The sequence below is a fragment of the Xyrauchen texanus genome, chromosome 1 (genome assembly GCF_025860055.1).
Source record: "Xyrauchen texanus isolate HMW12.3.18 chromosome 1, RBS_HiC_50CHRs, whole genome shotgun sequence".
Taxonomy (NCBI): Eukaryota; Metazoa; Chordata; class Actinopteri; order Cypriniformes; family Catostomidae; genus Xyrauchen; species Xyrauchen texanus.
The window spans coordinates 33,597,661-33,886,018 of record NC_068276.1 but is presented as its reverse complement, the minus strand read 5'-3'; the positions used below and the strand labels follow the sequence as shown (position 1 = coordinate 33,886,018).

Genomic DNA, 288,358 nt, shown 5'->3' with positions numbered 1-288,358 from the left:
TGGGGGAAACCAAGGAGGTGGATCCAGGAAGGGGGTGGGTACGGTGGCCTGAAAGGATGGTTCTGGTCAGGGGTGGGGTCCAGCAGCCAAGGAGGATTGAGGTCAGGCAGGGCAAAGGCCGCTGTTCAGAGGTCAGGCAGGGCGGCGGCCACTGAGGACTGGACAGACCTGTCGATGGCCAAGGGGATCTGGACAGGCTCGTCGACAACAGCGGGCACCTCAACCTCCTTGCGATCAGCGGCGGGCTCCTCCGCCTCCTGGTGGTCAGTAACAACTTGTTTAGCTGTCTCCTGGAGGTCAGTAACAACGAGCTTGGCTGCCTCATGGTGGTCAGCAACAGCAAGCTCAGCCGCCTCCTGGCGGTCAGCTGCGGGCAGATTCATGGCAGCTCTCTTTCTTCTCTTCAGAGCGCAAACTGCAATGCACTCAGCCACCTCTTGGGGAGCTGCAGCACACACTGCCACCTCTAGGAAGGCTGCAGCAAGGAAAGAGGTGGGACCATTCTTCCTCCTTCTCTGTTTCATCCGAGGACTGGGGATACAACTGACTGAGGGTGGTGGGGGGGCACTCAACATGGGGGGAGTCTCCTTGAATTGGGGGTTCAGACTCCCTGCGATGGAAGACATAATAGATAAAGTCCCAAAAAGTAAGTATCTCCAGCCTTCCCATCTCCCAGGGGCTTAGGGACTCTTTGAGGAGGGTGTTGAAGGCCTCCTTGAAGTCAAGGTCATCGGTATAGTCCAGCTCGTCCACTGCGATGAGGAAGTCGCAGGGAAAGTCCCTGATGTCTGCCTCCCTTTGATGGAGGGAGAGGCTCTGGATGAGCTGGACCATTTGCTCCTTATCAGAGCCCCAGTGGGTGGGAGATAGGAAGAGTAAGATGCCCATCTCTGCAGAGTCCTCTTTTTTGGCAAGTTCGTTCTGTCAAGGTTGGGTTGGAGAGTAAGGGAAATGACTCAAAAGCAGAGTAGAATGGGCTTTATTAATACAAAAAAGAAAACAAAAAATAAAATAATACTGATTATTGCTGATATGACTGGCTGGGTTGGAGGAACTGGACAAGACTGGACTGGAGCCAACTGGACTCGACTGGATAAGACCGAATCAACAGGACACATACCTAATTGGGAAAACATCCACAACGATCTGGCAAAAGGCAGAGAACAAAGGGGGAATAAAGAGGAGAGAAATAAGGAGGGTAACAAGAAGGGGCAGGTGAAACTAATGGTTTAATAACAAGGCAAACGAGGGGGTGAGGTTATCACTCAAGATTGAGCAGCACATGGCAAAGAGACACCTAAACAAAGCCACATACTCACTCATACAAACACACAACAGACAGACTAGACAAGACCTGAATGGACACTGCAACTAAAAACAATGCAATGCATTTTAAGCTGTTAATCACAGAAAATATTGTGTCCCATGGCAAACAAAAGAAAAGATGAATGCTTAAATATTACATGTTGACAGAAATCTTTATTCATTTGAACATTTTAGTTTTTACAAATTGAATCTCGGTTATGGTGATTTGATTATTTTAAAGAAGTAAATTACAAAGAACAGGATGAATAACTACGCATACTCCTGAAATCACACTGAAATGAAAATTTAGAGCCACTTTGCTGGTATTTGCTGGTGTTATTCTGTTCAGTTTTTACAGATACCCAAAAGCTTGCTACATGTTTGCCAGCCTTAAAAGCAAGAAAACTATTGTTGCCTTACAGAGGTGTTTGATGCAGCTTTAAAACACAGTTTAGTTATATTTAGGGGTAGCTAAGATAAAAATACATGGCAAATTAACGATCTGGGCATACTCATGACATTTGAAACACCTAACTCCACTAAATCACCACATTATGCTTATCTATGCTCATAACTAGTATGCCTATTCTTAGCCCATGGTGTTAACATTATGAAATCGATGCACTCTTAATGCGAGTTCTCTGTATAAATCCAATGCTGATCATCCAGTCTTTGTGTGTTAACAGTCTTTCAAAACACAACAGCATAATCAGGAGTGAGAGAAACAGATTGAGAGCCAAAAAACATGAGGCAGGTCTGTTTGTCTAGTTAGCACATATTGGCACCAGGGAGCCATGTAAATGCTGCTAACTATTTCAGAGCATAAGCTTCAATCATGATGACTATGACAGTCTCTTTCATTCGGAACACAAGACTAACACAGCTGCTAACAGACCTAGATACCCTCCTCCCCTTTATCTCACAAACACACCTGTCTTCATGTACTTATGTATTGCTCGGCTACTATTACATTAATAGCACTCATTAATAGCTCAATTCAACTTCTCCATTACACACATGGACAAACAGTCATACATTTTATCTTTTATTAAACTTTGTTTATGTTTATTTGTTTATTGTTCTAGATTAAATCATAATTCTTCCGGCTTAATATTAAATATAACCCAAAATATACCACATCATAACCTTTCCACCAAAATATCAGTTGCTACTATTCTTGTTACTACTGTGAAAACATAGGAAATGCATATGGGATCTCCTTCAAATAGTGCATTTTTAGAAACTTTCTGCAATTTTTTATGACAGTGGTGGCTAATCAGAAGGATTTTCTGAGTTCAGTGAAAGTAGGTCAAAAGTTCTTCAGTTAAAATCATTTCGTGCTAACTGAAATTTGAATCACTGCCCCCAGAGGACAAAGTGTTGTTGAACATAGAGTATAGGCACATGTGAGTCCCAGTTTCTGAGTGAAATGTCCAAAATTTTGTGTGAAAAGCAAGTTTATTATGTATTCAGCAGGAATGCATACTTATCCTACACCCTAACCCAATTCCTAAACCTAAACATCCGTGGAGTAAAAATGCTATCTTAGAGGGAAATGCAACCCTCAAACCGTTTATCACTTACTATGTAAAAGCAACTATTACTTATTAGCAACTTCCTAGTTTCCACAGGACCAGAACTGAGGCTACTCCTATAATGTGCTACAGTACCACCACAACAAGAGGTGAACACATTTGAATATATGCAAAAATATCTGATGGGAGAAGGCAATTACAGTAAAGTAACTCAGCAGATTGGGGTTGATTTCAAGGTACTGGAACTTTCGGTATACATTCCTACAAATTGTAGTAATAATTATAGTAGTAACTATGGCATTTGGCATTGTCTATTGTCAAAAGTTTTGAGAATCTGAGCAATCTTAGAGATAGGGAAAGGTTATTCAAATCCTCTCTTTGTTTGTTCTGTTAATTGTTGCCAAACATTATGCAGTTGACAGATAAAGGAAATGTTTATTTTATGTAAACAATGCAACTGAAAAACCATGGATATAGTTATTGTATAAGTTCTGCTCAATCAAAGTTTTGCGAAATCTCAGACTGAAGTGCCCGAACCTCAGCACAACATTAAGACAGCTTGCGACACGGGTGCTCAGCGCAATGCAAACATGACGCGAAGTGCACCCATGTTCGCAAAAGACAGACATAAACTATTGACGTGAGTGCATGCTGCCATGATGACATAAGCAAGATGCACCCATGTCAATAACAGACAGACGTGGTGTATAAGAGTGTCGAGATCCTGACACAGACCGAAACTGAAATAGACAGGAAGTCAGGACCCAGACACCATACTCCAGACATGAAACAAGACAGACTGAAGAGCCCACACAAAGACAGACAACAAAACACAAGACAGACATGGTATGATAATGCCACTGTCCTGCCAGACAAAAAAACAGAATGATAGAGTGACAGAATCGTGCCAGTATCCATCCCCCTCCCGGAGTCCAGAGGAAACTTAAGGAAAGGGGCGGGATTTGGTGGCCTGGGAGGGGGCCACAGGGCACTGGTTGTGGGCAGTGGCAGTGATGGGGGAACAGCCTTCATGGCTGTGAACAAAGGCAGTGACAATGGAACGGCCTCCATGGCTGGGGGCAATGGCAGAGACAAGGGAACGGTCTTCATGGCTGTGAGCACAGGCAGTGACAGAGCAACGACCTCCGTGGTCGTGGGCAATGGCAGTGACAGGAAAACTGCCTCTATGGCTGTGAATGCTGGCAGCAACTGGGGAACAGCCTCCGTGGCCGGGAGTGCTGGCAGCGACTGGGGAACGGCCTCCATGGCCTCCGTGGCCGGGAGCGCTGGCACTGACTGATACATATTTTAAATTAAGTATTTTGGAGACTTTGTAAGTCCTTGTACTCTAAAAGAACAAAACCTTGAAAAGTGCTGTTCCCAACCCTCCCCCTATATCTATTGTACTCACCCGATATTGCCAACCTTTCTTGCCTTTCTTCATTATGCAAATAGACACACAAAGACAAAACATAGCACACACAGACACAGAGCCTAGCACAACTTTAACAACTATATAACAACTTTTTATTATATTTTAAATCAGTTGCAATATTTAAATACACGCTGACACCCGCACACACACAGTTTAAGTCATCATCTGTTAATCTATCTGCATGAGGTGATGGCAGCTCACAAAAAGACAGGGTTATTACAGAAAATCTATTTTGACTCTTTTTCACACAAATACTCCCTCTTACACTGAACTATTATTTTTTCCAGAGTCTCTCTTTGTTTGTTTGTGTGTGTGTGTGTGTGTGTGTGTGTGTGTGTGTGTGTGTGTGTGTGTGTGTGTGTGTGTGTGTGTGTGTGTGTGTGTGTGTCAGGGGAAAACTGGCCATCGAGAGAACAGGGACTTTTCCCGAAGGGCCGGCCACGAAATGGGGCCGAATGGGCCTTGATAAGCTGAAATGGGCTCAACAAATTTTGGGCCTGATTTTCACCCCCCCCCCCCAACAGCTATTGGGCCAGTTTCTATGTAAACTCCCATACCAATTTATCTTCTGAGTCCACCCCTGGTGTGTGTTTTGATGCTGACTTATTGTATGTTGTAGTTCTCACAAGGCAAGGCAAGTTTATTTATATAGCACATTTCATACACAATGGCGATTAAAAGTGCTTTACATATAAATTTTACAGAAAATACATTAAAAAGATACATCAAAAAATAAAAACCAATTAAGAAGATGAAATAAGAATAAAAAGTAATACACACATTGAGAAAAAGTTATATAAAAATAAAATAAAAAGAAGAAAATAGCATAAAAATCAGGAGAACAGGTATTAAGAGCACAACTTCAGTGAATTGAAAAAGCAGAGAACATGAAATGATCCAAATCATTATTTAATTTATTTTCTTTAAATGTGTCATTAATTGGATTTTATTTTATAATGTTCCTTGAGGTCCACTATAATTTTCATTAAAAGTAGTCATAATTTAGGAATAGTTGGTCATTTTCTAGACAGTTTTTGTGCCATTTTTTGGGGTGTGTTCTTGAAGACTTCAGCATAAATGCCCACTGCTGTGATTGGGTAACATCTTTGCATCCCTCACCATTACACATGTGTAGGGTTGTTTGAAAACTTCGAATGGTTAAAAAAATTACAGCCGGAGGAATTCATCCATATATGTTTGAGGCAGAGTCTGATCCCGAATTTGAAGAAAATTAACCCCTCCACAAACACCATGGATACTGCAGTCTGTGACAACATGGTAAGTAGTCACTGTAATTTACTTGTCTATTTGTGTAATAAGTATTATTTTATTGTTGTTTAAACCAAGACTTTACACAACGCTGTATCTTGTTACATAGTTGGGGCATTTTCCAATGGTGAAACATTTCTGTGTTTCACGAATGCTGAGTAATGCATGACAGTACCAAATAAAGTGTAAATGAATGGTGCTATCACATTTACAACTGTGAAAGGATACACTTACTGTACAACATGTAAACGTGTACGGGATACATTCACCAGTGTTAGTAGCACTGTCATTCTTCATATAATCATCTTTCATCATATATTCAGTGTAGTGAAAAACACGTACGTTGTTCATTACAATGAGTCATGTTTTCAATAAAAAGGTTTTCCTATTCAAATTCTGCAGACTATTATCTGGCCATCCTTCTCTGGATGTTTCTGATGTCACAAGGACATCCTCACATTTTAATCAAGATACCACTACATCCGGGTGTGATTGTAACAAAGATTCTTAACAAAGACTCTAAATGAGGACTAGAACATAAGCATAGACTGTCAGAACTACTCCCGCCCACTCTCGGTACAGAGTGTGGAGTGTCTTAGGCCCCCCGGGTTTGGTTTTATTCAGGTACTAACAGCAGCGCCTCATTCAATCTCTCCACCAGACAGTCCCTAACAACAAAAAAAAATCTACCTATCTAATTTTTGTTGGTTGATCAAGTTTACACCGATACAATTGCACACATTTTTTCCAACATAAGCTGTAGGGGGTGACAGCTGGTCCTCATAATGAATATTGAAGAATAAAAACTCATCAAATAAGAGAGTTTACTGATTTTTCTCTGTAGGTTCAATGGACATCACAAGCCAATGGGATATAAAATAATTAAAATGAAAGAAAGACAAAAGCAAAATGATTCAGTGAAATCAATACACAGTGTAGCACAATGCTCAGTCAGAAAATGCACAGCTAAACAGGAGTGTTTTCAGTCTGGATTTAAATGTGGCTACTTTAGGGGCACATCTAACCTCTTCTGGAAGCTGGTTCCAACTGCAGGTGGCATAATAGCTAAATGCTGTCTCACCTTGTTTTGAGTGAACCCTCTGTATGTCTAACTGACTTGGTCCTAATGACCTCAGAGGTCTGTTAGGTTTATATTCAAAAAGCATATCTGAAATGTATTAAGGTCACAGAGCTACCAAAGCATTCAGCACATTCAGTGATGTTCTTCTACTGTTATTGTTTTGGCAATATTGTAACTTCTATCAAAACATTAAAATAAGTCTTGAATTATTCAAGAAACAGTGTTTATTGTTTCATTCAGTGTTATGTAAGTTGCTCAAAAATAGCAAATCATCTACAAATGACTAATTTTCTAAAAAAATATATAATCAGATTACTTTACTAATTACTTCTTGGGGAAAGTAATAATATTACTAATTACTTTTAAGTTACTAAAACTGAAAAGACTTTCTACATTTTCTGCTTGTTTATTGGTTGTTGTCCCTTCAGCTGTCACAGAAACATAAATAGATGTACACATGATAATAATAATTAAGGTTTTAAATGTACATAAACAGGGTTGGGGAGTAACAGAATACATGTAACAGGATTACGTATTTAATATACAATATATAAGTAACTGTATTCCACTACAGTTAAAATTTCAATCATTGGTTACCTAATCATTGATTAGAATACAGTTACATTCAAAAAGTATTTTGATTACTGAAGAGATTACTTTGCAATTTATTTTAATTTTTTTAATTTAATATTTAGTCCTTTCAGATGGAAAATATTTATACTTATAAATGATGCAATCCAAAGTTTGCATTTGAACAGCAGTGAAATGCTTTCTTATGATGTGTTACATTCAAACTAGCAGACAGAGAAGTAAGTTTGAAGTTTGGAGCAGAGGAAATGTAAATAAACTGTGGAAATTGTCAGCTTTATGCTAAGCTAAAATGCTATTTCTTGTCATTTTACATGCACATGTTACCAGGCACAATCATATTTGCTTATCAAGACAATTCACGTTAGATCATGATTTCTTTTTTCTAGGAAGACCTTTTGATACAAGGGCAAAAAATATTTCTGATAATTTTGTATTGTTTCCTGTAAAAATATCGTCTCGGTTACTGTCGTAACCTCGTTGTGTTGATGAACTGACACAGGGGTCGATCTTGAGAGCCCAAAACACCTTCAGATCTTTGAGAAAAGGCCAATGAGTTTAATTTGCATGCCACTCCCCCCGACATACGGGTATAAAAGGGAGGCCAGCAGGCAAGTTCATTCAGGTTTTGCACTGAGGAGCTGAGACCTGGCCATTACAGCGGTAAAGTTCTGTTTGTGGCAAAAGGTGCCATTGGCCAGTGCCCACAAGGATGCCACACTCCTTGTGGAGTGTGCTCGAACCTGGAAGGGGGCGGGCACTAACTAGACCTGGTAGGCCAACGCTATGGTGTCCACGATCCAGTGGGAAAGCCGCTGTTCGGAGACAGCGTTCCCTTTCCGCTGTCCACCAAAGCAGACAAAGAACTGCAGAGAGCTTCTTAAGCTCTGCTTGCGATACACATAGGTGGGCAAATCGCACGCCGGACACAGCAACGATAAGGCTGGGTCTGCCTCCTCCGGGGGCAGCGCTTGTAGGCTCACCACTTGATCCCTAAAGGGGGTTGTGGGAACCTTGGGCACGTAGCCCGGTCAGGGTCTCAGGATTACTTGAGAGTCCTCTGCACCGAACTCTAGGCACTCTTCGCTGACAGAGAATGCTTGCAGGTCCCAGACCCTCTTGATGGAAGTTAGCGCAATCAAGCGGGCAGTCTTCAAAGAGACTGCCTTTAAATAAACTGACTCGAGGGCTCGAAGGGGGCTCTCCGTAGGGCTGAGAGGACTTTGGAGAGGTCCCACGAGGGAAAGAGGCGTGGTCTTGGAGGGTTCAGCTTCCTGGCGCCTCTCTGGAACCTCTCGTGCTTAGCTTGAACCATGTTGTGGTGTGCTGCTATGGCAGCTATGTAGACTTTGAGAGTGGAGGACGACAGCAGCCCATCCAACTTCTCTTACAAGAAGGCAAGCACTGACCCGTGTCGAGGTAAAATCGAGACGTTAAAGTACGCATTCTTCAGGTCTACCACCATGAACCAATCTTGATGCTGGATGCATGACAAAATGTGCTTCTGTGACAGCATCTTGAACGGGAGTCTGTGCAACGCCCGGTTAAGGACTCGCAGGTCCAGGATTGGGCGCAACCCACCACCCTTCTTGGGAACAATGATGTAAGGGCTGTAAAAGCCACTCTTCATCTCAGCTGGAGGGACAGACTCTATCGCATCCTTCCATGGAAGGACAGCGATCTCTAAGTGCAGAACGCTTGCGCTCTCATTCCTCACCGACGTGAAGAGAATGCCGTGGAACTGGGGCGGATGCCTGGCGAATTGAATCGCATAGCCGAGCCAGATATTCTGGCCAGCCAGCGCAACGGGTTGGGAAGCGATAACCACGTGCCCAAGCTCCGGGCTCCGGGCAGTAAGGGAAGGATCACATCTGACATTTCTGGGCCTCACAGCATGAGGAAGCAGGGAGAGCTGCATTGGGGAGTGGGGCTCCGACCCGAGGCGGGAGCGCTGAGGGGACCCTCCAAGCACTTACCTTGCTTCGTGCGTCTTCAGCATCCGTCACCGCTAGCACGCCCTCCGATGCAGTGATCGACATCTCATCCAGGTCTCGGGCCCTGGGAGTGGTATTAGGCTGGCACTCATCCCAGAGATGGACGGAGGCCAGCAAGCATGCTGCGGGGTGGGCAGCCCGTGGGGAATTACCCGGCGGGACCGTACCCAGTGAAGCCTGTGAAACATCTCCAGCGTCAGCCACATTGGCGCCGCACCCGTAGGTAGGAGGTCCAGGAAGGGGGGCGGCTGAAGAGGCGCTCCCTCCGAAGAAGGAGAGCCGCGCTCATAAAGTGGCCACGGTCATGTTCTCGCAGTGAGAACATGAACCATCCACGAACGCGGGAACGGTGGACGGAATGGCATTGTGGCAGGGCGGAGGGCGGGGCCGGGTCGTGATCCTACACACCCAGACCCGTATTAGGCTAATCAAGCCTCTGAGGTTTAAAGGTCAACTGCTGAGGATCGTGCGGGAGAGAGAGATTGTTAGAGGACATGTCCGGCATGTGTGTGTCAACCCGGATTGAGGGGCGTCACAATGCCACCAAAAGGATTTAGAGCACAGTGAGAATTAGGCATTCCAAATTGGGGAGAAAAGGGGAGAAAATAAAACATAAAATAAATAAAGAATAAAAGACAATTCACGTTGGATCATAATTTCTTTTTTTCTATTAAGACCTTTAATATTAGGGCAAAAATATATATATATTTTCTTCTTTTTTCCTTTTAATCCCCTTTTCTCCCCAATTTGTAATGCCCAATACTTAGTAGGTCCTACTGGTCGCGCAGTTACTCACCTCAATCCGGGTGGTGGAGGACAAGTCTCAGTTGCCTCCGCTTCTGAGACAGTCAGTCCATGCATTTTATCAAGTGGCTTGTTGTGCATGACACTCCCAGCATTTTGAGGCTCATGCTACTCACCACGATCCACGCACAATTTACCACGCACCCCACTGAGAGTGAAAAACCGCTAATCACGACCACGAGGAGGTTACCCCATGAGACTCTACCCTCCCTAGGCGGGCTAATTTAGTTGCTTAGGAGACCTGTCTGGAGTCACACAGCACACCCTAAAAATCGTATTCTTGATAATACTTTTTGTATTGTTTTCCTGTAAATGTATAAAAAAATCCTTAAAACAAGATTAATTTGATCTTGTTTTAGAAACAACACTGCATAAGATATTTAGTTTTTTCAGAGAATGTATTTTTAACATGTGTCATTTTCTTACTGTACTGGCAGAGTTTTTAAGGTTAAAACAAATAACAAATCTACCAGTGCTAAAGAAGTAATCCAAAGTATTTAATATACCTTACTGACATTGAGTAATCTAACAGAATATGTTACAAATGACATTTTACAGTATTCTGTAATCTGTAGTGGAATACATTTAAAAAGTAACCCTCCCGACCCTGGTTATTGTTCACTATGGAGATGAAGAGTTAGATACTGTAAGTGGATATCCCTCAGTGAAAAGTGAAATTTTCTTTATGAAAAATAGCAACAGAAGCAGTATTCCTGCTGGCCTGCAAATCCTAATAGAGAGTAAACGTGCTGCAGACACTAGCAGCCGCTCACTATATAATTAATTGAACATACATAACAAACCAATGTACACATATGAAAAGGCATACATACTATTTGCATACTTGCTTATATGAGAACAAATGGAAATGTTGAGACACACACAGTAGGTACAATAGGTAACGGTAGGTAAGATGTTCATATGCTTTCTCAATTATACATGTTTCATATGAATGTGTGTTTACATTGAACCCATGAGATATAAATGAGAAAACCTTTGAAGAGAAGGAACAAGCCTATGCCTACTATGGCAACATTTTAGCAAAAAGACATTACATCTACTGCTAAAAGCGGGTCAAAATGTCTCCCAGACAGATGAAGTTTTTAAGGTTAAGGCTTTATCAAGTTTTAAAACAACTTGACAACCACTTGTGGAGATGATAAAATGAAGAAACACAGAATCTCAAAGGTCTTTCTTCATATGAAATAAGAGCTTGTTGGCAAATCCACATTTTCACTCCGGTCTATACGTTTGACTTCTGTAATATTGTGTGGTGTTTGTGTATACATTATTGTTTTAGTGTTCTGTTTTGATGTATTCATGTTTGTTATTGCATGTCAAAAACAAAAGCACTATATAAATTAAACATATTATTATGACCACATTCACAAAGCAGCAGAATACGGTTGTCAGTACTGTATTTGTGCTTAACACTGTAAAAATTACACACAGTTTGGTTATTTACGAGAGTGACAACTGCATTCTATAACCCAAACTGACACCCACAACCGTACTGGACATCTAGTTGTTAGTTATGTCATGTACTGTGAGAGCCATGCTGTGACACAAAAGATGCGCCCTGCACGCAGTTGAAAAGCAGTCAAAGCCATTGTTGGTTAATTATGATCTGATGGATGAGCTCGTGGCTTGATTGGAATCATTTATTTAATAACGAGGCGGCATTTGTGGTAAGACATTGCGGTGTAATGGACGCCGCCATCTTTCATGCACTGTCACTATGGTTACAGTGGTTAGAACATGGTTGTGACTTCGGTTGTTCGTTCCTACAGACAGCATTCAAACTGCTACTGTAAGATATTGTATGAACGGGACATTTCAAGACTCGCACCTGTAAATAAATACGGATGTCAGTCACAAACACTGTGTAAATGTAGCCTATTATTATTATTATTATTATTATTATTAAAATGGACCAAGACTATCTTTGACTAAAGAAGAGAGACATATTTAAGTATTTTGATAATAATAGCAATTATCCGTTTGACAATTAATCTTCAGCCAAATTTCATAATAACAACAGTTATACTTTTGGCTCATGTGTTGACTTATGTTTGCTGCTGGACTCATACACCTGTCATTTGCATCACAAGTGTAACACTTGACTCAGTTGAGCCATTGTGCAATTTGATCACACTCAAGCAAGCTTGTAAATGTAGTTGGCTATGTAATGCAAATGTCTTGTGCTAAAAGTGCTTAGATGACATAAGATGACATAAGCATTGTGTAAGGAACAGGATGAAAACGTAGAGTTTATGAATTGATAATCTGTCATTTTACTCGTGATTTGTGTGAAAAGTTGTTTTAATTTATGTTAATTTCACCAGGAAACTGGTGCGAAATGTAGAAGGAGCCACATAAAAATAATTTTGTAAAAATGTATGTACAGTACCATGGTTCTATGAGACCAGGTAGGAGGGAACACAGTATGAGTTTTTGTACAAACAGACAGTATTTTGAGGCCAGAGAGAAACAACTGCTACACAAGCTCAGTGTCCTTGACTACAGTCTACATATAAATGCTGTACATAGATCTTATGAAAGTTCATTCAATTGTCTCCCTCTCCCTACATCCCAGCCCTTCCCCTTGAATTCTATTTATGATAATACCAAACAATTCAAGATAAAATTATCAGAGCACAAAACATAAAAAATGAATAAATACATGAAATGTATCCAAAACCAAATTAATGAATACACTTAGTTTTTTTTTTTTGGTTTCACTGCCTTAGCGTGAATAAGATCTATTATTAAACCTAATTCATGTCATTAATGACCCTGGTTTGTTTTTTAACTGCTGAGATGATGACTCTGACTTTACCACATTACAACAAAGCTCAATTTATCAACCCAGTAAGCCATTGTGTCATTTGTAACTATCACTAAGTGTACATGTGCAGTTATAATTGAGCTCCAGTGGGTTTTTGTCTAAATTTTTCATATGTCTGTCCAAGTATACATGACACAATGCATAATCAAATAATTTACCCCTAACTTGCTTGTGTTCTGTTTGATTTCTGTGTTAAATACATGTTGCGTCACCTCTGACTTTTGGATTATGTGCACAATACTGGGCCAGCTGTGTATACATCAGACTAACGTGTATACATGTTGGATGAAGGAGAACTTCAATCGCATTATCTATTTCCGTTAGTTAGACTACAGAAAAAAATAGACATATGATTTCAGTCATAATATTGTCTGGTTCCCTTTCGTCGTTCCGCATTTGGACTATCATCTTTCGCAGTGAAAGCCACTAATCAATGGAATGCCCTACCAGAGGACATAAAAGGGTGTAAAGCTCATGGTTTTTTTAAATTGAAGTTAAAATCCTTTTTAATACGGAACCAATTATGTAACCATTGAGATTGTTGTAGTTAAATTGTTTGATTTATTAATGTTTTTCTATGGCCTTGACAGTATGTGTGTATGTATGTATTGTATGTGAATATAGGTATTGTTTGTGTAATGTTTTGTTAGCTTTGTCTCGTTTGGGGGACTACGGATGAAAAATAGCCTCTGGCTAAATCCGGTACAATACATGAAATGGACATTTTATGTTAAAAATTGTGCATGGTCCCTACTTAAATAAATAAATGAAAAAAAAAAAAAGTCTGAACGTCAACATGACATTTTAAAAAGACAAATTATTGTTTTACATTTACATTTATGCATTTGGCAGACGCTTTTATCCAAAGCGACTTACAGTGCACTTATTACAGGGACAATCCCCCCAGAACAACCTGGAGTTAAGCACCTTGCTCAAGGACACAATGGTGGTGGCCATGGGGTTAGAACCTGTGACCTTCTGATTAACAGCCCTGTGCTTTAGCCACTACGCCACCACCACCTCAACATTGACACCACCACCTCAACATTCAGTTTTAATTGAACTGAAATTTTACTTTTAAAATTAATGTAAACATAGCCTACTTCCTGTTACCGAATGTTGGGTCTGAATTAATGAACTCACAGAAGCCTGCAGTGTCTTTTCCTGTCTCTTCTTATATTTTTCTGAATTTAAAATAGGGATCCTCAAAATGCAAGGTTGCATGGACATGGAATTATGAACGCCTTATGAACTAAACATTTGAGTGGTGGTATGGAGGGTGAAATTAAACTGTAATTGTATCTTTGTAACTGTACAAGAATGTAGTAGAGAAACACTTTCTTTAAAAAAAACTGAAAAAGTAGCTTTGACAACACTACTGCTCTTTGTCTCATTCTCTTTAGCCAAACCGTTTGATTGGTTTTAGGTTTGTCTTTTTTCATTTCTCTCTCAGTATTCCTTTCCTCCACCCCCTACTTCAGAACAACGGTAGTGCTCCAAGCTTGAAACTTAATTTCTCAGTCTTTGAATGGACAGCAATTCTACAGGGCTAACTCAATTGTATAAATATAGCAGCACTGGCCCTTCAATAGATAGGGGCCTCAGCTCTAATACTACATCTTTCATGAAACAGACGAACACATTGCTATTCTATTTCAACCACTGCTCTTATAAATTGAAGCCTTCAAATGTTCAGCATTGTAAAGGCAAGAAAACAAATCCAATGAATATGTTTAGCTGCAATATATTTATGTCGCAGTTGTTGTTGTTTTTTCAAACACTAAATGTTGGTTTGGTTTTAATATAAGATCTATATTATGGTAAAATATATTACAATTTAGGTCCTGCAGTGAAACAACCAATGGCAACATGCCACCTGTTATAACCTCTAAACAAATTGTGTTTCAATGGAGTGGTGGTGGCGTAGTGGGCTAAAGCACTAAACTGTTAAGCAGAAGGTTGTCAGTTCTATCCCCACAGCCACCACTATCTCGTGTCCTTGAGCAAGGCACTTAACTCCAGGTTGCTTCGGGGGATTGTCCCTGTAATAAGGGCTCTGTATGTCACTTTGGATAAAAGCATCTGCCAAATGCATAAATGTAAAATGTAAATTTCACATACACTGGTGAGATTATAAATATTACTATATGTTAGTCTGAATTATGGAATACAACTGTGTACTGACATTGTAACTTTATTTTTTCAAGATCAGGTAGAGGACAATTGAATTGTCAATGAACTGTCATGCTTAATGGAATAAGAGTTATAATATGTTATTATGTTATTTCAAAGTACAGAAAGAATGCATACCTATCATCATAAATAGGTACAACACAAACAGTTGAACTGATAGTGAAATAACTTTTGCATGCTATTAAACTTTGATCCTCTTGTTATCTACATTTGATCCATTACTGGAAAGTTAAACTACTGTATATTGACCCCTTCATTTGAGGTGCAATTAAGTAATTTTTTTAAGGCACACTGGACTGAACAATGATAAGCATCAGAAACAGAAGCAAACTGCTTGTTAACAGAGACAATAACTTCCTTCTATGAACAAGTTCTACACTCTACAGTGATTAAGGAAGATGTTACAAGCTTTGATTACATTTCTGACCATTTCTATAGAGATAAATAAATATGTAAAATTCTATCAGGGGGTCAAGGTTTGGCTGATTAGCATGGGCAGTTAGCTCCAGCTGATAGATGCCATAACTACATATTTTTTTTTTTTCAGTTTTTCCACTGACAGCCAAACAAAAGTATCTGTCTACTTCGAGGGTTGTGTGCACCAGCCGAGCAACTGCCATTGATGAAAGGGAATGCCAGTGAATAGCTCTGTTCAGGGATTATTGACCTCCTTGAATTCTACCCATCATTCTCCATTAATCAAAATGTATTACTTTATTTTAAATTGTTTTTATTTGTTTATTTTATCCCCTATTCTCCGAATTTGGCATGCCTAATTCCCACTACTTAGTAGGTCCTCGTGGTGGTGTTGTTACCCGCCTTAATCCAGGTGGCAGAGGACAAGTCACATTTGCCTCTGCTTCTGAGAACTTTAATCCATGCATCTCATCACAAGGCTCGTTTTGCATGACACCGCGGAGACTCACAGCACGGGAGGCTCATGCTACTCTCTGCGAACTTACCACATGCCCCAATGAGAGTGAGAACCCCTAATCACGACCAAGAGGAGACCAATGTGACTCTACCCTACCTAGCAACCGGGCCAATTTGGTTGCTTATGAGACCTGGCTGGAGTCACTCAGCAAGCCATGGATTCGAACTCGCGACTGCAGGGGTGATAGTCAGCATCAGTAACTGCAAAATTACTGATTATGCAAAAGGTAAAAAAATAAAGGGCAGTACTGTGTAAAATTACAGTAGCATTTGTGTTGTATATGTGGCAATGTTGTGCTCAGCTGGGTCTGCTTTAAACTGCCTATATTGTCTTGAATATAATATTATGTTCATTAAATACACTACATACCTGACCATGTCACTGCATTGGCACTCATCAACTCTAATGCATTAATGCAAGGAAATATGATGGCATCGATGTGTGAGAGAAAGGAGTCCAAGGCGGTAGAAAAAAGTGCAGTGGAACCAAGGGACTGTCTACCATCAGATGTCGCATTGTTTCACCACAAACGTTTTTGTAAAAAATCTTGTTTTATGTTTCTAGTATTAGTTTTAATGAAACACCAACATCCCTTAACCCCTCTTAATTTGAACAACAATTTTGAGACTGAGAAGAGAAAACGTTTTTCATTCAAGTCTAGTTGATAATCCACACAGCTCTAAATCATTAACAATTACACTTAAAATGTTTTCTAAAAATCTTTATTTTCTCCATCGAAATCTGAGAGAGCTAGAGCAAGATGAAAAAGAATCTAAGTGTTTGGTTGTGCTGACAGGCAGATTCATGGCTCTCCCTGAAAGTGAGAAGACAGACAAGTTAGAGCTGACTTGCTGTTGTGCAGGCTTGTTATTCTCTCACAGCATCAGCTGTGCAGAGAGAGAACAACATCTCAGACTTAATTACCTCTCAGGTCTCCCCATCATGTCAGGAGTTCAATGTAGATGTCAGGAGAATACAGCCATTATATAGATGTGTGTATGTGCGAGTTCCACAACACAAAGCAAACAAATCACACAATATCTATACTGTACTTCAAATCATCATGTTACTCCTTGAGTGTCTCTATTGTAAACTTTTACCATGTAATTATGTTCTATTGAACAACATTTCTGTACTTTCATTCATTTTCTCACATTAATAAATAGCCAGAATCATTTATCGTATGAGCCCAGAGCTGCTTCTCAGCCACTGGGATTACAATGCTGAAAAGTTACTGCATGTTTACCTTCTATCCTGACAGTAATCCTTTAATCTTATGTAGTAAATGGCTGTTATGTTTTCTGCTTTATTGGATATTTTTTTTTATAGACCGATGTTATAATAGTTTTAAGGATTATATGTAATATAAGTCTCAGGTGTACCCAGAATATGTCTGTGAAGTTTCAGCTCAAAATACCCCACGGATAATTTATTATACCATGTTATAAATGCCTCTTTTTGGGTGGAATCAAAAACATGCTGATTTTGTCGCTTTAAATGCAAATGAGCTGCTGCTCCCTGTAAGATGGTTGTGGCTTTACAGCTCGTGATTTGGATACAACAGCAACAACAAATCAGAACCAATATGAATGACAGCCAGGGCTGGACTAGGAAGAGAAATCGACCCAGGATTTTACATAGCCCGGGGTTCACTGTCCTTTTCTGCATATCGCGTTTTGTGGTCCGTTCTGCATAAAGTGTCGGCTCATTTTTGCTTGAGCCCTTTTCGTGGCCAACCAACCGGCCCTCTCTTATCTCCCGATAGCCAGCCAGCCAGCCAGTCAGCCTGATCGGCCCCAAAGTGCATCGGCCCACTGGGAAAATGCCCGGTATGCCAGATTACCAGTCCAGCCCTGCTGACATCGTAATTACCGAAGTTCAGCCATAAATGTATGAATATATATATGTATATCAGGTCTCCGTGAATACAATCAGAGACAATGGTAACTTTAGCTCCATTAGCCGTGGAATCAGCTAACAAGTACATTCAGAAAGGCGATTAGCAAACATTCACAAATTATAAAGTGCGATACTTACATCTTCAATATATTCTATATTATATATTATTATATAATATAGAATATATTTTATATATTCAATAAAGCTGGAACACGAACAGTAGGTACTGATCCATGCTTGAGAATCAATTGTTTTTTAAATCCTGCTTTATATTGACACTCATTCACAAAGCAGTCCGGTGTAAAATTATTTGCACAAACATACACAAATTGTTTTTATGTTTTGGGGCACATTTCCTTCAAAAACAAAACATGTCCACTGCGTCTTCAGTGGCTCTGATGCTGGGAGTACGTGAAGACACTTATGTTCACTTTTACAGCCAACAACAGAACACTTATGATGCTTACAAAGCTGATACATTGTTCTTCTCACTGTATCTGCTCCAGCACGGAAAAAAAAATAGCGGACTGTGTAGATCACTCAGGAGGATCTATGATAATAGGGTGGAGTCCATCACCATTTATGGACGAGGCCTGCTCTAAAGTGACGTCACTTTAGAGCAGAAACAGAAACCATTCATTCTGTTTTTGATTAATAGAAATATAAGAAAGAGGAGTTGGTGGACTTTTAACATTGTAGGGTGGTTGTGTACACACACTGCCGACTCACATGTATTTACAAACATTGTATTATGAATTTTGCATAACAGGTCCCCTTTAAATATTTTATTTAGTTTTTATTTCTATTTTGTTTTAAAATGTTCACACCAATTTAGTATATTTTTCATTTTGTTTATTAGTTCTTTGTTAGTTTTAGTTGTTTTAGTTTTTAAATATTTAACAGTTTAGTTTGAGTTTTTCATTACATTTAGGTTTTATTTTAGTTTTTATATCAAGTGACATATGGGATAAACAAGCATTTATGCAATGTGGATTGTACAGCTGGACACCCAAATGTACAGTTTGTAAATAATAATTATAATATTAAAAATCTTCATTTTATAAGACAAACTAAATTTTATTACTGATATTACAGCAGAAGAAACGTCATGGTTACTGTTGTAACCTCTGTTCCCTGATGGAGGGAAATATAGTGACACAAGGGGTCTTTCATGAGAGCCTCGCACACATCTGGATTTGAAAAAAGGACAATGAGAAATTGGCAGAGAGAATTTGCATGTCCCGCCCCTAGACATAGGGGTATAAAGGGAAGCGGACGTGCATCTGTCAGTCAGACCTTAAGTTCCCTGCACTCCAAAGGGGATAACAGGCGACAAGACTATCATGGGAGCAAGCTGGCCAGCCGCGTCCTTTTCTCTCTCTATGTTTCTCGTCATAGAGCATAAAGCAGACTAAGGAACCTGGAAAAATCAAGTTGTGCTAACCCAAGGACTTGCCGTCCACTGCATAGTGGTGGGCCGCGATAGCGGCTACATACACCTTCAAGGTGGAGGGGAACAGCCTCTTCTCCAACCTCTCTTGCAGAAATTAAAGCACTGACCGAACTGCGCATCTCTGCGGGTCTTCAGACCGAGAAGAACACCAATTTGTGAACAAGCGCCACTTTAGGGCGTAAAGCTGCCTTATAGAGGGAGCTCTGTCTTGGTTAATCATATCTATGACTGCTGTTGGACTCAGATCTTCAACGTCCCGTCCTGGGGCCAGACGCGGAGGTTCCAGAGTTCTGGTCGTGCATATCAGCGGGTGCCCCGTCCTGGGGAAAGAAGGTCCTTCCTCAGGGGAATTTGCCTGGGAGGTGCTGTCGCGAGGAGCATGAGATCAGAGAACCAAGTCCGAGTGAGACAATCAGGAGCCACTAAAGTGAAATGTTCCTCGTCCTCCCTGACCTTACACAGCACCAGTGCAAGAAGACTCATTGGGGGAAATGCGTACTTGCGCAGTCCCCAGGACCAGCTGTGAGCCAGCGCGTCTGTCCCAAGAGGGGCCTCTGTTAGGGAGTACCAGAGAGGGCTTGTGAAATTGTCTTGTCAGGCAAAGAGATCTACCTAGCCATGCTGAACCGGTCCCAAATCACCTGGACAACCTGGGGGTGGAGCCTCCACTCTCCGGTGAGCGAGACCTGTCACGACAACGGCTGCTTGCCCATTGCACATGGTGCCCCAACCCAGTTGAGAGGCGTCTGTGGTGACCAAGACACATCCGGAAACCTGCTGTAGGGGGACTCCGGTCCACAGAAAACAGAGGTCTGTCCAAGGACTGAAAGTCTGATGGCAGGAAGGGGTGATTAACACATGGTATGTGCTGTGGCACCATGTCCATCTCGGGACTCGAGTCTGAAACCAGTGCTGAAGCGGTCTCAGCTAGCAAGGTAACTGCATCCGGGGAACGGGGATTGTAGGATTTTGGTGCCGGGGCACCGTGAGAAAGGCACGCACCGGCTTGATGACACAGGGAGTGAGGAAATTGCTCTTTTATTAACAGTGTGAGTACTTCAGCCCGAAGGGGGTGCGGCAAAAGAAAATGAGGAAAATAAGGATTTTCCTCCCGGCCCTCCACCGGGGAACAGAGTGGTCTTGATACAGCTCCGGAGTGAACAGCATGTCGGGGTCGAGACTGACCAGGTGCAGTTCTTTGAGTGCCTTGGCTTGGCGGACCTGCAGGAGAGCCATGGCATGCAGGGCAGAGGTGGCCTGACCAGTGGCGCTGTAGGCTTTCAAGGTCAGTGACGATGTCATTCTACACGCCTTGGAGGGGAGTACCGGGCGATCCCGCCAGGTGGCGGTGGTCTCAGGGCACAGGTGGATCACAACGCTATGTCCACCTGGGGGACCTCTGTGTACCTGTGGGCCACCCCACCGTCAAGGGTAGTGAGAAATGTATGTATTTATTTAGGGTGAGTGTTATGACCTCCTCCAAGGGATGACACTTGACGCAGCGGCTCAGAGGTGAGGTTCTTTATTCTTTACAATCACAACATGCACAGAGCACTTTTAAACAGTCAGCTTCTATCACACACAAACACAGTAATTCTCATGTCACTCTCTCTTTTTTCATGGAGGCCCTCTGGCTGCCTTTTACGCCGCTCTCCCCGTGCTCACTGAAATTAGAGACAGGTGTTAGACATAATCTAGCTCAGGTGTAAGCGCCCTTACCGCTTTTCTCTCCCGGACGGGCGCTTGACCACGCCCCCGCTGCCACAGTGAAATATTAAATTTCTTTGACAGGTTTAGTGAGAATCGTCCATTCTTTATTTACAATTGCCTGCACTAACCTTTCACTCTCTGTTTTCGACATGTCCAGAGCTAGAACTCCACACACTGCAGAGACTGCATTTAGATTGTGTGTATTTCCTGTTCACAAGGAAAGTGTGAGAGGGCTGTCTGCATTTGGACAATCTGGTAAGTCTATAAGCCTTTGGCGACTATTCAGTGTATGGATTGATGAAGAATACACTGCTAACTACCAATTGTTGTACTTTTTTTTCTGTTGTAGAGATGGATAGAGACTATGGCTCCCTGCTCAGGTGGAGGCAGCTGACAGCTGATGAGCTTGGGTTCATAGCAGAGGAGGACAAGGCTCATGAGGGCATGAACACACAGGAGGAAGATCTGCTGGACTAGGAACTACTGCAGGAACACCCGGACCAAGAGGATATGGAGGATGAGATGGAACCTGATCCCCAGCCAAGACCATCAACTGAGTATACATGAATGTGTATGTATTGTTTGTTTCTATTTCTCATAGGACTGATGCTCACAGTAACACTAACACTGTTACTCTTATTATTTTGGGTATGGCTAGCCATTCTCGCACATGTCCCAAGTCAGCTAGAAAGCGTAAACACTTCCCTGACTCTGTTTCTAATCCCTCGTACTCTGACATCGATTCACAGGCACCAAAACATCTCCCAATTAAGCCTAGCCATCCATTCGGTATTATCTTAGGTAGCATGCATCAGGCTGTGCGGTCAACCTCCAATATGATGTTGCGAGAAATGTTCTTTTTCATGCGGGCTTCAGTTGCTGAGATATGCAGCTTTATAAACCGTCAGCGGTGGGAGCTCATCCTAAACTGTCTGTCAAATTCTAGCTAACAAGGAGCTTGAATGGAGGTGACCCCTGATGAATTTTACATATTTCTTGGGTTGCTCATTTATATTTTCAATTCTCCCTGATTCCCATCGTCTTTGGGGAACCAAGTCACTTCAGGGCTTGTGGGTGAGGTGATTTATGTCACGTGACCGCTACAAGGCTCTTTTAGCAGCTCTCTATGTTGTAGACCCTACCACAGAGGGTAATCAGGATCACCTTAGGAAGTTGCTTTATCTTATGGACCACCTCAAACAAAAATGCCAGCAGCTCTTTTAGCCTAACCAAAATATTGCAATAGATGAATGTATGGTCAAGTCTAAAGCTCAGTCAGGATTTAAACAATACATGAAGGGCAAGCCTACTCGGAGGAGTTTTAAATTATGGGTAATTGCAACATCAGACTCTGGGTATACGCTCGACTTTAATGTTTACACAGGTAGTCATGATGGGCGTGTCACTGACTTGGACACCAAAGTAGTTGAATCGTTACTGCAGCCATTCAAAGACCAGGGCCACAATGTTTGGTTTGGCAACTTTTACACATCCCCAGCTCTTATGGTTAAGTTGTTAGAAACAGCTGGGAGGTATGTCCCTGTGGGACATGCAGGGAGAATCATAAACTGTTTCCTGCTGAATTTAAAGATATCAAAAGATGGGAATGAAAGACAGCTTGTGGGGATATGAGGTGGTGTAGGATTGAGGGGAATATACTTATAATTAAGTGGAAGGACATGCGTGCAGTTACATGCCTCTCCAATTTCCACAATGCGAATGGCTCAACCGAAATTACTAGGTTTGTAAAAAATGATGGCGACTGGACAAAAGAAGTAGCCCTCCAGCCCACTTTCATCAGCGATTATAACAAAAACCTGGTGTTGTTAGGTCAGACCAAATTATAAAATCTTATGACGACCTACAAAAAAAGTCAGAAGTGGTGGAAGGCTCTTTTTTTCCATTTCATAGACATTGCCGTCATCAATAGTTTCATATTGTTTAAGGAATGGCAACACATTCATGCGGCACCAGGGGATGAGTGTAGACCATTGAACTTAACCCAAATACATTTCAGAGAAAACCTGGCTTGTCAGCTGGGAGGTATCGATATTCACGCAAGTTTCCCTTTGCAAACACTAAAGCCTGTAGTCCCATCTTTGCATCACTCCACACAACCCATGTCCCTACATTTGAAGAGTCCTCAAAGAGATGTTGGCTATGCTATCAGAAAAGTAGGAATTAGCTTGTTGCGTGCCGGAATTTAATGGCAAAAGACTTTGCTTGGTTCACGATAGGAACTGTATTCAGTCTTGACACTCAGCTGAGTGTGACCAGTTTCACGAATAGGCCATGGCCGTAACTACCATTGAGGACACCGAGGTCATGTCCTCTGTATTTTTTCTTGAAGTGTCGTTTCATTGTGAAGTGAAAATAGCCGACGAGACAATTATCCTTGCATCAACGGACCGTCACGTGACACGCACTTGCAGATACCGCTGTCATGTCAAAACGAAAGTAGTCGGCTGTAGCGAAGTGTTTCCTAAACCAATTAAAGAACGCAACGCAGTGTCTCGCACAGCTCACATAAACTTCTATACCCACAAATCCATTGTCCAAAATAAACTTGATGCCATGTTAATTTCTGCCTGTGATTTTCATTCAAATGACCAAAAATGAAAAGGCTACAACAAACTAAATCATCATTTGGAAAGCCAGCAGAAGATTGAGCAGACAAAGAGAAGGAGGGAAGGTGAAAAAGTTAATGGTTATGCAGCAAATAGCCTACAATATGAGATGCAATAGGGCTACCAATGAGATTCAAACCTATATCCTACTGAAATATTATATGGATAATTAATGTGTTGTGAAGTGATGGATATTATCCCAAACATAGCCAATTGTTGAATGATATTATGGTCATGGTGGTGTAGTGGTCTAAAGCACATAACTGGTAAACTGGTAATCAGAAGCTCGCTGGTTCGATCCCCACAGCCACCACCATTGTGTCCTTGAGCAAGGCACTTAACTCCAGCTTGCTCTGGGGGGATTGTCCCTGTAATAAGTGCTCTGTAAGTCGCTTTGGATAAAAGCGTCTGCCAAATGCGTAAATTTAAATGTAGGAGACAGGAGAGAGAAGTCAGGCAGTTGAGGAGGAGAAAGAGTTAGGAGAAAAGAGGGAAATAATAGGTGAAGGGCCCTCCCAAGACAGTCCAGATGTGACACTCACTGTGTCAGAAGGTTCAAGCTTTGCAGCCAATGACCCTGCAATATATAAATGCGGAAGCCACTACTCTGATAAGGAGAGGCAGAGCATCCTTCAAAACAAATGGAGCAGGGACCAGTATATATATCCCCAAAGGCAATTTGGGAAAAGGCTGTTGAGGTATAGTGTGGAGTGGGAAAATATTTTTGAGGTATTTTTGACCTTGGTATTTGAAAAATCCTGGTTACAGCCTTGGAAGAGGCCTAGGTTGGGTTGTGTTTACTGGTGTTGTTCTCCCCCTCCCCTCTTTTCTCCCTCTCTTCTCTCCACAGGTATTGTAATTTTTGAGTATTTATGAATTTATATATATTCTGTTCCTGCACTCTTTATTATAAATGTATTTAATGTAGAAAGTTCAAAAGTTTGATTTTGTATGTTTTGCTGTGTAATGCCTATGTAATTCTAATGTTCAAATTAAATAAAGTGTGTGTTCCTTTTACAAAAAGCTTCACTATGATGCTGCGCTTTTGCTAAGCACTATGGGGAGCAATCCTAGTTGTGACCGAGCTGAAATATTGCCCACCCGCACCAAGACATAGTAGCCTCTGGAGGAAGTATTTCAGGGCCAGAAATACTGCCGTCAACTCAAGACAGTTACTGTGACAACCGAGCTGACGACCCTCCCATCCCCTTGAGCTGGACGACCACTTAAGACCGCTACCCAGCCCGTCAGGGAGGCATCTGTCATTAGCAACCTGCGAAGACGAGATGCACCTAGAGTGAGACCCAAGGTAAGAAACCGGGGTCTGAACCACATAGCAAGGGAACGAAGCTTGCGGCACGTAACTCTTATTAGCCCTAGGGGACTGGCCCCTGGATGAAATCCCCTGGCTTTTAGCCACAGCTGAAACGGTCTCATATGGAGTAGGCCCAAAGGGATCACCGTGGACGCAGACGCCATGAGACCTAGTATTTGTTGATACTGGTGAACAGTGCAACCTTGACCTAGCCTGAGTTTGCTCAGGGTGTTCTGAATTGATGTGATACGAGCGGGAGACAACTGTGCCCGCATCGTGATCGAATTCCATATAGCCCCCAGATAGGTGATTTGATCTTTGACGTAGAGTCTCAGACCCGGAGAAACCAGATGAGCTAAGACAATATCCCTGTGCTGAACTGCCAGATCTTGGAGCTGTGCTAAGATCAGCCAGTCGTCTATGTAATTCAGCATGCGGATCCCCCGGAGTCACGAAGAAGCCAGTGCTGCATCCATTCATTTCATGAATGTGCGGGGTGATAGGGCTATGCTGAATGGAAGAACCGATACAGAAAGGCTTCGTCCGTGAAAGCGAACCTCAGGAATTTCCTGTGCTGTGGCAGAATTCCAAATGGAAATATGCGTCCATGAGAGCGATCGTGATCAGCCAATCGTAATGTTGGATCTGAAACACGACCGTCTTGACAGTTAGCATCTTGAACTTGAACACCCTGACAGAGCGGTTCAAGCCTCAAAGATCTAAAATCGGACCCCCTCTTGGGGACCAGGAAGTATCTGCTGTAATAGCCTGACTCTTTCTCTGGAAGGGGAACATATTCATGGCCCCTTTGACCAAGAGATTTTGCAGCTCTTTCCACAGTAGACGTGTCTGCTCCGGTTTCACGTTAGTGGGAACCACGGTGTTGAAATGCGGAGGGTGGCGAGCTAATTTAATTCTGTAGCCTCTTTCTACTGTGTTCAGAACCCACATAGAAATGCCTGGCAGATGTTTCTACGCTGCCAGGTTTTCTGAGATGGGTATACATTTCGACACTTCCTGTTGAGGGGATGTCGAGTGTTCCGCGTTCTGGATAAAGGCAGGAAGCAATGGTACACCCAACTCTTTGTTGGAAGCCTCTGTCACCCGAAACACCAAAGGCGGTGGGAGTGAAGAGGTTTTGTGAGGGTATCGGGAGGGCCGAAGTGGAAGTTACACGCACCCCGTCCCGAGAGGAACCACCCCCACAAGGCTTGGAACAAGACAGTCAGGGTTTCTTTCTTTTAGAAATCACGACCCTGAGGTCCTGCTTCGGGGGGGGGGGCTGCTGGGGGTGACGAGCCTGTCCCCAGTCTTTACGAGGGGGAGCATGACTCACCACGCTCTGCCTAGCAGAGTCGGGGTGGGACTGGATGGCCGACGGCCCCGCCCCCCTGAGTGCTACGAGGAAAAAAACTGCCCGAAGGCTTCCTCATGTCTTTTCGCCTCCTGGAATCTGGAGATAACCGTATTCATGGCGTCTCCGAAGAGATCATAAGGCGAAACTGGGGCATCGAGTGGAAAAACTCTATCCGTATCCTTGATGCCCGAAAGGTTAAGCCAGAAATGCCTTTCCGTGCTGAATAAAGCGGACATAGACAGACCAATGGCATGGGCTGTCTGCTTGGTCGCACGGAGAGATAAATCTATGGCCCGACAAAGTTCCGAAAAGGCTTCTTCGTCGAGCGTTGCACCCGCCCTCAGGCCATGGTGTGCAGCACAGCACCAGCCTGACCTGCCGTTTGATAAGCCCTCCCCACTAGCATGGAGGTAGTTCTGCATGGCTTAGTGGGGAGAGCGGGTTTCTTGAGTGATGATGCCGAACCCAGTGAGAGATAGCCCGCAAGCGTCTCTTCAACCAGCGGCATCATTGAATACCCCCGTGTCTCAGCACCCACGAATATAAAGACGTCGAGGGTACGTGAACACGGGAAGTATATGGGTTCCTCCATGAGTGAGAAAGTTCGTCATGGAGGTCATCAAAGAAAGGAAGGGACTAATAAAGCGTTCCTTTTTTTGTATTTTTTTATTATTATTATTATTATATATGTATTTATTTTTTTGGCCACTAGACAGAAATCTGTCTTATAGTTTGGAGCGTTTTGAGGGAGGGGGGTCTCTTGTTCGCATGGCCAATCTAGCTGTAGTCTGACCACAGCCCAAGTAACCACCTCGAGTAATTTCTCAGCCGCTTTATTATTATGCGTGAAATGTACAGAGGTTCAGTGCCCCCCCTCTTGAAACGAAGAGGCACCGAGGTGCGCTTCAGCTTACGAGAAGGATTAGCTGGATCTGGGGAGAGAGCGAGCGATAGGGACGGACCCGTCTCTCGCTCCTCAGGCAGATATATGCGAGAGCCCCACAATGAAAGAGTGAGCGCTGTCTCCCGGAAGTACACGAGGCAAGCTCAAAGCATTTCGCCCGAAAGTAGGTCACAATGCGCGCACTCGCCCGTCCCCAACGCGAGAGCAGCATGCTCTTCCCAAAACAAACAAAACAAAACTGATGCGTGTCCCTGACAGTCATAGAACGTTGACAGGGAAACACGCATCGTTTCACTGCACACTGCCTAACAAATTCTAAATCCTAGCAGAGGAAAGAACGTTTCTGACAGGCTTGTGAGACACACAGCACAGTATGCTCTGAAGAAAACGGATCTGATGACATGCTGGAGACGTGTCTATTTATAGCCTGGTCATAGGTGCATCTAATGATATAAATTCCGGTCAATGTTCATTGACATGTTACACACATATTCACAGCTGGTCACAATGCAGGATTGTTCCCAAAAGTGTTTAGCAAAGCGCAACATTATAGTGAAGATTTTGTAAAGGGAACAGGATGATCACATGACTAGGAAACAGGAACAAACGCATTAAACATTACAGTCATATTGCATGTGTAATAATGATATGATTACACAAAACGTGCAACTTTGGAATTTAAAAGTTAAAATATAATTCCATATTTCCACATTTAAGTGCTTATACTATTTTTTTTTATTATTATTTTTTAAATACAGCTGTATGAATATGACCTTCAATCTCTAATTTAACACTGTGGCCTTGGGAAAGTGAACATTTACAGTGACAGCAAAACATTTACATTTCATTTTCACGTGTTGTGCAAAGAAATAGATCAGCTTCTCTCAGCTTGTTGAACATGCATTTTCATTTGGGCATTTCTAATTTGCGTAGGATGATGAATGAGCAGCAGAGAGCGCCAAGCGTGTGAGTTGTTATCATGTCTGAGCAGATTGCTGCAAAACTAGAATAATAGTATTTTTACTTAATCGTACAATGCAATACAATATCATCCCTTCCCTGCAATCCATACCAGACACGATACCGAGAAGGATGTTGAGGATATTTAATTTAAAGAAAAAAAACTGCTGAAACTGGTTATATTATATCATTATATAATTTATTTTTTAGAGAAATGACGGAACCAGAAGTGTATAGTTATTGTACTAAAGTACTGTTTTTTAATATTTGTGCTTTACTATAGTATAAATATTTCTATGGACATTTACTTTCACGTCACTACATTTTGAAGATAATTTTTTCTTTTACTTTAATACATTTCTCCAGATCTTTCGTTACTTTGAGACTGAACACCGCAAAAAAAATTACAGCTGTGCAACTATGTAGGCAGATCGGCAATAGTAATGTGTGATTCGTTGAAAGAAACAGATTACATGTTCCATCATCTGTCTCCATTTGGGAAGACAAGAAACTGCTCATTTGAGTAAATTTTATTTTGTTTTACTAATTAATTTGAGACTTTATGAAAACGGTTAAATAATGAAGTTATGTGGGATCAGTTTCCTGCATTCATATAAAAGCCAATCACATGCGTTTATATTTTACCTTTAAACAAGGTATGATGTGTATGAATAATTACCAGCGCTCATGAAAATGTCCAACAATGTTTATTTTTTTATATTTTATGAAAATGTGAATGGTCTTTGCCTAAGAAAAACTAGTTTTATGGTGGTTGCTAAAGTGTTCTTTTTTTGCTTTGTTGCACATTTTTGCTACAGTATGTAGTAACTAGGGTTTTCTGAGTGGTTGCTAGGGCATGCTACACTGTTGTAAAGGTGATCTCTGTTGTGTGTTTTGGACAGTATATGGTTGCCAGGTTGTTACAATGCTTTTGTTTTCTGTGTTATTTGCACATTGCTCTGCAGTTCACAGGGTGTTCTAGGTGGTTGTCAGGTTGTTGTTTTAAAGTTGTTTTTAAGTTGTTTTAACCATGTTTCGGCACATTGCTATGCAGTTGCCAGGTTGTTCTGGTTGGTTGCTTACCCCCACAAGTCTGTTCTGGTCACTAATATGACTCAACTCCCTCCTTCAATGTTCCAATTTTTATGGATTGTGGCATTCATTTACACTCATCTCATAAATATGATCATTCTGATGTGAATTGAATGTGCCATCAAAGGGATAGTTCATTTAAAATGAAAATTCTCTCATAATTTTCTCAACCTCATTTGATCCAAGATGTTTGACTTAAAAAAAAAAATCTGCAGAACACAAACAAAACAAGATTTTCAGAAGAATATCGCTGTTATGTAGGTCAACTCAATGTTAGTGAATATGGGATTTTTAAGACCGATACCGATTTTAGAGGGGGAAACTTCACAGATTACGATATTGTAGCTGGAATGATTGAGCTGGAATGCAACCATATCGGTGCACCGAATATGCACAGATATGATGAAGCAAAGGTACTCAGAAGGCTGCTTTCTTAAATATTTTTATCAAAGAAATTTGACATTATTATTATATATTGTCAACAAATTCTAGAAAATTCTAAAAAGCTCAGCTCTGTAAACAATAGTGTCGGAGCGTGCTCTGCTGGACAAACTACATTATGACACCAACTCTAAATCACCCCAAGCATTGTTTTCTGCATTAAATGTTCTGAAGTTTTCATATCTGCACATATCGGAAAACTTATACGGCAATTCCAATATATATCTGTGAAAGGCTAATATTGTCCGATAATATCGGTAAATTGGTCGGGCACTACTTTGATCCTGATACACTGAATCAGGATTTTAAGCTTGATTACACACCCTATAGTGCCATCTAGGGCTCTGCGCATGCGCCAAGCACTAGAAAGTGAAATCAAGCTTGAAATCATCATGCCTAGAGATTGCAGTGCCAAGATTTACAGTCAAAATGAGTTACAATTAGGGATGCACCGATCCGATACCTGGATCGGTATTGGCTTAAATTCTGACGCTTTTAGACAGATCACTAACTGTGTGTTAGTCATGTTCGTTACTGTCAAGCTCCAAAAATGACATAAAAGAACCATAAAAACACCATTAAAGCAGTTCATGTGACTCGTGCATTTTATTCAAAGCCACTTGAAGATGTCCGATAGCTGTGTGAATTACAAAAGGCTGTGTTTAATAAGTAAATATATATATGCAGTATGTGCAGCACCAGCGTGTTAGTGAATGGTGCTGCTCTGTTGACACAAACTCATACACAGGCTGGTGGATGCACTCGTGGCTATTTTTAGCCATCAAGCATTGTGCAAAATTTGAGCACTACTCATGAACAGATGTAGATGCTCAACAGTTCGGTTCACTTATAATATGCAATTAGAATGGCAGCAGAGGTGCATTTTACCAGAATTTGAATAAGAAGTGAATGAAACTACTGTGAACTTGCCTACAAACAGACACATACAGGACTTCCCGGAGAGTTTAGAATGTCAAAATAAAAGTATAAGGGTTTTAAAAGTGCACAATTTAAATTTATTACTGTTGTGTTTAAAATTAAAAGTCAATAATAATAATATTAATTACAATTTATTATTATTATTGTCATAATTAGTATTTGTTTACAATTTATAACAATATTTATGTTGAATGGGTTCCAAAAAATAACTATGTGAATGAAATTGGACTGATGTCTTACAACTAAATTGAACAAAAAAGAGATTTGAATCGTTTAACGTACAGATTAAAGTTGAAACATTAAAAAAATTAAATAAGGCAAAAATAAAACACTGGTTTATTTTCTACTGAAGACTTGAAGGCTGGAAGTACTGTTAATTTTGCTGCTACATTATCCAGTGGACTAGTTAACTTTAAAGTTTTTCTTAAGCTATACATTCATATTGAAATAATGTGTAGTTAGAGGTTTGTGTATCTTTACATATTCTAAACTGATTATGCAAAAAAACAACACTGGTATCGGCTTGGGATCGGTATTGGCCGATACTGAGATACCGGCATCAAATTGGAAGAGAAAAAGTGGTATAGGTGCATACCTAGTTTCAATTTGGTTTGTTCTCATCCAAAATCAACTGAATCGCAACAAAAATGAAAACTAAATATTTTTTATGATTATTTTTATTTTATTTTAGTTTTTACAGAGGCATAAAAATTTATTTTAGTTTAGTTCAATTATGTTGATTTTTATTTAAGTTTACGGAAATGCTTTTTTTACGTTTAGTTTTCGTTTTATTTTACAATAATAACCTTGAGACCATTTCCTTCTCTGTGGCCTGGAGTGAGTGAGTTAGCTCACAGGTCTGGTGTGTATGGTGAGTTTGAAATTAGTATTCTGTGTTATCTGCTGATGACACAATTAGATGTATATTTGTCACTGACAGAGTTGACACAAGGCTGTCATCTATGCTTTATGGGTTTCTGGGTAAATAAAAGAGCCTGACCAATTTGGGATTTTTGAGGCCGATACCAATTTTAGAGGGGGGAAATTCACAGATCACCGATATAGTGGCAGATATAGTTACATTTTGAGCTGGAATGAAAACAGACTTTTCTATGTGGATTATTCACAGATTTTGCACTGATATGACTATGCAAAGGTACTCAGATGGCTGCTTTCTTAAACAAATACTTTTTTTATCAAAGAATATTTGACATTATTATTATACATTGTCAACAAATTCTAGAAATGAACACTGATAAAATAAATAAATAAAAATACAATGAATAGCTTAAAAAACATCAGAACTGTATGTTCAGTATCAGTCAGTTGCTGACCATTTAAATAAAAATACAATAAATAGATAAATAAACATCAGTACTGTTTAGTATGTCAATTGCTGACCATTTAAATAAAGAATACATTCAAACACAATAAGTAGCTAAATAAACATCAGCACTGTTTAGTATCAGTCAAATTCTGACTATATTAATACTGCCAGTCAATTAGTGGCAGGTTTTAAAACAAGAAGTATTTACACCTGCTGAGTCAAGCTGTGTTACACCATATTCTGCTGTACAAGTTCAGGGGACTTTCAACGGTGGAAAACCAGACTTTTAAATATTACATTTTATAAATGTAATGACTGGAGTTGTTCGGTTGAAGGGGGTTCCAAACTGTGAATCCTGAACAAAACAGTTTGGTGAACAAATGTTTACACATTAGCTTCCACTCTATGAGCTTGTTGTCACGGAGGGTAAAAGATGGACTTTATTTACTTTCCAGCATTGTGTCTCACCAACTAGATAACAACATAGTGTGAAATCAACACTCTACAGACAAAACCCACCACCGCACTGTTGTCTGCTGAGCTGCAAAAAGATGCTCTGATGTTTACCTTTCAAACTGCTACATTACTGATTGCACTGAATGACAAACTATAGCTGGCTAACATAGCAAACAGATGCGATAAACATGAGTGACATGGTTGTCAGGGACAGGGTTAACATTATATTAGTTATATTGAAATGGGAAAATTGTGGGGTCATTGTTTTTTAACTTCCCAGTATGTATTTCACAAACTAGTTAGCAACTTACCGAGAAGACAGCGCTTAACCCGCCCTGTCTGCAGAGCCACCATCAGTTCAGATTCGGCTCTGTAAACAATGGAGACGGAGCGTGTTCTGCTGCACAAACTATGTTATGACACCAATTCTAAAGCGTTGCTTTCTGCATTATATAATCTGAAAATAAGTTTTCATATCTGTGCATATCAGTGAATGGCTAATATTATCTATCTATATATATATATAGATATGTAGTAAATCACAATGAAATTAAATCAGTTACAAAGTAAGAGAGAGCCAACAGTGTTTCATAAGAGAGAAAAAAATTGATGCTACTTTCTCAGGCTCTAATCACCATTATAAATATACAGTTTATATGATTCATGCTGATCCTGCATACACTGTATGGAAGATTAGAATCCTAATTAGATCATGAGAGCCAGCCAAAATGTGTCATCAATTACACACAACTGTGCATTACTACATGAGAGAGAGAGAGAAAGAGACTTGTAGATATCCTGGTGTTATACAATGAGTGATTGTGCTGATTACACAAGATTCCAAAACAAGAGCAGTGTGTTAAACGTCCTGGTTACTTTTGTAACCTACATTCCCTGATGGAGGGAATGAGACGTTGTGTGGATATAGTGACACTAGGTGTCACTCTCTGATCTTTGATAAAAGGCCAATGGGAATTGGCGAGTGGTATTTGCATGCCACTCCCCATACCGCTCATTCAGATTTTGTGCTGAGGAGCCGAGAGTAAGGTCCCGGCCTTTTCAGCAGGTAGTCCAGCATTGTGGCAGGAGGGACACAACGTTTTGTTCCCTCCATCAGGGAATGGAAGTTACGAAAGTAACCAGGACGTTCCCTATCTGTCACTCACTCAACGGTGTGTCGATGTGGTGACACTAGGGGTCCCTATACAAATGCCACAACTGGCTGAACTGTGGTGAGAGATGGGCAGACTACTGTGTGCCTCATAGTCAGCACACAAAGCCGACACGTAACCTCCCCCATTAATGTTATGAGCATCGAATGGCTCTTCGGGGACAAGTAGACTGCCCAAAAAATAGGGACAGGCTGAAATTTGTTTACCGACTGGGGTCCACCAGTGTCCAGGTCGGGGGGGTGGGGGTGTGGCAGCGGGGGCGTGGTCAAGCGCCCGTCCGGGAGAGGAAAGCGGTAAGGGCGCTTACACCTGAGCTAGATTATGTCTAACACCTGTCTCTAATTTCAGTGAGCACGGGGAGAGCGGCATAAAAGGCAGCCAGAGGGCCTCCATGGGAGATAGAGTGGCATACCAATTTACTGTGGTTGTGTGTGGTCAAAACTGACTGATTAAAAGTGCTGTGTGCACGTTGTAATTAAAAGGAGAATAAAGAACCTCACCTCTGAGCCGCTGTGTCAAGTGTCATCCCTTGGAGGAAGTCAGTACACTGGTGCCGAAACCGGGGAAAATTACGTTCCAAGCATGGAGCAAAGTCGCCCCATAGAGTCCTCCCAGCTGGCAGAAGTCCTCCAGTCCCTCGCGACGCTGCATCAAGGCCACCGGCAGGACCAAGATCACCGGTTTTTCGAGATCATGCGGGCTCAGGAAGTCAACCAGAGAACACATCTTGTGAACACTACTGGGAGTCAACATTGCACGTCTTCAGCTCGGGGGAGGTGAAAGGCGCTAGTGATACACCCGGCCAGCTGTCCCGGACTTACCTGTTCGTTCCAGCCAAGACACAGGACAAAACTGGCTCAACCCGGAGATTGTAGAACCTTGCTAAGGTGCTGGGTGTTTCCCAGCTTGCTGCTCTGCAAATGTTTGTTAGAGAGGTGCCACTGGTCAAGGCCCAGGAGGCCGCGGAACTCCTCGTAGAATGGATTCGTAGCCCCACAGGAGGCGGCACTTGCTGGGCATGATATGCCATCGTTATGGCGTCAATGACCCAGTGGGCGTTCCACTGTCCACCAAAGTAGACAAAGAGCTGCTCAGAGACTCTAAAGCTCTGTGTGCGATCCAAATAGATGCGTAAAGCGCACACCGGACACAGCAGTCAGGAGGGCCATCTTTAAAGAGAGTGCGCAAGCTCAGCTGACTCCAAGGGCTCAAAGGGGGCTCCCCGTAGGCCGTGAAAAACTACAGAAAGGTCCCATGAGAGAACGAGGTGCAGTCTGGCGGGATTCAACCTCCTGGCGCCTCTCAGGAACCTGATGATCAGATCATGCTTCCCTAAGGACTTACCGTCCACTGTGTTGTGGTGTGCCGCTATAGTGGCTACATACACCTTCAAGGTGTACACACTACCGCTCCCACCAGATGGTGCCCCGTCCCTGAGAAAAAAGGTCCCCTTCCTCAGGGGAATTTGCCAGGCGGGGCTGTCGTGAGGAGCGTGAGGTCCGAGAACCAAGTCAAAGGCTAGCCGCGACCACAACGTTGCCATGGTTATGTTCTCGCAATGAGGACATGACCCATCCACGAACTATGTCTCTGTGTGGGTGGCACCCAGACACAAAAGACAGTGACCGTGGCCATCAGAAGGTGAGAGATAACGATCGCAACCAGGAATAACACTCGAACGGAAAGGCATCTTTAAAAAGACTGTTCTTTAGAAAAATGTTTCCGTGTGTGCCGCTCTTTTGGAATATACACTTTCAGGTTTTATACTCTTTTAGAATATACTCTTTCAAGGTTCTGCCGAAGCCCAGGGGCAATCAATGCAGTGCACCAGTGCAGAGGGGGGAGAAGCCACTGAAATGCAGATCCAGCAGAGGTGAATGTAGAGCCGTGTGAATTCAGCTCAGTGAACATCAACCGCTCGGCTCCGAAGAGAAAATCTGAATGAGCGGTACACATGCCAGCTCCTTTATACCTGTATGTTCGGGGGAGTGGCATGAAAATACCACTCACCAATTTCCATTGGCCTTTTATCAAAGATCAGAGGTGTCTCGGGCTCCCCTCCCAAGAGTGACCCCTAGTGTCACTACATCAACACAAAGTCGAGTGAATGACAGATAGAGAACTGTTTCCAATCTCTTCCTGCTGTCACTCAAGGTGGGCTGTAAAGAGTCTTGAGAATCTCATTCTCTGTAGGACACACAACACAGGCAACATCAAAACTCAAAATGTTCCATTTGGCTCTGTACAATACCTAACTTTACCTTTGTATAAAAGGCATTTAGTATTGATTCAATACTGATGCAGATGTCTGTATTCAGTTTTGAGTTGCAAAACAGTATACAGTCACTCTTACACAGTAAGCATAAGGTACACATTTCTATGAAAATATTCAGCCATAATAATTAGTATATTATCGGCTGATATTAAACTTTCACCGATATATCGGTATCTGCATATATGTTTACCGGTACACGGGGATTCCTCAGGTGGATAAGACGGTTACGGTGCACTTGCCGCCACCTTGTGGAATCACCCGAGACTCAACATCCATGAACTGTAGGTCTACGTAGTCTCTGGCTACCAATGGTTACAGTGCCGCTGGACAGGCCGCCTCTGTTCTGCATGCCATGGCCCTCCTGCAAGTACACCAGGCCAAGGCATTGAAAGAGCTGCACATAGGTAGTCCTGACCCTGAATTGAGCTGCGCTCTGCAACTGATCTCACCCTCTAGGCAAAGAAGGTCATAGTCGGGCAGGCGATGTCCATCTTCGTGGTCCGGGAGCACCGCCTATGGCTGAATCTGGTCGAGATGAAGGATGCCAACAAGGTCCGCTTACTCAATGCTCCCATCTCTGAGAGTTCTGAACCAGGCCTCGCACAGACTCCCGTTCAAGATGCTCACCACTTTCGAACGTCCCTGTGAATGCTCAGCCAAAAAAAATGGGCCATTATTCGGTTCAGATTTTTCTCATGACCTAAATGGCCAGCCATTGGATTATAGTAAGCCACCTGGAAGAGGGTTTCCTGACGGTTCTATGGTACAAATAACTTGGTTGTATTTTATATTGTTTGTGTGTCCTGCATCACTCGATACAACCGATCTTTAATAATCAAATATATATGGGTACATGAGTGTGACGCCAGGCTGGAGCTGTTGACAATTAATGACTCTCACTTGGTCAACCGCGTGTTTGAGGGACCTGTCACGTGACTACCCCAGAGGGAAATCCAACCCAGGGAACCCCCTGAGGACAGTAACTCCATTTCTTGTTTCATCGATGTGGGGCAGACGTAGACGAGCCTGGCACCACCTCTCCAGCCATAGCATCGCACTTCACACACCAAGACAACATTTTATAGGACCCATTCACACATATTTCCCCATAATAAATTCTTAATATCAGGCCAATTTGATCCCAAAATCAGTGGATGGATGAGGTGGGAATCAACCACAGCCTCTATTCTATGCCTTTTCCCCTGAATAGTATTTCAATGGTAACTACTAGATACATGTGAATATCCCCATACACACACCACACCCTCACCCGTTTATCCATGCCCCGTCTTGATGGATCACTGGATCCGGACCAGTGTCTCCACCTCTATTGCTGAGCACTGATCCTGGAAGTGCCCAGCATACCAGCAGCCCCAACAGACCGGCCCAGGCTTCCCTACCTCACTCGTGAGGTGGTCCTGTCAACCTGGGGAGGAGAGCGGGAGAGACAGGAGAAGTGGTGGACACAGACAAGGGGAAGGACCCCCTAGATCGGAGAAGGGGTTTGGGTGGAGTTTCTCCCACCTCCGGGGAGCCGGAACAGGAAATAAAGGTGAGGGGGTTGAGATGCAGGGGGGAGAGGTGGAAGAGCTTCTGGTTCGCTGCCTCCCTAGAAATGCCACCATGTAGTCCTTGGCCAGCTGAACGGCCTCCAACAACGCCGGCAGTGGCACTGGACCCACTCTACCATCCCTCGAGGAAGCTGGGAGATAAACTGCTCCAGTGTCACCAGGTCGATGATCTTCACGGCTCCACTGGCTCCTTCAGCCAGCAACCATTTCCAGTAGGCATCCCGGAGCTGTTGTGCAAAAGGAAATGTGCTGCCGTGTTTCCTGATCTTCAGGGACCCGAAACGTTCGAGGCGCTGTTCAGGACTATGGGAAACCCGTTGCAAGATTGCCCTCTTCAAGTCTTTGTACTCAAGGAGGCTGGCAGCAGGAAGTTGCTGTGCCACTAGCTGTGCTTCCCCGGAGAGTAGCAGTAACAGGCGGGCTGCCGACTGGCCACTTCCACACCTCAGCTGTCTTTTCAAAGAGGTCGAGGTAGGCCTCGGGATCATCCCTTGGCCCCAATCTAACGAGGGTCACTGGCTGTGTGGGCTCTGGGGATGCAGCTGCAAAATATTAATTATTAAATCATAAAATAATACAAAAACACATTCACCTTAAATCATGATTTGTATTTCAGTGATTATTATCATCATTATAATTGTTAGGTTTACATTTAGAATTATTTTTAGCTCTTAATATTTTTTAGTCATTTTCTGCCCTTGTCATAGATGGATAGCTGCCTGACGGTAAATGGAAAGATGATGCAATTTGAATTTAGAAATTTCTTTGGTTTAAGTTTTTCGTTTTTTAAATAATTTAATACAAATTTTTAGTGCAAAATCACTAAAGCAAGAATATTCACGATCCCTCATATAATGTATATAATAAAAATATTGTGAACATATTACTTGCATATCGCCCCATAGGAGGTAGCAAAACAAATTTATTAACACACATTCAAAGCCATTATCCTTCTAAAGCAGCTAAACTGGGTCCTGGGATGAAAGGTAACAAAACACCTACATTAAACACACAACAACCCACAATAAGTGATGTATTTGCCCAGACAATGAAATACCTGACCAGTAGCCCATGGTGGAGAGAATGCACAGATGAAGATTCTTTGCCAAAGAGATGTTGCCCTTCACAATTGTTGAAAAGCCATCTTTCAAAAAGTTTAACAATTTTATTTGAATTTTTAGTTAAAATAAATAAAAAACTAAGTTTGAAATCAAGCTGCCTTGCATTATTGTGTAGGCTATTGCCATCTATTGTGGTTTTGGCACTGGTACAAATAATTACAAATAGCTATGTAAAACAAAGTCTTCCTATTCTTCTAATGATGTCTGATATTCAACAAACTGGGGGTGTTTGTATTCAGATATTTCAAGAGATGACTGATTATAAACTATTATGAGCATGATGACAGGAAAACAATAATTCTGAAGGAAACAAACATTTTTATTAGTATAACTACCTCTATAGAATAAGGTGTTATTTATATTATATTATGGTTTAGTTTGATTTACCATAACATCTGAAGTTAAATAAATAAAAATCCAATTTAATAGGTTCCAGATGTCCAATGTAATCATGAAATGAAATTAAGCAATTATGTTAAGTAATTAATTGCATTATGTAACCAACCAATTCTGAGTTTGTGGGTGACAATGTACCTAAGCCACCAACGAAGACCTTTTTTTAGATCCAGGAAAAACCCTGGTTGTACCATAGTGTCTGGATGTAATAAAAAAGAACATTGTTATTTATCTTGTATGCTTTGATTAGGTATTGTTAGAAATGAAAGATAGAACTAGTAAAAAAAAATTTCAAGACAAGTATTTTTGTCTTGTTTTCTAGTAAAAATATCTAAACATTGTTAAAACATTATTTAGTTACTTGATGAGCAAACTGGCATAAGATTTTAAGTCTTGTTTTGAGAGAAATCTAATCAAATTTAGTGAGATTTATGCTTAAAACAAGAACAAACTGTTGACCAATGTTTATTTTGCTTACCCCATTGGCAGATTTTTTTTCTTGTTTTGAGTCTAAAGTTCACAAAATGTAGTCTAAGATTTATCTTAAAAAAAGACTTAATATCTTATCCCATTTTGCTTGACAAGTAAATAAATAATGTTTTAAGAAAGTTGAGATAATTTGACAGGAAAACAAGACAAAAATACTTGTCTTGAAGATATATTTTTGCAGTATACACACACTATGTCAAGGGTTGCATTAAAGAACCACAGAGTCCAGGCTTAAACATATTGCCTGTGCATTAACAACCAGGTAACCAAAGTTTGCAACATTGAATTAGAGTCAGACACCCTACACCGGCCCCTACCCCTACCCGTAAACCTAACTCAACCCTTACCTTACAAAAAATAACTATGGTTTTACTACAGTAACCATAAAATTGGCATGGTATTTTGTAGTAAAATCATAGTAACCACAAAATTAACATTAACCATGCGTATTTACTGATCATTAAAACTATTGCTTACTACAATATTACTACCATAGTTAATTTTAACAGGCGGAAACCTTTCTCTCAACTCACCGACCGTCACAATGACCAAATCAATACGAGAAATCAACTTTGCAAGAATTGTATTTATTATTATAGTAGTAGTATTAAAGGGAATATTAAAAGCTGAGGCAGAAAACAAGATTCAAAAATTGGGACAAAAGGGCGAATTGAACCTGGGTCCTTCCGCACGAATAAAAGCACATCCACACTTTCAAACTTTACACACTACGACATTGCAAATACACTTGAGGGTGAAGTTAGTGTTTAATTTCTGTTTCCACCAGACTAGTGGAGTGCAAATAGCTATGCTGTGTGGCAGGTGCTATTTACACCTGGTACAAATAATCACTCCATTATTGTTATAATAATGCAGTAGCAGACATTTAGGGCAACGCGATTGATGTATGTCATTATGAAATTAGAGACCTGCTCCTCTAAAACCAAACACAAGTGGTTACAGAAGACACATTTGATATGCATACAAGGTGGATACAATGATGTGTCTCGGCTGACAGCTTGTGATCGGATAAGGTGGAAACTGTGCCACTGTTGCAGATGCCATGTTCATTTCATGAGATTAATGGATATCAAGATTAGTAAGATAGCCTACATTATTTTGGTCCCACATCTTTACATTATGTATATAAACACCAATTGATCTCATGTGACCTTTATTATTTGGAATGAATTTGGTTTATAAATATCATGAACACTTGTCATGGCATTTTACTAGGCCGCCTTGCATATTCCCAATAGCCTGACTAGCATATTGCATGAACTGAAAATGTATATATTGCCACACATTCAATCTTAATACTCACAGCAAGATAATATTGGATCTTTGTGCAATACACAGGTAGCAGCATGTCAGCTGCTAATATACTTTTGTTTGGTGCACCTGGAGCAGCTGTTGCCCCTTGTGTAAGACCATAACAGCACTGGACAGAAGTTCTCAAAGGACAACTGAACCTTGTTTTTCCCTGCATGGTATTATGGTCTTTCCCAACTAAAATAAATACTGTACATCAATGATATGCTGAAACATACATTCTGGTATTTACTGAGAGATTTAAATGTACTGCATATAGGTACAGTCATAGGCGGAAATCACGGGGGCCCCCCATCTGAGGGTTGTAAAATATAATTAAAATATGTGTATTGTAAATAATATAATGATATATTCTTAAAATAATTGTTTAAGAAATAAAATAATACAAATGCAAACGGGGCAACAACAAAAAAAACCTTGGTGTCCCCTTCAAAAATTGCTCTTGAGAATTGTTATTTTTATTGTCCCCCCCCCCCCAACATTTTGATGACATTTTCGCCCCTGGGTACAGTAAACATTGGCTAAGTGTAATATTGAGACTATTTTGACTAGGTTAGTGTGACAGTTTTACCTGTTGATACACACCCCCTTGAGCACAAACCATGAAAATGACATTCCTGAACTTAAATGGTTGTATTTACTGGACCCTTTGGAGTATGGACACAGTTGTAGTATCTTTTGAAAGAAGACACTCCTCTAAAAGAGTAAACACATTGGCATTGAACATCTTTTTAAAGACGCGTCTTTTTCAAGGTGCTTTTCCGCCTTTGTGCAGTTCCTGGATATCATTCCTCTTTTGATGGCCATATATGCTGCCTCACGTGTATTTGCTGCGAACACACTGAGGCAGCGTTTATGAATGGTTCATGGTATCATTGCAAGAGCGTGACCATGGCAACGTTTCAGTTTATCCTTCTTTAAAGGAAACGACACTCCAGCCACCCCTGCGTCGCGTCTTCTTCCCACTGGATTGAGGCTGACCCGGCTGGCGTTGGAGGGGATTTTGGGGAGTTCAGCAGGCGCAGTTCCACAAGGTAAATCCTTGTGGAACTGCTGCCGAGAGCGTTGGGTTGGACTGGAAATTCCCATCCCCCCCTCAGCCCTCACGGCTAGACGATTGGTTCTTAGGGTCAGGGCGATGCTCACAGCCGTGCCCCCCCTCGGTTCCTTTCTTCCCAGAAGTGCATGACGAGCTGACGAAGTCTTGGAGGGCACCTTTTACTGTTCCACAAGGTAAATCCCGCGGACCACCCGCCCCCCCTGCACGCTCATTTGCTTCCGTCTGGGCTCGATGTGAGACCGGCTCACCCCATGGCTAGTCCGATGTCTCCTTCAGACCCCCCTAGCTGGATGAGAATATCGCCGCTACATCGGAGAGCGTTGCGGCATCTGATGCTGAGGACTCGACGGGCCTGCCATCTTCGGGTCTGCTCGCCCACTTTGAGACCGAACCAGATGTCCGGCATGCTTGCCCAGGCTGCCGAGAGCGTTGGGTTGGACTGGAAATTCCCATCCCCCCCTCAGCCCTCACGGCTAGACGATTGGTTCTTAGGGTCAGGGCGATGCTCACAGCCGTGCCCCCCCTCGGTTCCTTTCTTCCTAGAAGTGCATGACGAGCTGACGAAGTCTTGGAGGGCACCTTTTACTGCCCGAAACTGACCCCCTCGCTCATCCGCTCTCACTACCCTTGATGGCGGGGCGGTCCACAGGTAAACCAATGTCCCCAAGCGGACAAAGCGGTTGCGGTGCGCCTGTACCCACAAAATGCGGCCACCTGCCGGATAACCCAGTACTCCCCTCCGAGGCATGTAGGACGACGTCATCCCTGGCATCCAAAGCATACAGTGCCACTGGACGGGCCGGTTACGCCCTGAATGCTACAACCCTCCTGCAAACCCACCAGGCCAAGGCACTTAAAGAACTGTACTTGGGTAGTCCTGATCCTGATGTGTTGCAGGAACTGCACTCGGCAACTGACCTCTCCCTCTGGGCCACGAAGGTCGCAGCATGGGCACTCGGACAGGCGATGGCCACCCTTGTGGTCCAGGAACGACATCTGTGGCTGGACCTGGTCAAGATGCGGGATACTGACAAAGCTTGCTTTCTCAACACCCCCGTTTCCCAGCTCAGACTATTCAGTGCCGCTGCTTAGGACTTTGCTAATGTTTTACAGCAGTGAAAAGACAGACAGACCATTCAACACATCATGCCTCCTCGTCGCTCAAGAGCACGTACTCCGTCTGTTTGCCCAAGGCGTCCCCCTGCAGCTGCGAAAGCTCAGGCAGCTCCACCCCAACCCGGGCCCAGCTCTCGGCCCCTGCGTAGAACTCCCCACAGGAAGCCGATGCCCCATCTCACAAACCCCTTCGTGGACCCAAAAGGCTCCCAGGGGTTCCTGAGATGGTCGACTCAGGGAGCGAAATGGCCTCTACGGAGTTGGCCTCTAGACCACTCCATCCCCTGTTGGAAATTCGGCAGGGAAACATTTTTCCACACCCTGACTGACCTTTCACCTCCACATACACAACTGTACCACTTACACACCCCCGGCCGGCCGGCCGGTTCTGACAAGTCCAGAGGATGCCTCACTAGGACCTCCTCCCCAGTCACTAACCCTCCTCCTCACTCACTAATCTGCTAAACTGTCATTGCTGCACATGGAGTATTTTTTTTATGAGAATTATTTTTTTTCTTCAAATTGTATTAGTAATTTTTCATGTTATTAATGTCCTGACTACATTGTGATCAGTTGAATTTCTTTCCATAAGAGCAAAATCTGAACATTATTCCAAACTTTTGGCTGCCAGCGTGTGTGTGTGTGTGTGTGTGGGTGTGTGTGTGTATTTGTGTGTATGTGTCATATAAATATACATTATATATATATATATATATATATATATATATATATATATATATATATATATATATATATATATATATATATATATATATATATATATATATATATATATATATATATATATATACATATATATACATATATATATACATATATACATATATATATATATATATATATATATATGTATATATATATATATACATATATATACATATATATATACATATATATATATATATAATTTATTTATTTATTTTTAATGTGTATGCTCAAGTGCTCATGGATTAATACTTTTCTTGTTTATTGTACAACTTTATATAATACCCCCCGAAAAACTTTTAAAACAGGTTTTTTACTAAAGTTAAAAAATGACATGCTGTGGCTACTTCTTTTAGTATAAAGATTTTATTTGTTAGGCAAGAACATTTTTACAAGCACCCAACCATAATTAACTATTTTATAGGAAATGTTTCACTCTGTGTCTCAAGATATATTACACACTTTCAATAACTCCAATATAATTTAGTCATTTTTATAAGGAGTGTAATCATTTATCCTTTTCTGTAATAGCCTATACATCAGCGGGTGCTGGTTCATTTCATTCTACCAGAGGAAAGAGAAAAGCCTAATGTTAATGATTTGCTCCCGCTAGCATAATTTTAATTATGGATTTTTCCGACATGATCGATTTGAGGAGAGCCATAGTAATACAAGTTGTACATTCCACTGTATTAAATATTTGATATCCATTACATTTTCATGATTAATGTCATGGAAAAAAAAGTTTCTCTAAGCCCTTTGGTTTTTATTGCTGGCTAAATTAACAATCTTATTTCTTTGCAATGAGTTACAGCCTTCAGCTGCACTCACAATTGCTTTTGTTTGAGAGATTAAACCATTTTTATATTTTATATTGATCTTCCATTCCAATCTCCCCTTATATGAAGATTTAATTAGTACTGCTTCTATGAATCATACAATATCAGGATAAAGTTTCGGAAACAAATCTCATTCGTTTCATAGGGCATATGTTTGTATCTCATTATTTAATATTATAGAGTCACTATGCTTCATAGGCCTGCTACACTCCACATCTCTGTTTGTATATTCCCTTTCATTATATTATGCATAATACAGTGTGGAGCGGAGGGGGGCGGGGCCGGGTCGGAATATCGCGCCCGGTCCACAATCGGCCTGATGAGGCGCGCAAGGGACAAAGGCGGCCGGTGACGATGGTTCGAGAGAGAGAGAGAATTACAGGCATGTCCATCATGTGTGTGTTTATGTGTTTTGGTTTGAGTTTCATTAAATTATGATTTATGTTGACAAGCCGGTTCTCGCCTCCTCCTTGCCCATCCTTTAACTGTGTTACATACAGATTGTTAAAATTTGATGGAAATGGGTCATACTAATTCAGGCCAAACTGACTCCTGTTCCATTATGCTTGAGTAAAATGTGTAACCGCTATGGTTAAATTTGTCTATTCAACATTATTTTTACAGCTTTTGTAAAATTTAGCACATATTCATTTGGAATATAGAGTTCATTCTCCTGTCTCCCTTCAATGTGTTTTTCTTGCACATGTTCTCTACCTTAAACAGATCCTATTTACAGCAGCACACTCTTTGGGGGAAGGAGAGGTGAGCCACAGCACCCTGCTGTGTAAATCTTAATGATATTGACTCCCTCTCCTCAGGGAGACAGTTACTTTTATGCCAACTTCTATATCACACATGTCTGATGGTGCAAATTTAATCTCACACTTCTGTGATGTGAGCTTTTTCTCTTTCTCCACCTCTTTCTTTTTATTGAGTGTTATGATATAAAAAGACCAGACTCAAGTTTCGTGGGACATTATAATTTTTTATCTTTTTAGTTTTAATTATATGCCTGACAAATATTTCTCCCTTAAAGGAATGTTTGAGCCAGAAAAAGTCATTATACCCTCATGATGTTCCAATTCTGTATGCTGGATTTTAATCAATGAGAAACTTCCTGTCACGTATTTGTTTGTTTTTGTTCATTTGTTATTTCATGTCTTTTATTTTGAAAAGTAGATCACTGTATTGGGATAAATATCCTGTCGAATGTATTGCAGTCATGATACAAAAGTAATAAGCATGAATCAAACTAATAAGCGTGAATACAAAATAAGCGCAGATAAAAATTAATAAGCTCAAAAATAAATAAAAAGTCCAGATCAAATTAAGAAGCACAAATCAAAATAATTAGCGCAGATCAAAAAATAACAAAAATGAATCCAAAATATAAAAACACATTTTAAATATGCTGAAAAAAACAACTGAAAAATTAAAGCAAAATCATCAGAATTGCAAACAAAATCATGTTTTCCTTGGTTATATTAATATTTTTTGTGCTCTCTGACAGTTTTGCTCATATTTTCTCTTTTTTTGTACGCTTATGCTGTATTTTTCTTATAAGTTTTGCGCTTGGTTTTCCATAACTTGAGTTTCATGTAAATCAGGGGGCGTTTTGTGTCCCTGTTGGTCCACTATTTCGCAATGGACAGCGCCTCCTCTAGCCAATCATTCGAAGAAGAGAGGTGATGACACTCCAATGCAACTCCGATGGCTGCTGCTCAATATTACATTATTTTTGGTTGATAGATACGCTGCTTGTGTCTGTTTTGAGTATTTTGTGCCAGCTTTAAAAAACATTGTGTTGTCTGAGTAGGCCATTATCATAGTCCATTAATAAGTATCGAGCCAGCTGAATTTATTTAGCAGAGTCTTTAGTTTAGGCACTATTTAAGACTTCCTTTTTTGTAGGTTATTGGCTGCATATCTAAAAAAAGTAAGGCTGGGTTGATTTTGATGTTTGATGCATGTTTTTACTAGCAGTACCAATGTAGTCGTGAGTTCAGAACCCAACTTGATCCGCTTTTCGATATTGCTAAATGTGCCGTTATATACTGATCCTACGTTGGCATCGTTGGCAAGGCTACATGTTTATTTTTCCACATTCCACGAGCCAGCACCCATGCCTGCCATGGTCCACGAGCCAGCGTCCGTGCCTGCCATGGTCCACGAGCCAGCGCCCACGCCTGAAACGGTCCACGAGCCAGCGCCCATGCAAGGCTCGTCCGTCCCGAGCCAGCGTTGCAAGCCTCGTCTGTCCCGATCCAGTGTTGCAAGCCTCATCCATCCCAGAGCCAGCGTTGCAAGCCTCAGCCACCAAGTCTGCCTCATCATGCCATGCTGTCATCTCTGCACACATCATGCAATGTTGCCATGCCTGCCATTCCTACCTCATCTTGCCAGGTTGTCACGCCTACCACTCATGCCATGTTACCACACCTGCCATGCCTAGTCAAGTGGCCCCGCCTTGCCATGTCATCATGTCGGATCCGCCTTGTCAAGTCAGCATGCCTATCCCATCATGCCAAGTCGCCATGACCCCTGAACCTGCCATGGCTCCACTCTCGGAGCCTTCCACAGCAGTGTTCAAGAAAATGCACCGCTTATCAATTATTTAACAATTTAGTAATTATTTAACAACCAATAAAAACAACAAACAATTGCGTGAGGGAATCACATCAATCTCAGACCCTCACTGCTCAGGAACAACCAACAACAACAAACAATTGTGTGAGGGATTCACATCAATCTCAAACCCTCACCGCTCAGGAACAACCAACAACAACAAAGAACTGCGGTAAGTCATGGCATCCACTCATGTTTTTTCTTGCTGCATTGCACATCACATGTTTACAATAGCCTCCTCGATATATGTAAGGAATTAGTCAAGCTGATGGAGAAGGTTAATGAGTTAGAGACACGCATCTGAATGCTAGTGGAGGTCAGTGATAAAGAGAAGCCGTTAGATACTGTTTCGGATGCGGGTAGTACAGAGAGCAACACACACAATTTGGTTACGGCTGTAGAGCCCCCGCAGCAGGGCACTTGAGTGACGTCTCAGCGACATACTCGCTCAGCAAAGAGACACCACTCTTTCGTTCCTGTTAGGGTTTCCAATCGATTCTACCCACTCAGTGATGCACCCACTGAGAATCATGTTGAAAGAGCCCTTGTTATTGGTGATTCTATTGTAAGGAACATGGAAATAGAGACACCAGCCACTATTATTAATTGCATTTTGGATGCCAGAGCGTCTGACATCAAATAAAATTTACAAGTGCTGGATAATGCTAAATGTAGATTTTCTAAAATTGTTATTCATGTCGACACTAACAATGTCTGACTTCACCAGTCAGAGATCACTAAAGATAATGTTAAAGAAGTGTGCGAATTTGCAAAAATGATGTGGTAATATGCTCAGGTCCCCTCCCTGCTTGTTGTGGTGACACTGTGGTGATAGAATATGATTTATAGACAATTGGAAGAGATTTTGGGGTAGACCTGACCTGCTAAAGAGAGATGGACTCCATCCCTCCAGGGAAGGTGCCTCTCTCCTCTCTTGTAATTTGGCTCATATTCTTAATTGGGGCGGATGTGGCTCAGGTGGTAGAGCGGGTTGGCCACTAATCGCTGGGTTGGTGGTTCGATTCCTAGCCCACACAACTCCACATGCCGAAGTGTCCTTGGACAAGACACTGAACCCCAAGTTGCTCCCAATGGCAAGGTAGCGCCTTGCATGGCTGCTCTGCCGTCATTAGTGTTTGAGTGTGTGTGTGTGAATGGGTGAATGAGTTCACAGTTTAAAGTGTTTTGAAAACCGCTAAGGTTAAAAAAGCACTATCTAAATGCAGACCATTTTAATAATTATAGTATTTGACTAACTGGGGCCCAGGTCAGGAAGCAGACAAACTGGTTAGTCTGCTAGCTGCCTTGAGATGTCACACAGGTCACATAAACTACAACAAATAGAGATAGTATCACCTAGATATCTCATAGAGACTGTGTCTGTTCCCTGAACTACCAACCACAAAACCCACACTAAATCATTGAGAAAACATTTGATTAAGGTCAAACTTAAACAAAACAAACTAATTAAAGATAACCATGATAGGGCTACTAAACATTAGATCTCTTTCAACCAAAGCACGGAAAGGATAGTGTCTGTAGCTACAGACTAACAGCTGCCAGGTCTGCATATTTTAGTAAAATCATAGAAAATAACCACAACAATCCTAGGTGTTTATTCATTACTGTGGCTACATTGGTTAGGAATAAATCCTCAACAGAACCAGATATTCTGTCGCAGCACAGGAGTAATGACTTCATGAATTTCTTTACCGAAAAAAATGAAATAATCAGAAATAAAATTTGAATTATGCAATCATCTGTCATAGCACCTCTGAAAACAGTGTCTCGTAATTTTCCTCATGCGCTACTGCAATCCTTCGCAGCCATAGTATGAAGAGCTTACAAAACTTATAGAAATATCAAAAGCCACAACATGTTTGTTAGCTCCAATACCAACTAAGCTCTTAAATAGAGGTATTTCCTGTCATTTCAGAACCTCTTCTTCATAATATTAACTCATCGCTCTCCTTAGGACATGTCCCAAGAAACTTTAAAATGAAAGTTATCAAACCTGTTATGAAGAAACCACAACATGATCCTGGAGAACTGGCTAATTATAGACCGATTTCAAATCTCCTGTTTATGTTGAAAATACTAGAAAAGGTAGTATCCTCCCAAATATATTAATTTATACAGATAAATAGTATATGAACAATTATCAGAGTTACAAATGATTGGGGCTGTATTTATCTTCTAGTGCTTTTAGATCTTAGTGCTGCATTCGACACGATAGATCACGACATTCTCTTGAATAGGCTAGAGAATTATGTTGGCATTTGTGGAGTGGCATTAGCATGGTTTAGGTCCTAGTTAGCAGACCACTACCACTTTGTCCATATAAATGAGGAATTGTCAAACCAAACAAAAGTAAAGTATGGAGTGCCAGAGGGATCAGTTTTAGGGCCTCTGCATTTCTCCTTGTATATGCTTCCCCTGGGAGATATTATCAGGAATCGTGGAATAAGTTTCTACTGCTATGCCGATGATACTCAACTTTATATTTCTTCATAACTGTAACGATTGGTGTCCTGGAGTCAAGAGGAAGAGAGGAGATGCAGGAGTAGGAACTTTAAATCCTTTAATCACATAAACAGGAGTGGAACATACGCTGGAGTGGAACAGACTAAAGGCTCAACAATTCAACTGTAACACTACAAACATCAGACTTAAAACATAACAATTCATGGACTGACAACTACTAAACAAAACTAGAGGACATATATATATATATATATATATATATATATATATATATATACATATATATATACATATACATATACACATATATATATATATATATATATATATATATATATATATACATATACATATATATATATATACATATACATATATATACATATATATATATATATATATATATATATATATATATATATATATATATATATATATATATATATATATATATATATATATATATATATATATATATATATATATATATATATATATACACTTCAAAACTTAATGAGGGAATGGCATACAGATGGGGAAAATAAGAAGTGATTAGGGCAGTGGATACTGGGAAATGTAGTGCAGGAGAAAGCTTCAAAATAAGAGTCCTTGAACACTGTGGAGACAAACTGTGACAATAATCTGATGAGATTTCACAATTCTCAAAATTAGCAAAGTGCATCAATAAAATAAAAGATTGGATGGACAGAAATGTCCTTCTACTCATTTCCGACAAAACAGAGGTACTAATTATTGGACCAAAAACCTCTAAATATATGCCGCTAAAATATCATTTGACTCTTAATGGATGTACTGTTACATCATCTTCCACAGCGAAGAATTTAGGTGTTATATTTGATACCAATCTGTACTTTGAAAATCAAATTACCAATGTTTGTAGAACAGCCTTCTTCCACCTAAGAAATATTGCTAAATTATGGCACATGCTCTCTGTTGCTGATGCCGAAAACTAATTAATGCGTTCATGACCTCAAGACTAGATTATTGTAATACATTACTGGGAGAATGTCCAGCAAGATCAATAAATAAACTTCAATTGGTTCAAAATGCAGCTGCCAGAGTTCTGAAAAGAACCAAGAAATATGATCATACTAGCATCATTTTACATCGTTACATTGGCTACCTGCTAAATTTCGTATTAATTTAAAAATTCTGTTAACTAAATACAAAGCTTTAAATGGTTTAGCTCTGCAGTACTGAAGTGACCTTCTACCACGCTATATTCCATCACGTTCATTACGATCACAAAATTCTGGCCTGTTAATAGTTCCTAAAATATCAAAATCCACAAAAGGAGGTAGATCCTTTTCGTATTTGGCTCCTAAACTATGGAATAGTCTCCTTAACACTGTTCGGGATGCAGACACACTCCCTCAGTTTAATTTTAGACTAAAGACTCATCTATTTAGCCAGGCATACACCTAATTTATCCTTCAACCCACAATTAGGCTTCTTTAGTTAGGTGTGCCGGAACCAGAAACCAGAAATTTTGATCATAATTGTTCATGATCTATAACTCTGCAATAATTGAATGGCATCTATGATAATATTATTTTATTTGTTTCCCTGTCTTAACCTCGGGACTCCTATCCTGAGGTCACCAGAACCGGCTGATTCTGCTCCATTCTTGTTGGACTCCACTGCTAAGTGTCACTGTGTGATGACGACTAAATGCAGCCGGTGCCAGTCAAACATCACTTGGGATGAACTGATGCCAACTCAAACCATAAGATATGGGATACTTCATATGTCATTGTCTGAACCTTGGACTTAAGATGGACCACACCGAACCTCACCAAAATAACCAGCCAGGTTGAACTATGATGGACCTCACTGAAATCTCCCTGCATCACCTTGGTCTATTGATGGACTACACTCTTGAAATGGAATACATAGACTATCAATTTCCAACAAAAGCATTCATCAGCCAACTAACAAGTACAATTGCATCTATGTGAACTTCTGCAGTTAATACAGGATGGACTAAGTAATATTGGCATTAAATTCATGATGTTAGCCAGAGGGGAACTGGCCCCCACAGTGAGTCTGGTTTCTCCCAAGGTTATTTTTATCCCATTAACCAACATCTTATGGACTTTTGCATTCCTTGCCACAGTAGCCTTCGGCTTGCTCACTGGGGTTATAAATACAATTATTATTTAATTACTTTTTTTTTTTTAAACAATTCACAATCGTATTATATCTAATTAAACAATGATGACTCATAGACATTATAGACATTACAGTGTTTTCTTCTGTTAATGCCTGATATTCTGTAAAGCTGTTTTGAAATTATGTATGGTGAAAGGTGCTATACAAATAAAAATGACTTGACTTGTTCATGACCATGGGGGCCGTTCCCCTGTCACTGCCAGTGTTCATGGTCATGGAGGCCATTCCCCTGTTACTGTCTGTGTCCACAACCACAGATTTCGCTCCCCTATCAATGCCAGTGCCCATGACCATGGAGGTCGTTCCTTGTCATTGTCTGTACTCACGACCATGGAGACTGTTACCCTGCCACTGCCTGTGCTCACAGCCACCAAGACTGTTCCCCTGTCATGGTCAATCCCTGAGACTTCCACGGATCAGCCCTCTGAGCCACTCCCTCCTGAACCCTGTCCAGCATCCACAGCCCAGGACCCTGTACCTGCCCTGTGGCCACCTCCCAGGGGAAGGAGGTTTCCTATTTTTAAGGGATAGTTCACCCAAAAATGAAAATTCTCTCATCATTTACTCATCCCATGCCATCCCAGATGTGTATGACTTTCTATCTTCTGCTGAACACAAACAAAGATTTTTAGAAGAATATCTCAGTTCTGCTGGTCCTCAAAATGCAAGCAAATGTTGACCAGAACTCAGAGAAGATCTTCAGTAAAAAAGGACTGAAACAATTATCTGTGGCATGGGGTGGCAGCTCCAGTCCTGGAGACAGTGCACAACTGCTTAAACCGTCCGTGTCACGCATGGTCCATAACAACGTTCCGCCAATGTCTGGGAGGACACAGCATTCTGCCTCAGTAGGCATTTATGCTGACTTATGCCCTTTCTGGACCTTCAGATTTCTGATCACAAAACACTAATATTGTACTTATATTAGAAATATTTTTCTTAAATATTTGATTGTGTTCCGCACAAGACAGAAAGTCATACACATCTGAGATGGCATAAGGATGAGTAATTGATGAGAGAATTTTCATTTTTGGATGAAATATCACGTTGACCTTTCAAAAGATGTTTGTCATGCTAGAGATGTTTGCGCTCTTTGACTTTAGGTCAGTTAGTCAAAATACGAGGAGATAAAACATAGATAAGCAGGCCCCCTTATATTTTTGAGCCAAGAGGATTTTAAATGGATTATTTGAATTTCAAAAAACTATATTTAAATTATGTGATTATTGCATGTACAAACGAGTGCCTGTGGCAGAAATCTTTGTCTATCTAAATCTATTCACATGTCTTAAGTTTGTCAGTCCAAATCCAATCGAGTCACAGACGTTCCGCTATACACAACATCCTGTGGCTGCTTCGGAGATCGTTCAAGGGGAAGGTCAACGAGCACCAAGGGAAAGCGTGGTTATGCAAATAAAAAACTAATTAACTGCATCAACTAAAGTGCAGTTAATGTTTTCCAACTATGTCTGATCTCTGTGGAATAGTCAATCATTGTTTTTTATACAATGTAATATACTGTAGATTATGTTTGTTTTTGTTTGATTGGTTGCTGTTCATTTACTTTGGTGCTGAAATGCATTTTACAGTTTTTGCAGTGTCTTCACCCTCTCTTTTCTTAATGTGTAAAGAAAGCAGAGGTTTATTATTTTATTTCAGTGTGAGTCATGTCTTTTTCAATAATTATTAAAAAGTTTAAGTAATGAAAGGCGGTTTTACATGGTTCATCTGTAGCCATGTGTTCCCATTTTTAATGGTGTTCACGTGGGTTTTTGTGTTCATGTGACCTCAGCTGGTTTGTTTCGTGACTGCTTAACACATATTATGCAAGATAAAAACAAAGACAAGGAGTTTATTATAAATTACATAATTATACTGGCTATTTGATACACAATGAATGACCTTGGTGCCCCCTAAAAAAAAAGTTATGTGCTGCTTATCATGTGAGTTGAATAAAAAAAGAGATTCTTGTAAATCATTCATTGTTTTTAAAACCTGATACCAACATGATCACACAGGAACTTAGAATGTTGCTTCAGAATGTTATAGTACCCTGACATCGGCCCCGTTATGCCGAGCTAGTGTACTGACAAGCACTATCCCCCATCAAGACATTTTTGCATGGATTCAAGTGTTTTTACCTTCTCTTGTGCCGTGACCAGAAGCATACTGCATCAGCTGTCAGCTGTATTGAAAAGAAATTATTCTCTCTGCAGTACAGGCTGTCCACCGAACCTATGGCATGTTTATTGTATTTCAGTGTTATTTTACTGAAGTACCAAGGAGAGACCAGAATGTAATTCCAGAAAAATCACACTTGACCATTTTTCTGCTTGCCTGGGATTTCTACGTTATTTCATTACATCCCTCCCTTTTCCCAATCTTTTTTTGACCCTCCTTCTTTAATTGACAATTGACACCCCAACTCAGAACACCCCCTTTGCATTTATTTTTCTCTGTTCTTTTCATTCTTTACCTCAGTCTCTCTCTCTCTGCATATTATTCATCACAAGTCCCCTGTCAGCACACGTGTTTTCCAATCTTCAAGTTCATTATTGTTAATAAGTCAAATGTATTCCATCTCTCTCCATCAGATCGCTGTGTTCAGCAACAGCACCTTTTTGTGCAGTGTAAACCAATTTACTCTCCTTCTACCAATGCAGACAGTATTAAACAATGCCCTAAGAGCACACAGCTGTCTGAAAAGGAATGATTTATTGCCGAGCAAGAAGTCTATGGGTCCCTTTCTACAATTCTGCAGTGTAAAATAAGCTCATTTATATTCCATATTGCCACAGCTGCTGCACTTAATATTACTGTCAGTAGAGGCAGAGCCTTGAATTCTTCGGAATTCACCTGCAGTTAAACGGGCCCTTGCCATCATTGAGATGTGTACAAACAATATTAAACACATTTCATTCTATTAGTGTTGTGTTCGATGGAGCTCTCCGATAGAGGGAAGCAGGTTGAGGCAGTGTGTTTGTCTGATTACTTGTTTGTGTTCCTGAGAGGTAAAGATTTGACAGTCTGTCTTGTTGTGGAAATGTTTTGCTGTCTTTAAAGGGACAGCGGAGGTGAGTGCTAAAAAAAGACATTCACACCTTAAAGTCCACATGAAAATGCTTGGCAAGCACAGTTTTAGATCCTGTAATGTATTTCCTATTATATTATTGAAACAAGATGTTGGGGCAGGAGATATATCCATTGAGATATCAATGGAGATATCAATATTCCTTTTTTGCCAATAGCCAATAGCCTTACTTCACATCACAGCGGTGAACCATATTTGCTACTTGCTACTGCTAACAGTTAGCAGGTGGTATCAGGGGAGGGACGTTCTGATTCTGAGAGGATTTTATTGGCCAACAAATTTGTCACACCCAAAAGTGCAAGATGAGTTATCTGTATTTTTGGAAGAGAAACATTATAGATTTTAAATGTGCATATATATCTACTAAGTTACTTTGTCCACTTTTAGGAGAACACTAGAACAGTGGTTCCTCATCTGTCGCTCACTTTGAAGTTGAAGAAGCGACACTAGGGGTCTCTCTTGAGAGCCTTGTGCATCTTTGAACTTGAGAAAAGGCCAATGAGAAATTGGCAGACAGAATTTGCATGTTCCGCCCCCGAACATACGTGATAAAGTTAGGAAAATATGCATCTGTCCATTCAGATTTTTCCTTCGGAGCTGAGCGGTTGTGTGATCAGCGAGCTGTATTCACTGACTGTTCACTCATCTCTACAAGAGCATATGTTGTTGGATCTACAGCGCATATCAGCGGCTTTCTCCTTCTCTGCACAACAGTGCAGCTCTGCCCCTGGGCGCTTTGACAGCACTGTTAAAAGAGAATATTTTCCTAAAGGAGTTTACTTTCTCTAAAAGAGCAATACAAAACGGCGTTGAACGTCCTTTTCAGGACGCATCTTTATAAAGATGCCCTTTATATGCTGCATCGCAGAGTGTTCCGGCATCTGATGCGGAAGACTCAATTGTGCTGCCACCCTCGTGTCGGCCCGCCCAGAAGGCCGACATGCTTGCCAGGGCCACCGTCAGCGTGGGGTTGGATTGAAACCCTCCGTCCTCCCCACAGCCTTCACGGCTAGATGACTGGTTCCTCGGGTCTGGACGCCACTCACAGCCTCTCGGGCTACCCACACCCTAGTGGTCCAGGAACGATACCTCTGGCTGAACCTGGTTGAGATGCGGGAAGTGGACAAGGCACGCTTCCTCAATGCTCCTGTCTCCCAGTTCAGTCTCTTCGGCGACACCATGGAGGACTCCACCCAGCAGTTCTTAGCGGTGAAGAAACGGAGACCATATCTAACATCATGCCGCGCCACTAGTGCGGGCCGTGCTCCGTCTGCTCGCCGAGGGCGTCCAGAAAATGCGCAGCTCCACCCCAACCTGGGCCCAGCTCTCAGCCCCAGCGTTGAGGGCCCCCACAGGAAGCGCACGTCCCCCGTCTTCCGAATGTACTCGAGGATCCGGAAGGCTCCAAGCGTTCCTGAGGCGGAGGACCCAGGGAACAAGACATTTGCTCCGGAGCTGGTAAGCAGACCACTCCATCCCCCAGTAGGGGGCTGGGAGGAGAATCTTCAGTTCAGTTTGTTTTCTTTGCCGCACCCCCTTCGGGCTGCGGTACTCACATTCTCAATAAAAGAGCAATTTCCTCTTTCTCTGGGTCACCTGGCCCACAAATGGTGTTCTCACGGCAACCCAGTGCCACACTTCAACTGTCCCGGCACTCCTTGATATGACATACCACTATGAGCTAATGACTTCTATTTAATGACTGAGTGCAGGAAGCTTGTAGTCATGGTGATAGTCAGGCATTTTAGTTTCTTTTTTCTATCTTCATCTTCATCTTCTCTTACTTTTACAATGTATTTTCTCATCTTATCTCTTCTCATCCAATTAATCATCTTATGTAATTAACATAGTCAAAAGAGGTTAATTGCTCTTTATAACCTAAAAGGTTTTCATTGGAACCCTTCCATATACACAAACACCTTACAACAACACCACCATTCAAAGTGCTAATTCCAGCGGTCACACAATGTTATAGAGTTGTTATACAAGAGGGTTAATATCAGTAAGGAAGTAAGATACTTAAAGCAGTGCAGTTAATGTTTTAAAACAAAACATTGTCTTGGATAAAGTATGAGATTTCTGAGAGTATTTTTCCCTACTAAATTTGTGTTTGCATAGGTGTTTTATGAGTACATTAGATTCTGCTTTTGAGCTCTTGATATTAGATAATATATCATGCAGTGGTTGAAATCTGTCTACATTCACATTCTATATACTCAAAATGCATTATTTTTCCATAGCTAACATACACAAATTAATCACAAATCAATCCATACATTATGATATACTGTGTATATTATTGATATTCTAATACAATGATGGTGCCGCAGATGGCCGCCTCTGTGTGGAGTGCAATTTTTTTTTTACTATTTTTGTTTGTTTGTCCTGTGTTTAGTTACCTTTTTCCAGTCAGTTTTAGCAAGGATGAACTGCTGAACATTTGGCAGCACATACCAGATAATCTTTTCACGTTTTTTTAATATTCTGACATTTTTCTGGACATTTTAGTCAGAGGCACAGCTTTGTTGTTTAAATGCGCTACGAGATGCAGGCAAGGGAAACGAGCCGGTGTGCTTGTTAAACTCTGTCAATGCGGCGTTCTAACAGCACTGCAGAGAATTCATCTAGCAAATCTCTGCTCTCTTCCTTACAAAACGGATGAACTACATCTCCTCACACGTACAAATAAGGACTTTTCAAACTCTGCTGCACTGTGCTTCACAGAAGCCTGGCTGAGTGAAGCCATTCCAGACAGCGCGTTACATCTGCCGGGCTTTCAACTGTTCAGAGCAGATCGCATCACAGAGTTAACGGGGAAAACAAAAGGCGGTGGAACATGCTTTTACATCAATGAAAGTTGGTGTACAGATGTAACAACATTAAAGAGGATGTGCTGTTATCATTTGGAAGGACCAATGAAGCAGAGTGGGAACTAAAAGCCTGCTTCGATTGCACTGATTGGAGTGTTTATGAAGCTGCAGCTACAGACCTGGAATAGCTCACAGATACTGTTACATCATACATCAGTTTCTGTGAGGACATGTGCATCCCGACTAGGACATATTTATCATTCAACAATGATAAACCATGGTTCACAGAAAAACTCAAGACAGCTTCATCCTGAGAGGATGCCAAAGAGGATGCTTACTGGGATGGGGATAAAGTCTTGTACAATCAGGCCAGGAACGCACTGAATAAGGAAATCAGAGTTTTAGTAAAATAAGTTACTCTTTTAGAAGAAGCTGGAAAACAAGTTTTCAGCTAACGACCCTGCATCGGTGTGGAGTGGCATAAAACAACTTACTAATTACAGGACTCCTACCAGCAACCCTGTGGTGGACCAACGACGGGCTGTCAACCTGAATGTGTTCTACTGCAGATTCAAAAGGCCCAATCTCACACCCCACACCCATTCTGACCTTCACTACACACAAACAACAACACTTCCTGAACCCCCTCCTGCTACTCAACCTGCACTCAAGATGATGTGTGCTGTGTCTTTCGGAAGCAAAAGACGAGGAAGGCTTCAGGCCCAGATGGCGTCTCACCAGCATGCTATCGTGTGCAAACCAACTGGCCCCAAACTTCACACAGATCTTCAATAGATCACTGGAGCAGTGTGAAGTCCCATGCTGCTTCAAACGCTCAATTGTTATCCCTGTCCCTAAGAAACCAAAAATCACAGGACTTAGTGACTACAGACCGGTCGCCCTGACATCTGTGGTTATGAAGTAATTTGAGAGACTGGTGTTGGCCCACCTGACGGAAATCACTGGACCCTTTCTAAATCAGTGGGCAGTGGTGGCTCAGCGGTTAAGGCTCTGGGTTACTGACCAGAAGGTCAGGGGTTCAAGCCCCAACACCACCAAGACACCACTGTTGGGCCCTTGAGCAAGGCCCTTAAACCTATCTGCTCCAGGGGTGCCGTATCATGGCTGACCCTGCACTCTGACCCCAGCTTAGCTGGGATATGTGAAAAATAAATAATTTCACCATGTATATGCAGAAATGTATGTATAATGTGTGTCAATTGATCAATTAAATAAATTAAATTAAATCCCCTTCAATTAGCTTATCATGAAAACAGGTCTGTGGATGATGCAGTCAACATGGGATTCCATCATATCCTGCAACATCTGGACAGACCGGGGACATATGCAAGGATTCTTTTTGTGGACTTCAGTTTGGCTTTCAACACCATCATCCCAGCTATTCTCTGGACTAAGTTAAACCAACTCCCTGTTCCCATGTCTATCTGTCAGCTTTCTGACGGACAGGCAGCAGCTTGTGAGACAGGGGAAACTCACTTCCAGCACCTGTACAATCAGCACTGGTGCCCCCCAGGGATGTGTGCTCTCCCCACTACTCTTCTCCCTCTACACCAATGACTGCACCACCAAGGACCCCTCTGTCAAGCTCCTGAAGTTTGCTGATGACACAACTGCCATCGACCTCATCCAAGATGACGATGAGTCTGCATATAGAAAAGATGTTGTATGGCTGGCTCACTGGTGCAATCATAACAATCTGGAGCTGAACACACTCAAAACAGTGGAAATGATTGTGGACTTTAGGAGGAACACCCCAACACTGACCCCCCTCACCATTCTAAACAGCACTGTGGCAGCAGTGGAGTCATTCAGGTTCCTGGTCACTACCATCTCACAGGACCTGAAGTGGGAGACACACATTGACTCCATTGTGAAAAAGACCCAGCAGAGGTTGTACTTCCTTTGCCAGCTGAGGAAGTTCAACCTGCCACAGGCACTGTTGATACAGTTCTACTCAGCAGTCATTGAGTCTGCCCTCTGCACTTCAATAACTGTCCAGACATTAGAAGACTACAGAGGACAGTTCGAACTGCTGAGAGGATTATTGATTGACCCCCCCCCCCGGAAATATACACTTTCAGAATGAGGAAAAAGGCTGTAAAAATCACTTTGGATCCCACTCACCCAGCCCACTACCTTTTTGAACTGTTGCCTTCTGGCCAATGCTTCAGAGCACTGAGCACCAGAACTGTCAGGCACAGGAACAGTTTTTTCCCTCAGGCTATCCATCTCATTTAAAGATGTTAAAGTTAAACAGTTAAAGCCCCCATTGAGCAATAATTATGTGCAATTCACAGTTTAGTCTATTTATATTATCCAACTTATTCTCTTCTGCCATTACATACATTGCACCGTACATAACTTTAGCAGGGCGGGGCCGGGTCGTGATTCTGGCGTAGTGGCTAAAGCACAGGGCTGTTAATCAGAAGGTCACAGGTTCTAACCCCACGGCCACCACCATTGTGTCCTTGAGCAAGGCACTTAACTCCAGGTTGTTCCGGGGGGATTGTCCCTGTAATAACTGCACTGTAAGTCGCTTTGGATAAAAGCGTCTGCCAAATGCATAAATGTAAATGTAAATATATAATGGATTTGTATTAGATTTTCACTAAGCATGTGTATGTATGAAGGTGTGTGTCTATGTATATGTATAATATTTTTTTTATTTTTTACTATGTCTTGCTGCTGTTTTTGTATTGTTGTGCACTGGAAGCTCCTGTCACCAAGACAAATTCCTTGTATGTGTAAGCATACTTGGCAATAAAGCTGATTCTTATATTATTATATTAATAAACAGGTTTAGACAGGCTGTGAAGGACTGCAAATGTCCTGGAGAGATCATACAAAAGAGCAGAGATATCACATTATCCATGTCTACAGACAACTCCAACTGCTCATAAATAAACACACACAAAAAGTCTCATACTAAGCATCAAAATACTGCTTTTTAATTTATTTAAGAAAGGAATGGTGTGTGTGTGTGTGTGTGTGTGTGTGTGTCTTTAGTCAAATTTCAGCACTGGACTGGGTTAATGAGCATTCCTTTAATTAGCCCCATTGCCACAGAATAACCACCCTGCCCCTTAAGCGCACAACAGAACCACATTTGTATTCCCATCGAGTACAACATCATGTTCTTTGGATGACCCTCACTATTAGTGGGTAGAAATCTGGGCACAGAATAATTTCCATAACAAGAAACAATCTCAAGAAAGAGCAGAGATTGACCTTAGCCAAAAATATCAAACATCCTCTAGTCTGCAATAATTAGTTTGTCATCAAATTTAATAAGAACATATAGTGCTGGAGATTTTGCCCTTTGAAGTTTATGGGGGGAGTTATTGGCTTCATGACTGGAATACTAAAAGTTGAGCAGATAGTGTGATAATGCTCAAAATTGAATTATCACAATTAATTTATAATGTCATGAAACCTTTTATAGAAAAAGTTCACCCAAAAATTATCATTCTTTCACCGTTTACTCACCCTTTTGCCATTTCAAACTCATATGACTTTCGTTCTTCAGCAAGATAATGATATGATAAAAATATACAATGCAAGTGAATGGGGACCAAATTTTCAAGCTCCAAAAAGGACATAAGAGGCAGCATACAGGTAATCCAAAAGACTATAATGGATTAATCCATGTCTTCTGAAGATCCGTTCAACTTTGGGTGAGAACAGACCAAAATGTAACTTCTTTATTTTTTTTTTACTATAGATCTTGACATTAATCTTGAACTAACACATCAATGTAATATGTGATCATTTTGATTAATGAGATTATTTTTGGTCAGATTGGACAATGATGCATGACAGTAAAATGCATAATGGATCACAGAGCTGAAAGTGCCCTTTCACTTCATGCCATATATCACCATTGTGAATGTGACACTTGTGCACATTTGAAAGGTTGCCAGGAAAATTATCAATTTTCAGATTGGTGTCAATATGCAGGTTTGGTCTTTCAGTACTCATATTCAGTTTCATTCATCTCGTCAACCAGAAATGTGGAATGTCAGGATTTAAAGTGGTTTACACACACATCAACTTCTGTCTGTTGTGACAGTGTCAGCTGTCCAAAAATTCCAGCACCCATCCACAGCACATAAAGAAACAAAAGTTTCAGTGGAACTCCAGCAAGAGCAAGTTAAGCTGCATCTCTACTGGTTCTGTCTGTAAAACCCTTTAATAAGACATGTTAGCCTTGAAGCTGAAGTATGTTACTTTTTCTGTGTTAAAACACTTTCTCGTATCCATGTTTAATATGCAGAGAAACTATACGTAAGGTAGGTTAATTTTCTCAAAAACTCTAAGCACTGTCTCTGTGGCGCTATAAAAATGTCTCTGTTTGTTTTGAGCGACCCGGCAATACAACCACAATAGCACTGACTCAACCAATGGCGTGAGTTGGGGGCGGGACTGTCTCTTTGTTTGACCAACAGTAGATGGGGGGGGGGGGGGTTAGGGGTATTCAAAAAGCTGATGTGAAAACAAAGTTTATTTTTGCAATTCCTTTGGTGGCATTAATGGTGCAGAAACTACATAATTCAGCCTTGAATCAACTAAAAACACTTTCAGGCTCAGATTCCGGGTCAAGATTGGAGTGATCATATATTTAGATTATGACAGATTTAGACAGGTTTCTTCAAGAACAATTATATGATAGACATAATCTAATGTGAGGCAAGAAATATAATTTTGATGGGATTAATTTCAAGGCTCTTAGGATGCATCATGCACAGTCTTGAGTAAATTACTTAAAAAGAGTAATCTACTACAGTTGACTAAATAGGTCTTTAAAATTGTAATCAGATTACTGTAACTTTTACTTCATGAAAAAGTAGTCACATTATTAGTTGCATTTTTTAGTTACTTTCTAAAATGCCTACTAACAATTTTCATAAAAACGTTTTAATGCCTATATGTTCTCCTGCATAGATACCTGCAGTACAATGACTCAGAAACCCAAATAGATGCACATAAGAGTAATTCATGTTTTAAATGTGTTCCACATAGATAATATTTTAGTAAATGTGCATCCCAATTATTGTAATTGTAGCATAATTGAAATTCATTCATTTTAATCTGATTACAATCATTTTAAATGTAATCTGTTACATTTTACTTAAAAGTAATTATATTACAGTAACTAATTACTTTGTAACCACATTACTACCACCAATGATTACGCACGTGCATTTAAAAAAAAATTTATATGGAAAAAGTAAAGAAATATACTGCTTTTGGATCTCTTCCTAAAGAGTAATATATACTGTACAGTTCTCCTTTCCACATTTCTCTCTCTTTCATATAGAAGTCCACAGCTCTCCATCTCAGTTGGGAAGCTCTTTTATTTAAAATATTATTCACAATTGTGCTTGCGGATCATACATTTTTAAATCTTATAGTGAACACAGCCTCCATAGGCTGCATATACTCAGTTTAGAGAGAGACAGATAAAGCTGCAGTGGTCTGTTAAGATATGCACACTTCTTCTGATGTTTCAAAATAATCAGCTTCACTAAAAACAGAGAGATTGGCTCAGACAGTTAAAAAGATATGTGGAAAGAAAGAGAGAGACTCAAAGGAAAAACAATAAACAAATTGACATCTCTGCTGTGTGAGCAAAAGCGCCACTTGTTGTCTAGGCTTCCATTGCTGCTTGTGTTATGATCAGAGTCGAAGCCCTGCTCCTCACAGCAAAAGGTAGGGGTATTGAGGGGGATGGAGCTAGATCCTGGGGCTAGATGTTGATTTGAAGAGAGAAAAGAAAGAATGATAGTCTTTGATGCTCAGGAATAAAAGCTACTGCCTCTCAGCTTTGAAGGCTGAATGTCAGGAAAACACAGACTAATTGGTAGTGTTATCTCAGAGGATACTGGGGCAGTGGAGAGACTGGTTACCCCCATTTCCTGAGAGAAAAGGGCTAAGCACCCCACATTCTCTACATATAGCTACATCGGATTCCAACATGTGTAAAGTTGCAAATTTATTTCCAACTTAATTTTTTGTAATGTATTTTTTAAACTGGATAATCTGTATGGATATTCCTAACCCCCAGCTCCACCATATTGCATTCCATATAACTGAAACCTTCATTTAGAGTTTTTATAAACATGTCTGGTTCTGTTGCAACATGATCACATGGGAAATCAGAGTGTTAGCTCCCTAATGGTTTTTCACATTAAGTCGGACCCAATGTGCTGATTCCAGACAAACACCACCATGAAGCAACTGTTCTTTTGATGTCATATCTCAGATATACTACATTTGCAAAGAGTAGTTTTACATTTAGGGTTATGAGTATACGAATGCACTTAAAATGTTTTTAAAAAATAGGACAAGCTCTGCCTTTTACATCACATTAATTCAAAGAATTACGTTTTTCAACTTTTACAGTGCATTGCAACTGCAGTTCCAGCTTTGAGCATGTCAGATATTTGGAAAGCATACACAGGAGCGTTGCACAATTAATCGAAATACTACCTCTGTGCAACCACTGTGACAAATTCGCCCATCTCTTGTTCCCCTGAGGGTTTGGGTCTGGGTTCTAAATCCAGATTGTCCAACTCTAAAATGGGTTGTGAACACAAAACGTGAAGGCTGCGGGGGCGAGCAGTAGATTTTGGGGAAAGCAGAACTCGAACGCTTTCCCATCCTTTTTCCTCAAATCACACTGCTACCACATTGTGAATACTGTAGCCCCGAAAAGAGGCATCAAGGAAGTTTGTCAGACAGACCAAGTCAAATAGCACGTTCGCCCACAACAACAAAAGAGGCATCAAGGAATTTTGTCAGACAGACCAAGGCAAATAGCACGTTCGCCCACAACAACTGCTGCCGCAGCTCTGGACAGCCCCTCTTGACATACATAGGTTGAGATCCGCAATAACGCAAATATCTTCCCACAATGCCACCTCTGCTGCCCCCACTTCAATTAGTTGCCCATCTCCTCTATCAACTCGGTCTGATATACTGTGAGGTTGCATTAAGAGCTCTTACAGCTAGGGATGAAGATTGGTAGATCTTTTTGTAAAAAGAAGCTGACAATCTCTCCATCCGTCCCGGCAATGAAGTGGGAACAGATGAAAAGAACGGCCAATAATCGGGGTGAAGGTGATTCGCCACAATATCTTGACTGGCGGGGGGCTGGACATCCCCAGATCCTCCATTTCTTGCACATCCAGCGTAGAGTAACCTTTAACAGGCACTCTGTGCAAAAAAAGGCTCTCTGTGACGCATGCTGGGACAGCTGAAATAAATTGCTTTACATGGGCAGCACAAGACAGCAGCCATTTGCAGTCATATAGATCCCTCTCTATACCCTGGCCAGTCTGTTCTGATGGCCAGTCAATGGAGAGCTTGGCTGCCACCCTCCTACACATCACAATAAGGTCCAGCTCTCCTTGGACAGGAGAGGGGAACGTGTCCATAGCACTACCAATCCGGAAAGGAGGAACAGCGGGGAGAATAGCAACTTCTTCATCCTCCTCGACATCGTCCTCCAAAAGATGATCATCAGCATCACCCACCTCCTCCCCTTCCCTGTTCCCTGCCAAAAGGGACTGATTCAAAGAGGGGAAGAAGATTGGGGGAGACTTCATCCATGAGATGGCCCCAGCTGCACTGTCCTTGCAGCTGGGTTATGGGGGTCTTTCTCCACTGGCTGTGGAGAAAAATAGGGATATTCGTTATTCAACGTCATGACCCGCATCCTTCTTTCCAAAACTCTCTGTACGAAACGGAAACAAAGCAGGCACCACTCGGGATTAGCGAGTGTGGCCTGTGCATGCCTGACCCCCAGACAGGCGATACATAGCAGATGGGAATCCTTCGTCGAGATCATGGATTCACAAGCGCACGGACGGGAGGTATTCGCACTGCCACTCTGTGAGCTTGCAGTTGCCATAACAGATCTCGAACTCAAGAACACAGAAGCAGTTCACCACAACATGCCATTTGATTCTGTGTTCATCTTCTTGCCATAGAGATAGAAGCTATAACAGCTTGAAACTCCAAAGAAAAATGCAAACCCACTTCGACACACTGGTTCACACCACCCTGAGAATACAACATAAATACAGCAGAACATATATTCACTTTGACAGTGAATATACTTGCATAAAGAACAGCCACATTCTGCCACGTACCTGAACAACTCACCTGATTAACTGTTAAGTGACTACTTCATACGAATCCTACAGATGATAGACTGGGTGTTATTAGTGCTTCCAGGATTGCCACGCTCAATCCGATACCCATAGTGAGATACCGAACGAATGTTAGAAAGAGGACCCGGAAGCACGGTTGCCTGCTTTGTGACATCACAGTAATTTAATCTATTAATCGTCATTCATAATCACGATTACAATATCAAGGGCAATAATCAACAATTATGATTTTTGTCATAATCATGCAGCCCATATACACAGATTTTAGTAAACAAAACATTCAACCTCTTGTCACCAATTTTCCTGTGAGATCAGTCTGTCTGTTTAAGATTCTTCTACAAGATTCTAAACATAATGAAGTTGAGAAATGTGTGTCATGGGGAATTCAGTTGAGAGTCATATTTGTATGGCATTTGTGAAATCTCAAATGCAATAGAATGAGATACATTTTAATTGAGTCTCCCCTCAGAAATGGATATAAGCCTTCACATTGCTGTGGATTTTGGGATCAGTGTGAAAGCTATGGTTTCATCCTTCCTGCTACTGAGCCGCAAACACACTGGTGTTTCTACAAGCAACATTTGACTTAAATCACAGAGTCGTATCTTGTAGTTTCTTTAATAGATTGTACCCTTCATAACTGAATAAATTATTAACAACACAGATCACATGCAAAATGCAACCCAGCAAAGAAAGAAAGAGGATGAGAGAGGTAGTGTTTGGATGTGCTGTTGTTTCAGACCTCATTAATAATTCATCAATCTAAGTATTTCTATGAATGGCATTATTCAAACTATGCTAAGTCACATCAACCCCCCTTTTCAGCTGTGAAGAGTTTTTAACGTGAAGATGAAAGAGGTGCAATTTACCCAGTCTCAGACATGGTGTTTGAAAGACCCCTGTGATATGAATCACCATCAGCAGGAGTTATGACAAATTTTCTCTGTAGCAGTTTTTCAGACATAGTTATCACTTTGACTGAAAATCACTTTTAATGGCGAATAGGTTTTTGGATTGCATCACAGTTATACTGCTATATAATTTAAAGGTATAACCCAACCGTGAATGTTTCAATTCCAGAAATTGTATTGTAGCAATTAACTTTCTTTCTTCCTAACGCCCGTTTCACACATACAGTGCGTACACTGTGTGTACAGTGCGTATAGGGTACAGGAGCAGCACGCGCTATAGTGCTTTCACATATGCTGCGTTTGCAGTGCGCTACTGATCCGCAGTTTCTGTGTGCCACAAAATTAAAAATGTGTAAGGAATTTTGATTTTAAATCCAAACGTTAACTTTGAGATTGTTTAAGGCATTGAAACAGTATGAAAATGAATTTTAATCATTGTGACTCTTTGTTTTACATGTAGTTCCAGTTGTTGACAGAAGAAAAGCTATCGCACTATATCTGTTGCTAATAAGGAGAAGAATGAGACGCATTTGGGTTCACATCATATATGATGGCATTTTGCAACTTTTGTGACTATAATCATACTTTTTTGTTTTTCTTGACCCTGTAATTTAGTAACTGTAGAACACATTAACTGTAATTATGCGTATATGATGAAATTATTACAGTTTCTTGACAATCTATGTCTATTTTAATGTGAACAATGCGCTGCCACTTTAATTCAGTGCGGTGCAGCACAGCAAAAATAGACTCGGTCCGTAAACGATCGCTGCACTGCTGTATACGCACCGCAACTGGAACGGATCGACGGACTGCATCCGCGTGCAGTGTAAAAGCTCTAACCTGTTAACATGGGTACAGAAAAAAATACGAACCGCATACGCACTGCAAATGGAGTATGTGTGAAACGGCGTAAGACTAGCCTTTTTTCCAATCTATATAGACACACACACACAAAAAAAATAAGCCTGTTTTAAAATCTATGAATTTCAATTTAGTAACAAATTTCCATTAAATTGAACTGTGTAACAAAATTCTAATTAATAAAACTTAAAATATGTAAAGTTTTTTTATTTGATTTGGTTAAAATTTACTCTGTAATGGGGTTCGGGAGAGGAGGAAACTGGATCAACGCTCAGCAAGACTTTAATTATAACAAAACACTGGTACATAATAATCTCTCTCCCACTGATTGGGTCGGTAAGCACCAGGCGCGCACACTCGCAGCCCAGCCACGCCCTCCGTTAATTTCATTTCATGTATATTTGTTAGGAAACTGAAATGTGTAAATCTTGAAAATATTTATGTAAATATAAATGTTGCACTGAAAAAAAGAATAGTAATACAAAGCATTTATAAGGACTGAACCTCAAAATAACAACAAATCATAACATTTCATAGATCATAATTTCATTTCACACACCATTACTAAAACTTAAAATTACATTGAAAACCAAACATTACTCTTAAAAAAAAATTTACAAATAGATTTTTGGGCTCCTTCACAACCATATAACCAGTGTAGAATTTGATTTTGTGGATATACAGTGATTGACCACATACTGAAGCATTTTTGCAGCATAACCTTTTTTAGTCACCTACCCAGATCCTAAATTGGTAAATAGCAGTGATTCAAATAATTACAGTCGAATAGCAGATGCTGAATTAAAACAGGGCAGAAAAGAATGCACTGAAAAGACGTGTTTAAATGATCCATATAATTCAACCCCATGGAGGCACTCTGTTGCCAGGTTACAACATTTGGAACCTTAACCTTCCAATTTTTATCCATAAGACAGAGCTTGTTTTGTGAATTTTTGACTGTTACAGTATTAGATAGTTATAGAGTATGCTTATGCCTTATACAACAAGATTTACTTCTGAGTTGTTATTAAGAATTTTAGTGGTAATTTTGAAATCCATTATGTAATGGCTGGTTTTGCTGAAATGATGCAACTGTTAATTAAAAGTGATCTCTGAATAATATAACAGTGATGAGGGGCAAAGACAGAGAGAGGTGTGAGAAATGAAGGAATGGTAATGGTGTGTGTGCGTGTGTTTGTGATAAATAATAATAATTAAACACCCACTGGGCAGAAATAAATATGAAGGTAATTTATTATTGCAGACTGACAGTTCAGCTTAAAAATGGCTTCAAAGGGATTTCTCCAATAAGATATTTTCACCAACGAAAAAGAATAAAGAAAAAAGCTAAATATAAAACTCTATTCTTTTCTGTGAGTTATAAATAAGGAAAGTGTCCTTGACTTCTTAAAAACTGGATAAATTGGTATATAGTCTCACTGGGATCTTTCCTGTTCTATTGTGACATTTAGCACATTCCTAAATGAGGAAGAAAACAATAGAACAAGAAAAAAACAAATTATTTTGAAAAAACAAAAAATTAAATTAAGAGCCTGCATAAAACTACTACAAGAGCAAGAAAGAAATGAGTAACAGAGTTTAAAAGCAGGAATGAAAGAGTGGGTGAGCCATAAAGGGCCTGAAAGAGAAGAGCGGAAGACAAGATAACTGAAAGTGAAACAGGAAAAGCATTATTTCAACTGTCTGCTCAATAGCAGGCCTGAAATAAGAAGAATACTTTGTGTCATGTGTGACATGTTATTGAGTCCCACCACATTTATATCCAACATAAAATTTATTTTATTTAGCCTGTTTTCAAATTAAAGAAACAGTTCACCTAACAATGAAAATTGTCATTATTTACTCCTCATTTAGTCCCAAACCCTTATGACTTTTTCTTCAGTGGAGCACAAAAGGAGATATTTTAAAGAATGCCAAGATCACTGATTTCCATACAATAGTAGTTGTTATAAATTGTAAATTCTAGAGACAGTTCGCGTGAAAATCTCAGGAGATCAGCAGTTACAGAAATACTCAAAGCAGCATCTGATGCCAACAAGCATGCCACAGTCCAAATAACTGAGATCACATTTTTTCCCATTCAGATGGTTGATGTGAAAATTAACTGATATTCCTGACCCGTATCTGCATGATTTTTTTGGACCGCACTGCTGGATTATTGTTGGTGCCAGACAGGCTGGTTTGAGTATATCTGTAACTGCTGATCTCCTGGGATTTCAATAGTCTTTTGTATTTACACCGAATGGTGCCAAAAACAAAAAAACATACTGTGAATGGTAGTTCTGTGGATGGAAACACTCTGTTAATGAGAGAGGTCAACAGAGAATGACAGAGTCTACGGTAAATCAGATAACCGCTCTGTACAATTGTGGTGAGAAGAGAATTGGCAGCATGAGAGGGACCTACACATTATTAGTCATTATTGTTGTTATTAGCATTAATGGAGGAGGCTGGTCAGAAGCCAATATATACCATCTTTTTTCTAGTGGAAAGAAAACATGGAGTGTGATATTCTAATTGGATCCATCCCATTAAAAAACAAATCTTGTTTTCCTTGATTACTTTGATGTTTGGCTTGGAGCAGCGGGGGCAGTTACATTTATTCTCTCTCTCTTTCTTTCTTTCTTTCTTTCTTTCTCTCTCTCTCTCTCTCTCTCTCTCTCTCTCTCACACTCTCTCTCACTCTCTCTCAGTAAATTAGCTCAACAACAGAACTATTGCAAACATGCTCAACGACATTCAAAAAAACACACTATTGCCCTCTTTAGGTTAATTTCAGAATGACAAGCATTAGCTATTCCAAGCATATGGCTCTCCCAAGAGCACAGAGTGCATCAAAACAGGATTCCAAATTTATGATTTCATTCTGTTGCCCCATGAAATTCCATTTAATTGTACTTGTTATCAGTGTGATTCAATTATCACTCATGTCACCATATAGAAGTCATTCTAAGGGCATACAATAACAATGACAGTGTGTATATCTATGTATGTCTATGAATAGCATTAGTAGATTCAGAAATAATCTTCTCTTAAAGGACTCATGCATCTAGCTTTACCCTTGGCATTACTGTGAGCATAGCTCTACCCTCTCATTTCCACCCTGCTGAAAATACTAGGCTATTCTATGCTGGTTTGGTATGCTCTAGCTAGTGGACCATCATCGCCATGTTGTTCAAAAACAGTAACGGCTGTCACACATTGACACATATTTCTTCGATTTGAACATTTGAGTACTGGCCATAAATTAAAATTCTCTGGGGGTGTCCCAGAAAGCTATTTTGCGATCCCTTCCTGTTCGCTGTAACTCCACCTCTGCACGTGCTTCAAACCCTGTAACTCATGCTTCATCAACATGATCATCATGCTTCTGACCAGCCTACCCCATTAAAGCTAATAACATCTCTTTGATGTACTGTACATAGCATACAATATATGATGGGCACAAGACTTCATACATTTTATGTTTTGTCTTAAGAATTTGCACAGTACAGTATATAGATTTTTATTTTATAGAGACAATAAATTAATAAAATTACTTACAGAGTGTAAGTCACTGTGGACTGCACAGACATATAATCATTAATGAGGTACAGTATTTCATTTAGACTTTATCTTGTAGACACTAGAATATCTCATTATGACTGTTCAATTAGACTTTTCATAATAAAGTCACTTTCACATAGTATTGTTCCTGTAACTTTCATTTAACGTTTTGGCTGAATTGAACAAGAAATTACAGCACTGTCAGCAATTTGGTAAGCCTTGAAACTTGGTTGCCTCACTATCAAACCCTTCCCTTCTTCCTTTCTCCTTATTTCTCTCAAGATAGTGTTCGTACTTTAAACATTCAAGTCACTTTCTTCAGTGAATGTGAGTTGAAGTTTTTTCTTAATTAACCTTTCTTTTTTTTACCATTCCCTTTCTTTTTACTTAATTTTCAACAGACATAAAAGAGATACTATAGCAAAGTCACATGGGATACCTGTAGCCTAATTGCTGTCTTCGTATTAAAGTGTTTAAATAAGGCCCTGTTTACAACTGATATTAACATTTCAGCTTGCTAAGCCTTGCATGAGATGGGCAGAGGTGGCAAAGATGATAGAACAAGCGGAGTCGCTAGTGGAGGCAGCCTCATGCTAGGGTCCGCTTGGGGGATAGGAAATTGGGAGGTGCAGGATTGGTAAGAAAACAGAGAGTGAAAATAGGCTGAAGCACTGAAGGTTACGGCTGCATGGAAATGAGCTCTTGCGGGAGCTGTTATTGCACTGGAGGGATCTGCTACACCCAAACACTGATGCCGGAATTGAACCGGACTTATTTGGGGTGCTTTTGGAACCAGAATCTGGAAATCTTTGTCAATAACAAAGAGCAGATTGAGGGGGCATTTGGTTTGGGACCCTCTGTAATGGAGATAGTGTGCTAGAGATTTGAAGTGCTGGATGAGAGTTGGCAGATTGAAAATTAAATTTGAATGCCCTCTTTTAGTTTGGTCTATTTTGATTGATGTAGAATCTGATTGTATTGTTGTCTAGAATATGATGATCCAAAATGGTGGGATGGATTCTTGGATTTAATTTTGTCATGGGGTGAGTTCTGAGCAGCAGAGGAAGCTGAAGAAGGTAAAGATGAACATGGCATCTAAGGTTTTTGAGGTGTTTGAAGAAAGTGAAAATATGCCCTGTCAGAGAGTATTTAGGCATCGAGGTAGCAAAGCAATGATAAGTGGTTGCCAGGTATCGGTTCTGGTTGCTTGGGCTTTATAAATACCCTTACCTAGAAGTGAGATCTGGGGGTGGCTTATTGTGGAGGAGTTTTTGCAAAAAAATATTTTATAGAATAAATGGATGTCACTTAAGTACCCTTTAATGGTCCCGGTATAGATGTTTTTGGATTTGATTGAGGTGTGAGGCAAAGGAGGATATAGAGAGGGGAGAAAATGTGTGAAATGGCAACTTGTAAAATTTCTGAAGCACTTCCAAGATGTCCAGTATGCTTGGGGGTTCCGGGGAAAACAGCTTGAAGAATGGAGTCCTGGGATGCGTGGTGGAGGAGTTTGAAAGGGTGATTAAAGGAATTTCACTTCTGAATAGGGAGGAACTAGGGCTGGTGTCGGGTTCGCTTCTGGGGCCAAGGCTCTGAATCTTTGAAAGAGAAAATGAGAAAGAGAAATCTGTTTTTTTTTAGCCTTAATTATTAATGCTTTAATTATTAATTGGTTACAGATGGAGATCCACATTAGGCACCTTAGAAATGGCATCTGCCATCTTGTAATGGGATCTGCCTTTGTTAATGCACCGGATGGTGGCTTGCTTGTCGCAATGGAGAGGAGATTGCGCTGGGTGCAACCTGGGTTTGATAGGATGTTCGAGCCTTTCTTGGGAAGAGAAGTGAGAAATTTGCCGCATCGAGTTGGATGCCTACAAATTAAATGGAAGTGGATGGGCCAGTGGTTTTCTCTTGGGCGATAGGAATTCCTAGATCAGAGAACACTTTCGTAACTATGCTTATGTGGAGAGCGGAGGGAGAATTGTGAGGCGAGTTGATGAGGAAATCGTCAAGTAGATGGATGAGGTAAAGCATGGAGTGATTATTTGACAGTATCCAGCAAATCACTTCAGATTGCATGTCGAATATTTTGGGTCTATTTTGCAGCCGTAAGTGAGGCAGACAGCAAAGTAAAAATGTTAGTTCCAGCGGACACCGAAGAGGTGCCAGAAATCGGGGTGCAGGGGCATGATTTTCTATTTAGGACTTGGTGATACAATCCCTTGTTTGTTGCACATATCATGAGCCCTTGCTGTTATGAGTGGGAATGATGATGACAAGTGGGCACCCTCCTTCCTCAGTGTTTCACTGATGAGCCCACTACACCTCCAGAGGGTTCAGCGATGAGGCCTGGCATCCTAGGCTCACCCCCCTCAACGTCATCTCGGTCTTGATGTTACTTTGGAGCCCAGGTGTTCTCTCTCCTCTTAATAGAGAGCCACTTACTTGCCCTTTCAGCCACACTGGAGTGGGCTTTGATGGCTTAACATTGGGCCTGGCCTCAGATTCCAATGTCCTTCAGCAGACTGGTAGTTGACATGCCTACGAAGCCTCTGTAGCCAAATTCTACTGGACAAACCGTAGCTTTCCAGCCATGCTGTTCATTGTCAGCTGCCAGCTCAGTATACTTAAGCCTCTTCCATTCATAGGCCCTTCCATTCATAGACCCGAGACATCCTCTCCATCTTGCTGACCTTTGAAATTGAGGCCTCATAGATGGTCAATGGTCGTACCAGCTGGGGTAGGAGACCAAATTGAAGGCACAAGGGCTTCAACCTGCCAGGAAGAAGGACCTGTCAATACTCTCTATGCCGTTGGTGGTTCCTGCCCAAGCTGGTTCAATTGGTCTGTGTCCTTGAGGGTTGCATCGTACCAGCTTCCCAGGATTTTGACTGGCTTCTCACTCACAGATGGTATTGGCTCATCACCAATGTGGAAGTGCTGATCTGACAGCTTCCCATTAATGGTCTATTTTCTGGCATCAAAACCCCAAGACTTCAAGTGTGATGTTTCACAGAGGTGGCAGAACCCACAACAAATGGTGACCACAGAGGGACATTGGAAAAGAGCAGAGTGGAAGACCACGACGGGCTAGCTGAATGAGCAACTCAAACAGTGGTCACTTAAAAGGTAAGCATTCTTTGCTTATATATTATGTTTGTTTTGCTTTCCAGTATCTGTCTTTGGTGGTAAGGACTTTCAAAAAGCTCTATAAAAAGAATAAAGGGTTCTGATTCCAGAAGAAATAATTGCATGCCAGGATCTGTTTTTACTGTTAAGAGGGCCTTGATGGATAACAGTAAATAAAAACAGATAAAGTTTAAAGAAGCCCTTGTTAACATAGAGAAAACAAAAGAAATTACCAAAATATTGGCTTTGTAGGTTGTTAGGCCATTCATCAAATTGTAGAATTTGTGATCCAGATAGAGAGACTCAGCCTTTGCTCTGTAACTAATGAGGAGTATATATGCAATTTACAACAAAGAAAATCTATTTAGGCCTATTTTCAACCTTCCATCAATATATGAGGCAGAAGCGATCTGAAGATAAGAGGCAGAGAGGGCACTTAAAAATTATCCTGGTTGTATACTGGAGTTAAAACCAATGATAAAAGATATAGATATATATATATATATATATATATATATATATATATATATATATATATATAACACAAGGGTAAATGTAATGCAGTATAAACTAACAATAGGAAAATAATAAAAAGACAACACAGCTGTAAAACTAAATGTGCATGAAAGCAAAAAGTTAACTCTTAGCTGTCTGGACAAAATTTAGTCTTGGGCTGTTCTTTTCAAGCAATAAAGGAAGCCTGATGTAAGATTAACTAAACCGAGAAAGAGCAGCTGTTGATTGGACATGTGAATGATCATAACACCTATACTAGTCTGTAGCAAATAAATGTATTTGACTTCATACATTCATTTATATATTCAAGTGGTATAACTGTGCTTAGAGATAAAGTTCATATCACGGTGACGAGTGAGAACATTTAAATTATAAAAACTTTAAAGTGATTGAATTCCATTTGGAAAATAACATTATCTGGACAAACAATAAAGATTTGAGTCCAGTGTATTGCATTAAACTAAAGTCAACTAAGTAATTGGATTTTAAACAAAGGTTGTATTGAAGATAAGTGTTGTTATATTACATAAGGTATAATTATGGCAGCCACTCCTGTGGACATATTAGGATTAAAATATCCATTGTGTAAATAACTTATAGAAAAACTCTCAAACAAATGGCAAAAGAGAAGACATGATGACAAAATAACCAATGGAAGGGACATCTGATGTAGCTTTGTGCGAGGAAATGGAAATTATAAAAAATTATAAAACTAAAGATAAGAGTAAAAAAATAAATAAAAAGAGAGAAGCAGAGAGAGAGAGAGAGAGACTTTTTTACTTTTGGTCTTTCTTTATTTTCACATTTATTACTTACACCTTAATCAAAAGTGTATTGTTTAAGTAATGGATTTTTACTCTCCAAATATCATCAATATTTAAACTTTTAACCACATTAGATAACACAAGCGCTGATTTATGGTGAGGTTCTTCAGCATTTCTGTCCATGTTAAAATTCAAAGTACAATTCCAGTCTCCTGCCATTATAATTACATCTCCTAAATTAAGAGATTTTATAACACAACCCATTTTCTCAAATAAAAGAACACTTTCTGTTCCATCATTAGGGGCATACATATTAACAAAAAGAAAATTAATATTATATATTTCAACTCTTACTAAAAGTAATCTTCCAGGTTCTACATCATATCTAGATAGGATTTTTGCTTTCAAATTTGAATTAAACAAAATTGCAACTCCTGCACTAACATTAGAGCCATGACTTAAAACATATTCTCCCTTCCACCACAATCGCCATTCAGACTCATTACTCATATTACTATGGGTTTCTTGAAGAAAACCTACAGCAATATTCTTAATATTAAAATACTTTGAAACTAAAGCCTGCTTTTTCTTATCTCTCAGACCATTCACATAAATGTCTGAGCCTATTGTAAGAAACTCCATGAGATAGAAAGAGAAGAACAGCAGAAGAAAAGGAAAAAGATACACATATCCATTCATAAAGCCATAATGTTTATTTAGCTTTTCCTTGAGTTTTTATTTCATTGACATTCTGTTTGCACTGTCTTATTGTCTTTATGTACTTCTTAAGTCTGTACCGTTTCTGTTGTGATAACACAGTTTGTTTGTACGTTTTACGTGCCCACACAACAGAAGCAACAATCTTTTCCTTATCAGAGAAAAAATCTTATATGTCTACCCTTTTCCCTTAGTCTCGTACAAAAAAGCATTTATCTGTTCTACAGAATACAAATCATCATCAGCTTTATAGAGATCTGACATATCCAACAAACTCTCATCATCCTACATGTCATCCTGACTCTGCGTCATAATATCAGAAAACACATCATCCTCCTCCACACTCGCACACTGCACACCACTGAGGTGTAGGTCTGCGTAACTAGCTACAAGTTGTTATTTTACAACTGCAGTAACATTTATACTGCTACAACTAGACTTTTCATTATCAACATGGTTTAAGTTACTCGCAATATTCTCACTCACCTCCAATCCATTGTCCTTACTCATCTCAGCCACATGATCTCTGTCCAAGCCTGACTTTTCCTCACCTGGTTTCTGTTTCACCTCCACATCTTTTCGCACCAGTGATTCATCAGATTCCCCACTAATACTAGGTCTTTCCGGAAAAAATTTCTTAGGGTATGAGAGTCTTTTGTGTCCATACTCCCCACATTCAAAACATCGCAAACTCTCTGTATTAGCAAAAATCATGTAAAAGCTATCGCCATCATTCAATCTAAATGATACATCCAGTAATTTATCCGAAGACTTCAGAAACATAAACACTTATCTCCTAAAAGACATCACATGTTTAAGCACGGGAGTTTTACATCCTAAAGAAACAGTTTTAACCTCGCTTACTACAATTCCAACTCTTGCAAGTTCTCTCACTATGACTTCCTTTTCAATGAATGGAGGGACGTTTGAAATTATCACTTTTGTTGTTGGAGCAAACATCGGCGTAGTATTAACGAAAATGTCTTTCACCCACAATCCGTTTTCAATAACCTTATTGACAACTACGGGTTTATTCATACTCGAAGCCGAAGCAATATTTTCATAGCCTATCTGCTCACCAACTGCTAGCAAAACATCTTCAATTGTAGCACTGGCTTCTGGCACGCACCTGAAACCACGGTGGCGAGACAATGACGTCCTAAGCACAGTGCAAAGTAAGTAAAAACGTGCAAAGCACAGCACACTACTTACTACAATGCTATATTAATCTTTTCAAACAATAAACTATAGAAGAAAGAAAAACACACAAAAAAAATTATAATATAACAGCGCATGACAGAAACACTCTCTCACACTCACACACCCTTCTCAATCCCAATATGCACTATGAGACAGAGAGAGAGACACACAGAGAGAGAGAGAGAGAGAGAGAGAGAGAGAGAGAGAGAGAGAGAGAAGTCCTAGCATTGTTCAAAAAAGGAGAAAATTCTCTGAAGAATATAAGACAGGCTAGAAAAATACTGAAGGATGCAGAAAAATAAATGAGTAAAAAAGGAGAAATCCTTGTCAAACCACCTCCATATGTGCCCTCGGAAGGTCAGTTCCCAATTCTCAAGGGAACTGTAGAGGTTTTTGGAGAAATGCAGATGGAGGGAAATGTAGAGTAAGAAAAAGATAGACAAACAAAACTGGGAGTGAGACCGAATAAAAAGAGAGGATAGAAAAAGTGAGAAAATCCTGCCGTTAGATTGTTATGAACAAGCACGGGCAGTGTACTGGCCTTATTAGAATTCTCTGGCATCTAACTATCCAGTAATTTAAACAGTGACTCAAAAAACCTCGCTGGAGACATCAAGTCATTTCTGAAGTTTATGATTAAACAGTAAAACTGTAAAAATATATAAAAGACGCAATCATTAAATATGAAATTAGAAATGTTTTGATTGACAATAAAATAAGGACAACCAAACTAAGAAAATATACATCATAACATACTCACATGTATAACACAATAAATTTAACATTGTATACTCACAAACAATGCATCTAACAGATGCAAAGAAAGATTAAGGACGAATCACATATAGAGAGCTAACACATTTTGCTGACTCACTGCAGTACTACTGAAACGTCCGGTTCCCTGAACTAACAGGTTGTCTGCGACTACTTTTCAAAATTAAAGTCCTCAATAGAGTAGGCATATACAAAAATAATAAATCCTATAAGAAATCAAAATAAATTTAGTCTTGCACAGGTAGCTTTAGAAAAAATAAAAGCACAGTATGAGGAAGAAACAGTATGTGAAAAAGAACCTTTAGGGCAAGTGAGAACAGAAGAAGAGGAGATTGAAGTAGAAGTGCAAGTTATAGAAGCACAAATAGATAGAAAAATTTAAGAAACAGACAAATTAATAAGAGACAGATAAATTGGAAAGAAATAGAAGCAAACTATTAGACAGTTGAATGAAAGTAAAGAGGATATATCATCTGATGGAGGAAGGTGAGCACAGGGATAGAGAAATTAAAAAGAAGGGCGACTAATAAGAAAATTATATTTTGTAACTTGAGTAAGAAAAGTAAACCTTAAATGTGAAAACTTCACATTCATGTGTCTGTTTGACATTCTGTCTGGTCCAGTTTATGAGAGATTACAATTTTTAACAATATTAAATGAAACACTATAAAGTCTTGATATATAAATGTAAGAACCCATGATTATTTGTTTTGTTTTTAATTTTCTATGTGTTTATGTATGTCTGGAGAACAAATTTACATGTGAGTTGCAACTTTATTGGTGTAAAGTTGATCAACCAACAAAACTAATATTGGTAGAGTTTGTTATAGCAGCCGCGGCCTTCTCTCTCACTATGTCTCTCACATAAGACGTAAAGCAGCTGGGGCCCAACATAAGTCGTGGAATGCGGTCTTTCCCCGGAGGGAGCAGGAGAGCCTGTCAGGTGCGACAGGTGCTCTGAGGCTAGGGTGCTGAGAGAAGACTCGAAGCACTTGTCCTGCTCCACGCACCTGGCAGGGGGGGCTTATAGACTGAGGAAGAGGCCTAAGGAGGCGTCTTCAGAACTCGTCAGCGCCGGCGTGCCTTCTTCCCATAGGGGGCAAGAGCGGCATCTGCGGCCTTCGTGAAGGCACGAGGGGACAGGGACAGGCCGAAGGGGAGGACTTTGCACTGATACGCCTGGCCGTCAAACGCGAACCGTAAGAAGGGTTGGTGTCGTGGCAAAAAAGTGACGTGGAAGTATGCGTCCTTCAGGTCTACCGCCGCGAACCAATCTAGCTGTCGAACGCAGGTGAAAATCTGTTTCTGCGTGAGCATTGTGAACGGGAGTTTGTGCAGGGCCCGGTTGAGAACTCGCAAGTCCATGATTGGTCGCAACCCGCCGCTTCTCTTGGGTACGATGAAGTAAGGCCTGTAGAAACCATTCTTCATCTCGGCTGGAGGGACGGGCTCTATCGCATCCTTGAGGAGCAGGGTGGAAATCTCTGCTCATAAGGCACTGGCTTGTTGGCTGCGCACTAGAGTGGAGCGAATACCGCTGAAACGAGGCGGGAGCCGGGCAAACTGAATCGCGTAGCCGAGTCGGATGGTCCTGGCCAACCAGCACGACGGATTGGGAAGTGAGAGCCACGCATCCAAACTCCGTGCGAGGGGCACTTACGGGACGATCACGTTTGACGTACCGGGTGGGGATTCGCAGTGGGGGGAGCAGGTAATAACGCGTCAGGAGGCAGAAGAGCGTCACGAGGCTCGGGTGCTGAGGAAAGACTCAAAGCACCTATCTTTCTCTGCGCACCCAGCAGGGGGCAGGTTAGAGACTGAGGAAGAGGTCCTAAGGAGGTGTCTTCAGAACTCGTCAGCGCTGGCCTGCCGGGGCTGAGCAGTCACTGGGCCGGAGGTGAGGGAGCTGCGTCCGGGGAACCGGGACTGGAGAGATGTGAGGCCGGGGCGCCATGAGAAGGGTGCATACCTGCCGGATGACCCAGGTGGTGGGGAAATCACTCTTTCATTGAACATTTTGGTACTGCAGCCCGGTGCGGCGAATGAACATAAGGAAAACAAAGATTCTCCTCCCGACCCTCCACGGGGGGACGGAGTGGCCTTGGTACCATCTCCGGAGTGAACATCCGACTACCTGGGTTGCCCATCTCAGGAGTGCTTCGGAGCTTTTCTGGTCTGGAAAGTGGTCCTAGAGATGGGGGGCATTGTTTGTTCACAGGGGGACGCCCTCGGCGAGCAGGTGGGACGTGGGGTGCGCTGGATGGGTGGCGGCGCGGCATGATGTGTGATATCGCCTCCGTCTGCTTCTTCACCGCCAAAAACTGCTGGGCGAAGTCGTCGACGGTGACGCTGAAGAGGTCAAGCTGGGAGACGGGGGCGGTGAGAAATTAGCCTTGTCAACGTTGCGCATCTCAACCATGTTCAGACAGAGGTGGCGCTCCTGGACCACGAGGGTGGCCATCGCCTGCGCTGTGACCTTCGTGGCTCTGAGAGCGAGGTCGGTGGCAGAGCACAGTTCCAGCAGCACGTCGGGGTCGGGGCTACAGGGTAGTGAGAGCGGACAAGCGAGCGGGTCAGCTACGAGCAGTGAAAGGGAGTGGGGGGATGGGGCGTGGGGCGTGGCTGGTACGCCGAGGTACCAGTCGTCAAGCTGTGAAGGCTGTGGGGAGGAGGGAGGGTTGGGAGCGGGTGGTTCCTGGGGATTTACCCGGCGAAACCAAGCCCATCATTATCTCCATATCGCCTTCATCGCCAGCCAGGTCGTCCTCAATCCCGTGGGAAGAATGAGCAACGCTGGGGGTGGCTGAAGTGGCATTCAAGAAGGAGGACTTTAAGAAGGAGAGCCGCGACCGCAACGTTGGCATGGTCATGTTCTCGCAATAAGTTGGATTTGGAGATTTAAGAAATATCTGTGATATATTTGATTGTAAAAAATATTGGAACAAATTGGTTGTTGGTAGCAGGTTAAACCCATGGAGAAACATTAAGATTTAATTGAACATCATAAATAATTTTATGTTCATGCATCTATTTTGTGAGTGTCTTTGATATTAACTATGTTTACCCTTTTTGTCATTATGTGTATGTTGTTTCATTAACTCAGTCTGGAACAAGTCTCTCACCATTGTGATCACATTTTCATGCTGCGGTTAATTGATTAAGCTTTTATCACGGTACGGTATTATCACAATATTTTAATTCCACAAGAGAAACGGATGGATTGGGGGGAATGTAAAAAACAACAACTTGCATCACTTAAATGGGAAGCTTTTTATATCTTGTATGTTATACTTTTTGTATAACACCCCTCTCCAATCGTCACAAAGCCTATCACTCATCCGCTCTCACTACCCTTGACAGCGGAGCGGCCCACAGGTACATGGCAATTCCCCAGGTGGATAGGGCAGTTGCGATCAACCTATGCCCCAAAAACACCACCACCTGCCGGGGTCACCCTGTGCTCCCCTCCAAGGCCTGTAGGACGACGTCATCATTGGCCAAGGCACTCAAAGATCTGGAAGAGGGTAGTCCTGATCCCAACGTGCTGCAGGAACTGCGCTCTGCGACCGCCCTCGCCCTCAGGGCCACGAAGGCCACAGTGCAGTCACTCGGGCAGGCGATGTCCACACTTGTGGTTCAGGAATGTCATTTGTGGCTGAACTTGGTCGAGATGCGTGAGACGGACAAGACACGCTTCCTCAACGCCCCTGTCTCCTGGTTTGGCGTCTTCCGTGACACCTTCGAGGACTTCATCCCCCGGTGGAGGGCCGGGAGGAAAATCCTTATTTGAATTTATTTCATTTGCCACACCCCCTCGGGGCTGCGGTACCCACATTCTCAATAAAAGAGCTATTTCCTTTGTCTCTGGGTTACCTGGCCCGCAGATGAGAAAACTCTGCCGCAACACCTCAACAGTCCCGGCATGCTGGACACGGACCCCCCGCCTTCAGCCCCACGACTGTTTCCTGGCCGGCCGGTTCTGACGAGTCTAGAGGACGCTTCCACCGGACCTCCTCCTCAGTCACTAACCCGCACCCTGCCGGGTGTGCAGAGCAAGGTAAATGCTTCGAGTCTTTTCTCAGCAACAGAGCCTCGGGACGTGTTCCCCTTCCAGAGAGAGGGTCAGGTTACTAAAGTGATATTTCCTGGTCCCGCATCGGATATACCAGCGGCCGGGGCCTCGCAACAGGGTGAAGCCCGAGGTGCTGAGTCTAGAGTCACCTCTGTTGGCAAGAAGCACTGCAGTTGGATCTACAGCGCATTTCCAGCAGGCTTTTTCTCTCTCTACACGCTGTGCAGTCCATGCCCCTGGGTGCTTCGACAGTGCTTTCATTGTCTGAAAGAGTGTTTCTCCTCCTAAAAAGAGTTTATTTCCTCTAAAAGAGTTTGAGTTCCCACTCATAAAAGAGCAATACACAGCTGACGTTGAACGTCCTTTTCAGAACGCGTCTTTTTAAAGATGTTTTTCTGCCTCTGTGTAGTTCCTGGATGCGGTTGATTTCTCTCCTCTTCTGACGGTCATAAAAGCTGCCTTGAATTCCTGGGCTGCGATCACATGCAGGCAGTGTTTTATGAATGGTTCCTGTTATCAGTGCGAGAACATAGCCATGGCAACATTGCGGTCACTGCTTTCTTTCCTCATGGGAGAAAGCCACTTCAGCCGCCCACTCGTCGTTCCTTGTTCCCACGGAATTTAGGAAGACCCGGTTTCGCCGGGTAAATCCCCACAAACCACGCCCCCCGGCATGCTTGCTTGCTTCCATCCGAGCTCGGGATGAGTGCGGCTCACCTCGTGGCCAGCCGGCATTCTCCCTTGAGACCCCGGAATTGGATGACGACATCGCCGCTGCATCGGAGAGCGCCACAGCGGTGTCTGATGCTGATGACTCGTCTGGGCTCCCACTTTCGGGTCTGCTCGGCTAGTCTGAGGCTGACGCGCATATTTGGGCAGTGGTGGCTCAGTGGTTGAGGCTCAGGGTTACTGACCAGAAGGACGGGGGTTCAAGCCCCAGCACCACCAAGATGCCACTGTTGGGCCCTTGAGCAAGGCCCTTAACCCTATCTGCTCCAGGGGCGCCGTATCATGGCTGACCCTGCACTCTGAGCTGGGATATTTGAAAACTAATACATTTCTCTGTATATATGCAAAAAACTGTGTGTATAATGTGTAGTGACTGGAGGAATCAATGAAGGATAAACATTAACTCGGCGGGTTCCGAACAAACAAGAACTTACTGTTAAAAACTCCCCTAATTACTGAAATAGCGCCAACCAGTCTCCACAAGCACAATAAATGTATTGACAAAGAGACAAGGAACCATTGACAGAGGATCTTTAATTTGGTATCAAATTAAACCTTACGATTTGTCCTAGCCGAATTCGAATATGAGATCTCCGTAGAATGATATTTCGGCTATGTTTACCATCTTTTGAGTCACTCAGCCCAAAATCTCTTACCGTCATAAACACAGTCATAAACATGCAAATGAGTGGGACAGGACAAAGGAATCATTCTCCTGTCCAAAGAAAGGAGAATTTTACGACCTCCAAAGGAATGCTCAGACAGGGCTGATTCTCACTCAATTCTTACTGAGAAGGAGAAATGAACACTTTTTAATCCTATATATTCCATATACATATATATATATATAATCCATGTGATAAAAATATTGACATGTATCTAATGTGCCATCTCACATTTTCCCTTAAATGTGCTTGATCTATGTTTTCTTGCAAAGTCTAATGGGTTAATGTTTCAGACTTTGCATACCATGGTTACCCGAAATCATATGTGTGGCATATTTGGTCTCTATAACTTGGTATTTCGAAGATTGAAATGACTGTGTACATGATATGTCGATAACAACAACATATTAGTATTACAAGTATATTTCCTAGTTTTCTTTCTTGCACATGCAATGAGAAATGTGAGAACAAAAGAGCAATAAACCAAATTCCCGCCTGGAACCCAAACCCTTCTCATTGGTCGAGCCAATGAGAGGTGGGACATGTTTTCTAAGGGTATAAAATTGCTGCGCCCACTTCCTCTCACTCTCTTAGTCCTCTTTATCTCTCTTACTTCCCTCATCTCCTTACAGCTTAGTTCTTCCTCTTAGCTCTTATCTTCTTCCTCTCTCTTCCTTTTCAGCTCGTCTCCTCTTACTTCACTTCTGGACCTCCCTTGGACTTCTCCCGGATCTCTTCAAGCCATCTTACATTTTTCTCTTCTCTTCTGCTGAACATTGCAACTTCTCGGAACAACCCTTCAACTCTCTCTCAACAAGTGAGTTTCAACTCCACGCTCTGGAAACACCGAACCGAAATCCTCCGTCTCAAAGGACGCCACGAGGACACGACATACACGCAGTCTTGCTCAGCCACACTAAGGTCCATTTTGCAAGTATTATTTCATCTGAAATCCAAACGCGTTAAAGTGTGTAATTCCATTTGCTGGCTCTTAAGGGTTAACTGTGGTAATAAGTTGCTATCCTTAATAATCTCTTTATTTTCCTTATTGCTTCTACTCTGTTTATTTTATGTTTATTTTATGTTTATTTTATGTTACATGTTGAGTGTCTGTTTGTCAAGTGTAGTGATATATTCTAGTTCCTTGTATTAAACCCAATTATATGCTTGATTGTCTGTGTGTGTTGATCATAAAACAAAGCCTCTTTAATGTGCGATTTTAAGCTACGAGCTGATATTATCAAAGTTAACGTGCTTTGATGAGTAAGCTTATAACTAAGAATGAACCTTCAAGGGAATTGATCAGAAATATTTAGCAAAGCTGTTCGCTGGACGAACTGACTGGTTGCGGTAGCCTACGGGTCAATTCCATTGAGGGTCTAATTAAATTAATATAGCCTGTCTGCATATAATGTATATTCCTAATTAATTATAATTTGTGGTGTTTAATTATCTATATATATTTGAAGCAGACTCCTGGACTATATAAGCCCTTTTTGGGGCGTTTTTACAATGTGTATGGGTATCCGGGTCAAATCGTCTGATTAATCATTGATTACGATCATTGAAATTAATTATACATTTCCCCAAAACCTGACCTGCATACCCTACAAATGTGTGACCACAATAAAGGATTCTTCTTCTTACAATAAAGGATTCTTCTTCATATGTCCGCTATGCTTTCTAAGGTCAGAGCGAGGCTGGACTGGAAACCTCCGTCCCCCCCTCACAGCTACTTGATCGGTTCCTCGGGTCAGGGCGCTGCTCATAGACCCCCCGCCCCAGTTCCTTTCTTCCCAGAAGTGCATGACGAGCTGACGCGGTCATGGAGGGCACATTTTACTGCCCGGAACCGACCCCTCCGCTTGTCCTCTTTCACTACCCTGGATGGCAGGGCAGCCCACGGGTACACGGAGGTCCCCCAGGTGGACAGAGTGGTTGCGATCCACTTGTGTCCTGAGAACGCTGACACCTGGCGGGACTGCCCCGTACTCCCCTCCAGAGCCTGTAGAATGATGTCATCACTGACCTTGAAAGTCTGCAGAGCCACCGGACAGGCCGCCTGGGTAGTTCCGACCCCGAAATGCAGGAACTGTGCTCTTCCACCGACCTCACTTTCAGAGTCACGAAGGTCAAAGCACAGGCACTCGGTCGGGCGATGACCACCCTCGTGATCCAGGAGTGTCCCCTCTGGATGAACACTACGACACCATCGACAACTTCGCCCAGCAGTTTAAGGCGGTGAAGAAGCAGATGGCACATCATTCCATGGCATCACCAAGCCAGTGCGCCCCACGCCCCGCCTGCACGTCCCCCTGCTGCTAAACAACAGGTAGCTCCACCTCAAACCGGGCCCAGCTCTCAGCCCCACATTCTCAATAAAGAGCGATTTCCTCACACCCTGGGTTTTCCAGCCCCAAAACTCTACAGTCCGGACGCAGCTCTCTCGCCCTCCGGACCCGCGACTGCTCAGCCCCAGCAGGCCAGTGCTGACGAGTTCCAAAGACGCCTCTCTAGGACCTCTTACTCAGTCTCTAAACCGCCCCCTTCCGGGAGTGCGGAGCAAGGTAAATGCTTTGAGTCTTTTCTCAGCACCCAAGCCTTGGGACGTTCTTCTGCCTCTCCTCCCCTTTGGCCTGTCCCTGCCCCCTTGCATCTTCACGAAGGTCGCAGAGGCAGCTCTTACTCAGCTAAGGGAAGTGGGCATCCACATACTCAACTACATCGATGACTGGCTCATCCTGGCTCACTCTCGAGAGTTACTATGCACTCAAAGTGACCAGGACCTCAGCAGTCTAGGGCTTCAGGTCAACTGGTAAAAGAGCAAGCCAGGTTCAGAGCATCTCTTTTCTTGACATGGAGTTAGACTCGGTCTCAATGACAACGCGCCTCACCAACGAGCGCTCAGTCAGTGCTCAGGTGCCTCGCTCTCTTTGAGCCCGGCACAGCGGTGCCTCTCTAAAAATTCCAGAGTCTCCTGGGGCATATGGCATCCTCAGCCACGGCCGCATCGCTCGGGTTGATGCATATGAGACCGCTTCAAAACTGGTTACAGACTCGAGTCCTCTCGGGCCTTCAGAGACCCCCCTTTCAGCCGCTTGATTCAGTTGAGCTCAAGACCCTCTCCCTGAAGACGGCCCTCCTGATCGCGTTAGCCTCCATCAAGAGGGTTGGGGACCTGCATGCGTTCTCTGTCAGCGACAACTGCCTGGATTCCGGTCCAGCTCATTCTCACATTATCCGCCGTGACCGGGCTACATGCCCATGGTTCCTACGACCCCCTTCAGGGACCAGGTAGTGAACCTGCAAGCAAGCTGCCCCAGGAGGAGGCAGACACAGCCATCTCATTGCTGTGTCCGGTACGTGCTTTGCGTATCTATTTGGACCGCACGCAGAGCTCTAGATGTTCTGAGCAGCTCTTTGTCTGCTTCAGTGGATGGTGGAAAGGGAATGCCGTCTCCAAACAGAGATTAGCTCACTGGGTCGTTGATGGTATTTCCTTAGCTTATCACACCCAGGCCATGCCCGCCCCCTTGTGGGTTCGAGCACACTCTACGAGAAGTGTGGCATCATCGTGGGCATTGGCCCATGGCACCTCCTTAGCAATCATCTGCAGAGCAGCAGGCTGGGCAACACCCAATACCTTTGCCAGATTTTACAGTATCAGGGTTGAGTCAGTCTTGTCGCGTATTTTGTCAGGTCCGAGCCGGTAGAACTCGGTAACGCGGCACAACCAACCGGGTGTTCCGCTTGCACATAGTGCCCTTCGCCAAGTTGATCCAGTGTGCCTTCTATCCCAGGTTAGCCACTAAGTGTCGCTCCCTGGATGTTCTCCTCCCTAGCCTTCTGGACGGCGAATTCAGCGGAGCAATTCACGGCCATACCCACTACGAATCACAGATGCTCTGTACTGGGGTTGGGCTCCACAGGCTTAGTTCCCTTCTCAGGCAAACTCCCTGTGATGTATTTCCCGCAGTACAGTCTCCCTGTCGGTGGACCCGCATTTCCCTTGGGCAGCGTCGCTTCCCCGGTCACCATGCTGTAGTGTCCCCCCTCATTATGCTGGACCTACCACTGCACCATTTCCCACGTACAGCTTCACAACCCTCATGGTGTATTTGCCACGTTACCCCCCCTAGACTGGGCAGGATGTGGCCTCTGCAGGGTATTTTCATCCTGAAAGAATAGGACTGGGAAAGACTGGCTTTCCCGACGCGTTTCATAGCGTTAAGATAGCCCCAGCCGCTTCACGTCCTATGTGAGAGACATAGTGAGAGAAAAGGCTGCGGCTGCCGGGCTTGCTCCCATGCTAGTCATGTAGCACCTGTTCCCCCCTCAGGGGTGCGGGGAACCTAAGGTCCATATGTGACATCTCTTTGGGGGCGTTGGGGAGGGCTACGTGCAGCCGACACAGTTGCCTGTAGCACGCAGTAGCCTGCTTGCACCTATCTCGACAGTTCACGTAACATGGTCAGTGCGTGGCATTTTTAGATGGGACCCCTTGTGTCACTTCATTCGACACAACGTCTAGTGAGTGACAGAAGGGAAACGTCATGGTTACTGTTGTAACCTCCGTTCCCTGAGGGAAGGAACGAGACGTTGTGTCCCTCCTGCCACAGCACAAGACCTACCACTCTAAACGGCCGGACCTTATTAATCCTGACTGGCAATCGCTGCCCCGCTTCCCTTTATACCCGTATGTCCGGGGCGGGTCATGCAAATTCTGTCTGCCTTCTTGACATTGGCCTTTTCTCAGGTTCAGAGGTAGGTTTGGCGTCCCAGGAAGACCCCTTGTGTCACGTCATTCGACACAACGTCTCGTTCCTTCCCTCGGGGAATGGAGGTTACAACAGTAACCATGATGATATTAATGTATATATCTACTCAAATAACTCTCAAACAATAAACAAAACCGGGAGCTCTCCTGCAAAATGCACGTTCCCATGTCTTCAACATGAGTGTGTGCCGGAAAGAAGGTGGTGGCTCTCCGGCTTCCAAAGGGGCCATGTCCAATCCATTTCCAGAGTAGGTGTTTGCGCAGTTTACCGGTACCAAAATATATATAAATATACTAAAAATATTTAAATGGCACGATATCATCTTGTTGCTAATTTCGGTACCATATTACAGTATGCTGTTATTAACAAAATTATATGCGATGTGACACTTTTAAATTAAATCAATCAATTTGAAAATAAAATAAAAAACCTCTGGATATGGCCAAATGTGATCATTAAACAGCAGAAGGATGTAATTTAATTAAATATTATACAGTGACATGTGCTACATGCTACAGAATGAACAAGAGATGCCGCAATGTTCTGTCATCTGCTTCACACACTACTGGTGCTTAATTTTCATGCAGTGTGTTTAGACTCTCCTCAACCACCACCAGTGTGCAGCATCCTCCTGGATGATGCAAACTATTCGATGCTTGGTTTATTGCCAAGATCTATATTTGTTATCCTAATCTGTTTTCATATCTGGCTATAAAATAATTTATACCATAATAGATATAGTTGGCAGTCTAAATTCTTTGTGACTGATAACATAAAATACATTTCTCTCTCACAGTTATGGTGTTGATAACTGCTTTTAAAAGAGTGCTGTGTTCGCAGTCAAGGCCGTAACCATGTCTTGAACACTGGGTGGGACCCAGTGGCGGCTGCTGGTCTTTCAAAGAGGGGGAAGCTCATTTTCGGCCTACATTATAAACTTATTTACCCTATTTTTTGCACTAAATCAATCTTAGGTGTTGATCTGCCCTGCTGTTTAATTCTAATTTTTTCCTCGTAAGGAAGACTTTCAAATGGCTTCGCCAAAATCAGGTCGACAATATTAGCACCGTCTGCCATCGTGCGCAGTTTCACCCGTACGACGCTAGCCTAGCCTACTGTATGAATGAATGAATGAACGAACGAACGAACGAACGAACGCTCTAAAACAAACTATATTAAACTTGGTAAAACTGAAACAAGGAATGTGGTGTATAATTGTGTGAAATGTATTATGCAAATTGACTAGCAATTTTGCCAAACAAATATAAAGAAATAGGTTGCAGCAGTTTGTCTTTTGACTACACTTGAGAAATCCGCGATGGGACTGAGCGCGAAATAGCTTCAGTGACTTCTTATAGTACAGATTCGCTGTCAATCAAAAGGAGATGCAGTCAATGGATGCTCGGCTTCAACAGGGAAATGCACTGATGCTACGGGAATGTATGAGAAGTAAATCGAGTCAGCCGACCTGCTATATGTAATGTAGCTGATTCTGAACGAACTCGTCTTCGAGATGAACGTGTTCTAACGCATTTTTAGTCAATAAATTGTTTACATAACTGTTGTAGGCCCCAGAAAGCTTGGAATATAGTGTACTTGTCATGTGGACTACTGTTATGAATGTGTTGAACTTGTTCTAACGCATTTTTAGTCAATAAATTGTTCACATAACTGTTGTAGGCCCCAGAAAGCTTGGAATATAGTGTACTTGTCATGTGGACTACTGTTATTATGTCTTTATACTGAACCTTTAATAGTGCTAAATAGTATTTGTCGTGTTTGAAACTTGACAGATCCTGCTCAATATAAACTGTTATTCTATGGAATAGAGCTGCTTAAAATATATATTTTTATGTTTGGAGAAAAAAAACAGCATATGGGTTTTGAACAACATATGGGTGAGTAAATGAGTAAAAGTACATTTTCCATTTGTAGGTGAACTACTATAACTGTTGGCTAATTTTTTGAGCACAAACCTGACAAGACATACTCAAAATAAAAATCTCCTAATCTACTAATATTTGCATTAAGAATATATGATACTATCCTTGCCAAAACCTAAAAGCACAACTACATCGTGGGATTTTTTTTATAGATAATTTTTAATGTCAAGAGAATTTTCTAAAAAGCTTCTTCAAAACCCTGCCAGACATCCACATTCATTCAGTTCCTTTATAATATACACATATTCACTCTTTGTCTTAAGACCAATTATCTGAAAACTGCTCCGTTAAGGTTTTCACATTCACAGTTATGAATGAACAATCACATACTGTACATGACATATTTAAAATTCAACAAGACGAATTTCACAAAATGGTGTATAGTTTGCACCCTTGAAAATTAATGTCGGTCAGTACAACATTTCAATCATAAAACAGTGGTCAAGCATTGCATGTTTTTTTAGATACTTACATCTCACATGAGACAAACACTCTTTACCTGAAATGCTTGCTGATGCGTGGCGCTGGGATAATCCACAAGGTTCCAGCTTAGCATCTTAAACTTGAGTCCCACCTTTGATTGATCTCAAATGACATTGACGAGCAGTGAATTAAACTTTTTCAAACTGTTATGTTATTCCTGCAAGAACTTAATGACAATTAGACAGTGGTGAATAATGTATTGCAGCAGAACCGCATCAAGGATATCAATTATTGGGGGGACAATCTGACCACATTTGATTATTGGGGGGGACTTTTCCGCCTCAAAGAATATTGTGGTTACGGCCCTGTTCGTAGTGAAACAACACTACGGCCCATGTCATCTGTCAGTGTCATTTTACAGATCCCTGAGTGTGAATCAGTTTCATTCCTGATAACAATTACTGCAGATTTCTTTCTTTCTTTACCTCTCAGTGCTGCCGGTGGATAGGACTGTTCTCTGTTAACACTTTGTCTGTGCCTAAACAAACACAGACAAGTCAACAAGACATTCTTATGGCATGACAGGTCAAGATTTATTTTCCTCACCATGTATTTGTCCTCTAATATGAATGCGGCAGTGAAAATTTTGTCTGTGTTATTTCTTTCATCTTTTTCATCCCCAGGCTTTGGCATCAATGACCCCTTTGAACTTCATGAAGAATTTCTTCAGTTTACATTGTGGGAGAGAGTATGCTAGCTGAACTGAGAGCAGCTAAAGAGGTAAGAGCTCTCCAAATGCTAACACTGCTATAAAAAATGAAGACAGTTAGCCTAGGGCTACATATGTGTGAGAAAGAGAAAGAGGGACTGACAGTAAAAGCTTTGTATCCATACTGTAGTAAAGATGAGGAGTATCAGGAGATGCAATGCTTAGAGCTAAAAAAGATTAATATGCTAAACAAAATGAGAAAAGATGGAGAAATTTAGAGCAAAATATTTTTGTAGGCCTATTAGTAGGCAAATTGTGGCAGTAGTAATTTACACATCTCTCAGAGCAAAATGTGTAGAAATGTGAAAACATAAGAGAAAGCTTGTTTCTGTGATGAATTGAGCAGATCGATGTATGAGCATATATGTGTGTCTGTATTTATGTGTTTGGAGGTTTGCAGTCTTCCACTACTTGTCTTTTAAATGGCCAGAATGTATTGTGCATTGTGTTGCAAGCATCGTATTTCTCTCTATTCCACTGGACAGCGATACAAATAGATGAAGTACAACAACATGACAGTTTTTGTTTCTGAATTACTTTGCTGGAACCGACCATGTGAGTTAAAAAACCAACAAACCATAACTTTTCTTGACGTCTCCCTCCCCCTGGTGACCGTTGATGGATTCTTCCTGACAAAGCATTCTATCGCACAGAGCAGAATGTACCTTTTTTTATCCCCAGACCACTGTCCCCCCTCATTTCTTTCTCTCTTTTCACCCACTTTGTCTAAACTGAGATGATTTCTAATAGAAAATGCAATGGATCCTCTTAATCCCTTCAACCTGATGGATTTTAACTCAATCAGAATTAGAACTTCAGGCAATATTTCTTCTTTACACATACGTAAGTATGTGTGGTTTTATCTTACAAGTTAGCCATTCCAATGACTATTAGCCTATACATACTCTAAAAAGCCAGAAATAATTAGCTCTGACCTTCTATTTACATGTTTGACCAAGGGAATGTGACACACTTGGAAATGGGATACTCATGCAATTTCAAGATGGTTAATTCTCACGAAAATATCCAAGTCCTATTTTACTTTAAAATCAAAAGTAACAAGAAATAATATTTTGCTTATATAAAATGAATCCTATTTTAGGGCTTTGTTTGTTTGTTTTCTGATTTGGGGTCAAAAATGACCAGGACATTTTCTTTACAGGATTTGTGAAAAACACTCTAATAATCAGACAGCTATAAATTATAAAATAATTATTCAGAGTGAAGAAGCAATTGTTGTGCAGATTTATCTGAGGCAGTTCTTCATGGCCAACATTTAAAAAAATAAATAAGCCGCATTATGTGAAAAGCTTTAACTTTCAAATTCATACATCAAACTTTCCTATTGTAGATACATCAGTACATCCCAACACAATTTTTCACATCAGTACATCCCAACACAATGTCTTATTCGACAGATATTGCTAAAGACAAGAGGTGATTGTGGTTTCTGCTGCATACATTTCAGCGTGCACAGTCATTCTTCATGGCTAGAGTGCTTCCATCTATCCCAACCAATTCAGCTCTGGCTGACAGCTAGCATTAGCATTCTAGCCTAGCTGCCACAGCATGTAGCCATGCTTCAATCAGAAAGCTCTCTGACAGCTCTAATAATTGCCATAGAGGCTGATTTATCCCCTCTAGGTAGCTGGTGAATAAGTGTGCAAAGCTATGGCCATATAAAGAGAGTAAAACCAAAAAGGAACTTTACTAATTTTGTGAATTATGAGGATAAAGAAGGGGGGAACAAATAAAGATATATTTTTCACAAATAAAATGGATATTAGATGATAGGTGAGTATTCAGGGAGTATATATTTAGTAATGTATACAACGTCTCGTTCCCTCATAGGGGAACGGAGGTTACATACGTAACCTAGACGTTCCCCTTCTGTCGCTCTCTCCACGTTGTCAGAGAAGCGACACTAGGGGTCCACTTATAAAGTGCCATGCGCTGAGCCGTGTACGTGAACTGCTGATACAGGAGCGAGCAGGTATTCCTACGTGCAGAACGACCAACTGTATCAGGCTGCACATACCCTTCCTCAATGCCCCATTTAAGCCATCAGACTCCTTATCATTACCCTGGAGGGGGGAACAAGGTGATGGCTGCCAACATGGGAATGGGCCAGCCTGGCTGGGCCTCTTTTGTCTCTATGTTTCTCGCATAGAGCAACTACGGCCGGGGCCCTTACACGCATTGAGGGAAGGGGGTCTTAGCCCTTATTCAGGGTGGAGAAGACCCTGCGGAGGCCACACCTACCCGAGAGGGGAGGCAAATTTTAGTGGCATATACATCAACAGGTCCTATACTTAGGACCTATGTGGAAAAGTTGGTGTGGTGGTACATCCAGCCTCGTAGAGGGGGGAAGCATACAGCATGGCGACCGAGGCAGCTGTGACTGCCTAAAGGAGACACGGGAGTCAGCTCGTGAGGGAACAGTACCGTGGCATTACACACAGGGGGAATCCGAACAGGAGGCCTTACCTGTGGAGCACCTATGCCAGTACAGGGTAGCTTGCGGTACCCGCAGTGGTTTGTGTCGGTGAGTTCCTCCGCTGAACTGCGGACCCGCGAGGGCCAGGGAGGAGTCAACCAGGGCCCAAAAAATGGGATCTCCTGGGAACAGAGGCGCACTGTTTTCCCTTGGTTAGGGGGAAAGGGCGCTAGGCGCAAGGGCTCGGACCTGAGAAAACATGGGACGATACTGACTCAACTCGGAGATTATAGAATCTCGCAAAAGTGTTAGGTGTTGCCCAGCCCGCTGCTCTACAGATGTCTGCTAAGGCGGTGCCCCTAGCCAGTGCCCACGAGGAGGCAACACTCCTGGTGGAGTGCGCTCGGACCCGCAGGGGGGGGGCACGGCCTGGGTGTGATAAGCCAGAGAAATGGAGTCGACAACCCAGTGGGCGAGTCTCTGCTTGGAGACAGCGTTCCCTTTCTGCTGTCCCCCAAAGCAGACGAAGAGCTGCTCAGAGCGTCTAGTGCTCTGTGTGCGGTACAGATAGATACGTAAAGCACGTACTGGACACAGCAGTGAAAGGGCTGGGTCTGCCTCCTCCCGGGGCAGCGCTTGCAGGTTCACTACCTGATCCCTGAAGGGTGTGGTAGGAACCTTGGGTACATAGACCGGCCGCGGCCTTAAGACCAAGAAAGTGTCTGCCGGACCGAACTCCAGGCAAGAGTCGCTAACAGAGAACGCTTGCAGGTCCCCGACCCTCTTGATGGAGGCGAGCGCGATCAGCAGGGCGGTCTTGAGAGAGAGGGCCCTGAGTCCAACTGAGTCTAGCGGCTCGAAGGGGGGTCTCTGGAGTCCCGTGAGGACAACCGAGAGATCCCAGGAGGGGAACAGGTTAGGCCGGGAGGGAGTCAACCTCCGGGCACCTTTTAGGAACCTGACAATTAAGTCGTGCTTACCAAGAGACTTGCCGTCCACCGTGTCGTGGTGGGCCGTGATAGCGGCGACATACACCTTGAGGGTGGAGGGGGACAGCCTCCTCTCCAGCCTCTCCTGTAGAAACACGAGCACTGACCTAACCACGCACTTCTGTGGGTCTTCGGCTCGGGAAGAACACCAGTCTGCGAACAGACGCCACTTTAGGGCGTAAAGATGCCTGGTCGAAGGGGCTCTGGCTTGGTTGATAGTGTCTATGACGGCCGGTGGTAGGCCGGCTAGATCTTCCACGTCCCATCCAGGGGCCAGATGTGGAGGTTCCAGAGGTCTGGGTGCGGATGCCAGAGCGTGCCCCGTCCCTGAGAAAGAAGATCCTTCCTCAGAGGAATTCGCCAGGGAGGGGCTGTCGTGAGGAGCGTGAGATCCGAAAACCATGTCCGGTTGGGCCAATAGGGGGCCACCAGAGTGACTTTCTCCTCATCCTCCCTGACCTTGCATAGCACCTGTGCAAGAAGGCTCACTGGGGGAAAGGCGTACTTGCGCAGCCCCACGGGCCAGCTGTGCGCACTCTCCGCCGGGCAAGCTTTGTCTTGATTGCGCGTCCGCTATCACATTGAGGTTGCTGGGGATGTGAGTGGCGTGCAGAGACTTGAGTCGCTGCTGGCTCCAAAGGAGGAGACGACGGGCGAGCTGTGACATATGGAGGGAGTGTACTCCGCCTTGGCGGTTTATGTAGGCCACCACCGTGGTGCTGTCTGTCCTGACTAGGACGTGCTTGCCCCAAATTAACGGAAGAAACCTCTTTAGGGCAAGAAAAACAGCCAGCAGCTCTAGGCAGTTGATGTGCCAGCGCAGCGGGCCTCGGTTCCACCGGCCTGCAGCTGCGCGCCCGTTGCAAACGGCGCCCCAACCCAGTTTGGAAGCGTCGGTCATAACCAGAACACGTCGGGACACCTGCTGCAAGGGCACTCCTGCCCTTAGAAAGCAGAGGTCTGTCCAGGGTTTGAAGGTTTTTGCGGCAGGCAGTGGTAACTTTCACCTTGTGCGTGCCACGGCGCCATGCTCGTCTCAGGACTCGAGTCTGGAGCCAGTGCTGAAGTGGTCTCATATGCATCAACCCCAGCGGCGTGGCCGCGCGGAGGATGCCCCAGGAGCCGTTGGAAGCGTTTTAAAGGGACCACGGCGCCTGGCTTGAAGGAAGCGAGGCATTTCAGCACTGACTGAGCATGCTCGTTGGAGAGACGTGCTGTCATTGAGACTGAATCTAACTCCAAACCGAGAAAAGAGATGCTCTGGACCGGGGTGAGCTTGCTCTTCTCCCAGTTGACCTGAAACCCTAAACGGCCGAGGTGCTCGAGCACCTGGTCTCTGTGTGCGCATACTAATTCCTGCGATGAGTCCAGAATGAGCCAATAGTCAAGGTAGTTGAGTATGCGTATGCCAGCTCCTTGTAGCGGGGCAAGAGCCGCCTCTGCGACCTACGTGAAGACGCGAGGGGACAGAGACAGGCCGAAGGGGAGGACTTTGTACTGATACGGCTGGCCGTCGAATGCAAACCGCAGAAAGGGTCGATGTCGAGGGAAAATCAAGACGTGGAAGTACGCGTCCTTCAGGTCCATCGCTGCGAAACAATCTAGATGCCGGATGCCAGATAGAATTTGTTTCTGGGTGAGCATTTTGAACGGGAGTTTGGACAAGGTCCGATTGAAAACCCGCAAGTCCAAGATCGGTCGTACGCCACCGCCTTTCTTGGGTACAATGAAGTAAGGGCTGTAGAAACCCTTCTTCGTTTCGGTTGGAGGGACAGGCTCTATCGCGTCCTTGGCTAGAAGGGAGGCGATTTCTTCGTGCAGGAACTGAACATGTCTGTCGTGCACTGCGGAGAAACGAACGCCCACGAAGGGGGGCGGAGACCTGGCAAACTGAATTGCGTAACCGAGTCGAATGGTCCGGTGCAGCCATCGCAACAGGTTGGGCAGCGAAAGCCATGCCTCTAAGCTCTGTGCAAGGGGCACCAAGGGGACGAGTTTTTTGGACGTTCCCGGCGGGTCTTCGCAGCGGTGCGGAACAGGTAACGCGGCGTCGGGGGGCAGCGCGGCCTCCCGAGGCTCTGGTGCTGAGAACAGGAACGCCTGGGAGCCTTCCGGGTCCTTGAAGGGGTCCGCGAGACAGGGGGCGTACACTTCCCGCGGTTTGCTCGACACCGGGGCTGAGAGTGGGGCCCGGGTTGAGGCGGAGCAGGAGGTCTTCTGGCTGCGGGAGGATGCCCTCGGCGAGCAGATGGGGCCTGGGCCGTGGCAGCAGGCTTGCGGCGAGAGATGGCCTCCATCTGCTTCTTCACCAGGGAGAACTGCTGGGCGAAGTCCTCAAAGGTGTCGCCATAGAGGCCGAACTGGGAGACACGGGCGTTGAGAAAGCGAGTCTTGTCAGCTTCACGCATCTCAACCAAGTCCAGCCATTGCTGACGTTCCTGGACCACCAGTGTGGCCATCGCCTGCCCGAGCGCCTGCGCTGTGACCTTCGTTGCTCTTAGGGCGAGGTCGGTCGCTGAGCACAGTTCCTGCAGCGTGTCGGCATCAGGGCCACCCCCGTGCATGTTTCGCAGTGCCTTGGCTTGGTGGACCTGCAGGAGAGCCATGGCATGCAGGGCGGAAGCGGCGCATCCGGTAGCGCTGTAGGCCTTCGCGGTGAGCGAGGTTGTTGCTCTACAGGACCGGGAAGGGAGTACAGGGCGACCCCGCCAGGTGGTAGTGCTTCCAGGGCATAGGTGGAGCGTAACAGCTCTATCCACCTGTGTATCCGTGGCGCGTTCCGCCGTCGAGGGTGGCGAGGGCGGATGAGCAGGTGGCGGTGCGACCAGTGGAGAGGGGTGCTCTCCACGAAGACGTCAGCTCATCATGCACCTCCGGGAAGAAAGGATTTTTGGATTTTTATATTCTAAGAATTATTAACAGGCCAGAATTTTGTGCTCCTAATGAACGTGATTGAATATAGCATGTTAGATTGTCACTTAAGTACTGTGGGGCTAGACCATTCAAAGCTCTGTACGCAGTATATGCATTTTGAACCAATTGAAGTTTATTTATTGATCTTGCTGGACATCCTCCCAGTAATGCATTACAATAATTTTAACTTGAGGTTGTGAATGCTTGAATTATGCTTTCGTAATTCAGTGAGATGTGCGGACACGAGGCAATCGTAAGGCGAATAGAGTGGCTTTGTCCGCAATCGTTCACTCATTCACTATTTCCTATATAGTAAATGGCAGTTAGTGCACTATATCTCAGCAGTAAGTGAACGAAATGAGTGAATTCAGATGTGAGTTTCGGAGCTCTGGGGCTGGTGCAGAAACGTCACATATTACATTTTAAAATACTTGGGCTTACTTGTTATTCTTATTAAATAATATATTAATACAATAAATCTTCATTCTGTTTGTCATTTTTAATATATACTGTGAGTTAATATAAAGAGTAAACACATTTGATCAAATAAAGAGAACATTTTAAAAAGTACCTGTATGTTTTGTCTCTCTATATATTATTTTTTATTTTAATCAAGTAATGATTTGTCAAAAAGTAATTTACTACATTCAGCATGAAATAAAACATTGCAGGAGTGAAGGAAGCAGTAAACTCCTAGCTCGTACGTCTTCCCCGTGGTGGATTGTGGGAAATTAACCATTGTCAAGTTTACTTAAAATGTACACTTGAAATTAGAGTGCATTGTGGGATAAGAAGAATAAGTGGACAAAAGTAGGGAATTCTCAGAATTCAGACACTCCTACAAAATGGCAGACACCCGAAATAGTGCACTATATTGTGGATAGGGGGTGGTTTCAGACACTGCTAGTGTTCCGCGATCAGTGTTGGTGCCCTACACAGGCTACTCTGCATTTAGAGAGTGGCGGTACTGCTGTACAGAACTATTGATCTAAATACTTACGACACTGAAAAATGTAACTACACTGAAATAAGAATCCACACATGATTTTAAAAGCTATGAAATAGCGAAAGGAGGCATTAATAAAGCATGATCTTGCTTTGGTTTATATTTCAACAATATATATAATTGTTAGGAATGGGCAGCGAAGGCAGACGAGGCGATGCGGATCCAAGTGCAGTTTCAACTTTATTGAGGAAACAGACAAGGCAGGTACACGGAAAACTCGGGAACAAAGGAAAAAACCCTCAATGGGGAAATAAACACAAGACTGAGAAAACAGGCAGGGAACACATACCGGGCTAACAACATTCAACGATAGACCCCGATAGAACAAACAGACAGGGTTTAAATACACTGACAAGGGAAGACAGGAACCAATGAACAACAGAACTCAAAACAAGATAACAAGGTGAATGAACAGAAACCAATGATAAACTAATGAGGACAGGTGAAAACAATGACAGAGAACACGAACGCTAACAGGGAGACTGTGGAGCTATACAAAGGACAAAAGTGAAAACTACGGAAAACAAAAGGGACAAAAAAGGTAAACAAAGGGCAACGGTGAAACAAGACAAGGTATCCCTAACAATAATGTCCTTGTGGGACATTTTCATGTTTTCACTGTAAAAAATACTAGAAAGGTTTCCAAACCTCTCTTCTTATTGATTTCGTCCAGATCTGACAAGAGCCCTTAAAGTGATTGTTCACCCAAAAATTACAATTCTCATTATTTACTCACCCTCATGTCACCCCAGGTGTATATGACTTTCTTTCATCTGCTGAACTCAAATTAATATTTTTAGAAGAATTTCTCAGCTCTGTAGGTCCATTCAATGCAAGTGAATGGGTGGCAACATTTTAAAGCTAAACAAACAAAAATAAGTCAGCATAAATGTAATCAATAAGTCTCTCAATGTGATAGGTGTGGATGAGAAACAGAGCAACAGATCACTTTCACATTCTTCTTTTTGTCTTTTTTGTGATTCACATAAATGTTTGCCTACAGAGCTATTATTATTTAAAAAATCTGAATTTGTGTTCTGCAGAAGAAAGGAAGTCATACACATCTGGGATGGCATGAGGGTAAATGATGAGATACATTTTCATTTTTTTGTAAACTATCTCTTTAAAGTGATAGCTCAGCCATAATTTAATATTCTGTCATCATTTCTCTACCCTCATGTTGTTCCAAACTAGTGTGACACATTGCATTAAGTGTAACACAAAATATGTGGGGCAGAATGTTAGAGACTGACAGTCTCAGTCACCATTCACTTGCAAGAAATTTTAGAAAGAAAAAACACATTCACTGAAATTAAATAGTGACTCAGGTAAACATTCTGTCTAAAACATTCTGTCTCTCCTTATTGTGTTACTTGGAAGAAAGAAAGTCATACGTGTTTGGAACAGCATGATGGTGAATGATGACAGAAGTCCCATTAATAATAATAATAATAATAATAATAATAATAATAATAATAATTCTGTAGTACGTTCAATGTGAATTAGCTACTCACTTCTTGATACTCTTTTAATTGGATACTTTCTTACTCTTACTCAAGTAATTATTTATGTTAGTACTTTTACTTCTACTTGAGTAATTTTTTTTTTTTAAGTAATTGAACTTTTACTTGAGTACAGTTTTTGGCTAGTCTACCCACCTCTGATGCTAACAGACAACAAAGCTATACAGTGATCAGACCACAATACTAGAATTTCAATTAAATATAAATCCACAACAACATAGGAATAGAGAAAAACTACCACATGCTAAACCAACAATCATTGAAACACATATTTATAAACAAATTCATACATTAATAACCAAATAACAAATTAACAAGGCACAAACATTGGTAAATGCCAAATGTGGATTGAATAATGATCTGAATTACAGAATTACACATTACAAAAAGCCATCAAGGGTCATTACAAGTCAATCAAATTGCGCTGCCTATCTGGATGGGAATACTTTCAGTCATAACAAAGTGAGTTCTAATGTAATAATTCACTGTGTAATTATTTTGAGACAGTGAGCAGAGTAGAAGAGATGCAACATTTAGCCAGGGTCCAGTGAGACTGTAATCAGTACAACATTACACAAATATAAACACATTATCTCTCATTACAGACCTCAGACATTTTGACTGCATCACACACACATACTGGATTCAATCCAGCTTTTTGCCATGGAGTCATCAGGGATGGAGGTTGAATGTTTGAGGAAGTGCACAGAACAGACACTGTTTGTTGTTCGTTTGAGTTGCACAACTGTATGTATTCTGTTATATCTGTTTGCATTATGCTCATGTGCTGTTGTCCTTGTTTCTCCTGAGCGGCAACACAAGGTTCATGTTACACATGCTCTGTGTGTTTATCTGAGGAGACAGGGGTAATGTTGTCTCTGAGCCTGGGGCCATAAGTACAAACACACAACATCTACAAGAGTCTTGATGACAAGTGTCCTTCTGGTCAAGGGCACTAATCAGGTCACTCTGATCAGAGCTCTATGGACAGGGCCACCATATCAGAAGATCGCAAACCGAGAGTGGATGTCTGTCCAGTGTTTGTCCAAACCTCAAAACTACATCTGACATAAGGGCTCCACGAAAGATCCCCAGAGCCCCAGAGGCTTCTATGCACAACATCCAAATGATAGCAAATGACAGCACATGATAAGACAAATAAGACAAATAAGACAAATAAAACTAAAATACAGAATTGATCAACCTTATTCAGAGCAGTGCCATATTTAATTTTTAATGGGATGAAAACAAGGCAGTGATGGATATACTTATAGTACAGTCTCTTCAAAGGTTTGTATTGTCCTTTAAATTATTTTTTGAGACAAAAACTCCTGAAAGCATGAGTTGTGAAAATTAGATGTGATCTACAGTAGGAGCTTTATACAGTTTTATACAGTGCATGCCACTGAAGAGATGTAAGCCTATCTGGAAGTCTCTCACAGCCTCGTTTTTATTCCTGTTATATACTAACTATAGCACTTCTATGAAAAATTTCTATTAACAATTTAATAATAATAATAATAGTATTTAATTTGACTCCATTTTACTCTAAAAGTAAAAATAATGTATTTTTAGAAATATATATATATTTTTTTTATCATACATGCGTTTAGAGTGTTTGCATTTACATTACCCATAAAACCAAGAAAAAATGTATCATCTCGTGTTTATACAATAAGTATATACATCTAGTAGTATTTATCACACATTGTCAGCAGCTGCATGGAGGAATGAGCCTGGTACTGAGAAGGTCACCAAATGGCTATTTGAGGCCTCAGGAAGAGCTCACATTATTTCTATGTGTGGGCACTTCTAGAGCAAACCAACTACAGTGTGTCTAACTACACAGCCCTAATCTATTAATTACTGACCCATCAGGACCCAGATGGGGCTTATTAGAATAAGCTGCTGTTTCTTTCCATAGAAAGACTGAGCAGGCCATTGGCTTCTAGCTCTGCACCATAAGTGGCACCATACAGAACTGCAAAAATTTAATTGTGGAAGCAAACAAGTTTTCCCTCTGGCTTGCCCATTGTCTTCCATTGTTAGACCAAACCAGATGGTCCCACGCCAAAGTCACACCATTGATTAAGTCAGTATCTTACAAGTCAGACCACTCAAACAAACAAAACAAGTGCTGAAGCACAACAGAGCCACAGTAATAACACTTTTTGGGAAGTCAACATACAAATGTATGATTAAGATTATTTCTGCTTATCTGGTTTAGGAGCATGTATTTAAATATTGCATGATCCTAGTTTTATAAGGTTCAATCCTAGACCTGTTTTGAGATGCAGGGTTTTAAAGGTTCATTTCACCCAAAATTAATAATGTAATTTGCTCAGCCTTATGCCGTCTGAAAGTTTTATTACTTTCTTTGTTCTGTATAACACAATAATATAATTTTTTTTGAAAGATATACATATGGTGTGTTTGTCCATACTAAGTCCATACTAAGTTTTAGGGGTCCAAATATTTCAAGCTCTAAAAAGGACAAAAGGCAGCATAAAAGTATTCCATACTACTCAAGTGGTTTAATCCATGTCTTCTGATGCTATGTGATCTGTTTTGAGATATAAACAGACCAAAAAGATTAAACCTCACATCAGCAGTCTCCTTGGCACATTCATGGTAGAAGCTCCTTCACATTTCCTTGCACTTGGCATGTGCAGAGTGATAACTTTGAACCCCATTGACTTGCATTGTATGGGCAAAAACATATACATTCTTCAAAAAAATCTCTATTTGTGTTCCACAGAAGAAAGAAGGTCATATGAGTTTGAAATGGCATAACGGTGAGTTATGTCATAACTTGATGACAGTAGACGAGGATGTAAATTGCAGCAGAATATATGAACACTGACGAACGAAGGCAGAGGAGAGGGAGGATGATGAAGTTACACGCTATGCGGGTAAGTAAACAACACAACACCAAGTAGTGTGGTCTGTAAAGTCCTAGGTTAGACTTGGAAATGAATACTGGGCTGAGTTACTGATTGATTACAGGTGGAGAATATTAGAAGTCTGGGGATAGTGAATGGTGAATGGTGAGAGAGAGAGAGTGTCAGGTGGAGGCATGACAATATAATCTTATAAAACTATGGTTCCAATAAATTGCACACTTCACCTAGAATTGAATAGAATCAAATACAAAGTGCAGACCGATAGAGAAATAAAATAGCTGTCTATAAGTGGACGATTCCACCTGAATAATTCTCCAGTCAGAGTTTGTTTGGTGATTTTGTGGGAAAAGGTCACAATGAGCCTGGGATTGAAATGCATTGGTTTTTATTTCACAGTCTATTGCCTCCAACTTCCATTACTACTAACTCACGCAGTCTCTCCATCTCATTCAAAGCACAGCAGAACTGACAGGATGCTCCAAATGACTTCTGCTCTGCTCCCGAGCAAAACCCACAGAATGCTCACAGCTTCAAACAAAACACAGATAACAAATGAAGCCAAAAATATAGAGCTCTCAATGAACACAATCAAAAAGATAATAAACACTGCAAATGCAATTTTGCACAGATGGGGAAAATATGTATTACCGTGAATATATTTCTCCAGTCTCTCTTAATGTTTTGTTTGACTGCATTGTTTGCCCATTGGCCATGAACACAATCACATTTCATCAAATCAAGCTCAAAGAAAATATTTTTTACATGGGTTTTAGGACACAACATGCATGATAAATGTTGCTGATGTAGTTGATGAATACACAGAATATTACCTTCATTACATTCTTGAGGAGAGTATTTTTTTTTATGTAATGTTTTAAATAGCTGCTGAAACGGCATCAAATCTAGTGTTGTATTTTGACACGTTCCTAACTTTTCTCTGTGTTCGCCTTATCCAGGGTGGCCTCTGGCTTTTCATTTTAGCTCTAGTAACTGCTACACATTTAATGGGTTTCTGAACGGTCAAGGCCTCAGGGTCAACACTCCACAGAATGAGCATGCTATTTGAATGGCACTTGTTCTCTCTCTCTCTCTCTCTCTCTCTCTCTCTCTCTCTCTCTCTCTCTCTCTCTGTCTTTCTCTCTCAAATTGGCTTCATTGGAATGACCATATACAGTGTACAATGTTTCCAAAGCATTGAGTAATAAACATATTACAAACATAAAAAACATATATATACAATAAATAAATAATAATGATAATAAAATACATACAAATGACAAAGTAAAATACAGAGAGCAATGAGAAAGCGAAGAAAAAATGAGGACCCACTTTATATTAGGTGGCCTTAACTACTATGTACTTAACCATTTGATACAATGTACTTATTATGTACATACAAGTTGCATTGAAATTACATTTAAAGTACTTGCATTTAATAGCATTCAATTGCATTTGTAGTTGCACTGTTAGCTTTACCCCTAACCCAACCCTTACCCCAAAACCTAAATCTAACCCCTAATCCTAACCCTACCCTTACTACTAAACCTACCTGTACCTCAACCTTAGTAGCAGCAAATGTGGGAATTTTGCAGAACAACATGTAGTTACACAGTCATACACAGTTACAAACATAGTCTTGTAAGTATTTAATGTTAGTGTGACCAAAAAGGAAATTAAAATATCAGATTGAATAGAGCTGTAATATGATGAGTGGTTAGCCTCTCTCCCTTATATGATGACAGGAGGACACACACTGGGCTGCCAGATGAATACACTCTACTTTCTCTCATATAAGATATGAGAGTTTGTCTAAATCATTAATGGTCTGGAATTTAGCTATTTGTGTAAAGTAAGTGTTTCTAATTGTTTCATATTTACTACAGTGAGTGAGGAAGTGCAGCTCGTCCTCCACGACTCATTCAGTGCAGTGTGAACACAGTCTGTCCTCACTGGGCCTGACCCGTCTCGACAATCAGACTGTGCTCTCTCAGACGATACTTTGAACAGTAGCTTTCTTTGTCGATAGTCTTTAATATTGATCAAATATGGTGCCAATTTATAATCAGTCTTGATTCTGTGGAGGTAGCTTAATTTATGTACTTGTGTGACTTAGTGCTGCCAATCATGAATGTATTCTTCTTGGGTTGTTCTTTCCAGTTTTGCCAGTCTGAACTGGATGGATGAATTTAGTTGATATTTTTCTACTAAATAGTGCATAGGCTCACTCTCTGGGTGTCCTGCCCTGTGTGTAAAGGCACAGTGATGGTAGTTATCTGGAGGTGTGTCTGACAATTGGAACCAGAACTTAACTGCTCTCTTCTGGATTTCAGTGAGGAGAGGGAACCGGCCCAGTTCTGCTCTACAACCAAGACTTGGAGCATTTCTGTGAATTCCCAGGATGTTAACAGGGTTCATAATTTAATTTATATTTGGGGCCCTAGATTTCACAGCTATATAGAAGTACTGTTTTGATGGTGCTGTCGAAGACTTTCAGCCACAGATTAATGGGGGGGGGGGGGGGTGAATTGAAATAATGATTTTCTTATGCTATAATATGTCTTAGGGGCTTTGTCAGTCAGATCTTTTATTGCCAAATCAAATTGTCCTGATGAAGGGATTGTAAGACCCAAATAATTGTAGCAGTTGGCATAATGAAGGATTGTTCCCACGATTGTAAAAATATAATAATGTAATGTAATTATGTAATTATTTTCTCTGAAAGATCACGACTTTGGACTTCTCCATGTTTATTTTTAAGGCCCAATCACTGCTATATTTTTCTAAAATCGAGAGGCTTTCATGTAGTCCCTCTTCATTAGGTGACAGCAGCAGGAGGTCATCAGCGTAAAAGAGGCATTTGATTTCTCTGCCATCTAAGATCAGTCCAGGGCAAGATGACTTTTGAAGGGATGTGGCCAATTAATTTATATAAATATTAAATAGTGTTGGGCCGAGGCTGCAGCTTTGGCAAACTCCCTTGGTCTGAGTTTAAATAATTGATTATTTTGTCATTAATCTTAACATAGCATTTATTGTCTTTGTACACGTTGTCCTCCTATTACACTCTGGATGAGTTTAAGGAAGAGTCCGTTATGCCAAACAGAATTTTTTGTCAATGAAGCAGCAAAATATTTTGCTTTGTTATGTTGCTATAGAGTTTAATTTTAGTTGGTGTTGGAACTCTCCAAGCTGTTTATTTGATATCCTAGCATTTAATTGTGGGTGTGAGAATGGAAGCGATTAAAGAAAATGTAATAGAACACTCCCAGTGTCAGCCTTTCCCTATCCTGCTTTTTATTTAATACCATACGACATACAAGTGTGTTCAGGGAGTATGGCAGGAACTATAGAGCTAATCCATGGAGAGATAAAGATATAAGGCATTTACTTTGACTGATAGCAGTAGAAAATATAAACTACAATGAAACTGAGAAGGGCGCGAGAGAGATATCTCCTATTAGGGGAGTAAATCTCAAGTTTCATCACATGTCTGCCAGAGATGCAATTTCGATTTGATTCGATTCTGGGGCTTGCAATCGAATTACGATATTAAGTGGCAATTTTACTCAATAAATTACATTTATAATCTCACATAAGCAAAGTATAATGTTAATGATTTAATGAGCTCTATGAAAAGTGCAAATACAGTCTCCACATTGGGACATTTACAACAAAATAAGGTATTTCAGTTATTGCAGAAAAATAAATAATGCAAAAAATAAAGTCACACATACAAGTGATTATCAATCACTTTTTAATAGTGGAATGACAAAAACACTACAGTGTTTTAAGCCTTGTGGAATGACGAAAATACTACAGTGACAATTTGCATCTTTACAATTGTCAAGCAAGTCTTTCAATCCAAAATACTTTCATACCCATGACAGGAGAGTATGTGCTATCCGTGTTTTTTCTTGGATATAACGTACGTTAGAGTTTACTGTTATAAATGTTTTGTTGCCCTGTAATTATTACTAGGGCAGGGCAGGTGTTTTCTCTTTCCCTCATCAGGGAATATTCTCATTCAGAATATTGTGGCTATTTAGCCTTTTGACATGGTTAAACTGCTCTATAGCTCCAGACCAATGGATTGTTAAACCCCTTCTTCTATCTGATTTCATGTTATGATCCAAATAAATTAAGCCTCAAACTAAAATGTATGTTTGAAGACTTTATATTTTATTAAGTCACGGAGCTAAACAACAGTTACTTGCTAAGAAATAACAAATGTGTTAATTCTTAATCCTATTTCAGACATAGAAGTGAAAGCTAAATTTTAATTTAAGGAGTATAATCTCACAAATGGTTTTCCAATCGTTTCTCAGTCTTGCTGGGGCATTCTCTGAAGAAAATGCCTTTGCAGGTTTTATTTAAATGCATTCACGGGGAAAAAAACACTTATTCTCCATTGTTTAAAATGAGCCCAAATTACTCTCCCCTTCCCCCATAATGTGAAACATAAGTCTCTGAAAAAGTGCCCCCTGGCCATGATTTAAAATTTGAGCAATGTATAGTAAAATGCCTCACTGCTTAACACAATGACCAATATAGTGGTCAAAAGCACTAGTTCTTCATTAGAAATACTATATTTACTGTGCATTTTCATATTGTTATGAATGCAGACGGAGGCAGACAAGGGATGAGGATCCAAATGCGGGTTTATTGACACGAGTGGAAATAAACTGACATAACAATAGAAACTACCGCGATGGGCAACATGAAAACAAAACACGAAAACACAGGAACTAGGAACTGGGAACACAGGCATGGGAGCGAACATCAACAACATTCAAAGACCGACAAGGGAATGGAGGAACAAACAGGGTTTAAATACACAAGGACCAGGGTAACAAGGCCAATCAACAAACAGAACTCTGAAACAGGATAACAAGATAATTAACTAAAACCAATGACAAACAAGAACTGAATCAAAGTAATCAAACAATGAACCAATACAAACCAGATACAAAACATGGAGGGAAAACAGGATGTGACAAGACTAGGAACTGAAAAGGAATTTCAAAATAAAAGTACACAAAAGAACAAAGGACAACAATGAACATGACACATATTGAGAAAAAAATTGCTTGCCTAGGCTTTTTATGGAGTTAGGATGAAAATAAGGTGCATTCCGAACTGTTCTGTGACCAGTGCAGACAGACAGCACACTGGAGGTTAAGCCATTCACTAAATAGGGAGGAAGGGAATAAGGGAGCATCCTACCGCTTTCCTATGCAGCTAAGTGCATTCACTCCTAACATCCAACCAAATGTTCAGTTTCAGGCAGCAGATGATGTTTGGACCACTCAACATGTTTGGGAAACATGGGAAAATGGTAATCATGTTACGACTTCAGTCATATTGTGTTATGTTGCTGGTTACTATGTCTCTGTGTCTGTCTGTGTCTTTATTTGCAGGTGTGTAGCTGTTCTGATTGGTGTCACCTGTACTCTCCTGATTGGTGCTACCGAAGTTAGCTGTCCTTTAAAAGACTCGCCTAAACACTGAGTGGCAGACTTTTGTTCTCGATTGTGTCTCTCATGTGCTTGTCCTTCTGATAATTTAGTTCTGTTTGCCAATTGTGTTTTGACTTTTGCTATACTTTGTGATTACATCTCCTTTGGATTTGTTAACCAAAATGTGCATTTATTGTTATGTTTTGTAAATAGGCTAGCACACTGACTGGTTGTTTCTTTGTGAGGGGGAAGATACGAATGTAAAAATTTACAATTCACTCCACATTATAACAATTTGAGAAATTGTGACTTGTTACTGATAGCAGATTGTTTTTAAATAGAGGTGACCCAAAGTGAATTTAAACATGAGATTAAGGAGACATTGTATGCTGAGCTAGTAAAACAATGAGTCTTAAAGGAGGAAGGTGAAGTCATGGGTGTTGCAATTCCGTCAACGGCATCCGAGAGTGAAGGATTGCAGAAGACGCAACCCAAACCCGAGGATCCAATTAGCAAAGATCCCGTTGATCCACTTCCACTGCAAAATCCATAATTGGCTGTGTAGGAGCTGGAACTGGATTTTAGCAGACAACAGGATCAAAATCAACTTTTGCATGTCCGAGCGGTTGAGTTTGAAACCAAGAGAGATGTCTTTAAAGAGTTGGAACTTGAGTTGAAAGCCCTCCACTTCCCAAAGTTTCTGTTGCTCCTGCACCAACACCTGCCAGCATTTCCTCTACAATCTCTAAACCTGCACCTCAGTGCGTTGCACAAGTAAGACACTCTGATTTTGACATTAGTTGGCAAATTGCATTCATTCCTTTGTTCATAGATTTGTTTGCACGTATTTTCACATTTTTGAACCCATCGCTGTCATGCTGCAGTGGCCAAAAAAATTTTGGTCACTGCTTTTGCAATGCATACTTGTTGGGAACGCCCAAGAAGTTTGTTTAGCACTATGGTTAGAACATAGTTTAGATTATGAGGCTGTTAAAGCGACTGTGTTACGTGCGTATGAGCTTGTTCCCAAAGTGTATCACCAAAGATTTAGCAAACACACCAAAACCACTAGCCAAACGTTTGTTGAATTTGCAAGAGAGAAAACTGCTCTTTTTGAAAAATGATGCGCTGCAGGTAAAGTTACTGTACATCTTTTGAGTAACTGAATTAATTCTGTTGAAAAGTTCAAAAGCTGTATGTCAGAGAAAATCTTTGTTTATTAGAATGAGCAAAAAGATTCATCTCTTTCCGATGGCAATCTTCTGAGTTTGTGCTCACTCACAAGGTGTTTTTTTCACATCCGCGATGCAGTTTTAACGATCTTTGCCACAATTAAAAAGTCTTGTTAGCAGTGAAAAAGAATGACTAATTCAACGTTTCCTCCACGGGAGCTTGTGAATTTTTTTACTGTCACAATATAGGGCACCTGAATGAGATGTGTCCCGGACTGAGACTTAAAAAACAGCAAAAGGCATACAATTCCCATAAACTGTTAATTGGTACACCATCACTGTCTTGTGAGAGTATGCCTTCTGTCTCCTCTGTTGACTCCATATTTTAAACTTTTGTATTTGATGGTTTAGGGTCATTTTCAGATTTACATTCAGAGCCTAAACCTGTACGTATTTTGAGAGACACTGGAGCAGCCCAGTCTTTTATTTTGGAGGATATTCTTCCATTTTCTGTTCAAGTTGAGGTTCTGATGTTTTAGTCCAAGGCATCATACTTGGTGTAGTAAGAGTTTCCTATGAAGGTATTTGTGGCAGGGCCTAATACGGGACCGGGTGTGTAGTATCACAACCCGGCCCCGCCCTCCGCCCTGCCACAGTATTATTGGAGCAAATCAAATGAGCACCTGTGACAGTGTTATTTGTAGTTGTAGAGATTATTTATCTTGAAATTTATCTTCATAGTTCCATCCATCCATCTTCAACCGCTTATCCGAAGTCGGGTCGCGGGGCAGCTGCTCCAGCAGGGGGCTCCAAACTTCCCTATCCCGAGTCACATTAACCAGCTCTGACTGGGGGACCCCGAGGCGTTCCCAGGCCAGTGTGGAGATGTAATCACTCCACCTAATCCTGGGTCTTCCCCGAGGCCTCCTCCCAGCTGGACGTGCCTGAAACACCTCCCTAGGGAGGTGGCCAGGGGGCATCCTTACGAGATGCCCAAACCACCTCAACTGACTCCTTTCGACGCAAAGGAGCAGCGGCTCTACTCCGAGCTCCTCACGGATGACTGAGCTCCTCACCCTATCTCTAAGGGAGAAGCCCGCCACCCTTCTGAGGAAGCCCATTTCGGCCGCTTGTACTCGCGACCTAATTCTCCATAGAACTCCATATCTTCATAGTTCCCTTACATAATAAATATTTGCACTCTGATATAGTCTCTGGCTTTGTTAAGCTTGCTGTGCATTCTCAATTACCAGTGAAGGGAGTTTCACTTATACTAGGCAATGGTGAGGCAGACAGAATAATTTGTTGCCTTCCTGAGGTGATTGATGTGCCTGATTTAAGTGTAGACACAAGTGACACTCTGTCCCAGGATTTTTCCTCTGTGTTCAGTGCTTGAGCTGTGATGCGTTAACAAGCTCGTTAATTAGGAAATTGGTGGATCTTTCTGATATTTTTATGTGTTCTGATACTCCTGTTGTTGAAACTAGCAAGGTTATTTCTGAAATCCTTGATGTTTTCAGAACTAACCCTTAGCTAATACAAGCTTTGATTTACCTTTCGGCAGGATGCAGTTGGCAGATGCACAACTTGATGGAAATACTTTGACTTTATACATTTCTTCTGTTATTGATAAGTCAGACCTGGCCGAACACCCACCATATTTTTTGGATGAAGGTGTGTTGATGTGTAAGTAGACTCCAGACACTTCACAAAGTGAGTGGAGCTTAGTTCATCAGTTCATTTATATATATTGACACTTGCGTGTACAGCCACCAGGTATCCTGATGCCATGACTCTCTGTGGTCATTAAAAATCCCAGGACACTTCTCGTAAAGAGTAGGGGTGTAACCCCGGTGTCCTGGCCAAATACCACCCATTGGCCCCTATCTACCATGGAATCGTATTAATCTCCATCCCTGAACTGGCTATATAACTATACTCTCTCCTCTCCACCAATAGCTGGTGTGTGGTGGGCGTTCTGGCGCACTATGGCTGCCGTCGCATCATCCAGGTGGATGCTGCACACTGGTGGTGGTTGAGGAGATTCCCCCTATACTATGTAAAGCGCTTTGAGTGCCTAGAAAAGCGCTATATATAAATGCAAGGAATTATTATTATTATTATACCATTGCTTTCTCTCAAAGTTCCTGGCTGTAACGGTTACCTTGTCTTGATTTTCCGTTGCCCTTTGTTTGTCATTTTTGTCACCTTTGTAGTTCCTTAGTTTTCACTTTTGGCACCCTTGTAACTCCATAGTCTTGTTTTCCCTCGTGTTCACTGTTCATTGTTTTCACCTGCCCTTGTTAATTTGTCATTTGCTTCTGTTAATCACCTTGTTACCTAGTTTGAGTTCTGTTTGTTCATTGGCCCCTTTGTCCTATGTTTTGTATTTATATCCTGGTTTTTGGTTCAGTCCTTGTCTGTCGTTGAATGAATGTTGTTGTTAGCCTGGAATGTTTCCCCTGCCCGTGTTTTTCCTCAGTCTTGTGTTTATTTCCCCATTGAGGGTTTTTCATTTGTTCCCGTATTTTCCGTGGACCTGCCTTGTTTGTTTTGTTATCAATAAAAGTTGAACTGCATTTGTAACCGCATCTCCTCGTCTGCCTTCGCTGCCTCATTCATAACAGAACGACAGACCACCATGGATCCAGCGGTTCAACAAGCAAATTACCACCTGCTCTGCTTGAGGCAAGACGACCGCCCTATAGAGGACCACATCCACGACTTCCTTAAGCTGGCGAGTATTTCGGATTTCCCGGACTACTCTCTGGTGGTCTTCTTTAGGGGCAATCTGCACCCCGCACTGAAGGAGCGGCTGCCACAGGCGACGTGTGGCTGGACCCTCCGCGACTTCCTGGTGGCGACCCTACTGGTGTGCGACTCACCACTCGCGGTGGGCACCGTCCACAGTGGTGTCTTTTCAGCCACCCCCGACGCCCCCTGTAACACCAACTCCACCTGTCAACGAGGTCACCCTCATGTCAGTCGCCTTCCACGAGCCAGCGCGGCCTTCTTCGTCTGCCCGGAGGAGGGAGAGAAGACGGGCTTCCGCCTTCCGGCCCACGCCTGCCCCGGTCTTCGAGCCAGAGCCCACGCCTTCCACGGTCAGCGAGCCAGCGCCCACGCCTTCCACGGTCAGCGAGCCAGCGCCCACGCCTGTCACGGTGAGCCAGCCAGCACCCACCCCTGTCACGGTGAGCGAGCCTGCATCCACGCATGTCACTGTGAGCGAGCCTGCGCCTACGCATGTCACAGTGAGCGAGCCTGTGCCTACGCATGTCACAGTGAGCGAGCCTGTCGCCTCAGAAGTCAGTGAGCCACTGCCTGTCACATCAGAAGTCAGTGAGCCAGTGCCTGTCGCCTCGACCATCCCTGAGCCAGCGCCTGTAGCCTCGACCATCCCTGAGCCAGCGCCTGTAGCCTCGACGTCCCTGAGCCAGCGCCTGTAGCCTCGACCGTCCCTGAGCCAGCGCCTGTAGCCTCGACCGTCCCTGAGCCAGCGCCTGTAGCCTCGACCGTCCCTGAGCCAGCGCCTGTAGCCTCGACTGTCCCTGAGCCAGCGCCAGTAGCCATGACCGTCCCTGAGCCAGCGCCAGTAGCCACGACCGTCCAAGAGCCAGCGCCAGTAGCCATGACTGTCCAAAGGCCAGCGCCTGTGGTCACCCCGTCCAAGAGTCAGAGCCTCCCGAGCTTTCCAGAGCTCCGCCTCCCGAGCTTTCCAGAGCTCCGCCTCCCGAGCTTTCCAGAGCTCCGCCTCCCGAGCTTTCCAGAGCTCCGCCTTCCGAGCTTCCTAGAGCTCCACCTTCCGAGCTGCCCGAGCTTTCCAGAGCTCTGCCTTCCGAGCTTTCCAGAGCTTCGCCTTCCGAGATTCCTAGAGCTCCGCCTTCCGAGCCTCCCGAGCTTTCCAGAGCTCCGCCTTCCGAGCTTTCCAGAGCTTCGCCTTCCGAGCTTCCTAGAGCTCCGCCTTCCGAGCCTCCCGAGCTTTCCAGAGCCTGCCTTCCGAGCTTTCCAGAGCTCCGCCTTCCGAGCTTCCTAGAGCTCTGCCTTCCGAGCTTCCTAGAGCTCCGCCTTCCGAGCTTCCTAGAGCTCCGCCTTCCGAGCCTCCCGAGCTTTCCAGAGCTCCGCCTTCCGAGCTTTCCAGAGCTCCGCCTTCCGAGCTTCCTAGAGCGCCACCTTCCGAGCCTCCCGAGCTTTCAGAGCTCCGCCTTCCGAGCTTTCCAGAGGTTCACCTCTCAAGCCTCCCAGGGCTCCACCTCTCGAGCCTTCCAGGGCTCCGCCTCCCAGGGCTCCATCGCTCAAGTCTCTCGAGTCTGCCAGGGCTCCTCCTCCCGAGATGCCCAGGGCTTCGCCTCCTGAGCCTCCCTCAGTTGAGCCTCCCATGGCTCTGCCTCCTGAGCCTCCCACGGCTCCACCTCCTGAGCCTCCAGAACTTCCCACGGCTCCGCCCCCAGAGCCTCCTACGGCTCCGCCCCAGAGCCTCCTGAGTCTCCTACGGCTCTGCCTCCTGAGCCTCCTATGGCTCCGCCCCCGAGCCTCCTAAGCTCCGCCCCCAGAGCCTCCTGAGCCTCCTACGGCTCAGGCCCCAGAGACTTCAGAGCCTTCCAGGCCTCCACGTCTAGAGCCTCCTATGGCGCCACCTCCATCGGCCCCGCCGCCAGAGCCTTCCAGGTCACCGCCTCTAGGGCCTCCTCCCAGGGCCCCTGACCCTGTTCCTGACCTGTGGCCTCCTCCCAGGCCTCCAGACCCGGCCCCTGTCCTGTGGCCTCCTCCCGGGCCCCCTGACCCAGTCCCTGTCCTGTGGCCTCCTCCCAGGCCCCCTGACCCGGCCCCTGTTCTGTGGCCTCCTCCCGGGCCCCCTGACCTAGTCCTTGCCCTATGGCCAGTTCGCAGGCATCCTGAACCTGTCCTTGCCCTGTGGCCAGCTCCCAGACCACCTCAACCTGTCCTTGCCCTGTGGCCAGTTTCCAGGCCTCCTGAACCTATCCTTGCCCTGTGGCCAGCTCCCAGGCCACCTGAACCTGTCCTTGCCCTGTGGCCAGCTCCCAGGCCTCCTGAACCGGTCCCTGTCCTGTGGCCACCTCCCAGGCCACCTGACCAAGTGCCCCTCGTTGCCCCCCGGACTGCCTGTTTGCCCTTTGTGCCCCCAGTCATTGGTCATTTGTTCTTCCTGTTTCTTGTTTTGTTCTGTTGATCGTCTGGAATCCGATCCTTGAGGGGGGGTTCTGTAACGGTTACCTTGTCTTGTTTTTCCGTTGCCCTTTGTTTGTCATTTTTGTCACCTTTGTAGTTCCTTAGTTTTCACTTTTGGCACCCTTGTAACTCCATAGTCTTGTTTTCCCTCGTGTTCACTGTTCATTGTTTTCACCTGCCCTTGTTAAATTGTTATTTGCTTCTGTTAATCACCTTGTTACCTAGTTTGAGTTCTGTTTGTTCATTGGCCCCTTTGTCCTATGTTTTGTATTTATATCCTGGTTTTTGGTTCAGTCCTTGTCTGTCGTTGAATGAATGTTGTTGTTAGCCTGGAATGTTTCCCCTGCCCGTGTTTTTCCTCAGTCTTGTGTTTATTTCCCCATTGAGGGTTTTTCATTTGTTCCCGTATTTTCTGTGGACCTGCCTTGTTTGTTTTGTTATCAATAAAAGTTGAACTGCATTTGGAACCGCATCTCCTCGTCTGCCTTCGCTGCCTCATTCATAACACTGGCATTGTGAAAGCGATCATTCAATTCTGTACCACTTTTGGGTTGCCAAAATGCATACAGTCGAATCAAGGATCCAATTTTATCAAGAGTTTTTCGCAAGGTTATGAAACACCAAGTATAAAGCACATATCATCCATTGTCACAAGGTGTAATAGAGAGGTTTCATCAGACTCTCAAAACTATGCTTAGGATCTACTGCACAATTTGTGAAAAGGATTGGGATGAAGACATTCGTCTTCTCTTGATGCTATCCATAACACAGTCCAGGAGGCACTTGGTTTTAGACCCTCGGAATTAGTCTTCGGTCATTCTGTCCTTGGCCATTAAAATTTCTGCAAGAACAGAACAGCTGCTCTCCTTAGATCTGTCTATATTCCCTTCCAAGAGTATCTTGGATCATGTGAGCTCTTTTCATGATCACTTGCATTCTGTCTGGGACTTAGCAAGGCAGGCATTGTTGTGGCAGATTCCACACAACAGCCATTGAGTCAAAGATTTCTCAGAGTTGCAAACTTCTGATTCCAAATTAGACTTTTATTACAGAGTAACAATGCTGAGGTGGTCCATGGAGCATCTGAAATTACACTTCAGAATTATGCATTCTTTATACAGTTTCTGTTCCCTCCCCTTTATCACTTTGAGTGATGGCTTCTTCAACCAATGAAATCACATTATTTCTCCCTAGTTTCATCTTTGCCATTTCCCTTCTAGCTGGTCATCCTGACCCAACTTGCTTCAGTGATGGCAAAAGCATGACTATTTCATTTTAAATGCATAAACGCTCTGTAATCACTTCATATGGTTACATATTTTATATTAACTAACAATTATTACTTTCAGCATTAATTTGATTAGTATATAAAATAATTTCCCTTATTACAGTCGTTGGTTACACTCATTCCTGTAAAATGGGAAATGTATACACACCCACATACATTCATTTCATCTAATTTCTTGCACTAATTAATACACATGTATCCTTTGTCTCTTTCAGGCAGGTACCAGATAGTGCCTGGCTCTGTTCTATTTAAAACATTAGATCATCCCTTTAGTATCAATACTCCATTTTTTCTGGGTCAATCACAGAAAGGCTGTAATTCTCCCTAGAAAAGATAAGCTGCCTTTTTCCATTGATTTGCATTTGCACAATTCAACTGAGTAAATGATAATTAAATCAATATATTACTGATTAAATATATAACATATTTAATAACATTCATAATGCAGTTATTCATAGTACATTGATTACACACTGTCATTTTTAGATCATTGCATATTGCATACATATTAAATTATCAAATATGGACTAACTGAATGATTAAATAAAAATATTCAACAGCATTAGCATTATCTCAAACTCGTATGAGTCTACCCAGTGCTTTTTTCAAGAAGGAGATGAGGTTCTTGTATTGTTACTTTTGCCTGGTTCAGCTCTTCAAGCCAAGTTTTCAGGGGTTATTTAAATAAATAAAAAAAGAGTGAGACAGATTATGTTGTGAAGTCTCCTGAAAGGTGACATGTTTGTCATGTTAATATGCTGAAACTCTATGTGTCTCGCCCTGATTCCAGAGACCACCCCCTATCCTCCTCCGTCTCATCAGCAGCTGTGGTCTTGATCAATGTGTCCCTTCTGAGTACTCCCCAGAGATTGATGGTCTAAAATCAAGTGGTGTCTGCTTCTCCTGTGCTTGTTTGCCCAACACTAAAACTCTTTTAGCTCTCCTCTCTAAGCTGACTCATTTGCCAATCTCAGCTCGGACTGACATCTTAAAGGTTGAAAGGTTTGCAGCACTTTTTTCTGATGTTCCCTTCAGGACAAATGTCCTAAAACATGACATAGATGTAGGGGAAAATGTCCCAGTCAAAAATAATGCCTTCAGAGTTAATCCAACTAAATGTGCAATCATTAAACAAGAAACCCAATACCAAATTGACCAGGGTATCATTGTACCTGGTTCCAGTCCATGGTGTTAACTCTTTTGTTAGTTCCCAAGCCTGATATTACGGTCTGCTTCTGTACCGTTTACAGACGAGTGAATGCTCTAATCAAAGTTGATTCTGTTCCTCTTCCCAGGATGGAAGACTGTATCGATAGAATTGGTAGTGCTAAGTTTGAGACCAAATTAGAATTGCTTAAAGGTTACTGGCATGTTCCTCTCACTCTTGAGAAATTGCTTGAGATTTGCTTGAGAAATATCTGCTTTTGCCACTCCGGATGCATTAATACAGAACATAGTTATGGCATTTGGATTAAGAAAATTAATAAACAATTTGATTAAAAAATAAATAAAAAATAGGACTTTCTATAGATTTGTTTTATTTAAAGACCCACAACTTATTCCTACTGTCCCAATATGATGATTTAATTTTTTAGGAAAACTATTTGCTCTAAAATAATAATACCTATTATTAATAATAATATTTTTGGCATGTTTATTAGGTGCTGTTAATTACAAATCAAAAAGGGAAATGGAAAATGCACACAGCAGTATCAGGAGGTTAAACAGAACAATAGAACTGTCAGTCAAAATATTATTGTATTATTTTATATTATTTTATGTACTTCACTGAATTAACAAGAATATATTAACTTACACAAGCAAAAATCATTTTAAGGCTTAATGGAGGTTGCAATGAGGCACTTACAATGGAAGTGAGTGAGGCCAATTTTTGGAGAGTTTAAAGGTAGAAATGTGAAGCTTATTATTTTACAAAAGCACTTACATTAACAAAGATTGGCCCCCTTCTCTACCATTGTAAGTTCCTCACCGTAACCCAGATATTAGTTTGTTTGTGTTTTTTTTTTTTTTTTTAATAAAGGATTATTTTTTGTGGTAATCAATATTTATACTGATCAATATCAATAAACAAAAATAACAAAGACATTTCTTTATTTGGATTCATATTATTTTTGTTGAAATTATGAATTTATTTACTTTTTTATTTATTTTTCATATATTACGTATATTGTGATTTTATTCCTATACTTTATTCTTGCCTTTCATTGAATATTTGTATTTTATTAAGTCAACATCTTTGAAAGTCATGACAGATAAGGGCTCACTAAGAAAAATAAATAAATAGAACAGAGAGACATTGCTTCAGGGTTGATTTTCAATTACAATGTATTGGCATTTACAGCGTATACTGCCATACCATTCTAACATTATTCTCAGGCAACCTGGTGTTCTGGATATTCCATTTCATTCCCAACTTTCACCTTAGTAGAGATGCCAGAGAGGTGCAGCAGTGTTTTAACAGATTTAATCCCATTGTAAGACTACTATGGTTTAGTATGAGTAATTTTGGGAAGTTTTTCAGCTGAAGCTCCTTAAATGCTTTTTGCTAACTGATGCCATTGGTTTAGTGTAATCTAATACTTAACAGGTGGGTGTATTATTGCATTGCTATATGATCCACTAGGGCTGTTTGACATAATGGAAATTTGACTGCGAGGAAATGAGTAAAGCAGGACCCAAAACGCAGGAAGGCAATAATGTGGGATTTATTTGATAAAGAAAACAAACTAAAACAATAAACAGAATAAAAACTCAAACAAACAAGAAAACCGACCAATGATAAATGAGCAAACTGGAACCAACCGACAGGGGAAACACAACAAGCGATTTGACAAAGTATTCAACACAAGGGGAGCTTAAGAAGGGAAAGGTTGATTAGGAGCAGGTGCCCCCGATGATGAGTTAATTGGACAATGAGCTGTTGTCTGGGTAACGGAGCTGGCATTCTCCATGTGGCTCCTACAAAACACAAGCGGGAAAGAGGGACAAAACCAACACAGGAAAACTCTCAGACAAGACATACTGACAGTCAGAGGAGGCACAGTCAGGCCAGACTGTGACAGTACCTTTCCCCTGCCAACATACCAATACAGGAGGGACTGACCAAGGGAGGAAGTGTGGGAAGAAAGGCAAGACATGGAGCATTAAATGTCTGGATTCCGACACCAGAACCGAAACCGAACTAGACAGGAGAGTCAGGTTCCAGAAACCATGCTCCAAATATGAAACACAGAAAAACTCATGGCAAGGAAGCCAAATCTGAAGTGGTCAAAGCAAAGCCGTGCACCCTCACAAAAACAAAGACAGATAGAGCAAATGGCAATGAGATAAACACTGAGCCATGTGCTCAACACAAACACAGAACATGGGTGTCAGGATCCTGTCATCAATAAACCTGACTCACAAAGTGCCAGGATCCTGACTGGATGGTGGCCGCTGGTGACTGGACAGACTCATCGACGACCACAGGGGACTGTACAGGATCGTCGATAGCCACAGGGTATTGGACAGGCTTGTTAACATCCACAGGGAACAGGACAGGCTTATTGACAGCCTCAGGGAACAGGACAGGCTCATCGACAGCCTCAGGGAACTGAACAGGCTAGTCAATTGCAATGGGGAAATGGACCAGCTCGTCAACGGCACAAGGAACTGGACACTAGCAGGCTCCGTCGCCTCCTGGCAGTCACCAGCAGGCTTCTCCACCTCCTAACATTTGCCAGCAGGCTTCACCATATCCTGGCGGTCACCAGTGGGCCCCTCCACCTCCCGGTGGTCCCCAGTAGGCTCCTCCATCTCCTGGCAATGACCAGCAGGCTCTTCCACATCCTGGTGTGCTGCAATGGGCTACTTCACCTCTTGCCTCTCAGCCACAAGCTTCCTCCTCCTATGGTGACGTAAAGTCTGAGAAGTGCCCGGGGGAACAGGGCATGGGCTAACAGGGGTTCTTGGTCTGGAGTTGCATCTCTGCAGCAGGATCTCCACTTCTGCAAGATGGCAGACAAGGTCCGCTAGATCCTAAAAACTAAGCAGATTTTTCAAGCCTGAAAGGAAGAGCTGTTTTAATTGGGCCTCATCAAAGAACCACCAGTGGGGATTACTGGCCAGCTCGATGGCATAAATGCCAAATGCCTAACCATTCTGGGAGCTGACCAGAGCATTATTGTGAAGGGCAGTGCTTTAAGAGACCGATTTCCTTCATAAATGCCCATTGCCTCTGCTGGATCCAATTTTGATTGAATTGCTTTGTCAGGAAATGAGTGAGTAAAGCAGGACCCAAATGCAGGAAGGCAATAATGTGGGCTTTATTTGACAAAGATCAAAAATACAAACCAACAGAAAACAGAATGATTAACTTGAAAACTCAAACAAACAAGAAAACCGACCAATGATACACGAACAGACAGCTATGTACCTACCAACAGGGGAAACACAACAAGCAATTTGACAAAGGACTCAACATGAGGGGAGCTTAAGAAGGTATGGGTTAATAGGAACAGGTGCCGCTGATGATGAGTTAATTGGAGAACGAGCTGTTGTCCGTGTAATGGAGTTGATGTTCTCCTGCAAAACACAAAAGGGAGAGAGAGACGAAACAATACAGGAAAACACTCAAGACAAGACATATTGACAGTCAGAGGAGTCACAGTCAGGCCAGACTGTGACACTGACTTGAGTCAAAATATAATACACTGAAATTCAATCACAGGTAGTTTGGCCTCTGCTCTCTTCCTCTCTCATCTCATGCAGAGCACAGGGGGATTTATTTATAATTGGACTCTAATGGCTCTCTCTCTCTCTCTCTCTCTCTCTCTCTCTCTCTCTAACTCCCTGAAATGTACCTACAGTATTTAAAAGGAGACGAGAGAGACAGTCACATGTCCTCTCATGTTAATATTACCAGTGTATGTCAAAAGCCTCTCCACATGCAATTTGACCCCAAAATATTCCGGCTTTTGTTTCATTTAGTGTAATTGCTTGCTAGCTGGCCTTAGGACAAGCACTTGATTCCTTTGAGAAGAGTACATGAATGTTTTTTCTCTACATTAAAAATGTAAATATGAAACAGCACTAATGAGTGTGCGGAGTGCTCTCACTGTCTCTCATTATTTCTGTATCTGTCCTCTCCACAGGAGCAGAGAGGTCTGTATTACTTCTGCATGCTTTTGCCTTCCCACCCACACACCATCACACAAATAAATGACATTCCACTTTGTTGATACTCTTCCAAAGCCCATGGTGAATGTTATAATAAACATGGAACTAAAAATAATCTGCCATGAACATGTACTGATAGGATTCTCAATTATTGAAGAGCATATCCAGCATGGAGGTGTAGTGTACTTGATGAATACAGATTTGTTTTCTATTATTTTTTTTTATTATTTATTATTATTTTTTTTTTACAGCATTAGCTGATTCCATAATAATGTATGCACACAAATGTCATGCAAATTAGCACAGCACCACCACAGGGTTTATAACTCTAACAATCAAACAGAGATCCATCTGTTTCTGTGTTGATAAGATGAAACAATGACAACTGCATACTCACCCTGTAATTACGAAATCATACATTCTGTGGAAATGCATGCTGTTTCCATGCATGACTCATAACTATTGTACTATTGTACTGAAATTACAACAGAGGGAGAGAGAGTGAGAGATGGAGGGGGTGAGAGCGTTCCATTTGATACTGTTACATGAGCTCAAGTCTTGCAAGACACACAGGACATACTTTGGTCTTCCATATTGGTTTCATTGTTGTTTAAAGAAATTATTCACCCAAAAATGGAAAAAAATCTTTTTCTCAACCTCATGCCCTCCCAGATGTGTATAACTTTCATTCTTCTGCTGAACAAAAACAAAGATTTTTAGAAGAATATCTCAGCTCTGTTGGTCCATACAATGTAAGTGACTTATATTATATATTTGGACCTGTTTCTCACCCACACCTATCATATCACTTCTGAATACATGAATTTAACCACTGGAGACTTATGGAGTACTTTTATGCTGACTTTATGTGGTTTTTGTAGATTAAAAGTTCTGGCCATCATTTACTTGCATTGTATGGACCTACAGAGCTTAAATATTATTTTGAAAAGCTTAACTTATGTTCTGCAAAAGAAAGAAAGTCATACACATCTGGCGTGAGGGTTGCAAAATGATGAGGGAATACACATTTTTGGGTGAATTATCCTTTTAAAGCTGATGTATGTCCTTTCTGTGCCACTAGTGCCACTGAATGGAATTGCAAAAATAAACATTGTTTCCCGAATATGCCACCATCTGCATTTGATCGAACAAATAGATAGTCCCGCCCCCATCTTACGCCACTGGTTGAGTCAATGTTGTTGTGTAGGGCTGGAAGGGTCACAAATCTATCATGGACACAGTGTTTACAGTTTTTAAGAAGACTCATTTACAAATGGCTTACTTATAGTTGTCTCTGCATATTAAGCTGATAGGAGAAAGTATTTTAACACCGAAAATGTTACACACTTCAGCTTTAAAACCTTGGATAAATATGTATGTAATATCCATTTTATTCACTTTATCTTCTCATTTATTAAATACTCCACTCCTTGTGCTCTGCTCAATAAAAGCCCAATTTCTGGATACCACATCAAACAATTCAAAAGTGCTGAATTTTTCGGCAAGCTCGCAGTGACATTGCAGCCAACATAATGTTATAATTGACAGATTTGTGGACAGTGTGATGCTGAGTAGTGTAATAACTTGCTCTTTTTATATAATTTATAACATCCATCAGTGGAAAGCTTGTTTTTTAGGAATTGTATCTAGAAAAAAAAAAAAAAAGTATTTTCAATGGAACTGTTACAATATGGAAAAGAAATGCTGTACAGTATTTACAGTATGTAATCATTGTTATATAAATTCCTCCTGACCGGCAACAACGGTGTTACATTATGGATAAACACAACATCAGCCAGGTTGAGTTATGGGGAATGTAGACATCTGTAGCTCTGAGCATCTTTGCACACATGAAGAGAAAACTGCTCTGGTGGAATGGCATGTGACTGCTCTGGATAAAGGTCATTGAGCCTTCTTGTATGCCAGAGTGATGACCTCCACAAACCAGCATGACAGCATCTGCTGTAAAAGTGCCCCATTATGCACACCAACATATAACAAGCAAACAGCTGATCAGATTGTCTGAACTGTACAGTAGCCTATACATAACACCCCTGCTTAAAATATCAGCTTAGACCAGTAGGAATTCCCATGCTGGTTTAGGTTATTTTGTGCTTGTTTGGTGCTGGTCTGACTGATAGACCAGCATGGCCATGTTTTGTTTATCTGCAAAAAATACTGGCCAATCATCTTGGTCTTTCTTATGAAGCTGGTTGACCAGGCTTGCTGATTAAGAAGATACAGTATTCGGGGGCCTGGGTAGCTCAGCAAATAAAGATGCTGACCACCACTCCTGGAGTCACAAGTTCGAATCCAGGGCATGCTGAGTGACTCCAGTCAGGCTTCCTAAGCAAGAAATTGGCCCAGCTAGGGTAGGTAGAGTCAGGTTGGGTTAACCTCCTCGTGGTCACTATAATGTAGTTCTTGCTCTCAGTGGGGCGTGTTGTGAGTTGTGAGTTGTGCGTGGATGTCGCGGAGAATAGCATTAAGTCTTCACATGCGTAACGTCACCGCGGTAATGCGCTCCAGAAGCCACGTGATAAAATGCACAGATTGATGGTCTCAGAAGCAGAGGCAACTGAGATTCGCCCTCCACCACCCGGATTGAGGCAAGTCACTAAGCCACCACAAGGACCTAGAGCACATTTGGAATTGGGCATGCCAAATGGGAGAAACTTGAATGAACGGTTTGCACGCCAGTTCCTTTATACCCGTATGTGCAGGGGAGTGGCATGCAAATAACGCTCACCAATTCCCATTGGCCTTTTATCAAAGATCAGAGGTGTCTCGGGATCCCAAAAAATGTTATATGATCCAATGTTTCTTGATAAAAAATCTGATCGTGCCTGGTAACGTGTATGTAAAATGGCTAGAAATAGCATTTTAGCATAGCGTAAAGCTGACAATTTACACAAGGTTTATTTCTATTTCTTCTGCTCCAAACTTACTTCAAACGTACTTTTCTGTCTGCTTGTATGAATGTAACACATCATAAGAAAGGGTTTCACCGCTGTTCAAATACACTTCGGATCGCATAATTTATATGTATAAATGTTTTCCATCTGAAAGCACTGAATATTAAATGAAACAAATGGCAATAAAATGCAAAGTAATCTCTTCATTAATCAAAATACTTTATGAATGTAACTGTTTTCTAATTATTTAAATTGTAACTGTTGTGGAAAACAGTTAATACGTATTCTCGTTACATGTATTTTGTTACTCCCCAACCCTGTATATATATATATATATATATATATATATATATATATATATATATATTTATACTACAGGGCTGTTGAATGCTTGATTCTGATTGGTTGAGAACGTTCTAAGGTGTGCAATTATTTTCAGGGAAACGCACGGCTAAAGTAGTTCCAGGCAGGTCTTGACAGCATTACAGTTCCATATCACTTCGCGTAGTCAACTGTAATAACGGAACAGAGGATACAATTCATAACAAGAAGTGACAGCGACAAATCCACTTCAACTTCAAGAGGAAAAAAAATTACAGACTATTTTGATTTTCTGGAAGTAAATTTTAATATTTATGGTGAACATAAACATTTTAACAACTGGGCGACCGCAGTATTGGATAGCTCAGATGAAAAAACAAATAAACGGAAGAGGACATCAAAGGCAGCCGGCAACAACAAAAGACATAAAACAATCAGCGAAGAACAGCTAGACCGACTCGAGGGCGAAAAACATGAAGAAAACACCAAAAAAACAACAGCTTGGGCTGTCAATGTGTTTAACGTGCAGTTTAATTTTAATAAATAAATTCGTTCGAATTAACGAATGAATTATAACGTATGAATTAATAAATAAATGAAATAATATGACGCACATGATTTTCTGTCTCATTATTGCAACCTCTGTCTCTCTTATAACTACACTAATAACTGCATTAGTCTGCTGTCAGTGGCTCAAACCTCCGTTACTAACTCTAAAATGACGTTTTGGAATTAGCAACGGAGGCATGGGATTAGATGCGTAAGAAATTAGTCCTACATACAAGAGCGTTTTAATGGCAAAAACTTGACAAACGTCTAGAATCACATCATCTGAACAATGTTTCGAGGTGTGGTAACTGTAGTATAAGCGGAATAATTGACTCCGGGCCGTTGAATTATTAGAAAAATAATGCACACCGAGGTGTAACGGCCACTCCGCTTCGCGTCGTGACCGCATTACCACCCCGGGTGTGCATTATTTTTCTAATAATTCAACGGCCCGTCGTCAATTATTCCTTACATATATATATATATATATATATATATATATATATATATATATATATATATTATACTTTTTTTATCGATTGACAGCCTTAATATATATATATATATATATATATATATATATATATATATATATATATTAAGGCTGTCAATCGAAAAGAAAAAATTAATTAATCGCACATTTCTTTTGCAATTAATTGCGATTAATCGTTTTTTTTCTTAATTTTCTTTTTTCTTTTAATAATGGATATTTAAATGTAAAATGGTAATTAATGTAAAAATCAACAAAAATAAACTATACCTACATTCAAATACTATTGTTCATTTGCTTTTTTTATTATTAATTTGAACACAGATTCTCTCCTGAGAACAACATATTTCCATCAAGCCTTCAGAATTGACTGTTGGCTTGAAAGGCATGTTTCTTACAGAAATAACAAAACACAGGCCTTTATGTTAAAGTGCCATTTGAATTTCAAAACTATCAAGGTCAATAAAAGTGAATTGCAAAAAGATCCACAATAGGCCTTGCAAATATGAAAACAATAACAGGGAAATAACACAAACAATTGTACTCAATATATAATAATATTGCTGAGAGTTCCGAATATTAACTAGAAACAATTCGGCTTAGTCCTCCTTTACATTCAGCCAGTTACTGAGACAGACCAGTGTGTTTACATTATCAGGGGACAATGAAGCTCTCTTTTGAATGATGTAACCTGAGAGCGAGAACAACCTCTCACAAGGCACTGTGGTTGCAGGGGTTGACAGATACTTGCATGCAATGGGTGCCAGCCTGGCATGAGTTTCTTTTCTCTTCATCCACCACTGTAGTGGACACTCCTCCATCTCCATTTTGGACTCTACTTTGTAGCAGTTCAGACATGTTCTATGGATTCTTCCTCTTCATCTGTATCTGTATCAGAAGAAACCACCAAAACAGACATCCTTCTCTTCTTTGGCAGCTGTTTTTCTGTTGTCTCTTCAGATGGTTGTTTTTCAGGACTTTCTGTCCACACTTTCTCCACACCTCATTCCTTTCATCTTTGGGAAGACACTTCAGGTCTTTAAACCTTGGGTCAAGTGCAGTAGCGATCTTCAGCCATGTCAGGTTGGTGCTGTCCTTCTGTTTAGCTAGGTCTGTGGTAAAGACTTTTTTTAATTTCACTACACAGACATAGATCATCGTCTGTGGACTCCATAATTCTGAACAAGTGGCACAAGGCTGGCAACACCACTGAACAGGAGACATACTGCTCCACCCAAGCAGTTCAGTGACATATCTGCAATGGAAAACTTAAGATGTTGTAAACATGCCAGTAAATTGGTATTACTTACAAAGAAACTCACTACATTCCTGCCTGTATGCTACATGCACACACACACACACACACACACACACACACACACACACACACACACACACACACACACACACACACACACACACACAAAACATATATATATATATAGAGAGAGAGAGAGAGAGAGAGAGAGAGAGAGAGAGAGAGAGAGAGAGAGAGAGAGAGAGAGAGAGAGAGAGAGAGAGAGAGAAACAGAACAAGATCTACCAAGATGTTGGTCTACCTATCATTATGAGGACTTCCCATAGACATAATGATTTTTATACTGTACATAGTATATATTATATCCCCTAAACCTAACCCTCACAGAAAACTTTCTGCAAAATTTTTTTGTAAACCATATAAACATGCCCACACACACACAAACACACAAAACATATATATATATATATAGAGAGAGAGAGAGAGAGAGAGAGAGAGAGAGAGAGAGAGAGAGAGAGAGAGAGAGAGAGAGAGAGAGAGAGAGAGAGAAACAGAACAAGAGACAGAGAGAAGAAATCAATATTAACTTACCTGCAAGGTTCAAGGAGTTCCTCCAGCTTTTGCAGTTTGGCAAGCTCCTGCACATTCAACATGGCAACATTGCTGTTTTGCTGAGCCGGGGTAGTGGTCAGTGTAGATTTTTTTCGCTGGATTTGCTTGACCATTTCTAGGGTCGAACTCCAGCTTGTTGTAATGTCCTGAATGAGTGATTCTTGCTTCTGTCCACATGCAACTTGCTGTTCACTTAATTCCTGAGCGTTTGATGGACTATGCTTAAAGTGCCCGACAATCTTTCGACATTTGACTAGAACACTTTCAAATCCACTGCCGTGAATGGAAACAGTGACAGTTCTTTGCAGAATGTGGGCGGTGCGTGGCAGGTGTTCAAATGGATGTAGTCTTGCGGCAGCAACCATGTTACGAGCACCATCAGTGCCAAGTACGGTTAACTTTCCCTCTATTTTCCATAATTTTGTGACATTTTAAAATGATTAGCACATGCCTCAGTATAGTGTCGTTCTTCTGTTTTACTCACAGTTTCCATTCTTTATCAATGAAGTGTGCTGTGAAGCCTAAGTAGTTGTCATTGTTAACAGAAGTCCAATGGTCCCATGTGAGCGAGATGTGCGTTGCTTGCTCTAGCATGTTCATCCTCCGTGCCCTCTCGCCTTTATACACGATGGTTCCTCTCAAGGGCAGATTATATGAGGCGTCTTCCGTTGCAGTTCGAATGATTTCTCTCAGTCCATCGTCATCTACTATATTAACTGGGCGGCAGTTTTTAGCTATCCAAATAGCCAAAGCATTCGTTATCTTATCACTTACAGATCTTGTTATTTGCCCACGAATAACACACTCATGTAATTTACATTGGCGAGGCCCCGTAGAGATAGTTTCGGAAGGGTGTTTTGCTTTTAAGTGATATGTCAAAGACGAATTACTTCTGTGGTAATTAAATTTGGCTTTAATTACAAATGCACAGATTACTTTTGTTTTATCCAAAGATCCATCGGGCAGTGTTTTATAGTGAAACTTGCCGCCTAAAATCCTTCCTTTCTCTTATCCATCTTTTGCCAGGATGAATCGGTTCGGCCGAACTCGGGGCGAGAATGGCGCGCATGGCGCACACACGTCAGCCGCCACAGGAAATTGCAAAAATACAACCGCGTAATTTTTTTTTAACACGTTAAATATTTCAAATTAATCACAAAAATTAACGCGTTCATTTTGACAGCACTAATATATATATATATATATATATATATATATATATATATATACAGTATATATAATACATTTATTTGGAATGTGAGATCCAGCTTTTGATACTTAGGACCATTGAGGGACTCATAATTACATTTGTATAAATTCTGAAAGGGATGTGAAAACTTATGAGACAAAAGGGGAATGCAAATTTGAGCACTCAGCCATACAGTATATACTGTATATTAAACAAACAAGCTATCAGCTGTCATTTCTTTGGCTTTCTATCTTGTTTTTGAACAACATTCTAAATCGAGCATATCTGTGATGTGGCAACTAAAACAGCCGCTCCTAAATGTTTCAGTTTAGGAGCCAATGTCCCGTTTGTTTTATTCTGGATCCCTTGGTCCCTCACGGGGAAGCAATTTACTGATAGAAAATGTTTTCTAATTTATAGGGTTAAAAGAATGTGATAACTGGTTTACCGCTGGGAGGCATATAACACATGTTCCTAAGGACAAACTGTCCCGCATACACAATGGTGCTGCATAACTTGAGGATTGATCTCCTACTCCAAGTGTAGAGAGTCAAAACATGACAACCAATTCAAAGTTGGACAAAATGCATAATAAGTGGTGTTTTCAAGAGGGAACACTTTTTGTGCAGGTAAGGAAGGGGTTAGCATAACTGGTCAAATGAGTAGTGAACAAAAAGTTCAACGTCACTAGAGCGGTATTAAAACTCCTATCGTGTTTAACAACCCAGGGAGAGGTGTTTACCCTATGTTTACTCTATGTGTGTATGTTTTTAGTGCAAAGCCTAATAGAAATGCGAAGCCTAATAGAGACATTCATGTTGTAACCATCCCAAGGGGAGTATACAAAATTTGTGTCACAAGGCATTTGTTTCGGCGCTATACATTAGTGATGAGAACTTAATTTCCCTTCACAGAAAGCACCTGGGATGACAGGGAGGAAACGTCAAGATTCTAAAATCTAGCAAAAGGTAGATTTTTGCCACCTGGCAGATGTTCAAGCCTTTGGACTAGACTCCGTAGCATACAAAGAGCTGACTAGAGAGCCTAAGCTGGCTGTCATGAGGTGGGAGCAGAGGTACAGACCCAAACACAGAGTTCAAAAACCACAATATTTTCTAAATAAAACAAACTCCCAAGAGCGGGAACAAAAACATAAACAACACCTAAGTGGACAATGGGAACACTGGGCTGGGAACAGGGGCCCAGAACCGAGTGGACCAGGCAGGAAAGAACAGGACCGAAGCAGAAAGGACTGACATGATACATGATGATAACAAGACAAACTGAACACAGACAGCAAACACAAGGTGCCTAATATAGGGAGAGAAATCAACCAGGTTTACAGACAGGGCAGTTGTGACTAATGAAACAATAATGAGCAAACAAGGAGGCGGGGTATGATGTCAAATAGAGAAACACGCGGCAGTACAGAAACAATAACAAAGATGCTTGTTCTCACAAGACAGCAAACACCCGAATGACATCAGCAAACATCACCAAGACAATTAGGCGATATGCCACTCTCATGCCAATCGCAATCTCACACAAAACAAAACCTGAGTATACATCGCGAGGCAAACCCCATGCGATACACGCAAGAGGCAACAAAACCAGACAGGACACATGTGTGAGAGTTCGGCAACACACGCACCCGATACCGAAGGCCGAAGAGACCGAACCTCTGAACAACATGAAGACCACTTGCGACCCTGGCGCAGTGCAAAGCGTGCACAGTGCATGACCACGGCCGCAAGAGAGACAGTCACAAAGACAGACATAAGTTATTGATGTGAGTTCATACATCCAGATGAGTGCAATGCACCCACATCAATAACAAGTGCAATGCACCCACGTTAATAACAGACAGACAAGGAGTATGGATGTCCGGGTCCCGAGGAATATTGTACATTGTGCATCATCGAACGTTGCTTCAGCGTGGCCGTTGCTGAAGCATGAAAGACAGCAATTGTTCAGGAAATACACTTGCGGGACTCTGCCAGTGAAAGTGGCATGATGGAAAAACATTCAGAGAGATCGGGGCTCTCAGGAGTGACCCCTTGTGTAAGTTCACTGACGTAACGTTGAGTTATTGACTTGTACAGGGAACAAAATTAATTTGAACTGAGAAACTGAAAACTTTTGCATCATAGTAGATATGTATTCCAGTAAATATTTTTGAGTTTGCATTTTTAATGCATTTTTTAATAAAATCTGGACAACACAATTTCTTAGATGTCATTGACCCATGAATTATATTACTTGGCAGAAGAATTGTTTATTTTGATACTGCTACCACCTCCACCACTACCACTACTACTACTACTACCACTACTACTACTACTAATAATAATAATACATGTAACTATTTATGGAACATTGTTTTTTTATATTATTATTATATTGCTACTGCCACCATTTTATATATTGAGCCACTTGTGGCAATGTGTTACAGTGATTTTACCATGGTTCAGGAGATTTAGGCACTTTGTTTTAGCGTTGTTTACAGAATCACCCCTTAACCCTTGGTAAAATCACAGAATGCATTGAATTTGTTAAGCTGTTCCCTACATCAATATTGTTGGAATTGTTGTGGACCCCCTGGAGCTGTAGGCCCCTGCAATCTGTACCACCTTTTCACCTCTTCAGTGATGGCCCTGCACATATACACACAAACACACACACATACACACCCTTTATGTGGGCTTCATCTCTTATCAAAATGTGGTATTTTACAGGATTCTCTTGTCCACATTTACAACAAGGGATAGATGATATTTTAAGGTCAGAGTGACATAGTGGTTGAATGAATGACATTTAGAATATGTTTTCCCATTTTTCTCAATTTTTAGTGGGAAGTCTTCTTGCATCAGCTCAAGAAAGAAAGAAAGAAAGAAAGAAAATCTAATCTGGTAGATGAATGGCTACACCTGCCAAGCAGGCATTTTATATATACACACCAGCAGCTTTCACATAATTACACTGCAGCTGCCAGAGAGCTGCTCTCTCTCTCATTCACCTTGAGACAGAGCAGATCACACACTTTAACACAGACTGTGTACACACACACACACTCTGCACAGTCAACACATACAGTAGATGGACATACGTGTTACAAGCTGTTTAGTCTTACTCAACTTGAGACAAAAGAATGATCAATCAACTCAACCTATGGGCACAGAGTCATTATTACTCTTATTTTATTATGAATATACCACATATTTATATATTCTGCTTTAAACAGCTGGATTTGTAAATATTTTATTGGTTAAAATTTACAGCGTTCATGTCTTAGTGTAATTACTGTATGTAAGTTCTGAGTAATAATACTGAACTATAATTGCATCAGTTTATTACTGTACATGTACATAATATATACACTTACTTTATTAACTATACTTTTTTAACATTAAAAACAAGGTGCCGGAAACATTCCTTAGATATTTCTGTCCATGTTGACATGATAGCAAATTTGTCAGATGCACATTTATGCAGCAAATTGGTTGTTTCACCACATCCCAAAGGTGCTATATTGGATTGAAATCTGATGACCGTAGTGGCCATGTGAGAACACTGAACTCACTGTCATGTTTACGGAATCAGCTTGCAATGACGTGCCAATACAAGGATGCAAATCAGTACTGTCAGCAACAATACAGCATTCAAATTAGACATTTTAAACACTGGAATGGATTTTAGGTTTCTAATGTTTAGACATTTCAAGTCTATCCCTCACAGCCTTGTTTTCACATTGGCTTGTGAGTTTACACGAGAACTTGTGTTGTTCAGAGCTAAAACGTTTTATGGTGTTGGCGCTCATGAGTGTTAATAAATTATGACAGAATTTTCATTTTTGGGAGAACTAGTCTCTTAGCAAGGCATATTTGTTGACAGTACTGCCGCTCACTAAATTATTTTGGTTTTGTTGCATCATTTTGTTAACTCTAGAGATTGTGCACAAAAATCCCAGGAGGTCAGCAGTTTCTGAGATACTACAGTTATTATGTCTGGCACCAACAATCATTCCAAGTAACTCAAGCCATCTTTACACTGCAAAGGTGGCTCAGTAGATGGATCTGAAGTGGCATTAGGTGTATTTGCAATTACTTGAAAAATAAATAAATATATAATGCTGCTCAGAGGTGGCATTAAGACATTTACACAGCAATTACAACAGCAAAAATAATGTTGTGAGATTAATTTGATTAAAATTATGCTTTTAAATACAACACTTAATTATGATATATATGCTCTATCATGACAACAAAAAAAGTTTAAGACTGATCTGATGCAAACATTCTATTAACACAGAACCAAAGCTGCATCAGATCTGCCTCTGATACTAGCAGCTGAGATGGGTGAGATGAGACATAATTTAGTATAGACTTTTATGCAACATTGTATCTTATCACATAATTTTGAGCAGGCACAGAGGAGCTTTAACTAGGCTGTGTAAAGTCGCCTAGAGATCACATTTCTACCAATTCTGGAGCTCTACTTTCCATGCTAGGAGCAGCGCTAAGCTTATCCAATGTTTGTGCAGTGCACTAATTCTAAGTGCAATTTTTGTGCCAGCGCAAAGCGCAAGTGGCATGGGTGAGAGTGTTTGCGCTATCTGTGAGTGTATGCATGCAAATTGTGGGTGTATTGTACTTTAATAAATTGGCACAATGCACAGTTTGCTATTGGGCAAATAAGTCATTGTGCTAAGACGTTTGAGAACCACATCTAATTGCAAAGTCTAAAATCAGTTCCTGAATTTGCAGTCTGGGGATTCCACCAACCCATGGAATTAAAGAGCTATCAATCACTTTTAATACCAGCCATGATTTGTGTATTTGTGTAAAGTTGCCATCCAACTTTGGCTGTGGAAGGGTTAAAGAAAGGTTTTCCAAACGAAATAAAGTTACTTGAAATCACAAAAATCGTATTTGCTCCACCCCAAGTCTTCTTACATTTTGCCATCCACCCTTGAATTCCCACCTCCTATGACATATTTACTTTACTTCCACATTACACACATCATAACACAATCAAATTAAACAAAAATAATAAACATATAATTGCTTTACATATTGGCTACAGCAATTTGTTTGTCATTTAATTAATATGATTAATAATAATAATAATAATAATAATAACCATAATAAGTTTATTTTGTATAGCATCTTTCCAAAGCTCAAGGACACTATACAGAAATTAAACTTGAAACATTAAACAGAAAAACATTTAACAAATAAGACAATGAACAATGGGAGAGAAGTAAAGCATATTTCAAGCAGCTGATACATGAGACAAGCAGGACAAGAGCCAATAGTCCCAGAGAGGCCAATAAAGAACATATTCATCACGTGCGTTGCAGTCCAGAGCAGCGCAGGTGACAATATAGTCATAGAGCATTTACACAACTAAATTCTTATGATTGGGCTGTCTTGATTTATATCAAAATTGCTTGAAATATATAACAGGACACAGGCAGTGCAATAAACCAGAGCAGAACCTCAGAATTAAATTGCACTTGATCCAGCCCAAAAGCGCTCTGTGCATGTGCGTGCATGCGTGCTTTTACATGCATTGAACTACAATTTTATTGGCTGATTAGATATTTGCATAAATTAGCATATTAAAGAAGCCACTGATTATATACATTTAAAATGAAGAAGAGGGTCATAGTCAAAAGTATAAAATACTAGAAATTCTCCTAAATATTGTTTGTTGTTAATATTTCCTTTAACTCTGATTAATCTGACCCAACCCTGAATTTGATCTAATCTAAGCACACCAACAAGCTCTTCTCCAACAATTAAACATATTGTTACATCAAAAGAACAGGTCGAACAATATTGGATTTTGATGATACAATTACTAAACTGGTGGAAAAATGCAGATAACCGATTAAATGTCTGATAGTTTTTCAAAATCTATTAACTGAATCTTAGTTCTGAGCCTTTGCTTACTGTGACAGGCACAGACATTGAGGCAAGAAAAAAATAAAACAGATGCAGTTTATTGTGCAACCAAAATCCCAATAATAGCTAAATAATAATAATAATAGTAAATAAAATAAAACAACTTTTGGAGCATAACGCTGGACCTCTAAAGATGAAAAATAAAAACGTATTGGATCTCTTTCCAGAAATGGAGGAATAAAACAAACAATTAAAAAACATTTTTTTTTTTTATTTTAAAATCCAAAAAGCAACTATCAGCCCAATATATCTGTCAACAACTAATTCATTGCTAATCTTAGTCTCTAACTTTTTCCCATAAATGTATCTAATCTATGTTAAACATGATATGTGAGGAAAAATTGATTTTATTTTCCAGACATAAATTTTGACATCTAAGACCCAGATGCTTGGCCACACTTAATACAGGATTACCCTGTAAAGTGAAATTTCTCCAGCCAATTGCCTTTGACAACAATTGAATTAAATTGATGGCAATCAATGCCTGCTCAATACTACAGACCCACAAACGAGACAGTGTATTTACATAACATTGCATTAACATCAACAAATCAGTTTGGTTTGAGATAACCACAGAGATAATATGCATTTTAAGTACTCATATTAATTAACTGACAAAGAGAAGACACGGCATGTTCTCTCTGCAGGTGTGTTTGCGCTAATCAGTGGCAGGAGGAAACTACAAGAGAAATAATTCTGTCTCTTCATGCTTCCTCTGAAATTATAAAGCTATTTAGTGCTATATTTCCTTTTAAAATGCTGTTCATTTATCTTTTTAAACTACATTCATTTTCAGTCTCCATTTGTATAATATTAATATTTTGCTGTGATTTCCATCTGTCTTTTTGATAGGTGTGTGAAACTAGGCTTTATGCAATAAAGCTCAACCCACTCTGTGCTAATAATCTTAAAACATATATTTCACATTTAATGCTCTCAGCAAGGGGTGCAAGCAGCAGGGAACTACCGAAATCATTATAGAACAACTTTGCCCCCTAGTGGTGCTTAACTACATTGTTTTGAGGGTAAGGCTTTTAGGTGGGAAATTATGTCAATATCTAAACAATAGATAGAAAAACAAACCATGATAGAACAACATGTTGTGCAAATTGTTACTTGTTACCACTATTATTGTTCTTTCTTGTTATCTTGATGTTTATGGATTTTTTAGCTATATTGTTCATTATTATTGTTGTATTCTTTTGTACATTTATTAACATGAACTTTTGTTTAACTTGCTTTAGCATTGGCAATCCAGCAGATTGACACATTGGGAGACAGACAGAGTGAGAGACATCTTGTGGAGGAAATTACAGGTTTATTTCTATCATATTTTCTTGGGCTTTAACCTCTTTTGGACTTTTCTCATCATGCTTAATTAAGCATGTCAATTAAAGTGTGTGTGTGTGTGTGTGTGTGTGTGTGTGTGTGTGTGTGTGTGTGTGTGTGTGTGTGTGTGTGTGTGTGTGTGTGTGTGTGTGTTAGCGAGAAAGAGATAAAGCCAATAACAGTGCATTTGTTATGTCTTAAGGAATATAAATTTACATTATAAAGAATAGCTGATAAGTAGTACATTAAAAGAAAAACATCATTTTCTGGTAATAGCATCATCACAGTTAAAGTACAGTGAGCTCAACAGTTTGAACAGTATGGTTTTGCAAAGACCCATCATAAATACAGAAGGTTGTTCTTGGTATGAGTTGTTATGATAGATAGAGATCACATGATATGACCAGATATGTATGGAGAGATCAGAGACATCATATAAATGTAACAAAACGATGCAGATCTCATCACACGATCCAAGGAACTTCAGCAGTTGACCACTGGACTGGATACAAACTGAAACTAACATACGCATTTCATACGAGTTTAAATGTCAGCTCTTGATAAATAAAACAGTATGTCATTCACAATAGCTGCATTAAATGTAGTTGCTCAAAAACCTATTATTTAAAATGAACTACTATAGGGAATAGTTCTTGAAGGCATTTTAGCATAATCAACACTTGAACATCTGAATCTTACCCTAGAAGCTTGAGGAAGGAAATCTGCAAAGTGAAGGACATTATCAACTGTCTTCCGTCTCGATTTCATCTCTCTCTGTTTGTGAGGTTTCTTTGTCGTTGTCCGCTTCTTCATTATTCGTTGAGTTAGCTGATTCTGGTCTATCTTCAGGCTGTTTAGATGGGTCCACAACCTGAACACTCTTACTTGAGTTGCACCCCATAGTTCAATCCAGAGATTCTTATTTCGCCAAAGAGCTTTAATGCTAAAAACACAGCTATAGCTACAAAAAGTACTCTAAACTAAATAATTTGATTATTAGCAGATCTTGTCCAAAGGCATTATTCTGCTCCTCAGAAGTGTATGGGGATAATCAGAATAATTTCCACCTATGTACTTCTCCTGTAACACTGTTGTGGAAGTCAGGGCTCTGATTTCTATGACAACCTGCTGGCATTGGTACATGTACTGTAAACATACTTCAGCATGGTCACATTTAGCAAGAGATTGTTGATTTAGATTACTGCAGACATTTCGTAATTCACTTGCCAGGCAACGTTGGTTGACATTTAACCTAATGGCGTGTCAAGACATGGTTACTGACAAACAGAGCAGGGCTGGTTGTCAGTCAGTGTCTCTCCATGGTAACAAATGACAGGTTGAATAAGCAGGAGAAGGCCTCTTTCCTTAATCCTTGTCCACAAGGACAGAGGATATTTTATCTTATTATTGTGTAATTAAACCCCTTCATATTTTGTAAAATCTTAATAAGGGCAGTTGACATGGCATATCACAGCAGTGACAATATCTTGCAGTGCGTACTCAACCAAGTATACAGCTACTGTATACTTCACCTAAAACAATTTTTAACAGAATTTTTCTTCATTTCTTAATCTTTTTTTTTTTAAATCAGAATCACAATGAGCTTTATTGCCATGTATTCACATGTAGACATACATTTTTTTTTGTTTGTTTTTTTTGGTGATAGGAGAAACAAGTGCACACATAACATAACAATGAGACACAGAATATAAAACAAGGTAAGAGTATTAATAGACATAGAAATAATAGGACATATATAACAGAATGGCATATGTACATGAGCAAGTGGTAATGTATGTGCAAGGTAGGGGTATGTACAGCTATTGAGTTAAAAATTAGAATTTATTTATGTACATGAGTGTGTGGGGGGATTTCTCCTGAAGTCCACTATCATCACCACTGCTTTCAGTGTTCAGTATTCAGCTCAAGGTTTTTGTGACCGCACCAGACAGACAGCTGTTGAACCTCCCGTCTGAATGCGGTCTTGTCACCGCCACGTATCAGGCCGATGACTGTAGCAAACTGAAAGGGGTCCAGCAGGGGTCCAGTGATGTCCTTCAGGTAGGCCAAAACCAGTCTCTCAAAAGATTTCATGACCACAGACATGAGAGCAACAGGTCTTTAATCATTAAGTCCTGTGATTTAGTTTTTTGGGAGGCCGGAATGATAGTGGAGCATTCAAAAGGGAACTGCTCCAGTGATCTATTGAAGATCTGTGTGAAGTTCAGACAGAGAGGTGAAACACCATCTGGGCCTGAAGCTTTCCTAGACTTTTGCTACCAAAATATCTGGCACACATCCTCCTCACAGATCATTAGTGCAGATTGAGTAGCAGGAGGTGGTGGAGGGGGGTTCCAGGAGGTGTTGGTGTGTGAAGTGAAGTTCAGCGGGGTTTTACCTGCAGTAAAACACATTCAGTTCATCGGCCATTAGTTGAGTCTTTTAGCTGTAGCTGTAGTCTTGAACTTGGTGATGCTTTTCAGGCCTTTCCACACAGATGCAGAATTGTTGGCTGAAAATGTATTTAAGAAAAGTCCTTATTATTTTGAGTGAGCTGAAGCAGTTCATCCGTTTTGTTGGCGAGGTTGTGGACATTCGCCAGATGAATACTCGGCAGCGAAGTCCTAAAGCCGTATTGACAAAGCTTCACAAGCTCATTAAAGCTCATTACATTTCCTTCATGCATCTGGGTCCTCCTACAAACTCCTGATATAGTTAAAATCATTAGCATAATATACTACATTGTCGTCACATGACCTCACTATTTAGTGTGTTTTCCAAACTGTTTTCCTAATTGTTGTTGTAGGAGGCCCCTAATGCAGAAATAACTGGTTTTTTACATTTTAGTAATTTTTTAGGGAAAAGTTGTAATATTGCAACGTTGGGCAACTGCATTTCAGTGATTTTACTCACTGTCTGAACAAATGTAGAGAAAATCTAATGGTTAATTTGCAGGGTGTACTGCATATGTAGCCCCATAATAGTAGTCTATATATCTATACACTAATCATTACACTATAATGATTATCAGACAAGTCATATTTTTATGAAAATGTTTTTATTATACAAATATATTCAGATTGTTTTTACAAAACCTAATGAACTTAATGAAAACTTTCTGGGTCCTCCTACAAACTCCTGATATAGTTAAAATCATTAGCATAATATACTACATTGTCGTCACATGACCTCACTATTTAGTGTGTTTTCCAAACTGCATTTTTGCGCCCTTGGAGGGCATTTCAGGAAGGGGATGCTACTCAAAGGGTTTTTCCAAATAAAAGCAAAAAAGTTAATTGCTTTCACAAAGGGCCCTTTTACAAGACTTTTAGTGAAGGGTACATTCAAACTGTAATGCCACGGTCCCTCAGAGTGCTCACATCAAGAGCTCTGTCCTTCGTAGTGAGTAGGCATTGGGATGATCACTTTCGCTTGGAATTCACATTGTTTAATTTCTGTACGTGGCATCAAGTTATCATCTCGTAAATAAATTGTTTGTTTGTATTTGCATTATTTTCTAATTTTGTATCAAAATATATTATTCTTTGTCAGTCCAATCAAAAAATGGGTTAAAGGTGCTATAATGTAAGATTGACAACAAGTGTTTGAAATGGGTAGTGCAGTCTAAATTAAAAATATTGTAGAGTTGTCTGCTCCACCCCAGACTCGAAGGTCATTTGGGTTGCCAGAATGTTGACATGCAAATTAGCCTAGCCTCAGCATACATTTTAAAGGATGTATGGGCTTTAAGCTGTCTCCATCTTCCAAAGGCATCTCCAATATTCATCCTTGTTTTACTACGCCTCTGGTCACGGTGGTTTTTAGACGGATGGTGAGGCTTTTTTGTTATTTTTTTTATGCAGTTTGTTTGCTGGCTTCCATGGCTGCAGCATGCAGTGTTGTTTGCCTGCAACTTGTTCAAATCTGGCAACCTGGCGGTGTCGAAATACTATTGGTGAGTGGGCAGTGGGCGGGATCACACAGGCCAAAACATAAACACAAATTCCACCTGGAATGGAAACTTCAAAGTAGAACATACTGGTTGTAGCATTGTTATCATAGAAGCTAGTATTTCAACTTGGCACGTTTCCTAATTCCCTAATGACATATTATGGTCACTTTGATTTAGTATAGTAAAAATATTACATATAGCACCTTGAAAAAGATACAAATATTTTTTAAATATTGTAGTTGACCACAAACTGCCTTCATAAAGAAAAACATTAGTGTCCAACTCCACATCTAAATTAAAGAAACAAGCTATTCAGATTCCCTTGCCCATCACTAATTGAAACACGCACACATGTGCGTGTGCTACTGCTAACCAAGGGGCTGATTTGAATCATTCCTTAACCTAATGCCCTATTAATATGCCCAATTTTCTTTTAGACTCTAAGTTTAGATAAGATAATAATGACATATCATACGTATTTCCACCAATTATTAACCAGTTCACATGCCATACCTCGTATTTCTCATGCTGAGAATCCCCAAAAAGTTATCTTTAGTATACATTTCCTCACACACTTGTCTTCACTTTCACTTGCATGGTTCTGGGAGATCCTTTCCACACGCATGTTACATGCAGTTGGTGTGGAGTCAATGCCGGGAGAATCACTAGAATAATCACTGGAATAATGGTGCAACATTCCCGCCTTGAACAGGCTGTTTAAAAGGGGCTGCTGAATGCTGTCTTTGATCTGAAGCGGAAGGTCCAACAGTAGGTAACCACCTAGTTTTTGATCATTCGAATTACATGAAAGGTGTCAAAGTGTGCGTCTCATTCCCGATTGCGTTGCTATTGTTTTGTAGAAGGTTCTGTTGCACGGTTTATTAAATATTCAACTACTAATATTTGTTGCAAAATATCTACCACCAGCGCGCTAGCTAGATATCCGTTAAGGCTAATGCCAAGTAAAATGGTTTGTTATGCCATCTCTGACTTAGAGGGAGTGCCAATTGTAAAGATTACCTGACAGGTATGCCCTTTAACCAGACCCAATGCAGTACAAATGAAATGCAGAAGATTTTAATTAGACTGAATTTAAAATGTAACATTATTGTCATAGAATTTTGTGAGTTCCATGGAAGTGAGTATATGGAAATAATACAGCACATTTCCATTTGATGGTTGAGCCTGGAGAGGTGTTTGACTTGCATTCTGCGGCAGTATGAGCCACTGGCCAGCTACTTCAAGTAAGTAAGTAGGCCTCATATTTCAATGATACAAATGCAAGATAACAAGAGACTGAAATGTCATACGTATGTACTGTAGTATGCATCACAGATGAGAAACAACCGAGGTTCAGGAGATTGTTGGAAGCATTTTCTTACCCAATAACGGAGGTGTACCTGCTCTTCTATCAAGCAACGTTGCCATTCTTCTCCACCTTTAACCTCCTCCTCCAGAGAGAGAAGTCTTCCATCTTTCTTCTACATGATGAGGTAAAATGTGAGGGTTGGTATATGCTTCTGCCAATAATGTGCTATGTTTGTTCCTTTTTCATTAAGCTACTTTTTAACTTAATGCATATGAAAATACTTAACCCTCAGAGACCGAAATAAAGAAAAATAAAATAAAAAATAACATTTTATATGTTGTTGTAGGAGGCCCCTAATGCAGAAATAACTGGGTTTTTTACATTTTAGTAATTTTTTAGGGAAAAGTTGTAATATTGCAATGTTGGGCAACTGCATTTCAGTGATTTTACTCACTGTCTGAACAAATGTAGAGAAAATATAATGGTTAATTTGCAGGGTGTACTGCATATGTAGCCCCATAACAGTAGTCTATATATCTATACACTAATCATTACACTATAATGATTATCAGACAAGTCATATTTTTATGAAAATGTTTTTATTATACAAATATATTCAGATTGTTTTTACAAAACCTAATGAACTTAATGAAAACTTTGGCATTCACTATGTTTATCTCTGTTCATAGCCATGTTCAATTATGATAGTCCTGAAGGCAGTTCTTGTCCTCTGAGAAGCAGTGGCAGACATTGCACTTCTCGAAGTCACTGTTCCCATTTTGGACTGCATCAATGACATACACATTGTAGATGAGACGGTCTTTCCTGGCTGGTGGCATTCTGAAATATAGAAAGAAAATCACTGATTATTTTCCAGGCTAAATAATCTCAATGCAAATCAATCCCAATAATACATGCATGTTTTAAAGAATGTACCCATTCCACAGAATTGACATATTCAACAGAATTTACACAAACTGTCTGGCTAGCTTATTGTGCCCTCTACTTATCATGCTAATTGTTCTTATACCCCCCACATTCCAGAACATTATCACCTGTCCCTCATGAAGCAAGCAGACATTTGAGCAAACAAGCCCAGAAAAGAAAACAGGACCAGTTAAGTATATTTTATAAATGATAAGATTCAGATACTTTCAAATTCTCAAAGAAATAATTCATTCCTTAATTCAATTTGAACATATCATTTAATAATCATTAAATTGTGATTGAAACTCAAAATGGTAACAAAGAAGAAATTTTAAACTTGTGAATGATCAAAAATTGTGTTTTTATTAGTATTTTTTTCTCATGAAACAGGTGAAAAGTACAATTCATCTATGTAATGTGCAAGGTGCACAAGCACATTTTGCTACTCCTCAAAATAAAAAAAAAAGCTCAAAATCTAATATGATCAAAGTATTCAACAGTACCTTCATTTCTGCATGATCAAGACATATTACTAATCACAGAAAATTTTTTTTAGGCATTTTACTTACTTGAATGTTGATTTATCCAGTCCAGTAAAACACGATGATGTGCTTCAAAGCAAGTTTGCAGGTTGTGTCATGCCGAGGTGAACAGGCCCATTTACAAAATCTACCATCCAATAGCATTGCAAGGATGAACAATAGGACTAATTATGTAAATGTGGTCTTAGAGAGAAATAACATGTGCAGGTTTATTTTAGTAGAGCTAAAATATATGTTGTAATATTACAATAGTGGAACTCGCAGGGTTAAGAGAGTAATTTACATCCTATGTACATTTTTCAAAGGTAACCGGTATGAGCAGATTTGGGAGGCTCTCTCATACTGCCAAGTTGGGACTTTAACATTCAAAACGAGTGTTTTCCGCGGAGAGGCTGAACATAAACAAAACCCAAAACAGTTTGGCTCTTGATGGAACCCTTTCATCCATCATGACAGTGATGGTCAGCATTGAGCCACAATGTTTCAAGTAGGAGCCACCTACCTCTTTTATCAAGGCATCAAAATCTGCCACAAACACTTACAACATGGAACACCGATTGTAAATCGAAACACGCAAACACACACGTGCACGCTACTGCTAACCTAAGGGGCTGATTTGAATCATTCCTTAACCTAATGCCCTATTAATGGCCCAATTTTCTTTTAGACTCTAAACTGAGGATAAAGTTTTACATCCATTAGAAGTCATTGATAAGGAGCCCCTGAAGTGACTTGTGCAACAAAACAAAAAAACATCACAGAGACTTTTGCGTGCGCACGAGAAACATTGACATTTTATAAATAAAACATTTTAATTTATTAGTCTGAATTTGTCTTGTTTTATCAGTTTTTCCAATTGTTTTCATTTCTACTTGTGATGTTCAATTGTTAACAATATGTAAAATTGCAGGAGGCCGCAAATGCCAAAACGCGAAAAACTTTGTGTCGCTCCGCCCCCAAACCACGTAATCTCACTCTGAACTTTTGGTGAAACTTGGCAGCCCTTTTATAAATGTGTATTCTAAAAGTATACTTGTATTCTGAATACAATACCTTATTTTTTAATCGATGTATTCAGAATACTGAAGAGATTTTAGAGTGAGTATTCAGATCAGAATATATATTTTTTAAGTAATCCGCTCAACCCCATTTATATATATACAGTATGTATGTATGAAAAACTGTAGAAAATATGCCTTCGTTTTATATACTATATACTACTATACACTCACCTAAAGGATTATTAGGAACACCATACTAATACTGTGTTTGACCCCCTTTCGTCTTCAGAACTGCCTTAATTCTACGTGGCATTAATTCAACAAGGTGCTGAAAGCATTCTTTAGAAATGTTGGCCCATATTGATAGGATAGCATCTTGCAGTTGATGGAGATTTGTGGGATGCACATCCAGGGCACGAAGCTCCCGTTCCACCACATCCCAAAGATGCTCTATTGGGTTGAGATCTGGTGACTATGGGGGCCATTTTAGTACAGTGAACTCAATGTCATGTTCAAGAAATCAATTTGAAATGATTCGAGCTTTGTGACATGGTGCATTATCCTGCTGGAATTAGCCATCAGAGGATGGGTACATGGTGGCCATAAAGGGATGGACATGGTCAGAAACAATGCTCAGGTAGGCCGTGGCATTTAAACGATGCCCAATTGGCACTAAGGGGCCTAAAGTGTGCCACGAAAACATCCCCCACACCATTACACCACCACCACCAGCCTGCACAGTGGTAACAAGGCATGATGGATCCATGTTCTCATTCTGTTTACGCCAAATTCTGACTCTACCATCTGAATGTCTCAACAGAAATCGAGACTCATCAGACCAGGCAACATTTTTCCAGTCTTCAACTGTCCAATTTTGATGAGGTCTTATTTGTTGTGGAGATGAGTGGTACCCGGTGGGGTCTTCTGCTGTTGTAGCCCATCCGCCTCAAGGTTGTGCGTGTTGTGGCTTCACAAATGCTTTGCTGCATACCTCGGTTGTAACGAGTGGTTATTTCAGGCAAAGTTGCTCTTCTATTAGCTTGAATCAGTCGGCCCATTCTCCTCTGACCTCTAGCATCAACAAGGCATGTTTTTTCCCTTTTCACACCATTCTTTGTAAACCCTAGAAATGGTTGTGCGTGAAAATCCCAGTAACTGAGCAGATTGTGAAATACTCAGACCGGCCCGTCTGGCACCAACAACCATGCCACGCTCAAAATTTCTTAAATCACCTTTCTTTCCCATTCTGACATTCAGTTTGGAGTTCAGGAGATTGTCTTGACCAGGACCACACCCCTAAATGCATTGAAGCAACTGCCATGTGATTGGTTGATTAGATAATTGCATTAATGAGAAATTGAACAGGTGTTCCTAATAATCCTTTAGGTGAGTGTATAACTAGACTTTTATTTCATTAAACATTTTTAATCTACTTGCTGCTATGGCCTTGGATGAATAAAAAAATATGATTTAAAATAGCTTTCATGTCATTTCTGAACAAGTAAGCAATTATCGAAATATATATTTCGTCAACAGGCTGAAACATATCCTAATTTCTGGAGTCATCACCCCACCCTTCGGACTGCAAAACAATCAAGAGGGGAACCCCAGTGGGAATGTCCGGTATTCACATTAGTAGGTGTGAATTAGGTTAAAACAACTGTTAATTTGATCAATTTGAATGGTTACATTCATTTTGAATAGATTTTGGAGGAGTCTCAGCCAGAGGGACGGTTACGGTTTATTCTTCTGAAGGCTACATCTTTATAGAGGTTAAAAATGTATCTTTATAAAATAAAAAATCTAACCAAAATCAAAGCACAATGGGAAACCGTTCACAATCACCGAATCACCAAAACAACAGGATTTTGTTATCCACCATTTTCATAAATGTAAAGTGTTCCACGATTCTGATTTTGTTTTACGGCCTCAAGTATTTTCACTCACATCTGCGAATGTTCTTAGTGAATAATGTGATGGTCAGCTTATTACTTTTTTAATTTTTTATAAATAACAAAATTAAAGCATGTGGCTCCATAGTGCTGATCTTTTAGAGAGCCTCTAAAATGCCTTAGCATTAAGAACATCCTGCACTGTTGTTTGTGCCATGTGTGTTTTAATTTAATTCACTGACTGGATATTTCTGCACTGCTGTCAATTTAATAACATTATGATATCCTTAAACTGCAATCAGACTAAATCAAGCAAATTAAGTTTTAGAGTTTAATTACCGGTACTTCAGCTCATAACAAATTAACGAGACAAGATTTTTCTGTTGAGTCAGAATATGTTTAATAAAAATAATTAAACCTCAATTTCTTCTATAGAAATTCATAGAAAGTAATTCAATAAATTACAAACTTTTAAGACATTTATCCTGCACTAAAAGAAGCATTAATTGACTACACAGGCCACACAGTATTGCAACTGTCCAAAAACACTAAGGCTAAAAAGAGGGTCTTTCATTTTGAAATATTGAAAGTATGAAACGCAATAAGTCATGGAAACAAATTAGTCGGCCTGTCAATTCACATAACTGAAAACAATGTTTATTTGCTGTAGTGTATTTCTATTTCATTTTCTGTTGCATGGTGGATGCCATTGTCTTTGTGCCACGATGGCAAGCCTAGATCCGATTCTGGTCAGTAGTCCAGCATTTCAATCCGCATATACTGTATGCAACACATGAAATGAAACCAAAATATTGAATTAATGTACACGACAAAAATAGAAAAAACAAAATCAACGTACATTTCTAAATGCACAGTCAAACCAGCAATTTTTTCCAAACACTTTTCAATTAAATGAGATGCTAACGATGCTGATGTCAAAGAGGACATCTATGTTTCATGTGCATTCTTGGAAAGAAGTGGAAAGCAGCAATACCTTGACACATTTCAAAGTGAGTGGCTCAGCACAAACTAACTGGAAACATGAAGGTCTGATGCCACAATTGGAGATAACAGCATTCAGATCGTCTAATGAGGCAAAGTCACATTGTGTGAGAAAGGAGATGGCATCTGTGTGAAACCGTTATGAATTAAATCATACATGCTTGGAAAGACCCATTAATATAATTGTTCACTAGTGAGACAGGCAGAGTTGCATTGTGCAGTGCATCCAGAAGAAATTTGCATCACAAATGGAAAACTTCAGCAGCCATCCTGAATATGAACAAACAAGAGGAAAGAGTTTAACTGCAGAAAAGACTTGTATCATAAACGATCAGGAACCAAATCTAACTTGTGCCACAATTGGCCTAACAGTGTACTAGCGTGCATCACCACACAAAACAGAAAGAAAAGAAAATCATGTAGAAGTCCTGCATTAAATATACCAATGAGGTTCACTGTGTTGGCTGAGGTGCTGGATTGTGATGCACTTTTCACAAAGTGGTGCTATGAGGGATAGTCACTGAAGAATGGCATAAGGACACTTCTATATCAGTAATTTACATCTAACAGCAGCAAGGTGTCTATGTGGATCTGCATTCAAACTTAGGACAGTTTTATAAAACTAAAGAAACTTGGGATATTGACCTGTCTTTGCTTTCATCGCAAAAGTACTATTAATCACATATTTCAACCCTCCAATTCATTCTGGGGATACTATAAATCCTTATGCATTGAAAAAGTAGCAACTTTTCAACTGAAACACTACTGCAAATACTTTCATTCCTTTCAATACTCTAACACTAATCACAAACTTGAGTGGTGTTAGTATGTTGAGACCATAGCAGTGTGATGAATATTAATAACAATACTGAAACTCAGTGGGAAAATGGAGAAAAAATGCATGGCTGTTTGTGAAATCACGAGTGAGTTTGCATATTAGCATGACAGGACATTAGACACAGAGTTGCATGCAAATTGAGGCAACAGTGTTCATGAGCAAACAGTGCTGTATGATCTATAATAGAAATGTTTGTTTCAAACATACAAATGCACACAGTGTGAAAGATGTAAAGGAAGTTGCCTTAACTAGAAAGACAATGTTTGCTCTAAACATATACTCACACCTATTTAGATTTCAGGCATTGCAAGCAATGTGTTTCTCGGTTCCTAAAACATAGCAAAAGAATGTCTGTTTTCACTGTATACCTTACCTTATAGACTACACAGTGTATTTGACTGCATGTTTGCAAGATGGAATTTTAGTGCCTGCACTCATGTGTTTCTCAGAAAACTTAAATAGAAATATAAGTATATTTGAAGAGAGAGAGAGAGAAAGTATTGTGAAGGGGGAGAGCATTGGGACAAGTGAAACAGACAAGTGAATATAAAGATAGAGTGAATGAAAGTGTAGTTGTAAAAGTGAATGCACGGTATCTACAGCTTCAGTGACATTCATAAGCTGCCTGTGTGTTATTGCTGTATATCTGTAGGTATGCTCTTTGAAGTCTATTTGTTCAGGATCCTGCAAAAGTATTTACAAATAAAACCAAAAACAGTCGGTGTTCTTTCTCCCAAACAAAATATATTAATTATACAGCTCTGCATGAGCAAACAATGTCCTCATTTCTTTAATAAAATTAAATCCCAACATAGTTATAACAATAATGCCGTTGCTTGTTTTTGCTTCCTGTCTGTTGCAATTGTATATCGTTGTGTAATACAATTTCACAAAGTCCATAGATCTACTAAAGTTTTTTGACATGCAAAATGTCTCTTCAAAACAACATTGTACCTAAACAAACACTGAAATTTTATTTCAGTTTCTCTAGGATCTCCGTTTTCCATTTGTCCTCCTCTTTCTTACACAACACTTTAGTTATAATATTTACATGAAAAAAAATTATGTAGTAAATGCAGGATAATTCCTATATGTGTTTATATGTATACATTTCTAAGAGATGTATATAAATATATAATATTTATATATGTATAAAGACTCAGTCTTCTTCGCTGGAATCAGAATCCTCTGATGACTCAGAGGAGCTGTCAGACTCATCAGAGGATGACTCCGCCTTCGCTGAGCCCTCTGGACCACTGTTATCCTTCTTTTCATCAGGCTCCTCCCCCTCATCACTGTCTTTCTCCTCTGAACAGCCAGGCTGTTGGGGCGTGGCTTCAGAGGCAGCAGGTTGTGGTGGTGGGGTTGGCTGAGTGTTTGCAGCTTGCGGCTGATTGGCCACAGGCAGGTTAAGGCCTGAAGTAAGAAGCATCCCTGGGTACAGCATACTAGAGAGGAGGAGGGGGTTGAGGGCCAGTGGGTGGCCTGAAGCAGAAGCACTTATTTGACTAGAGGTGGTGGCTTTGGAACTTTGAGCCTCTGTCCTTTCCACCTTGCTATCGGGACTTGAAGTTTGAGCTGATACTTTGTGTGTGATTGAGTCTCTACTGCTCTTCTTATTCCCATCCTCGTCACCTGTAGAAGCAACACCTGCCACTTCCTGTGAAGGTTTTCCAAGGAGACCGCTCATCCCTAGAAGGCTTGGTAGCCCGGTCATGCCAGGCAGCATCATTGGAAACATGGCAGCCATGCTATTTGGATCGTGAGTCAGTCCCATGAGGCCAGTGGTGAGTTGGAGAGACTGGAGACTCTGAAGGTTGTGCTGGAAAGCTTGGAGACTAGGCAGATCCAGCCCAGTGAGGAGGCCATTGGTTAGTTGGTTGAGCCCCAGGGCTGCATTGGCACTTGCACTGGTCACTGTGGCTGCTTTAACAATTGCATTTTTGGGACGTCGACCTCGCCGGCTCACCTCTTCAGGAATAATAGGGCCAGTCAGGATGCGGTCAAACATACTTTCAGGAAGGTAACCCTAGAAATAGAAACCCATGTGTTATCCGACTAGGAAAACATCCCTGAAGTTGAAGTTCATATATTGTATTTTATGGTTTGAATTCCCCTATATTTCATGCTAACATTAGTTCTTTCACAGAAATGTGATACATTTTTTAAAATGGAAGATGTTGCACTTTACTTACAGACTGTTTAACAACATCTGCCCACTCAGGTGGGACACCATATTCTGGATTCTCCTGCAGGAACCGACGTAAATCTTTCAGCGGTGGAGCAAATGCACCACCAATCTGGGACAAAGAAAGAGGGAACAGAGCTGCATTACGTACAACAGCAAAACTCATTTGCAGATGTATTTGCACACAAAACCAACAACCTGCACACACTCACCTTGCGTGCATTTCGCCTGTTGATGATCTGTACTCTCTCTTCTCCAGTCAGGCTGTTGATGTCAATTTTGTTGGGGTTTCTGCAGCGATGTCTCTTCTGTTTCGGTTTATTTTGACACTGCAGTTTATTTGCAGTCTGCAAAAACAAGACATCATCATAAATATCATCAATCGATATTTAGATTTTAACATCAAATGAGATGACAAATTAGATCACTGAAGCCTCACATTTCTTACAGTATTAGAACAATAGAAAAAGTGTGGATATTATAATATCTCTTTTCAAAAAATATTTAACAATTCAAACCATCCTGAAAATAATTTGTGTGGTACTTACTGGGATAAAAGCTCCCACATCTGCCACAAAGCCTGGGTGCTCCTTCAGCCACTGGTCAAGATCTTTCTGTTTAGGAGCGTCTTCTCCGGCGAGTCGCGTCCCATCATTGAGGCTGATGACGGGAACACGGATCTCTGCATCTTGGGTAACTGGTACCTGACCAGGTCCTTGAGGTGTGCTCAGTCCAGGGGGAGCAGACGTACCTGCGACACCCCCCCTCCAGCCAGCAGGATACTGCAGGTGAGGGTGGAATATATGTAGGTGGTGATGTATTGCTAAAATCACCTTCAAAGTTACTGAGATCGAAGGCATGCCAACTTTCTCTGCCTCTCTAAGCATCACAACATCCAATAAAAAGAGCACAACAAACAATGAAAAGGACATCATAGAGGTCACAAGTTTCGAACCTGCTCTGGCATCATAGGGGGCTTGTTTCTGTTCATGAACAGTAGGTCCATCCCTTCCACATTCTTTCGCCTTCCTCTCCTCTTCTTCACCACAGGCTGTCCATCAATCACTCCATTCAGATGCATCTGCCCTGCCAGCCCTGCAAGGACACCATGAACATGCATTTTTCGTGTCAAGCAGCCTTAAGCTTCGGACTAGGCTAATCAAAGTCTATACAGTACAGATGGGTTTTAAGTGTTTGTCTGCATCTATAATATGGCTTAGTACATTGTGTTGTTGTTGGTAAGCAGGTATCTGTGTGTATAAGGTTGTGCATTACCTTGTGGATAGCTGTTCTGTGTTTTGGTGTAGTCTGCAAGGCTAGTATCAGATGCGTTCTGTAGCTCTTGTAACCGGGCTAAGTACTGCTGCTGGGCTAGAGGTCCCTCCTCACCCTCCAGAGGGCGCTTCAGAGGCTGGCCCTGCTTCTGGAAGGTCAGTTTAAGGCTACCCTCCTGCTGCAGGTCACAGATTAAAAGGTCAGAGGTTGAGGACACATTGCTAATAAGGCAGATTTAAGTCCTGGCCTTTATGACATCTAAAAGGTCTTCTGAATGAACACTTTTTAAAATAACGTACTGTAGCTCATATGCAGTAATCAAATTACATTAGGTTTCATTCTTATAATGTTTCTATTTGGTGGAGGCAACACAGGAAAGTCATTGGAATTTAAAGAAAGGATAGGGGGTGGGATTGATTGTGTGCACTGGGTTAAGATAAAGCTGCACTGATGTTGTTGTGCAGGCCAATGCGGCAGTCATCTTGGACTTACACTGACACTTAGTGGCATGGATGCAGCATTACGAAAAAGAAAAGTTTTCATTTAATTCAGAGTCAGCCATGATTAAATTATTTAATGCACAAAAGTGTCTTATAAAGTGGGTTACTGTGACAAAGCGTGTATTTTCGGCTGGTCCTCAATCTCAACATGTCGGCTTCCATGAGGCAAAATACACCATGTACAATAAATTATTAGGCTACTGATTTGACTTGATTCTTTCATGTGAGAGTTAATAATATAAAAAGATTAAAAAAAAATCAGAAGAGGTATTAATTTCTGTATATCTAAAACTTTTTAATAAGGGCAAAATTACTGAGTGCACCTTTGACTTAGGTGAGCTAATGACTATGTTTACATGGACACCAGAAAGGGAGAATTTGCAAGAAAGTGGCATTCCAGTTTACATGCACTGTATAAGTGGCGTACTCTTTACTCTAATATACATGCAGCTAGGTCAGTAAGCAGCTTCGCTTTATTTTCAGATATTTTTGCTGTGTTCGTATACTTAACTTTCCATCACAACCTGGAGCGGAATTGCACGTAAAACTCCAGGATTTCCCCAATGTACGAGCACGTATACGCGAATGTGAGGGACAGTTTATATTTTACATTGGTGTGTATACATGGGTATAGTGTATTAGTAAATGTGCTTTTCCCACTGTACTTTTAAAAATGTTGAATGTTTTCCGCTGTGTTGACCTGTTATTGGACCCCATCCTATGACATTTGTTATCTGGTCTCTTCACACATATGCACACTCCTCAAACACCTGTAAGATTGCTGCTTATGCTTTTTCATGACCACATAAGCTGCGTTCTCTCGGAGAAACCCAGGTGTGTTAAACAGCTTTCTCTTAATCCCTTAAGCGGCATAAGGAAATCAGCAATCTCGTTTACATGACGTTTTAGAATGACGCATTCTGGAAAAAGCCTGGAAGAAACCTGTTATCTTAAGTGCATGTAAATATGGTCACTGTTGCAACTCCAGTGTATCAGCATAGAGCACCATTTATTCAATCCCAGCCACAGTCAGTCAAATGAATATACTACTGGTCTCAGAAGAGAAACAAAGTAAATCTGAGATTGTCAACAGGAAATGTAATTGAAGCTGCAATATTTTCAAAGCAAAATCGAATGAAAGAAATAGAGAAAATAACTTAAATACTGGAATAAAGGGGGAAAGTAAAACAACAATAATAATAAAAAAATTAAATAACATGCCAAGCACTGCCTTGCCATTGCAGATTGGCATTTGTGGGGGAGAACGTAAAATAACATACATTATTGATTTTGACTGAGAACTCCTTTTCTCTGTCTGCAACATGCGTCTTCACCTTTGAACCCTGAGGGGAGGCTGAGGGGTCATCCGCGAGAGTGCCTGCATTGTCCAAGAGTTTGGTGGTGTAGAAAGAATTCACGGCACTACCTTCATATGCACGCCGAACCCCTGGCCATTTCCCCTTCAACACTGCCTGACATATACTGTCCAAACGGTTTATCATGACACGGTCCTGCAAAACAAGATTACAAAATATTAAGAATGTAAACTGAAATTTTTTTAATTATCAATTCATCTCCTTTTGCATTTTAAAAAAAAAAAAAGTCACATGGATTTGGAACAACATGTTTATTACTTATGGAATTGTTCTGTAAGTTTTTTATAGTGACAGAGCCATGGCTAAAGTCAACAACATAGACAGAACTCTAGTATAGAACAAAAGTTTTGCATAGAATGGGCTGACAATGTTGTTGGCCTGTGCTACTGCTTACTTTTGGCCAGTAGGAGGCAGCAAGCATGTAGCCTCCCTGGAAAGGGTGGGGAGGATAAGAGATACCATTGGTCACATGGCTGTCCTGCATGTCATCTTGTGTAGTATTGACTGAGGCCACACTGTCTTCATCAAAGCCTTTAACACCAGGCACTGCTGACACTATGGGAATACAGACAGACCAATCAATAATATACAGATCAAACATGCTGAATCATCAAATTTTAAACATTTTCCATTTCACAAGATCCATTCTTCACACATACAAAAAAAAAGTCAAAGTGTATGTTGGATTGACACTACTATCCTCATCCTATTTTTTTTAGCATGCAGTATTTACTGTTTATTGTAAATGTATACCGAGTATGGGAACTTTTTGTAAAATAATTATTGGATTATCTGCTACATTTGCCAAAATGTGCAGTATACAACAATAGCAAATTTTTTGATCGGACAGCCAAAAAATGCTAAATATCCGCAATTCTATTTCCAAAACATGTCATTTTTATTGCGATGGAATCTCCTTAAACACCCAAAATAGCAGCAAATAACGTGCACAGTGAGCTATGAGCCTAAAGAGCAAAATACGTAGATCTTCAAATAATAAAATCTCACATTAAACAAACAAAAGAATCAAATTGTCACTGCATGTAGTATGTGCTCTGCCCGGCCGGCTGACATTTCCGTGAGGCGGTGAACGCAAGTATTGCCATTTGGGTGGAGTTACACTGCCGCGATTAAATGGCCTCTTAGGAGTGCTTTGATTTTTAAATGGTTTAAAATCTAGTAGCATTGAACTTGTCTAACTATTGTATGTAAATATGCACATAAGAGCAAAAGAAAAAACACTGTCTTACCATTTAGAAAGCGCTGAAACTTGGAATCATGTTTAATGGCGCAACAGTCACACTAAGGCCTCTCTGCAACCTGAACTTTTCAGAAAGCAGCACAGCGCAATAAATGAAACAACGCATGTGTTTCATGATATGATTAAATAAAATATATATTTTTAATTTTACTTGGTGTCTTAAAATGTGGCGATCCTGGACGAGACGCTGAAGGAGAAAATGGTGTGATTCAGCGCAAGTCAAAACTGTCAAACAGTCAAACACCTAACCGTGTGTTAACAGTACATAAAAAACAGCGCTGAGGCACAGAAAACCATGTTTTGCACAAAACTTATCGCATGCACAAAACTTATCGAGTTTGAGTCGGGTTGAAGACCTCTATTGCACGTATAGAATGACCGAATGGTGATTTTATATGCGAATAGTGGTGCGTCGAGCGGTTAAATGAATGTCAAATATTGTGCACATCCCTATAAGGGGCTGGAATGCTTTTCAATATACACGATATTGCTGCACTCTAGAAAAGATCCATTGAATGATTTTAAACATCGTGACCCTTGGCATTAATGCACTAGTCAGTTAGTTGACACAACACCTGCATACTATTTGATACACAGGGGGAGACACATCTACTATATGAAACTATGTACTGTCATTGATATTAGCAGTCATCCATTCAAAACACACATGCACACACACACACACACACACACTCAAAAGATCCACCTTACGATATGTTACACATCACAATACATGTCACGATTCAATACATTTAGAACATCATCACAATAACAAAAGTGTATCAAGACTGATTTGGCCCAAACGCAGTAAGAGACCCAGTGTGCCCGAGAGAGAGAGTCAGTCTCTCTCATGCGTCATAGAAGCGGCTATGACTACACAGAGAAACACAGTTTCAGAGTTTATGGTTACTTAAGACACCCTTGCTTCTATATTATTGAACTGTTGGACACAACATGAATACACAGATGAATACACACATTTATACAGGGATCGATATAATATCGTGTGAAAAAAATATCACAAAATATTGATATATGATTGTATTAGCACAGCCCTAGCAATTACAAATTATTTGTATTTTACTACTCACCATTCTTTGAAACCTCCTCACCGTCACTGTCCTCTGAAGACGTTGATGACGATGAAGATGACGAGCCTGAAGAACAGGAGGAAGACGAGGATGAGGAACTGGATCCTGACCGGGACGAAGACGAGGATGAGGAAGAAGATCTTGATGAAGAACTTGATGAAGAACTGGACGAGGAGCCATCTGAGTTTGAGTCTGATCTCGACCCCCTCCTGGCTTCCTTACGGCTCCGTTTACTTAGCTTCTTTTGTTTTCGAGTCACCGAGTTTGGCGTAAGCGGTTTTGTCCTGGCCGCAACCATCCGCCTCTCATTCTCTCCTCTTTTATCATTGACATCATCTTTCTCTTCCACTCCTGAAGGTGTGGGAGGTCTGATAGAGGGTGTTTCCATCTTGGGCTCTCTCTCGCCACCTTCCTCTTCTCGCTCTGAAAGTGGCTCCTCCTTCAGTCCAGTTAAATCCTCTCTTTGATTAAAGAGAGGTAAACCTGAAGCCTCTTTAAACTGAATGTGCTGGAGGGGGGTTGGGACGTGAGACTGTCCCAGTGAAAGTATCTGATTCTGGGCTTGGACTTGTGCTACAGATCCCTTGTTTTGGCTGTAGTTCCTCTGGGCTGCCATGAAGCAGAGCTCTGGGTCTCGGAGGATGTGGTAGTCTGTTCGGCTGACTCCATGCTTGGCTGCCCCAAGAAGGAGATCCCGGTCATGGGATCCTGGTTCCCACCACACTGGAAGATCTGGTCCCGTCTGGCAGAGTGCCAGACGCTCATAGAGCTGAGGATGACGTAACACCTGTTCTCTTATCTTTCGTAGCAGCTCCACACGGTATAAGGTACGGGATGCACGCTCCTCTGTGATTGGTTGAATGGCAAGAGAGGAGTCCACAACGTCTGTGGGAGAGAGATCACAAAAAAAGAAAGTGATGAATGAATGTTAAGCAATGCAGAGGTAAGAAAAAAAACAGCTTTCTAGAATACTTTCCTTGTCTGCAATTTGTCAAATAATCAGACATTCCCACCCAAACAGTCAATATTGCTATGTTGTGAATGTTGGAATGCTCAAACAAACTGACTTTTACAGAACAAATACCTTTTATGGTAAACAATGTGTTTACAGTTTGAGGAAATCAAACTAAGAAATGGCTCACTTTTAGTTTTCTCTACATATAAAGCTGGGATAGGAGAAACCGTTTTAACATAGAAAAAGTTACACACTTCAGTTTGAGGCACTTACCTCCTTCTCTAGCAGGGAGATGGCAGACCCTCCTGCACATGGAAATAAAGGCACACAGGTACTTATGTAGACTCTCGTCAGTTTTCTTGTGCAGTCGAGCCATGGCTCTAAACTTGGTCCAGTCAAAACGAACCAAGTCTGGGTCAAACACTACCCCAAATGTCGAAACCACACGATAAAAATCTGCCTCCTCTCTCCGTGTCCACCTGTTGAGAAATGGAAAAAAATACCAATGCATAAACCATTTTATTGGCTCAAAAAAAAAAATCATGAAAAGCCACCTAGGTGCATCTTGAAAATGAGTTTCCTAAAGCTTTCCTGTCATTTTAAAATGAACGTGTACGTGTCTTTTTTATTTCTTTATCTTTATCATGTCTATGTAAAACACTTTGAATTACATTTTGTGCAGGGTCGTAGCAAGTGGGGTGAAAGGTGGTAACAATTCTAGGGGCCCAAAGATCCAGGGAGCCCACAACAACTTAAAAAATTTACGATTACATTTATGTTATGCAAGTAATTTTTATTTTTTTCTAAATAGGTAAGGGGCCCAGAGCAATATACAGTTAGGGGGCCCAGAATTCCTTGCTATGGCCCTGCCATTGTGTATGAATTGTGATAAATAAATAAACTTGCCTTCCCTTGCCTAAAAGGTACAACAAGTAATATAATGTTTCATTAGCTCTTATTGGTCTTTCTTAACTGATATGACAGTAGTCGGTGGTCTTAGGCTTTATACTGACACCTACAATATCAGTGTGGATGTGTAAAGTTTTAGTTTAGTAACTCAGTCAAGGCTCGGCTAGTTATATGATCTCTAAATTACAGCCCCCATGAAGTGATGGCCCACCTTTTGTAGAATAAAACATTTATAAGCTTTTTCTAGATCACTGATGTGACTGCAGTCTTCATCAAGTGAGTGCATGTGAGCTTAAACAAGTCAAAAGTACAACTTATTTCTTTACAGGTGACCTATTTAAATGGATAATGTACTTAGTGCACCTTGAACTCTTTCCCCGCCAGCGTTTTAAAAAAAAAGTTGCCAGCCACCGGCAGGGTTTTTGACGATTTTCGCTAAACTTTAATGGCCCGCAGAATATTTTCTTCCATGAATATATGAAGATGCTATATATCACAATAAAGGTCTGGGCCTCTGCTTTTAGGCAAAAAAAAAAAACGATTTTATTTTATCTTCATTTGTTCTTTTTTTATTGCGACTTGAACAGAGGTCGGTTTTGTCAAAAAACAACATTTCAGACAAAAAGCTGAGAAAAAGGCATGTTTATGTCTGATATTTTGAGCTTCTCATACTCCACTTCTTCATGTTTGAGACGATCGCAGTCTGTTTCTTTGATCAAAGAGTTGCGTACTCTTTCAAAACATGCGCAGGGGTCTTCCTTACCATATAACACCTAAAACACGGAAACCCGGAAAATTCCGTGTTTGGCGGGGAAGCGTTTTTTTCATAAAACACGGAAAATTCCGTGTTTGGCGGGGAAAGAGTTAAAGTTTTTAAGTTGATTATGGCTGTCTGCTAACATTAACTAAAACCACTTACCGTTGTTGTCTTTCAATCTTAGCAACCATTTTGGGGTTGAGTGTTTCGCTGAGTGTGGGGGACAGAGTGTAGGGGGCAGGGGTCGTGGCCTGCTGTGTCTGGTGGATCTGAAGTATCTGTCTGCTCTTGGTGAAGCGCTGAGATGCAGTGATCAGACGCCGCAGCCGGGCCGTCAGTGCAGAGGGTGAGGGCCAGTACACCCCCGCACTAACACCTAGATTACCACCTCCACCATCTAATACAGACCCTCCTTCTGCACAAACACACAAACATGCTGCTGATGCCTCACAATACCTTGATGTTAACTAAAAACCTCAAACTAATATATATATATATATATATATATACACTTTTTTACATTTTTTTGGGATCCATTTTAGTATCAGTGCACTTTCCACTAATACTACTAGTACACTGTTCTTCAGAAAGACCTGAAGTGGCCAAACATATTTTTAATTATGTGAATATGAATATATGCCATATTCACGCCTCTCATCCTCCTAGAACGCAGTTTTCCTCCCAAAAAATTGAGCATTTTGAAAACACTCTGCATGAATGTATTCTTTTGAAAACAATGACATTAGGAAACCAGAAATTAGGGTTTTAAACTTAAACATATTAGTGGGTATGTGGCTTCAGAGCACATTTAGACATGATTTCAGTTTTTAAGACTATTTTCAAACAAAAATATGTTATTTCTATAATGACATAAAATTCACCTGTTTGGATGGCAATACACAGTTATTTAAAATAATTGTGATTAGACCGCAATCATACTAATAATCGCAATCAACTGATTATGAAATAATTGTGCCAGGCCTAATAGTGTACAGTATTTATATAACACTGCAGCACAGCTATACCTCCACCTGCATCAGTGATGACCAAGTCTCCTGGCGAGGATCCATCATCCTGGAGGGACAGTAAGAGCATCTTAAACCAAGATTTAACTCTACATCACACACATTTCACACATATTCACTTAGTTCAAAACAGAGTGTGTGCTCTGCAGTATCATACAAGTTTAATTTCATTATAAGCAAGTGTGTGTACGTGTGTGCGTATTTTTATCAGGCCCAGCTCTCTCTCTCTCTGCCATTGACATACCTCCATATCGTCCTTGAGCAAAGCTGGAGCAGGTTTGTATTCAGGGTCATCCACATCCCTGCATACACAGATAACACACAGACACTTAAGAACATTTCAGAGTGCTTTTGCAGGCAGATATGATAAAAGACTTCCTCTATCTGTTTGTTTGTGTATGTGTCTCTTACCCATCCATAAAGTCGTTTGCTCTCTGTTCAGCAGCAATGGCCTTCTCGTCTGGCCGACCAACCCTTTCTAAGAAACACAGTGCTGGATCTGCTCTAATAGTGTTGTACTTCTCATAACCTTCAACAAACACACACACACGCACACGCAAAGACAAGTGTGATAAAAGTGTACATACCCACACATAAAGCCTTAAGTACATCAGAGCTGATCAGACCTACCATGCTTATAGACTCCTAACAGCAGACACTTGTCTGAGAGAGTTTCCCACCACAGAGCAGGCAACTCTGAATGATCCGGCTCAGGAACCCAGATCTCAATCTCACTGAAAGACAGCAAGAGAAAGAAAGATTGCTGTTAATAACTGTCGTTTTTGACTAGGGTTGGGAATCGAGATCCGGTTCTTGTTCATTACCGTTCCATTCTTTAAAAAATGCCGGAATCATATGATCTTGGTAGGCACTTCCTGCTACAGTTTTTTTAATGATTCTAATGAGACTGTTCTTCTAAATTGACAGTGTGAAACAAAAGGCACTTCTGGTGTAGTCCGTTATAGTATTTATCTTTTACTAATACACAAGTTATGAATGTTCAACTCAAAATGAAATAAGAACTGTTGAAGTTTCTCAAGCCTGAATTACAACATTAGACCATATAACCCATCTAAACTGTCTCTAAAACGGTTATGGTTATGTAATGTTACCTCAGACCTGTGAGACTTTAATCAAGCAGCACAGTTACTGACTGGTTATTCATATGACAATGTGTAATTAAAAGTACACAAGTTTTGTTGTGATATGATCAATTTTATCTATGTATGTATGTATGTATGTATGTATGTATATATATATACACACAGTATCTTACAAAAGTGAGTACATCCCTCACATTTTTGTAAATATTTGATTATATCTTTTCATGTGACAAAACTGAAGAAATGACACTTTGCTACAATGTAAAGTAGTGAGTGTACTGCTTGTATAACAGTGTAAATTTGCTGTCCCATCAAAATAACTCAACACACAGCCATTAATGTCTAAACCTCTGGCAACAAAAGTGAGTACACCCCTAAGTGAAAATGTCCAAATTGGGCCCAAAGTGTGAATAATTTTTATGGCCACCATTATTTTCCAGCTCTGCTTTAACCCTCTTGGGCATGGAGTTCACCAGAGCTTCACAGGTTGCCACTGGAGTCCTCTTCCACTCCTTCATAATTCCTTGCATTTATATAGCGCTTTTCTAGGCACTCAAAGCGCTTTACATAGTATAGGGGGAATCTCCTCAACCACCACCAGTGTGCAGCATCCACCTGGATGATGCGACGGCAGCCATAGTGCGCCAGAATGCCCACCACACACCACACACCAGCTATTGGTGGAGAGGAGAGAGTATAGTTATGTAGCCAATTCAGGGATGGAGATTAATACGATGCCATGGTAGATAGGGGCCAATGGGGGGGTATTTGGCCAGGACACCGGGGTTACACCCCTACTCTTTAGAGAAGTGTCCTGGGATTTTTAATGACCACAGAGAGTCAGGACCTCGGTTTAACATCTCATCCGAAGGATGGTGCCTTTTTTACAGTATAGTGTCCCCGTCACTATACTGGGGCATTAGGACCCACACAGACCGTAGGGTGAGCACCCCCTGCTGGCCTCCCTAATACCACTTCCAGCAGCAACCTTGGTTTTCCCCAGGAGGTCTCCCATCCAGGTACTGGCCAGGCTCAACCCTGCTTAGCTTTAGTGGGCAACCAGGAAAGAGACGCAGGGTGATATGGCGACATCACAGAGCCATATCACATCACGGAGCTGGTGGATGTTAGAGACCTTGTGCTCCTCCACCTTCCATTTGAGGATGCCCCACAGATGCTCAATAGGGTTTAGGTCTGGAGACATGCTTGGACAGTCCATCACCTTCACCCTCAGCTTCTTTAACAAGGCAGTGGTCGTCTTGGAGGTGAGCTTGGGGTCGTTATCATGCTGGAATACTGCCCTGCGGCCCAGTCTCCGAAGGAAGGGGATCATGCTCTGCTTCAGTATGTCACAGTACATGTTGGCATTCATGGTTCCCTCATTGAACTGTAGCTCCCCAGTGCCGGCAGCACTCATGCAGCCCCAGACCATGACACTCCCACCGGGCTTGACTGTAGGCAAGACACACTTGTCTTTGTATTCCTCACCTTGTTTCCGCGACACACGCTTGACACCATCTGAACCAAATAAGTTTACCTTGGTCTCATCAGACCACAGGACATGGTTCCAGTAATCCATGTCCTTAGTCTGCTTGTCTTCAGCAATCTGTTTGCAGGCTTTCTTGTGCATCATCTTTAGAAGAGGCTTCCTTCTGGGACGACAGCCATGCAGACCAATTTGATGCAGTGTGCGGCATATGGTCTGAGCACTGACAGGCTGACTCCCCACCCCTTCAACCTCTGCAGCAATGCTGGCAGCACTCATACGTCTATTTCCCAAAGACAACATCTGAATATGACGCTGAGCACGTGCACTCAACTTCTTTGGTCGACCATGGCGAGGCCTGTTCTGAGTGGAACCTGTCCTGTTAAACCGCTGTATGGTCTTGGCCACCGTGCTGCAGCTCAGTGTCAGGGTCTTGGCAATCTTCTTATAGCCTAGGCCATCTTTATGTAGAGCAACAATTCTTTTTTTTCAGATCCTCAGAGAGTTCTTTGCCATGAGGTGCCATGTTGAACTTCCAGTGACCAGCTTGAGCGATGACACCAAATTTAACACACCTGTTCCCCTTTCACACCTGAGACCTTGTAACACTAACGAGTCACATGACACCGGGGAGGGAAAATGGCTAATTGGGCCCAATTTTGACATTTTCACTTAGGGGTTGCTTCGAATTTTTGTTCTTGGGGCCTGGGAGGCTCAGCAAGTAAAGACGCTGTCTATCAAACCTGGAGTCATGAGTACGATTCCAGGGCGTGCTGAGTGACTCCAGTCAGGCTTCCTAAGCAACCAATTGTCCCGGTTGCTAGTGTGGGTAGTCAGGTTGGGTTAACCTCCTCGTGGTCGCTATAACGTGAAGCCTCCACACGCACTAGGTCTCCGCAGTAACACACTCAACAAGCCACAAAAAATTTTAATAAAATAATTTTATTTAGGATAAATATATTTAGGATCAATTATTGGATTGTGTTTATGTCTCTAAAAAGAATGCAATAAGAATTGTATTTCTCTTTTAATAATGATAAAATTAGTAATCTCATAAAAAAATTCTTCCTCAAAAGTACAAAAATAATTACAGGAATTGTTGCTGCAACAGTTAAGGAACCAAAATCATTAAGAGGAATCATAACTGGAACAAGAATCGTTAAATTTCTATTTATCTATCTAAATCAGTAGCGTTTTTTTCTGATTAAAAAGATAAATTATAAAGATAAATATATATATATAAAAAAACTGACATATTAATATCTGGTTGATTTCAGATAAATCTTAAGTAAGGAATGATGTACAATCAGGGGGTTCATTCTAAATGTGTTTATTTGGCGATAATGACTAGCTGACTGTAGATTATCTGACTAATCAATTGGCTACTTAGCATAAATTTATAAATAAATAAATACATTGCCATCAAATATTGATTTTGAGTTTTTTACTATTATTATTATGTGTGAAAAAAGATGCCACAAAGTGATATGACAGATGTAACACTAGCACTGCTTTCGTAGGAAACAGTTGCCAAGGGCAATGGGCATTTACACCGTTTAGAAGTCAGTATACATAAATATTTGACTGCAGGATAGGGTGACTGACCAATCAGAATCAAGTACTCCACAGAGCCAGTAATAAATCCTGATATTTTTTTTACATCAATTGTGAATCCTGAAGTTTCCTCGGCCAATCAGCAGATGGCGCATTCTATTTCTCTTACTGAACAAACTGACTTAAACTGACTAATACCGGTGGAGTTTTTATATTCCTAAACTCTAAAGGGAGTAATTTTCTTTTTTAAATCTTCCAGAACAATTCATATAATCTCAGATTTGTCTACTCTCTCTAATAAACAATCAGCCAAATAGACCACACTGAAACCAGAAATTCACTGTGCCAGCACTGACATGCAGAAAACAGATGTTTTCTGCTTTTCTTTTCCCAGGTTAGTGAAAAATGCAAAAGGTGAGAGGGTCCTTGCTAAGGCTTACCTGGCTTCAGCTCCGTCCAGCACTTTTTGGCACTGTGCTCCAATCAACTCCTGTTTGAGATAGTACAGCATTCTGACCCTCAACAGCACCCTGTAGAGAGAGACCGAGAGAGGATGAGGACAAAGTGCACATACTCGCAGAAACACACAACATTCTCACCAGTAAATACAGAGTCAGAACTCTTATGCAGTTAAAATAATGCACACAGTCTTGAGCTGAGCATTAGTACATGCTCTTATACATGACAATTGACAGCTAAAATACATAAATGCTTAATAATTTATTATACAAATCCACTATATAAATGCTTTGTACAACACAAACAAGATAAGACAACGGCAGACAGACAGACAGGCAGATAGATAGATTCTGTACTAGTCCATAGAGCAGACTCAATACATTAATTCCAGGTGGATTGCACAGCATGACTGACTGATATTCAGAACTTTGCTTTCAAGCTAATTCAAATGTGTCATGTAATAAACACTGTGAAATGCCAGAGAAACCATGCTCTTTCATACTCAAACTCACACTTTCACACACTCTCACATTGGCATTCCAAACCAGAGGGAAAATGCAGACTCAAGCGAAGCTGACAACTGTGTCCCAGGTCAACAGGGGTGACATATGTCAGTTTTAGTGTGTTAAACAGGAGAGTTTACTAAACAATGGGGAACATTCTCCATTGGTAGGGAGCCCTGGATGCACAGGCAGCCTTAAAGTAATCAACTCCCTCCACACACACACGTTATGGACCAGAACAGTCCACTTATCAAGGCAGGACCACACAGCCTCATTCATAGCATGGAATTATGTACAGTACAGCTACTTTATACAGCACGGACCTATAATCTGCTGTCATTCAGGACAGCACAATTTAAACCAAATGAATCACATACTCACAGCTGCCCAGAATAACCACTAGGTCCAGCAGTAAGTTTGACAGATTCAGTGGAAAGAACGGAGGAGTGTGACCTAAAATCACTTCTCATTTCAAACACTGTTTTCAATCTATCATTTTCTATTGATTATATCCCAGTATGTGGGCAGAGACAAATCATTTAGAGCATTAATATTGCTCACAGTAATATTTACTTATGCATCTTGCCTACACTTGACTATCGTATCTAACAGGAAGAGGAACCCTCATTTGCATAAAGTTAAACTTTTCTCAACTTTATCCACTTTTATCAGTGGACCTGTCAACATCACATCGCTGACATTCACTGTTGCACATGACGATGGAAATCATAAACTCTTATTGAAAATGAAAGACTTTGTGTATGTGTGAAACCCCTTTTACCCACCAGCTATATAGCAGTGTACACCAGATTGTACACATAATCTAACAAAGACATCTTTGGGTACTAAAACACATTACTGTGCCGGAAATGCAATACTCACTTGTTGCAGTGGTGTTTCAGATGTTTTTTGTAGCCATCATCAGACAGCATGTGCTCTGGATTGTGTTTTCGGATCCACTCTGCCTTCTGGATATCAAACGAGCTAGACTGAATCTTCATCTTCTTTCCTTTCCTGCCTCGTGGTACTGGAGTCGACAAACCTGCCAGAGTTACATTCAAATCTCTAAATGACATCACAGGCTTTATAAATAGACATTAATTATCCTCCTAACTGGATCAAAATTAGAAGTTAATAGAATTTATAACAGTGCCTCTGTCCTCATACCCAGATGGTTCTGCAGTTCCTTGGTCCTGCCGTCCTCCGTGGGGGCGATCAGATCCCACATGAAGCTCTTAATTTTGTCGTCTCCACGGTAATGAACAAGGCAGTATGCTAACAGTGCCCTGCATATACTCTCCACATCACGCTCACTCAGCTGCCGTTTAAAGCGGCCATGTGCCAGAATGTCCTTCCAGCGGCCCCACCTACAACAACAGGATGCAGTGATGTAAGAAGCAATTCAGTCATACCTGCCTTTGAGGAAGAACGCTGGGTAAGCAGACTTACACTTCCTTTGTTGTTTTAGCCATTCTTTAACTTTAAATCTAAGAACCATGTAACTAACATGTTACTCACCCGTATACCAGCAGATTCTTCTCAACCCTGAAGCACTCTGTGCGGCCGTAGCTGTTGAGCCGGTCATGTGGCCGGCGGAGTTTGGGTTTGTCCTCTCCACTACTCTCCCCTTCAGAGAGCTCGGCCAGCTCATCTTTAGTTGCGCTGAATGGCCGGGTCTGTTTCCTGACTCGAGGGGTGTCAATAACCAGACTGTTCTGTAGTAGAACCACATCAAAAGACATGAATGAAAACAGAGCTGCTGACCCACCTTTCTTAAGAGTGTTTACACTTAATTTCTGTGGGTTTTCCATCAGCCCATGATAGTCAAAGTAGTTTTTCATATTAAATCATTAGAAACTCTCTATTCTTCTTTTTGTTTTCCTCCAACATAGATGTTTGGACATAAACTTAAGTTCCAAGTAATTTTGTGCTTCAATCTAAGCAATGAAATTAGATTTTGTAAATATGTAAATGCATGTCCTCGTGTGTGTGTGTAAATGTCATGAACTAGACAGACAATTATATAATATGTATTACACATACTAAATAACTATGGTAAATATATAAACTGAAATGTTTAATTGAATTAATTACATTAAGTACCAATTAATTAATTCAATTTATCACAATCAATCGCACATATCAATTACTGTTTAAAACTTAAATTACTGAGAAAGTCCTTAAAGACAATTTAGTATAGGCCTATATTAATTCAAATAATTACAAACAAATACAGTATAAACATATAAATTCAAAAACATAATATTATTATAAGAGCACACAAGTAATAAATTGGTGTCCGCAGAAAATTTCAGAGAAAAAAAGTGTAAATAAAAACATTTGTTGAATTTTACATTATTATGGTTTTACTCTGCTTTCAACATTAGTCTAATATTGAGTACAAAAAAGATGCGCTGTCAACTCGTCCAAATAATAATGCGCTGTCAACGCTGTCCAAATAATATTTTAATCATTTTTTAGGCTTGAGTATAATGAAAATATAAAATTCAATTAGTTAATCAGGCAACAAAACATGTTGACTTCATAATATCGTACTTACAATTTTTCTCTCACAATAAATAAGTCTTTATTCATGAAAAAATATAACAGCCTTTTTAGGGGGTCCTTGGCATTGAAAAGTTTGAAAACCTCTGGATTACAAAATTCAAAAGTGGCTTTAAAACTGTATTTACTGTTCATTTTATTTCCATATCTCTGAACAGAAGAGTTTTATTGGCCTACTCTAGACAGCCTTAAATGCCACGTTTAAGGATGCTGTGTCATGTTAAACATAGAACCCGTTTACACCTGGTATTAAGATGTGTTTCGTGTGATCCGATCACAAGTGGTCAGCACCACATTCAGGTGTAAACCAACATCTCTGCAGTGTTCCCTAAGCTGAAGTTGTGCTGACTGCCCCCTACTGGGCGCCCTCCATCCCCACTGTGAAACTTTCATTTCTCACAGCATAGTTTGTGTGCTACTTACTCTGCCATTGACTGTATCCAAGTCAATCTCTGCTTTCTTGGCCCACTTGTCCCAGAAGTTAGGGTCGTCCAGAGTGATGTCTGTTCTGTTCCCTGAAGCTACAAAACTGGCCTATAAGCAAAACATAAACAAAACAGAACATGTATGAAACAATACTGTCTAATAGTATAATAATAATCAAAAGGTGAGAAAATGTGGTGAAATGGAATAATGTGTAAAGCAGCAGTGTGATGTAACTGTGCCTTGTGGATGAAGACATATTATTGATCCGTCAGCACAAATAAACACAAAGGTTTTTTATTGTTTGAAAATGTTTTACACTTTCACTAATGAAAGCAATTAAGACTAACACTTATAAAATAACTGATAAGAAATTAAAGATGGTAGAAAGAAGCTAACCTTGGCAAAGGTGGAGCCTCGACCCTCAGATTCAATGGTGATGGTCTTGGTTCTGCGTTGCAAGATTTGGTCTATGTCCTCTTCACAAAATTTAGCCCCCTCGTCTTCCTCATCCATGATGGCACCATAAGCTCCACGACGCAAAAGATCCTCGATCTCCTTCTTGGACAGCTGCTGCTGGATCTGCTGCAGAGTTTGTAGAGAGAGAGTGAATAAGATGGTTATATCTGTTGCTCATGATCACCATTTTTTGTATTTGAACTTTCAGCCTTCCAATTACCAGCCTATATTTTTAACCACTAAGCTATACTATCCATAATGCAAATTTTGGATGAACATCGCTTAATCTATTCCTCTTTTGTAAGTCATTTTTGTATGAAAATGCTTTTGACTAAATGTAAATTTATTTGTAAAGAAAGACAAAGTAATGAGAAAACGCTGGTTCACAATTGTTGTTTTAAGACTTACTCCTCCTCCCCCAAGACTGTTGTCCCGCCCACTCATGCTCTGAAGCACAGCTTTATCCAATCCCAGCTTGAGGCTGGCTCTATCAAACATCTCTCGCTCATATGAGTTACGCGTGATTAGTCGATACACCTTCACCGCTTTATTCTGACCAATCCTGTGGCAGCGAGCCTGAGCCTGTAGAACAAACACATAAATAAATAAACAAACACAAACAAAAGAATGATGAGCAAATAGGAACGTCTACAATGATAATAAAAACTAAATGATATGTATTATCGATGTGAATGTATGTGTGTGTACCTGCAGGTCGTTCTGTGGGTTCCAGTCAGAGTCAAAGATGATACAGGTGTCGGCAGCTGTGAGGTTAATTCCGAGTCCACCTGCTCGTGTACACAGCAGGAAGACGAATCGATCGGAGTCGGGTTTACTGAAGCGGTCTATTGCAGCTTGCCGAAGGTTCCCACGTACACGCCCGTCTATCCGCTCGTAGAGGTATCTGATAAAAGGTCAGTTTAACATAAAAATTAAAGATCAATGCACTCGGAGTCCTGAGTAGAAAAAAAAATGGAAGCAGAGTCTGGCATGGATTTTTATTTTGGATAATGTTAAATATTTCTAACATTCATACAATTCATCCCTTAGGTTGTATGAATTTGTATGCAGTATATTTATTTGTACATCCACAAACAGTTGGTAAACACACTGTTAACAAACAAATTATTGAAAAAGACATCTATAACTATAAGTAATATTACATATATGACCAATTAACATGCTCAACATAAGTGGACTATGACACTACACTGGGCCAGTGGTATGTACAGTGACAAGGTCACTTAGGGTGACCTTCTACTGTAATAAATGAAAAGCGACCCAACTCGTGAATGTGGAAATCAAGAAAACAGGAATGTTCCGGGTTCAATGAAAGTTAAGATCCATTGATAGCATTTGTGGCATAATGCACATCATCACAGGAAATATTATATTGCTTTATCCCTCATTGTTTATTAAAGCAAAAATCATGGTTATTCAGAACAATTTAGATGGAAAACACTGATTTTACTACGTTTACACCTCTCATCCATACTGGAATGGCATTTCCTTCACTGAAAACAGAGACTTTGAAAATGCTCCCCATAGTGGCATACTTTGGAAAATAATTACATTAGGAAACTGAAAACAGATGCTTAAAACTTAAATTGATTAGTGTGGACATAGCCTTACAATGTTAGTAAATGCAGCAATTATTTTTGTTAAAGCTGTAAAGCAGTTCTGTATGATATCCTTAGCGGACTCCTAAAATGCCTTCCCTTCTTTTCTCTCCCTTTCACTCACTGTCCTAAAATCTCTCTATTCATGTCTCGTTCCTCTTCTTCTTATTCACAGTGACCATCTCCTGACTTTCCTTGATCCCTCTTGCTTTCTCTGACCCACTTTGGGCAGAGCTGTGCCTCTGGGACTGTGTGCCTAATGTGAGATCTCTGGAGTGTCTGTGTCCTGGTGTGCCCAATCCACGAGCCCACACACACACAAAAACACATACATAGCACTTTGTTTACAAATGGATAGATTGTCAAGAATAAGCAGAGGCATGAGATAAATAAATAAGACTTTGCTTTACATGTAAAAAAAAAAAAATCTTAATTTCCAGCCACTGGAGAAGATAACAATAATGCATACAATTGTCATATGATGTTAGCAGTGCAAAGAAGTTCCACAGCAGAGAGCTCTGTATACAAGCTGTAGATCAAATTATGTATAAATAATTACAATAATATATAAATACAACCAATGCACAAGAGGCTGTGGCTGTGTAGAACTTCTCTGGAAATCTGCAGGGCTTTCTGCATGCACAGATTCTGTGTGTGCCTGCCTATGAGACTTGTGGATTATGTATAATAACAGGAACATTGCTTATAGCATAAAATTGTATTGAAGGTGGTAAGTTTGCTTCAAATTTAGAGACATATTAATTTACAAATGAATTTAGAGACAACTTCTGAGATTGCACCGCACTGGCGTGAAAGTACTTTGGTGACCCTGGAGCATGTTAAACCACTCTCTGAGAAGATGCATCTCTTAATTCAACTCCCACACTAATTGACTAGTCAGTTGGTGGACGAGTAGTTGACCATCCTGACCCATACCTGTTCGGGACAACTCACCTTCTCTGGATGAGGTAGTCTTCCAGGATGTCGAGGCAGCGCACCATCTGAGAGAATATGAGCACTTTGTGTCCACCGGCCTTCATCTTGGGCAGCAGCTTGTCAATGAGAACGAGTTTACCTGCAGACTGAATCATGGCCTGCAGGTGGAAATCGAATGTGGCGGGGCTGTACACCTCTTTGAAATCCTCCATGATCTTCTCCTCAGCCCCTGAGAGTAAAACAGAGAAGTGAGAAATTTCTTAGAAGCTTGACTGAGGAAGGAGTGTATCATTTGGCTGCAGTAGTGTTGGTGTGTACCTTTGATGAGGTAGGGATGGTTGCAGCATTTCCGCAGTTCCATCATGGTATTGAGCAGGTTGGGGACATTGGCTTGGCCAGCACCTTTAGCCAGGAATGAGAAATTCTTCTCCAGTATGGCGCGGTAGTATTTCTTCTGGATGTTGGTAAGCTCCACTTCGATGATGGTCTCCTCTTTAGGGGCCAACTTCTTCTCCACGTCTTCCTTGAGACGACGTAGCATCATCGGCTTCAGGATGGCTTGGAGCTTCTGGACCTGCACAAACAGACATATGCAAAGCACATCAAGGTATTTATTATTTATTTGGACTTGAATGTATGCAATAATTAACCTTATCAATTATTAAACAGGAAAATACAGGAAATATAGATTGTCATGTCAAGATTTCCATTCCAAGTAAAAAAGACAGCGTTCCCATACTTTTTATCAAATTAATTTCTGTTTTCCATATTTCCAATTTCCAACAGTTGATGATTTGGATTAAAAAAAAAAATTTTGACAGAGATTGCTGGGGCAGACTTCCATTTGTATGTCAGGTACCAATAATTGGAATCATTAGATTTAAACAACTATGCTAAAATGTGCACTAAGTGTCAATTTGGACTTAGTGACACCTAGTGGTGTGGATGCAGCATCATTCAAAATCAATAGTCTTCAGTAATCGATGCCATTGTAAAAATGCACTATTCACAATCAGCCATGATTAATTTAATCTAAGAGTGAAAGTGTCCAATAACAAGACGGTTACTGAGATTAAGAGAGTAGTATTCAGCTGTGGTCATGTGATCCTAAAATGGCAGCCCCCATAAGGGTGCCCCTCCCCATGTAGAATATAATAGCTTTTATAAGGTTACTGATATGAATTGAGTCTTCGTCTCATGTGAGTGATTTTTTACAGCATATGTTTCAAAATTACAATTAATTTATTTCAGAGTAAAACTTTTGTGGATCTTCAATACTGTACAAATGTCTCCAATAAAACCCTCAACAAACACAAAAACACATGCACACAGCACCTGCTCCTCAGTCTTAAGGTCTCCAAACTCCTGCATGAAGGTGTTTTCAAAAGGGAAGCGGGTGGGCTCCAGGAAATGCAGCAGACTGAAGAGCTCCTCTACAGTGTTCTGTAGGGGAGTGCCCGTCAACAACACCTTATGTTCCTGAGGGTCAAGTGGTCAAAAGATATCCAGTTAAAAAAAGAAGGCAAATAAAAGGCAAATTAGAGCAATCTGTGATAAGCTAAAATTGTAATTAATAGCCATCTGTACCAGACTCATCAGTTTAAAGCCCTCCAGTAGCTTGCAGTTCTTATTTTTGAGCCGATGAGCTTCGTCAATGATGACACACCGCCAGTCTATTGCGTTAAGTTCTGGACAGCCTCCCAAAATCATCTCAAATGTGATAATGACTGCCTGAAACCGGTAAGCACCTCTTATCGCACGACCCTGTGAGAGACAGAAAGAGAGAGCTGAGTTGAAACATTTTCCATGTTAGTTTTATTGCCTTCCCTGAGGTTTCCCACCATGATAGGCCATACAGCGATATAGGACTTCTTTATATTTAAGCAATAAGGTACAAGTTATGGTTACTAAATAATAAGGATATTATGGACACATTTTTTCATTAAAACGTTTTTTTTTTTTTATTAAAGCAAATTCAGTAAGCGCCATACTTCTACTATACTGTACAGTATACAGTAATTAATATAACAAAAATGTTCATCATATTCATCATTCTATGGGTGCTGTCCTGAGGTACAGTGAACATGTTTTTTGCATCATAGCATTGTATTGTGGAATATAGCACAGCTGAAACAATATATAAACCAGTGTGTGTGTGTGTGTGTGTGTGTGTGTGTGTGTGTGTGTGTGTGTGTGTGTGTGTGTGTGTGGCATGTTTATGTGGTTTACGAGGACAATTTTTTAGGTTACAAACTGGTCATTACAAGGGTATTATGCTATAAATGTGGTTTATGAGGACAGGTATATAGTGTCCCCATAATTTAAATAGCTTAAAAAACATATTCAATTATGTTTTATTGAAAACGCACAAAGTTTTTTTGTGAGGGTTAAGTTTAGGGGTTGTTTTAGGTTTGGGGATAGAATCTATAGTTTGTACAGTATAAAAATCATTATGTCTATGGAAAGTCCTCATAATGATAGGTAGACCAACATGTGTATATGTGTGCGTGCGTGTGTGTGTGTGTGAGTGAGTGAAATCTCACCTGAGCATCTCTGAAGTACATCTCATACTGCTGGAGCATCTGTCTGCTTACCACACTGCCGTGGTACACGATCACGTTGAGGTGCGTCCAGGTTCTGAACTCTCTCTCCCAGTTAGCGATGGTGGAGAGCGGGGCGATGATGAGGAACGGTCCCTTGATGCCTATACGATAGATCTCATCAAGAAACGTGATGGACTGGATGGTCTTACCCAGACCCATCTCATCAGCCAGAATACAATTACGCCTGCAAATGGAGAGAGATTATTAGGTAAATAGTGAGAATTAGTGAAAAGTATGACAAAATCAATGTGACATAACTGTAAGTATATACAGTACATGATGTTCGAAAAGAGCTGGATGCCTATTTAAGACATTATTATCGGTCTTTGTAACGAATGAATGCATGAAACGCATTGTAAATGCAATTACCGCCACCCTGTATACTTCAATTTAATCTTTCTCGAAGAGGAGCTGCCTCTTTCTATTAGAAGCAAATGAACATACATTCAAGGTCTTCCTAATCTTTGTGGTTTCATGTGGCTTTTAAGTAGTTGCAGTTTCAGAAGTTTGTTTTAATATAAAAATGCAAGTATATTAACCTATTAAGGATTTAAAGTCTAATCAAAGCCTCAAAAGATGAGTAGTGTTCGAAAACCGAGGATGTGTATGTGTCTCCTATTTCAAACTGGCACGCTACTTTTTTTTATGACAAATGAGAACCAAAAGTGTTTGGTGTCAGTGATGGCAAACCTTATGTGATGAATCAACTAACTATTTTTTGAACATGAATACGGAAGCAAATGAGATTTCAGAGCTTCGTGCTCGAGGGCATCAAAGGGTGAGATTATCAACAAATAATTACTAATAACGATGAATTTCAGTCAGTTTCTCACACAAATCTAACGCATGGTTTAAAACTCGTAATATAGCAAACAAGCGCTATATTGTGTATATTTTTGGATCCAGCATGCAGGTTTGGAATAGATTACAGAAATTTAATTTGGTGCAAACTATTCCTTTAAGGTGTCATATATCATAATGTGCAGCAAATAGAAGCAATTGCTTAATACTTCCCCAAACAAGATAACAGGATAATGAAAAAGAAAGTTTCCAAGTGATTAAAAAAATTTGGAAAATAGGTCCACTAGTAATGTAGTGCCATAGCATTCACACACAGATGGACATGCACAAAAGGCATACAATATTAACAGCAAACCTGAGCATGACCAAAACAAGAACAAAACAAAGAAAAGGCTACTAATTAATCTCATAAATTATAGTAACCCTTGAATTACTTTTAAATTAAGCTTGTAAGCCGTTTTGGTGAGACAGCATAAGCCAGATGAGTGAGTGGAATTCGAAGTCATTTATCCATTCACACTCTCTAAACACTGGGCTATGTCTAAGTTTGAATAGCAAATTTGAGTTACCACAACACAGCTATCATGCCTATTTTCTGTTTAGTTACCTACTCTATACAAAGGAAGCTAGAAAAGAAACAAAGAAAGTATGCATATGATTTAACAAAAGCCTTGCAACTATAAACATTCAGATGAAAAGCAGTTTAACAGTTATGCAGTAACTCCACTCAGCAGGTTTCTTTACACACATGAGGGTAATAGAGATATAATTGATCTGAACATCCACTCACCTGTTGTACCAGTTGAAAAGCAACCAGTTGACCCCCTCCAGCTGGTAATCCCTGAGACTGTTGCCATTACAATACTCTCGCGATTGCTCCCGTTTCTTCCAGTGACTCGCCGGAGGACGCTCCTGGGGCAGATTATGGCAAAACTAATTATGTAGGGGAGCTATGGAAAAGGTAGAACTGATGTAGATGAATAGCCCTGCTGAAAAGACCAGCTTAGACCAGCATGGAAATTCTGGCTGGTTCATACTGGTTATTGGTCTAGCTGTTCGAACAGCATGGTCTTTCTGGGGTAGCTGGTCTACCAAGGAAGTCTTGATGATCAAGCTAGTTAAGAGCCTACAGAGGACCCCAGTATCCCTTCCTGGTGGCCAGAATCCAAAACATAACATTTGCGGCTCTTTTCAGTAGGTGAGAGAGAGAAAAATAGAGAGAGAACAAGAGAGAGAGAGATCAAGAAAGATTGTCTCACCATTCTGTTGGTGTGTGGTTTTATTGCCTGCAGCTGCTTGAACTCCTCAATCTTAGTCTGGTCCACATCTTCCTTCAGCTCCCACGTGCTATCCTCATATGGCAACGAGCACCACTTTACTAAATAATACACAACCGGCTACACACATGCACACGTGTGCGCAGACACACACACACACACACACACACACACACACACACACACACACACACACACACACACACACACACACACACACACACACACACACACACACACACACACACACACACACACACACACACACACACACACACACACACACACACACACACACACACACACACAGGCCAGTGTGAGATTTACACAAAATACACTGCCCTCTTAAACAAATAGACAGCCTTTCCTGAACCAGAGGGTGTGTTGACTGCACTCAATTATCAAAAAACCACTGTTACCTCTCCAGTGTCCTTGTCCTGACAGTACGAGACTTCTAATACTCGGTCTACTTCAACGTAGTCAGGATTGAATGGATCCTCCTCAATCTTAAACACACAAACAAACATTTATTAATTATAATAGATAAATCCTGTATGTCTCCTTGGTGATTATTGCTGACACTACAAAAGTAGCTAAATAGTTTCATCTGAAGTGGCATATATACTTAGCCCCTCATACCTACTACAACTAAAGGTGCATTTAGACCATTTGATGCTGTACAGACGCGTTTACACATTAATGGTTTAGATTTGAAATGATGAAAAAAGCAAAAAATAAATAAATAATATGAAATGTATATATATAAAAATAGAAAAATGTCAAATTATAAAATATATATTAATGCTTTGTTTTTGCAAAACAAATGTAAAGGCCCAAACATACGCAAGTATGTGAATGCAGACATATCTTGCTACGCAACCTCAATCTCACGCGGCGTTGCATCAGAGCGCAATTCATAACCTAATGCAAATATGCGCTATATTCTCAGCATTGCCGCAAGAGGTGCTACAGCAGATTTTATTTTTTCAATCAACAACTGTCATGGCTGAGCAGCAATTTGAGGAGTCTTGCTGAACATGTAAGATTATACAAACATATTTTTCTGTCATCTTTTCAGCAAATACAAAAGCATACTCCTCAACTGACATGTTGACTCCACCACATCCGGTTTCATGGTGCCTAACAAAATATTTCGTCCCCTTGTGGTCGGAGGTTTGTAACTGCCAGAGCAAAGCAAAAGCTCAAATAATGTATGTACAACGGGTCCACACGTTGGCAAAGCGCTCGCGTTTGTGTACTTGCGTGAAGCATGTTTGGGCCCTAATGCTGCTTATGATACTTTTGATATACCTTTGATACTACAGCTGACATATTTTAGTACAGTGAGTATGCGCCATTGCGTCACAGAATCTGGAGTTGGCATGGCTCGGCAAAAACTCGGCTGTGTAAAGATGCTTTAAAATTACTAAACCCTTTTACTCAAATCTAAGCTGCAAGGCATTATCAAAATTCACTTCATAGTGTAGTTGCAAACAAACCGATGCTTCCTTACATCAGCAAAGAAGTGTGCTTTCTGAGCCTGTTTGATCTTGAAGCGTTTGATTTTTTGCTGGATCCTCTTGTCTTTCACTAACTGTTGATCTGTCGCCCACTCACAATGAAGATACGAGCTGGAACACACACACATTTATAGAATTATTAAATGCTCCTTGGACACAAATGAATGCACACTAAACTGTACATGCTTATCATCAAATGCCCACTCACAGGGTAAACTGCCCTCTGAGCTTTTCTGATAATTAGCAGTATGAAAAAAATATTTCAGCACTAAAAATACTGTTCACCCATTAAATTAAAATTATGTCTTCATTTACTCACCCTCATGTCATTTTTGTTTATTTATTTTTTTACATGTTCCTTGAGGTTCACTAATAATATTAGTAAAGTTTTATTCGCACAAATAAACAGTCATGTATTTTTAAACCATGATCACTTTCCACCCTCATTCAGACCCCCTGTCAGAAATGCTCATTTTGGTGCTGCTTCTCCTTTAAGGTTTGCCAGTCAACACACACTGTTATGATTTGCCATCTCACTGCTCACCACTACTGGGCAGGGTATGGAGGTGATAAGGTAAAGTAGCCATTGATTTGTTGTTGTGGATGCGGTCAAATGTCCACCACAGTGTGACATCACAATGTGGAGGAAGTAGAGAATGAGTCTTTTTCAACAAATGCTATTTTTGCAGTGAGGAGGACGTTTTGAATTCTGAAACTTACAGTGTGTTTTTATAATACAATGAACTCTTATATGTGAAAAGATCAAGATTTGATTCCTCATGGCATGACCCCTGTAATGAATATTCCAGCAATGGCAATTAATAATGACTCGCATTACAGCTTGAAAAGTTACCTAAATTACCCTAAAAGTAGTCCATGCAACTCATGTGCCATATTACAAGTCTTCGAAAAGGCATGTCAATTTAAGTCATTTTTCAGTGAATATCCTGACGTCTGTTGAGCATTAATAAACGCTATGAGAGAAGCTCGTTTACAGTGTGTTCAGGCGAAAATTAGCATCATTTAGTGTTAAAGATTTATGGGGGATATGGGTTTAAAATGACTGAAGGGTTAATAAAGACAGGATTTTTATGTTCAGGTGTTCTATTCCTTTAAAACTAAAAGAGCTAACTTTAAGTAGAAAAAACAATGCATTACTGACTTACTAGTTTTTGTATTTGACATAGTACTCCTCAATTTCCACCAATACTCCAGGTGAAACCTGTTGAACGAAGAATAAATAAATAATTCAGGTAACACTTTACAATAAGGTTTCACTAGTTAAAATAAGTAAATACTTTAGGGATCATGAACTAACAAAGACCAAAATATTTTACAGCATTTATAAATGTTAATTTAATAAAGGTTAATATTAAAAAAAATACAGTTATTCCTTATTATTTCATGTTTGTTCACAATGTATTATCTAAATGGCTACATATACAACATTTAATTTTAAAAACTCCATAGTATATGCTGAAATTAACACCAATTATTGTGATGATTAATAAGTGCTGTATATGTATTGTTCACTGTTAGATCACGTTAACAATTGTCACTAATTAATGGTAACAAATTCAACCTTAATGTAAAGTGTTACCAAAATAAATTTACACAAAATAAAAGTGCACATTTACTGGAAACAAGGAAAGCATGCAATACACAACTTTGTTTCACAATGTTTGAAATTTAGATTAATCATATTCACAATGTCCCTTATTGTCTTCATTCCTGTACTGTAGCTCATAATTCCATCCTTTAATTCCTAATACAAAAATAAACTGCATGAGCTCTAAAGAATATCCAGAAAAACACATAATGAGACAGAGAGAGTCAGGAACTGTTACCTCTTTTTTCACCACACGAGATGCCATGATTTTATCAACCACTGCAGCGTCTTCCTCACTTGGGTTCTCCTTTAACATCACAAACACAAACATCAGCACATCTCTTCAGACACAACACACAAACTCTCTCTCACTCATGAAAGGATACATTTCTCTTGAATGACAGATAACTGCTAAATCATGACAGACGTGTCTGTGTGTTGAAACTGCAGTGTGATTGATGTTCTTACCACAAACAGTTGTACTGCAGGCTCTTTATGAGAATTGGAGTTGCTCTTTTTGGCTTTGACAACAACCTTCATTTCTTCCTCAGACAGTCGAGCCTCACCGTCTTCCTCGTACTTCTTCCTCTTAACCTTCCGGTTAGAACGCCGTTTCTGCGAGCGTGCGCGCACATGCACACACACACACGCACACACATTTACTTAGCTATTTAAATAACAACATACCGTACTGACATGCAAAGGTAAAACTCAGTAACTACACTTTGTCAAAATTGAGTTATGACTGAAATCGGTTCTCTTAGACAATGATCTGTCCTTTGACAAATGGGTTCAACTGAACTATGCTCAAATTCAGAGAAGACAGTGTCTATAAAATTTATTCCATATTCCTCACTTTCAGTGTTGGCGTAGTTACTGCATTTAGCCTTTGTTGGGCAGCATAAATGTCTATCATTTTTATATAAAGCTAATTATGAAAATGACTATCGACTAAGCCCAACCCAAAACGATAACCCTACCCCTAAAAGAAAACTGCTTTTTTAGGGGTCGTTCACACACAATTGGGATGTCAATATTATATGCTTACACTATCATCCGCAATTAGAAATGTCACGTTAATTTAACTGTAAGAATTTAGAATCTATTTTCACATAAATTAAATAGTTTTTTGGTGTAAGCATATCTCTTGTGCTTGTGGCTAGGTGGTTGGAGCAGCTGTTTCTACGGTTACGGACAGTGTCTGCGTGGTGGTTAGCCATGTTTCGCGGACTGAATGTGAACTTTCAATTCACATGAAATTGGGGCTACACATGAACTCCAAAATATAACAGAGGAATTAAATCTACCAGACTAATAACCACAGAAATGCGACTTCAATCTGCTGTTTGGGAGCCTCTGAATGACTTCAGGATTACTGAAGACAACATATGTGAAACATGCAGACAGAAGTCATATAATGGTAAACATCCTACAAATGGGACAGGATTTTCCACTAGTCATCCAACAACTAGTGAGTTGAATATTTTAAGCTGTGGTGCTCTTAAAGGAATTAATTGAGAGATGCAACTTTTTGGTAAGTTTAAGCATGCTGACAGTGCACAGTAATTTGCATGTAGTTACTATCAGTATGGTAAAATTTTGAGAAGTCGTGCCTTAAATCGTCCTCACATTTTAAAGCATTGCTTGTGTACAAATTCACCACATTCACAATGTTCCTTTTAGTCATTATCAGATTTTAAATCACCTGCTGTAAACAATGTTCCCTTTATTATGAATAGTCCAAAGGTTTATTTGTGAGGTGTTATGGACAGATTAAGGACAGTATTTTTAAGAAACTGTCTGTTTCATATTGCACATAAGCAGTGATGTGCCCTATGTTGGAGCATCTCTTATTATATACTCCTACTAATTTGTTGTATGTTTATCAGATTTCCTATTGTGGGACTGCGCTTAGCATCCATATATCCCAAAGAAATGCGTCCAATTGTGATATGATATAAAATGTTTGCCTCAGTGCTATTGCATAATAAGAACATTTACAAATGATTGTAAAGCCGGTTAACCGTAATTGTTTTTGTCAAAAACAAAGTGAAAAAAAAAAAAAAACGTACACAGTGGCATCCCTAACACAGAATGCTCTTTTCAACATAATTTAAAAAACGGTTAAAAATGTATCTCGACGTTCTGTTCTATTTGTGGCACTGCATCTAGCTTTCTTAAGTGCAGGATGCTTTTGGTGTGAACGCCCCATTAGAAAAACAACAACAAACAAAAAAACTGTTGCTTTATATATGAATCGATTTTCCAACTGAGGAGGTTATGAATACCTCCTAAGGGAGGTTTTGTTAGATTTAGTTCACTTTTGGGGATTTTTCTCACTGATGGTACTAGTAATGGACAGTAAGGTCCCAAGAGTGGTACAGGATTCCCACAATTCTATAGACCAAAAACATGAATTATGTTTATGAATTATTACGACTTTACGTGTGTGTACAGTACATGAGTAAATAAGTGGTGTTGTGTGACTAAAAGAAGAGAAGAATATCTGCACAAGTAAAAGTTTATTTGTCACACTGCAAATCAGAGGTGCCCCCAGCGGGGGTCCCTTCAATAAACGAGAACAGAGCAGAGAGTGTGTGCATGTCTGTTCTCCCAAATATAACATGACCTAAATGTCTATGAGTTAAAGTAAATGGAGAGGATGAGAATATCTCAGGATATCCAAATAAAGAGCTATCCGCTCCACCACGCGATGACAGTGTTTCCTAGTGTTATGTATACCCTGTCTTGTTTCACTGTTGCCCTTTTGTTTGCCATTTTTGTCACTTTTGCATTTCTTAGTTTTCACTTTAGTCCCTTATGTAACTCCATAGTCCCCTTGTTAGCGTTCGTGTTTTCTGTCATTGTTTTCACCTGCCCTCATTAGTTTGCCTTTTGCTTCTGTTAATCACCTTGTTATCTTGTTTGAGTTCTGTTCGTTCATTGGCCCCTTTTTCCCATGTTTATGTATTTATACCCTGTTTCTTTGTTCAGTCCTTGTCTATCGTTGTTTGATGTCAGCCTGGTGTGTGTTTCCTTCCCGAGTCCTCTGTTTGTTTACATCGTGTTTAGTTAGCAGTTTTTTTATGTTTGATTTCCCCATTGTGGGTTGTTCCTTTGTGTTTACCTGTTTGTTAATTAAATAAAGTTTAAACTGCGTTTGGATCCGCATCTCCTCGTCTGCCTCGTTGCTCAAGCGTTACACCTAGAATGCATCAGTGGCACTTGGCTGTGGCTTAATTTCTGACAGGCTAACCGAGTCATCAAAAGCACACTGCTTTAATTAACACAGGGGTATTTAAAGAAGATAATTATATCTCGAAGGCTGGGGTTAGGGAGAATGAGAGGCTAGTCCTTTCAGAATAAAGAGTGGGAATTCATTCAGCATATTGTGGTCTCTCTCTCTTTTGAACAGGAAAATTAAGAACATCCAGCAATGATTTGTATGATTTCGCTATCTGTTCTAGAAACCACCGCTAACAAATAAGGTACATTTTCTTGTCAACTATCTCTAGACTTAAAAGTGCTACCAAGAATATGACTATTTCATAGATTTGTATAAAAAACAAAGCTCACAGAATCGTCATCTTTAGAGGATCGTCGAGGTGGCCTGTCGTCATCAGAGAGTTCTTCTGAGGACTCGGCCTTCTTTCGCTTCTTCTTTCCAAACTTTATAACGATTTTCCTGTCAAGGGGTGAACACAAAGAGATATATTAACATTACTTCACAAACTCAGTTTAGAACTCAACAAATCAAATACAAAGCATAAAGCTGAAATGATGGCTCAAGCTTAATAATTGCCTTTCTATTTCACCAGTCCTTGCAAAATCTTTTATAAATTTCTACTTTTAGTCAAACAGTGACATCATACATAGTTTGCAAGTATTTTCCAACAAGAGACACTTCTCATTATAGGGAAATTACTGGCAACAGACACAAACAGAAAATTAAAAATTACATTTTGACATGCTTGAAGAGCACTGTGGGAAGAGAATGCCATCTGTCGGGAAACTGAGCAACAGAATCCCCTTTCAAAATGCCATAAGCAAAGTGTACAGATGATGGTGTCTTTAAGGATGTAATTTAGCAGTGATTTGCAGTAATTATAATTACCTGGTCCTCTGTGAAAATTCCTTGATATTCACACATTTTGATACCTTATGTAATTTACTTAGGGTCTTACTTAAAATTGCTTTCGTCATGATGACACCAAAGTCGAGATGTCCCGATCAATCAGCCGATATTCGTCTTAAATCCGTGATCGGCAGATTTAGGGCAGATCTTTTTTACAGCATGCAGGAAATCACACACACACTGCTCCTCTAATGAATGAACACTTTCTCAGCCCTTGAAGCATAATGAGATAATGAGACAGAATGGCCTATTGAGGGCGAGTTGTTGGCAATTCTAAGCATTCACAAATTTAAACTTTCAGACATGATGTAAATGAGATGAATATGCCGGTTTGTTTTTAAAAAGGTGTATTGCATTTGTATGAATATTAATTTTCCCATTTTCTAGAGTCATTACGGTAGTTATTCAGACTTGTTGCACAGTGAACAGGAAGAGGATATAGAGGCTTCTAACAGGTTTAAAAACGAATTAAACAACAAATAAAAATGAAAATACATGACGTGAGTTGTGACAATCAGACTTTGTGTTGACTGATAATGACTGTTTGAGCAATCATGAAAGCTTTTAGCTTTACTCTCTTTAACATGAGTGCTCTCTGTGTCAATCAATCAATGTCAAATTGAGTGTGATGCGTTCATGGTTTTTACTGGTTGCCAGTATGTCACAATGGCATTTTGATATTGACAACAGAACTATTAATAACCATTTCATTATTGTTGAACTTGGGCCTGTTCAAGTGTTTAAGCCACTTTTAAGTGGAGTAGCGAAATTTAAAATTTCTGTAAAAGAAATTTTTACTGTAAAAGCTGTTTACACCATTTGTAAGTGTACGTAAGATTTCTATTCATCCATACAGAACTCAGTGGATTTGTTATTTATTTTTATACCTGAATATTAAAGTTAAAATAAGCTATTACACCATTCAAGTAGAAGTTGATTTAATATGTGAGTTTTATAAAAATGCTAGCTGCACTAAGTTAAATGCATTAAGATGAAGGCATCTTTGAGTTACTTTGTTTTCCTAGTTATTTTGTAAACAAAACAAACAAAAAAAAAAAAACAGTCTACAGCTCTACTATCTAGGCAAATACAAGTATTGGATCTGGACTCGGTATCGGCAGATATTTAATATTTAAATATCGGATCGGGGGCCAAAAAAGCTGATCGGGACATCCCTAGACCAAAGTATCCCTTACATATTTTAATGTTACATGAAGAGACAGTTCCAAACTTGAGTTAAACCAAGACATAAAGGGGCAATATGTGACGTAAAAGATTTATATGCCACAACAATCTATAAACAGCTATAAACATGAATTTTGCTGGCATGTTATCAAGGTACAAAGTAACATAATTCAAAACCGTGCCAGGTGTATAAAATGGGCTCATTTGAGACAGTAATGTCATTCACTTCACATGCTCTGGCGCCAGAGTGAGCTGGGCACAGTGTTGCTCATTTTCAAATGGAATGTGCTGTAGTTTCCCACTGAGCACTGCTTACACACCTAATTCATGTTCACAATGTTCATAAAACTCAAAATACCATAAATCATCTGAATTGTTGTACGTTTTGCTTTAATTTCTTTCTAAGTACCTGGAAAACTATTACAACATATGGTTGTCTAAAAGGACATCTGCTGTGTCAATGCAAACAATCCCTCACTCTTTCACTCTCTCTTTTATTCTGGGTCCTCCCCTTTGGATGATGTTACACTTCACTAGTCTTTGAGACAACGTGACTTCCTGGTTGCCTAGCGACCTTATTAGAGAGGGAAGCTGGCGGTGTGGGTGGAAGCAGAAATGTTGCTTCCTGTGAGTGACACACGAGCTCCACTCTTCACACACAGAAGCTCACATGTCCCAATGACAAAATAATTGTTTAGCTGTTCATATTGAACCCCAAGGAGTACTGGAGTCAGAAAACAATAACAATTGTCACGATACAGTAAAGTTCTGATGGTAAATATTCCACTGAGGTAAAATGTGTTAGAAGATACAAGACCATCTTTTCTATGGGTTGACTGTTTGTATCTCTTTTTTATGTTTTCATAATATCATTCTTACATTCCAATTTAAACCAAGCATTATGTTACAATTCCTAAATTTACCAGCCAACTGACCTGTGTGGCCAACATTTTATTTCTGTAAAGCTGCATGACTGATTGAAGAACACACGCACGCACACAAATGCTTTGAAACAGCATGTGATAAATGTCTAGAACATGCATACTCTTTAGTTCAAATGAGATTATAATTTTGATATGATCATTTGATAAAGCCTAACTTGTTAACTTGTTAGGAATTTAATCACATTAGTTTAATTGCTGTACTTTGTCAAGCAACAAACTTGTGTGTTTTGAGGTAATCCAAATATGATTTAAATCAACTCAAAAACAACTTCTGTACACACTTACTACAACATAGTTTCCACTACTGTATATGTTTGATTACTGGGTGGTTTGTAAAGGTTTAAAAACAAATATGCAGATTTAGCTGTGTGTGTGTGTGTGTTTATTTGTCTCCTATTTTATTTTATTTTTTCTGATTCAGCACTGCAAGTGCACCATTACTTAAAGGCCACATATGAATCAGAGACAAGACAGATACAATAACACACATCGGAAGAGAGCAGAAGGTTTTCAGCAGCAGACACAGAGTAAGCTGAATTACTATTTCAGGGTTATAACCTAGTCTACATATACTGTATGTGCACACACACTTATTCATTTCTAAAAATGGTCTTACAAACACATGGATGCCTTCCTTGTTTAAACCATCATTGCAGCTGAAAACACACCAGAGGAATAGAAAGCTCAACACACCCTTAAACATCACAGTGTAACCAATAAATATAAGATTGAAAACCATGACTACAGTAAATGGAGGACATGCACTCTGATTCCATATAATAATAATAATTTCATTGTAATCCAATCTCTCTATAAACATTCTGACTCTATCTCTCTATCAAACTCTCAGCACGTGCCTGACTGTCCACTTGTAAATGACTGACTGCATTGAAACTCTCTCTCGCTCTCTCTCTGTGTGCGTCTATGTGATACTCTGAGGTCACATGGTCAGTTCTAATGGCAGCTGTTGGCTGAGGCATGCTGTTTTGTGCAAAGCAGGTCAGTAGGTTTCTGGCTTTGCTCTTCACCGCAGGCTCAAAAGACACCAATCCTTCCAATTATGAAACAAACACCCACCTCTGTAATCATGACCCAATGAAATGTCCAACATTCCACGCTCCGTTTTTTAGGCTGAAGAACTTAAAAATCCAGGTACTTTTAGTCCACTTCTTTTCATTGCATTTTCAGTGTGAACATACTACTCAAACTACTTACACTACAAAATTGCTCAGAATAGTAAAGAAGTGTGCGATTTGAGATGCATTTCATTACTCTACTAGTCTATACGGCCTTATGTTGATGGTAAATAAATCTGGCTAATCGCTAAAGAAACCAATTGTAAAGGGAATAAGGGATAGGAGAAGGCAAGAACCAGCTTGACGATATAAATAATAGTTTTAATGATAAACTTAAACAAAAGACACAAACATAAACACACGACAGTCAGCTGACCGTAAACAATCTCTCTCTGTTGCACCACCATTCGCAGTCTGCCTTTATCCCTCTCAGAGGCTTAATTAGCCTGATAAGGGACCGGGTGTGCAGAATCACCACCCGGCTCTGCCCTCCGCCCTGTCACACCAATGAAACCAGAGAGTTGTGGTGCTGCGTCGTACACAATTGTGAAAAGTGAAGCCTGCGGCAGTCTACAACTTAACAGTCCATACAACATATTGTCTTGACAAAAGGGAGTTGACTTGAGTTTTGGGGTTGAGCAGGCAGTTAAAAAGATATTCAAGTGCGGATTCAACACTGATCACAATACTTGTGTTTTTGGGAAAAGAAAATGAAAAAACAAAGGTCACTTATGTTTATTTTGTGCATAGTAACACCATTTTGGTGTGATATGTAACACTGGTTAAATTGGTTGTTTTTTGTAATTTCATTGTAAATTTGTTGGATGGAATTATTTAATAAAAAACAAGTGTGATTTTACATTTTCAATGTCATAACTCCTGTTTCTAATAATTTTGTCAGTGCATAAAAGTGAATTGCTATAGAACATATCAAGGATGCAAACAATAACAAAGGAATTAGAATGCTACTGGGTATGTCTGACCCTGAAGTATTTCCGGTCGCTGCATTTTTATAACCCAGAACTGTCAAATTAAAAAGAATAGAGTGTACTTTTAGAGTCTAGCTAAAAGAACAAACAAGATGTGTGCAAAAGTGAAAATAAACAATGAGGTGTCATTACTGGATCCTTTGAATAAGACTGAGTAAACACATTTGTTTTAAAAACATCAAAGGTTTGCCAGAAGTGATTTATCCAGACGTGTTGTTGTCTACGTGAGATTCACAATTATTTCATAAGTGGAAATGTCGGGATTATTAGATCGCTCGTATCTCCTACAATCAAAGAAGCTGTTAGTGCTGCAAGCCGTGACTTGCAGACAAGGAAAGGATTTTTTATTTTTATTACATAAACGTTCATATTACAAACGTTTCTTGTGTGTCTCTTTCTTTGCGTTAGCTTCTACACTACGGCAGCTACTCTGAGATACTGGCAGTGTGTTACTGCAGATATTGTTGACTTTTGTGGGACAAATTGCTTGCTATATTTCTTATTTGTAATTTGCTTTAGATAAAATTGTCTGCTAAATGACAAAATATGTTTCACATTATTTCTAAAAGACAGTTATTACCTTTATTAGAGAACTGCTTAGCATGAAATTAACACAAATTATCTAGTGATATAGAATGTTATGGTAAAGGAAAGATTAGAATTGCTTTTGATGATCAAATTTAGCATGTCCATGAATACTGTATTTGAAGAACTTCGCTTTTTCCACATTTTGTTATGTTACAGCCTTATTCCAAAATTGATTATATTCATTATTTTCCTCATAATTCTACAAACAATACCCCATAATGACAACATGAAAGAAGTTTGTTTGAAATATTTGCAAATTTATTAAAAATAAAAAACAAAGAAACTCACATGTACATAAGTATTCACAGCCTTTGCCATGACACTCAAAATTTAGCTCAGGTGCATCCTGTTTCCACTGATCATCCTTGAGATGTTTCTACAACTTGATTGGAGTCCACCTGTGGTAAATTCAGTTGATTGGACATGATTTGGAGAGGCACACACCTGTTTATATAAGGTCCCACAGTTAACAGTGCATGTCAGAGCACAAACCGAGCCATGAAGTCCAAGGAATTGTCTGTAGACCTCCAAGACAGGATTGTATCGAGGCACAGATCTGGGGAAGGGTACAGAAACGGTGGCTTCCATCATCCGTAAATGGAAGTTTGGAACCACTGTGACTCTTCCTAGAGCTGGCCGCCTGACCAAACTGAGGGATCGGGGGAGAAGGGCCTTAGTCAGGGAGGTGACCAAGTACCTGATGGTCACTCTGACAGAGCACCGGCATTTCTCTGTGGAGAGAGGAGAACCTTCCAGAAGAACAACAATCTCTGCAGCACTCCACCAATCAGGCCTGTATGGTAGAGTGGCTAGACGGAAGCCACTCCTCAGTAAAAGATACATGACCACCAGCCTGGAGTTTGCCAAAAGGCAACTGAAGACAGAAACTTCTGGGCCAGAGCAGGAAGAACGTAGCACATAATGCAGTCAGCTGTCATCCTGTTCACAATACTTAAACTGCAAAACAAGCTCAATAAAACATCATCAAACCAGATAGGTAACCTCTCTCAAGTACAGAACTCTACAGGGAGGAGAACAATAAGTCAATAGCCTGCATACAATAAAATATGGATTGCAAACCTGTCTCTCATATCTGAGTATTTACAAACAAGCATACTGCATAAAAGCTGCAACAAATTGTGTCTTAAACAAGCAAAGAAATCGTCTAGTGAGCCGTTGATTCTGAATATACGCCTACTGTTTGTCTTGCCGTTACTGCCGAAGTAACTAGGTCAGTCAGATTGCTAATCCATTAAGCAAGATGAACAAGACACAGAAGAAATTAAACACACAGCATTTACAAGCTCAGCGGGAATGCTAAACATTTTCATGCTAGCTTCACAATCCTAGCCATGGACTACCGGACAGTGTGCAGACTTAGGAAAAATGCATAATCTAGTCTGAACCTAAAATGAGCTGAAAGAGCTGAGCAACATTGTAGCACACATTTTGCAATGACCTTACCATAATGCATACGACCTAGAAAGCTCATGTGACGTTCTTCCATTCAGTCCTATATTAACACAGATCACATGACATCATGATGTCATAAAGCTCTGCATGTTTGGTCCAGCCTTATGATCTATTAAAACTCACCAGAGAGGGCTGTCTGTGTGAGAATTTTTTTTACATTTGCAGTACATCTAGTACAAACATCATTAACCATGACAAACGACATGGGAGAACAGCAGATTCTGTTTAGCTCCTGTTTGTTCCTTTATCATGATGGTGTGAGTTAGGCCTAATTTTTTAATTCACCCCACAGAAAACTTGTGATTGTTGCTATTCTGTTTGTATAGTTTTGTGAATACCCATACCCGTACAGAAAATTAGTCCTTAGGACCACAAACCTGCAAGACTTCTAGGTTAAAGCTGCTTTCTTATAATCATTTAAAAGCAAGACTTCACCCACAAAACTGCTCGTGGGTTCTGACACTAGTTAAAGGCAGCAAAAATACACACCACACAACTCCTAGATTTCAACAACTTCCAAAAAAAACAAAAGATGTGATCTTCAGCATAGGGGCAGTATGTTGAACTTTGCAATGGTAGTGTCAACCATTAGATATTTAAATTAAAAGTTGCTTTCATTTTCAAGTACTAATTACTAAGGATTTACCAATACTATACAGTACAAACATTTTGCAGTACATGCTTTATTATATGAGTGGGCGTGAGCAAGGTGTGAGAGGGCCTTTGCGGTGTACGTTCACATTGGCCGCGTTTCTTCCGCGAGAAACAGCATCACCTCTGTGCAGAAAATCAAGTTATCTATGGGGACCTAGGCCAAATTTATTTTCTTTAATAAGCTGAGGTTATTGCTGCTTCAAGGACCACAGAGGGCAATCACGTGCACTTCATCTTTATCAGCACACTTTTGTGATTGGTTAATTGTATATTTGGTTAATGTTGTGTCTAAACTGTACACTCAGAATGGCAAAATGTCCGGCAGTTTATTAATTCTTTCCTTTATTAAGATGTTTTATTGAGTTTACTTGCATGCAGACATATTAATTGTAGTGTACTATAGTTTCGGTCTTGAATAATTTCAATTTGCTTGTGTCTTTTCTATAATCTCCTGATTATTTTAGTGTTGTACAGCATCCAGAGCCGCTGAGCTGAACGTGAGCCACGTAGCAATAATAGGCTCAATGGCGAAACTGCCGTGTCTGGGATGCTTCTGAGATTCTTGCAGTGGGAACGGTGTAATCTGTTTATATGGCTGCCGAAATGAAAACGCGCCACTCACGCCTCGCTCACACCCCACTCATGGAGGATGTGTGAACAAAAATAACTCTTAGAGCTTTCAAGCTACAACCACCAAACTCAGCACAGACTGGAATAGTGTGCAATGTATTTTCTAACTGATTAGACTTAAATATTTCACACAATGGATGATTAAAAATAAATAAATAAATAAATAAATAAATAAAAAAACTGGAATGCCTGTTAAGTCAAACTTAAAACTGTCAAAATTCAAATGTAAGCAAACACATTATACAATGCATTTATTCTGCTTAAATTTGCTATCTATCTCTTTTTTCGCCCTCTCACTCGCACTCTCTCTCACACACACACACACACACACACACACACACACAAAATGAGGCAGTGGTGGTACCATCCTGATCATGTGCACACATACACTTGTCCCATGCCTTCCACCGGCTGAAGCAAACACTTACAAGCATCATATTTTAGGTGTTAAATAATTAGATGATTGAAAAAAATTACATTTATCAACTTATAGAATTTTTAATTAAAAGATCTAACCTGTTCAACATTAAATTAATAAAATACAACATACCAGCTAATGTGTTCATTTATAGCTAACAAACAGCAAACTTGATTAACCTCTTAAACCAATAATAAGATTATCTCTGATCTCAGGTATGTGGGTGGGTATGGTGGGAAAGGATGATGTGTAAAGACCAATCAGCCACTATTTTATAGCTTGGATTGGACTGATCGCTTAGATTAACATGTCTTGTTTTACCATGCGCACAACTGAAACAGTGCTGGATCTTATAACTTGTTACTTATTTTATGTAATTATGTTTCTGGTTTATTGTGGTATTTACAAATGCAAGTAGTTCTAAGGTTCAGTAAAACGCTTGGATCACTGTTTGGAGAGGTTTTTGGGACTTTTGATAAAAAAGGCTACCTTGGTTCCAAATGCCATAACTTGCTTTGAGATAACAATACAACATTTTTCCCAGATACAGTTGACATGATTGTAGTCATCATGTCAATCATGAATAATTAAATAAATTAATAATCTGCATCACTTTCTCGGCAGTGTTGTAACATAAGAGCCTCCAAATATGAGATGTACATTTACATTTACATCCCGGGATTTTTAACAGCAGCAGCCAATCACAGCATCGACCAATTGCCTACTATGACGAGGAGGAGGGCGGGGCGGGACCGTGACTATGCATGCCTGGCCCCCAATTGGGCTAATCAGCCGAGGAGAGGGATAAATGCAGCCGGATGTGGCAGTTTGGGAGAGAGAGAGCCACACACAGCTGTTGTGTGTGTATTTTTGTTTGTGTCTTTTTGTTTAAATTAAATATTACTTTGACCGCTCAGCCGGTGACCTCCTCCTCGCCCATTTTTAACCTTGTTACACCTACCTACTATTGCTTTGCGTGTACAGTGTTTGGGCTCTCACGGGTTGATGAGTTTACTTCAACAATGACCACATGGACAAATACATGGAAAAAGAGGTAATAGATTAATTTCTCAGTATTCACTGAATGATTATTAGATACATCGCTGTCAGTTATGGGTTGAGATGGCTGAGACGGGTGATACGTGTCCTCACCGCTTTTTGAAGTAGCTTTCGTCAGGTAGGTGTATAATCCAGATGAAACATCTCCAGTTCTTGTGTGGGAGTTTCTGTTTCATCTGTTTGTGTTTTGATTGGCGATCCGGCACTGGATTGGGTTGATTTGAATGTTATGATAAGTGTACATTGCGGCTGTTATCAGTGTCGTTTAGTGTCAGCAGATTTGCTGTAGCTCGAGCTCTTTTCCGTGTCCCCCACTGTGATGGCCTTCTTGGAAGTATTGTTTGTATGTATGTATGTAGTGTGCGTGTTGTTTTTTTCTCTCTCACCCTCTCTCTTAATCACTCTCAGATGTGCGGTAATCAGGTGAGCTGATTGTTGATGGGGCGCACAAATGTGCAGTGCGTTTCCTCCCTATATAAACTAAGTATTTCATGGTTGAGTTGTGTGATGGAAGACGGTTGTTCGTGAACTGTGTGATCTCCTTCACGGGCACTCAAGTGCACATACATTTTTTTTTTTTTCGGGTTCTCGCTGCTGGGGCAGACAGTTTGTGGTTGTCACTGTCTGAATTTCAGAGTTTGATTCATATACATATACAGAACTAGGGTTGCAGTGGTATACCGGTTTCACGGTATACCACGGTTTGAAAATTGACGGTTATCATTCAATGTACATTTGCTTATCTACGGTATTGAGAAAAAAATGCAACCGGACGGAGAATCTCATATGTGCGTGCGCATCTCCTTTATTCCTTGTCTGCCTGTCAGACTCGTCAACTTGCGACACACACATGCACGCACGCATTCACATGCAGTGGAGAAAATGTCTGAGAGAGGCGAGGGGGTCTGACATGAGTGTGTGTGTGTGTGAGTTAAAGCAGTGTTTCTCAACTGGTCTATTTGGACTGGGTCAAGGACAGCAGGGAAAGAGCAATGCCATGGTTCTCCCATTGAAGATATTTCGGCAGCCGCCCAAGGTATAGACTATTTAGGACTACCGAAGTAGATTTAATGATAATCTCGCAAACAGCTAAAACAGACATGTGCCCGCTGTCCGGATCAGGCCCTCCACATGGTTTAATGTGGCCCGCGGCTCATTTATTGTAAAAGCATTTTTATATTTCATTGGATATTTTTGTTAACTTGCATTGAAAAGTAACGCATCTCCACAAGCGTTTAACATGCTCAGGGTTGCCAGATAAGAGATGAAACACCCCCATTTTGAGATTTATACTTGTGCAAATTGGAAATATTACTCCTAATGTTATACTTATTTTGTGCAATCTGGCAGCCATGCACACAAGTGCGCTTTTTCTGTCTCTCGCTTTCCCCTTTGAACAAACTTGGCGATCTGTAGTGCAATATTCTGCTCAAGGAAAAGTCTTATACGGTTACTCTGTGTCCATTCTTGAGGCTGCTTGTGATGTTTGGTGCTACTAATTTTGCAGGTAAACCTTCTCAATGTTTAAATGAAATATAAAAGTAGATCTCGGCATCATTACACACGGAGGGGTAATCACTGACATGCAAGCAAAAGCAAGCCAGAGACAAATATGTATATGTATTTATTATTTGTGCAATTTAGAAACATTTAAGTCCCTTTGCACCTGTATGTTAATCTAACTCTTGCAGTAATCATTTATCATATTCATGCAGTTGTGTTATTCAGTTGTGTGCATCATGACTCTTTTAGCATGTGAACGGTTAATGTTTTAGAAAATAAATAAGTAAACTCGCCCGCTTTGCGACAAACATTAAAAGTTCTATAAATGTTTTTAAAACTGAATAATAAATTAACAGGGAAGAAGAGATGGCAAAATACATTTATAATCTCCACCTTTATTCAGTTTTTTAATGCCTGATAGAAAAGTATCTATCTTTGTAGAGCAATATAATACTTAAGGCAATTGCAGAATAGTCTCACTAGTCACAGATACACTTCAGAAAATTTAGTTCACGACTAGTTGAGCTTAAAAGATACAAAAACCAAATCAGTGTAGAACATTGTATCTCAAAAGCGATACAATGTGGCCCCCTATGCACTACTTACAGCCTGATGTGGCCCCTTTACCAAAATAGTTAAAAATATTAATAATTACTCACCATCACCTTTAAAACTTTGTTTCAGGATTTTACATTAGAAAAATAAACTGTTATATTTTGACTGTTATAGTTTCATATGAAATAATCTAAAAGGTAGAATCTATTAGACCTCATTTTATATCAACAGTGGCAGTTGTAGATCAAGCTTCAAGATGTGTTTCAGCTAGTATTTATTTTTCATAAATACATTAATTTAAGACTAGCACACTGACTTAACCATGGTAACGAGGAGCCTTTCCTTCTGTCTAATATGTGTATAAATATGTAATAGTAGGTAACAAATGGGATAATAATGGGCTCATATAAGTAAATATGCTCTTCAATTTTTAAAAGGTGGAGAGACAACTTCCAGTAGATTTTGTTATTGACATCATCAACAAAAATAATGACACTTGATGCATGTCCTTGCACTGGAAAACCATGAACAAAACTATGCAACATTAAAGGAAATGCAACAGGCAAAACCAGTTGAGAAACACAGAGTTAAAGAAGGACAGGGGCAGTCTGGCCTCGCTGTCGCGCACCTACAGTATATGTTAACTGTTAATAATCATAGCACATTACTTTAAAAGCTCACACAACTGATGTTATTTTTCATTTAATAGTTAACTTAACATGCTATGCTAACATGCTTTAGTAATATAACATGTTATAGTTGCATTATATTTTTTATCATGTTTATAATTCTGTTTATTATAATTCTGTTAGCTTTCTTATTTTTTCTATTTATTTATTTTCAAAAGGGAGACTTTTTTTTTTTACACATATTTACCAAGAGTGATGCGTCATTCCTAAAAGTGTAGCGCATACTTCAATCAAATAAACGCTTTCAAGTTTCAATTATAATAAAGTGTTTGCTCAAAAATAAATAAAAAAACCCTTCTGTTTTCACTAATAATATTAATTGTGTAATACCGTATACCGTGATAACGTGATACTTTCTGAGACTGATATCATACCGTGAAAATCTCATACCGTTGCAACCCTATACAGAACTGTCCGCTACTTTTGTCTCACCTATTGCATCTTATATTGCAATTTATTTTTAAACACCTATTCACTGATGTACAGATGCAATCTTGTTTTATTAAAATAACCCCCCCCACCCCACACCCAGTACAATTTTCCGTACAGCTTATTTTTATTTAGACCTAACTTTGTGTTAATCTTCACTTTCAAATGGATTGTTCCAGCTGTTACAAAGGTGATAGGCCTTCAGGACTGTATGAGCAGAATAACTTGTGATATGCATGCATTTCCATCCATGGGTACACTTAACAAATGTAGTGAAGTTTAGTCCAGATTGCCAGTTCTAAATGTGAAGTTAAGGAACATTTAGAATTTGTTGATGTTTTTAATAGGCAATGTCTTGGTATTCTGGGAGATATACATTTTGTTACTTGATTTTTATTATGCAAAAAAAATATATATTTTTTTCATGTTGTAAAATCAGTAGCAAAATGGTTACTATGTGGTAGAGGTCTGCAACCAGACCTGGGCTCGACAGGACCCGGGAAGCCAATGGGTTTTGGGCCGGGTTCGGGTCATTTTTTCAAGTAGGACTTCGGGTTTGTAATTAATGAAAAATAAACAGGCTTACTGAACTTGTTTCACACACGTGCTCTCACTCACAGACATGTGCAAACAGATTAGTTATGGGCCGTTCACTCCAAATGTGTTTTTGTGTGCATCTGTTCTGTTTTCCCATTGTTTAAACACATGCTGGACAAATGTCTTTGAATTTGCACAGTGTCTCACTTTTTTCTCACACAATATCAAGTTAAAAAGAACTTCAAATTGTCAAAAAAGCATGTTGAAACACCTGCACACGGATTCATTCTTTTGGCTGTGTCTAAATTGTTTTCAGCACAGTTGTCACAAAGATTCAACATTCTAAATAAGTACAGGCTGCATAGAGTTGCATTGTATCATATTATTCCAGATAGTTCTGCAACAGATGAAGTTTCAGCGCTTAAAGTAAGGCAATGCTTTATCCCCATCTGCTCTAGTGTACTAAGTGGCTGCAGTGCCTTGTTAAAACTGTGTAAGTTTACGGTTTCAGTACTGTTACAAATGTTGCCTATATGCTTAAATAAAATATAGCCAATTGCAACAGTACTTGCTAGGCGAAGAAATTAGATAGTAAGCAATTTCGAATTCGGGTCGGGTTTGGGCTTAAAATCTGACGGCATCGTTTGGGATGGGTAGGGTCCCACAGTCTTGGGTATGAGTCAGGTTTCATTTTAAGACCCGTGCAGACATGCGGTTCCTGTGAAATTGCAGTTGTTGTTGCAATGAAGTTTGGTACCTTAATCCATAAGAACTACACATGGACGCTTGCTTCGGTGTTGCCACCCCTCAAAGTGTGCATGCCACCCCATAAAAACTAATTCTAGATCCGCCCCTGGAGGGGGGCGGGGTCAATTTGTAATATTAAATCATCACATTTTACAGTGATCTCATGGGGTCAACTTTTCTCAATTCTTGAATCTAGTTTTTTTGGAAGGATTTTTTTAAGTATATACAGATTACATTATGACCCTTCTCTTCAGTCACTCGATGCAATCATGTGCTGAGTTACATTTACAGTATGTTGTTGTTCTAGCCAAATATCTTTAACAGATACTTAAACAGGTAGTTATAAGGACTGTTCACCCAAAACAAATGAACTTTCTCCCGGCATTAATAACTCTCCTAATATCTTTCTTATTCTTATTCTAGATCCAGCCAGATCATGACAGACACTCCACACCTAAACAACACTATCCCCCACCGCTACCTTACAAATAAACCAAACAAGTGAAATATCACTCATCCTCCAGCTTGAGGAGTATGTCAGAGTGGCCTTACCCAATTTGAGCCTTTTGTTTGGGCTTGGAGGACGACACAATCCGGGCATTCTTGGACCTCTTATTCTTGCCTTTGGACTTGGAGGCACCTGCCCTGTGACGATGTTGTGACGATGAAGATGGGAAGCTCTCGGGACTCATGACACGTGGGATATTTTTCTCTCCTCTCTCTCGCGCTTTAGCGATGGCCTCTGAGATGATTCGATTAGCCTTCTGTTGTTTATCTTCCAAGATGGACACCTCCATCTGCTGCTGCTGCTGCTGCTGCTGTCGCTTTTGCACCCTTTTCTCTGACAAGGATACGTATGAGGACGATGAAGAGGAAGAAGAGGAGCTACTCTTCACTGGTGGGCTGAGCACCCGCGCCTGACTGCTGGGACCATTAGTGTTCTTAGGAGGCTAGAACAAGAGAAACAAAAGACATTACCAACAAAACCTTTGAGTTTTCAGAAGGATCTTTGTCTAGGTGTGGATTGACATCAAGTGGACAATTGGCACAATTATCGATGTCCACCAGAGAGCCTGCTTCATCTGGATTTGTAGGCAAGACCAAAAGCCAATAGATATGCTCCCATTTCAGGATTTCGTAATCCCATTTTGTAAACTTCTGTTTTAAAAACACTCATTAAAACACCAATGATGCCATGTGGTCCAGTCTCATTGTTAATACGAGAGAGCTATTGGACATGAAACAGAATTATGAGCTGAATTCAATAACCATCTCCCCAAGCCATGGTCCAGAAAACTCTGACACTAGTGGATGTAAATACTTAAATAGGTTTCTTACTTAGGAGGACACAGTCAGTACAGTGAAACTTCTAAACTGAGCATGAATATGAGGTTAAGAAGCTGTAAGTGATTTCAGCCTTTTTGCTAAATTCAACCACAGAGCCTCTCTCATGAACATGCAAAATAATTCACAGGCAGGAAGGGTTTCTGATTGGCTAGTTTTAAGATTGGCTCAGAAATTGTGGGCCTTTTTGTAATCAGTCCACCTGGAAACAAAGTGGTGTTTAAAAGGTAGCAGTTGATGCAATGAGGATCAATTAAACATTGGATTTGCCAATCTTTTGAAGATATTCAATAGTTTTATTCAAGTACCACCTAATCACCACCAATGTCCACTCAAATATTGTTTTAGCATTCAGTAAATATACTTTTTTGAGCACATTCTTTAGGATTGTGAATATGGCATTGTCTGTGTTGTTCACAACCCTAAAGACTGTGCTCAAAAATGTATATTTACACACAATCAGCAAGAGTGTGTTTCTAAAAACACCCAGTAAGGTTGGGCAAATAGGACTATGTAATCAGATACAGACGATATCTTACAAATATCCCTATGCCGATTGCGACACTCATTGACAGATGATGATCGACAGCATCAGGAAATGGCAATAGATCTGGGAAGTCACAATCACAAAGTAGCCCAGGGTGTGAAATTAGCACCAGCCACCACCAAATGTGACGAGGCTGAATCCAGTTCGCAAGCTCCTTGTCCAAATTCAGGTATTCCATGCACATATAATTTCACTCGTGCTTGAAGAAACAACACATGCTTGAAGAAACAAACTTTATAATATTTTAAAAAACAGAGTTTGTTCAGAGGCATGCAACACAAGCCTGTCTAATGGAACAGGGGCATGTTGAGTTCTCACTCTTTTTTTCTCTGTTTCATTCATTTGAAAACTCTTTGAAAGAATACAGTCATCTATGAGAATGCTGAAAATGATCTCCGATCAGCTCGTGAGGTGCTGTGAGTTTAGTTTTCTTTATGTTCACGGAGCAGTTCGCTCTAACACATTGTGAACACAACTAAAGAAACAAAGATGAAAGTGATTAAATCATAAAATAATATAAGACATGTTCACCTTGTACCTAAATGTGAGTTCTATTTTATTTTATTTAGGCAGCATTAACTGTATTACCAACACGCAATACAAACACAAATTCGATAAAAACACATTTAGAAATGTCTAAAATGTTGTACATTTTTCATGTTTGAATAAATTAATTACATTTGTAAACCAGTGGTTCTCAACAGGGAGTTGAATTTTTTATTGACTTATGTCAAATTAAGTCTGGTTACTGAAGTACCAAGCAAATATACATGAACCTAATATGAATTTTAAACATAATTAGAACATGTAACAACATGCTTCTTCTCTTTTAGAAAATATGAATAAAGGTCATTTACAATTGCCTTTTGTCTCCATGACATTAAACTCTCCATTCAAAAAACGTATTGATAGGGAGAGGCGAAGGATAGCCTGCCTTTTTAACTAGCTGCCACAGATCAGATCCACAGTGACTCCTCGCCGAACGAACCCATGGTCGTAAGACGTCTATGGATACGTTTATCACACGTGCCAAAAGCAGTTGTAACAACGATGCCTCGTCAGCATCATCATCTACCCCGAAAAAGTGTAAAACATGAAAGTATGACAGTAGCTTTCTTCAGTTTGCCTTTACGGTGGCTGGGACTTTATAGCTCTTGCTCTCTCTCTGCCCTCGTTTTGGTTGACTGTGATGAGTGAATATCCTCAGTTGCCATAAAATGACTCGCCTCAACAATTCTGTGCGAGCCCGGATTTTCAAAATTGACAGCCTTGAAAACAAATAAAGTATTTTTTACATGTTGCCTAGCCCTAATACACATACAATAGTAACATTTAGGAGTTTTGCAATCCAGTTCAAACAAACTAATATAACCTAATATTTATTTAGTAATTTGGAGCCTAAGCATTGTTGGGCCTTTCTTTTCATTTGGATTCTTTGACACAGCAGCAATGTTTGTCACAGAGCGCTGCCTTGTTAACAGGTGTTAGACGAGCGCTCAATTTCTCTGTCCCTCATCTGACCAATCTTCCAGTGGAATCACAATCAGAATACAGCCAAATACAATTAACAACCTCCGAACTCACGAAAGGTTCGTCTTTAATAGTTTATAAGTTATTGTTAATAATCAATTCCCTTATGTAAAAAAAATATAATGGGATTTTTACTTCGGGAACAAGTCTGTTGTGCTCTATACAACCTAGTCCTTTTATCGTATTCAAAAGGTCAAGCTATTCAAACTATTCTTTACACAGTTCGATACTGGTTGGGAATTCAAGAATCAAACTAGTCATTTGTGATCTCTCCACCAAACTAAACTTCACGGAATGTCTAAGACCAAAATCCCTAGACACAAACATCTGTGGAGATCCAGCTAATCTCATTCCACATAAGGCAGTGTAGCAGGAGGGTTTTAGTACGGCATGGCAGCCTGAGTCCACCCACACATTCTGGATGACAACATGGGAAATCCTCCATCTTTGAACTGCTGCATCATCAATGTTCCTCATGCCTGAGTTTCATAATATTATCTGTTCCCCAATCACATGGCCAGCCTGCTACAGGAGACGATGAAGGTTTGAAAATGCTGTATAAAACCATGGTCATTCACACACATTCACAGTTTATAGCATTAAAGCACATCAAAAGATGACAGATATAATTCAGAAAAATAATAGTAGATCACAATTCATCTGAATGACATCACATACTTATAAAAGGTCAACCATCATGAATCTAAGACCTTATACCTGAGAGCCAGTCTATTCACATTATCCACCCCTCACCCCAAGAAATAAAGACAGCCATGTATAATTTACCACACGATCAAATAGCAGGCTGAGACATGACAACTTTTATTATTCACGCTGGCTTGGTTGACATGCAGTCTGCTTTTTTTTCCCCCCTTTCCTCCACCTCTCTCTTTTTCAATGTATTTGGAAAAGAAGCTGAGCTTAAACCAAATAACTTGTAAACGACAAGTCAGAAAGATCAATTCTTTGACTTTATTTGGTTTCATTGCATGCATTTGCTCTTTGTAAATATAACTGTCAAAGCAATATTCAGATATTGTTTTACTGTCATGCCATCAATGCTTTGTTGACTCTTAAAATGAAAGACCAGCACATAATCTGATCAAATCAACAGGCCTGGCTTGTACTTTCCTGATAGCTAAATAAAGAGAATTATCTGGAAAGAGTGAAACAAAAGAGTAGCGAGTGGGGGAGGGTTATAAACACTAGCTCATTTGGTGGATAAACATGAGCTGTTGAGCAGAGAGAGAGAGAGTGAGAGAGAGAGAGAGAGAGAGAGAGAGAGTGTGTGCTCTACTCAAATTTACTCACTAATCCATTTGAGGCATGAAAGGGTAAATCAGAAGAAATGAAGGAAAGGAAAGAGAAGGAGGGAGCAGTGTGGAAAGGGGGGTGAATGTGAGAAAATGAATAATAGACAGTATATGACGTGAGAAAGAGGGGGGAAAATGCAGCAAGCCGGTAGAACTGCAGCCATGTAACACCTATAAATAACTAAAATTACAGGCTGCCTACACTGCAGAGACTTCAATCTTTCTCCTCGCTCTGACATTCATGACCATATCCACATATACTGAAACTCACACACATTCTAAACAGAAACACACACCCACACACTGCTGCCATACAATGTCTGATGCAAACATGTGGCACATCACATGTGGACCACTGCTCCTCTTAGGTGACAGAGAGAGAGTGAATGAAAAGGGAAGGAAAGCAGGCAAAGAGAGCAATTGAGGGTCGCAGCTACCTAACATAGCATAGTGCTCCCCGTTAGCATGCTAGTGAGAGCAGAAGAAATGGAGAGAAGCGGTTAGCACAAGATGGCGGCGACTGTGTAGCCTGCCGCATGAGCCTGTAGCTGTTCAGTTCCTGCCTGTCCCCTCCCCCACCTCCACCCCTCCTCTCTACACCCGCCCCCCCTGCACACACACACTCACTCACCCGTCCTCTTGGCCTCTTCACCGTAGACATATTTTTTCTTTTCTTCTTTCCCCCTCTTCCCTCTCTCCAACCGCCAACAAAAGCCTTGCCTTTTCGCCGTTTCGCTCTCTCTCTCTCTTTCTCTCTCTCTCTCTCTCACTTTTCCTCTCTCCCTCCCTCCCCCGGCAGGTCCGTGGCTGAAGAAGCCCTGTTCACCTCCTCCTCCTCCTCCCCTGGCCGGGCTGCATGGAGCCGCACTTCACGGAAAACGAGGGAATGAGGAAGAGACGGATAAAGCAGCCACACTCGTAAGAGATCCTCTCATTCTGCTACACTCAGCTTGGCTGTGTCTATTCTTTTCCCTCTCTCTCTCTCTTTCTCATTGATTCCCTCCGACCGTCCGGCCGTCTGTCCGAGAACAACTGTGCTCGCTCTTCTGATTTTCTCGTCCTCTTTCTTGCACATACGCTCGCATACACCAACAGACTTCTTGTTCCTCTTCCTCCTTTCACATCCCAGACGAAGGTAGGATTGCTAACCCTGCTTTGTAAAACAAAAGGTTTTTGTACTGGCTCAGTTGGACGTTCTGTAGCTTGTTTTCCTTATTTCCACTTGGTTTTTTCCCCTTCCTTTCCCCTCATTCCCCTCCCCTCGCTCAGGCTGGGGTGTGTGTGGTGAGCGGGAGACACGGGCGAACAGCGAGAAATGAAAGCACAAAGCAGCAAAACGCATCAGCATGAATATTAGAGATGTCGTTAAAATCCGGACTCGTTTTTTTTTCTCTCTCCCTTGCTCACACTCTCTCTCTCTCTCTCTCTCTCTCTTTAGCTCATTGTAAAGCAGGAGGTCCAGCAGAGGGTGCTAGCTGTTATTACATTAACTTTCACAACTTAACCCAAAAAATACTGACTTTCTCTTCATGCTAAATCTAAACAGACACTAAAAACACAACACCAGTCATGAAGACAAGTATAACTCTCTCTCACACACACACACACACACACACACACACACACACACACACACACACACACACACACACACACACACACATGTTGTGTTTCCATGTTTTATGGGGACTTTCCATAGACATAATGGTTTTTATACTGTACAAACTTTATATTCTATCCCCTAAACCTAACCCTACCCCTAAACCTAACCCTCACAGAAAACTTTCTGCATTTTTACATTTTCAAAAAACATAATTTAGTATGATTTATAAGCTGTTTTCCTCATGGGGACCGACAAAATGTCCCCACAAGGTCAAAAATTTCGGGTTTTACTATCCTTATGGGGACATTTGGTCCCCACACACACACACACACACACACACACACACACACACACACACACACACACACACACACACACACACACACACTTTTACACAAATCACAATAAGTTTAAAAAATAATAATAAAAAAATCACAAGTGATTTAAAAATGTGTCATAATCATGTCAACTGGCCTCCGTCCCCCCAAATCCCCACCACTCAAACACACAGACAGTAGTAAAGCACACAAGAGAAGGCAGGTGGCGTGAGTGCTTCTGTATTAACTGCACTCACAGAAAGTGACAGAGACTCAAGGAGAAATGAGGCAGTGCCACCACTTTCACAAAGTGAGAAACGTTGGCCATGTATAGCTTCCCACATGCATGGCCCCAAACCACCTGTGTCCAAAAACAGCAAAAAATGAAAGTAAAACCATGCACTATGAAAATTCAGGGTTGGTTCTTTGTAAGGAAAAACATACAGATTAACACACGCACCTGAGACCTCAAACAAAACATCTATGAACAGGTATACAACCACATGTTTCTATCAACCCTGGCAGTCCTCTGAAATCATTCACACCGACATGCAAAAAGTGGGTCAGCTTAGTTTAAGAATCTTACGGAGTAGCAGAGAGATAAGCTGTGGTAAGTCCTTGAGACTGGAGTAAGAGCAACTTCTACAAGGTTAAAACAAGATTAAGACAAGACTCAACCAAGAAACCATTCAAAACTCCCTAGGTGACATATAGTTGTCTCGGTTTGTGCATGTGTGTGTTTATTTTATGGCAGTATACTAAATACAGAAGTGGTAGAGTGAGTGAGTGAGTGAGTGAGAGAGAGAGAGAGAGAGAGAGAGAGAGAGAGAGAGAGAGAGAGAGAGAGAGAGAGAGAGAGAGAGAGAGAGAGAGATAACATGGCCCTGACGTTTAGACTGATGGGGAAAAACTCAAACTCAGACCTTGATAAACATCCAAGAACATATATCAAAATGTATGTAAAAGACTGCCATTATGAAGTCAGTCAGCCAATATGGCAGCAGACATGTATCACTCAAAAGAGGGGGAAAAAAATGTAACTTTTAATATTCCTTTGATTTATGAAGAGGATGTGGTCATTGCAAAATGTTATTTCTACATTTCTAGAACCTTAAAAATTTTTGACACTGCATATTACGGGAAATTATTTTCTTTTTTTTTTGTGCAAACTGTATTTGCATGTACACATGCAGTAAAGAGCAAATAATAAAAAACAAAAAGAAAGAAAAAACAGCTAGAGAATGAGAAATAAAGAGTGCTTGTATGTGCCTAAGGAGAGAAAGAAAAAGGCACATGGAGTTCACATGGCACAAACCACCTCTGTTCCATGGCAACCAAACAGTTGAAATGTTAATGAGATGAGCGAGCGCTATTACTTCGGTTCTCAAACTATGCAGCATATAGGGACTTTTACATATAAAGGAGAATGTTTACTATCAGGCCAACATTGAAATAAATAAAAATTATTTTTTCCTACAAAGTGCAATCTTCAAACACATTAACATGCATCTCCTCTCAACAAGTTAGGGCCTACATTATCAACAATCTGGCCAATCCCTTAATTTTACTGTAACTATTCCAGACATCCAAACAGTAACATAAAGAGTGAAATTTCATCATCTTAGGCCTTACTGTAGCCTATATGTCCAAAACAATTCCTTTCAGTGTCTGCAAATTAAGAGAGAATTCACCAGAATGAACCAGAAATACAGCTATACTCTGTTTCTCCAGTGCTGTCACAACTGTTTCAGGCCCTCATGACACTAGCTGATCAGTGGTGCATCACTATCTTTTCTCATATGGTAGGTTAGGGATTGAAACTAACCCCAAACCCTAAGAAATTAACTTGCACTGCTACAAACATGGAAATTGTGCAGTTTGTTAAAGGGATAGTTCACCCAATAATGAAAATGATCTTATCATTTACTCACCCTCATGCCATCCCAGATGTGTAAGATTTTTTTTTCTCAGAACAAGATTTTTAGAAGAATATCTCACCTCTGTTGAGCCTTGAATAAAGACAATAATATCATAGAGACTTGAAGGTGGGCTGTTTTGACTTGAGCCGCAAAAATCACATTAGCTACCACTCACAACACCCTAGCATCATGGAGGTGAAATTAGCATGGGCAAGCACCACTCACATTTTCATCAGAAAACGTAAAAATCAAAATAATTTGTTCACTTTCCTGTAATTAATGAACTTCCGATTTATATAAAATTTCCTCAATCAAAACACTAAGTTTCCCAACTTAAATATTACATTTTCACACACCTATGCCATATGAAAAATAGTAAGTCCTCTCACCTTCATCTATTAAGCTTTTATAACCATGTAACACTGTAAAGATATCCCTGCTCACAACCTAAAATCTGTGTCCTGCTTTGGTGAAAATGAATTATACTGTCGGCATCAGAGAGAGAGAAAGTTTGGAGTCCATAATTAGGACTAGACCAGCAGACTAATGTGGAGTACAGCAGAAAGAGCTGGAGGGAGGAACGAAGATAGAGGATTAATGAGGGAAGGCCTGATGTGTAGCAACGGTTTCCTGAACCCATAAAACACAGCAGCCAATAAGGACCCACACAAAGCAAACCCCATGTAACACACACACACACACACACACACACACACAAATAAACAGTGATTCATCTACAGTATTTTCAAGCATATCTAGATCAGACTCAAAGACTAATATTGTTCACTGTGTGACTTAATGATGCCCACTTGTACGATAACACCAACTGTAATCATTTAGGCTAGGAATGGCCATTTTTAATGTTTTAATTAGTGGTGCTTGCAAAGCATCACTATTGTAATCTCACATACTTATTAGTGGTGCTTGCAAAGCATCACTATAGTAATCTCACATAATTATTTTTCTTTTTCTTATTATTAGTGGTGCTTGCAAAGCATCACTATTGTAATCTCACATACTTATTATTAGTGGTGCTTGCAAAGCATCACTATTGTAATCTCACATACTTATTTTTATTTTTATACTTTTTATTATTCTATCTCCAGTACAAAACTTCGGCACCTAACTTCGTCCCGCACCGCTTGGCGTAGACCCACGAATGAGGTGTCAAATCGAACGGCCTATTGAGGACACGTGTGCTATGACTTTTATAAGCTGATCGGGTACGGTAATTGCCCCAGGGGCAAAAAAGCGCCGAAAAATCCCATAGACTTAACATTGCGACAAACTTTGACGCGTCACAGCTCCGAGCGAGGATTTCGCAGAAACGTGTGATTTGCCACATTTGAAGAGGCTGGCAGGCTCTGTAAGAGCATACCTCAAAATGGGGTAAAAGTTGCACCCCTGGGGGCAGGAGCTGCCCAAAATGCCCCAATTGACTTACAATGGTGTAGGACGGCCCATGAAATGAAATGGCATTGGGATTTGTATTCAACATAGCTCTGGATCACAGTGTCATAGAGACAATGGGGCGGGCTCATTTTACTCAGACGACCAATCAGTATCTCAGGATCATTTTGAATCTATCAAGCCACGCCCTAGCAACAATTTAGAGCACCTTAGCAACAAGTCCCATACACTTCTAATGAAAGACATCAAAGGGATATCTCCGGATAGAAGTTTCATAGAAACACAAGGGTGGTCTCTGCTTTCACTCGGGGCAGCAAACAGCCAATCATGAATCACCTCAACACTTCCTAGCCCCTCCCTAGCAACCATTGTCGAGCACCTTAGCAACCAAAATCCATAGAGGATATCTTCCATTCTGAATGTCACAGAGGCATGGGAGTTGGTTTATATCATTCATACTGACAAGCAGCCGTTGGAGATTAATGATTGGCAGCTGCCAAGCCACTCCCTAGCAACTAAACAGAGTACCCTAGCAACCCTTTAGCAGTAACTATATCTCTGCACCACAAAATCAGAGAAACTTCTGGGTTGATTTATTTCAATCAGGATGGCAAGGACACTTCATTAGTATCACTAAGGTAACTGCCTAGCAACCAGATGGGGTTACCCTAGCAACCGAGTAACAAATCACATATCTCTGCATCAGAAAAACGTAGAGACTTCCGGGTTGACTTATTTCAATCAGGATGGCAAGGACACTTGATTACTATCACTATGATTACTGCCTAGCAACCAGATGGGGTTACCCTAGCAACCGAGTAACAAATCACATATCTCTGCACCAGAAAATAGTACTGACTTCCGGGTTGATTTATTTCACTCAGGATGGCAAGGACACTTCATTACTATCACTATGGTAACTGCCTAGCAACCAGATGGGGTTACCCTAGCAACCGAGTAACAAATCACATATCTCTGCATCAGAAAAACGTAGAGACTTCCGGGTTGACTTATTTCAATCAGGATGGCAAGGACACTTGATTACTATCACTATGATTACTGCCTAGCAACCACATGGGGTTACCCTAGCAACCGAAGTAACAAATCACATATCTCTGCACCAGAAAATAGTACTGACTTCCGGGTTGATTTATTTCACTCAGGATGGCAAGGACACTTGATTACTATCACTATGGTAACTGCCTAGCAACCAGATGGGGTTACCCTAGCAACCGAGAAACACATCACATATCTCGGCACCAGAAAAGAGTACAGACTTCCAGGTTGATTTATTTCAACCAGGATGGCAAGGACACTTCATTAGTATCAATATGGTAACTGCCTAGCAACCACATGGGGTTACCCTAGCAACCGAGTAACAAATCACATATCTCTGCATCAGAAAACGTAGATACTTCTGGGTTGACTTATTTCAATCAGGATGGCAAGGACACTTGATTACTATCACTATGGTAACTGCCTAGCAACCAGATGGGGTTACCCTAGCAACCAAATAACAAATCACATATCTCTGCATCAGAAAAGCGTAGAGACTTCCGGGTTGACTTATTTCAATCAGGATGGCAAGGACACTTGATTACTATCACTATGATTACTGCCTAGCAACCAGATGGGGTTACCCTAGCAACCGAAGTAACAAATCACATATCTCTGCACCACAAAATAGTACTGACTTCCGGGTTGATTTATTTCACTCAGGATGGCAAGGACACTTGATTACTATCACTATGGTAACTGCCTAGCAACCAGATGGGGTTACCCTAGCAACCGAGAAACACATCACATATCTCGGCACCAGAAAAGAGTACAGACTTCCAGGTTGATTTATTTCAACCAGGATGGCAAGGACACTTCATTAGTATCAATATGGTAACTGCCTAGCAACCACATGGGGTTACCCTAGCAACCGAGTAACAAATCACATATCTCTGCATCAGAAAAACGTACATACTTCTGGGTTGACTTATTTCAATCAGGATGGCAAGGACACTTGATTACTATCACTATGGTAACTGCCTAGCAACCAGATGGGGTTACCCTAGCAACCGAGTAACAAATCACATATCTCTGCATCAGAAAAACGTAGAGACTTCCGGGTTGACTTATTTCAATCAGGATGGAAAGGAGACTTCATTAGTATCACTATGGTAACTGCCTAGCAACCAGATGGGCTTACCCTAGCAACCGAGTAACAAATCAAATATCTCTGCATCACAAAAACATAGAGACTTCCGGGTTCACTTATTTCAATCAGGATGGCAAGGACACTTGATTAGTATCACTATGGTAACTGCCTAGAAACCAGATGGGGTTACCTTAGCAACCCAGTAACAAATCACATATCTCTGCACCAGAAAATAGTACAGACCTCTGGGTTGATTTATTTCACTCAGGATGGCAAGGACACTTCATTACTATCACTATGGTAACTGCCTAGCAACCACATGGGGTTACCCTAGCAACCGAGTAACAAATCACATATCTCTGCACCAGAAAATAGTACTGACTTCCGGGTTGATTTATTTCACTCAGGATCGCAAGGACACTTGATTACTATCACTATGGTAACTGCCTAGCAACCAGATGGGGTTACCCTAGCAACCGAGAAACAAATCACATATCTCGGCACCACAAAAGAGTACAGACTTCCGGGTTGATTTATTTCAACCAAGATGGCAAGGACACTTCATTAGTATCAATATGGTAACTGCCTAGCAACCAGATGGGGTTACCCTAGCAACCGAGTAACAAATCACATATCTCTGCACCAGAAAAGAGTAGTGACTTCCGGGTTGACTTATTTCACTCAGGATGGCAAGGACACTTCATTAGTATCACTATGGTAACTGCCTAGCAACAAGGACGGGTTACCCTAGCAACCAAATAACAAATCACATATCTCTGCATCACAAAAACGTAGAGACTTCCGGGTTGACTTATTTCAATCAGGATGGCAAGGAGACTTCATTAGTATCACTATGGTATCTGCCTAGCAACCAGATGGGGTTACCCTAGCAACCGAGTAACAAATCGCATATCTCTGCATCAGAAAAACTTAGAGACTTCCGGGTTGACTTATTTCAATCAGGATGGCAAGGAGACTTGATTAGTATCACTATGGTAACTGCCTAGCAACCAGATGGGGTTACCCTAGCAACCGAGTTACAAATCACATATTTCTGCACCAGAAAATCGTACAGACTTCTGGGTTGATTTATTTACAGACTTCTGGGTTGATTTATTTATGACCATAATTTTTGTTCTTCTCAATTTATAACATGCTGTTTGACGAGTTTTGCCACGCCAAGCACCACTCACATTTTCTTCAGGAAATGTACCTATCTAGTTTTTATTTTTATTTTTATTTTTATATCTCTTAACAAAACTTCGGCACCTAACTCGTCCCGCACCGTTTGGCGTAGACCCACGAATGAGGTGTCAAATCGAACGGCCTATTGAGGACACATGTGCTATGACTTTTATAAGCGATCGGGGGTACGGTATTTGCCCCAGGGGCAAAAAAGCGGCCGAAAAATCACATAGACTTAACATTGAGACAAACTTTGACGCGTCACAGCTCCAAGCGAGGATTTCGTAGAAACGTGTGATTTGCCACATTTGAAGAGGCTGGCAGGCTCTGTAACAGCATGCCTCAATATGGGGTAAAAGTTGCACCCCTGGGGGGCAGGAGCAGCCCAAAGTTGACCCCATTGACTTACAATGGTGTAGGACGGACCATGAAATAGGGATTTTGTATTGAACATAGCTCTGGATCACAGTGTCGTAGAGACAAGGGGGTGGGCTCATTTTACTCAGACGACCAATCAGTCTCTCGGGATCATTGTGAAGCTATCAAGCCACGCCCTAACAACAATTTAAAGCACCTTAGCAACAAGTCCCATAGACTTCTAATGAAAGACATCAAAGGGATATCTCCGGATAGAAGCGTCATAGAAACACAAGAGTGGTCTCGTTTGACTCGGGGCAGCAAACAGCCAATCATGAATCACCTCAACACTTCCTAGCCCCTCCCTAGCAACCATTGTCGAGCACCTTACCAACCAAAATCCATAGAGGCATATCTTCGATTCTGAATGTCACAGAGGCATGGGAGTTGGTTTATATCACTCATACTGACAAGCAGCCTTTGAAGTTTCACGATTGGCAGCTGCCAAGCCACTCCCTAGCAACTAAACAGAGTACCCTAGCAACCGTTTAGCTACAACTATATCTCTGCACCAGAAAATCAGAGAGACTTCTGGGTTGATTTATTCCAATCAGGATGGCAAGGACACTTCATAAGTATCACTACGGTAACTGCCTATCAACCACATGGGGTTACCCTAGCAACAGAGTAACAAATCACATATCTCTGCATCGGAAAACGTTGAGACTTCCGGGTTGACTTATTTCGCTCGGGATGGAAAGGAGCCGCATATTGTATTACCTTGGTAACTGCATAGCAACCACACGGGCTTACCCTAGCAACCGAGTAACAAATCACATATTTCTGCACCAGAAAATCGTACAGAATTCCGGGTTGATTTATTTACGACCGTGATTTTTGTTCTTTTCGAGTTACAGCATGCTGTTTGACGAGTTTCGCCACGGCAAGCACCACTCACATTTTCTTCAGGAAATGTACCCATCTAGTTAATTTTGCATTACACTGTAAAATCTAATAACTGTCCTTACTTACAAAACATTAGTTAACTTTACTTGGCTATTAACAATATGCACTTCTTACTGTTTTTTATGAAGTAACAGTTACTTGCATGGTGAATAAAACAATTTACTTATAGTTTTCAGTGACCGTAACTTAAAAAAAATAAGTAACAACAAAGAGAGCAATGACCTTATTTCGCCAGTGGGAGGCAGCAATGCACTAAACTGTGCAAAGTCTGCCGAAAAGACGGAGGAGAAGAAGCAGCAGCAAAGGCTTAGGTCTGAGCATGCGTGCGGTTAACGTCAACGGCTGATATGAACTGGCGCCAACTGAAACTGAGGAAAAACGGAGGGAAGCGTTTTGAGCCTTTCAATTTTCACTTCGTCTTTTGAAGAATATACGGTAAGTTATTAAGCAAGTATATGTGCGAATTTGTGTTTCTGACTGCTGCTAATTTTATAAATCTGCCAGCTAACGTTTGCTAGAAGGTGGTACGTGTACTGTGACAGAAGATAAACTTTTTCAGGCATGTTTTAGAAGTAAAGATTGGCTTTGACCACCACCACCATGGATGGCTAGAAAACTTATTTTAAGTGTTCCAAAAAGGGTGGAAAGACACAAATTTTAAATGTTGTAGCCAGATAGTGTTGTGCTTTCCCCTAGTCGACACAGAGAACGCATTTTGATTGCTGTGCTGGCAGAACACTACCCAATTTTTAGAAAATGCTGCTTTTGTAGTATAGAACAGCTGTCCCCAACTACCGGGCCGAACATGATGCATCATTTGTTTATTTTAATCGGTAAAAATAAAAGAATAACATGGATATTAAAAGAATATGCTGTTGTTATTGTGCTATTCGTGCAGTAATTAGGCTACATATTTAACTTCATGCAGTCTGTCGGTCCTTTTCCATCCATCTCCACTCTGTCAAACAACAGTTTAGGCTACAGATTTTGAACTCGTGTAACGCGTGATGTGACTTCATCATGGTCTGCGTAAACTGAGTTGCCTGCTATCTTTGTAATAGCTAGCTGATATGAGTGTAAAACATCGCTGGGGAGCTTCTTCGGAAGGACTAAGGGAGTTAAATGTCACCTGAATTCTGAATGGCGTTATTAATCACATCAAAGCACACGCCCTGAACTCGCGTCTGTTTGAGCAGCTTTGTGAGCAAATTGACGGAGAGCACAAAAGCCTTCTCCGAAACAATGCTCACTAATTCAGCGACATGGTGAGTTGCAATGTTTATATTATAGGGTCGTTGAATAAAATATGTACTTTTTGTTTTAATAACATCGTTATGTTAGACCTGCTTAATCTAAAATGTTATTAAAAAAACGAATATACTAAACTTATAGGCCCACGGAAAACTGACGGCCGGTTCGGGAAAATATTGTCTAGCTATGAAATATAAAACTGCTCCGTGGTGCGAAAAAGGTTGGGGACCGCTGGTATAGAATTACGCTAAATATATATTTATCTAAATTATTTAACATTCATGGCAAGAAGTATTTTCATGTCATTTTTGTAAAACATGCACATATAATTGGATGTCTCTAGATAAGTGGAATTGCTTTTAAGTTATTTGTCTTTTTCAGAAGAAGCACTCACAGCAAATACACAAGAGCACTTCACTGCTTCATCACTCAGGACATTGGAGGTGAGAGACCAGTTACAATCAGTAGTAGAGCAGTTGTGTTTACTTACAAATGTTTACTGCGCTACTACTAAATTAGAGAGACTATCTAATCTTACATTTTTTGCAGATGCAGTGGACTTGTAAGCACTGTATTTTTTATGCAGACAAAAGGGGGCTGTTGTTCAAACATTATCGCCTAAAACATGGAGGCTTCACTCGGCAACAGCCAATACCATGCCTTCATATGGATTGCTTGTGTACCTTCAAATCTTTTAATGCCCTTAAAGTGCATTTATCAGTTTGGCACTCTCAGACAGGCATTGGCCAAACATGTAAACCCACAGTTGAGTTTCACTGTCAGTTATGTGAACACATGGAGCCCTGCACTGAAGCTGAGTTTTTCACACACTTGCGTGGCCATTTAAAACTTAAACAAACAGTTCTATGTCCATACGAAGGCTGTCTTTTTCAAAGCAATGTATATTCAACATTTAATGCACACAAAAGTAAAGTACACAGTGGTAGTGCTACAACACAATTTAAAACTGGATTATTATCAAACATTGAACATCCAGATCAGCTGACTGAAATGGAGGAAGATGTTTCTTTACAGGACAACATTGAGTGTGAGTTTGAGGAGCCTGTAGATGACATACAGGACTTGGAAGTTCAGCTTGAACGTAACCTAGCTTCACTATTTTTGAAAATGCAAACTATCCTGCACATACCTGAAAGTGCTGCACAAGAAGTAATTCAGCAGATTAATCAGATCCACTTACTTTCACAGCCTTTAATACAAAGTGCAGTACAGAAGATTATCAGTCAGCATTGTGGTGATGTGGATAATTCGATAGTGAGCGACATTGTAAGTGCAGTTTCACAAAGTAATGTGCTGCTGAAATTCACCAATACAGAAGGATCCCTATCAACAACTGCCAGGAGAGCATCCTATATACTGCGAGAATTTCCAGTTGTTATGCCAGTTGAGTTTGTCCTTGAAAGAGGTAGTCATTCCGTTGTATATGTCCCAATATTGAAAATGCTGCAGGCTTTGCTAAGCAATAAAGATATTTTGGATAAGGTGTTGAGCGCAGACACTATTTCATCTGAAGGATACCACTCATTCAGAGACGGCTCTCGCTTCAAAGAAAATGTTCTTTTGAATGTGGAAGAATTTAGGATTGCTCTTGGTCTGTATATAGATGAGTTTGAAGTGGCTAATCCACTGGGAACATCCAAGAAAAAACACAAACTATGTGCTGTATATTGGGTACTTGCTAATCTTGACACCAAATATCGGTCAGCTCTTCACTCTATTCACCTTGCACTTTTGTGTAAGGTTAACACAGTGAAAGAACGTGGCTATGCAGAAGTTCTTCATCCTCTCATGCAGGATCTTGCAACTCTGGAGGAACACGGTGTGTTTGTTGAACAACTAGCAGAAAGTGTTAAAGGCACTGTATTGTATGTAGCAGCTGACAATTTGGGAGCTCACTCTTTGGCAGGATTCCAGGAGAGTTTTGCAGCAAATTACTTTTGTCGGTTTTGTATGTGTAAGCGAAATGACATACAAGACAAGGAAGTCCGATCAGGTTTACACCAGCCAAGGACAAGAGAGAACCATGACATACATGTGCAAGAAGTCATACATGACCATACAGTGGCCAGATATCATGGTGTTAAAAGGGGGTGTCCACTGAACAAACACTTGACACACTTTCATGTGGTGGATGGTTTTCCACCTGACATTCTGCATGATTTATTGGAGGGAATAGTACCAGCAGAATTGTCACTGTGTCTTGAGGACTTCATTACAAAGAAGTATGTTTCTTTGGACTCCTTGAACAAGGCTATTAGGCAGTTTCCTTACACATTTTCTGATAAAGCTGACCAACCACAGATCATTCCAAAGACTTTCATTTCTAGGTCAACCATTGGTGGAAATGGCCATGAAAATTGGTCACTCTTGAGGCTGCTCCCATTGATGATAGGCCACAATATCCCTGAGGGAGACCAAGCATGGGAGATACTCATGCTTCTTAAAGATATACTGGAGTTGGTAATGTCATCACACTTTACTGAAGAGTTGGTCCACTTCCTGGATTGCAAAATCTCAGAACATAGAGAGTTACTGCAGACAACTTTTCCAAACTACAGACTTCGTCCAAAACATCATTTCGTTGAACACTACCCTCAAATGATAAAAACCTTTGGCCCACTAGTAGATGTGTGGACAATGCGTTTTGAAGGGAAGCACAAATTTTTTAAAAAGGTTGTACATGACACTCGTAACTTCAAGAATGTGGCACATACCTTGGCTGTAAGACACCAGAAGTTGATGGCCTTCCATTTAGATTCATCAACATTCTTCAAACCTCCTTTACAAATTGATAAAGTGAGATCAGTTATGGTCACATCCTTCCCTGAAAATGTTCAGAGTTCACTACATCAGCTGAAATGCTAAGCAAAGTACTGTGCTGGTTGCATCTTCTGTATGTGTTCACGGTGTGAAATACATTGCAGATATGATCATTTCGGTTGGCTGTTGCTCAGGCCTCCCAGAGTTCAGGCAAATAACACATATTGTTGTTATCAACACCGAAATCCTGTTAGTCTGCAGACATTTGAGCTCCTGGTATGATGAACATTTCCGTGCTTATGAGTTGTGCTTAAGTGGAGGAGGGTCTCTCACAGTCACTCAGCTGTCTGAGCTGAATGATGTTTTCCCCTTGTCTTCCTACCGAGTGAAAGGCAATGTGTATGTGACACTTAAACGTTACATATTGTGTTGAATAAAAAGGTATGAGGTATGTTGAATGGGCCGTAAAGTGATGTTTCCTTTTTTTCTAGGACCATGGAAAGCTATAAAGTATGAGTCATCATAGCTGAACAGGACATACAGAAAGTGCCACTAGATGTAAAACCAAAAACCGTTGATGAGCTGAAGATAAAAATCAAAGATAAATGTCAGTTGCAGTATGACTTCAATCTTATGTATGAAGACCCTGACTTCAATAATGCTCTTAGCAACCTTGATGACATAGGAGACTTGCCAGCTACAAAAGCTACTGTGAAGGTCATTCCATTGCTGGTGACTGCCTCCACCACCAGCATGTCTGATGCCTCCAATGTCTCAGACTCTACAGAGATTCTGTCCAGACACAGCTCATCACCGTCAACAAGACAGGAGAGATGGCCAGAGTTCTTTGACATTCCAAATTTTTCAGTTGATGTGGAATTCAGACTGAGACAAGCTAATCTTTTATGTTTACGAGACAAAACATACCTAAATCCACCAAGAGACATGAAGCATTCTATTTTGGAAAAACTTGCTGAAGCAATTTACAAATTTGATGCCTATCCAAATGAAGAGCGGATCCATTCTGTGGCATTAGCACTCATAAGCAAACATATATGCCTGAGGGAACCAGGCTCAACAGATGGTTGTTCTGGCTGGAAGAATAGCCTGAAATTCAAAATGGGAAACTATCGCACTAAACTGAGAAGAGCAGGATGTGTAGAAGTTCGTATAAATGGGGGCAAACAAGGTGCACCAGAAATGGCATCAAAAGGCCTAAAAAGACCTAAAAGGTATGAGGTAAATTACTTACCAGAGCTCCCTGAGGGGCATGATGAAGAAAGCCTAGAGACTGACAGAAAGCTCCTGGTTGAAGAAATGAAAAAACGGAGCCCCAGTGGAACTGTCATTGCATCAAAGATGGACCGGACCTTCTCACTGAGGAGACGGGAAATTGTGGAGGCAGAACCACCAGTGAAAACTTTGAAGGAGCGATGGCCAGCTCTTTTTACAGAGAGACAAGTAAGTACTGATTTTCACATTCTTTCAGTCACTGTATTGCCTACAGTAGACGTCGGACAGTGTGACCCAATTTTGCTGCTTCTGTGCCGAGACTCTGTCTGCTTCTCCAAACTGGAGAATTCCAGAACTAGCTCTTGAATATTTATTTTGAGGAATAACTTTTGACCAAAATTTTTTTATGTGGATCTTGTTAAGAATAATGTGTTATATTTCACATCTTCTAAATTCATATATATACACATGAGCAAGTAAATTATGTTACTAGCTAAAGTTAAATAAAAATAAAATTCTCTCTAACTTATTCATTTTGAGCCTTTCTTTACGCCACCTCATCTGTCCTGTCAGTCTGCCTGTTGGTTAAATAATAATCTCCCATCTACTGGTCAAATTTGGCAATAAAATTTTATTGGCAATAAAATTTTATCAATAAAAAATTTATTTGAACAGTTGTGAATGTTAGCATACTGGGTTTCAAAAATATCCACACTGGCACAAGCCAGTTTTAGTCAATGTTTTTTGCTGTGTTTGCAGAGTTCAACAGGATAGCCACCACAAACCTGGAGAATGACTTTTATGATGTATTGGACCAGCACACACCACGCTTTGTTTCAATCTTCAAGTCCAAGAAAGGAAATGTTGGAGAAACATTGGCTGAGCTTGTGCAACAAATAGATTCACAGGTGAGTCTTCAAGGGGCTTCTTCAAGAGACTACAAATAGTGTTTTACTTTTTTTTTTTTCAACAACACTGTTTAAGAAGAAGAATAAGATTGAACTGTCACCGTGTGTATGCAATATCAGACAAGAGGGAAGGATGTCATCCTGAATATCAGCATGGCTGAGTGCTGAACACCAAAAGGCTTAATCCATCTCATTCATCTTTGAGATGATTAAGTATGCAAGATAACATACAACCTAAAATTCCTATAGAAATTTGCCTATGTTGTTACCATTTTTTTCAGTTTTGAACTAGTAAAAACTAAAAAGTAACGTGTGTGTGTGTGTGTGTGTGTGTGTGTATATATATATATATATATATATATATATATACACACACACACAAACACATGTACTATAACTTGAATAATATATAATCTTGAACTTTATTTGTTCATTATCACTTCTAGAAAAAAGATGTGACCGCACTGCGCACGCTTGTTCTTCGAGGCCTCCCGGTCCTACTTGGTGATGACCCAAGTAAATTCTACAACACTTGCTTAGTAAGTTCTCATTGTGATATCGTAAAGGTAACATTTTGGTTTGGAGTTCTTCTCTGCATTTCATCAACTCTCTCCTGCTATCGATCTACTTTTACCATGGAATAAAGTAAACATGCCCCCAAAAAATCTTGGAAACATAGATTTATATGGAGTTGGTGAACGGTGTGTTTCGGTTTCCTCGTTTCACATGAAATAGGGCTAGTAACATCACCCATACCATGGAGCCGCCATAAATTGTCACGGAGTTTCACTGCTGAGCTTAATAGTGCTAAGTCTGCTTTCCATGCTGCAGTTGTGTATTCTGCACAAGAGGTAGATGATCTCTCTCCCTCACTAGCTACAAGCCCCTTAGGACAGCAATGTGAGGAATACTTTTTCTTTCTTGTTTTGCACTCAAAATCTGTAAACTGAAATGTTTTACACCTACTAATGTTTATAAACCTTCTAAATACAGGTGCATTTGGATTGAATAATTAATGGAAAGGCTGTTAGTTCATTGTGGTAGGCGTGACACTGTGACTATTCATTGATCTTGAGTATGAACATCTCCCTGATGTAGTGTTCTTTTTGTTTTTTTGTACAGGCCGGTGACAGTGACGAGGCCTGGGCAGAAGTTTCTGTTGGGGTGCTGACTGTCATCTCTGAAGATGAGCCTGGAGTGCCAAATGATCTCCACCTAGACCCGGTATCAACTGCGATCATTATAGAGGGACATATTGTCATGGATGATATCCAGAACCTACCTCATGCAGTTTGCCTCTTGTTTGGGCTTTCCTATGCTGTGCACTTGAACTACCCTAAAGCAATGAAAAACACTTTCACCTTCATTCAAAGAGTGATGCTTGGTTTGGGAGAAAAAAACTCCCACCAAAACTCCAAACTCTTAAAAATCTGCTGTTGAGTTAGAACGTAATAGAGTGGTGGGCATTAGATATCACTTGACAGTTGTGAATGAAATGATGCACTTCTTTCAAATTGTCAGCCTGGATCAGGAAGTTACATCTAGAGGCTGTGAGATCTAATGCCAGAGTCATTACTCTCATATTGTTGCCCTTGACGCTGCTTTGCACTTATCATTCCCATGGTTCTTTAGCATGTTTGGTCTGTAATCTGCGTGTTATTGTTATTACAGAATTAAAGATGTTGTTACAGGATATGACAAATGTATGACTTGATCCATTTCCATATCCAAGGCCAACTGATATATTGGCTGTATATTGTCAGGAAAAAATATCAGCCATTGTTATTGGATATTGTAGTTTTACCTGTTGATTTTGTTCAAACAAATTAATTGTTTGGGCATACAGTATGTTTTAAATGGTCCACAGAAGCCAGTATGTGCCATGGTTCTAGTTGCTCACAGTCTTTTAATTGTTTTAAACCACCATTCGCTTGTAATTAGGCACAGAGGTATTTTTTATTTTTTTCCCCAGAATTATAATTTTATTTTTATAAAGTCCAGCTAATACATCGGCCGACTAATATAACTGGTTACTGGTCAGTGGTAGGCCAAAAATACACTCTTTTGTTTACAGTGGTCATATAACAGTGATTTCACAAAACGGATACCTCAGCATTTCGTGTTTCAGATTGTTATGAATAAGTTATGTATAATGTTCATTTGATTACTGTTGTTATTTGAACCAAAAAACATCAGCCAGGATATTTTTAGTTCTACCTGCTGATATTTTTCCAATAAGTATTGGCTGGGCATATTGTGTATACTCTTTTGAATAGTGGTCTGCAGAAGCCAGTATGTGCCATGACCAATGTTTAAACCAGCACAATACACTTTTGAACTGGTGCAATGTGTTAAGACCTATAAATAAAAAGCACACAGTTTAACTTGTGTCACTACCATGATTTATTATGTGTTTGTGTAAATCTGATTATTTTTAGGAGAATGGAACCTGTTTTGTGTAATGAATGTTTTCAGCACTTGAGTTACATGAGTAACAGTTACTTGGTATTTTTAAGGCAATCGGTTTGCATGGTTTTAACAAGTAAATTGGATGGCTGTTCAAGTAAATACAACTGAGAATTTCTAAGTTGCAGGAAATGTCAAATTGGTTATCCCAACTTAGTTTGGGTAGTTTTGTAAAATAGTAATTGTGAGTAGTCTAAACTAAGTCAAGAGTACATCTAAAGTACATTTTCAAGTTCTCTCTACGGTTATTTAAAGTTAAAGTATACTAAACTAGCTTAGCATTTGTTAGTACAACATATAATACTTATTGCACTTTACTTAGTTTTTTTAAGGCAATCGGTTTGCATGCTTTTTCTAAGTAAAGTTAACTAATTGGAATTTACAGTGTACTCAAGAAGGCTATTTTCAATGATGTGCCAACTGGTTAGGCTATCTTTTATTCTGTGTGCACACCATGTTTAGAACAATACATTTAGTTTATTGTACATTTCTCACAGGCCTAATTTATTCGATCTTAGCTGTATATATACTTTTACATTGTAACTGTTATTGGTTAACTGTTATTCTTTACCAAACAGCTGTAATATTAGATCATAAACTCTGTTTATGCTTATTTATTCTCTCTCATAAATTTGGCTTACCTGTTATTTCTTTTTCAACAATGTCCTGAATCTTTTCATTTGCTAAGTTCATTTTACTTGGTGAATTCTATTTAGAACCTGCTACTATTGGTCCTGCACTATTCATTCAATTGTTTTCAATAAATATGCCTGTATTCGTTAACGCTGATTCAGTAAATGCGTGTCATGTTCTATATTTAATGTATAATGATCATAATGTAAGACGAGCACATTTCAGATAAATGCCCCTCTTCAACAGAATATTGTGTAGCTAGAAAAAGGTGTGAGAGTTTGGCTGGAGTTCTGTTTGGGTGACCTAATCTGCCTCTGAGAATTACCATTAACCCTCTGGGGTCTGAGGGTGTTTTGGGCCCTGGAGAAGTTTTGACATGCCTTGACATTTGTACTTTTTTCAGTTGCTTAAAAACACATTAATGGCTAAAGTCTGATAACACTGTATTCAGCACAAACTGGGCTACAATAATATGTGAGCAACATGCATGTACAGGTTTGTATTTTTGAGAAAATAGCGTTTATGCAGGGTTTTGAAAAAACAAAATTTTGAAGTCATTGAAATAAGGCCATATAACACATACTAAACATTTGTCCACAAGACTTTTGAGAACCGGATCTTGTAGCCTAGATTTTTTGCTACAAAATGATGTGAAAACCATCCTGATCACTCATTCATACAAAACAATATAGTAATTTAACTTTTGAAAGACATTTGCGGCGTGAATTATCATGAATATTGATGTAATTCACACCTGATTAGACAAAAGACCCACCCCTGGCCCATCAATGAGGAATATGGACTTTTAAGTTTTAAGTTAAAAGAAGTAATATGACTATACATTTTAATACATAATAGACCTACACTACAGAAGTCTCTTCTGCTCACCAAGACTGCATTTATTTGATCCAAAATACAGTAAAAACAGTGATATTTTGAACTCTTTTTACAATTTAAAAGAACAGTTTTCTATTTGAATATATTGTAAAATGCAATTTGTGATCAAAGCTGAATTTTCAGCATCATTATTGCAGTCTTCAGTGTCACATGATCCTTCAGAAATCATTACAAGATGGTGATTTTCTAATATGGGCATATTTAAAGTGCATTTTACTCATTTACACCTGAACAGATATTTACAAGCACAAGCTTTGTTGATGATAACGAGGCAGCATAAACACTAGTTAAAATATAATCTAAACATTCATATTATTTTTATATCATATTACATATCATATTTATGTCATACAGCATACAATTTAAATGCCTGCTTTAGCCAAAACAGCATTTAAATGCAACTAAAACGTGCCTATTAGGACATATTTCAAATTTCAATACTCTGAATCCTGGCTGGCAAGTCTGGAAACAATCCCACTAGTAAAATATGTACATGTTTATATAAAATAGCATGTCAACTATTATGAACTAAACTAAATGACTTACTCATCTGAAATCTGCAAACGCTCATCAGAGTCCCGCTCTTCTTCGGAGGAAAATTTTAACTCTTCGTCACTATCCAGGAGTTTCCCCACTTGTGTATCGTGCAATCTTCCAAATGCGCAGAAAAGTGAATGAACTTTGTTTTTAAGGCACAGTCAGGGGTGTTTATCATTTGCATTGATCGTCTCAGCACATTAGCGTATGAATGGTGCGCTCTGCTGGTGGGTGTGATCACATAAGGGATAATTAGCTGAGCCAGGAGAAACTGTACATTTCTTTGTTTCATACAGATTACATTGCAGGAGAATATTTGTTTTAAATTTGAATTGTTTTATTTAAAAGTAGACATTTTGAGCTTTCTTTAGACAAATGTTTCATGTATGTGTGATAAGTATTCGCGGAGTTTCAGTTCATTTTTGGGATGTGTTTCATTAATATGCTTGTGAACACGGAGACTGCTGAAAGCTCACCCTTTTTATTTTCTTTATTTTACAAAAGAACAAGTTTTTGTTGTTATTGTGAGTGCACACAAATAAAAGTAGACCCTTTATAGTCTCTGATGATTTCTTACACTTATCTGTATGCCCCAAAATGACAGAGAATTTTATGTTATTTCTGCTGTAATGTCGAAAAAATCCATCAGGTCCCAGAGGGTTAACTCCAAAACCCAGCCTATGCCACTGTTCACTGTAGGGCTATCCAATACAAAACAAAGAAAATAATGACAGAGTTTTGACTTGTATTTTAATATCATTATAGTGTAGTAGATCAATCTGTCGGGCAGTATTTGGCCAAGCGTTAGCTTCCCCCTGAGTCAGTTTCTAAATGCATCGATAACATTGTCAATGGATAATAATTTTGTGCATGTATAATTTGCTATCATTAAATTGTATTATAATATACAGTAATACATCAGCATTATTGACCATCAGCCACCCTGCTCAGTACATATCAGCATCAGCACTCAATCGCTCAACCTCTAACTGCAAGTAAATTATGATTTTCATCTGAACAGTCTGAAGCTACACAGGTGGAGATAAACATAGATATATGCCAGAGGGAAAGAGAGAGACAGCACACAGCAGGTAACCTCCACTAGACCTTTACACTTCTTTCATTATTCAGAATAAAAGGGAAAGAGAAACCTGGCAGGGAAGATCGAACATGCAGACAGACACACACACACGAACATCACTCAAACATGCAAAATACCACTCACAAAAATGCTAATTCCAAAATCAAAGAAAAACACACAGAAATGAATTGGAGGAACTTGCACAATTCATGTTTCACTAGTGCATTTTTCCAAATTAAAGTAATAGTTCTGCCCAAAAAATAAAAATTCTGTCAATTTACTAACCCTCATAGCATATATATATATATATATATATATATATATATATACACACACACATATACATATATATACAGGTCCTTCTCAAAAAATTAGCATATTGTGATAAAGGTCATTATTTTCCATAATGTAATGATAAAAATTAAACTTTCATATATTTTAGATTCATTGCACACCAACTGAAATATTTCAGGTCTTTTATTGTTTTAATACTGATGATTTTGGCATACAGCTCATGAAAACCCAAAATTCCTATCTCAAAAAATTAGCATATTTCATCCGACCAATAAAAGAAGTGTTTTTAATACCAAAAAAAGTCAACCTTCAAATAATTATGTTCAGTTATGCACTCAATACTTGGTCGGGAATCCTTCTGCAGAAATGACTGCTTCAATGCGGCGTGGCATGGAGGCAATCAGCCTGTGGCACTGCTGAGGTGTTATGGAAGCCCAGGATGCTTCGATAGCGGCCTTAAGCTCATCCAGAGTGTTGGGTCTTATGTCTCTCAACTTTCTCTTCACAATATCCCACAGATTCTCTATGGGGTTCAGGTCAGGAGAGTTGGCAGGCCAATTGAGCACAGTAATACCATAGTCAGTAAACCATTTACCAGTGGTTTTGGCACTGTGAGCAGGTGCCAGGTCGTGCTGAAAAATGAAATCTTCATCTCCATAAAGCTTTTCAGCAGATGGAAGCATGAAGTGCTCCAAAATCTCCTGATAGCTAGCTGCATTGACCCTGCCCTTGATAAAACACAGTGGACCAACACCAGCAGCTGACATGGCACCCCAGACCATCACTGACTGTGGGTACTTGACACTGGACTTCAGGCATTTTGGCATTTCCTTCTCCCCAGTCTTCCTCCAGACTCTGGCACCTTGATTTCGAATGACATGCAAAATTTGCTTTCATCCGAAAAAGTACTTTGGACCACTGAGCAACAGTCCAGTGCTGCTTCTCTGTAGCCCAGGTCAGGCGCTTCTGCCGCTGTTTCTGGTGCCTGTGCACGGTGGCTCTGGATGTTTCTACTCCAGACTCAGTCCACTGCTTCCGCAGGTCCCCCAAGGTCTGGAATCGGGTCCTTCTCCACAATCTTCCTCAGGGTCCGGTCACCTCTTCTCGTTGTGCAGCGTTTTTGCCACACTTTTTCCTTCCCACAGACTTCCCACTGAGGTGCCTTGATACAGCACTCTGGGAACAGCCTATTTGTTCAGAAATTTCTTTCTGTGTCTTACCCTCTTGCTTGAGGGTGTCAATGATGGCCTTCTGGACAGCAGTCAGGTCGGCAGTCTTACCCATGATTGCGGTTTTGAGTAATGAAACAGGCTGGGAGTTTTTAAAAGCCTCAGGAATCTTTTGCAGGTGTTTAGAGTTAATTAGTTGATTCAGATGATTAGGTTAATAGCTCGTTTAGAGACCCTTTTTTCATGATATGCTAATTTTTTTGAGATAGGAATTTTGGGTTTTCATGAGCTGTATGCCAAAATCATCAGTATTAAAACAATAAAAGACCTGAAATATTTCAGTTGGTGTGCAATGAATCTAAAATATATGAAAGTTTAATTTTTATCATTACATTATGGAAAATAATGACCTTTATCACAATATGCTAATTTTTGAGAAGGACCTGTATATATATATATATGAGCTGACAGTAGATTTTTAATCATGATTAATCTCATGCTTTTTCATAGTTAATCGCAGTTAATCTCAGACTTTAAAAGGGATGAAATTTGACTATATACACTACCGGTCAAAAACTTTATTATATATTTATTTCCTTCACATTTTAGAATAATAGAAAAGTCATCAAAACTATTGAATATCATAAATGGAAATATGAGAATGATGTTGTGACCAAACAAAATCCAAAATAAATAAAAACTGTGAATATTTTAGCATCTTCAAAGTAGTCACCCTTTACCTAGAATTTGCAGAGATGTACTCTTGACATTTTCTCAACCAACTTCTTGAGGTATCACCCTGGGATGCTTTTTAAACAGTATTGAAAGAGTTCCCATCTATGCTGGGCACTTATTGGCTGCTTTTCTTTATTATTTGTTCCAAGTCATCAATTTGAAAGAAAATCTTTTTTATAAAATGTTAGTTTTGTAATGATATAAATTAATATGGTGGCACAATTATATTTTTGTCTACAAAACTAATTTCAAACATTTAAGCATACGCCTTCAGATCAAAATATGTTTAAGATCATGAGTAACATTTCAGGCAAGTGTTTCAAAAGTTTTGACTGGTAGTGTATACTTATTTCCTGTCAAAATGCATTTATTTCCTTCTTTGGAAAGAACAACACAACATGTAACAATATAAAACGTTTCCAAACTCCACAGTACAAACACAGAAATTCACTAAAATAGCACCAATTCAAGTAAAATTAAACATTTACCAAAGTCTAAGCGGGATGTTGACTGACTGATAGAATTACTTTTCTCTTAAACCCTCATCCTCCACAATATTTATTGTCATCAGCCTGCCTTTTCACTTTGGATATGTAATGCAAATGGGCACAGGACAGCAAGCACCGCATTGAACAGTGCATTAGAAAAGAACAACTTGTCCTACTTTAAGCGCTAGCACTGCCGATGGAACTATAATTCATACGAATTGTCTGGTAATCATTAGCTGATGCTTCAAAAGCTTGATGGCAACAGGTACAAAGTTGAAATTATGTTAAATTTGAGTGGGACATCAACAGACCTTCCACGGGAGAACAAGCTGTGAAGCTTGAAGTGTGCTTGATTTGTAGCGTGTATATGAGTGTATATGATAAAAAAAAATAAAGAACAGGGCACTCTGCAAGAGATGGCGTTGCCCCCACAATGCCCCTCACTGAACATCGAGTCAGTCTGGGATTACATGAAGAGACAGAAGCTATTGAACTGTGGTGAATTCTCCAAAAAGCTTGGTACATCCTATCTGCCAACAACCAAAATAAACTGTGTCCAAGTGTACCTAGGAGAATTGGGGCTGTTTTAAAGTTAAAGGTGGCCATACTGAATATTGATTTAGCTTTTTTTATGTTTACTGGAATTTGTATGATTTTAATTGATATATGAAAACAATTTATGGCATTATTTTTTAAGACATCCTCACTATGCAACATTTCTCAAAATATATATATATATATATATATATATATATATATATATATATATATATATATATTTACAAAAGGAGAGCAGACTGACAATCTTAGTCACCACTTACTTTGATTGTAAAAATATGAAATCAATGTGAGTGGTGACAGTCAGTCCCTAAAATTCAGCCAAACATTTCCCTTTTGTGTTACACAGAGGAAAGTCATAAAGATTTGGAACAACACAAGGATGAGTAAATTATGACAGAATTTTAAATAGTTGGTTGAGCAATCCTTTTAAATGACCAAAAAGAAAGGTACCTGAAGAACATATCATACTTGAAATATATCTTTCTTTAGATTTTGCCCCTTCATTCAAGGCTATATTTTACACCATTTAGCCTATTATTCAGCTTTACCATCAAATGATTTAAAAGAGCAACAGAAAGAAAATAAACTCCACTATGTTTTAGAACAGTGAAACATTATCAATGAAACCATAATTAAAACCTAGAAGGGCAAAATTTCAAATGATTAGAGGAACTATTACTATAGGTAATACCACATTGTGCTTTCTAAAGAGAACACAGTTGTGAAACGAGGACTTTTTCTCTCTAAAAGAAAAAAACGATTTTTTTTTCGCTAATAGACATGCAATTGATGAACTGTCCCAACTCTTAACTGTGGATCTTGTTCACTCACTGACCAATCAGAAACCTGCAGTCCTAATCTCTTAGCCATTCAGAAACCTGCATTCCAATGGTCATCTCCAAACCAACTCAGAAAAAAGTTTAGAAAAACAAACAGCAACCATAACAAAATACATTTTTCAAATTCTAATACTTCTCCTGCAAACTGAAAAAGTCAGAGCCTTAGAGAGCTAATATAAGCATTTCCTGATTTAAAAGAGGACCTTGCACACCTGCTAAGCTTTCTGAATGTCCTGTGTGTGTGAGGGGTTAAATGTACTGGAATGGCAGCAGATCAGACTGTGTCATCATGCTGAACTCCAGAAATTCCTCTAACCCCACCCCCCACCCCGCAGGTGAGCTGAGAAAATGGCTGGCTAACTCAAAAGACACACACACACACACACACACACACACACACACACACACACACACACACACACACACACACACACACAGTTACTGATCCTAAAGTTAGAACTTGTTAATCTTCAATAGACTGAAGTGAACTCAACGTGCGCACACACACACAAACACATGTAAAGTGAGAACAACAAAGTAAAAGAAGGCTTGAGATTGAGACCTACTGTGTAGTTTGGCCTGGCAAATTTCCCACATGCTTTTTTTCTTATAACTCGACAAAACCCTCCCTCTTCCTCCTCTCTCCACTTCCGTTAAACAGTAAAGACAGCCCCCTCTAAAGAAATACTACCACATACCCTTCCTGTTTACCTTTAACCCCTTACGTTCCTCCCCAGTTTGGAAGAGTAAGGACTGATAGAGCATTTGCAATGTCGCTCACAGCATTTGTCCTTATATGATCAGTCATTTGATTACACAAGGAAGAGCTGACCCTAGATCAGTGCTCAAGGGAGCAACAGAGCTTTCAGACTGGTTGAATGAGAGCACGTGTGCCTGAACGAGTAAGCTGGCAGCAGACAGAGTATGCACAACCTATTGCTTAGGGGTTCAGGATTAAGATGAAAATCATAATTATCATGATTAAATCTCTTGATATTGAAATTGTGATTATTAAATGTCAATGAAAAGAAGTTACATAGAATAACTAGTTGCTAAACGTCATGCTATATTCTTTATGTATCCTACTATGCAAAATGAACTGAGAACTTTTGAGCTAAATTACTTTATTTATTTTATACTTCAGTAAATTAACTTCACGTGCACTCTTGCAAATGCTCTCTATATAAATAAAGCAGTTTATACAGCACAATAAATCAATTATTTATACTATGTCTATGTCTTGTTATTATAATGGGAGCATTGTAGCTTTGTCACAGTCCTTATTTGCAGTGAAAATTCAGTTTCAATTGCACGTGAGTGGAATGACATGTAACGATTCCAAAATAATATAAATTACAGAATTTGCTTTTCAAGTGTCAGAGGATGTTTTTTTGGCACTCATTTTCATGTACCACCATTAACAGAGGTGAAATATAAAGCAAGAAACTGCACAGACTGTTTAAAACTTATGTAATAGGAAAGCCTGTCATTACTGATAGGGCTATAGGCAAATTTAAACATCTCTGATTATCCTTTGACATTTAATTGATCAACGGACACATCTGGGATTGGTTAGAATACTCAACTGCTGCAAAATCACGTTGTTAATACAAAGAACACTTTGACGCAACAGAAGCTGACTTAAATAGAATGCTGTTATTGTCAGTTTTCACGATTAGTTTATCACTTCAGTCTTGATTTCTAGGGCTGCATGACAAAAAAATCATAATAAGGGGCCAAGCACTGAAAGTGCATAGACATTGTAGATACTAAATTGCGAACAGATTTAAAAATGTTTTAATGGTGTCGCCATGGAAAAGCAATACATTTATTGCGAAAAAATGGGAAACAGGAAGTGCCTTATAACTTCTGCGTGTATTGTGTGATTTTTATGAAAATTCAGCTGTATGTTTGGTAAAGGGGCTGATCACATGGATGTGGCTATTATGGGTCGCGGTCATAGCACCACCACCTGGCTGCAGGAAATGTGGCACTTACAACATACTTTGAAATAGTCCTCTTACATTTGAAAGCAGGAAGTATGCAATTTTTAACAGACTAGTCCTCTTATGTTTACATAAATTTCTTCAAAATTCTTTAGAATTATGTCAAGAAACTGCTGATGTAAAAATTGTTGCCATGTCAATACATTAATTGTTATCATTCCTTTCTATATTTGTTTTTTTTTTTAGGCACTTGGCAAGCTTAACATTTCCAGAAATTTTGCACACACACACATTAGCCATTAGAGCTGGGCAAATGTTCACGCATGGACGTGTAAGGAGGGCTCTGTAGCGCCCCCTTTAAAATGGGAATGTAAGAGGGCCTGTGTAGCACCCCCATTTTTACCTGCAGTCACCAAAATTGGTACATATATAGTTTTCATCAAGCCAGACAAATTTCTTAATTTAGTTATTAGCTCTGACCAACAGGAAGTCTGCCATTTTGGATTTCCTTTTTAATATTGCAGTCTCTGAACTTTTAAATACTCCTCCTAGGGGATTCATGAGACTGTCACCACATTTAGACAAAATTATGCCAAGACATTATTAGAATGGTGTTGCCATGGCATTAACCTGTTGATACGCACCCCCTTTTTGAGTACAAACCATGAAAATGACATACCTGAACTTTAATGGTCTAAACCCTTTGGAGTATGGACACAGTTGTGGTATCTTTTGAAAGAAGACACTTTGGCCTTTATTTCCCAAGTTTCAGAATTAATATATGCTGTTATTTTTTTAAAGTTAGAGCTGCAGCTGAATGGAAATATTGTGTGCTGAACATGTTTTTTTTTTTTTATCTAAAAAAACAATAATAAAAGTGCCAAGACAACCGAGAAATACAATGTTCTCAAAGCCACAAGTCTAAAGAAGTTACGTTTCAAATTTGAAGATTATCTAACAAAAAATTAGGTTCCTGAAAGCTTTTTTACGCTGCCAGTATACAGACTAATATTAAAATTCAAGACGGCACAAAATTTGACCGCATTTCCTGGCTATTATGAATAAAATTACGCCACATTTTTTAAAATAGACTCTGGAGACAGGCTCATTTTGTTTACAGGATTCTAATATATAAGATCATATACAGTTTTACAACATGAATACTGCTCAGATTGCATAGTTTGTTGAAGAATGATGACAAAGGGTAATTCTTTCAGATGAGATTGCATGTAAACAATGGAGAATATATCAATATTTCTCAGATGTATCACTTTTATGGACAAAAAGTGCTATTGGATGTTTTTCAATGAACGCTTGACATGGACAATTGACCCAAGTGTGGCTAATTGGATTCATCTGGCGATCGCAATTTCATAACAAAGGTATAAAGTTCTGTTTTGATATTGCATGTTTTCATTTGTACTCCTGGCACAAATAACTAAATTGCTGCTAAATCTGGAGCATTGCTATCGTGAAACAGAGATCGGATATAAATGTTGAACCCATAGACCTTTGAAAAGATGTATAATTTGTTAACATTAATTACATTTATAGACTGTAAATTATATTGTAAATATAAGCAGAGTGACGTCACTCCCGAGTGCGGTGAAATTGCGTATCAACAGGTTAAATTAATGGCAAAAAATGTGAAACAGGAAGTGTCTCATATCTTCTTTGTGCAATGTGTGATTTAGATCAAAATTGAGATGTATGTTTTATCTTGGGGGCTAATCAAGTGACTATTTTGGGTTACTATCATAGCCACCACCTGGCTGCAAGAAGTGTGGATCTTACAACAGACTTTGAAATAGTCCCCTTACATTTACACAACTTACTTATAAAATGTCAAATGCATGTGTCCACCTTGCATTGTTTTCTGATAGCCACTGGGTGGAAATTGACCCATTGTGCTCATCGCTGCTTGCAGCTATATTTTTTTGATTATTTCCCTTGATTTTGTAATTGTGAAATCAACTAATAGGAATTAAATAAAACATTTTTTTTGATTGTTTATGTAGACTACATATCCAAAACATGCTAAGAACTGTGTTTCTGAATTATATAATTGCTGTTGTATACACACCAGTATATCAATAAAAATGGTCAAGCTCACACTAGCCCTCTCAAAATCATGTAAAAACAAAACTGTTATGCACATTTTGAATAAATTATACAAAGAAAGCAAGCAATGAACATTGCACACACATACACACACACACACATGCGCACGCATATGCAACAGAGGTTACTAGGTGTCGGGTTACAATGCTGGTTGGAAGCCTGATAGACCAGCCCAGTTATATAAACCTCACAGACGCAGGGTCAGGAAGCTAAAGCAAGTTTGCCGCACACAGACGAGCACTCTGACAAAGACACGGATGCACGCACACACTTGCACATGCATGCGCACACACACACAGGGAGACTTGTTTTACTCACAGCACATTCACACAACACACAATCAAGCAAGCAAACACACACACACACACACCTTACTTCACGCCACATAGCTTATGTGGTGCCAAACTTTTCAGACATTTTCATTCAAGCATCAAGGCACATGCATCTTTTTTCTCTCTCTCTCTCTCTCTCTCTCTCTCTTACACACACGCACACACACACACACGCGCGCAATGGAGGTGAATTTTTTTTTATTTGTTTTTTAATTAAACAAATCTATAAAAGTGCAACAAATGTATTACTTATTGAAAACTATTTAACAGGAGACTAATACTGACTCCCTGTAGTATTACTAGTACTAACCCTTAGTGGCATAATTTCTGATTATGAACTATGAAAGTTAATCAGAAGGTTATTTTCATGCTTTATCCACATTTTTCCTGATCAAACACTGGGTGCAACCATGATGATTCTGTTTGCAGCTGAACTGTTTTGTAGTTCATATATCCATAAGAACCAATGAAAGAACTATCGAAACAAGCTGTATAAAAATAATTTTAAATATTAGTTGGAGTAAAAATTACTTCAAGCAGTACTTGTGCAGTTGTTGCATGTTATTAAAACTCAAAGTAGTTCATGAGATTTATTAATATATAGAGTACATATATTAATTTCGATTCTATTTCAATGGATCGTTCAGCCCCACACAATGCAGTAGAAAGATGTGTTTGCTTTGCTTCGTGGCACACTTTTTTTTTTATCGCATCACATTAATTTCAGACTGCAAGCTCTAAACTTGGACATAATTATTTTGCAGTGGTGCTGGTAATTCAGTAGCGGTCCACTGCAGCTGCTGGAAAACACTGGTTTATACTATCGATCTTTAGACCATCGTAATGGATGCGATGCACTTGAATGTAGCCCTACTACTTATGAAGTGAAAATATGACAGATAAAAAAATAGACCATGACAGAAAGACATTTACAACTCAGTCCATCAGAGTGACAGATTTGTATAATAAAAAAAAATTCAATCATTGTTATATGTGGAATTCTATTTTCATTATTAGGTTCCAACCTTGTGAATTTTTGGCTAAAAATGTGTATGCAATTTTGACAGTGGCAGTAACAACTGCTTGCATCATAACCATAAATGCAATTTCATGACATAATTTCATGACACTATTGTGTGGAATCATGTAAATGAAAACTCGTAATACAGTATGTGAAGATACACCCTTGTCATCTTGCTAAATTTCTTTTTCAGTTGCATTAAGCTCCCATGTCTTCAAAACCTTGGAGAGTAAAAACAAAACTTTCAGCCTGGTCATGGGCAATTTTACGTGAGCATTGCAAAATTTCAAAATTGAAATTACATGCCTCATTACATTACATGGCTGCAATTGTCAAGTGAAATATCCAACAGGGGGCTCCAAATCAGAGCAAAATTAAGTTGTAATCAGACAAGGTTTTTAAGGTGAATTTTAGATGGAGGTTTTAATAAGTAAATGTACCACCCATACCTAAAACTTTACACTAAACCTAACCAATAGTGTCCAAAAAGAGAAATGAGAGTTTAACAAAGCAGACATCCTTACCCTTAACCAACACCTAATCCTAACTGATAGCTTTTTAAAAAGCAAAACAAACATTTAATGAAGCAATCTCGTCACACTGCGTAGCTTCTATGCCACTTTCATGCATCTTTGGCTGGACTCGAACCGCGGCTGTCAAGGTCAAAGTCCAATGTTCTATCAGGTGAGCTACCAAACAAGCTAAAGATATAGGAATTAGTGTGTATACAAGTATATGTGTGTGTGTGTGATTTGTGTGACAATGATTAAACCACACAGTAAGTTTGCAAAAATGTATATCAAGTAACTTTCATTCTGTGAAAGATTTACTAGACTTGTCCATAGAGGGTTGTAAAGTAAATAAATGCATAAAAAAGGCCAAATATTTATAAACACTTAATTCAACAGTTTTATATTTTTCATAATTTTTTATTAGCTTATGTCATTCCCAAACAGAAAGGCAGAGGGGCACCTCTAAATTGTCGTTGGTTTATGAACAATACCGTCCAACTTTAACATTTGTAATTTCTATTTAAACATCCAAAGAAATTACACACTTCACCTAAAGTGTGTAAAGGGGGTCATGTCATGAAACACAGTTGCCAATCTAATCTTAACAGTTCAGGCAGCACATTTCAACAATGATAGATGAGCAGTGCCACTGCCAAATATACTGAAGTGGACAGCAAACTCGCAACCTGTTGCATTTTTACTCATTCATCTTACATGGAAAGTGGGCCTATACAGCAGTCTTAAAAGGTACATGACTGTTTAATTAAGAGTTAAAGAGAGAGGAGAATGGTTCATGAAAAACAAAATTGTGACAGTCTTGGTGTGAATCACCTTGACCAACATTATAGCTCAGGGGAAAAAATTAAAACTAGCTATGACCTCTTAAACAATTTGTCCATCATCTCGGTCAGGCTGGATCTGATCCAGAACAGTAGGCTAGGGAGTTTGTGTGTGAATGTGAGTGATGTGGATTGGTATTTGCATCCATGTTGCTGAATGTTCAATCTGCACAAAGAAGTAGCACAAAGGGGCTCTGTTCATGCCGTCAGCCGGTCTCGCACACTCTCTCCGGCCCTCACGCCATCACACCACCCTGTAACACTGTGACCACCACTGCTCTGGCCATCACTCATACAAGCTGTGTGGAGCTACTACTGCTGTTCTCACTCATACTGCTTTTCAAATGTAATAGGTAGACAGGTCACATTATATGGCAGTTTATTTATTTATTATACATAGAATTTAAAAAGTATTTGGACACTTAAGCCACCCTTAGATTGTATGAATGTCATCACTAAACAACAAAATACTAAAGTAAGTAGCATTTATTTCAAAGCTGGCACAAGAAATCTTTGAGCAAAACATTTGACAAAAAGGGAGTCTTTTAGGTTTTAACTATAAAAAGATTTATTTACGGGTTTAAATTAAAAACAAAAATACTTGTGGAATATCTCTAGATAATGTGATGAACTACATCAGGTGTTACTCTGCTGTGAGGTAGCTCTGAGAAAAGTAGGGATGCACCAATACCATTTCCTCTCACCCAGTCCGATTCCAATACCTGACCTGTCAGTTTTGTCCGATAAAGATCACGATCCTATACCAATGTTGTTGTTTATATTAATGCATTTAGAATATCTTTATCTTACTGTGTGGAATTGATTGGAGATATATATATATATATATATATATATATATATATATATATTAAATATAAAAGGGACATGTGCAGCCTTTTAAGAAAACTTTGTTTTTGTTAACCAGTTTGCTTGATGCAGCAGCAAAATTAACAGCATTTCTAATTAAAGTCTTCAGTAGAAAAGAAGCCATTTTTCTTTTCAACTTTAATATGGACTTGTAAATGTATTTAATAATAGGATATCAGTCCACTTTTCAATCACATTTTGTGGAACCCAGTCAACTTATTATTATTAGATAAATTACAACTGCAATTTGTTATTATTGTAATTTGTAAAATAATCATTATTTTATTATACAATAGAAGGGATGTTAATGATTAATTGATAATAGATTCATTGTCATAAATAATTGTATTGATTAAGCTCATCAATCGTCGATTACTCATTTCAGGACATTTGAGTTCAGTATAATGCAGACTTTAATAAGGCTGTCTATACAGTCATCCGCCACTACAGGGCACTTGCAGGCTGCATGTCATGTCTTGTCCACATGACAGAAGAAAAACGGCACAGATGAAGATGAAGCAGGATTAATGTAATAGTTGGGGTGTTTCACAATAAATTAGCATTATGTTTTCAGCATACACCGTGATAAGTGTGTTAAAGTACAACACGTCAACAAGCACTTCTGATTGGCTGGTCTCCTTTTTTCAGTTATCACCGGGAAAGCACATTAAGCTGACATCTCACCAGCACCAGAGTAATGGTAGGCTATGTTATGTAGGCTACTGTGTTTATGCTAGGGTTGTGCAGAACAACTAATTTCATTTGACGTTTAAATACTAATTTTGGAGTTGACTAGCTGAGCAGTCTAAGAAACCAACCTTCAGAAAACAGTCAAAAATTTGTTTATGAAAATTATTTAATCTATTCCAACTCCAACGCTACATTATGCTGAAAAGGGGCATTTATTCGCAACGTGCACGCCTTGCATTATGATCATTGTACATTAAATACAGAATATGACACTCATTCACCTTTAGTAAATACAGGTTTATTTGTTGAAAACAATTTAATAATGCAGGACCAACAGAGCAACCCTAATAGCCTGTTTTAAACGGAATTCAACAAAAAAAAAAAAGTTACTTAACATTTTAAAACAGTCGGGACATTGTTGAAAATAATTAACAGGTAAGCCATATCTTAAAAAAAAAAAAAAAAAAAAGCAATGAATAGCTCCTATTTTATGAAATGCAGTTGTGCAATAGCCATTGATCTGATATGACAGCTGTTCTGTAAAGAATGTTAACCAATAACAGTAACGATGTAAAACATTTTTAATAAAAAATAGCTATATGAAAAATAAAATAGGCATGTGATGTAGCCTTCAATAAACCTAATGTATTCTAAACATGAAGTGCACACAGAATAAAAGATAATTCAACCCGTTAAGCAGTCTGCAGACTCGGAACATCATGGAAAATAGCCTTCATAAAAAGCAGATTAAAACGTGGTCTGGTGAAAGACAAGACTTGACTTACCTGAGGCGGCTATCCTGCTCTTAAAAAATGCCAGCTAGGCGGGAAAATAGTCCTCACTAGGGCAGGGCTTTGCGGTCCGAAACGGTGCAAGTCCCAAACCAGGCAGTGATGCAGCTGCTCAGGATGCTCTCAATAGTCCCTCTATAGAATGTAGTGTGGATGGGGGTTGGGAGATGTGCTTTCCTCAGCCTTCGAAGAAAGTAGAGACGCTGCTGGGCTTTCTTGGTGATAGAGCTGGTGTTGAGGGACCAGGTGAGGTTCTCCGCCAAGTGAACACCAAGGAATTTGGTGCTTTTGACGATCTCCACAGAGGAGCCGTCGATGTTCAGCGGAGTGTGTTCACCTTGTGCTCTCCTAAAGTCAACAACCATCTCTTTTGTTTTGTCGACATTCAGGGACAGGTTGTTGGCTCTACACCAGTTCAGTCAGCCGCTGCACCTCCTCTCTGTATGCTGACTCGTCGTTCTTGCTGATGAGACCCACCGCGGTCGTGTCATCGGCGAACTTGATGATGTGATTCGAGCTGTGCATTGCTGCACAGTCGTGAGTCAGCAGAGTGAACAGCAGTGGACTGAGCACACAGCCCTGGGGGCCCCAGTGCTCAGTGTGGTGGTGGTGGAGATGCTGTTCCCGATCCGGACTGACTGAGGTCTCCCAGTCAGGAAGTCCAGGATCCAGTTGCAGAGGGAGGTGTCCAGGCCCAGCAGGTTCAGCTTTCCAATCAGGTGCTGGGGAATGATTGTGTTGAATGCTGAGCTGAAATCTATGAACAGCATTCGAACGTATGAGTCCTTATTGTCTAGGTGGGTGAGGGCCAGATGGAGGGTTGTGGTGATGGCATCGTCCGTTGAGCGGTTTGAGCGATCACGCAAACTGCAGTGGGTCTAGTGAGGGGGGCAGCTGGGTCTTAATCTGCCTCATGACGAGCCTCTCGAAGCACTTCATGATGATGGGTGTAAGTGCGACGGGACGGTAGTCGTTGAGGCAGGACACTGAAGACTTCTTTGGCATGGGGATGATGGTGGTGGCCTTGAAGCACATTCAGATCGTGATGTTGCACATTAAATTGCGTTATGTATGACAGAAGTTAAAAATGAGCGAAGAAACGACAAGAGGGGAAGATCAAACACCAACAACCTTGCAACCCACGCTAGATTTAATTGCTAGATGTAGGTCGTCATCAATAGCATAAGGTGGTTTGGTTTTTGAAAGGTCAGATGCTAGACAAAAGACACCAATCTGCAAACTGTGTCGAAAATCAGTTACAGTCAAAAGCAGCTCGACGACAATCCCGTTTCACCATCATCAAACTACCCACCACACTGAATATGAGGAATATGAAAAGCTTAGCGAGTCAACTGAACTCAACACGCCTGCAGCTGACAGGGTAAAAGAAAAAAAAAATTAACAAACTTTGGCCGAATCATTTAGCAAAAACGTTTGTAACGAAAAAAGCGACAGATGGCAAGATATAACAAACAATGTCACCAATTACATCGCAAAAGACATGGTGCCAATTCAAGCGGTTGAGAGAGATGGTTTTAAATAACTTTTGAAGACTTTAGACCCAAGATACACACTGCCCGGGTGAAAATATTTCAGTCAAACAGCGCTGCCTAAATTGTACGAGTCATGTCGCCAAACTCTTGATTTCACATTTTGCCACAACAACTGATTTGTGGTTAACCCTCTGGGGTCTGAGTGTATTTTGGGTCCTGGAGAAGTTTTGACATGCCTTGACATTTGTGCTTTTTTCAGTTGCTTAAAAATATATTAATGGATAAAGTCTGATAACACTTTATTCAGCACAAACTGGGCTACAATAATATGTGAGCAACATGTGTGTACATGTTTGCATTTTTGAGAAAATAACGTTTATGTGTGGTTTTATACCTACACTACCGTTTAAAAGTTTTAGAAGAAGTCTCTTCTGCTCAACAAGGCTGCATTTATTTGATCCAAAATACAGTAAAAACATTGTGTGAACTCATTTTACAATTTAAAAGAACAGTTTTCTATTTGAATATATTGTAAAATGCAATTTGTGATCAAAGCTGAATTTTCAGCATCATTATGGCAGTCTTCAGTGTCACATGATCCTTCAGAAATCATTACAAGATGGTGATTTTCTAATATGGGCATATTTAAAGTGCATTTTACTCATTTACACCTGAACAGATATTTGCAAGCACAAGCATTGATGATAAAGAGGCAGCATAAACAATAGATAACATATTCTAAACATTCATATAATTTTATATCATATTACATATCATATTTATATCATACAGCATACAATTTAAATACCTGCTTTAGCCGAAACAACATTTATATGTAACTAAAACATGCTTATTAGGAGTCATATTTCAAATTTCCTCGCCAGTGTATCGTTACAAACGAGCAGTAAAGTGAACGAATGGTTTACATCAAACCTCACAGTCATTTGCCTTGATCGTCTCAGCACATTAGCGTATGAATGGCGCGCTCTGCTGGTGGGTGTGATCACATAAGGGATAATTAGCTGAGCCAGGACAAACTGTACATCGCTTTGTATCATACAGATTACATTGCAGGAGAATATTTGTTTTAAATTTGAATTGTTTTATTTAAAAGTAGACATTTTAAGCTTTCTTTAGACAAATGTTTCATGTATGTGTGATAAGTATTCGCAGAGTTTCAGTTAATTTTTGGGACGTGTTTCAGAAATATGCTCGTGAACATGGAGACAAATCATATTACTGTGAAGCACTTTGGTCAACTCTGTTTTTTTAAATGCTTTATAAATAAAGTTGAGTTTGAAGTGCAAATGCTGTGATTTTAATTATATAAATATGTAGTTTACCTGTGCTGTGTGGTTCACAGTGGTTTAGTGCTCTGCTCTGTCATCTCATATAACATGTTGCGAATTATTCTCAAAATGTTTGTGCAGTCAGATTTATAAATTCATTCAATGTACTCATCTCTTCCACACTAATATTGCAGCCTTTAGTGGTTTAATAAATCACACTAGGACAAGTCACAATTTTAATTTAATTAATTGTCCATTTCAGTGTTAGGAGCACGTGCTCAAAATGAGCATTTTAAAGCTGTCATGTTTCAGTCATACTGCCCGTGGGTACAGGATTGAATCGGTGCACGGCCTTACCGCTACTGCAGAAACAGTGTATCTTTACATCTTAGTATCGACTTGGTACCGAAGTACCGGTACTTTTGACAACACAAATTCACACTAGGGGTATGCAACATATATAGTCTACACTAATATTGGAATTTTATGTATATTGTTATACATATATTGTTGTATTAATGATATGTGAAATCACATTATCGAGTATGTCACTCATTTTCAAAAACCAATCAAACAAACGTATTAAGTGCCCACAAATTCAATGTGTGCTGTAGCAAAGTAGTATATACTACTGCACATGCGCATTCAGATCGTGATGTTGCACATTAAATTGCGTTATGTATGACAGAAGTTAAAAATGAGCGAAGAAACGACAAGAGGGGAAGATCAAACACCAACAACCTTGCAACCCACGCTAGATTTAATTGCTAGATGTAGGTCGTCATCAATAGCATAAGGTGGTTTGGTTTTTGAAAGGTCAGATGCTAGACAAAAGACACCAATCTGCAAACTGTGTCGAAAATCAGTTACAGTCAAAAGCAGCTCGACGACAATCCCGTTTCACCATCATCAAACTACCCACCACACTGAATATGAGGAATATGAAAAGCTTAGCGAGTCAACTGAACTCAACACGCCTGCAGCTGACAGGGTAAAAGAAAAAAAAAAATTAACAAACTTTGGCCGAATCATTTAGCAAAAACGTTTGTAACGAAAAAAAGCGACAGATGGCAAGATATAACAAACAATGTCACCAATTACATCGCAAAAGACATGGTGCCAATTCAAGCGGTTGAGAGAGATGGTTTTAAATAACTTTTGAAGACTTTAGACCCAAGATACACACTGTCCGGGTGAAAATATTTCAGTCAAACAGCGCTGCCTAAATTGTATGAGTCATGTCGCCAAACTCTTGATTTCACATTTTGCCACAACAACTGATTTGTGGTTAACCCTCTTGGGTCTGAGTGTATTTTGGGTCTTGGAGAAGTTTTGACATGCCTTGACATTTGTGCTTTTTTCAGTATCAATATATTAATGGATAAAGTCTGATAACACTTTATTGAGCACAAACTGGGCTACAATAATATGTGAGCAACATGTGTGTACATGTTTGCATTTTTGAGAAAATAACGTTTATGCGTGGTTTTATACCTACACTACCGTTTAAAAGTTTTAGAAGTCTCTTCTGCTCAACAAGGCTGCATTTATTTGATCCAAAATACAGTAAAAACATTGTGTGAACTCATTTTACAATTTAAAAGAACAGTTTTCTATTTGAATATATTGTAAAATGCAATTTGTGATCAAAGCTGAATTTTCAGCATCATTATTGCAGTCTTCAGTGTCGCATGATCCTTCAGAAATCATTACAAGATGGTGATTTTCTAATATGGGCATATTTAAAGTGCATTTTACTCATTTACACCTGAACAGATATTTGCAAGCACAAGCATTGATGATAAAGAGGCAGCATAAACAATAGATAACATATTCTAAACATTCATATAATTTTATATCATATTACATATCATATTTATATCATACAGCATACAATTTAAATACCTGCTTTAGCCGAAACAACATTTATATGTAACTAAAACGTGCTTATTAGGAGTCATATTTCAAATTTCCTCGCCAGTGTATCGTTACAAACGAGCAGTAAAGTGAACGAATGGTTTACATCAAACCTCACAGTCATTTGCCATGATCGTCTCAGCACATTAGCGTATGAATGGCGCGCTCTGCTGGTGGGTGTGATCACATAAGGCAGTGGTTTTCAAACCCTGGGTCGCCAGTGATTTAAAATTTAAAAAAAAAAATTATTACGTTTTTTTAATAATATTAATATTAATATTAATAATAATAGCTTTGATTAGAAGTACACAAAAAAAAAAACATTCAAATTCATGCAAAATAAATAATCCACATGTCACCTGACCGGCTGACCGACCTACTCGTAGCCCTAGGCAACACAAAACAAAACAAAAAACCTTGTGCGCCGTGTTGTTGATATGCAGCCATTTTATTTTATTTTCCCATGAGATGATGAAAATATTCGGTACCGTGAAATTAGTAGCCCGTAATAAATTTATTTTATGCTGAACATGAGCAAACCAAAGTCAAAAACCATTTATGACTTTTTTTCACAAGAAAAAGAGGGTCAGAGACCGAGACCCCTTTAAATGAAGCAGCAGAAAACGCGGTCAACCATCAAACCCTGCCGCGAACAGCGGAGATCAGCAGGGAAGATAATGAAGGCGATGCATGTCAACAGAGTAGCAGTACTTTCCCAGCAAAGAAAAAGCAGAAACCGGAGTAAGGCCATATAAAGATGATTTTTTGAAGTTTGGGTTTGTCAACTGTTCGGACGCTAGCCCATGCAGCAATACCAATGTGCGTAATATGCGGTGAAAAGTTGGCAAAATATGATAATAAAATAGTCAACTAATATAAAAATCACACTGCTCTGTTAAAATAGTCAGTAGTAGGCCTACAATTCGTAGCCTACTATTCAGCGTAAGCACGTACAGCTCCACGTGATGTTTCCAAGCACATTTTTAGCATGTGAAAAGGATGATTTTTTTCCTGTTGATATTGCAACGTGATTCTAATGAGAGAGTTACGTGAGCATAATGCCCCTTACTTTTACTTTCGCTTTAAATTATTTCGTTTTGGCTTGTTTAAAGTTATTATTATTTTTTAATTCTTGTTCTGTTCTGTATATAATGAATATTACATTTAAAGAGTTTGTTGTGGAATATGTTTTGTGTATTTTTTAAGCATGCAGCAAACGATAGGCTATTAATTGGTTAACATTCCTGTATGTAGGCCTATAGCTTGATCAAATTATTTCAGAATCGACTTTGCGTTCCAATCGCGTCAAGGATCAGAAAGTGCACGTGCATCATCAAAAGTGGTTAAAAAAAGTGCTTTTTGTTCTGCGCACAAGCCTATGGGTCACGTCAAAAAAAAAAAAGAAAAAAAAAGGGTACGTCTTGAAAAAGTTTGAAAACCACTGACATAAGGGATAATTAGATGAACCGGTAAAAACTGTACATCGCTTTGTATCATACAGATTACATTGCAGGAGAATATTTGTTTTAAATTTGAATTGTTTTATTTAAAAGTAGACATTTTAAGCTTTCTTTAGACAAATGTTTCATGTATGTGTGATAAGTATTCGCGGAGTTTCAGTTCATTTTTGGGACGCGTTTCAGAAATATGCTCGTGAACACGGAGACTGCTGAAAGCTCACCCTTTTTATTTTCTTTATTTTACAAAAGCACAAGGTTTTGTTGTTATTGTGAGTGTACACAAATAAAAGTAGACCCTTTATAGTCTCTAATGATGTCTTACACTTATCTGTGTATACCCAAAAATGATGGAGTATTTTAAGTTGTTTCTGCTGTAATGACGAAAATATCCAGCAGGACGCGCCGGCGCGTCCGTCGACCACAGAGGGTTAAGTATCTCTTGATCTCCTTTTCAATAGCAATGTGTAGAGAGTCATCTGGGAAGTAAGATGTTTGCAAATGGTAGCTTTTCAGTTGACAGGTTTCATCGATGAAATGTACTGTCAATGAGAGGTATGGTTCGGATGTTCTGCTTAATGATACCGGAGGTAGACAGTGATGTAAATCCACTTGACTGGTGAAAAACACAAGAAATACATTTCTCTATACTGCAGAAACTAGCAAAAATGTACCCGTGCATGCCCGCTTCAAGCAGCCCTTCTGAGAGGGCTTTCAGCACAGGAGGAAATATTGTAAAATGTCACCGTGCTGCTCTCAAGCCAGATTCTGTGGACAGGCTTGTGTTTTTGTTGCACAACTTGAAACATATGTGAATCCAAAGAAACCAAGCTGATGGCAAAAAAAAGCTACTAGACTACTTTAAATTATAAAGACTAACCTTTTTGTCTTTAAATTGTGTACTTTGTTTAAATTGGTGTTATTTGTTTACATATGCTGTTTTGTCCTGGAATACTATAGGCTAGGTTTTTTTTTTCCCGCATCTTTGACTTTATATACAGAAAGGTGTAATTTGTTTACAAATGCAATATCTTTTTTTTTCTTCTTGTGCTGTGCTTGAAATAAGATTCCCGTCTATGGTGCAAGCCTCCACTGCTAATTCGGCAACATCTGCACAACAGACAGCACGAAACAAATAAAGATCACAATGTATGTATTCGGAACTATATCAGATGTTATTAATAAAACAACAAGGACTCTTTGTGGGGAAATTTTTTGCCCCAATATTTTGAATTTCGGGGGTATTTTTGCCCAGAGCCACAGTTAATTTCCGAACCTGTATGGAACACTAGAGAAAGATGGAGATGAGGGGTATAAAAGGCGATTAAGAGTCTCTCTTCACCATGCAGCTGGTACACAAAGCTTTTTTGCCATTTCTCTCTTTCTTGTCAAATGTGCTGCATTATGACTAATGGTGGAGCGGCAAAATATGAAAAGCGTAAAAACTTTAGATCGCTCCAATGTCACGCGCTTGCAATGTTAACAGCTTTGTTGATTATGAACAAAAGCATTAGTTTTAGCGCGTTGCTCGCTAAAAGAGATGCAGAATTAACAGTCGAATTAACAGCGCCTACTGCTGGATTTTTTTTTTTTGGCATTACAGTCATTTTGGGGCATACAGATAATCTTTGGGGCATACAGATAATAATACAAGATTTTGTGCCCAGGGGCCTCTGCTTTGTAAATCCGTGCCTGGTGACAGGTTAACAACTCAGAGATTGTTATAAAAGACAGCGGTAATATTCCCAGTACAATTGTACACAGTGTGATTGTAGCTCAACTTCGTCCATCAAGCATGCATACAATTTATTTTACATTTATACTATGTTGACAATTTCCCCCTGTGGAGCAATTTTTTGTGCATTTTTCTTACACGCATTTGTTTCCTATAATAAAAAGAACATGGATTTCCCTAACCAGGATGTCTTGCATTCTAATAAACATCATCCAAATAATTTTTTTTTGCCATAATCGCCCAGTTCTCTACAGGAACGAACATTACTCACACATGGTATTGGATTTGGATCAGGATCATTGGACTGCTATCCAATCCATCTAAAAATGTCAGTATCAGAGCCAATACTGATCCAGGTATGGGATCAGTGCATCCCTAACCTGCACACAGACAACACACACACCTTAGAGCAACTGATGCGGATTGCACATCCAATGGCTAAAATTTGTCGTATCCAATTCACATCTGCGGTCGCATCTCTGTCAGTTTTTTCAAATGAACTATAACTTTTGATATGGAGAACTTTCCTTAAGAGTAAATTAGGAGCACTGGTCAAAGTAGAGACATTATATGCAATGCTCCAGTTTAAATTGACAGAATCTGAAGCAATTTGACACACTAATATATATATTATGTAATATAATATATATATATATATATATATATATATATATATATTATGATAAAACAAACTTTAATTTGAAAGCTGAGCAGTTTCATCAAAAACAACAGAAAACTCAAAACTTTTATATTTTTCCAAAAACTGCCCATTGCAACTTACAAATCATTTTGATGGAGCGTGTAACAAATTAACTTAGTTACTGTTTACAAACAAATACTTGGCAGCGGCACTTTCAGGTTTTTTTGGCACCCCAGAACAGAGAGGCTTCTAAATGTCTACTTTGTTCAAATGGAGTTGAAAATGCCCCAAAAGTGCTGTTTGTGGAGTTAAAACACCCACTTTCCAAAAGATTATCAGATTTGGGTTTCTTTAGATTTTCATCAGGACCAGGACAAACTAAGGATTTGACATACTGTATAAAATAATATAATATGATTCCTGGCTCAAGTAAGACCCAACTGACCCACTGCTGCTGGTAGATTTCAACTTTTCACAAATGAATCGCACAAACTGAGATAGTAAATGACATATGAGGCCAAACATGATCAAACAATGATCTTATCCCACCAAGTAAGATCTAAAAGGACAACACATACCCTGTCTCCACTGCCACCGCATAAACTATTTGTGAAAAGTATGTGTGAATTCAATAATGTAATATTCCTCAAGTTTGTCTTTGCATTTATTTAGAATGCAAAAAGTAACTTTTTAATAGAAACAGGCTGATATTATGTTTGAATAATGAATGAGTCCATTTTATAACTGTAGGTGGACCAATAATTTATGCAATAATGATGCATATCATGTTAAATGTTAGTTTTCATTTGTATAGCCTGTCCCATTTTCAGGCTTTAAAAGTGTGTTAAACGTGTAAGGATGTGAATTCATTAACCTTTTACATGTCTGGCAAAAATCGTACGGGCCTAATGAATCAAGTTAAAACTGGTTTAAAACTGGTTTTAACTTATAACAAAACAATAACAAAACGTTATTATATTGTATAACGATTAACCAATTATTAAAACTGCAGCACTGCCTACAGTTGAAGTCAGAAGTTTACATACACCTTAGCCAAATACATTAAAACTATTCCTGACATTTAATCATAGAAAACATTCCCTGTATTAAGCCAGTTCGGATCATCATTTTATTTTAAGAATGTGAAATATCAGAATAATAGTAGAGAGAATAATATATTTCATCTTTTATTACGTTCATCACATTCCCAGTAGGTCTGAAGTTTACATACACTTTGTTATTATTTGGTAGCATTGTCTTTAAATTGTTTAACTTGGGTCAAATTAACTACTTGTGAGAAACTTGTGGAAGGCTACTCAAAATAAGTTGCTGGAATTACTCCAGACAGAACTGGTGTAACTGAGTTAGGATTGTAGGCCTCCTTCCTCGCACACACCTTTTCAGTTTGGATTGAGGTGAGGGCTTTTTGATATTCACTCAAATACTTTGTTGCCACAACTTGAGGTATGATTGAGGTCAATGTCCATTTGGAAGACCCATTTGCAACCAAGCTTTAACTTCCTGCCGGATGTCTTGAGATGTTGCTTCAGTACATCCACAAAAGTTTCCTTCCTCATGATGCCATCTATTTTGTGAAGTGAACCAGTCCCTCCTGCAACAAAACACCCCCACAACATGATGCTGCCACTCCCATTCTTCAAGGTTGGGATGGTGTTCTTCAGCTTGCAAGCCTCACCCTTTTTCCTCAAAATATAACAATGGTCATTATGGCCAAACAGTTAAATTTTTGTTTCATCAGACCAGAGGACATTTCTCCCAAAAGTATGATTTTTGTCCCCATGTGCTCTTGCAAACTGTAGTCTGGCTTTTTTATGGTGGTTTTGGAGCAGAGGCTTCTTCCTTGCTAAGCATGTCGATATAGGACTCATTTCACTGTGGATATAGATACTTGGCTACCCGGTTCCTCCAGCATCTGAGTAGCTAATCAGAAGCTAATTGTCTAAAGGCTTGAAATCCTTTTCTGGAATTTTCCAAGCTGCTTAAAGGCAAAGTTAACTTAGTGTATGTAAACTTCTGACCAACTGGAATTGTGATAGTCAATTAAAAGTGAAACAATCTCCCTGTATACAATTGTTGGAAAAATTACACAATTACATAAAAAAAAATCAAATGCACAAAGTAGATGTCCTAAACAACTTGCCAAAACTATAGTTTGCTAATATTAGGTCTGTGGTGTAGTTAACACATACACTTAATGCCTTAAGTGTATTTCTGACTTCAACTGTATATTCACCAAAGCTGCTGCTCAGAAAAACCCGGAATTGCAGTTGCCTGCTGTGTGATATCATGTTAACTTAATCTATAAAACTGTTGAATAAAAGCAATATCACACAAACACAATCATGTATTAGTAATTATTATTACCATGGCTGTGATTACCCTAATGCAATGTGATATTCAGTAAAACTACACTCGTTCAAGTGATTAATTAGACTACCTAAAATTTAGGATCCACTCTATATTCAACACATGCTCAAAGGATTTGTGCTCTATACACATATTTCACCCAAGCAAACCATAGAAAACCCATCTAAAAAAAGCACTTTCCACTGAGGAAACAAAATTAAGGTCCTTGGTGAAGGCAGGTTTTTAATACTGAAATACCTAGCCCTACTGGACCAGAGGCTGAAGAATACCAAGAACATTAAAACACAAATTCGCACTTGAGACCCTGAGGGAGAGGGAAGAGGTTGAGTGCATCTCTCTCTTTTACCCAGGGACTGCCTCACATTATAAATCTGTTGGCTTTCCACAGCCCAGTGCACATGAATGGCTTTCTCTCTCTCTCTCTCTCTCTCTCTCTCTCTCTCTCTCTCTCTCTCTCTCTCTCTCTCTCTCTCTCTCTCTCTCTCTCTCTCTCTCTCTCTCTCTCTCTCTCTCTCTCTCTCTCTCTCTCTCTCTCTCTCTCTCTCTCTCTCTCTCTCTCTCTCTCTCTCTCTCTCTCTCTCTGACACAGCTACACAAACACACTCACTACAGGAAGCCACACGATATGAACTCTGATCCACATCCTGTCTCTGCTTTAATTAAGGCTCTGTGAGGACAGACAAATTGGCTAAAGGACGACGTAACAATCCAACTGAACGCTTCAACAGTCAGTACCTATATGAAGCCTCATTTATTTGTACTGAATGATACTTAATTTTATGCTAATACTTGTAAACTATTAGGGGTGTAAATAACAAGTTACCACGATACAATCTTTTATTGAGTCTCTTAGCCAGCAATCCTATGTTTGTTGATACTTCAAAGTCTGCCATGATGTGATTCCTATTCGATTCAGGGTCCTATTCTATTCGACTGCGATATTATGATAGTATGTCCCTATTTTACACAATCAATTACATTTCTTATCTCACAAATACAAACAAAATATTATTTTAATCTATCCATCCATATATCTATAGAAGACACTAGTTTTTAGCACTGTATCTCTTTTTGGGTAGCTATTCGTATTTGTGTATGTCTGACTGTGCCCAGTAGAACTGGTGGAAAGAGTTCACAGTGTGTGTGTGTGTGGCAACTGAATCACAGAGCTTCAACTCCCTGTGTCAGCAGCAATGAGCTGATGTTCCTGCATCACAAAAGAGTGTGAGAGAGAGATGACACACTGAAAGCACTGCCAGACGCTTGTGATCAGAGACTAGACAACTCTCTCCATTTCCCACAGGAAACCTCATTATCAACATTTCCCTTTTGGCTGCACTCACAAACAATCTCACATCCATCCATCCATCCACACACACACACACACACACACACACACACACACACACACACACACACACACACACACACACACACACACACACACACACACACACACACACACACACACACACACACACACACACACACACACACACACACACACACACACACACACACACACACACACACACACACACACACACACACACACAAACTATAAACCAAACACACTCAAGCCAGCCGGATTGCACCTCCTGCTATTTTATGGCGGGGCGGGCCTGACCTACATCTTGTTATAGTCTTAAGTATGCTTAATCCCAGTAAGTCCTGAACACACTACTGCCACTCTTAATCGGGTGCTACCTGCTGGCCCGCAGCCCCTAGACAGGAGAAACTGAGCCTTCTTTCTCTCAATCTATTTTGTTCTTTCAATTTCAGCACAGTTGCCCATAAAATAGTCTGTGGTCTGCTGGGCAACATTCCAACAATCATGTAATTTTGCTCTCATCCACCATGTCACTAACTTTGATATTTCCCTGTGGAGTTAAAAACCAAAAACAGCTAAATTGTTCAAAATCAATAATTTCCTCTCAAATGGCTCCATCAGAGCAAGAAATCAAATCTGAGAGCTAAGAGCTACAACACTTGGCCTAATCCAGCATCCCAGCAAAGTTATTTGTGCTGAACTTCAAAAGCCGTCAAACAAAACAAGTGACAATGAGAGTTATTATATGCACACCAATACGCTGATAGCTATCAAACTTCAGCTCATTCAAGAAATATGACAATGCAAGAAAACTCCATTTAGCCTACATGACATTTAAAATAATCGAGCTACTCTCTGCTTTTGATGTCAATACATAAATGGTTAGTCAATTACATACAACATGAAATTAGGGTAATGGGAAACAATCTGTGTCACTCATTAAGCATAATCGGTCTAAAATAGTGCATGTTAACGCTTATTTTCAGCAACATTTAACTTTTCTCACCTGTCTATTGATATCCACTGAGAAATTGTGCCCATCCTCCATGATTTCCTCTTTTTCTTGTTGTTCATCCCGTAGTCCTGCATTTATCCAAGAGTGGTTGGAGCTCTCATCCTGAATCAGTGACTCCAACTGAGGCAATAACCCATCACCCAAAAGGTCAGGAGCTTTACCCAGGTTCTCAAGTCTCTCCCCATGTTGCTCTCCAAGCAAGGCCTCCTCCAGAGCCTGAAACCCATTGCAGCTGTTTTCAATCTGGTTTGTAACTGAATGTACAGCCATATCACAGTTCCTCTGCTTTGCCACTGAGAATGAGTTTAGACTGTCTGAGAACACCTCAGAGGAGCCAAAGGGATTCTGGCTCGATTTGGAGCTCTGCATGCCATGGAAGTGGCACTGTTGTGCTGGACTGCCAGGCATTTGGACTTGTTGCTGTTTATGTTCCATTCCGCAAGTAGATAGAAATGGACAACTGGTATCCAAAAGGTTTGGGGATGATGATGGGATAGCAGTTGAAGAGGTTGTCAAAGAGACCGGGGCAGAGGAGTAAGACCGAGTTGCATTTACTACAGGGGGAGGTTGAACAGGAAGAGAGTAATGAGCAGTGGGATAGGATGAGGCATGGCTGGCTGAGCCAGATGGGAAAGAGTGGGTTGAAGAGGAAGACTGCACAGGGAAGCTCAGGTCATTGTCCTGCAACCCTGGACCCACAGTAAAGCCTTGGGCATCTTGGGACACCGGAAACCCACTGTGCTGCTGGGAGGACACAGGCATCACTGAAGCCTCAATATAAGGTTTGGAATGTGAGTGTCCACCCTGGGCAACCACAGGGTGGAAGGGACTACCATCCACAATGATGGAGCTATGGTGGCCTTGCTGGGAATGATTTTGGAGGATGTTGCCCTGGTAGAAAAAGCCAGGATGATCCTGATAGTTCTTGCCAAGGTGGTGCAAACCTTGCTGGACTGTCTGTTGGTGCGGGAGGTGCTGCTGGTTTGAGATTGGATGTTGTCTTTGTTGAAGATGTTGCTGACTGTAATGCTGATGCTGATGTTGATGTTGAGCTTGATGTTGCTGAAACTGTTGCTGCTGAAATTGTTTATGTTGATCTTGTTGGTGGTGTTTAATGTGCTGATTCAATGTGTTATTCCCATTCTGATTGTGATTTCCCCACATGGGGCTGTTGTTAAGAAACAGTCCATTAGTTTGGGGCACTTGGTTCATAGAATGCCTTTCAAACTGTTGCTGCTGTGACAGAAAGGCTCTTCCACCATTGATACCTCCTTCTGGACCAGAAAAAGACTGTGACTTCATAGTGTCAAAATGCCCCACAGGTTGACTGTAGGGTATCCTATGCTGGATGGTAACTGAAGCCAAAGGGCTGGACCCTGCATCCACTAGAAGAGGCTCAAAGCCAGGGCCCAAGTTAAGTTCATCTTCCAAGGAAACAGTCCCAGGGGTAAACCCTGGGTCATCTTGAACTAGGCTGTCAAGCCCTCCCCCAAATATATTTGGGTCATCAAAAAAGTCCATTATGGGGTCAGTCATAGTAGGAGTTCAGTGCATTAAGTGTCTTCCCCCCTCAGTGGGCCCATACAACAGGACTACTGAGTGTAACAGGGAGATGTTGACTGTCAGAGTCTGTTGAACCGCTGTGTGTCCATCACCAAGGCTTTAGTCTAAAAAAAAAAAAAATAAATACATAAATTACACTTAACTTTAAATTTGCACCAATTATGAGAATTGAAACCATTACAATAACATTCTTAATGAGTTTTCATTCAGTGAGTGCATTTTAAAAGAAGTTCCAACCCCCCCAAAAAATGGACTCACTGATACAATATCAGTACCTTAATAATCCCTATACATAGCAAGTAAATCACTAGCATACGTGACAAATTTCGTGCTATGTGACTAAAACATGTCTGTTATTAGCCACTGGTGAGTAAATAGTCAGATCTCAGAGCTTGAGTTATGTAGTGAAAAAGAACTACTTGAGTGCCACAATACTTTTACTGAATAAGAAGCTGTCGATTAAGAAGCTGGATTGAGCCTCGTCTTTTACAGTGTGTTGTGTCTCGTGAGTGCGCAGCTGCGCACCCGGAAGGAAATTGACCTTATTTGGCTGCATTGGTCCGGATCTGTCATGATCGCATTATCACTGTTGCTTTAATTCAGCCATGAAATGGCATTGAAATTGCATTTAATGACATCAACTCTGACTTTGGTTAAACTTTTGCCTGGACTGTTTTCACAACATTCTCCGTTTTACAGCATGGCTACAGACCAGTAACGCGCGTGTTGGACGTATGTTAGAAGGTAAAAGTGTTGCAAAACTTAAGAGCTTGTAGATTTTCATTTGATAACATGTACAATAAATATTTGTACAAGCAAGTCAGACACATTATACAAGTCAAAGTTTCCTTTTGCTTCGTTCTGTGTATTTTGTATCCAAAGACGAGACTCAGGAACCCCAATTTAATTTCATATCTTTTTAAAAATCCTTTGTTGCATTCAATTTGTGATCAAAAAGATACAAATAAACAATATTTCTAATTATAAATTGCACGGATGAGGGGAAAACAACCGTGCACCTTCTCTCTTGTTAATGTGCACTGCACTCACGCAACCATAAACGCTTGCTTGCAGAGCAGCCACTCTCTTAAAGGGACAGTACCAATTTAGCGCTTGTGCATAAACAAACATGTTACAAAATGTAGTAATGTAGTTAGTGAAATAAATGTGTAAATACATAAATATTTAAAAAAGCAAAATCATACATTGTGAATAGCCTATATGAAAATGAATATATATATATATATACATATATTCGTGTGTGATAAACACTCACACACACAGATCAGCCACAACATTTAAACCACATGCCTAATATTGTGCAGGTCCCCCTCGTGCCACCAAAACAGTGTGAACCCGCCTCTCAGAGTAGCATTCTGAGATGCTATTCTTCTCACCACAATTGCTCAAATCCATGAGATTATCTAATCAGCGAATCATGTGGCAGACGTGCAGTGCATAAAATCATGCAGATACAGGTCAGGAGCTTCAGTTAATGTTCTCATCAACCATCAGAATGGGGAGGGGGGGGGGAGTGATCTTAGTGATTTGGGCCGTGGTATGATTGTTGGTACCAGATGCTGATCTCCTGGGATTTTCATGCACAACAGTCTCAATATTAGACAGGTGGTTTTAATGTTGTGGCTGAGCAGTGTAATATATATAGGGGCCTATATATATATATATATATATTATATTTGATGACCCTTCCGTTTTCTTATTAATATCGGAAAATTCACATTTTCTGTTATTAAATGCCATTTATATCTGACATTTGCCATCCTGCACTCAAGATATGGGTAAGTCTCTTTCAGGAATAAACTCTTTCAGAACTCTCTGAGGCCTGAGAGAGGTGAAAGGGGAAGGAATGTCTGGGGAACATTTGGCACCATTAGTGAAGCTCAGAGATATTACAACAGGCACAGCAGCTGAAGAGCTTTCAGCACAAGACAAAAACCAGGTGCTTCAAACTCCCCTCAGACATCACTCAGCTATGGATGAGAGAGGAGGGGAGGAAAAGAGTGAGTGAGAACTGCATATAATTTTTTGTCAAAACCTAGTTAGGAGAGCAGGGCAGGAACGACTGCTTAACATGAGCTGTTTGGGACGTACAGAGAGCTCATTTCATTTCATTTCATGCATGCATGCACGCATACACACACAACCGGACAGAGAGGGTGAGAGAGAAGCATGCTGTCCTGATCGTAGACCACAGGCTGTAAAAAGGAGGTCAGTCACGACCTGATGACTCATAACACACACACACATGTTGTGTTTCCATGTTTTATGGGGACTTTCCATAGACATAATGGTTTTTATACTGTACAAACTTTATATTGTATCCCCTAAACCTAACCCTACCCCTAAACCTAACCCTCACAGAAAACTTTCTGCATTTTTACATTTTCAATAAACATAATTTAGTATGATTTATAAGCTGTTTTCCTCATGGGGACCGACAAAATGTCCCCACAAGGTCAAAAATTTCGGGTTTTACTATCCTTATGGGGACATTTGGTCCCCACAAAGTGATAAATACACGCTCACACACACACACACACACACACACACACACTAAAAAAAAAAAAAAAAAAAAACTAGACATGGTCTTTTACTACAATAGCAATCTGTGGTTTCAGTCATTTTCTCTCTCTAACATTAAACTCACAATAATTAGGCAAATAAGTCGACATAAGTATATATTATATATGATGACCCCTTCTTGGTTTTCTTAATATCTCTTTTAGCTTTCAGTTGCATTACGCTTACATGTTGTCAAAAGTCTGGCAAGTAAAACGACCATGTACGGATTTCTGGCCAATACCGATATTAACATAAACCCAGAGCTGCCGTTGGCCGAATTGATGCCCTATGCAGAACTCCAAGATTGTCTGACGTAGTAAGTGATATGGTGCGAAAGCACGGTGAGAAAATTCACATGCAAGGCTATCGACTGTGTTCCACGACTGCTACCGGGTCCTTGAACAACATATAACATGCCAAGTTAGAGTTTCTGGTGCCCCCCTAGGGAGTTGGTGCCCTACGCAGACTGCATAATATGCGTATAGGGAGCGGCAGTACTGCAAAAACCTTTAAGCCAATACAGAAACCAATATTTTGCCACTTACAAATTTTGCTAGGGTATAATGAATTAAAAATGTACAAAGAGGTACAAAAGCTCATTTATAGTTTTAACACAAAATTTCCATTGAACATAGACTGGATCTATTGAATATATGGCAGATTTAATAATAGAAAATATATATTTTCTGCCATCGGCTTATGGGTCATAAGCATGAAAATGCCATATGAAAAACGCATAGCATCGGTATCTGCCGATATTCGCCATCTTGACTGACACCGGCCTATCGGCAAATACGATATCATTCACCGATGGCAGTGGCCGATGTTTATCTGTTTATATGTCTTTGTTATTATACCCAGCTGCAGTTTCGGAGAGGATCCAACAGGTGGTACTCTAATATCACCCACAGCCACTGGTTAGAAACTACTCTGGCATAACGAAAGAGGGCAACGGATGTCGTATGGTTTGTTTTCAAATAATTGCAAGAAAATGTTGGTGGTGTGGGCATATTTTACTGTCTAGTCTGTGATTTACTGAAATTTAGCCTTTAGCAGGCTAAAAAGGCTCTTTAAAAAGATATTTTTCACAAAAAGAATGATTGTTATTTGAAAGGTTATATTAAACGTTGTTTTATAAATTTGTATGAATGAATTTGTGCTCATTCAAAGATAATGTGATGCAGGGCAGAGAGACTTAAAAACAGCTCATTTATTTTTTATAATGAAGATTTGTTTTTCACTGGCACAAAAGGGGGATTAAATAAAAGCAAAAACAAAATAAACAAACTAAGAAAAAAAATTGGTATCGGCCAAATTGTTATTTTAAACATTGTTATCGTCACAGAATTTCACAATCGGTGCATCCCTATTATTTATGTCAATTAATTGTGCAGTATACAATTTATATACACATAAATAAACAAAGAGGTTGTTTCCTGTTTGTAACAAATAAAAAAGCAAAATAAATAACATTTGTTTTCCTGAACACAGAATTTCTATGAATCAATGAAACAGATTTGATCAGCTCTATTATATTGTTTTGAAATATAAGTAAAAACATTGTGTCCTTTGGATGGTAACATTCAAACAAGGAAAAAAAAACTGCTCAAAACAAGAGCAAACTCCAAGCTCTTTGTTGGGATTTTATATCATGCATTCATAGCTGCATCTTTCACCGTTAGCACTCAAAATTACAGGGTACCTACATTTATATGACTGGGAATTCAGCAAAGTAAAACAACAAATGTTTTTTTTTTTCCCCAAGAAGGGCACCTGTCTCAAACCAGGAAGCATTTAGGAAAGTATATTCAAGGCTTATTTTCAAATCACAATCTATGGATGAAACTGATATGATATTTATGATCACTTAGGCTATAAGTGAGTCTAAACTTGTGCCTTATGCACTGTGGTTTAAATTATTGCAACATTTCAAAGACTCTCTAAGCCATTGCAGTGGCATTGGCTTATCTGTAGTTCTTATGAAACATTATGGCACAGAGACAACATCCCAAACCAAACAGATTTGTGTGAACGGCCACGTCAATGCCAACCTTCCAGGTCCAGATACAAGTATATCTCTGTATCTTTGGCTCAAGGCACTACAATGATTTATATCAAATGGCTTTCTAGGCTGCAAGTATCAAGCCAGACTTTTTTTTCCTCACGAGAATAGTTCCCACCTCCACAGGCCAGCAACTGCATCAGCCTACAGCTGAAAGACAGACTGATACGAGCCCTGCAGTCTCAGACCATTAGCGGGGCAGGCATTATCTGTACAAGCAAAAACATGCGCAACTTCCTACTACTGAAAAGTACTGCAACCCTCTCTCAACACATACACAATGAAAATAGCATGTCCGATTTTTTTTAAACTAGCCATTTATTATACCATACACATGTCTTTAACAGATATTCTCTAGCTCAGGAAAAGTCACTAATTAATTAACTGATTCAATGCGTTTCAATCTAATTCACTAGCTTTTTCATGCTAGCAAGACTGCATAACTGACAAGATGAGGCATATTTGGGTGTCGGTACTTCTGGTCTTGGACTGCACATGTAACACATTTCCATTGTGAAACTGCCCTGTGACAAAGTCATATACAACAAACAGACACAATATTAAAACCACCTGCCTAATATTGCGTAGGTCCCCCTCGTGCCGCCAAACAGTGCCAACCCACATCTCAGAATAGCATTCTTCTCACCACAATTGTACAGAGCAGTTATCTGAGTTACCGTAGAATTTGTCAGTTTGAAACGTTTTGTCCATTTTCTGTTGACCTCTCTCATCAACAAGGCATTTCCATCCACAGAACTGCCACTCACTGAATGTTTTTTGTTTTGGCACCATTCAGAGTAAATTCAAGAGATTGTTGTACGTGAAAATCCCAGGAGATCAACAGTTACAGAAATACTCAAACCAGCCCATCTGGCACCAACTAGTAGGGCTGTCAAATTAAAATTTGAATTTCGAACATTCGTTGAATTTAAGAGAATAAAAATGCACATTTGAATGCTAAAATTGTGTATTTGTGCAAAGCACTGACGTTGACTTCATATATCGACCACATTCTTGCACAAAAAAGGCTAGACACAGTGCAACAAATACAGTTTAAGAGAAAGCAGGTGTCTCAAGATGCTTATTAAAAGGTTTTTTAATTAGACACAGCATCTAAAAAAAAACAGCACTCCTGCACAAGACGCAAACAAAAACAAAGTGGAACAAAGACATTCGTCTTGCACAGTTTACATAGAAAAACAAATGGATGGTTGCAAAAGCGTCCGGTGTGAACAGCCCCTTAAAGTAGGTGGAGGTACTAGGCCATTGCATCTTGCTCTCTTAATAAGCGTATCTCAAATTAAGCAATTACATTTTTTAAACGCTTTGTCAGGAAAGGAGTTCAACTTGGAAATGTGTGTCAAGAGATCCTTGCATTAAGTTCCAGTCTGCTGTGTTCAGTCTGTTTGAACAGCCCCTGGCCTGTGCTCATATAGTCTGAGCTGCTTCACCACCGAGTTCAGCCGAATACCACTGCTATCTGGGAATATTGCTACCCTACATACACTGTAATGAATAAATAACAATGTGGTATTTCACAGTTATTATGAAGCACCCCCCCCCCCCCAATTGAAAATTGTATGTTCCTTTTTTTTAACAGTCAGGAATGGTATTTGCAGAAATATAATGGTGCGGTTTGGTTTGTGTATTTAATGCACGGAAACAATGTCAATTTTAAAAAATCAGCTGACTTTAAAATTATAAATGAATTTATCCGCCCAGATGACAGCCCTAGGCAACCTATCGACAAGTCGATACTAAAATAAAAAAGATGTAACGATACCAGTGCTTCTGCACCCATACAATCATGTACCGCGCACAGTATGACTGACACAAGGCAGGTTTAAAATGCTCGTTTTGAGCACGGGCTCTGTTCCTCCTTACACTGAAATGGACAATTATTCAAATTGTGACTTGTCCTAGTGTGATTTATTAAACCACTAAAGGCTGCAATATTAGTGTGGAAGAGATGAGTACATTGAATGAATTTATAAATCTGACTGCACAACATTTTGAGAATAATTCGCAACATGTTATATGAGATGACAGAGCAGAGCACTAAACCACTGTGAACCACACAGCACAGGTAAACTACATATTTATATAATTAAAATCACAGCATTTGCTCTTCAAACTCAACTTTATTTATAAAGCATTTAAAAAAAACAGAGTTGACCAAAGTGCTTCACAGTAATATGATTTAAAATGTAACATTTAAAAATGACCATATACACAATCACTGGTAATCTAAAGCACAAAATACAAACACTCCAAAATTGTGTCCTACATTTCATTTGTCAGACTCAAAGGCCAGTGTAAAGAGATGCGATTTCAGATGTGATTTACATGTGTCACAAACTGTTTATCCAGAAAGTGAATATTCATGAAAAAAAAATAAACGCCATAAAAGCATGTTTCAAAATATAAGCTAGATCCCTGAAATTGAAGAAATTGTGACAGAAATATATTACAAATGTATAGTCAAATGTAAGACTCACTGTAATTATGATAACAATAATAATATTGAAGCAATACATCACAAGCAAGACTGTTGAATAAAAGTATGGGGAAAAATGCAATGAAATGTTGAACGGTCCTATTTTCACTTGTTAAATGTTTTAAGAATTAATTGATTAGACACCATTTTAATGATGAATTTATATTAAACTAAAACTTTGAGTTCTGGAAAATAATAATAACAAAAAGTAAAACATAATTTGGTAAAGAATAAAACAGATTTCCATAGGGTGCTACTTAAAAACACTAAAGCAATGCATCCTTGATTGAGACACACTTTAAGATAACATGCATTTCTTTTAATTTATTATTTACATCGAAAAGTAGCTTTTTAAATAGGCTAAACAGGTGTGTTCAGTAGCAAATTGTCATATTAACATATTTATGCTCTGGTACCGAAATTGGTATCGAGAACCATGAAATTTCACTGGTATCGCTACAGACTACTGACATTTTGGTACACTGACAACACTAGCTCCAACAATCATGCCACAGTCCAAATCACAGAGATCACATTTTTCCCCCATTCTGATGGTTGATGTGAACATGAACTGAAGCTCCTGACCCGTATCTGCATGGATTTATGCACTGCAGCCACACGATTAGCTGACTATATCATGTCATGGATGATTGTTGGTGCCAGACGGGCTGGTTTGAGTATTTCGGTAACTGTTGATCTCCTGGGATTTTCACGCACAACAGTCTCTAGAATTTACTATGAATGGTGCCAAAAACATCCAGTGAGTGGCAGTTCTGTGGATGGAAACGCCTAGTTGATGAGAGAGGTCAACAGTAAATAGACAGACTAGTTCGAACTGACAAAGTCTATGGTAACTCAGATAACTGCTCTGTACAATTGTGGTGAGAAGAATATCATCTCAGAATACTATTCTGAGATGCAGGTTGGTGCTATTTTGGCGACACGAGGAGGACCTACACAATATTAGGCAGGTAGTTTTAATGTTATGGCTGATCGGTGTATGTTGGATTGTGACTCATCTAAAGAGTAGGTAGAGGTTGCCTTCTGCCAGAGACCCGAGGCCAGTTTCTGTGCTTCTTGAAGCTGATCCTGGACCACTGCAATGAAGTAACCTCTTGTTTTGTATTAATTTTCCCACAGCATAGGCAAGCTTTAATCAACACAACAGGTGGCGAGTTTCAACGACATCTACAGCAAAACTGGAACCACAGAAGGAAGATTCGTTTGGCTGTCATTCTGCCCAACAACTCCTTATGTGATCCACCAAAAAAAAAAAAAAAAAAAAAAAGGATTTTGGAAGAACATGAGTGAGTAAAAGATAACAAAAGTTTTCAGAAACAACCCATGCTCTCAACAATCAACATTCGGTTAGTTCTTTCAGAATGAGAACATGGCTACCCTTGGACTAAACATGAATAAAAATGTTTTCGCCCTGATAATCCTCAATATGCATTTAAACTAACTCACACTGCCAATTCCACTATTGAAGCTGTGAGCTATAATATCAGTACTCAATGTCCACAGTCAATTGGGTCTTGCACAAGAAATTGAAAATGAGTGCATTCTAGGTTTGACAAACCTTTCTCTATTCTTAGCATGCTTTAAACATAAAGGTGGATCAGCGTAATCTTTCATAATAGTGGACAAACAATGAACCTCCTTCAATTGTGGAATGACAAAAGCCACTCCTTAAAAATAGATACAGAGAGAAACAACTGCTTACCAGCACATGACATGGCACAGGACATTTAACCATAACCCATACTTTTAGTGTAGAAAGATTTTAAGTTCTGTACTAAGGCAGTTCTTTGTTGACGTACAAAACATATTAATATAATGCTGGCTGAACATGCTTTTTTTTTTTTTTTAATCTGTAATGGAAAAGTGTTTCCATTATCTGCTATCTCATTGTGACTCAATGCAGATGATATTCTTGCAGAGGAAAATGAATGTGGGCTCACATTATCCTATCCCTGCTGGAGCCAATTGAGTGTCTTTTCCATTGACTCACCATTGAATGACATTTTGCTTCCCATAATGCAAATTCTGTCAGTTCATATAGTCCAACAGCACTTAAGACTGAGATGGTGTTTGGTGATGGTACAGGTGTTTTTCATTTTGTTTTTGGAGTCGAAGTGCATCTCCAAATTCAAACACTTCCTGCTCACAGCAGTTAAATCTGATTGACTCTTTGTTCACCATGCATTCCCACCTAGTACTGTCATATTTTACCAAACAACACTCATGCCATTTACTGTCACTCAGAATATGGCAGAATTCCTGAGGTTAAATCCAAACAACAATTTCACGAATGCCTGCATCTTCCCATGGCCTTTTTTGAGATTTCACAAACTCAGTCTGACTTAACTGGTGGACTAGACAAGTCTCTGATTAGAGACTATGGGTTTAATTGTTTGCTTTTATTGCCAATCCTGCTTCTATGGATGTTTTCATGGCAAAATCAACTAAAAACTTATATAAGATGTTTAAGACGTATTTTTTTTAGGAACTATGACCATTAATAAAATGCATAAACATATTGATCACTGCATTAAACAAATAACATTCCAGATAGATAGATAGATAGATAGATAGATAGACAGATAGACAGATAGATAGATAGATAGATAGATAGATAGATAGATAGATAGATAGATAGATAGATAGATAGATAGATAGATAGATATCATTTATTCTTGAAGAGGAACTGTTGGATTCGTTAGAATGGAAAGCAGATCACTGGAGTTTTTGATCAACATGTTGGCAGCCCATTTATATAAACTGATGGGTCAAAAACAAACATAGTTGGAGAGCAAAATATTTAACTCCGGTCTGTAATTAAAGCAATAGTTAACCCAAACATTTTTTATTCTCTCATCATTTACTCCCCCTCATGAACTTGAATTTTTTTTTCTCCTGCAGAATACAAATTAATATTTTTAGAAGAATAACTCAGCTCTGGAGGTCCATACAGTGCAAGTGAATGGGTATCAAAATTTGAAGCTCTAAAAAACATGTAAAGCCAGAACTAAAGTAATCCATGAGATCCAGTGGTTAAATCCATTTTTCAGAAGTAATATGACAGGTGTGGGTGAGAAACAGATCCAATGTTGAAGTCCTTTTTTACTAAAAATATCCACCATGGACCAGCCCCAAACAATAGGTGGGAATATGCACATGTAATGCAAATCGCAAAAAAACAAGAACGTGCTAGTGAAAGAGAAGATTTATAGTAAAATGTGAAAATGTATTTGCCCCTTGATTTCTTATATTTTTGTGAATTTTTCATACTAAATTGTTTTATATCTTAAAACGAGGTATAACATAAAACAAAGGCAACTTGAGTAAAAACTAAATACAGTTTTCAAATATATATTTTCTTTATTGACCATCTATTTTTACCCATGTGAAAAACTAACTGACCCCCTTAAAATTAATAGCTGGTTGTGCCACCTTTAGCAGCAACAACTGCAACCAAATGTGTCAGGTCACTGGAGATCAGTCTTTCACAAGGTTGTGGAGGAATTTTGGCCCTGCTTTAGTTCGGTCACATTGGAGGGTTTCCGAGCATACCCGTTTAAGGTCCTGCCACAGCATCTCAATCGGGTTCAAGTCAGGACTTTGACTAGGCCACTCCAAAACTTTAATTTTGCTTATTTTAAGACATTCAGATGTGCTCTTGCACCTATGGTTTGGATCTTTGTTTTGCTGCTTCATCCAGTTGCGCTTGAGCTTCAACTCACAGACTAATGACCGGAAGTTCTCCTTTAGGATTTTCTGATAGAGCGCATAATTCATGTTTCCCTCAATTATTGCAAGCCGTCCTGGCCCTGAAGTGGCAAAGCATCCCCACGCCTTCACACCACCACCACCATGCTTGACTGTAGATATGATGATCTTTTTATGGAATTCTGTGTTTGATTTACGCCAGATGTAGCGGGACCCCTGTCTTAAACAGCTCCAATTGCAACTCATCAGTCCACAGAAAATTCTAACAACAGCTTTGAGGATCATCAAGGTGTGTTTGGCAAAATTCAGATGAGCCTAAATGTTCTTCTGGATAAGCAATGGTTTTCGCCTCGCCAGTCTTCCATGGATGGCATTTTTGGCCAGTGTCTTTCTGATAGTGGACTCATGAACAGTGATCTTTATTGATGTGACTAAGGGTAAATGGTTTTCACACAGGCCTAGTTGCTATTGGATTACTTTTTTGCTTCAATAAATAACATTATCATTAAAAACTGCATTTGTGTTTACTCAGATTGCCTTTGTTTTATGTTAGATTTTGATTGCATTTTTGAAACAATTTAGTACAAGATATACACAAGAACAGAAGAAATCAGGATGGGGGAAATAATTTTTCACTGCACTGCACTGTATAATTTTTCACTGCACTGTATTCACTTCTGAAGACATGGATTCAACCACTGGAGTCGTATGGATTATTTTATGCTGCCATTATGTGCTTTTTGGCACTACAAATGGTCACCATTCCCTTGCATTGTATGGACCTACAGAGCTGAAATATTCTTCTAAAAATCTTTATGTTCTGCAGAAGAAAGAAAGTCACAGACATCTGAGATGGCATGAGGATAAGTAAATGATGAGATCATTTTCGGGTTAACTATCTCTTTAACGTTCACAAAAAAAAAAATACCAAAAAGGACCATGGTACTAAAAATATAGACATGCGCCATATGGTAGTACCATGGTATTCTTTGGAGTACCAAATGCCATGGTACACGTCACACATACTGTATGTAATCAATCATCATATTTATCAACGGGGTTTCATCTTATTCCATCACTGTACTTTTTGTAAGGGTCACACACCTCAGCATGTCACATGTAGGAGTCTTACAATGGCCAAGCTTTATCTCACCTGTCAAACAGATCGCTTCTGTACTGGTGAAAAAAAAAAGAAACTACTGTAAACTCCAGTAACGACTGTACCACACAGAACATCAGTCATCAGCATCGCCAACTTTAAACAGCGTACTCGTACGTCCTTTTCACGTTTCGTCATAACAGCGAAGGAAAGCGATATTCGTACAAAATAGCTCCTGTTACATTCGTCCTGGTCGAAACGAAACGAGGCAACACTTCGGTCTACTTTCTTTCGCTCTTTAGTGCGGCCGGTCGCTGTTAGTTCAGAACCACTAAAACTCGATGCATGAGCCTTTCACGTGGAGCTCATGTCGTAACAGTCTACCTGATGCTCGCGAGCACACTGAACACTTCATCCAGGCAGTGATTCCCTTCAGGCAAATTAACGTCACGGGCTCTATCTCATCTGGACTGACAGCCACCTGAGTTTCGGCACGGTCGCACTATATCACTCTATATTTGCACTCTCATTTGCCAAGAAAAGGAAATAAATGAGTGAACTTACCCAAACGAAGCTAAATCATCCGGTGAGAACGCGGCCATTTAAGGACGAATAAAATAGCGAAGTTTTGTCGTAGTTAATATAGCGGCTGGGCGACCTCAGCGGTTCCAGCGCTACTGACGTAGGATGATGAAAACATATATTTGCATATTTGTTAAGTCGTCTGTGATTGGTCGAAGCTGGATGTATTTATTTGGAATAACTGGTTCGTCCGTTTAAGTCCTCTGCTAGAGTTATGTCAAATGTCAATATCCTGTTCTTAAAATGATCATCAAACTCCTAAACAAAGTTATTTACGCAAAATATGAAGTTAGCGTTCACAAACAAGATGGCCGAACCGGAAGCTCAGCCAATCAGCGAGAGTTTTACACAGTGAATCAGCCTATGGTGGCGGGAGAAGAGGGAGGAAACTAGTTGCTATCGGCGCCAGTGATATTTGATCACCTCTGGCGGATCTTCTGGGAACTGATGCTTGAAAACACTGATCATGTCAAATCCATCAAAACTGGAGCTTGTCAAATTGAAAATGTGTAGAAGCAATAGCCACCCCAAATGGTTTTTTAACCCATTGCTAATTTAAACTAAATTATCTTTAAGCTTCAAGTAGCACCGTTTACATTTTAACATGAGAAATACACATTTATTCTACCTTCAAATAAATAACATACAAGACTTGTAAAATTTGCATTATTATTATTTATTTTTGTTGTTGTTCTAAAGGATAGTACACCGCCCCCACCCCCAAAAAAAGATAATCTAATTATCACACCCTCACATGTTGTTTCAAACCCATATTAACTTCTTATTAGCCTCAGTCACCATTGCCTTAAACAGATTTAATTTTTTATTATTTAAAAACTTCAATTGCTTATACAGCAGAGCTCACATCAGCATGCTCACTGAAACCGCCCAAAATAAAAATTAAAAAGATAAAAATACTACTACTTCTAATAAAAATAAAAAAATAATAAAAAGATTATATACCAACATACATACCAACATATATAAATGGAGGGAGTTGTGGACTCTGCTAAAGAGGCCACTCACTTAATTGAACTGCTCCACTATTAACACAAACTCTTTAAGACTGAGCCATTAGAACACATTCAAAGTGAATTACATTACTGAACATTAAAGATGAACTTGGTCTTAATGAATAGTATTTGTCTTGTGCAGCATTTTAAATTACAACCATTACATACACAGGACTTTTATTACACAATATTTAAAATAAAACAAACCAAAATACATAGACAAAGTGTTCTGTCCCAATCTAAAATCATTAACAAAGATGGTAGGGAAAGGAAAACCAATGTAAAAGGAAATAAATTTGAAATCATTAGCAAAAAAAAAAAAAAAAGGCATATTTATGACCTACACACACACAAATATTTAAGATTTACACATTTCATTCCAATTTCATAAAATTACATCAAATTGTGTAGTGTTCAACAAAACAAAAAAACTTTATAGTTTGTTTTTATTATTAAAGATTATTCAATTTGGTGGAATTCTTGTTAAATTGAAATGCGTAAATATTAATTTTAAATATATATATTTTTTGAGTGTACACAAACAAGTGAGGTGGTTTGTTGTGCCTGAAAACATTAACGTGTGCAAGGTACAGTACTGACTAGAACAAGCTCTGTGCCGTCTGACTTTGTTCAAGCCTCGGCATCGAAATGAATGGAGTCATTATATATATATACTGGAAAAATTTTATAGTTCGGGCCGTTTTAATGGTTTAAAATACATTTCTTTTAAAGCTGAGTGAGTGTTGCAAATGAAGTTCACAGAACTGCATCAGAATTAAATTTATATGGTTCAGCACAGCAACAAAAGTGTAGCACCCCTCCTGGTGGACAGACAGAGGTACTGAAGGTTCATGTCTGAAGGGGGTTGTCCTCTTTGCTGAAAGGCTGAGTGGAACCAGTCTTCACCCAAGACAGCCCAGACACCGGCAATCCTTTGTAATCCTCAGGCCATCTCTACAACAAGAAAAGGCCATTGGACTCTAGCACCAAGGGTATAATTCACATTCTAACTAATACACTGAGAAAATAGAGAAAGACTATAGGAAATGGGCTACACAGCCACATTCTCCACAAGTGCACACACAAACCCACAGAAAAGAAGCTCATGCTTTACAATGAGGCATGCATCAGATAGCAGGAAGACAGTTTTTACTTGGTTTTCGTGAGCAGTCAGGGGAGCGTCACAAACTCACTTTATGTGCAAACATCTTCTCTTTTGCCTCTTCATGCACCACTGGATTCCATGGGGAGAAACTAGAGAAAGACATCTAACATTAGATGTGGAAAAACAAATGAGCCAAAGTCCAGTCTAGCGACTCAACACTTAACAACACAAGCTCCTGGTTTCATTCCTACAAATAACAAAGAAGGACATTAACGTTGTCCAGTTGTGGAGAAAAACATGGTATATTACATATGTTGCACCTGCCTTATTGCATAAGGATCATCCATCTTGGGCTGGTCAAACAGGTGGCTATTGCATAACTTCACATTGTCTACAACCTTGCTTTTGAAAAGCTGGATGTCTTTGTCATACCTGCACAGAAAGCATGGACATTAGTAATAAAAATTAGTCAAGTGTAAAGAAGAACTTTAAAACAAACAAGCTCTTAACTACTGGGAGACAAAGCTTACAGAAAATATATATATATATATATAAAAAAAGAAAAGCTAAACAAGCTTTCTTCTTGATGTGTGAGGCAAAGTCTGAGGTTGGACATAGCTTGTAAACACCAACACAATATGACTTCAGTCAAAAACACAGAAGTTAAAATAAGCTCATAAAAAAAAAAAAAAAAAAAAAACAGTCTGAGCATACAGATGAGACACTTTGATTACTTTATCTATGTAGCAGTGAAATAAAGAGTGGCAACTTCAGTGGCATACACTTATCATCAGTTAGTGACTCATACATTTACGTTAATCAATGATTTAGAATACATTACTCACAGCACAGCAGCTTCTGGGTTTAGTGGATCCATGGTGTTGATCTTGTAGAAGATTGTTCGTGCATACATTAGAACCTGCCAGATATGGTTGTGGTTTCGTCTGTAGTGCAAGGAAAAGAAATGTGCCATTTCCCATTAAAATCACATGTGTGTCCGTCAGATTTTGTGGGCAAAAAAAAAAAAAGTCCCTTATAGTTGCATCATCATAAACAAAATCTTCCAACACAATCTAGAGTTGAAATATGTAACAACAGCTTAAATCAAAAAGGTCATAAGCACATTTTTTTAGGCAAAATCTCCAAGTAGGGTTGCAACGGTATGAGATTTTCACGGTATGATAACTGTCTCAGAAAATATCACGGTATTACACAATTAATATTAATAGTGAAAACAGAAGGTTTTTTTATTTATTTATTTTTGAGCAAACACTTTATTATAATTGAAACTTGAAAGCATTTATTTTATTGAAGTATGCGCTACACTTTTAGGAATGACGCATCACTCTTGGTAAATATGTGTAAAAAAAAAAAAAAAAAAAAAGTCTCCCTTTTGAAAATAAATAAATAAATAGAAAAAATAAGAAAGCTAACAGAATTATAATAAACAGAATTATAAACATGATAAAAAATATAATGCAACTATAACATGTTATATTACTAAAGCATGTTAGCATAGCATGTTAACTACATATACTGTAGGTGCGCGACAGCGAGGCCAGACTAGCTAAATACTAGCTGAAACACATCTTGAAACTTGAACTACAACTGCCACTGTTGATATAAAATGAGGTCTAATAGATTCTACCTTTAGATTATTTCATATGAAACTATAACAGTCAAAATATAACAGTTTATATTTCTAATGTAAAATCCTGAAACAAAGTTTTAAAGGTGATGGTGAGTAATTATTAATATTTTTAACTATTTTGGTAAAGGGGCCACATCAGGCTGTAAGTAGTGCATAGGGGGCCACATTGTATTGCTTTTGAGATACAATGTTCTACACTGATTTGGTTTTTGTATCTTTTAAGCTCAACTAGTCGTGAACTAAATTTTCTGAAGTGTATCTGTGACTAGTGAGACTATTCTGCAATTGCCTAAAGTACTATATTGCTCCACAAAGATAGATACTTTTCTATCAGGCATTAAAAAACTGAATAAAGGTGGAGATTATAAATGTATTTTGCCATCTCTTCTTCCCTGTTAATTTATTATTCAGTTTTAAAAACATTTATAGAACTTTTAATGTTTGTCGCAAAGCGGGCGAGTTTACTTATTTATTTTCTAAAACATTAACCGTTCACATGCTAAAAGAGTCATGATGCGCACAACTGAATAACACAACTGCATGAATATGATAAATGATTACTGCAAGAGTTAGATTAACATACAGGTGCAAAGGGACTTAAATGTTTCTAAATTGCACAAATAATAAATACATATACATATTCGTCTCTGGCTTGCTTTTGCGCACATGTCAGCGATTACCCCTCCGTGTGTAATGATGCCAAGATCTACTTTTATATTTCATTTAAACATTGAGAAGGTTTACCTGCAAAATTAGTAGCACCAAACATCACAAGCAGCCTCAAGAATGGACACAGAGTAACCGTATAAGACTTTTCCTTGAGCAGAATATTGCACTACAGATCGCCAAGTTTGTTCAAAGGGGAAAGCGAGAGACAGAAAAAGCGCACTTGTGTGCATGGCTGCCAGATTGCACAAAATAAGTATAACATTAGGAGTAATATTTCCAATTTGCACAAGTATAAATCTCAAAATGGGGGTGTTTCGTCTCTTATCTGTCAACCCAGAGCATGTTAAACGCTTGTGGAGAAGCGTCACTTTTCAATGCAAGTTAAAATATCCAATGCACTAAAATATCCAATGAAACAAAAAAAAACGCTTTTACGATAAATGAGCCGCGGGCCACATTAAACCATGTGGAGGGCCTGATCCGGACCGCATTTTGCCCATGTCTGATTTAGCAGTTTGCAAGATTATCATTAAATCTACGTCGGCAGTCCTAAATAGTCTATCACTTGGGCGGCCGCTGAAATATCTTCAATGGGTGAACCATGGCATTGCTCTTTCCCTGCTGTCCACAACCCAGTCCGAATAGACCAGTTAAGAAACATTGCACGCACGCACGCACGCAGGTTTTTTCAATAGATAAGAGAAGCAAATGTACATGGTATGATAAGTCAATTTTCAAACCATGGTATACAGTGAAACCGGTATACCGCTGCAACCCTATCTCCAAGAAAGCTAATGGCAGCACATAAGATATTAGGTAATTTTTTTTTTAAAAACCTCCATTTGGTGAAAGCTCTCCTCACGTCAAGCTCACCAGAGACCGGGTCAACTAATGGGTGGAAAACTGGTGTGTCGAAAACCACCCTCTGAAACAACATGCATAAAGGTAACAAACAAAAAAAGATCAGCTCTTCTGAGGAATCCAAACTGTAACCCCAAATATGGTCAGGTCAATTCTAACATTACATTGTCACTTCTAAAATGTATGCACCGATTCATCAAGTGCAACTACTAAATAGAACAAAACAGGACTAAATTAAAACTAGTATTTATAATAGACCTTAAAAAGAACAGAAAAATAACTACTTGCACCCTTAATGGGATCTTTAAGGAGAAATTATCAGATGGATAGAATAAATTGATATGTTCCAGAAGTCACTGTATTATGTAAAGGAACACACCTCTGCTGGCCCGAGAAGTAAATATTTCTAGCAGTGTGTGGACCAGTGATGTTGCATTTCTAGATACCATGCCCTCACTAATGTCACCACATGACACAATTACAGTCCTAAGATTGAAGAATTTCAACATCCCTTTTGAAATTAAAAAAAAAAAACGAGTGGTGGTGGTGTAGTGGTCTAAGCACATAACTGGTAATCTGAAGGACACTGGTTCGAGCCCCACAGCCACTACCATTGTGTCCTTGAGCAGGGCACTTAACTCCAGGTTGCTCAAGGGGTTTGTCCCTGTAATAACTGCACTGTAAGTCGCTTTGGATAAAAGCGTCTGCCAAATGTAATAAATGTTATGGCTAACTTGGCAGACAGCAAAGAATACCATAAATGATATTGCTCTACAAGTTGAGAATTGAATCTGTAACTGTATTCATCACCTTTCTTCAACAGAACTATAAACTAAAACCCACAGAGTATAGAATGAATACATGTAGCCATACTTTGGTTATGGTACTGCACAAAATTCACTGGAAAGCTGAGAAAGTCTGTACTGTACTTACAGGACAGTCTCCATCTGGGTAGTTATCAGGGATGTACACGGTAAACTTAAACACACCATCCTGGTACAAGCCATGTCGGATGAAAATGACACCAAACCACACTGGAACAAAGAAAAGACATTGGTGGATACTTGACAGGAAATTAGCAGCCCATTCTTCTGGCGAGTAATGCCAAAACCAATTCTTGAACTCAGTTATCGAACATCAGAAGATAGATAAAGAGCATTCCATTTCCGAAACATTGCTGCACATATAAGTGCACATGGGAATAATTTGCATTCTATTCAAAGTCTTATGTGGGAGATTTCAACTAGTGCGAGTACTTCTACATCAATATTTTGTGTTAAGTTGCTCTTAAAATGATGCATAAATAAAATGACAATACTACCATTTATTTTACAATTGTACACTTACTAACAAAAGAGAGAACATTTGCCAAGCAGGTTTTAGAAGCATGTAATGTGGGATCATGTAATGTAAAACATGTAATTTGCTTGAAATGTTCCATTAAAAAAAAAAAGTGTTAATTTGGTGCCTGCTCATGTGACAATGCAGTAGAGGTCGACCGATATTGGTTTTTTCAGGCCGATGCCGATCTTTTGAAATCCGGGTCGGCCGATGGCCGATTAATGCAGCCGATTTATTTTGGCCGATATTTGGCCGATATGTGCTTGTTTTTAACCACTTATTTGAACCTTTTATTTGTAAGATAAAATGTAACACAAATAATTACTTAAGATAGACAAAATTTCTCAACAAATACATTTATTGAACACTTGACACTTAAATTAAAAATGTATAATGTAAAAACATATTATATAAATAATGTATAACAAATATATTAAATAAACAAAGCAGGTGTTACGAACTGCTCCGAGACACGAAGGTTGAGATCCAAATGCAGCTTTAATTAAGGGGCAATCCAGACACGTAATCCAATATTCAGAGCATCCAAGAGAAGCACAGGCATAACAAGGGATGGGTATCGTTAAGGTTTTAATGGTATTACTATCTTACCGATACTGCTTATCGATCCGGTACTTCAACTGTATTCTTAACGGTTCTTTTTAAGATAACCGTTATATAGGCACAGTGATTTAATTTCAGGAAGGTCTACTAACGTTACTGTTCAAGTGTGGTCTAAAAAGAAATCTAATAAAGTAATCAATTGTAAAATAACACTGCATAGTTTATCATAGATAGATTAATGCTTATTAATGCAGAAGTTATTCATTCAAGAGCTGTGATTTTCTCTTTGCCTTTTGTTGTTTGATTTGCAGTAATGGCTCAATCGTCGGCATGTTTATTAGGATGCTTCCCCTTTAAGACCGAGCTCAGATCTAATAGGCTCCTGATGCAGCATATTTTCTCCCCAACTATTTCCATAACTACGTCCATTTAAGACATAAGCTGTGTTTAAGTGAATCTCCAAGTCGGTCGTTTAGACATATTTTTGTATATAGTTGATCGTTTAGACGCGCACATGAAACCCAAAGTAGCCTATAATTTGCTTGTCTCGTTGTGGTCTGTTTCGGAGCGCGCGCCGCCTTGGGAACGGTATCTCTTGCGCTATTTTATTATTACACGCGTCCCGCAGTTTAGCAACAGTAGCATTTTACAACAATCACCGATCGTGCTGATTCTGACGTTAAGTTTGAGTTTTAGGGAGAAATGTCAGTGCACCGCTGTGAAGGGAAGGATGGTGTGCTAGACAGAATGCGGCTTATGTATAAATATTCTTTTTATAATCTTTGGAAGGCGAAATATAAAATAAAATCAAACTAATATCACAGATCTAAACCAGGCTACGTTTGAATGTTTAGTTCTGTCACTCATTTAGCTGGGCTCGTGTTGTGCTCGCTGTGCGATCTCGATCTCTCTCTCTCTCTCTCTCTCTCTCTCTCTCTCTCTCTCTCTCTCTCTCTCTCTCTCTCTCTCTCTCTCTCTCTCTCTCTCTCTCTCTCTCTCTCTCTCTCTCTGCTCAATAGCTAAATTGCATCACAGACAAATGGTTTCATAGAATTATTATACATAGAAATGGCTGGCGAGATAAAATAACTTTCTCTTTATAGCAATAATACATGTATTTTCTTAATTTCTCCAGTACTGACAGCAGAACCGGTAACGTCCGAGCTTACCAAAGCCAGTCCTTCAATAGCCTATAGTGCGTTGGTATCTTTTTTTTATTACTTATTTCTCTGCATTGAGTGACAACCCTCTCAAATATAAGACACACAAACAGAACAAATAAAAGTCTCAGATTCACTGTCTGTAATTGCAAAATTCTTGCTTACTTATTGTGACATGATAGCAACCCTTCTGCTGTGATAATGCAACTTCAACTACGCTATCAATATCCAAAGTAGCCGAATGTCATGTCGCGTTTTTTCTTGAAGTTGGCAGTAAAATATCCAACTATTTTTAAAAATAAGTAAAAGTTTTTAATTAAATCTAAAGAAGTTATATAAATTTAACCCTTACTGTTTTCTCCAAGGAACTTAGCTCCTTCCTTAGGCACTGGATGAGGTCTGCTCACTCTGCTGGAAAATGACTCTAGGGGCAGCGTGCGTCGAACACATGTTCCACAACAACACTAGGCTGCCCACAGATGCGCCTGCCTAATAATCAGCTTGATATACTTGGAAATTGGCCGATGCAGATTATGTAAAAAATGCTAAAAATCGGCCGATTAATCGGTCGACCTCTACAATGCACCCACATTCTGTTGGAATTGTACAATTCTACACATGAAGTGGAAATTCATCACAAAATGGTGTTCTAATGCCCTTTTCCAAATAGGAAGAATTCAATTTCAACTTATAGGTTGAATGAAACTCCGCAAACAAACATATTTTGGGAGGGCACATGGGACTTAGACAGAATAGTGGAAAAGAAAAAGAAATGCTAAGTTCTTACTCAATGCTGATCTGTATGAAGGCTGTACATAGATGCCAGGGAGCTTCTGCTTGATCACCAATGTGCTGCAAAGGACACAAAGCAATAACTCATTTTCATTTCATACTACATACGTACGCTATGCTACTTGATGATAAAAGTGAAAACTCAGGGTAGCTCAAGATTAATAAAAGTAATACAAGTTTGGGCGGAGCATACTGAAGGGCATTTTCTTGTACAGTACATTGTTTATTTATTTATTTTCTTTCAAAGCCAATAGGCTTCACCCTACATTTCCACTGGCATGGAAAAACTCAGCTCAAAGTTGCTCAAAAGATCAAATTTGCCAAAGACATGTCACTTTTGGCTGCGTTACAGCGATTGTGGGAGGTGTTCGCAATGGCTTACTACCCATTTTCAGCTCACGATGATTGGCTCGTGCCCAGCATTTTCCGCTTCTCATTTGCATTAAGCTAAGTATTCTCAACTTTCTTCATGCTCTTGGCCGATCCCAATGCCTTCTCCACACCGTTGTCAATCCCACAATCCACCTCAAGAGTATGACGCCACACACCAGTGGAAACGTACGGTTAGTTACATAACATCCATGAACCATGATTTGCTACATGCTTGTTAGTTGCAGGGGGAGGTTCAGTCTCATTTTAAAGAGCATTTTACTGGACAAATATCTGTGTAGTGCAGCTTGAATCATCATTATTTTTGGTCCATTTTCCCAGATGACAAATTTCAAATGTGCATATCTGCTAAAAGGGAATTTTGGCAATGTTTAGGTGTACATGCAGATGATCAACCGTTTCAGTTTTTGTATTTTTTATTTATGAAATATTAGACAACAGTACCAACAACAAATAAAGACCCATCCCCCAATGACTAGCACAATGAGTCTGTGGAACCTGGAATCATGAACAATGACCCACAAACCAAACTCTGTGAATCGCCAGCTTACTGTGGTAGAGGGGTATGGGTGCCTTAATGAGCCCAAGAGCTATGTAGTCTGGGGCAATTGCCCCTGATAAGGTTTCCCAAGGCAAATTGGTCCTAAGTGAGAAGACAGACTAAGAGTGATTAAAAAGGACCCTATGCGTTTCAACAAAGGAACCAGAAACCTCACCCGGAATAGAGAATCCAATGCCCTGCCCTGGAGCCAGGACTAAGGAGGGAGCTCGTCGGCAAGAGCCTGTTGGTCGGGCCTTCCCCATGAGGCAAGAGGCCAAAGGAGCAACATGGGACAGCCCAGCCATGGACCCACCACCGTAGGAGAGATAAGGGTCCGGTGCAGTGTGGATTGGGCAGCAGTTAATGGCAGGGACCTTGGCAGACCGATCCAAGGTTACAGAAGCTAGAGCATGGAGCGTAACCTCACAGGTGGGAAAGGAGCCCGAGCTGGTGTGGGATATAGTGAAGTACCGGCTAGATATAGTCGGGCTTACCTACACACAAAGCTTGGGCTCTGGAACCAAACTCCTGGAGAAGGGCTCTCTTAATCTGGATTTGCTAATCAGTTCTCTGCCTGTGCTGTGTAAAGCTGCTGATCTCAACTGGGGATATAATTGGGAAGTGGAAAAAACACGAGAGGACCCCCTCTAGGGAGGACTCACCCATGGCAGGGCTTCGTGGGTGGATGAAATTCACCTTAATGTCTGAAGGCACTGGATGTTGTTGGGATGTCTTGGTTGACACGCCTTTTGAACATTGAATAGAAGGGGGGTATGGTACCCTTGGATTAGCAAACTGGGGTGATGATCCCCATTTTTAAGAAAGGGGACAGGAGGATGTGCTCCAACTTCAGAGGGATCACACTCCTCAGCCTTCGTGGGAAAGCCTATGCTCGGGAGCTGGAAAGGAGGGTTCAGCTGGTGGTTGAACCTCAGATTCTGGAGGAACAATGCTGATTCCGTCCTGGGTGTTGAACACTGGACCAACTTTTTACCCTCTCGAGAATAAATGGAGGGATCATGGGAGTTTGCCAAACCAGTCTACATGTGTTTTGTGGATTTGGAAAAGGCATACGACCCAAGAGGAATTCTGTGATGGGTGCTTTGAGAGTACGGGGTATCGTGCTTGTTGCTACAAGCCATACGGTCCCTTTATGACAAGAGCAAGAGTTTTGCATTGCCGGCAGTAACTTATTCCAAGTGAATGTTAAACTCTGCCAGTGTTGCCCCTTGTCACTGGTTCGGTTCATAATTTTTATGGACAAAAAGAATGTGATCTCAGATACAAGTGGCAGAAATTGTCGATAGGGTGTCTGGCCTCCACCTTAGAGATAGGTTAAGGAGCTCAGACATTCGGGAAGGGCTCAAAGTAGAGCCACTGCTCCTCCACATCGAAAGGAGCCAGTTGAGGTGGTTCGGACATCTTTCTAGGATGCTCCCCGGATGCCTCCCTGTAGAGGTATTACGGGCATGTCCATCCGGGAGGAGACCTAGGGGATGACCCAGGTCAAGCTGGAGAGATTATCTCTCTAAACTGGCCTGGGAACACCTCGGGATCCTCAAGCTGGCTGAAGTGGCTGGAGAGAGGGAGGTCTGGATATGCCTGCTCAGACTGCTGCCCCGTAACCTGGAAAAGCAGGAGAAAATGGATGGACCCACAAAAAACATCTATATAAGATGAACAGAGCATCACTCACAACTCCGCTAGCAGCGAGTACTCCAGGTAGAAAGGCCCATATGAGGCATGTGTGCCATTGGCTGACTGTGTAGAGGAGGCTGGTGAGGCGGCTTTAGTGATAGGGACTGCATTCTTTGGTATGGAGGGAAGCTGCTTCTTGCCAAGTGGAGGACGAGCTGGACTGGATCTCTGCTCCCCCTGACCACTTTGCTCTTCACTGTCAGATCTCTGCACACACATAGGACAATTATTTAAGAGTCTTATTACCCATGTTTGCCCTAAAGTAATTTAACCAAGTTGCAAAAATCTTTCATATGCAATAATTTATAATGTTTTAACCATTTTGAATTTCAGGGACGCAAATCAATGACCATCTAATACTTAACATGCCCGATACACTTTTGAGAGTTTCTTCAAAGAAATGGATGTTGTATGCCATTTTTGTTTTGGTAACTAATACAAGAACCACTAACATGACACCGGGGGTAGTGTCAGTTATTCACATTGACGAACATGACCCAGACATTAAAAATGTGGGGGCACAAAAAAAAAGCCCCAGTCAAATCTTTTAAATTTAAAATTAGAGTCAATTTTGCTATAATCTATTCTAGACCTTTAGTTATAGGTTTGGTATGCACTACAGATATCTGACCTGCAGCTGTGAGATATTTGTACTTGCGGTCTTAAAAGGTGTGTGTTATTGAATGTGTAGCTACTTCATGACCCAAAAAACAAACAAAATTGAACATTAAAACATACCAACAATGCTAACATCTTAAATACTGATTGCATCAAAATCTACCAGGATGGTAGACACTAGAGTGCTGTATAATCTAACAGGCTGTTCTAGCAGTTAATTTAAAATGTATTCTAGAACAGCATTTATAGTGTCAAGATAACTTATGCATTTTTTGTTTGTTTTTACAGCTACTTTTGTATTTTATTAGATTTTCATTTAATTACCAGGTCTTAATCAGGGGGTCAAATTAAAGGCTACTGAATAGTTTTGGAAAAGATACTGGGCCCTATTTTAAGAGCACTAACACTAAAAACAGTCCTATGCCAAGCACAATGTCAGTGGGCATGGCCATGGATTTTTGGTATTTATGTGAAAGCATGCAATAACTCTAGGTGCAAGCAGGTTTGGTGAAATTGCCAGAGCAACGAACAAATGGGCTGGGTCAAGTTCAATTGAATTCTGATGTTCTTCTCTTGGATTTCCACCATCTGCGTCCTATTAAATAGTCCAAATCCTGTCAAGCAACAGTGACAAAGACAGCACATTCATAAGAAGTTGTTAGTGTAAATGGACTGTATGCAATGAATTTGAAGAATAGAAAATGCACATTAACGGTGTCCTTGATGAATGCCAGGTTATTCTATGACAGAGAAACGCTCCTTTTATATGCATATAAATTGTGATTCTCTTCTGAATTTGGATGTATGCTCAGTTTAATTATAGGGAATGTATTGAGTATTATATTAAAAATAATTTATCAACGGATACAAATCGTGGCTAGTATTAACAGTGATCGTATCGGTCATGGTCCTGTCACTCTGTCATTCTGGGTTTTGGTCTGATGGGACCCATCAGGACACATGCCTGTCTTGTGCTTCATTGTTTGTCTTTGTGCGAGTGAGTGGTTTGTTGCATTCCCTGCCGGGCGCTCTTCAGTCCGTCTTGTTTCATGTCTGAAGTATGGTGTCTGGGTCCTAACTTCCTGTCTGGTTTGGTTTCGGTCGGTGTTAGGATCCAGACACTCATGCTCCATATCTGGCTCTCGCGAAATGGGTGCACCGCGCCTCTCACTCGCGTTGCGCGTCTGGGTCACGAGCTGTCTTAATGTTGTGCTGAGGTTCGGTCACTTCGGTCTGAGATTTTGGTTTTGTGTGTGGCTGAACTCACACAGGTGTCCTGTCTTGTTTTTGTTGCCTGCATCACATGGCGCTTGCCTCGTGATATACGCTCAGGTTTTGTTTAGTGTGAGAATGCGTGGCATCACTTAGTTTGGAATCTATATGCATTCTATCGTCTTGTTTGTCGGCTGGCATAGCCATATATTTTTACATGAAAACAAAAATAACAAAGTTCAAACGTTACACCAGCCCCTTTTGCAGTGACTTGAAAATCAATCTCAACAACAAGTGGAAATTTACTAGTAGGCTACAAATTAAATAAAAAATATAATTTTAAATATACAATAATAATATTACACACTGATCAGCCACAACAGTAAAACCACTGACAGGTGAAGTGAATAACATTGATTATATCATTATAAATGGCACCTGTCATGGGGTGGGAAATATTATGCAATAAGTGAACAGTCAGTTCTTGAATTTCATGCATTGGAAGCAGAAAAAAAGAGATGGGCAAGGAAGCAAGCGACTTTGACGAGGGCAAAATTGTGATGGCTAGATGACTAGGTCAGTGCATCTCCAAAACAGCAGATCTTGTGGGGTGTTCCCAGTATGCAGTGGTTGGTATCTACCAAAAGTGGTCCAATGAAGGACAAACAGTGAACCGGTGACAGGGTCATGGGTGCCAAAGGCTCACCGATGCGTGTGGGGAGTGAAGTCTAACCAATCTGGTCTGATCCCATAGAAGAGCTACTGTAGCACAAATTGCTGAAAAACTTAATGCTGGCCATGATAGAAAGGTGTCAGGACACACAGTGCATTGCAGCTTGCTGCGTATGGGGCTACGTCGCCGCAGACTGGTCAGAGTGCCCAAGCTGACCCCTGCCCACAGCCAAAAGTGCCTACTGGGCACATGAGCATTGGAAGATGGCCTAGTCTGATGAATCACATTTTAGATCATGTGGATGGCAGGATGTGTGTGCATCGTTTACCTGGGGAAGATATGGCAGCTGGATGCACTATGGGAAGAAGGCAGGCCGAAGCAGTGTGATGCTCTGGGCGATGATCTGCTGGGAAACCTCGAGTCCTGGCATTCATGTGGATGTTATTTTGACATGCACCACCTACCTAAAGTTTGTTGCGAACCACGTTCACGCCTTCATGGCAACAGTATTCCCTGATGGCAGTGGCCTCTTTCAGCAGGATAATGCGCCCTGCCACACTGCAAAAATTGTTCAGGAATGGTTTGAGGAAAATGACAAAGAGTTCAAAGTGTCGACTTGTCCTCCAAATTATCCAGATCTCAATCCTATTGAACATCTATGATTTGTGCTAGACCAACAAGTCCAATCCATGGAGGACCCACTTCACAACTTACAGGATTTAAAAGAATCTGCTGCTAACGTCATTGTGCCAGATAACACAGCACACCTTCAGAAGTCTTGTGGAGTCCATGCCTCAATGGGTCAGAGCTGTTTTACCAGGACAAGGAGGACCTACACGATATAAGGCAGGTGGTTTTAATGTTGTTGCTGATTGGTGTATACAAATACAATTTAAATAATTTTAATAATACAAAAATAAACCATGACCTCTAGAATGTTTAATACTGTACAAATCTCAAGTGATTACCCCTGAAAAATTGCGATTTTTAGGGACACCGTTTGATGTTCTGTACTTTCAGAATTTGGGCATGAACTTTATTACCACCTGCTGGTGGAATCTCCAAACTGCAAATGCAGGAACTGAATTTGAAGCTTGCGCCAAATAAAAAAAGTGCTTTTGAAATTACTTGGTGCAAGGGTCTTCAACAGGAGGTCCGCGGTGGTACCACAGCTGGTCCGCAAATTATTGTTTGATCCACCACCGGCACTTGTAATAATCACTTGCACGCGAGCATGAGATGTACCGCCGCTCCCTATACACATATTATGCAGTCTGCGTAGGGCACCAACTCCCTTGGGGGACACCAACTTCACCAGCTGCCCATTATACATTATTTAAGGACCCAGTAGCAGTCACGGAACACATGATCACATCGCTGGCAAGAGAGGAGTATTTTAGTCTATCCACATTCTGAAACTCCTCGAACCTGCATGCCAAATCTTCCTCTTGCAGTAATCCTTCCTCATATTCATGCATCCATTTTTAGATATGAACTAAATTGAACGGCGAACATTCTCAACTCACTTCGTCAAAGTATGAAGAAATTAGCCCATCACACATGCTCATTACAAGACGTGCATATCAGGTTAAACAGCGCTGCAGTAGAGGGTTGCGCAAGTAAACATAGTATTGAAGTATTTATTAATCATGATAGTATTGGTTAATAAAAATTTTCCCTTTTGATTTTGAGGTGAAATGTGGTCTAAACCTATTAAACCCATTCACCTATTAAAACCTCCAGACCCATGCTATATACCTCAAGGAGCTGTGCAGGTGAAAGCCAGACAATAGAAATACTTGAACAAGAGAGGCATGGGGCTAAACAAAAAGAAAAACTAATAAAACAAACGGTTTCTTCAGTTGGTCACCACAGAACAGCACACAGTTTACTGTAATCAACCCAAAAGTAACCAAATGAATATCACAGAATAGTCAATCACATATATTGACTGTTATCACCCCAGTCATGTTATACGAAGGTCAGCCCATTAAGAAACACTAACGCCGGTTACATTTGAATACAGGAAGCTGCAATAATTTCCTTATGCTCTGCAGATGTCACCATTCAAATTAGTTCATCAGAATACAGTCAAACACAAGGGTTACAGCCTTTATTGGATCTAGCAATTTGACACAACCTCTAGCAAACTATGATAAAAAAATAAATTAAAAAATAATACTGTACAATAATCACATCACTGCCACTGTAAATTATGATTTCATGGGCGCAACAGAAATCTCAAAATAATAGCTAGTCCACAAATCTACCATAAATCACAGAGAGCAGTTGGTCTGGTAATTAGTCAGCATCTCTTTAAAGACAGCTGCAACTCCACGCCACACCAAAGTCCTGACAGCACCTTTGCCGTTTATGTCAAACAAGCTTTTACTTGTTTTGCTGGGCTCGGTCAAGAGTACAAGTTGATTGCAACTCACCTACTTTACAAGTTGGTTAGCATAGTTATGATTCACAATATTCATACAATGAGAAATAAGTCAGGAGGTTATTCTAGGAAAAGCGTAAATAGGTTTCATCTTTAAGACAAGCATGACCCTCCACTGCGCTAATACTAGTGACTTCAGACAGACGAATCTGTGCAAAATCACCTTTAAACCCTGAGTCTCCCGCATGCTTCCACAGCAAAGTCACATGTTGTGTACCAGTCCGTTCCTCTTACCCTGTGCAAGGGCATTCAAACTTCAGGCAGGGGACATTAATATTAGCTGGAAAATAATCAAATAGTGCTACAAAGTAAAAAAAAAATACAAAAAAATACATTAAAAAAAAATATTAAAAGGCCCACTAAATTGAAATATCATCCTAACCAGTATTAACTTACAATTGTCGGCAAAATAAAAGCTACTTTTGTATCACAATGCCCAGTTTAATGGGCCAGAGAGAGAGAAGAGTCAAAGGTGTTGATCATGTGTGGTACGCTCCATTAAAAGACATAAGCCTACAGTCATACTTCACCTTTCGACCAGCGTTTGTCGACATGCTCCAGAATGGGTTCATTACTCATTGAGCTCGCGATGGTTGTATGTCCACCTTTTTGTGGCATCCAAAGGATTTACTACGAGAGAAAAGAAGAGAAAGAAAGTGCTGATGAGAGCCTGGGCATTTGAAGAACACAATGGGCAACCTGATGCTGTATGGCAGCTGGTGGCAATCCAATCCCCACTAGCAAAGATAATAACGTTGTCTGTGCAGTGAGTGGAAACCCAATGCACAATAACAACGTATTTTTACAGTTAGTAAAGATTCTGTGGGATGAGAACATTCTCAATGTTGTTAACGTACAAAATAGACAGCGAGAATAGAAAGATCGCGGTATTTGCATAAACGAGCGAACATTTTTAAAAATTATAACCAAGGTGAGGGGAAATCGCAGTAATAACGTTGTGTAGCGACATAGGAGAGCGACATAGGAGAGCGACATACCGACACCATAGTCCGAGTCCGAGTCACTTGAAGAATCGCGTTAACTAAAAACAAAAAGCTTCAGCGTTAATTTCCATAAGACACCCACTGCAGACAGCTTAGTTAAGTGACATAAGCTTTAGCGTTCAATGACGGCTTCTCTAGGTGAGACATCAGATTTTCTCAGACTATATAAAGTTATATATAAAGTTATATAATCTGACAGGATATTTGTGACGGGACTTCACTAACCTCTATTTAGCACGAAAACATCCATACCTAACGAGTCTCGCTTACCTGAGCAAAATAAGGTCATCTGGCGTACCGCGTTACACTGTAACTCGTCGGAATATGAAATAATTGCATTCAAACTTTCTTTTTTTACTGTAATCAAAGCCAACGGCACTGTTATCCGAATCATCTAACACAAATACCGAACACACCTCAAACTAACTTGACAGGAAAAGGCGGAACTGAGGGACTGTGATTGGCTCTCACTTTGATTGACACGCCCATCAGCCAATTACCATTTCATTACAACAAGCCACAGGATTAAATGTCTCCAGGTTAACGTTTAGACTGCAAATATTTGTCAAATATCAAGAATAGATGACTGAAAATGGTAATTAAATGACATCGGTGCCATAGTTTATATTGAAAGTAGCACGACGAAGCTTTAAACCAACTGCCAAATGTCTTGCCTTCTGTTGTCAGAACAGGTTTGCAGGCATGACATTCACGGGATATCGCAGTTAAACATTAGCAAATGTCTTGTCAGTTAGAATGGGCTTTGCGAAACGTACGTAGTATTATCCACCCTCCCAGTTGACTGACCGCACGGAATGTGCTACTTTTCTGTCATTGGTTTATAGAGAAACTTAGGAGATTCTATTGGTTCATTTAACTGTCAATCATGTCAGACCAAGTTAATGAGTTTATATTGGTCGCTTTTATCACGCTTATATGTGAAATTTATAGTACAGCTTCATTGGTTGTCAAATGGAACGCATTATCAGTTTCTTAATTTGATACTTTTACTTACTCTACGTACTTACTAATTTTTTATTTAATCTATAAATTATCTTGATCGTTGAGTCATTATAATACATATGTTATCCATGAATATGATCAGCTTTCCTTGTGCGTTTGCCCATGTCTCTCATATCTCTCTTCTTGATGTTATGTTTCTGAGGATTGTATAAGCATGTTCATAATTTCTTGTTGATTAATATTTTCCAGGGGATGTTTGTATATTAATTTTCTTCAATATCAAAGAAAGAAAGAAAAAAAGAAATGTCTCAAAGCACATTGAAAATGGTTTGATTGATTTTGCAATGTCTCCTCTAGGACAAAAGAGGGAGTGAAATACTCAGAATTGTAAACTCAATAATGGCCTTAATTTACCGCCTAACTTAATCTTCTCTAAATAGGCTCACATGCTAAGAAAAAAAAAACAGTAGGCTACTGCCATCAGTATGAATTAGCAATATTGGTAATAAGCACTGCATTTCCCCATGATTATGAAGACTGCCATCTATGACATTAATATTGTCATTATATTGAGCATTTACGTGGTTATACATTTCTTTTAGTTCTCATATATAGACAGTATCTCAGTGGCCTAAACTAGCACATAAAATGCTTTTCAAATGAGTAGACTGTTTACTGATTAATGATGTGTAATTCTTTGCATGTTTACTTTAAGTTCTGCTCTGTAATCTTTGGTACCTGGTGTTTGTTTGATGGATTGATTTCTTGATGGCTATGCCTAGTTATAATTGATGAGGGGCATAGAGAAAAAACTAATTTACTGCTTCGCCGATTTACCTAATTGAGGAAAATGACATTGTCCAAGACTGAAAGTGGAAATTAATTATCGACTTCATTATTGTTTCATTATCTGATTTCATTTTGTTTTTCAACACAGTCTGTTAATAAAAGTAATTGACCTATGGTTTCTCTAGCCCGTAAACAAGGCAAGGTCATTGACTCTTCTGACATATACAAATTAAAAACTTGCTAAAATAAAATGGATTGAATTTATTGAGTCCACTTGCATTTCCAAAATCTAAATGTTGGACATGAAAAAGTAGTTTTCACATAGCCTCATATTCTAATACATATGTAATATATGTTAATAACAGCATCGAGTTGACTACCATATGTGCTTTAAAGGATGTCCATAGTATTTGGCAGTTTTTACAAGAACCTCTCTAGGTTGTTTTTAAATGAATCAAACAACACTAACGAGAGGCTGGGTTATTGTTACTATATGTCCCTTTTTTGTTTTGATTAATTTAATAAACTTCTTAAAATGCAGACTTTCAGTGGGCCATTGTTTTCAAACTACATATGAAAAATATCCTGTGCTCATCCTCTCAATCACTCTGCGTTTCGTCTGAGACACTTACGGCTGCTTATTCTGATCTACAATTTGGTTTAAATGACAGTTAAAAATTGCAATTGGCAGCCCCCCAGTGAAATATGCCATGACAGCAAAAGCCATAAAGGAGGCAGAATGAATGGCTTTGCGTCCAGATAATAAGTAATAACAATGTTAGTTTGAATAAGAAAAGCCAGAGCTGGATTCAGATGCAATATTCATTGTTGGAATATGCACGAATGGGGAGAGCGGGTAGAGGAAAGACGAGAACAAAAAACATCAACCAAGTCCCACAAAGAGCAATAGTCTTGTCTTATCCCTTAGGCTATGGCCCGGCTAGCACCTCAATGCAGTAATTATATGCTATAATGACTGCAGTTCAAATAAGCCTCGAGATTTTATTAAACCAAATGAGGAAATCTTCAGTGTATTATCACCTTGTGATTGACAGTGACAAGTGTTGGGCAGGCTCAGATGTGAGTGTGATGAAGAAGCTCTTGGCAAATCTCTCAATAATGTTCCCCCTGATAAAGTTGCCTATTGAACTCCAGTGAGGAGAAAGAGCGAAAGAGAGAGTAGAACTGCACGCATATTAATTCTCATTGTCAAGAGGTGGTTATTGGAGCAAGGGCAGACAGAGAAGCAAATAATCTGGCAGGGCTGGAAGTCCCTTGCATTACCTGGCTGGCATTTTACTGCACTAATTAAAAGGAGATCTATTGTGCCCGATCATGTGCATAGATTTTACTATATGATAGTAATAATGAAAGAGAAATATTCAGATTAAAAGCAAAGGTCACTCACAGAACAGGCTAAGCTTTCCTAAGCTGCAACCTTTACAGGAATGGCCAAGCTGTGATGCAGATAAAAAGGAAAGAGGAGGGACTATTAAAAAAGACAGAGATTGTTATATCTTAGGATGGGCAAAGGAGAGAAACAGTGCACTGTTATTTGGCTGCGTTAACACATTCCTTATCACCTTTCTTTTTGTGCACTTAAATGTCTTTTGTCTAAAACTAGTGGAACATGTCAGCCATAAAAGCAATTTTTGTCAATATGCAGCTTTTCTAAGCTAAAGCTGATACCAGGATGAGTTTAGCAGCCAAGGAGCTCAGTGGGTCAATGAGAAGACACTTAAGAGTAACCTAAGATAATGTGTCCTGCTCACGGCGCAACAGCGAGAGTGGAGTGGACTTTTCATGTTAGGAACTCTCCAGTCATCCCTACAATGGCAATCATTGAAAACAGATATGTTCAAGCCAACAGTAAACCAGCCAAAATCTTTGACAGCATTTAATTGACAATCATATAAAATAATGTCTAATTGTGTGCAGTGAGCATGAAACTCTCTAAATAATTGGCATCATAATTAGCTTTTGTGAGCTGTAAGGACAATCTCATAAGATTTATACACAGAATAGCATAATAATCATGCACTGTAAACAAGAGCCCAGACTACAAGTTTAAACTTTAATCAAGAACATAGCCAAGCTCACTCTTAATAACCAGTGCACTGATGTGATTTTGAAGTATTCCCTCTTTAGGCTGGATGGTAGAGCATACTTCTTTTTTAGACTAAGGCAATGTAAGGGAGAGCTCAGTTGCTTTGGAAGACAGAGCTCACATTATTGTCTGCAATATGTGAATGAGTGAGTAAGTAATGTGGGCTCTATGTCCACGTATGCATTGCACAAGCCACCATTTATTAGAGCCTTGCACTAAGTACAGGCCATGTTATTGGATTTGAGTACCAGATCCCAGACACATTCTCTGGCGCAGGATATATATTAAGATGAAGCAATCTCGTTTAATAACACCCAAACTAATAAAAGGCACAGAAGATTGGAAATTAAATTTATGAATATTGCTCAGCAGCAGGGGTTATCCCAAAAAGGCAGGCTTGAGCTGTCAGTCTAGATGGAAATGAGTTCTTATGAGGTTCAGACAGGCTTCTTGAGACACAGGGAGAACTCTGTCACAACCTCCAAATGTAGGAACAGAGAAAGAACAGTGCCTTATCAGAGGTCTCAGGGTCACCATATTAAACAGGAGCGAATTAGAGATCTGAACATATGCTCCCTGTGTAAACTCACAAATGAATATGTATAGTAAGTCTACAGTACAGAATACGTATCTATCTATCATAATAATAATAATACTTATCATTATTATTATTTTGCTATCAGTCGTAATAATAATATAATATACTACACAGTATATACATGTATACATAGTACATTATTAATTATGTTTTTATAATAATAATATTAATATTGTTATTATCTTCATCATCATGACCATCATCAGCTATCCAGGTTTTGTAATATTATTGCATAGGCATAGTGTGATCTAGCATTTTCATTATACTGTAGTATATTGTCCGAGTGTTTTTCCAGTAGATGTTCCGGGTACCTAATGAGCGAATCCCGCCGGAGCAGTGATTGTCTCTCCCGCTGATTGGCTGCAGGCATCGACCAGCACGTCTTCCGCTGCACTTCCCAAACCTCCATCAATAGATGCAGCCGCACAATTGATTAGCAAATGAGTCAATGAGCAAGTCTCTTTGGAAACATATTTATTTATGTGTTTATGTAGATAACTTAGAAGTCCATTACTGTGATTACCTTTGAGGGTTGGTGGAACAACAGATGCTCATGGACAGCTCATTCAATATTACTTAGTAGAGAGAGCACCTGTCCACACGTGAGAGGGGCAAAAGATGAGATGTCCCGACAAAGCAGATTCACTTAATTTATATTTGCCAGTCTTAATCAATAATGAAATGTCGTAAGTGTCCTACTCTGGTTAGATAATAAACTGGTGGAAATATTGCGTATCATTTACCGGACCAAATATTGAACATTTCAAGCCCGCTCGATGTTGTTATTACTTGAAATGAAAGTGTCTGGACACAAGAGGCCGCTCTAATACAGCGTTCGTCATTTGTCACACTAAAGCAGTGCTTCTCAACAAGGGGGTCGGGACCCACTAGGGGGCCTCAGTACACTTCCAGGGGGCCTCAAGATCTCTTCATATTTTCTAAAATAGGGTAGATTATTATCATTTTTATATATTAATATTATAATTCAATTTACTGAAAATGCTAAAAATGTAATATTTCTCTTCAACAGCTTGCTTTTTATGAAGAATATACAGTTCTAGACATTTCTGGTATCACAAATTGATCATGATTAATTGTTTTATCTATTGATGCTAGTAGTTTCTTTCATTAATTTTGTTTAAAAAACAATACAGCTTTGTCATCAATACAGTAGAAGTATCAAAGAAAATATCTTATAATAGATATATCGTATAATATAAATATCTAATTGCCTACATGGAGAGCCATTGAATATTTACTCCAACAATGTGGGGGCCTTGGAGTCAAAAAGTTTGAGAAACACTGCCCTAAACTAAAGCAATATACAGTATATGGAAAATGTCTCTAGCATGAAACATACAATTTAAAGTGCATAGCTAGGATTGTTTTCTTATACCATACATCAATCTAAACTATGGTGATACCCAGTTGAAAACCACATGTCTTTGTGATTACCTTCTGCAAAAGGTACAGTACAGCTACCCATACAGTCAGTGATGGTATCAGATGGTAATGCCAAAGTATTTTCATACAGGCATATACCATGGTACATGTCCAATGTAATACCATTTTTGTGTATGATATTATTTAATTCATCCATCCATCCATCCATCAATCAATCAATTTATCAATCAATCAATCAATCAATCAATCAATTTCACAGACTTTTTTGCAGTCTCATTCTCTTGCATTTGTGGTTTGAATTACATTCATGGATATCAACATTGTAATTATTAATAGAAGATGAGCTTTATTTTAGCTCATAATGTGGGATGTATGGGGCTTTGTAAAGGGAGAAATAGGATTATGTGCATTTGTAAAGAATATGAGAGGCATCAAAGCATTCACACGAAGACTAAAAACAGGCAACTGGAAATACAATCCAATTTTTTTAAGAAAACTATTATCAGTAGTGCAACCACAATGTAGAAATAGTCTCACTGCTCCCACCTAAAGTATAATCATTTGAAAATCCACAATGATTATATTATTTTTAACACACTGTTTAATGTAATATTATATTTTGTGAAAAGTTAATCTTACACATGCACTTCTATTAACTTCATCTGCAAACTTGTTAGAACACAACCAAAAGCATAATTCATGACACAAAACGAAATGAAAAGTTTAAGTGAAACTATTTGCATTGGAATTGGATTAAATGCTAATTCGTTCCCAAACTAAGCCCCAACAATCCACTCTATTCCATTTTTCCCTCTGATTATTTTTTCCACACGGATGCGCCCATTCATTAAACTAAAATTATAAACATAAAGGACATCGCGGTATTAATATTTCCTCTTTTTGTTAAAGCTCATTCAACCATAATGTCCTAATTTTTCTCTTCGAACCTCATTTCACATTATCTCGCTAACCAAAGATGGGTGTCCCAAAAGGGATTTATTTCCTTTATCTGGATTATTGAATTAAATTAAACTAGACACTTAACGCAGTAGGCGCAGGGCGAGCTGCACTTAAGTGTGATTTAGGAAAAGGCATTTGACTTTCATTTGTGAGGCATCTGCTACGACAATCGCACTTCACGATGTTCATTAGAAAAGAGCGCGCTGAGTGCGCGTGGTGCGCTCACGGGTCACGCAATTCATTTCTGTTCAACCGCGGTTACAACACACACGCACAAACAGCCAACAACGTTTTGACATAGCCTACTCAGGCTGCAGAAATAATTCACAACAGATTTTGCAATACTAATATTAAAAAGAATATAAAGGAATTGAGACTATCTACCGTGCTGGTAGACGGGAAGGTATGTTACATTGAGAAGCCTATTCATTCTTTGCAGAAGATATTTTTTTATTCGTTGCCATAAAGACATCTGTATGTCGACAGCTATTGAAAATCTGCTTAAACATTAATAAAAGAAGACAAAAAAATACTTATGAAATCCAATGGTTCTACACTAGAAACTGCAGCATGGGTAACCTATTTTTCCGAAGTAAAAAATTTAATTAAATTAAGAGTAGCATATTAACCAAATTAAAACACAAAATCGAGTACATCAATTGAAAGCTTGTTGACATAATATTCACGCCCAAATGAGTCTGAGCCACTGTGTTTCCCTGCCTACAGTAATTTAGTATGTAAACAGCTGGTGGCAGCCTTTCTCCATCATAGAGTCAGTGCTTCTCTCCTGGGCTGAACTTCTAAACACCAACTCTGTGATGTTGCTTTCTCAAGACTCCGAGCTCATGCCTGTGAAACGCACGCCCTATTAAAATGATTTTAAAAGGCAGCACCACGGTTATAACTATCATCTCCCCAAAGCCGGTGCCACACACAACACCATGTGGTGGCTGCCGCAAACAAAGGCATGGCACTTTCCTCCCTGATCGCCACGGTT

The 288,358-nt window shown here is 39.9% G+C and overlaps 2 protein-coding genes and 1 long non-coding RNA gene across 9 annotated transcripts; all 3 read right to left on the bottom strand.

The window, feature by feature from the left end:
• Positions 1–136,537: 136,537 nt before the first annotated feature.
• On the bottom strand, positions 136,538–137,544 carry LOC127651638 (uncharacterized). Its single transcript, XR_007971598.1, has 2 exons — positions 137,169–137,544; positions 136,538–136,988 (listed from the first exon to the last, which is right to left on the bottom strand). It is a non-coding gene; the product is annotated as an uncharacterized LOC127651638 (long non-coding RNA).
• An 8,935-nt stretch (positions 137,545–146,479) lies between these two features.
• On the bottom strand, positions 146,480–262,889 carry LOC127651140 (chromodomain-helicase-DNA-binding protein 9-like). 7 transcript variants are annotated; one of them, XR_007971537.1, is made up of 40 exons: positions 262,788–262,889; positions 248,682–250,357; positions 196,350–196,747; positions 181,763–181,871; positions 178,655–178,801; positions 178,425–178,493; positions 177,744–177,799; positions 176,571–176,688; positions 175,477–175,563; positions 175,040–175,177; positions 174,571–174,692; positions 172,920–173,163; positions 171,964–172,140; positions 171,712–171,855; positions 170,695–170,950; positions 170,395–170,605; positions 168,530–168,725; positions 168,230–168,403; positions 167,762–167,947; positions 167,363–167,473; positions 165,893–166,089; positions 165,542–165,741; positions 165,257–165,416; positions 163,853–163,942; positions 159,900–160,003; positions 159,681–159,798; positions 159,514–159,571; positions 159,270–159,318; positions 158,407–158,659; positions 156,852–157,057; positions 155,624–156,508; positions 153,666–153,826; positions 153,176–153,406; positions 151,396–151,573; positions 151,076–151,215; positions 150,669–150,902; positions 150,333–150,467; positions 150,128–150,232; positions 147,087–149,961; positions 146,480–146,872 (listed from the first exon to the last, which is right to left on the bottom strand). XR_007971537.1 is itself a non-coding variant. In XM_052136875.1 (39 exons), the coding sequence occupies exons 2-39, from the start codon at positions 250,224–250,226 to the stop codon at positions 149,092–149,094; spliced, it is 8,862 nt and encodes a 2,953-aa protein (XP_051992835.1). In that variant the 5' UTR covers positions 250,227–250,357; positions 262,788–262,889; the 3' UTR covers positions 146,480–149,091. The 7 variants fall into 7 exon arrangements, 6 of the variants coding, with proteins under 6 accessions (XP_051992835.1, XP_051992944.1, XP_051993077.1 ...); XM_052136875.1 differs by having other exon boundaries at positions 146,480–149,961; XM_052136984.1 differs by having other exon boundaries at positions 146,480–149,961; positions 151,396–151,570.
• A 585-nt stretch (positions 262,890–263,474) lies between these two features.
• LOC127651562 (AKT-interacting protein) lies at positions 263,475–280,984 on the bottom strand. Its single transcript, XM_052137492.1, has 10 exons — positions 280,811–280,984; positions 280,067–280,166; positions 274,586–274,794; positions 271,954–272,018; positions 269,038–269,138; positions 268,080–268,168; positions 265,769–265,867; positions 265,248–265,355; positions 265,012–265,072; positions 263,475–264,772 (listed from the first exon to the last, which is right to left on the bottom strand). Exons 2-10 carry the CDS (start codon positions 280,106–280,108, stop codon positions 264,668–264,670), a joined length of 879 nt encoding a protein of 292 aa, XP_051993452.1. The 5' UTR covers positions 280,109–280,166; positions 280,811–280,984; the 3' UTR covers positions 263,475–264,667.
• Between the last annotated feature and the right edge of the window lie 7,374 nt (positions 280,985–288,358).

Excerpts from the sequence above, each read along its gene's own strand:
- LOC127651140 (XM_052136875.1), bottom strand. The coding sequence starts at position 250,226 with ATGACTGACCCCATAATGGACTTTTTTGATGACCCAAATATATTTGGG. Across the intron at positions 181,872-196,349 it reads AAACAAAAGGCTCAAATTGG|GAAAATCGTTATAAAGTTTG; the intron begins GTAAGGCCACTC and ends ACCCCTTGACAG. Across the intron at positions 175,178-175,476 it reads AGGACAAGGACACTGGAGAG|CCGGTTGTGTATTATTTAGT; the intron begins GTAACAGTGGTT and ends GCATGTGTGTAG.
- LOC127651562 (XM_052137492.1), bottom strand. The coding sequence starts at position 280,108 with ATGAACCCATTCTGGAGCATGTCGACAAACGCTGGTCGAAAG. Across the intron at positions 274,795-280,066 it reads CGACAAACGCTGGTCGAAAG|AGATCTGACAGTGAAGAGCA; the intron begins GTGAAGTATGAC and ends ATGTGTGTGCAG. Across the intron at positions 272,019-274,585 it reads TACTCGCTGCTAGCGGAGTT|CACATTGGTGATCAAGCAGA; the intron begins GTGAGTGATGCT and ends TGTCCTTTGCAG.